Below are 288,358 nucleotides of genomic sequence, written 5' to 3' on the forward strand. Positions count from 1 at the left end.
CTCCCTGCTAAGTATCTCCATCCAAAACTTACAGGCACCTCCAGCTCATCACATCTAAAACGAAACCCATTATCTCATTCCATCAGCCCCAAAGCTTGTGATAACTCTTGTAGTCCCTATCTCATTAATTATGAATATTTCCCTGGCTACCCAAGTCAGAGACCTGTGTACCATCTTGACCTCATCAACCCTGTTTGCCCACCCCCCGAATAACCAACTCCATCTCATTGCCCTCTCTCCCAATTGTTCATCTAGTTTATAGGAACAGCTTCCTAACCGGACTTCCATCCTCCAGTCATGCCTTCCTTGTCCATTCTCTACGATACAGGACGGGGTCATCTTTCTAAAGATATTTTTTATTCTCCTGCTTCAAAAGTGAAACTGGGCTGGGCACAGTGGCTCACGCTTGTAATCCCAGCACTTTGGGAGGCCGAGGTAGGAGGATCACTTGAACCCAGGAGTTCGAGACCAGCCTGGGCACACAGTGAGACCTTGCCTCTACAAAAAATAAATTAGCCAGGCCTGGCAGTGTGTGCCTGTGGTCCCAGCTACTCAGCCGTGTGAGCAGGGAGGATCGCTTGAGCCCAGGAGGTTGAACTGTGTTCTCGCCACTGCACTCTAGCCTGGGCAACATAGCGAGACCCTGTCTCAAAAAAAAAAAAAAGGTGAAACTCTCCGAAACACTTGCGATAAATGCAAACTTTTAGTGTGACATAAAAGACTTGTGGTCTGGCAGCTGCTTGCCTTCGCTTCATCCTGTTTCCCTCTGATTTGCCGCCCTGCCGGTACACACGTGCTCACTCTCATCCTCCAGCCATGCGGAGTAGCTGGACTTGCCTCACTGTCTGGCTTGCTCCTGCCTCCTAGGGCCTGTGTGCCTGCTGCTCCATTTGCCCAGAACTCCCCTCCTCCCCGCATCCTCCCCACCCCTCTTCCCTGGCTGGCTCCAGCTTCATCACCAGGATTCGGGTTCCTTGTCACTAATCAGGAAATGTTCGATGAACTTGTACTATGCTCCAAGCACTGTGATGCATCCTAGGCATTCAAAGAGAAGGTGTTTTTCTCCAGGCAACTTTTCCTGAGCCTTCCAGACACAAGTTCTCTGCTCAATATTCTCGTGTGCCTTACACTAACCACACGCTGTTGTCATTGTTAATATATAATATATGTTTGTAGAAAGTCAAAAAGTACTTCATAACCAAAGAAGGAGATAGAGTACTAAATGTAGAACAGTCTACAAATTCATGAATTATCTAACGTTTACTTCAGCCTAATTCACTTGGCTACGGGACCTCCATGGCCAAGGGCCTTCATTACTAGCCACTAGTTATAGTTGACGTGCAGATATAATTCCCAAAGTCTCTACACTGATTCATGGTAGCCAGCCCCGTTTTGTCAACATATGTAAGTCCTGGAGGCTATGTTTAAAGCATGAGAAACACTTAAAACACATACATTGGAATTGGGTATAAACAGAATCACTTAGAAAATCAGTCATTGTTAAACAGTTGCTAAACTGAAATACCCTATACATCTTAAATACATTTCATATTCACACAAACCACAAAGTGTTGTGAAATTTGATAAATTTTAGAAAATCTGCAGTAAGGCAAAAAAAAAAAAAAAAAAGGCTTAATACTAAGACTGAAGGTGTCCTGTAGACAAGATTAAATATTTTTCATCTAAACCCTCAGATTAGGAATTAATCGGTTCACCACACACACACATTGGTGACTCCCTCCCTGATGTTTATATTAGGCATGACCTGGGCAGTAAAATGCATTCAAGTAAATAGATCCATTGTCCTAACACTGATAAACAACCTTAACATTTCGGTACATTTCTCTCTCATCATTTTTCCATCGATAGATAAAAAAATGGAGATATATTTTACAAAGTAATTTTGTGAACTTCATTTTGAATTGAACATATTTTGTTCCTCTTTTTTCCTGTTACACTGAACATCTTTTGTTTTGTTTTTGAAACGTGGGGAAAAGAGAGATCAGACTGTTACTGTGTCTATGTAGAAAGAAGTAGACATAACAGACTCCATTTTGTTCTGTACTAAGAAAAATTCTTTTACCTTGAGATGCTGTTAATTTGTAACCCTAGCCCCAACCCTGTGCTGGCAGAAACATGTGTTGACCCAAGGTTTAATGGATTTAGGGCTATGCAGAATGTGCTTTGTTTAAAAAGTGCTTTAAGGCAGTATGCTTGTGAAAAGTCATCACCATTCTCTAATCTCAAGTACCCAGGGACACAATACACTGCGGAAGGCCACAGGGACCTTTGCCTAGGAAAGCCAGGTATTGTCCAAGGTTTCTCCCCATGTAATAGCCTGAGATATGGCCTCCTGAGAAGGGAAAGACCTGACCATCCCCCAGCCTGACACCTGTAAAGGGTCTGTGCTGAGGAGGATGAGTAAAAGAGGAAGGCCTCCTTGCAGTTGTGGTAAGAGGAAGGCATCTGTCTCCTGCTGGTCCCTAGGCAATAGAATGTCTTGGTTTCTATGTTCTATTTACTGAGATAGGAGAAAACCGCCTTAAGCCTGGAGGTGAGACATGCTAGCAGCAATACTGCTCTTTAATGCACAGAGATGTTTGTGTACATGCATAGCAAAGCACAGTGCACCTTTTCTTAACCTTGTTCATGACACAGAGGCCTTTGTTTACATGTTTTCCTGCTACCCTCTTCCCACTATTACCCTATTGTCCTGCCACATCCCCCTGTAGAGAGATAATGATCAATAAATACTGAGGGAACTCAGAGACCAGTGCCCGCGTGGGTCCTCTGTATGCTGAGCGCCGGGCCCCTGGGCCCACTTTTATTTCTCCATACTTTGTCTCTGTGTCTCTTTCTTTTCTCAGTTTCTCATCCCACCTGACGAGAAACGCCCACAGGCATGGAGGGGCAGGCCACCCCTTCAGAAACAAGGTCTCACTCTATCACCCAGGCTGGAGTGCAGTGGGCAAGAACACGGCCGCAACCTCCCATGCTCAAGCAATCCTCCCACCCCAGCCTCCCAGGTAGCTGTGACTACACGTGTGCACCACCACACCCAGCTAATTTTTTAATTGTTTATAGAGATGGGGCCTTGCCATGTTGCCCAGGCTGGACCTAAGTTTAATTAAAAGGACAACAGCGGACAAAAGCAAAATGATAGATGCAGTTAATATGCACACTAAATAAGCCACATGTGCATGAACCCCACTCCCACCCATCAAGACAGAAAATGAGCTGTAGAGTTACATTTGCAGACTGAAGCGGTAAGCAGATTCCAGACATGGGGGCCATGATATGTATTTCTCTTCCTTGACCCTGGTGCACAGTATTTTCCCGAACAATTTTTTTCCAGGCTAATAAACAGAAAAAAAATGAATTTGTCCAGAATAATAGAAAAGTAGACAGTGGAATAATTCAGGATATACCCAATATAAGGAAACAGCCTGTCTGACTTATCATCTGACTTTCTGAGTCAGTCTGCTTACAGAAAAACTGACTAATGATGAAGAACTAGGAAATGTTGCACCAGCAATCATGTGTTCCTGACATTTTATTCCATAAGGAATTTGGACCCATAAACTACAATGTGGGTAGTGCTTTTTAAGTACACGATGGCGGTGCTCTCTGTTGGAACTTGCTGTGTGAATGGCTCAACAATCAGCCTAATGATGCTGTTGTAAACACGGGGACTGTTTTTTATTTTTCTTCTTTGTCTGTAGTCATAGCATTCAATATACCTAGGTTTGCCAAATCATCTCCACTTTTATTAATATTCAAATTGAGCTGGGCATGGTGGCATCTATCCCAGCTATAGGGGATCTATGAGGCCTAGGTCATGCCTAATTTGAGGCAGGAGGATTGCTTAAGCCCAGGAGTTTGAGGCCTGCCTGCTAGTGAGACCTTGTCTCTTAAAAAAAAAAAAAAATTTAAATTGAAACCTTGCTATCCCCATTCAGCTCTATGCAGTCCATCCACCACCCCTGCCTCCAACTCCGCCAAACACGACCACTGTCCTGGGAAATTCATGGCACATGACCAGTAAAACCAAAACCAAAACAATCCCCGTTTCCTCAGACTCTACCATTCACCTTTTGGTCTAATGAAAACCCACATCTCACCTGAGGACATAGCTTCTCTTGTAGTCCTCTGAAGTGACAGTTTCTCTCTCAACCCTCTCATCACTGGGCCTGTAGAGGAGGCAGGCACTATCCTTCCTCCTCCATGTTATCTGTAAACAACTGTCTCTTTTTCCTTCCCAAGATGCCAGAGTCCAGCTTAGGCTAGCTGACATCAAACCTCCCTTCCTCCTTGCTGCCACCATCTACGGACTTTTCTGGGTTACCCCCTACTAGAAAATATTAGAATCTGGTTATTGTCACTCTCTTCAACACAACACATGATTCTTAATGATTTCAGTATCCCTGTAGAAAACCTTCCAACACCCTGGCCTCTCAGTTCCCTGATTTGCAGTCCTCCAGTGATCTTCCCCACTTTCTAGGTAAGCCACCAATAGACATGCTTTAGACCTTGTTGTTAGCAGTAGTCTTCATTTCAAGCATTCTATTCTCGACCACCTCCCAACTTTCCATCTCACCCTCTCTAGTATCCAGACTCTATCAGCTCACCACCATACTTCTATCCCATTGATCTTAGTTCATGTCCTACTGAGGACCCCCCCGAGACTCAGTGGTCTGAAATTCTAATCATCAGTTGCATATCCCTTCAAGTCCTTCCTGTTTCCCTTCATCAGCTTGACCTGACAAAGCTAAGCCAGTACTCCTGAAATCCACTGGCGTCCTGTGCTGCACCTGCTCCTGCACCTGGGTGGCTGACATCGTCGTGCTGCTTAGTTTCACCTTAGTAGTGCCTAGCAGTGCCAGGCAGCTCTGCCCATGTCACTCACTCTGCTTTCCCTTCTCCTAGAAGAAGATTTAATACCTTCTCTCATCCCATCTGCCGCACATCCTCCCCACTCAATCATCAATAAGATAAATGGAAGCTGCTGCTGCTAAATGACATGCTGACCTAAATTATTAATATATCTTTAGCAAGAAAAAATGGTTTGATCATTTAACATATGATAAAATGAAGCTAAATTTTATGATGAAGATAGGAGGTAGGTGAAATTTCAAAACATGCTAACTAGCAGATCCAAATTACACATTTTTTTCTGGCACAATAAAATTAATATTAACCCATAGTTCTCATAGAGTTGAAGGGATTCAAAACACACCAGTGGACTGAATGGACAATATTAACTGTCTCTATTCCAGTTCTTGTTCCCTTTCATGGGAATCTGTGCTGTGAGTGAACTCTGGCTTTGGAGGTTAATGGAGATTCAAGGTGCCAACTTACACTGGGTGAGATGCCAAGACACTGGAAATGAGCAAAGGTCCCAATTTTCAAGAAAGAGAGGAAGGAACTGAACCTCTTGCTAACTTGATGTTGCCCTAAAAATAATTGCGGTTTGAGACTGTGAGCCAGTGGGGTTGGACAGCCATCCTGAGCAGAACTCCTGGCCATGTGGTGCCCATTTCACCTTATGGTTGCTATCATTCACCTGACCCCTGCCAGACCTCTCCCGCTCTTTGAGGGCATTTACTCAACTCTTCCTAACCCCAGAGGCCACTCATTCTTCTGAGCTGCCACTTACTCGGTTCTTACTTATGCTATCTTGTACTGATAATATCTTCCATTAGTATATCACCTGTCTCACTAATTAGATTGTACTCTCAAGAAGAAGGACTCTGAGTCTTCCATCTCTATTAATGAGTAAGAATTTGGTGATGAAAACAACTTTACAGCCCTGGCAACACAGCAAGACCCCATCTCCACAAAAAATGAATTTAGCTGGGCGTGGTGATGCACGCCTGTGGTCCCAGCTACCTAGGAGGCTGAGGTGGGAGAGTGGCTTGAACCTGGGGAGTTGAGGCTGCAGTGAGCCCTGATAGCACCACTGCACTCCATCCTGGATGACAGAGTGAGACCCTGTCTCAAATAATAATAATAATAAAAGCAAAAAGCTCTACAGTGTAAAGCAGCTGTGGCCAGGCAGTGGGTGGGCAACATGGACATGGTTTGCCCTGTATGTTGAGCTTGCGAGACGCCACTGAAACCCGACATCTTTTCACATGAACTGATGAATGTGACCTGCAGACAACAAGTAATTCACTTATCACTTTCTTTGTCCTCTAACCGTCTCTCCCTGTCTCTGTCTCTTGCTTTCCGTGTCTCTTCATTTGAACTGGGCCTTTGAACACAGGATCGTGCATTTGCCCCTCTTCTCTTGCCTCTCATATTTGTTCTAAACGTTGTCCTCTTGTGTACTCCTTTTCTTTCTGCTGCCATCCTAGAGTTAAGCAAACTTGCTTCTACGTATTTTTTCTGTAGAAGGATCGTACTGATCAAAGGGGTCAGGGAGGCAGCTGGCAAAGATATCAAGAGAAGTGACATTGACAACATCACACCGTGCAAAAAATAACATCTCAGGAGCATCCTTCCCACCCCTCCCCTTTCCAACGATGAGTCTTTAAAATAATGAATTGGGTTAATAATGATTATGGTTTTTGTTTTGTTTTGTTTTGTTTTGTTTTGTTTTGTTTTGAGATGGAGTCTTGTTCTGTTGCCCAGGCTGGAGTGCAGTGATGCAATCTCAGCTCACTGCAACCCCCACCTCCCGGGTTCAAGTGATTCTCCTGCCTCAGCCTCCCAAGTAGCTGGCATTACAGGCATGAGCCACCACGCCTGGCTAATTTTTGTATTTGTAGTAGAGATGGGGTTTTTGCCATGTTGCCTGGGCTGGTCTCAAACTCCAGACCTCAAGTGATCTGCCCACCTCAGACTCCCAAACTGCTGGGATTACAGTCTTGAGCCACTGCACCCAGTCAATAAAAATTATTTTTTAAATCTCTGTTTAAGAAGTCAGAGTGATAAGATTAGGGGAGCTATCTCTTCAAACTGTTAACGTATTTTCCAAATTCTTTATAATGAATACATATTCCTTTTATAATCACAGAAGAACAATTTTGAAAGCAATACGGTATGCAAAACATCTTCAGACTTCTATGGAAAATGTAATTACCATGAACTTGAAGCCTGGACTGCTGAAATCATCATCTCAGTGTGCTGATACTGGTAAAAAAGATGAAAGGGCGATTAAATTATAGTCTTGATGGGGAGAGTGGTGAGGAATGGAAAGATAACTCCTATTTTTTCCTCTACATCAAAACCACAGAGCAAGTCGAGAAGCCAGACCTTTAAACTAATTTGAGTAATTCTGCTGGAGTGAAACACTGGGGATGAATTTGCCAAAAAGATTTAGGCTCCAGGAACCATGAGAAAAACCAAAGAATGTGGAAAGAGGGATATATTTGAAACAAAACTGAGGAGAAATAATTTTTGTTATACTTTGCAACAGTTATATCTTTGTAAAATATGAGTTTTAGGGCTCATAAGTATGAAAGAAATAAAGAGCATTTGGCCTGAGTGAGGACATATTTGTTATTAAAATAGATATAATTTACTAAATGTCACCATCACTTTAATTTTTCTTTCTTTTTTTTTTTTTTTGACAGAGTCTCGTTCTGTCACCCAGGCTGGAGTGCAGAGGTGCAGTCTCAGCTCACTGCAACCTCCACCTCCTGGGTTCAAGTGATTCTCCTGCCTCAGCCTCCCGAGTAGCTGGGATTACAGGCATATGCCACCACTCCTGGCTAATTTTTGTACTTTTAGTAGAGATGGGGTTTTGCCATGTAGGCTGATCTCGAACTCCTGACCTCAGGTGATCCGCCTGCCTCAGCCTCCCAAAGTGCTGGGATTATAGACGTGAGCCACCACGCCTGGGCTAATGTCACCATCATTTGAGACAGGTGAATGCAGTACAGCAGAATTGCAAAGAAACTTGCCTTTTCCTCAGGACCGCTCCTGCAAATGCCTGGGCCTATAGACCTCTTGCTCCTGTCCCTAGAGGAATTTTGAGTAGGTCTCATAATTTTCATAATTTTTCTTGTCACTTTTACATCATAAAATGTTATCTTGCCACTTTTAGTCATTACAAATTATCATTTTTAGTAATTAAATGCCTGGCCCAGTATAATAGCAAAAGCAATGAAACCAAGGGTCTCCCCTCTCCAGTTCAGATCTGCAGAGGGGGAAGGGGCTAGGGTTTCTCCTTGCCGGCTCTCCATCATCCGCCCCCTGCGACGCCTGGCATCTGATCCTCCTCTCCTCCATCAAAATGTGGCTATAGCCGAGCCTGTTTCCAATAACTTCTTTCCAGGCTATTATCTGGATTGCTTTCCAAAACATTCCTAAGAAAGAACAAGTTGCATGCTGTATATTCTCAGGGATTTTTCTTTGCTGGGGAGAGGAGCAGGAGGTTCAGGTGGCGTGGGCATATTCTTGTCAATGTCTGGGACTGAACCTCCCATGTCTGCTGAGATGGACATTTGCAGAGTTCTTCACTGAGAACCCCCAGTATAGTTCAGCAGTGCTTGGACCACCCAAGCTGGAGAGCCCAGCACTCCCTCCCTCTCCTCCTGCCTTGCTTACTGTTGTGTTCCAAGTTCCTCCAAGAGACGTGTTTCGGTTGTGCAGGTTCACTCACACCCAGCATGGCTCACACCCAGTAGGCAGAGCTCGGCCTAGGCATGAGCCTGGACCTGCTTAAAGCCAGTCTCCTGGGCTTGTTGTAGAGGGCTGGAGTTACAGAAATTACGAGGGCAGAGGCACTAGGGGGTTTGGGGTGTGAGGTGGGGTAGAGAGGTGGGGTGGGGGTTAGAATGAGGGTGGCCCTTCTCAAAATGGAGCTTGATGGGGGAGGCGAAGGCTTCAGGTGCCCCATCTTCCTGGGTCATCATTTCACTAACCAGCACACTGCAGTGAGCCCTTTCAGTGACCAACCTCTGATAGAGAACCCACATTTCCCGTGTCTGCAAACCCACCAGGGAAAGCTGTCCAGTGCCTTGCTGACTATTCACATAGTTCCTTATGTTTGGAGCACAGCTTCGCATTCTGGGGCTATCGATCCCTGCGAGAACACAAACTGCAGTTCCCGTGTTGCTTTCACAATCGGTGGTGACTAGAAAGACACCTGCTGTCCTTTGTGGGTCCTCCAAACATTGCTTGACCTTAAAAAGGGAAGTTCGTATTTGAAATCACTGATTTGGACACAATGGAACCGAAACCAAGTCTGTCAGGTGTTTCATTAGAATCAGCTGGAGAGAACTTTTAAAATCCACATTCCTAGGCCCTGCGGCCAATAAGTGTCCATCTTGATTTTTAAAAAGGTGATTTTAAAAAGATGATTGCGACGTGCATAGGTTGGGAACCATTGAAAAGCACCACCTATGTGTCAACCTGGCAACTCAGGCTAAAGCCAGCAAGTACCTGTAGTCTCAGCTACTTAGGAGGCAGAGGTGAAAGGATCACTTGAGGCCAGGAGTTCAAGGCTGCAGGGAGCTGAGATCACACCACTGCACTTCAGCCAGGGCAACAGAGCAAGATCCTGTCTCAAAACAAACAAACAAACAAACAAACAAAAACAGTAGTTGGTGTGCCCCCCATGAAACAAGGAGCAAATACCCCAATGTGTACAGTGAAGTCCTAAATGGTGTGATTTCTTCAACAATGGCTTGCTAGGCCAGCCACTGTTGTAAACAGGGCAGGGTGGGTCAGGAGTGGGGGGTATGGTAAGTGTATTAGCCCGTTTTCACACTGCTCTAAAGAACTGCCTGAGACAGGGTAATTTATAAAGAAAAGAGGTTTGATTGACTCACAGTTCCGCATGGTTGGGGAGGCCTCAGGAAACTTAAAATCATGGCGGAAAGGGAAGCAAACACGTCCTTCATCACATGGCTGCAGGAAGAGAGGTGCCGAGTAAAAGGGTCAAAAGCCCCTTATACATCCAGCAGATCTTGTGAGAATTCACTCACTATCACGAGAACAGCATGGGGGAAACCGCTGACATGATTCAATCACCCCCCACCAAGTCCCTCCCTTGACACCAGGGATTATGGGAAATACAATTCGAGATGAGATTTGGGTGGGGACACAGAGCCAAACTATATCAGTAGGATATAAGGATGAAGCCAACCTTAGAGTAGGGGAGAGGACAAGGACAAGGTTAAATGTGCGTTATCATCACAGCCTTTCTGAGTCCTGACCATATCCTAGGCACTGTGCAGTAAGGAGGTAAGTATGGAGGATGCAGTTACCAACTCTGCTTGGGGTCCACTAGGAAGGTTCACAAAAGAGGGGACCCCCCCCAGCTGTATCTGAGGTAGAGTTTGTCCATCACAATCAGTTGGATGGGGCTAGGAAGAATGTCCAGGTGGGGGAACAATGCTTTGGAAAAGAATAGAGATGAGAAGGAGGGTGGCCCAAAGTTCCAGGAACTGTCAATATTTGCCAGCCTTGGGGCTGGGGTGGCAGCAGGGGAGGGGGCAGTAGACAGAGCAGGGGTCAGCCTTTGAAGGGCCTTGCGTGTGAAGTACCATTTGGGAATTCGTTTTAGGGAAACAGAAGTCCACTGAAGGGATTAGAAGAGTATCGAATTTGTCTTATGGAAATAGAAGGCTGCCTCCCCCAGCATTCCCTACCCTTCCCACCACCCCCCAACCCCATCTTTCCTCGGTCTCCAGCTGCTTCCCTCAATCCCCTCCATCCTCCTCTTATCCTCCCACGCCTCCTCCACCCTCTGCCCCTACATCCTCCCCCAACTCCCCCCACCCCCCTCTTCCTCCCACTCCTCCCTCTGTCCTCCCCTGTCTTCCTCCAGCCACCCAAGCCCCGCTAAACCTCCCACCGCTTCCCCTAGTCCTCTTTCTGTCCTCCTTCATCGTCTTCCCTCCCTCTCTTAGTAGCACAGTTTAGGACTCCCTCCTGGAAATATTTCTTCTCCTGGGCTTCTATCCTATTCTTCTGGCGGCTCCTTCTCAGATTCCACCTCCCATGAACTGTTGAGGTTGCAGAGTTCTGTTCCCACTGGACTCATCCATCCCCCTCCCACCCACCCTTCCTCCTGCAGCACTAGTTTCAGAGCCCTGGCTCCATCCCTAACCACCAAAACAGGAAGTTGGAAGTCATCTTCCCCCTGAATAAATGGTCATTTAATCAGCCCATCACCTGACTGTGGCCACTTTCATCCCAGGGATCTGTTTAAAGGCCTCAGAGCTCCCAACCAGGACTATCCCAATAGTCCCCAGCAACTCTCCCTGCTAACCCAGTGGCCCCACTGACCCAGTGGCCCCGCTGACCCAGTGGCCCTGCTAACCACTTCTCCACAAACTTGCCAGCTAATGCCACTTCTTTCATTAAACTCTTCAGTGGCCTTCTGTTTCCCCAGAACAAACTCCCAAGTGGTACTTAACACGCAAGGCCTTTCAAAGGCTGGCCCTGCTCTGTCTCCTGCCCCCTCCCACACTGCTACTCCCACCCCAAGGCTGGCAAATATTTATAGTTCCTGGAACTTTGGGCCTTCTCATCTCCATTCTTCTCATCTCCTTCTCATCTCCGTTCTTTTCCAAAGTGTTGTTCCCCAACCCGGACATTCTTCCTAACCCCATTCAACCGACTGTGATGGGCAAATTCTATTTAAGATACAGCTGAGGGGGTCCCCTCTTTTGTGAACCTTCCTAGTGGACCCCCACAGAGTTGGCCATTTCATTCTCCGTGCTTACCTTCGTACTGCACAGTGCCTGGGACAGCGTCGGGACTCAGAAAGGCTGTGTTAAAGAAGACACATTTAACCTGTGTCCTTGTTCTCTCCCCTACTCTAAGGTCGACTTCATCCTTATATCTCACCATACCTCCAACACCCCCTCCCCACCCCACCCTGTTCACAACAGTGGCTGCCCTTAGCAAAGCCATTACCAAAGAAATCACACCATTTAGGGCTTCGTTGTATGTGTGAGAGTATTCTCGCCTTGTTTCAGGAGGGTATGAACCCAAAATATCTGAGACAGTCTCAGTCAGTTAAGAAAGTTTATTCTGCCAATGCTAAGGAGCACCCGTGACATACTCTCAGGCAGTCCTAAGGACATGTGCCCACGGGGTTCAGGGTACAGCTTGCTTTTAAACATTTTAGGGATGCATAATACATCAATGGATACATGTAAGATTTACATTGGTTCCATGGAGGGCGGGACAGCTCAAAGGGAGGGGTGCTTCCAGGTCATAGGTAGATTTAAAATTTTTCTGATTGGCAATTGGTTGAAAGAATTGTTATCAGTAGAAGGGGTTTACTTTCTACTTTTTAAGACTTTACTTTTTAAGACCGAGGTTTTATTATGCAGGTGAAGCCTCAAGTATCAGGCTTCAGAGAGAATAGACTGTCAATGTTTCTTACCAGACTTTATGTCTGCATTGATGTTAATGCTGGAGGGATATAAAGAGGCCTGACTCCCTCTTCCATCATGGCCTGAACTAGATGTTAAGGTTAACTCTGGAATGCCCTTGGCAGAGAAGAGGGGTCCATGCAGACGTTTGGGAGGCCTTAGGATTTTATTTTTGGCTTACAAGGGTCATGTCAACTTCTGATGAAGCCGTCCTGCCACGCCACGCCTGGCGAAGTTTTGTAGTTTCGTATTTTGTTTTTTGTAGAGACGAGGTCTCTCCATGTTGCCCAGGCTGGTTTCAAACTCCCGAGCTCAAGTGATCCTCCGCCTTGGCCTCACAAGCGCTGGGATTACAGGTGTGAGCCATTGTCCCCAGTCCGCACCAACTTCTGATGAAGTCAGGCTCCTTCCCGGCTCTTTCCTGAGTTGCAGGTTGACATATCGGTAGGTGCGTCGTAATCATCCTTGGACTTTTTCAAAAATCAAGATTGACGCTTATTGGCAGCAAGGCCTAGGAATGTGGAGGCTGAAGGAGGTGAGGGGAGGTGGTGGGAGACCTGGAAGGCCAGGAGTGTGAACCACAGGCCCCGTGGAAGGCGGAGGTCTCGCTCCTGGATCCGGAAGAAGGCTGCTGAGCCGCCTTTCACTTCTCCTGTCTGTGCAGTGTCTTCTGAAGTTATAATTGATGTTTATTTCTCTGAATAAGGTTGATTATAGTGGCAAATAGGGATAATAAATTAACTGTAGTAAGAGTGACAATGACAGTGAAAAACATTGCCTAGGGCGCTGGTCCCGGGTGTCCCCGCCCCGCAGCCCCTCCAGCCCCTCCAGCCCCGCCTGCTCTACGCCCCTCCCCTTCACGCCCAGGGGGCGTGACAACCCGGAGTCCCGCCCCTACCCAGGGCACGTGATCTGTCAGTTCGCGGAGAGGGAAGAATATGGCCGCCGGGTGTGGTGAGGGCGACACTCTTGCAGTCGCCGTCTCTTGCTTTCCCGTGCTCTAACATCGCCTGCAGCCAAGTGGGCCCGTTCCACCGGAGCCGAGGACCAGGTTGGGAGACGGTCAGTGTGGAGGCCGGTCGCGGGGCTTTGCCGCGGGATTGGGGAGGAGATGGGGGCGAGGCCGGGCGGGGGCAGCCGGGCGGGGAGGTGGGATAGCTGGCGTGCGCGCGGGAGGGGCGAGCTCGGGACGGGGGTCCGGGGGAGGGCCTGGCGCGGGCCCCAGAAGCTCGGGCCCCGGCTTTCGGGGCGAGTCCGCTTTTGCTGGAGCGCCGGGGAGGTCTCCGACCTTGGAGTCTCAGGTGGTCTGTCTCCTCGGGGCCCCTTGGGTGGGTTGGGGTGAAGGGTGTTGGTAAAACCGTTTTTTTTTTCTTTTGCCAAGCAGCCTCTGGCACATCCACCACCTTGAGAGCCCCCTTAGCTGGTACCGCTAATCGTTCTAGGTCCCTCTTCCTAGGCTTCCACGGGCACGGAGGTGGTGTTCTCTCCCTTGCTTTTATCGTGGGCTCCATTGCTCCATTGTCCTGTGCAGGCTTTTAAACGCCTGGCAAAATAGTGCAAGCCATTGATTTCCACCCCTCCAAGATTTGTTTATAGGGAAATAATTTCTTCATCACTTTGTAATGTTGAAATTTTTATTCTTTCAAGTTGACAGGTTTAAACCGATGAAGAATTTTTTTTTTGAATTACTATTTATGCAGTCATATCTGCTCCCTATGGGCGCTTGTTAAAAATGTAGATTTCTTAGCGTTTTAGAGATTCCCATTCCTTCCGCCTGAGGTGTGGCTCGGGAATCACCCCTTCAGGTTCGTTTCTGTCCACATTTTGACAACACTGAGGACCAGACCTTTTTAAACCACCGTGGTGTGCCGAGTGCAGAGCCCAGGTTGGGAAATGCCGTGGCCAGGTGTGTTCTTTGTTCTCTTCTAGCTTTACTAGCGTGGACTACTTTCATCAGAATCATTTTGGGGTGCTAGTTAAAATGTCAGTTTCTGGGCACCACCCCAGATCTAGGGAATGGGATTCTCCCGGGGAGGAGCTCAAGGGATATGTGTATTTGACCAGCTTCCCAAATAATTTTGATGCACACAAGTTTGAGAATCCTTGTTCTACACCCTTTATGTGAATAATTTCCAGATCATTCACACACAGTGTGAACGATGTATTTTTCCAAGTATTGGGTGGATTTCTCCAACTTAGCTCTTTTGGGACACTTCAAATTCAGCCTGGCCAAACCACCCCATAGCCCCATTCACCCAGCTGGGGTGGTGGGAGGGAAGAGAGGAGGCATAACTAAGTAGAGGAAAGTCTACTCTTTCTCCTGTTTTTCTGTTTTTTTTTTTTTGTTGTTGTTTGTTTTTTTGTTGTTGTTGTTAAGGGCAGCTCCATTCTTCAGTCACCTATGCTGGGCATCTGGTCATCTTCCACCTGTTCTTTTCTTTTCCGTCCAGTCACATAGTTAGTTTTATCTTTGTATCCAGAATATCTCTTCTGGATATTTTGGTAGGTCAGAAAATTCAAATATTGGGGATTTTATATTTTTCAAGTTAATATCTCTCATTTCTTCTCTATTCCCACTGCCTCTCCTGTGTACTGTCTGTTTGGTGGTTCCTCGACTGGCATCTAGGGCCCTGATTCTTTGTGTTTTTTTCCAGTCTGGGTCACGTACACTGCCAGATTAATTTTTATAGGATCATGTATGAATGTGCCCTCCCCTTCTTCCTGGTTTTGCTCAAGAACTGTCAGTTTCTCCATTTTATGTGCTGCTGTATTTGTCAGGACTGTTTAGAAGACAAAGAACAGAAACTTAAATCTTTTACTTCAAGGAAAAGGAGATTATGGGATTGAATGAGAGTCAGAAGTCAGGATCCCAGGTAGCTCCATTTTCTACATCTCCCTGGGGCAACTTTTTTGTTTTTTGTTTTTTTGGAGACAGAGTCTGGCCCTGTTGCCCAGACTGGAGTGCAGTGGTGTGATCTTGGCTCATTGCAGCCCTGACCTCCTTTTAGGGGCCACATTTGTTCTCTTACTTAGGAGGAGTCTCTTTTCTGTTCATATCTGTTGTGTTCTCTCTTTGCTGATTGGATGTCTCAGAACTGTATCATTTTATATGTGACCTGTATTGATTGGCCCAGTCTCTGGTTTCTAATTCCCAGTTCTAGAGATAGGAGTCTGATTGGCCCAGCTTATCTTTTTCAACAGTTTCATGCCACAGATCATATGCCCACCCCTGAGTATGGCTGATGCTAGAGAACATGGCTGTTGAGGGTAGCAGGGGCTGTGGGTGGGCAAAGTCCTCCAGAAGAGGTATCTTTAGCATACCTACACAGTTATTCAATTTGACAGTTATCTATTAAGTTTCTACCTGTTCTAGATCTGTAATAAGTTCTGGAGATATAAGAATGAAGGAGAGAGACAGCCCTTAATAAATTAGTTCAAGGCCGGGCATGCAGGCTCACACCTGTCATCTCAGTGCTTTGGGAGGCTAAGGCAGGAGGATCACTTGAGGCTAGGAGTTCAAGAGCAGCCTCGGCAATATAGCAAGACCTGTCTCAACAAAAATTAAAAATATAAACAATTATCTGGGTGTGTTGGTGTGCACCTGTAGTCCCAGCTACTCAGGGAGGGTGAGGCAGGAGGATCAGTTGAGTCCAGGAGTTTGAGGCTACAGTGAGCTGTGAATGTGCCACTGCACTCCATCCTGGGCAATAGAGCCAGACCCTGTCTCAATAAAAATAACTAAATACATACATACATACATGTATATACATAAGGTAGTTTAAAGGTGACCCGCGAGTGGGGTTTTGGAGGATGTGTTTTGGCTTGTTAAGAATGTTCGAGTTGGTCAGGCATTCCAGGTAGTTGGATCAGCGTGGGCATGTCCATTCATTCTACCGATCCTGGGCTCTGTGGTGTGCCAGGCACTTCTCTAAGTGCTGGAGATTCAGCAGTGAACAAAACAGAGATAGTCTTTATTCTTATTGAGCTACATTTGTTTGGCTAGGGGAAGCAGACCAAAAACAAAGTATGTGGTATGTGGAGTGATGCTAGGTGTTATAAGGAAGACCTTTAAAGTAGGGCCATGGAAGAGGGGGATATAGTAGAGGGGAGAGGGCTGTTTTATACACCATTTATACACGGTGGTCAGAGAAGCTCTGACCAGGTGACATATGTACAGAAAGTCATTGTGGCCTGAGCAGAGTCAAGGAGAAGGAGCAGGAAGAGTTGAGCTTAGGGAGGTGGGAAAGGGGTGGAATAGATCAAGCAGGGCCTTGTCGGCCATGGTAGGGATCTGGGATTTTATTTTGAGTGAGAGGACAACTGTTGGGGTGTTTTAAGCACAGAATGGCCGTAAGAAGACACGATTCAGGAGGACCACTTAGGCCTCTGTGTGGAGGGGGCAAAGGGCTGCCACCCTGGCCCAGGAATGTCAGCACCAGAGTAGGCTCTGGGGACTGCATAGGGATGATCATTGCTGGAGACTGAAGTGGGAGGAGGAAAAGAGGGGCTGGAGATAGGAGAACCATGGGAGGGGCCACATTCAGGAACTTACTGTGTCATATCTGGAGGATAAGAAGTAAGCATGGGGCAGCATGGCCACTGTTGTTGCTTTCATACACTGTGTCTGTAACCGGAGAAAAGTTGTAGGGTGCATCTGTTAACCGATTGGCCTTTTGGTGAAAGCATTTTGAATACATTTAGAGATTTTGCCTATTAAATTGGCAAGTTCTAAAAATGAGCTTACTGCAACATAAATTTTTTGTTCCGCCATTGCTGTTGGCTACCTCTGTCATTGTCAAAACGGGTGGCAAGACATTCATTTTTCTGCTAATTGTGCAAAAGAATGTATAGCCTTATATTCCCATTAGACAGAAAATGCTGTGGACATTAGATTCAACTGATGTCCATTTATTCAAGAAATATAGTGTCTTGTATGAACCAACTATTATAAGTGTTGGGTATTTGGTATAGAACAAAAGAAAATAATCCATTCTTTTTATGAGCTTATATCCTAGTGGGAGAGACAACTATTAATGAGGTAACTATGTCCCATTCCAGCAGGTGTAGCTAAAAAAAAAAAAAAAAAAAAGACATGTAAAAAAGGTAAACATGTAAGTTACAAGTTTAGTAAAGTTTTATGAAGGAATAAAAATGATTCCATAATAGAGAACAATCCAGGTATTGAGAGTCTACCAAGAAAGGGTGGTTAAGAAATGATCATATCGTTACTATGTAAAACAGCTAATATTTATTGGCTTCATATGGGTAAGGTATTATTTTAATCCCATTGCATGTAATTGTGCAGTTTTTTGAAGATGGGGAAACTCAGACCCTGAGATGAAGAAACTAGCCCAGGGGACAGGGAGTGATAAAGAGAGGTTGGTTCATGAATACAGACATACAGTTAGGTAGAAGGAATAAGCTCTAGTGTTCAGCAGCACGGTACTATACTTAACAGTTTATTGTATATTTTATTTTTTATTGTATGTTTTAAATTGCTGGAAGATAAGATTTGAGATGTTCCCAGCACCAAGAAATGATAAATGTTTGAGGTGATGGATATCCTAAATACCCTGATCATCACACATCATATGCATGTAATGCAAATATTACACATACCCTGTGAATATGTACTATTATTATGTATTAGTTAAAAAATTAAAGAAGAAAAAAAGAAACTAGCCCGAGATGATATAATGGTCAGCAATAAAGTCAGGAGTCAAACCAAGGCAGTCTGTCCATACTTTTGACCACTAGACAGCTTCGTTTTAAGCCGAAAGGCCTTTTGGAAGTGAACATTGAAACTGAAATGTGAAAGACGAGAAGCTGTAGTTTTCCACCTGTGATGAAACATTTTTTTTCTAATGAAAATGAATGTAGACGTATCAAGTAAAACAATACAGCACAAAGATGCGTAAAGGCAAAGCTAATTATCTCCTCCTTTTAGTCCTACATGGTAAGATAATGAATTTTACAGCCAGCTGTGTGTCCTTCCACGCTTTTCTTTTTGTTCATGTGTACACACTGGATAGATACATATATGGGGGTCTTATTTATTTTATCAAATAGCATTATACGACACACATACTCTTTAACATGACAGTGTGTCATTGGTTTTACTATTGTATGTATCAACAGATGTGGATTTAATGTTCAAATTTTATTTTGTAATTTCTAGGTACTTACATATGTGCTTACGAACATGACGTTTAATAATAGATTATTCAGTGAAATTTATTAAACACTGTCAATGCCTTCTAGTCAAAGACTGCCAGGACCGTACCTCTAGTTGAACAAAGTTGGTCTTATTAACTCCCTGCAATGGAGAATGCCTGTCCTAGGGAACGATGGGGGTCTCTGTAAGAGGTTGTTAGAAAGCACTTAGAAGATTCGAGATGATGTTAGGTGATTCGGGGAAGAGTTCAAGGAAGCAAAGCTTTGCTTAGTCTTGGGTGCTTCAGGAAGCAGGAGGACTGGGAATTCTGCAATTGGATATTTAAAATCTTAACGAAAAGGCGAGAGGTACGGAGTAAGGCTAAAGCTGTAGTTGATAAAGAAGCAGCAATCCTTCATTATTAGCCAGGATAGGAAGATGTTTGAGCATTTTGTGGTTTGGGTGATGTTCATGTTTTTGTCTGTGTTCAGATATGATTCCAGAGTAGGCTTATTTTTGTCTTCATATCCTGGTGACAGAGTGACCTTGTTTGATGTTGGCATTCTTTGAAATTGTTGCATTTACGTTAGAACACCAAGTCTGGCTGTGCGTGCCAGGTCAGTTCCCGACAGTCAGGGGCTGCTTTTCTCTCTCACCCCCTGTTGTGTGGGCATTGTGCTAGATATAAAGCAGATCCTGCTGCCAGAACTTCTAGTCTAAGGGAGATGTGGAGAGAGTAAGTAAAATGAGATGAAGAGGAGAGTTGAGTGTGATGTGAGCAGTCTGACTATATGTATACACAGGTGTGGAGGAGCCCAGGGCCTGGCCCAGCTTGGGGTAAGCAGCCAGTCAGTGAAGGCTTCCAGAAGATCTGTTAGAGCCACGTTCTTAAGGATTGGTAGGAGCTGTCCAGGCATACATACGTGGAGAGTGGACTTGCTAAGCAGAGGGGGCATTAAGTGTGAAGGTCTGGAAAGAACAAAGTGTGGGGCAGTGAAGGAGCTGCAAGTAGATCAGTCTGGCTGGAGCCAGAAGTTAGATGTGACTGTGTAAATGGTGGGAGGGATGGGGCTGGGGAGGGGAGAAAGAGATGAGGCTGGAATGGTAAGATGGGGCCAGATTGTGGAGGATCTACATGCCCTCATTATAATCAAGAATTGAACTTCCGGAGTTTTCTGCTCTATGGAGAGCAAAGCTTTCCATAGGAGTTGCGTATTTGCATCTTTACAATGGCTTTGAAAGCCCTAGAAGGTGTAAGTTCCTTGAATAACTTGTAAGTAGTAAAGCTGTCATCTGTCCCCCCAACCTTGGTTTTAAGAAAAATGTATTGTAGGTTCACTCTTGCTTCAGTGTGGCAAATGGATTACAGGGGGCGGGACTGGAGAGAGGAGGCAAAAGTTTGCTGGCCTGTCACATTGATCTGGGTAAGAGATGGTGTAGTAGACGTTTTCAGGATTGATGCCTAGATTACAACTGTTTACTGTTTTCTGGAAGCAGTGCCAATATGGTGTGACCTCGTAACCCCCTCCCAACTTTGTGTCTCTAGTTGATTGGTTCTGGGTGTGCAACAGATCCAGCCTGGGCAGTCAGAGCCCTTTTCTGGGACTTTGGATCTGGGAACAAAGAATAGCCTGCTTTCTCTGGTGTTAGAGACTATCTGATTTAGGCCAGGTGCGGTGGCTCACACCTGTAATCCCAACACTTTGGGAGGCAGAGGCAGGCGGATCACTGGAGCCCAGGAGTTTGAGACCAGCCTGGGCAACATGGTGAAACCTCATTTCTAAAAAAAATACAAAAATTAGCTGGGCATGGTGGTGTGCGCCTGTAGTCCCAACTAAGGAGGCTGAGGTGGGAGGATCGTTTGAGCCCCAGAGGTCAAGGCTGCAGTAAGCCTTGATCGTGCTACTGCACTCCAGTCTGAGTGACAGAGTGAGACCCTGTCTCAAAAAATAGGTAAACGATCTAATTTGAGGCTGGATGGTTGTGGGAAGCCATATTTCCCTTTCTGTAGAAGTAGTTGGTCTAGAATGAAAGTAGATGAAGCCAGTAGAGAAAGAGAATCCTCCTGGCATTTGAGGTCCAGTGGCACCCACTCTTCCCGTAGTATGGTTATGGGAAATAAACCAGTATCCTTCAAATACATTTTTCTGTTTCGCTTAAGCTAGTTCAGTTTCTTGCAACCTTAGGGGTCTTGATTAGTATAGATGGTGTAGGCCTAAACTAAGGCACTGAGTGTGGAGTTGGGTGATCTCACACTTTAGGGGGTAAACTAGATGAAAAATGGTAGCTATGTGACTCAGAGGGCCATGGATGCCTTGGTAGAGTGGAGATGAGAATGGTGTTCTACATGGAAGGAGCACATTGAGCATAGGCAGGAGTGTGGAGCAGCACTGGGGGAGTGTGGTGAATCTGAGTTCTTCTGCTTGGCTGGGCTGTGGGGTGAGCTGGGGCTGATACAGAGGGAGAGCCAGATCCTGCAAGCCCTGCTGAGGCCTTAGGCTTGATCCTAGAAGGAGTAGGAACAAATGAAGGTGAGTGTTGGTGATGACTGCTAATAAAAAGCCTCACTGCTTTCTAATGATAGAAGCATCACATTCCAGAACATGTAGGAAATAAAGGTTTTAAAGAAAATAAAAATTACACTGATGCTCATCACCATTTATTCTTTTTTTATTTCCAGTATTTAAACATGTATATATTTAAAATAGCTGAGATGCTGTATATATAGCTCTTAATCTTTTACCCCACTTCTGCTATCATGAGCATTTTTCTGTAACACATTTTTTGAGACATTTTGATGACTGTATATTATCCTACTTTGTGAATTTTTATAATTTTATAGTTTACATAATATCCATTTCTAAGATTTTTGTTTGTAAGGATAAAATTGTTCTACTTAAAATCTTAAAATGTTGTTCATGTTTCTCATGTTTTTAGAATAATTCCTAGAAGTGAAACTATGGGATCAAATAACATCATGTTTTAAAATAAAAGTTTTTCAACCCAGGAGTATGAATTCAAGTTGCTCTGAGTATATACTCCCTGAAAGTAAGGTATACTGATTTGTGGTTTACATATAATAACATTCGCCCTTTTTAATGGACAGATTTGAATTTTGGCAAATGAGTGATTGTGTAACTGCCACCACAGTCAAGATATAGAACAGCCATTAACGCGCCAGATTCTCTTGTACTCTTTTGTAGCCATCTCATTCCCCTGCCTTAGACCCTGACAGCCCCGATCTTTTTTCTGCCCCTGCAGTTTTCCTTTTCCAGAATGCTGTATAAGTAGAATCATAGAGCGCGATAGTTTCTGCCCTGTGGCCCCCAGAGATAAATTTCCTTCCCATGTCAAAACATATTCATTCCATCCCAAGGCCTCCCCAAAAGTCTCAGCTCATTTCAGCATCAACCCAAAGTCCACAGTCTCATTTAAATCTCATCGTCTAAATCAGGTATGAGAGGCTCTGGGTGTAGTCCATCTGGAGGCATGATTCCTTTCCACCTGGGAACCCCAAGAAACAAGTTATCTGCTCCAACATAGAGTTGGGGAACGGGCATGGGGTATCAGTTACAGACAGTCCTGTTCAAGGGTAGAGGAAAAGGAAGGAAAAAAGGATTCATCAGTCCCAAACAATTTCATTTTCATAACAGCAAAAGTTTTCAATTTTGACGAACTCTGGTCTATCAGTTTTCTTTTTTTATGCACCATGCTTTTAGTGTTATATCAAATCTTCCTTAATCTAAGGTCACTAAGGTTATCTATGTTTTCTTCTAGAAGTTTTGTGCTTTCAGACATTATATTTAGGTGAATTTTGAGTTAGCACCTGTGTGTGGTAAAAAGTATGGATTGAGGTTTGTTTATTTGCATTTGGATGTCCAGTAATAAAATTTCTACTCCTTTGAAACTTAAAATGTAGTTATGGTAGACAGACAGTCAGCGAACAATATGTCATTTTTCGGATGATGGCAAGTGCTACGGAGAGCGGTGGAAGCAGGGCAAAGGGTTGAGAGTGCAGGGCGACAGTGAAGCCTGTGTGGGGTCGGTACCCTGACATCCCACACCAGGTGAGACTTTCTAACCAGGTGACCTGACGGAGGTCGGGGGTGAGCCATGTGCATGTCCTGTGGAAGAGAATTTTAGGCACACAGAAAAGCAGCACAGAGGCCTGGTGAGGTGGGACAGGTGCTCAGCGTGGCCAGGCAGCCAGAAGGGTGAGAAGGAGTCGTAGGAGCTACAGTCACAGGTGTAACACAGGTCAGACGCTTGCCACTTAGAGTTATCTTGGCCAAGGTAAAAGCGTTTGATTTTATCTTGAGCACTCTGAGAAGCCCTTAGAGGGCTTCGAATAGAAGAGGTCATGCTCTCACTTAGTACTACCCACATTGTGGTTCTTCCTCAGTGGTGTCAGTGTCGCAGGGAGCTGGATAAAGATGCAGAGTAAGGGGCCCCACTCAGACCTGCTGAGTCAGAATCCCTGACGGTGGGGCCCAGGAATCTGCTTTAAAAGCTCTTCAGGTGATTCTGATATATGTTAAAGTTTTAAAAAAGTAATGTAATTGTAATTGACAAATTTTATATATTTATGGGGTACAATGTGATGTTTTGATACATGTATCCATTGTAGAATGATCAAATGAGGCTAATTAACATATTCATCACCTCACATACTTAATTATTTATTTGCAGTGAGACCATTTAAAATCCACTCTTCCAGGTCAGGTGGAGGCAGGGAGGCCAGTTAGGAAGCGATGACAGTGGTGCAGATGAGTCACAGTGGCTCGTCCAGGGTGGCGGTGATGGAAGTGGTGAGTAGTAGTCAGATGTGAGATGTGTTTTACAGGTAGAGCCAAAAGAATCTGCTAATAGATTGAGTGTAGGGTGTAAGAGGAAGAGGTAAGTCGTGAACATTTCCAAGGTTTTTGGCCTTGGAAGAATGGACCTGCAGCTGCCGTTTACTGGAATGGTGACAGCAGGAGGAGCAGGGAGGCATTTTAGAGTGGTGATGAGGAGGGTTTGGGGATGGATCTGGAGTTTGGTGTTTGGATAAGGTAAGATGGAGGTGAGTGTGAACCTAAGAGACATCTTGGCAGCTTTTTGACACCTGAGCTATGGGAGCCGTCGGAAGCTGTGTCTTCACTTTGCCACTGGAGGTGTCCTTGGATGTGGTTAATGTTACGAAGGATATTGTATTTAATAGTAACTTAATTTTTTTCTGATTGTAAATTATATGTATTTTGTCTAATTTAACAGGTATTCAAATAAAGTTAACTGCAGCTTTCTGTGAAAATGTCAGTTTTGATATCACAGAGCGTAATAAATTATGTAGAGGAAGAAAACATTCCTGCTCTGAAAGCTCTTCTTGAAAAATGCAAAGACGTAGATGAGAGAAATGAGGTAAGACCAAGTTTGCAAAATTACATTCTTTCACAAATATTTGTTGACTACCTACTACGTATAGAAGTGTGTAAGAAATAGGTAGTTCTAACCCTTAGTAATATTGCACTGTACTTATGATATAATGTCTTATAGTTAAAAGTACTTCAAATCCATGTTTTTGGAGTACATTTTAACTTATATAAATGATTGACTATTGAATTTAGATTTATTGATTTTTTTTTTCCACTGATGGAATAATGTATATTCAGGAAGCTTGATTACTGAAATCATGTACTTCTATGAAACTTTAGAGATCATCTGGACCTGATCTTGATTAACCAGACAAAATCAGGGATTGTTGAAATACTTTCTTTAATGAGCTCCAACTATCTTCCTCCATTGTTTGTCCCACACACTGTGGGATTTTAAAAACCCTATATCTTTATTAGAGAGTTAAATAAGTTAGGTATTATATTTAGTAACACATTAATATAAACATTAACTGAAGTGAGATATTTCTCCTCAATGTTATGAGTTAAAAAATGTGTATCTTAGTTCATTATGAAAAACCAAGCTATTATTATTATTATTATTTGAGATGAAGTCTTGCTCTGTTACCCAGGCTGGAGTACAGTGGCGCGATCTCGGCTCACTGCAAGCTCCGCCTCCTGGGTTCATGCCATTCTCCTGCCTCAGCCTCCCGAGTAGCTGGGACTACAGGTGCCCGCCACCTCTCCTGGCTAATTTTTTTTTTTAGGAGAGACGGGTTTTCACCGTGTTAGCCAGGATGAGTCTCCATCTCCTGACCTCGTGATCCGCCCGCCTCAGCCTCCTAAGTGCTGGGATTACAGGCGTGAGCCACCGCGCCCGGCAAGCCAAGCTATTATTATTTGGCAGGACATTTTAGGTGGTAATGCAGTTTTGTGTAAATTTTGTGAGTGTCAGGGTATGTGTTTGTTTTACAAAACTTAAGGAAAACAACCCTGTCTCTTAGAACTGTATATGTTTTCTAGAGTATAATATTTCTTGCCAGTAGATAAGATGAATAAAGAGTGACTTTGTATTTTACACTATATGTGTATGTATATATATGTATGTGTTTGTATATATTTGCTTACATATATATCTTGTGTAGACATATAAAAAGTTTTATTTATTTTTTATTGTGATAAACACATAATATAAATTTTACGTCTTTACCATCTTAACCATTTTTAAGGATACAGTTTAGGAGTATTAAGTATTTCTCCATTGTTGGGCAATAGATTCCAGAACCTTTTCTTTTTCTTTTTCTTTTTTTTTTTTGGGGGGACGGAGTCTTGCTGTCGCCCTAGCTGGACTGAAGTGGTGTGATCTCGGCGTCCCCTGAGTTCAAGTGATTCTCGTGCCTCAGCCTCCTAACTGGGACTACAGTCGTGTGCTACCACACCTGGCTAATTTTTTGTATTTTTAGTAGAAATGAGGTTTCACCGTGTTGGTCAGGCTGGTCTTGAACTCCTGACCTCAAGTGATTCGCCCGCCTTGGCCTCCCAAAACTGCTGCGATTACAGGCATGACCACTCCATCCAGCCTACCAGAACTTTTTCATCTTGCAAAATCAAAATTCTGTCTATTAAACAACGGCTCTGCCTTTCCCCCTCTCCCTAAACCGTGGCAGTGACCATTTTACTTTCTAGTTGTATGAATATGACTATTTAGACACCTCATGTAATTGGACTTACATACTGTTTGTCTTTTTGTGACTGGCTTATTTCAGTTAGCATAATATCCTCAAGGTTCATTCACGTCATAGCACGTAACAGGATTTCCTTCCTTTTAAGGCTGAATAATATTTCATTGTATGTACATAGCACATTTTCTTGATTTATTCATCTGTGGCTAGAAATTGTGTTGCTTCCATCCGTTGGCTGTTGTGAATAATGCTGCTATAAACATGAGTGTGCAAATATTATACATGTTTTTGCTTTTGTTTTTTGTTTTAGACAGGATCTCACTCCATTGCCCAGGCTGGAGTGCAGTGGCAGAATCGGGTCACTTAAGGAGGCTTAAGCGATCCTTCTGCTTCAGCCCCCAAGTAGCTGGGACACAGGTGTACACCACCATACCTGGCTAATTTTTTGTATTTTAGCTGAGATGGGGTTTTGCCATGTTGCCCAGGCTGGTCTTGAACTCCTTGACTCAATCTGTCTACCTGCCTCAGCCTCCCAAAGTGCTGGGATTACAGGCGTGAGGCGTCATGCCTGACGTATAAATGTGTTTAAAGCTGCTAAATTGACTTAGTAATTACTTTATTATTACTTTTTCTGACTTGTGGTACCTAATTTCATTTAATGTTAACTCAGTTGTTAAGGAAATGTTGATATAAAAATGTTGTTATTACAGTAATACTATGCTAGCTAATGTTTTTATTGAATACTTATGCAAATATTCTGGTATATATTTTCTATATCTTAGCTCATTTAACTTGCATAGCAACTGTATAAAGATTAATACTGTTATGTATCTTTATTTATGGGTAAATGACTGAATTACTCAGTTTCCTATCCAATGTATTATTTGGTAGAGTCCATATTTGAACTTTGCTCGATTTGACTTTAAACAGATTATAATCGGTTTAAGCTCTATGTTTTTTCTGTGAGTTTTCAGAATAAAGCTTATTTAATGGTAATGCCTATATTTTCAATGTTTCTATATTGAACAAAATATATTTTCATTAGTTAACATCATTACCCCCTTCTATGATTATGAATAGTCAAAAATTGTTATACATAGATAAGATACTTATCATTGGAGGTTAATTGTTATAAAATTATTACGGAAGTAGTCATTTTGTTAGCGTATGTTAGCATATTTGGAATAACCATACGATTGTTTGAAAACATTAAATTTTACTTCAGAGACACTTGTCTAGGGAATGCTGAGAAAACAGCTTCACTCGGAAGGAAAAGATAGCACATCAGTAAGCGTAAAATTGATCTTATTGCTGTAAGGAGTAAAGCACAGTGGCATAGAGCTTAGTTTAGCATCATGCGAGATAAGCATTTAATGGATATTAACATATCCAGTTTAATATTGTATCAATTTAAATTGGAGTTTTAAAGTGATAATTTGAAACCACCTAGGCTTATTCAGTTATGGCTCAGTGTAAAAGCTGGTATTTTTTTTTTTTTAGCATTTTGCTTTTACAACTTCTGATAAAATGTAATTTTTATAGAATTACAAAAAGTTGTTTGTATTTTTTCCCCTTTTCTCTCGTTTTATATTTATGCAACTTCATGTTAATGTGTTTTGGTTATCAGTTTTGAGAAAGATTCTTAAGTATTAGATCAATTAAAATAATGTGGGTAGACTGTATGCAGTGGCTCACACCTGTAATCCCAGCACTTTGAGAGGCTGAGTCTCTTGAGCCTAGGAGTTTGAGACCAGCCTGGGCACTGTAGTGAGACCCTACTTCTAAAAAAATTAGCTATGTGTGGCACCTTTTAGACCTAGCTACTTGGGAGGCTGAGGTGGGAGGATCGCTTGACCCCAGGAGTTCAAGGCTGCAGTGAGCTATGATTGCACCACTACACTCCAGCCTGGGTGACAGACTGAGACCCTATCTCTAAGAAATATAAAATAAACAAATTTAAAAAGGGGTAAAATTGCCTGATACTGTGCTTATTAGCATATAATTGGCCACAAACAGTGAATTCTAGTTTCCTTTTATTGCTTTATTTATAAACTAGAGAAATCTTTGGCCTATGAATATTTTCAGTGATGGCAAATCTTTGTCCTTTGTAGAGTAGCGAAGCGTTTTTATTTTTATTTTATTTTTGAAAGGAACAGACAGTCACTCTCAGCTCTCCTTGGTATAAGGGGATAGTGTTGAGGCTGGTCATTTTTCTCCTGTTTAAGAAAATGAACTGAGACTTTAAGCAATGGAATTTGCTATATGTTCATGAGTAAACTTTATTTTATTTTATTTTTTTGAGACAGGATCTTGCTCTGTTGCCCAGGCTGGAGTGTAATGGCATGATCCAGCTCACTGCAGCCTTGACCTGCTGGGCTTAAGCAATCCTCCCATCTCAGCCACCCGAGTAGCTAGGACTACAGGCGTGTGCTACCACGCCTGGCTCATTAAAATTTTTTTTTTTTTTTTTTTTGTAGAGGTGAAGTTTCACAATTTTGCCCAGGCTATTCTCCAACTGCTGGGCGCAAGTGATCCTACTGCCTCAGCCTCCCAAAGTGCTAGGATTACAGACATGAGAGTCACTGCGCCTGGTCTGTAAATAGACTTTAAAGGAAATTTCAAAGGAGGATTTCAAAATATTTTAGTTTCACTATAGTGATTGGAAGAAGTAGAAACTCTTTATAAAAAAAGGACTGCTTTTAAAAAAAAAAAAACAAAAACAGTGGTTATTTAGGTTTCATACACTTAAATAAGTAGAAATGGGAACCTGGAAATTGGGAAGAGCAAAAAGATGCTTGAATAGTAGCTGTTTTTGCATTGTAGTCTTCTGGGAAGCTGAAATAAAGTCCAGTATTTCAGTAGGTGCATAGTGTTCTGTTTTGTTTTTGGTGTGTTTTGGCTTGAGGTCACTATAAGTAGTAGAGCAGGGTTTATGTGGATTATGTAATCCTGTGTTTTCTGGAAGGAGATAGACATGGAATTTGCTGGGATGTGTGGGTCAGGTATGGAAAGGATCTTTATTGATTCATTTTCAAGTAGAAAAATGAAAGTTTTCATGATATAAGTTACTCTGTCTCTACAACTGTAGTTACTAGACTGGTTAAGCAAGAACTTGGAGAATCCAAAGGTAGGCTTTGTTTTCAGGCCCAACTTTTAAAGTAACAATCGTTCTATTTTTGGGGGTCCTGTAAAACTTTATGGCAGCCTTTCCTGAAAGTCATTATCTTTTTGGATAGTGTAGATACAAAAGGTGCATCAGTTAAGAATTGCTTTATACTGCATGGAACAGCTCTCAAAACAGTGATTTAGACAAATTAAGGTTTTGCTTTTCTCTCATTATGGCAAGCTAGATGAGCCATTTCAAGGCTAATATGATGGCTTCAGGATATCCTCAAGAACCCAGGCTCCTTCCTTTCTCTCCAGTCCTCACTGTGTGCCTATTGCATCACATCCGTCATGTTCAAAAGCTCCAGCACTGTGTCTCAGTTCGGCCAAGAAGAAGGAAAAGGCACAGACCAGCAGAATTAGTCCCTGACAGAGCTTTCCTGGGAGAGCTAGCCAGGGCACCGTTGTGGGATTATTTCCAGGTGCAAGTGAGGCCGAACATTGGGCATTTTTTTTTCAGCTGAGCTCATTGCCACCCCCAACAAGCCCTGTCTGTCTACATACTGGGTAGACAACTAATAGTTTCTGCAAGAAAAGATAATGACAATTCAGGTCTTTCATTTGGCGTGTTTCTAGGCTATCAAATTTATACCATCTTTCCTACTTGTGTTGTATGTATTTATAACATTTATATTATGTTATATATTTATAACATTTATATTATGTTATATATTTATAACATTTATATTATTAAAACATTTATATTATGTTTTTCTCTCGTTATCTAGAAACACTTATCTATGTGAGCATCTGAAATGTAACTGTGACCCAGAGAGTAAACAGAAAACTTCCCTGAGTCTTTGGAATTATAATTTTGAAAACCGTGATGTAAAATTGATGTATCCTCAGGACTGTGGATTTAGAGTCTGTTGCTTTAATTTACATATTTTACCAATGACTTTGATACCTGGCTTTGTATCCCAGTAGATTAGAAGGGAGAGCAGTTCTATAGAATGTATACCAAAGAACCTAGAGCTGACAGAGGCATGCATGGCAAAGTAATTGATGTTGGTAGTTATGACTCAGAATTATAAATGTAATGTTTCAGGTAATCTGTTTAACAAGTAGCAGTACGTGCATAACTTTTTAGAATGATGATTATCATAAAAGTTATAATCAGCTTTAATGTTGAGAAGATAAATTGTTTCACCCAGAAAATCTATTTATGTGTAATGCGTCATTCCCTAATGACCATGGTTGGATGACATGTGGCTACCACATATAATTTAGCATCCATCCTTACATAGGAATGTCTGTATTTAATGTGACCGATATTTGAACTTTAAACCAGTGTTTGTGTTTAAATCCTTACTTGTATTATTCTTATAATAGCATCTGTTGTATTTTGCTAATCATTATAACTGTTTGCTTATTTGGATTTTGTGCCTAATAGAATTTTAAATTCTTTGAGACTTTGCTCACTCGTTTACTCAGCAAATATTTGGATACCTGTGTGGCAGTCACTGTCCCTCACACTGGGTATATAGTTTTAAACCCATAAGCAAAACAGACATGTTTCCTGGCCTTTAGGGGAGACAGAAATAATCAGTTGTTAATCACACAATAAAAATGTGGTTACAAACGAGGATTAGTATAGGAGAAGTAAATTATAGGGGATCAGTAAGGAGGTGGGAATGAGCAGGAGGGCACGTTGAGGCTGGAGGTGGCACAGACTGGGTCGAGAGCCAGGCACATGCCCTGCTCCGCATCACTCAGGGTTTGTGTCAGCATGGGTAAGGATGTTGGTTCTTATCCAAAAGAACGATGGGAAAACATCGAAGGGTTTTAAGCTGAGGAATAATGTCAGGTGGGCATTTAAAAGAATCATAGACATTTCCCTCCATACTATTATACATGTAGTAAGTAGGTGTTTAAGTGTTTGCATAATTAAACTTAATTTTTGGTGTACATTTTTCTCATATGCCTTAGTGTGTCTCAGTACCTTTAGTATCATCACTCTTTAACCTGGTACTTCCTTTTTTGAAAAATTTTAATTTTAATTTTTTTTTGAGACATGTCTTGCTGTGTCACCCAGGTTGGAGTGCAGTGGTATGATCTTGGCTCACTGCAACCTTTGCCTCCCAGGTTCCAGCGATTCTCGTGTCTCAGCCTCCCAGGTAGCTGGGATTACAGGTGTGTGCTACCATGTCTGGCTAATTTTTTGTATTTTTAGTAGAGACGGGGTTTCACCATGTTGGTCAGGCTGGTCTTGAACTCCTGGCCTCACGTGATCCATCCACCTTGGCCTCCCAAAGTGCTGGGATTACAGGCTTGAGCCACCGCGCCCGGCCTAACCTGGTACTTGCCGATCTGTTTCCTGTCATGGCACTTGCAGAAAATGATAACTTTTGACTGCACTTGCAGTAGATGAGGCTTGCTGGTAGGGGTGACTTGTCCAGGTACCTAGCTGCCTGAGCTCTGCCCTTGTCTCCAGGGCTGAGGGAGCATCGTCTCTGTACTCCTGGGACTCATTCTTAACCCGAAGGCTGGGACACTGATTTCACTAGTAGGAGCTTTATTTAGTTTAGTGAACTAAGTTTCTAAGAGAAGGCTTTAAAAAACTACATATGTGTATTATACATAGCACCTGGTTGTACATTATTTTACTTTTCTTTTTATGGTCCTATTTCAGACAAAACATCTATATGTAATTAAAAACACATTCTAGATCGTATTCTACCTGTATTGTTAGGGAATTTGGCTACCATAAGTATTCTGAAATTTTATGTATATTTCAGTAATTGCATTCCAAATCCTAGTATTATTCATATTTACTTGCTTTAAATGAATTTGCAGGGCCAAAAACAGATTGTTAATACTGTGGGAAGAAAAATTATATTTATTTTTTCTTTGACTTTTAAATTATTACTAAACTGCAGCTTAAAGTTCAAAGCTATTTCTAAATTAAATATAGTAAACACAACTAACCAATGCTTAACATACATTCATGAAAATGTTTGGTATATTTAACTGTGATGTTTTAGTAAAAGTAGCATATCTTGATAAGTTGCCTGTGTCCTTTAAATTTTCTAGTGTGGCCAGACTCCACTGATGATAGCTGCTGAACAAGGCAATCTGGAAATAGTGAAGGAATTAATTAAGAATGGAGCTAACTGCAATCTGGAAGATTTGGTATATATTAAATAATTTACTCATCATTTGCTCACTCTTTGCTATGTTTTTTGTTTTTCAGAAGTGATTCAAAAGTAATAATTAAAACTTTTACATATATTTCAACTTTGCCTAGTGGGCTGTATCAGTGTTTTTTTAAAGGAGTAATACAGGAGAGAAATTTTTACTTTCAATGAAGGATCTCAGCTCTTTGGTTTTTTTATATGGATGAGACTGGCTGAATAAAGAGCATGTGTACATACAGTTAAATGTCTGCCTAGAAGATATCCACATATGAGTCATGTTAGCTAACTCCCCACAATGGTAACTTACTATAAATATCATTACATATGATAATGGCCAGGAATATATGGTCCCTTCTGATACCACCTCTGAGGGGTAGATCGACATTCCACATGGTTACATTTCCTCTGATTCTCCCTGTATTTTTGGAATTGCTTTTGAGGGTCACACAGCTACATCTATTTTGTTTCTTAATTGAATGATTATAGTTAGGAATAAAAGTTAACATAGGATGCTTATATCCTTTGTTTAAAAAATAAAGGAGAATAGTTCTTTTCTTTATCACATTGTATCTAAACATTTGAGATTTCTGTAGTCTGGTAGTCTGTGAATGTGCTTTTAAATCTGATTACAGTCTCTCTAATTTGAATTTAAATTATAGTAATGGTGGCTAGCCATGAGGATTAGCTCTGAGGTTTTGATGATCATCTTTTCTCATTTTTAAAAACCACAATATATGATTAGAAGTCCAGTGAGAGGACTGAACAAGCAGTTATAAAACCATGTTTACCCCATTTTTAGTGATGCAGGTGGACAGATGGATTCTTAAGAGAGCTTCAGTGTGACTGTAGAGTAGTTTAGTTAGCATGGGTCACATCATGTCAACTTGGTATGATCATTTGGTATGTAAGGTGAAATTTAGTTTTCCTTACTTTGAAGTGTTATTTTTGGTTTGAAAATGATAACTTTTAAAATATGTGTTCAAGGATAATTGGACAGCACTTATATCCGCATCGAAAGAAGGGCATGTACACATCGTAGAGGAACTACTGAAATGTGGGGTTAACTTGGAGCACCGTGATATGGTATGGACATTTTTATATGTTCTTAATTAGCTGAAATCTTATTTATAATCATAGATATGTGTGAAATCTTGTATTTTTATATGTGAAATGATATTATAATAATGTTTTTAGAATTTGGGGTTAGACATTGAAATGACCCTCAAGAATGTTTTAAAACCCAGGTGTTATAATATACCTCCATAGTACATTCTTAGTCATTTTTCGTTTATTTCAGAGTTTAAAATTCTGACATATTGTTACAAATAACTCATTACTCTTTAATATATCAACGGTTGGATCTTCTGAGACAGTTGCTTCCTTTAGGTAGGACTTTAGGAGGGACAGCGTATGGTTTTAAAACTATTACCAGGTGTTCAAAGTTATACTTTTCAGAATAATATTTTTAGATTTATTTTAAAAATGTGATTATTTTCAGACATGCTATCTGTGCATGACAAGTTTAACAAGATGTGATCCTTGATTATTACTTAGCTCTTACTTGAGCTTGGCATCTGGTTAAAGCATAAGGTGAAGAGAGAGGTCATTTCTGGCTAATTCTGTAAAATGTTCAGCCCTTTTAAAAGTTGATTTAAACAGTAGAAGAAAAGAAGAAAATGATCTGCTATGATATATAAAATATTTATTACTTAGCTGATGATAGTTTTTGAAGCACAGACAGTGTGAGTTTTTAAGAAGCCTTAGCATTTCGCCATTTTGCACTTAATAACACATTAACATTTCCCAGTAGTTCAACCTGTATAATCTTATATTTGTTCTCAAAACTAAGTGCAATGGGTGGTATCCTTATTTTTATAGGAAGATACAGGGAACCACTGGTATCTTATATATTTCCAAAAAGAATTTAAGTACGTTGCAGTGAAAGTTTAGGGAGAGAAGATAATGATGTCAGTAACTGAGGCAAAGATGGATATGACAGCTGAGAGTGAAGTGTGGTTCTTGTCTTGTTGGTACGAAAGGTAGAAGGGAAATGCAGGGAGTTATCGAGTTCTCAATACTTTATTAAAGGTACCTTACCAGATTATCAGATGGGTTAATGACACAGCAGCTGTAAAGCACCTAAAGAGACCAGGTGTGGAATAGGTACCGTACCAATAGGTAACTATACCAGTAGGTAGCTGTTCCATGCCTGGCCTCGTTAGGTGCTTTATAGCTGCTGTGTCATTTAACTGACTTCTCAGAACAATCCTATGGACTAAGGGTAGATTTTATTCTCAATGTATAATTGAGGAAATTGAGACTGGAAGAGGTGAATCTTTATCCTAAGTCACGCAGCTAATAAGCACTTAGGCTGGGTTTTGAACCAGGTCTCCCTGCTCCAAAGGCTTTCTCCTCTATCATTGTTTTACATATATCAGCAAGGGAATTAGGAACAATAAAATATACATTATGAATGTGTAAAAGTGCATTAAGATTTGTAAAAACTGATTTCTTAAACTTTTTTGGTTCTCCCTATTTCTTCAAAGTGATGACCAGAAAACCTTTAACATTTAAAGGGTCTTTATTTTGGCTTTAAAACACTGAAAACTGGGGAAGCTGAGGACCATGTCTCTCTTAGTAACCAGTATTGTGGGACCTTAACCTCAAAGGATTGGGTGGGTGGGCAGTAGTAACTACCAAGCTGAGGGAAGACAGAGTCCCTGGGACTTGTTTAAGGAGAGGAGAGTGACCACTGAGGTCCTGTGGGACTCAGGAAGGATTCCAGGATTTAATATCACAAGTCCAGTGGGGACTCTTCCTGTGAGGACCTTTACTGGCACCAAAGTAAAGAAGGAGTTCATGAAATATAAAGCTATACTATAGTTAATTGGTCTCAATCTTTTACCAATTTAGCTTCATTTTCTTGAGATTAAAATTTTTCTCATAGTTTCTTACGTAGGGGGCCAGAGGGATATTATTCTTTTTTTTTTTCCCCCTGAGACGGAGTCTTGCTCTTTGCCCAGTCTGGAGCACGGTGGCACAATCTTGGCTCACTGCAATCTCTGCCTCCCAGGTTCAGGCAATTCTTCTGCCTCAGCCTCCTGAGGAGCTGGGATTACAGGTATATGCCACCACGCCTGGCTCACTTTTTGTGTTTTTAGTGGAGACAGGATTTCACCATGTTGGCCAGGCTGGTGTTAAACTCCTGACCTCAAGTGATCCTCCTGCCTAGGCCTCACTTTTTTTTTTTGAGACAGGGTCTCTGTCACCCAGGCTGGAGTGCAATGGCGCGATCTCAGCTCACTACAACCTCCGTCCCCCAGGCTCGAGTGATCCTCCCACCTCAGCCCCCCTTGTAGCTGGGACTACAGATGCACACCACCGTGGCTGGCTAATTTTTGTATTTTTTGTAGAGTCAGGGTTTTGCCATGTTGCCCGGGCTGGTCTTGAATTCCTGAGCTCAAGTGATCTGCCTGTCTCGGCCTCCCAAAGTGCTGGCATTACAGGCATGAGCCACCATGCCCCGTTGGGACATTATTCAAATTGAAGTGAGGGCATGATGATAAAAAGTTCTGGGTCAGGCCGGGTGCGGTGGCTCACGCCTGTAATCCCAGCACTTTGGGAGGCGGAGGTGGGCAGATCACGTGGTCAGGAGATCTAGACCATCCTGGCTAACATGTTGAAACGCTGTATGTACTAAAAATATAAAAAAATTAGCTGGGCGTGGCGGCTGCCTGTAGTCCCAGCTACTCGGGAGGCTGAGGCAGGAGAATGGCGTGAACCCGGGAGGCAGAGCTTGCAGTGAGCTGAGATTACACCACTGCCCTCCAGCCTGGGTGACAGAACGAGACTCTGTCTCAAAAAAAAAAAGAGTTCTGGGCAAGTATTTTACCAGTTAAAATATAGATATAAGACTTTACTTGACCAAATGCCCAGGTCTGTAATTTGACCTAACTACGTTGTGTCTTTCATGGTCTTAACACTTTAGAGGAGTACTCATCAGTAATTTTAGGATGTTCCTCAGTTTGGATTTGTAGATGTTTCTTTTTTTTTTTTTTTTTTGTTATACTTTAAGTTCTAGGGTACATGTGCATAACGTGCAGGTTTGTTATATATGTATACTTGTGCCATGTTGGTGTGCTGCAACCATCAACTCGTCATTTACATCAGGTATAACTCCCAATGCAATCCCTCCCCACTCCCCCCTCCCCATGATAGGCCCCGGTGTGTGATGTTCCCCTTCCCGAGTCCAAGTGATCTCATTGTTCGGTTCCCACCTATGAGTGAGAACATGCGGTGTTTGGTTTTCTATTCTTGTGATAGTTTGCTAAGAATGATGGTTTCCAGCTGCATCCATGTCCCTACAAAGGACACAAACTCATCCTTTTTTATGGCTGCATAGTATTCCATGGTGTATATGTGCCACATTTTCTTAATCCAGTCTGTCACTGATGGACATTTGGGTTGATTCCAAGTCTTTGCTATTGTGAATAGTGCTGCAGTAAACATATGTGTGCATGTGTCTTTATAGCAGCATGATTTATGATCCTTTGGGTATATACCCAGTAATGGGATGGCTGGGTCATATGGTACATTTAGTTCTAGATCCTTGAGGAATCGCCATACTGTTTTCCATAATGGTTGAACTAGTTTACAGTCCCACCAACAGTGTATAAGTGTTCCTATTTCTCCACATCCTCTCCAGCACCTGTTGTTTCCTGACTTTTTTAATGATTGCCATTCTAACTGGTGTGAGATGGTATCTCATTGTGGTTTTGATTTGCATTTCTCTGATGGCCAGTGATGATGAGCATTTTTTCATGTGTCTGTTGGCTGTATGAATGTCTTCTTTTGAGAAATGCCTGTTCATATCCTTTGCCCACTTTTTGATGGGGTTGTTTGTTTTTTTCTTATAAATTTGTTTGAGTTCTTTGTAGGTTCTGGATATTAGCCCTTTGTCAGATGAGTAGATTGCAAAAATTTTCTCCCATTCTGTAGGTTGCCTGTTCACTCTGATGGTAGTTTCTTTTGCTGTAGAAGTGGTGAGAGAGGGCATCCCTGTCTTGTGCCAGTTTTCAAAGGGAATTTTTCCAGTTTTTGCCCATTCAGTATGATATTGGCTGTGGGTTTGTCATAAATAGCTCTTATTATTTTGAGGTACTTTCCATCAATACCGAATTTATTGAGCATCTTTAGCATGAAGGGCTGTGGAATTTTGTCAAAGGCCTTTTCTGCATCTATTGAGATAATCATGGGGTTCTCTTTGGTTCTGTTTATATGCTGGATTACGTTTATTGATTTGCGTATGTTGAACCAGCCTTGCATCCCAGGGATGAAGCCCACTTGATCATGGTGGATAAGCTTTTTGATGTGCTGCTGAATCCGGTTTGCCAGTATTTTATTGAGGATTTTTGCATCGATGTTCATCAGGGATATTGGTCTAAAATTCTCTTTTTTTGTTGTGTCTCTGCCAGGCTTTGGTATCAGGATGATGTTGGCCTCATAAAATGAGTTAGGGAGGATTCCCTCTTTTTCTATTGATTGGAATAGTTTCAGAAGGAATGGTACCAGCTCCTCCTTGTACCTCTGGTAGAATTCAGCTGTGAATCCATCTGGTCCTGGACTTTTTTTGGTTGGTAGGCTATTAATTATTGCCTCAATTTCAGAGCCTGCTATTGGTCTATTCAGGGATTCAACTTCTTCCTGGTTTAGTCTTGGAAGAGTGTAAGTGTCCAGGAAATTATCCATTTCTTCTAGATTTTCTAGTTTATTTGCGTAGAGGTGTTTATAGTATTCTCTGATGGTAGTTTGTATTTCTGTGGGGTCGCTGGAAGTTCTGGCTAGGGCAATCAGGCAAGAGAAAGAAATCAAGGGTATTCAGTTAGGAAAAGAAGAAGTCAAATTGTCCCTGTTTGCAGATGACATGATTGTATATTTAGAAAACCCCATTGTCTCAGCCCAAAATCTCCTTAAGCTGATAAGAAACTTCAGCAAAGTCTCAGGATACAAAATTAATGTGCAAAAATCACAAGCATTCTTATACACCAGTAACAGACAAACAGAGAGCCAAATCATGAATGAACTTCCATTCACAATTGCTTCAAAGAGAATAAAATACCTAGGAATCCAACTTACAAGGGATGTAAAGGACCTCTTCAAGGAGAACTACAAACCACTGCTCAGTGACATAAAAGAGGACAGAAACAAATGGAAGAACATACCATGCTCATGGATAGGAAGAATCAATATTGTGAAAATGGCCATACTGCCCAAGGTTATTTATAGATTCAACGCCATCCCCATCAAGCTACCAATGAGTTTCTTCACAGAATTGGAAAAAACTGCTTTAAAGTTCATATGGAACCAAAAAAGAGCCCGCATTGCCAAGACAATCCTAAGTCAAAAGAACAAAGCTGGAGGCATCACACTACCTGACTTCAAACTATACTACAAGGCTACAGTAACCAAAACAGCATGGTACTGGTACCAAAACAGAGATATAGACCAATGGAACAGAACAGAGTCCTCAGAAATAATACCACACATCTACAGCCATCTGATCTTTGACAAACCTGAGAGAACAAGAAGTGGGGAAAGGATTCCCTATTTAATAAATGGTGCTGGGAAAATTGGCTAGCCATAAGTAGAAAGCTGAAACTGGATCCTTTCCTTACTCCTTATACGAAAATTAATTCAAGATGGATTAGAGACTTAAATGTTAGACCTAATACCATAAAAACCCTAGAAGAAAACCTAGGTAGTACCATTCAGGACATAGGCATGGGCAAGGACTTCATGTCTAAAACACCAAAAGCAACGGCAGCAAAAGCCAAAATTGACAAATGGGATCTAATTAAACTGTGGATGTTTCTTGTGTTCAGATGCAGATGTGCTTTAGAGGGAAGGATGTCCCAGAGGCGATGTGCTTTTCTTGCTGTACCTCCTAGGGGGAACGTGATTTCAGTTGGTATCACTGGTGATGTCAGCCTTTATCTCTTGATTAGGGTGGTGTCTGTTACTGTAAGGGTACTATTTTTCCGTTTGTAATTACTTAATATTTGGGGGAAGATACACTGAAACTAAACAAAATACCTTTCTTCTGACTAAACTTTCACCTATTTGATTTAGCATTCATCAGTGAATCTTACCTGCAACAGTTATTACCATAACTGTGGTGGTGTAATGATGATTTTCTCCTGCCCTAATATGTTCTGCATTAACTAATTAGAATTCTTCTGTAAGGAAGAGTGCCTGCTTCCCTTCCCCACACCCTACTCTATCTGTCTATCATCTGTCTGTCCATCCATCCATCCATCCATCCATTCATCTATATATCTATCTATATCTTTCTATTTCAGTATGGACTTATAAGTATTTATTCCTTGGGTTATAGTCCAGTACTAATATTACTGCTCATGTTATTCCAACTTTATCCATTAGAAGTTCTTTCAGGCTGGCTCTGTGTCCTTTTAAGATGCTCCATACTTAAAAAAAAATTCCTTAGTAAGATTTGATTACATTGGCCTTTTTTTATTGAATTGTATCGTAGTTAAGGAGAAAATTGCTCCTGTAGCTTAGTAAGTAGAACATCGTCAAGTGTGGTGTTAATTCATACCCAATGACCTTGCCTACATCTGGAAATCCTGATCACGGATGAGATGCCTTCGCATCCTCTCTCTTTTAGCAAGAGGTGCTATAATGATCTGGGGTTTAAAGGATGTGTTTAAATGCAGGAATTGAATATGATTGTTAGACTCTCTCTGGATAAAGTTTAAATTCATATAAAGAAGTGAATATCTAGCAACATAGAAAGTTTTCTGAAGAAAAATTTTTTTTTTTTCTGAGACGGAGTCTCGCACTGTCGCCTGGGCTGGAGTGCAGTGGCACAATCTCGGCTTACTGTAACCTCTGCCTCCCAGGTTCAAGTGGGTCTTCTGCCTCAGCCTCCCAAGTAGCTGGGACTACAGGTGCACGCCATCTTGCCCGGCTAATTTTTGTGTTCTTTTGGTAGAGATGGAGTTTCACCATATTGGCCAGGCTGGTCTCAAACTCCTGAGCTCATGATCTGCCTGCCTTGGCCTCCCAAAGTGCTGGGATTACAGGCATGAGCCACCACGCCCAGCCTGAAGAAATATTTTTAGACAGCCAAAATAAATCTTAGAAATTTGGAAGAGTTCATAATGAATGTTCTCTAATTCAGGTTTGGTTATATAGTATAAACTTCGGACTAACCATTTGTGGATGCGAGAGATTTGACTTACTTCATGTACTATTGTATTTGGGGAGCCTGGGAATTTAAAACTATGTAATACTACCATCATGAAACAATGGTTTATAAAGATATTTCCTAAAGAAGTTTCATTAGTGACATTTTTTATACTCAGAGATGATCTGAAGTTTGATTCCCTTACCCCTACTTTTTTTCTTTAGGGAGGATGGACAGCTCTCATGTGGGCATGTTACAAAGGCCGCACCGACGTAGTAGAGTTGCTTCTTTCTCATGGTGCCAATCCAAGTGTCACTGGTCTGGTAAGCATTAACAACAAATGTGTTTGTACTGTAAGTGGTAAGTTTTCTTAGGGAATACCTAAGGTTGATTATACTTGGCTTCATTGTGGGTAGAAATATTCTTTATCTTATTAAACATAATGTAGAATATGATTTCAAAACACACAGTAATGAGAATTTTTATCTAAAGCTACGTTTCTTTTTCAATTGTTGTCAGCAAAAAGGCAGCTCTTAGAGCTTAAATGTTAATTATAACTATATAACATTGCAAAAGGAGATTTTGAAATCTTTAGTCATCTTCCTGTTTTCTGTGTGTAAATCCTTAATCTGAACTTATTTAAAGAAAAGAGACATTTACCAAATAATCATGCTGTTTTTCTATACATTCTGTTACATATATTTACATTCCTCTTATTTCGCTTTCTTCTTAATAATATTGCCTTTTGACCAGATAACCACATTTTATATGTGTTGAATTTACAAAAATAAATGTGTTCATAATATATGTTTATTTAAGATTTGTTATCTCTTAGTTGCCAATTATGTGTTACGAATATTTCATCTGTTTTTAAAATGGAGAGTGGTTTGTAATCTGATTAAAAAAACATTGCTTTGTGTTACTTCCTTTGATATTTACTTTACTTAGCAAATGTGTGTTGTAAATATCTGCCTAAAAGATTTTATTTCTCCTTCCCTCCCTCCCTCCTTTTTTTCTTTCCTTCCTTCCTGCTTATCTACCTACCTACCTACCAATCTATCCTAGCAGTACAGTGTTTACCCAATCATTTGGGCAGCAGGGAGAGGCCATGCAGATATAGTGCATCTTTTACTGCAAAATGGTGCTAAAGTCAACTGCTCTGATAAGGTAGGTCAGCAGCATCTTTTCAGGTTCCAGTCCATGTTGTGTCCACTCAGTGTCTAAGTTATAAACATTTTTATATGATTTCATGAGGCTTCTCTAATGTATTTTATATTTTTGTATATTAATGTATTTTATATAGATATATATAGAGATGGATTCCCTGGGTGTATTATGTAGTAAGTATCCTTCTGATGTTTTCTTACGTCACATTCATCATTCCCAAGAAAACTGACTGGGATGATAGAGTCCCTGTCTTCATTGTTTGAAGTTTTCAATTGCAACTCTTCTTCCTACCTTCAGTCCTGTCTGCTTTCTCTGTATTGTTGTGTGAGAGATCTTTCTAAAATTGAAGTTTGGTTTTCTTTCCCTTGGGCTTAAATTCCTGAAGACCGTCTCTGGTATGGTGGGTGAAGATGGGCCTTGCTTTCCTTTTTCCCTTTCTCTTGCTGCTTGTCCCCCATGCTTCCTCGCATGCCAGCCACCAAATGACCCATGGTCCAGGGCTCCTTCTCAGTGTGTCCGCCTCTTCTTCCTCAGCTTCTCTTCATCTCTGAGGCTCTGCCCATTTGCCGTCACCTCCAGAAAGCACTCCAGAATGATGTGCTCTTCTTTTCTTTTTTTTAAATACTTAACACTTACCTCAATCATTGCATAAATACTTATCTAATTATCTTTTTTTCTTCTTTACTTTTGGAAAGCTTCATTGGCTTTCCCTGTTTGGGGATAAAACCCAGGCTTTTCAGTTTGGCTTCAGCCTGTCTCGCAGGCTCACTTCTTGCCATTTCTTGCCATATATGCTGTGTTTTAGATACAACAGATTGTCGAACGTTCTGTGAACGTTGTTTCTGTGTTTATTCTGTTCTCTCTGCTAGGCATGCTATTACTTCCTCTGCCTGATGAACTCCTGTTTATTTTTCAAGGCTTATTTGAAGTGTTACCTTCTTTGTTAAGTCTTCTTACCCTGAGTGCCCCTTCCTGGGTACTCTGCACATTTCCATTAGGGCACATAACCTATTGCCTTGTAATGATCGATTTCCACATCCTTCTTACCACTAGAGTGTATGTTTCATGAAGATAAGGACTGCTTTTTTTTTTTTTTTCCTATTTTGTACCTCCGTTATTTCCATTAGTGGTCTTAGAATTTGGCACATTGTGGGGATAGTTGTAATCTTTTCACATTTATTGTAGCTAAATATAGGGAAATAGCTATTACTTTAAGATTTGTTTTTGTCATTAAAATAGATTCTGCACATAAATTTCTTTAAGTACAACAGTATTGTTTAACCTTATGGGGCTGTTGGAAATCATTCATCTCTTGATCTGGGCAGTAGTTATGCCAGTGTATGCATATGTAAAAAATCATCAAGTTGTACAGTGAAAATTAGTATATTTTTTGCACTTTGTACATGTTATGCTTCATTTAAAAATATTACACAAAATAATAGCTTAATGAAGCATAGGGAGGCTGTTGTAAATATTTATATTATAATATGGCATTTAAGAATGTTGCATTTGTACTGTTGGCTAATTCAGATTGACTGAGATTTGACGTATGTCTAAAATGGATACAGTTTTGTCTGTTGATGGAATTTTTTTTTTTTTTTTTTTTTTTTTACATGGGTCTCGCTCTGTCACCCATGCTGGAGTACAGTTGTACGATCTTGGCTCACTGCAACCTCTGTCTCCTGGGTTCAAGCGATTCTCCTGTGTCAGCCTCCTGAGTAGCTGGGATTACAGGTGTGCGCCACCACACCTGTCTAATTTTTGTATTTTTAGTAGAGACGGGGTTTCCCCGTGTTGGCCAGGCTGGTCTCAAACTCCTGAGCTCAGGTGATTCACCCGCCTCAGCCTCCCAAAGTGCTGGGATTATAGGCGTGAGCCACCACGCCTGGCCTGTGATGTAATTTAATTATCATAGAGAAGCCTTTATTTTCTCCTTGCCTATAATAAAATGTTTATATATAGCTTGGCTTTCAAGGCCCTCAAGAATCAGGTAATACTGCTACCTAATCTGTCACTCATTAGCGTTTTGAGAAAATGTTTAGTATCCACTATGCAGTGCCCTGTACCTGCACTTAGCACAGAAGATATACAAACAAAGAAGAAATGATCTCTGTTTAGAGAAGTAGGGAGATAAGTGGGCCATGTAAAATGCTAAGGCCCAGGGTTAGGTGACTTAGGAGTATGGAGGTGGGAGAATGCACTGATAGTGCAGCAGTCAGTCAAGATTTGGTAAAAGATGCGACTTCCTCTAGACCTTGAAGAAAGGGTAGAGTTTACATCCGTGAGACAGGAGGAGGAGAGACGAACTGGGCACAGAAAAAAGAGAGCACAAGGTACCAGGGGATGGCTTCAGGTGGCCTGTTGAGCTAGTGTTGAGTGCACCCTCAGTGGTGAGGAGAGGGGTGGGAGGAGGAAGCTGGGCTGCAGGTAGAGCCACCTTTGGGTGAGCCTTGGATACTTGGCTGAGGAGCTTGGACATCTGGCCTGTAGACACTCAGAATGACCGGGGATTTTAACTAGTAGGTGGTCGCAAAGTGATGTTTTGAAAACATTAACGTTTAATAGCCCACAGTGGGATGGATTGGAGATTGAGAGTCTTTTTATTTCTGACAGAAGTAGGGAGGCTTCTATGGGAAGGAATTCTTAGAGAAGGGAAGGAAGTCTGTTTAGATGTGTTGACCTTGAAGTGGTGGGAACTTGTAGTTGAAGGTGTCCTACTAGGTAGTGGACATAGAGATTTGGGTTGCTGGTGGTGAAGGGCTTGCCTAGAGGTGATTCTTGAAATGACGTGAGTGTGTGGATTTGGCAGCTGAGATCAGTAGTAACAGAATATGGTGAGCAAAGGGCTGATTATTAGGAATAATAATAATTATTTTCTTAATTATAATACCTAGTTATTTATATAATTATTATTAATCTCCAGAGCTAGGAGAACTTGGCTGGTATAGCGTCAAATGTGGTGAATGAATCAAAAATTCAAGTTGGAAGGGACAGTCAGTATAGTTCAAAATACTGCAGAGCTTTCAGGAAGAAAAGAAAGAACTTAGTAAAAGATACATAGGTGGCTGAGTGTGGTGGCTCATGTTTGTAATCCCAGCACTTTGGGAGGCCGAGGCAGGTGGATCACCTGAGGTCAAGCGTTCAAAACCACCCTGGCCAACATGGTAAAACCCTATCTCTACTAAAAATACAAAAATTAGCCGGGCATGATGGTGGGTGCCTGTAATCCCAGCTACTTGGGAGGCTAAAGCAGGTGAATCACTTGAGCCCAGGAGGTGTCGAGATTGCGGTGAGCTGAGATCGTGCCACTGCATTCCAGTCTGGGCAGCAGAGTGAGACTCCCTCTCAAAGAAAAAACAAACAAACAAAAAACCAAAAAAAATATACATAGATCTGGAGTTTAGATGACTACTTGGGTGACCTCTGCAATGGTGGTTTTGTAATGTTTGTAGCAGAAACTAGTTTTTTAGGGGGATTTGGTAAGGGGCTATAAATTATCTTGAAAAGCTTAAAAGAAAGGACAGTGATTATCTTCAGAGGGTAGCCTGTTGGAAAAATCTGTTAGGATAGGAGAGACCCACATTGGAAGGACCTCAATCAGAGACCAATAGGAAGAGGGAATAAGAAGAAAAGACTGATGATGTGGCAGGAGATTATTGAGTAAGGGCCTGGGTGAAAGAGGACCATAGGGTCAAGAATACACATAAAGGGATTAGATTGAGAAGGGATAGAGAGCAGAATTTGAGAAAGAGATGAGAGACTTATTGAGATAGTTCAGAGTGTGGCTGCAGAGCTGTTTTGAAGCAGACAGGATGCAAGGTGAGGGAAGGTCTTGCTGGATGTTAGGAATTCTTTGTAATGTTGAGCGTGGGACTGTCTCCCGAATGGGAGTAGGTGAGTACTAGCTGGCTCATGTAATGAGGCAGGGAAAGGAGCAGAAATCATAGCATATAATCGTGGATAGTTCAGTTCCATAAGAAGGGCAGAAATCCAATGCAATAGGTATTCAAAGGATGAGAGCTCAGTTACAATTAGTATATTTTTAAAAGGCTTTATGAAGGGTGATTTTCTATGTGTATTATGTTTGAAGATGTCTAAGATACTGATATTGTAAAGTTGGGAAAGGCATTTTAGCCAGAGTAAGTATTATCCACAAAGCAGGAGGCTGGAAAAGAGAATTTAGTTCTTTTTAGTGGAGAAAACCACAGATGCAGGAGTGAAGTTGGGAATCTCCTCCTGGATTTCTTTTCTTTTTTTTTTTTTCTTTTTGAGACAGAGTCTCGCTCTGTCGCCCAGGCTGGAGTGCTATGACGTGATCACGGCTCATTGCAACCTCCACCTCTCAGGTTTAAGTGATCCTCCTGCATCAGCCTCCCCAGTAGCTGGGACTACAGGCATATACCACCATGCCTGGCTAATTTTTTTGTACTTTTAGTCTAGATGGGATTTCTCCATGTTGGCCAGGCTAGTCTTGAACTCCTGACCTCAGGTGATCCACCTGGCTTAGCCTCCCAAAGTGCTGGGATTACAGGCATGAGCCATAGTGCCTGCTCATCCCGTATTTCTTATTCGTTCTCCCTAAGCCTGCTTTGAGGCAGTGACTGTGGCAGCTGCTTCCCCTCCATTCTCTTCCTCGTTTTGTGAGGCTCTGGCTCCAGTGTGCTGTATTGGCAGCCTTTTGATTCTGGCTGTCATCGAGTCTTCATCCATCTGGGAAGCCCGTCCAGGGCTCCAGCCCTCAACCGTGTGGTTGCTGTGGTGTCCGACATGATTTATAGAGTGACTCTGCTCCGTACAGTAGCCACTAGCACAGGACTACTTAGACTTACATTAATTAAAATGAAATGAAAAAAAAAAAAAAAGAACTCAGTTCACAGTCACAGTAGCCACATAGCATTCAAGTGCTTCATAGTTATTATTTGACGAGTGACTACTGTATCTCACAGCACAGAATTATAGAGTATTTCCATCAACACAGAAAGTTCTACTGGACAGGGCTGTCCCAGACAGTAGATTAAATTAAATTAAATTAAATGTTAATTTCCATCTGTGGGCTGCATGTACGGAAAGGTCACTGTGGGCATTCATGAGTCTACCGATCGCTAGCTTCCCCAAAGGCAGGCAATGCCTTAATGCATGGTTTATATTCCTGGATGCCTTTTGAATCGTGTCTCAGGGACAGGTGCTTTTGAGTGCAGTTTCAAGGGCTCATGGATCTTGTCCCACCTCGTGATAACTTTGTGACCTTAGCCTATGAATTAAGCTCTTAGGGCCTCAATGTTGTCAGCTGTGAAAATGTGGTACTGTGAATTGTTCTTATGATAAGGATCACACACGCAGACCCATGTAAAGTGGTTAGGCTGCTTTAGTTTGTTTGGTGCTTAGTTACTATTCCCGCTTACAGTCAGACTGCTGGACTTTAAATTCTGTTTCACAAGATATAGGAAGCAATGAAATCTTGTTGAAAATTTGGGGCTGTGTTACCTTGTGATGGAAACATTGTCACTCATTATAAAAGTTAAATAAGAGCCTGATGCAGTGGCTCATGTCTATAATCCCAGCACTTGGGGAGGCTGAGGCAGGCAGATCAGTTGAGGTCAGGAGTTCAAGACCAGCCTGGCCAACATGGCAAAACCCATTTCTACTGAAAATACAAAAAAATGAGCCAGTTGTGGTGGTGCATACCTGTAATTCCAGCTACTCAGGAGGCTGAGGCATGAGAATTGCTTGAGCTGGGAGGCAGAGATTGCAGTGAGCCGAGATTGCACTACTGCATTCCAGCCTGGGTGATAGAGCGAGACTCTGTCTCAAGAAAAGGTTGAATAAGATTGGTTAAAAGACATTTCATGGACTGGTCGATCATCTACTCAGGAGAAATAAAATGGGAAAAATAGGATTTATCTAAGATTAAAATTACGATAAATGTATACAGTTTTCTAAGAATCATAAAAAGTAAGATTCTTATTAAAATTCATGTTAAGACCTAGTTTCTTTGAGTATACTTTTTATAATAATTTTAAATTTATTGTTTGTTTTCATAGTATGGAACCACCCCTTTAGTTTGGGCTGCACGAAAGGGTCATTTGGAATGTGTGAAACATTTATTGGCCATGGGAGCTGATGTGGATCAAGAAGGAGCTGTAAGTATCTTATATTTTAATGCTTGGCAATAGAAACATGTTTTTTATTTTAAGAGAGAGAATTTATGTCTTTAGTATACGCCTAGAGAAATTTCCCTCTAGTTCTAAAATGATAGTAACAGGAAAACAAGCTTTTTCTGTTACCCTAAGTAAGTTATATTATAAACATATATGCTATAAATAGATGGTTTTAAGGATCTGCTGCTAATGCACACACAATTGGGGAGGCTAAAAGTATAAAGAATAGCTTTCAGTAATCTTAGTGTGATATATATAGAGTTATGTGTCGCTTAATGACAGGGGTACATTCTGAGAAATGTGTCATTCGGTGATTTTGCCATTGTGGGAACATCACCGAGTGCGCTTACACACATCTGGCTGGTATAGCCTACTCCATACCTAGGCTCTGTGGTATGGCCTGTTGCTTCTAGGCTGCAGCCTGTGCAGTGTGTTACTGTACTGAGTACTGTAGGCAGTTGTGAGACAATGGTATTTCTTTATCTAAACATACCTAAACACAGAAAAAGTACAATGAAAGTCCAGTATCATAATCTTACGGAACTTCTGCCATATATGCCATCTGTCATTGATCAAAATGTGCCGTGCATGACTATTTTGGTGTTTGTCCATGGTTCCTGGCTGACTGCTCCTATAACCTGTGTAATATCATAAGTGACTACAGCAGTAAGAATATCTTTGGTCATATTTGGCCTTTTGTCCTTGGTTCTTGAAACAGCTCTGGAGCAGTTCTAGACAAAGATGAAATACAGTCTTTTGTTACTTATCACAAGCCCCTTTTAACCACACTTGAGCTTATGTTAATGAGATTATTTTTGGAAAGTTTCTAGATAACCCCACTGGTTGAGGTGCTGGTTGCCAGGTACACCAACCTTGTGCTCAGAGGGTTGGAACTCACAGCCCTAACCCAACACCTCTAGGGAGGGGAGAGGAGCTGAAGATTGCATTGATTATCATTGACCAATGATTTAATAAATCATGCCTTCATAATGAAGCCTACATAAAAACCCAAAAGGACTGAGTTCAGGGGGCTTCCAGGAAGATGACCAAGAACACATCCCTGTACTGAGAGGGTGGCATACCGCAACTCCATGGAGACAGAAGCTCCTGTGCTCAGGACCCTTTCAGACCTCATCCTATGTATGTCTTCATCTGCCTGCTCATTTCTATCCTTTAAAATATCCCTTTTGGAAACTGGTAAATATTGTTTCCCTGAACTGTGTGAACTGCTCTAGCAAATTAATCAAACCTAAGGAGGGGCTTGTGGGAGTTCTGATTTATAGCCAGTCAGTCAAACAAGCTGAGCTTTCATTGGCATGGGAAGCGGGGGCAGTCTTGGGCACCGAGCACTTGCCTGTGGGGTCTGATGCTATCTCCAGGTAGGTAGTGTCAGAATTGAGTTGGAGAATACCCAGCTGGTGTCTGCTGCAGAACGGATTGCTTGCTTGATGGGTGGGGAAAAACCCCACACATCTGGTCATAGAAGTATTTAGTGTTGTAAGAATTTATGTGAAATGGAGTTTGTTTTTTCCTGTACGTAGTACAAATTGTTTAATAAACTATTCAAATCAAATGGTTTTTAATATTGTGGGACAATATTGTGCTGCATTAAAATATTTTTTCTTAAAAAATTTAAAATAATATTGTAATATTGGGGATATTTTTAGCTGTGCCTTATATTCCCTCTTCAATGAACAGATTTTACAAAATCAGAAGTCAGCTGATAGAACCCAGAAAGCTTAAAAACTGGTTAGATACATCTTACCGATAAGTGGTTTTTAATTCCTTGTTCCCCAGCCTGTGCCAGTTGTGTTGGGGAGATGAAGAAGCCTAATATCGCTTTTCCCTTGAGCCTATAAAAATATGGTTAAAGGAAGCAATATTTATGCATAAGAACAGTTAAAATAATGCAGACTGCTATTTATAGAATTAGTATATTACGTGAGTGGATCATAAAGGATTCTGAGAGGAGATAGTACTGGATCTTGGGTCGTAGTGAAACAAGAGTAAACTCTTTATGTCATACTTTGTGGCACACTGTCAACCCATTCCTCCTGTTTGCATACTGGTAGGAGCTGACTCATTGCCAGTCTTCAAGGTATAGACCCTGTTTTCGTGCTGGTGGAGGCAGCATGGTCCATAGGCAGCTGCAGATGCCATACCTTCCATCTGCCTCCTCTGGACAGTTGGTCAAGTGAACAAGTGGCTTGTCTCTATGATGATTGATGGCTCAAGAATTTGAAAGGCTATGTTATTTTAATATGTGGGAGAATGACAGCTTAATTTTGGGGGCTGACCTAAAATACTTCTATAAGGAAATTGTATGACAGCTTGAAGTAGATGAACATCTCGAGAAGCAATTTTAATACTATTTCTGGTAGTGAGTCACATTCTTCTCTTAGTTGATTTATTGTTTGTTTATTTAGAGACAGAGTCGCATATGTTGCCCAGGCTGGTCTTGAACTCCTGGCCTCAAACGATTCTCCTGCCTTGGCCTCCTAAAGCTTTGAGATTATAGGTGTGGGCCATCATACCTGGCCTGATTTATTGTTATAAAATAGATGTGCAGTTTTTAAAATAATTACTTAAAATAAGACAGGTTTTGAAAATGTAGTTTCTAGATCACTATGAAAGTCAAAGAGTATATTACACTTTTCTTGAAATAGCTTATGGCTATTAATTCATTGTTGACTTTAGTGTTTTTTATGGGTTTTATTACAAAGAATTCTTGAAGTCTGATTCACCTGACTTTGGATTATTTAATTTAGAATGTGTTTAGTCACCCTGTCAACTATTTTATCCTTCATTACATTAGTGAGTTAGTTTGTTGATTGTAGATTAGTCCAATTTCAGATTATCATTTAAATAACTGAACTTCATAATAGCACTAATGACTGAAGATCATTAATGTATTTTCAAAAACAAAAGATACCTCCTAGCCATTTTTGGTATGTTTCTTGCTATTTATTTTGGCATTTTATTATTGGAAATGACAATAATAGGCCACCTATTTGAAAACATTAGTTTTATGATTATGGCATAAATCATACATTTTCTAGAATACACTAATTTCTTGGGCTTGTGTTTTGTTTTGTTGTTGTTGTTGTTGTTGTTTTTAGAATTCAATGACCGCACTGATTGTGGCAGTGAAAGGAGGCTACACACAGTCAGTAAAAGAAATTTTGAAGAGGAATCCAAATGTAAACTTAACAGATAAAGATGGAAATACAGCTTTGATGATTGCATCAAAGGAGGGACATACGGAGATTGTGCAGGATCTGCTAGATGCTGGAACATACGTGAACATACCTGACAGGGTAGGTCACCTGTTTCATATTTGTCTCCTAGTGGCGAAGTGGATGAAAGATGACCCTAGTGTCTTACTACCTTTCAAGATTCTCATGCATCACATAAACTTGTTTTAAGACAAGTTTATTTCTGCCTTTGAAACTAGGAAGTTAAAAACTGTTCGATCGTTCTGAAAAATATCCTTTTTAACTTTTGTCAAATAATGTTATCGAAAATGTCACATGTACTATTAGTCTGTAACTGACCTTGATGTGTCACTGTGGATGTGCTTTCTTGTGCCCTAACTTCTCTGCGCTCACATTTACTGATCCTTTTCCACCTGAACTCTCCACTTGAATGTCTAATTGGCCTCTTAAACTTACAGCAAAACAGATGCCTTGTTTTTTCTTTTTTTGAGACGGAGTCTCACTCTGTCGCCCAGGCTGGAGTGCAGTGACCGGATCTCAGCTCACTGCAAGCTCCACCTCCCGGGTTCACGCCATTCTCCTGCCTCAGCCTCCCGAGTAGCTGGGACTACAGGCGCCCGCCACCTCGCCCGGCTAGTTTTTTTGTATTTTTTAGTAGAGACGGGGTTTCACTGTGTTAGTCAGGATGGTCTCGATCTCCTGACCTCGTGATCCGCCCGTCTCGGCCTCCCAAAGTGCTGGGATTACAGGCTTGAGCCACCGCGCCCGGCCTATGCCTTGTTTTTTCCACCCCAAACCTGCTTTTCCCTCATTCTCTGTCTCAGCAAGTGGTACCACCATTCCCCTCTTGTTGAAGCCCCAAATCCTATGCATTAGCCGTGATTTCTCTCTTTTCCTCATCTGCCCTCCAGCGGGCTCTTGTTGACTTTACTCCAAAACAAATCCTTTATCTGTCCACCTGTCTTCATTCCACTATCACCTCCCAGCTGAAGCCACTGTCTCTGGTGGTGCTACTGTTAAAGCAGCAGCTTTGCAACTGGGTTCTCCACTCTAATCTTGGAGTGATCTTTAAAACAATAAATCTCGTGTGTACTTCTTTGTTTAAAGCCATCCAAGACTTCCTGTTGCACTGAGGATGAATGTTATCCTTTTAGTTTATAGACATGACATGACATTGTCTGTGCCTAACCTGTCTCCCCACTTTGTATCCCTCTTCTGCCAGTTTTCATAGCCTGCAGCTGTGTTTGCTTCTTTCCCTTTCTTGAATGCACTGAGCTTGTTCCTGCTGTGGGGTCTTTGCCGCACCTGTGCTCTTAGTCTGGAACACTGATCTTGTGGTTGGCTCCTTCTTGTCCTTCCCACCTGGGCTTCAGTGTAACCTCCTTGGAAGGGTCTTCAACTACTCAATCCAAAGTAGCTACCTCATCACTTTTTTTGAGACAGGGTCTTGTTCTGTTACGCAGGCTGGAGTGCAATGGTGTGATCACAGCTCACTGTGGCCTCAACTTCCTAGACTCAAGCGATCCTCCTTGCCTCAGCCTCCCAAGTAGCTGGGACTATAGGTGCATGCCACCACGCCTGGCTAATTCTTGTTTGTTTTGAGAGACAGGGTCTCACTATGTTGACCAGGCTGGTCTCGAACTCCTGGCCTCTAGTGATTCTCCTGCCTTGGCCTCTCAAAGAGGTGAGATTACAGGCATAAGCCATCATGCCCAGCCTACCTGGTAGTCACTTTCTAGAACATTACCTTATTTTATTTGCATAGTGTTTGTGTGATTTTTTATTTATTGTATGTTGTCTTCTCTGCCAGGCTATAAATTCTTCCAGAGGTAGGACCCTGTCTGTCTTGTTTCCTAGTACCTAGAATGGCGGATGGCACATTTAGAGGTTTACTAGTCTACACCCATGTTAATGCTAATGTTCCCAACTAAAATTTGTCTGCCTTGGGTTTATTTCTGCTATAAATGTGGTAGTTAAGACACTACATCATGGTGCTGAGCTTAATAACCCTTAAGGACCTGCATCCTGATTAATATCATAGTGCTTTTGAGGTCTACTCAGGATTGAATTGAGCTGTAACTCGTGGGCTCATTCAACTCAAAAGACTACAACTGATTTTTAAGTTAGCAGTAAATAATAAAATATTTATGCCCATTTCCAAAATAGCGGTTTCCAGTATTTTAAGTACAGGAAGGTATAACTAAAAATGATTGTTGCTTGGTGAATATGGTTCCAGGGGAGAGCGATGTCCTCATGAGGTCATGAACTTAGTCTTATGCTGGCGAATGAGTCAGTCCTAATGCACTACTGGCCTGTAACTGCCAAATCCACTAGGTTTTCGTGGATGCTGCTTGGGGAACTGTCTCCCTTAATTAAATGTGGCTGTGGATTCATTGATAGTTTTAGTTTTATAGCTTCGTTTTTTAGAGTTCATGGCTTTCGTCATATAGCATTATTCCAAGATATTTTTACTACATGATTTTATTTTATTTTATTTTATTTTTGAGACGGAGTCTCACTCTGCCGCCCAGGCTGGAGTGCTGTGGCCGGATCTCAGCTCACTGCAAGCTCCGCCTCCCGGGTTCACGCCATTCTCCTGCCTCAGCCTCCCGAGTAGCTGGGACTACAGGCGCCCACCACCTCGCCCGGCTAATTTTTTTGTATTTTTTAGTAGAGACGAGGTTTCACCGTGTTAGCCAGGATGGTCTCGATCTCCTGACCTCGTGATCCGCCCGTCTCGGCCTCCCAAAGTGCTGGGATTACAGGCTTGAGCCACCGCGCCCGGCCTACTATATGATTTTAAAATGTTCATCTGGTTCATTGACAGCCCCAGCCTTATTGTATTTAATTTACATGTGTAACAGGCGGTTACCTTAAAAGAGAATAGGTTATTGTTCTGGCTAACAGGTCTTTCTAAACTTTGTTTAGGAATTTCAGAGTCCTCATTTTGGGGCATAAAGTCCTCTGTCCCTTACTCTGATGTCTGTTAATATCAGGTATTCATATTAGTTAAGTAATATTTTTCTCTCATTTAGAGATAGACTTTTTCCAAGAAATTTTTAGAAAAAAATATGAAACATGATTAATTTGAACTTCAGAAGAGTGCTTATTTGTTATCAATTCACCTTGTTTTTGTTTTTGTTTTTCTGTCTTCTTAGAGTGGGGATACTGTATTGATTGGCGCTGTCAGAGGTGGTCATGTTGAAATTGTTCGAGCGCTTCTCCAAAAATACGCTGATATAGACATTAGAGGACAGGTATGTGTGATTACAGTGCAGTTGCTATCTTAGAGTATAATTGGATGTAAATGTTGACTGATCATAACGTTATTCTTCCCACTTTCCTATGGAGATAAACTTGTAAACCCTAGTACGTTTAACAGGCGTTTGTTGTTACTAAGTTTCACTGCCATTATTGTAAAATTTCTATATTAATGTCGAGTTAAATGTAGATAGAGGTAAACCAAAAAAGCTCATGTTTTTAGAATATACTGTCCTTACTAATGTGTGTATATAGATTCAATCCTCAAAACTATAATGAGTAGTTAGTGATACTGAGAGAGTCAGTGGCACTTTGAATATCTGGTACTTACTTATTTTCTTTAGTGTTTTCTCCCTGTTTTGTCTTCTTCCTCCATCTGCTGTTCTTCTATTGTTGTTGTTTTATTTTCTTCTCCTTTTTCTCCACTGTGCCTGCCTTTCCTAGGACCATTTGGTAGTCCTATGGACATTGCTTAAGGCAATCATAGTTCATAGAACCACAAAGGTTATTTTAGATAAAAGCCTTGCCTACAGTTGTGAATTTATCAAATACTTCAAGAGCTTTAGACTTTAGAAAAAGTTCTTGGTGTCTCATTTTGTTGTTGGACAGTATACATTTCTGCTCATTTTTTTCTTGTATTTGGCTAAAAATCTCTTGTATCCAAATCCATTTTTGGATCAAACTATAACCATTATGCCAAATGTTATGGGGGAATTAACATGGGCCCCTTGTCTTTAAGACACATATATTTTAATTTGAAAGATTTTAGTTTGTTTATTTTTATGCTTTTATTTAACATAAAAAGTGAAGCCACAAGATGATATATGATTGATTGCCTAGCAAAAGGTTCAAGTATGAGTCTTGAGGTGGGAAAAGAAGGCCTTAAGGTCAGGGGCTTTTGGAAGAAGGTAGAACTCGAGCTAAGTTTGAAGATGAGTTGGATTTAGATAGGTGAAGAGCCTGGCAGGGTGGCTGATGCCTGTAATCCCAGGCTGAGGTGGGAGGATCTCTTGAGCCCAGGAGTTTGAGGTTATAGTGAACTGTAACCATGCCACTGCACTCCAGTCCGGGTGACAGAGTAAGTAAGACCTTTTCTCTTAAAAAAAAAAAAAAAGAAAAGAAAAAAAAAGAAAAGGAAAGCCAGATGTTTCAGGCAAGGGGAGTGGTAATAGGATGAGAAAATAAGAAAGTGAAAGACTGCATTTCATAGCTGGCGAATGAATCATTTGGCATTGGGCAGTGGGGAGGTAGGCATGGTGGGGAAAGTTGGAGAAATGAAATGGGAAGGGAGGTAGGGCCTGACAAGTTTGAGTTGAGCAGCTAGTGTGCATTTTTTGGAAGAGAAACTCTGTTGGGGAAATTTTGGTATTAGGAACTTAATGTGGCTGCTGCAAAAAGTCATTCATTATCTCCTGGGTTAAAATAACATTGCCACTAAAAGTTGGGTTCTAGGTCACCTATTTGGACTTTTACCTAACTACCTTGTGTCTGTGAGTCCTCTTCTGTGTTTGAATTCAGTTTTTGTTGTTCTCTAGTTCTACTTTCAAGATCTATATGGATTGATTTTTGGGTTTTGAGCTAGATAAGATTTTAAAGATCTGATCAAGGCAATATAGGGGTATGGGATGGATGGAAATTAAGAAAGCTAAAAATGATAATGCCTTGTATTTGTGAAGTACATTTTCGTGCATTATCTTTTGAAAAATTGGGCAATACCTACAACATGTTACAGATGAAAATCCAAGAGTCCAAGACTTGTCCAGGTTTATGGAGTTCAGGTATTGATGACTCCTACCCCAGTGTGTATTCCTGAAATCTGATAACATTACAAAAGTATCGTTTACTTTATTAACTATGTGGGATTACTACTTTTTAGGTTAAGTAATACGAAGTTTTCCTAGACTTCTTTCACGAAGAATTTCTCAAAAGTAACTTCAAGATAGCATGAGGATTAATAGTACTTCCTACCATGCTGCCTGTTGGAATGCTTTCTGACAGAAATGATGTTTTGTATTTACAAGTGGCAGTTTTAAATATTGTATCTTACATGAAGTGATTGTGTTTTGTTAATTATCTAGGACAATAAAACTGCTTTGTATTGGGCTGTTGAGAAAGGAAATGCAACAATGGTGAGAGATATCCTACAGTGCAATCCTGACACTGAAATATGCACCAAGGTATAAGTGGCATTTCTATTCTGTTATTAGCAGCACCTCATGCTGAATGTTAGTGCTGCTCATTTTGTTTCAGTCGTCTTTGTTTGATGTTAGAGTTACACTGATTTTACTGGTAATATTCCCTGTCAGATTGAGGAGTAACTTTGTATCCTTTCAGGATTTGTGTATTCATAGCAAAACACAGTGTGATATTTGTTACTTCAATTACTTTTCAGAAAGTGCAATATCAGCTATTCATAAGTTGTTATTATTTGGACAGATCATTTCCCTCAAATTCATTTATGTTGCTGTTACCTGAGAGGCAGAACACATTCCTTTGTGGGGAGATTGCGTGTGCTCAGGAGTTCCAGGCCAGCCTGGGCAATAGAGTGAGACCCTGTCTCTTTAAATGAATACATAAACAACAGTTGTGACTGGTGGTTGGTTCCCTGCACTAGCCACTTTCAACTATTTTACTCGAATCATGTAAAAAATACAAAATTATCTAATACTGTGGTCTCCTATTTAGCCTATGTGTGATAGTTTTCTATGGGGAAAATATATTTGGAATTCTGGGTTGATATGACAGGAATTCTTAATGAATAAAGCAAAATTATAGAGTCACCCATAAGACAATCCCATGTCATCTGCTGTAGACCAGGACCAGCCAATTTCTAAATCAATGATGGTACTTCTAGTACCCCAGGGTAGAAAATTTCTGAGATACCTTCTGGTTTGCAGGTGGCTCCTTAATCCTCTTTTTTCTTTTTCTTTTGGACCTTGGTGTCAGCCAGGGTGACTGCCTGTGGCTTCTGATGAGATTTTTGTCTTCACTAAGTGCTGAATTGTGGTCTCTTCTTGCTTCCCTTGCTTTGGTTTTGAAAGCAATCATGAACTTTTTTGAGGTTTTCTGAAGGCATACTGCTTATTTCAAAAGGTTTCACTGAGAACTGAAGTGATGTTGGTATACATTTCTGAAAAACTCTGGACACTGGCTTACCTGGATGTTGACAGGCTGGGCTGTGGGTTGGCTGGTGGGGAGAACGGGAAGTAGCCTCTGGAGGGGAGCTGCCCCAGGTCAGTGGTAGAACCTGGGGAAGGGCAGAAGCAGCCACTGCTGCCAGCTGTCGCTTATGAGCAGCTGGGACAGGTCCCACACCTGGCTACGTGATATAAAGTTACTTTGAGACAAATGAGTGGTTGTAAAGGAAAAACATTTTTTTGTTGTTTGCTTTTATGTTTTCTTGAGGGAGTTTTAAATATAGACTGTTATCAGAGTCAGATATTTCTTGACATGTGCACTTGTATGACATAAACACAGGAGTCAAACTATTAATCTGGCAAATGTTCTTATTTGTGCCCACAGGATGGTGAGACGCCACTTATAAAGGCTACCAAGATGAGAAATATTGAAGTGGTGGAGCTGCTACTAGATAAAGGCGCGAAAGTGTCTGCTGTAGATAAGGTAAAACATCTGTGCAGAGAGAACTCTGTATGGACAGCTGTTGGTAGACTGACCTCTGTATGGAGGGGATTTAATGGGGATCTGATTTTAGGTTGTGTGGGGAGAGATGACTTGCTGGGGATGTCTGTGTGGGATTTGGATCCCACACAGTAGCACGCTGAGGAGTGGGCAGGCTCAGTGTGCTGTTAATGCAGCTGCTTCCGATTTTCCTTCTATGGCTCACAGCAGCTGTGGGGCACTGCCATTGACCACCACATGAGGAGGAGGCTCCGCCTCATCAGGGTAGAGCTTGTTGCAGATAAACAGGAGGAAAGAATGCACAGGGGCTGGAGGAGGCCGACTCTCAAAGCAGACAGCATTAATGTTCACTGACAGGAGATAATGTGTTTGTTCTGCTGCGTGTCCTTGCTTTAGCCTTTTAGAGAAATGTTTGTATTTTCTATAATAAGTTTAGCTCTAAGTGACTTAATACTTCATATAGATTTGATTTTTCATTTTAGTTTCTTTTTGTTTTAAACAAGCTTATTTCTTTCTGTACTTTAAACTGATTTTCCCCCAGAGTAGAAGTGAACTAATTGATATATGAAGTAAGAAATAATATTGTAAATTTTCTCCTCAGATGAATAATATGATTAGGGCTTTACTAATTAATAACAGATTGAAGTTTATTTTTCTGTTAGCTATAAGGCAGTTAAACAAAAACAGGGAGTCAAGAGTCAATGCGTTTGTGTTTCATTTTGCCAAGTTATAATATTATTTTAAAACATGAAAGCACCTCCCCTGTCATTACCATATTAACATAATGTCGTATCAAAGAAAGGAAACTTTAATATTGAAGATTAGAAGATATAAAGTCAAAGAAGAGTTTTCAAAATGGAATATGTGTAGCTTTCTAGAAAATTTCTTCTAATGCCTGTTTTTCTCAATCTGCCATTGACTCATCTGACACTGGTCCCCCAACTTGCGATATAGAACCACCAGACTCTTCAAGGTTCCATATAGCCTTGTTAATTATATAATATGCTATTTTAAGTAATTGCTTTATACTCATTCATAAGTTTCTTGAAGGCCTGTGCCTTGGTATTGTTTTGTGTGTTGCTGTGCCCAGAGTCAGCACATGATACTTGTTGACAAATACACATGATAGTTGGAACAGTTGTTCGTTCATGAACACATCTTACTGAGGATGGGTAAAGTACTATCCTGCTAGAATTTGGGATACATGCTTATAAAAGTCTTGAACCTGGATCTTCGTAGAGAATTTCATAAAAACAATTTTAAAAGTGATGATTAATGTTATTTTTACCTTGCCCATCACTGCTTTCTGATTATTTTCAGCCTGTCAGCCAAGTGTGCTGATAACCTCCCTGCATTTATAGAATTTTTATATCTGGCAGAAATGCTGCTGCTGCTGTTTTGTCTTCTCACAGGTTTGGGGATGAGAATTGGAATTGAGATGTGAAAATAAGATGAGATTGGGTTTGGATATGTTTAGTTTGAGGGCTGAGAAGACATTCAGTCGTCTGTGGCCAGTAGACATTGGGAAATCTAGTACTGGAATCTGGGCAAGAAATCAAGGCTGGTGGTGGAAATTTGGCAGTTAGTTACAGGATAGAGAGTTGCATGGGAGTGACTAAGATGATCAGTGTGAAGAAAGACGAAAGCTGCAGTCAAAAATGGACTTCTCTTATGCTGTGTGTCATACTGCAGTTTTTAAATTGTGCAGGTTTATCCAGTCTCTTCCTATTACGACATAAGCTACTTAAGGTCAGCAACTGTCTTTCATCTTTATATCCTCCAAAGTACCAAGCACAGAACCTTGCATATAGTGAACTTCGTGCATAGTTATGGTGCCACACTTTTTAGGACATGGGAGGAGAGTCTAGAAGATGAAAAGATCAAGATAAGGTCATGCCTTGGAAGCCACAGGAAGAATGTGTAGGTCATTTTCATTTAGTGTCCTGGAGATCAGTGTGGATGAGAACCAGTAATTTAATTTGTTAAGGTGTTTGTGAAGCAACCAGTAGGAGAGCACTTTGCAGCCCAAAGAGGGCTTTTGAAATTTACATGTTAGCTTTCATTAGTGTTGGATGTGAACACTCATGTGATTGGAGATGCTAATAAGGAGAGAAGGTGGGTTGATAGGGAAAAGTGAAAGGTGAGGAGAGTGGAAAGGTGAGGAGAATAGAAGAATTGAGGAGAGAGTTGAAGGAGGATAGCTGTACCTAGAGGACTCAGGTTGAGAATGTAGAGTGATGAGATTTAAGGGTTCACTGTGGCAAATGGTTGACAAAGGTTATTGGAGCTGGCAAGATTACTTGTGTTAGATGGCTATCAGCATGGATTGTAAGGCTTTCTAGACAAATGAAGAAGGCTGTGAAATAGAATTTAAATTAGTTGAGGAAGGTAGTTGACATCCTTGGACAATAAATATTTGGATGATGGAGGGATACTAATGAAGTGGACCTATGGCCTAGGAGGAGCTGCAGGGAGAAAGCCTGTTGCTTCTCCTCTTTCACTGAGTTAAGGGAAGGAAAAAAGAATGACCTTCATTCTAGAGGGCTGTGGGAAAAATAATATCTGAGCAAAGCTGGGTGAGGAGCTACAGAAAGAAATTATGGGGAAGATAGAGATAAAAATTCATGTTATATATGTGCTTTATATGAAAAATAAGAAAAGTTCAGAGTTTGTTATTTTACAGAAACATGGATGTTGTTACTCTGCACACTGTATACAAAGATAAGAGCGTTCAAGCTTCCTACTATTATTTCACAGAAAGGAGACACTCCCTTGCATATTGCTATTCGTGGAAGGAGCCGGAAACTGGCAGAACTGCTTTTAAGAAATCCCAAAGATGGGCGGTTACTTTATAGGCCCAACAAAGCAGGCGAGACTCCTTACAATATTGACTGTAGCCATCAGAAGAGTATTTTAACTCAAATATTTGGAGCCAGTAAGTATTGAATTTTTCTCCGAACTGAGCTTTTAAGTAATGAATCTTCCATTAAAAAGTATGGAAAATAAGGCCAGGCATGGTAACTCATGCCTGTAATCCCAGCACTTGAGGAGGCCGAGGCAGGAGGATTGCTTGAGCGCAGGAATTTGAGACAAGCCTGGGTGGTACAGTGAGACCTCATCTCTACAAAAAAATGTAAAAAATAGCTGAATGTGGTGGTGTGCCTGTAGTCCTAGCTTCTTGGGAGGCTGAGGTGGGAGGATCTCTTGAGCCAGGGAGATGGAGATTGCTGTGAGCCAAGATCGCACCACTACACTGGGTCTCCCTCTGTTGCCCAGGCTGGAGTACAGTGATGCAATCATAGCTCAAGGCAACCTCAAATTCCTGGGCTCAAGCGATCCTCCCACGTCAGCCTCCTGAATACTTGAACTACAGGCCCATGCCACCACACCCAGCTAATTTTTTTTTTTTGTAGAGACGAGGTCTTGCCATGTTCCCTAGTCTGGGGCCAAGCGATCCTCCCACCTTGGCCTCCCAAAGTGCTGGGATTACAGACATGAGCCACTGTGCCTGGCCATGATTTTAATTTTTTAAGACTTTTTGTATTTTAAAATATTTTTTCTTATTATAATAGTAATGTGCACTAATTACATTTCAAGAATGAAAACATGAGTATAGCAGAAAGTGAAAATTCCCCATTATCCCCTATCTCCCAACTTGTAATTGTTTAAATGACCCTCCAGGCTTTTCTTTATGCTTATAAAAATGTTACATACTATATATATAGTTTTAAAAAATAAAAATTGAGTTATACTATGTTACGAAAGCTTAACGTATCATATTTTAGTTATTGCATAATTTTTCATCATAGTACATTGAGTTCTCTATTGGTGAATATTTAGTTTGTTTTGCTAACAATTAGTGCTGCAGCGAACACCTTTGTACATATATCCATTGACTCTTATTTCTAGGATTTTTTTTCTTTCTTTTGAAAATAGAGATTCAGGGGGTACAATCAGGATTATTTTCTTAGGGTAAATTCCCACAAGTAGAATTCCTAAGTCAGTGGATGCCCATAGTTTCAATACACTTTCCAAAATGGTTGTAAAAATTTCTTCTCCCTCTGGCAGTATAAGATACCACAATTCCCCACAAGTTTGCTAGCACTGGGTATTTCCAGCCTCTTACTCTTTGCAAATCAGATAAATAAGAAAAAAAAATCTCATTTCAATTTGTGTTTTAAAATTATTAGTGAAATTGAGATCTTGTAATATATTTATAGGCTATTGCTTCTCAGCCTTTTGACTTAGATAATATGTAATATATTCATAGGCTACTTGTATTCTTGCCAGTTTCCTTTTTGTATCCTTTGTCCACTTTTTAGTTTTCAATATTTAAAAAAAAATTGATGTAAGAGTCTTTCTGTGTTATGGATATTGATCCTGGGTGTGTCCTATGTGCTGCATTCCCCTCCCCTCAGCATACTCTTGGTTGGTGGTCATGGATTTTTATTCCGCATTCAAAAGTTTTACATTTTTGCAGTTAATTCATTAGTCTTTTCCTGCAGTTCTGGCTTTAGTATTACATTGAGAAAGAAAGGCCTTTTTAAACAAAGATTTTTAAAGTTTCTCCTGTATTTTCTTCTATTACTTCTATGGTTTTACTTTTTTCTACTTAATTTTTTAATGTTTCAGAAAATTTTGTTGAGGCTATGAGATATATCGCATTTTAATTTGATTTTTTTCATGAGTGATTAAACTTTCCCAACACCAGTTACTAATTCATCCTTTCCTGCCTTATTTGAAATGCCACTTATGTTAATATCCTATATGAGTTCCAGAATGTTCAAATTATTGTTTTACATTTTTATTCTTCTCCAGTGACAACTACCCTTCAGTAGTCTTTATTTTTTTTTCCTATTCTTACACATTCTTCTTTCCTTTCAATTAAAACAAAATTCTCATGGGTTTTTAATTAGAACTGCCTTGAAGTGACAGAATAATTTGGGAGAATTGCTGAACCTTTCTGCATGGAATCATAGAATGTTTCTTTTTCTCTTATCTATTATGCTCTTCAGTAACATTTTGTAACTTTCTTTGTATAGGCATTACACATATTAAATTTATTTTACATACTCATTTGTGTTAATCATCATATGTTACTGATTCTAAAATGCACACTGTTCCCATAATTTAACATCTCTGAAATTGGTATGTGTCTTGTAAGTGATGGACAAGAAAGCATGATGTCACAATTTGGCAGCATTTTGTTCTTTCTTAATTATACATAAAAAGATGTATCATATAATTAATAGGTATCTTAAGTTCTATGAAATATGATAGTAATTTAAGAATCTCTGAAACTTTTTTTTTTTTAATTTTAAATCAGGTAGCTTCCAAGTCAGAGTAGGCTCAGAGACTCCCTGAAACTGTCTTTACATGGTTATAAACATTTGAAATAATTTTTTTCTCTCTAATCAAGTAAACAATAAATGAAAATAGTGTTCCTTTCTAATAGTAATGCCACTGTTTAACATAAGATATGATGTGTTTTAATTACAGGACACTTGTCTCCTACTGAAACAGATGGTGACATGCTTGGATATGATTTATATAGCAGTGCTCTAGCAGATATTCTCAGTGAGCCGACCATGCAGCCACCCATTTGTGTGGGGTTATATGCACAGTGGGGAAGTGGGAAATCTTTCTTACTCAAGAAACTAGAAGGTAAAGAGCTTGCTTATACAAAGTCTCTATATGGAAAACAAGGTTTTCTCTGGGGATTTTTCTGAAATAAAGAGGAAGACCGCTTTCTGTATGGGCATGTGTGGTACGCGGTTTACTGAGATGAACTTCCCTCTGGTTGGTCCTTCGCACGGTCGTTTGAGTTCTCTTTCTAAAGCAGATCCAGTTGTGTGATAAACCTACATAAAAACCCTTGCTGGCAGGTTTTTTCGGGCCCTTTACAGACTTGTCAGTTTGCATGGTCCCACCTGCCAGCACCACCTCTGGCGTGTGCCCCAGCTTCAGTCACAGAGGACTATTTGCTCTCGCAAGAACAGACCAGACGCATTTCCCAGGTTGCTCCCTCTATAAGCAACTTCTTAGCTGGCCTCACTATCACCCACCTAACACGTATGCCTTTTGCTTGGCAAAATCTTGCTCATTCTTCAAGGATAGGTTTCAGTATTGCCTGTAAAAATTTCCCCAAGTTTTATACAAAGAATGACTTGTGTGGGGCTCCTTTGGGCTCAACATGCACCTTTAAGCACAGTATTCTCAAATGTGATTGGAGGGAGAAGGGATGAGGAGGAATGGTGGTGATATGTAGTTTGAAGATACAGAGTATTATTTTTGCATGTGGAAACAATATGCATATGCTTAATGTTTGTGTTGATGCAAACCACAAAAAATCTCAAGAAAATCTTGACAGGTGGGAGTATATGAGAAGGGATTTTGTACATCCTCCACGCGAAGCAGGAGAGGGTGGTGATTCAGGCCTAGCTGTGGTCCTGGGGGTGAGATGTTCATCTTGGCAAGAGAACACTGGTTAAAATGGTTAAGTAGCAGTATTCTGTCTAGGGACCTAGTAAAGTGCCCAATAAATGTTTACATTGAAAATGTGAAAACTGCAAATCGGCCGGGCGCGGTGGCTCAAGCCTGTAATCCCAGCACTTTGGGAGGCCGAGACGGGCAGATCACCAGGTCAGGAGATCGAGACCATCCTGGCTAACACGGTGAAACCCCGTCTCTACTAAAAAATACAAAAAACTAGCCGGGCGAGGTGGCGGGCGCCTGTAGTCCCAGCTATTCGGGAGGCTGAGGCAGGAGAATGGCATAAACCCGGGAGGCGGAGCTTGCAGTGAGCTGAGATCTGGCCCGTGCACTCCAGTCCGGGTGACAGAGCGAGACTCCGTCTCAAAAAAAAAAAAAAAGAAAGAAAAGAAAACTGCAAATCATATTAAAAGTTGTATTTCTTAAAACAGGAATAAGGTTTCATACTAAATTATCTTTCAGATGAAATGAAAACCTTCGCCGGACAACAGATTGAGCCTCTCTTTCAGTTCTCGTGGCTTGTAGTGTTTCTTACCCTGCTACTTTGTGGAGGGCTTGGTTTATTGTTTGCCTTCACGGTCCATCCGAATCTTGGAATAGCAGTGTCATTGAGCTTCTTGGCTCTCTTATATATATTCTTTAGTAAGTCTTTGCTTTTTATCTTTTTCAAAAATGGAGAAAATGTTAAGATTCATAGATAATGAAAAAAACATTATCTTTATCTGTCTTTGAAAACCTGTATGTGATTTTCACTAATAGGGTGAGAAAATTGACCTTTTTGCTACTTCATAAATCTTCCTAAAGGAACATTGCTCACAACTTGGCAGAAGTAGCTTATAAACTAATGTACTACTTGTTAATCTTGAAGCAAGACCCTAGATTATTATACTTACTTTAATTAATGATTTATATTTAAATCCTTTTTCTGAAAAGAAGGCTTCTGAGCCATCAGTGGTGTGCTCTTGAGCATTTTGACCATGTCTGTACTTTTAATTTTATCTAAAAGCAAAGTAAAAAAATATAATATAATCCCTATTCTTGGGGGTGTATTCGGTTGCAAGAAAGGAAATAGATTTACTGTAAGAGGAACTGATAACCAACTTTACCAGTTGCAAATAGTGATAAATCCAGAGTCATTTGCATTTGAATCTGAACTGCAGTTATGTTTCTGTTTAAGGCATATTTTAGTCAGTTTACTTTTCATTTTTCATATCTTCTGTATCTTAGGGGAGGTTAATGGAATTCTTTGAGGAGTAGTTAGGAAATAGTATGGGACCATAGAAAGCCATGTAAGCTTAGCTGTCATCGCTTGATATTTGATCTTTGGAGAAAAGATCTGCTTGACTGATGACTGCTTTGGATAACTTTTTTAAACTGTGAATTTCAGTTGTCATTTACTTTGGTGGACGAAGAGAAGGAGAGAGTTGGAATTGGGCCTGGGTCCTCAGCACTAGATTGGCAAGACATATTGGATATTTGGAACTGCTCCTTAAATTGATGTTTGTGAATCCACCTGAGTTGCCAGAGCAGACTACTAAAGCTTTACCTGTGAGGTGAGTTGTTCCATTTGACAGAAGACATCTTCAGTGAGATTCGGGAAAAAATATTTTTCACTTCAAAAAATTTACAGGGGCTGGGCACGGTGACTCACCCTTGCAATACCAGCACTTTGGGAGGCCGAGGTGGGCAGATCACCTGAGATCAGGAGTTCGAGACCAGCCTGCCCAACATGGTGAAACCCCATCTCTACTAAAAATACAAAACTAGAGGGGGCGTCATGGTGCATTCCCGTAATCCCAGCTACTTGGAAGGATGAAGCAGGAGAATCGCTTGAACCCGGGAGGCAGAGGTTGCAGTGAGCCAGGATCGTGCCATTGCACTCCAGCCTGGGTGACAAGAACGAAACTCTATCTCAAAAAAAAAAAAAAGTTTATAGAGTATAATTTCTCAATGTATGTTCCAAAAAACATTGGTACCTGGAACCTTTTACATACAAAAATAAAAACATGCCCTGGTCAAATACTGTGGGAAACACTTCAGATTATGTATCCCTCTTATATGTTAAAGGATCAGAGGCACCTTTCCATAAAGAAACCTATTTAACCTTTATTTACCAAATTTTATTTGAGCATAAACCTTTTCTCCCTGTTATGTCACCTGTTACCGTCCTTTGGAACACACTTTGAAGAGAGCACTGGATGGAGGAAGGGTCCAGCCAATGGCCTTGGTTCCCAGAGAGCTCCTGGTTGGAGACCTGGCCCCTCCTTATGTGAGCAGTTAACCTGGGGAAACCCAGCTCCCTTCTCTGAGCTGTGCTTTTCTCAGCTCAGGAAATATATTCACATGTCTATCTAAAATTATTAGTCATACTAAGTGGGAAATTTATGAGAAAACAGAAAAGATGAAAAATGTTTAAGTCCAGGAATAAAGGAAAGGTAGAGGACTCCAGAGGAAAGTAAAATGGAAAAAAAGAAAAAAGAAAAAAAAGGCTAGAAAATTAAAAGCAAAAGAAATTCAGTGGAAGTAAGCAATGTAAGAATTTAAATTGTATTAAGGCCAGATGTGGTGGCTCACACCTGTAATCCCAGCACTGTGGGAAGCCGAAGCGGGCAATTGGTTGCACTCAGGAGTTCGCAGCAAGCCTGGGTAATGGCGAAACCCCATCTCTACAAAAAATAGAAAAATTAGCTGGGTGTGGTGGCACGTGCCTGTAGTTCTAGCTACTTGGGAGGCTGAAGTGGGAGAACTGCTTAAGCTTGGGAGGTTGAGGGTACAGTGAGCCAAGATCATGCCACTGCACTCCAGCCTGGGCGACAAAGTGAGACCCTGTCACTAAATAAATAAGTAAAAAGCATTAAAAGATGAAACAATTTTAAATTATAAGAAAAAATAAGTGTAATTTAAGATAAAAATAAATAGACCAAATCAGATAAAATATTAAAACTGAATATAAGAGAAAAATAAAGGTGAAAACTTTTAAGTAACTAGCATATAGAATTAAGTATTAAGAAAAGGATTTAAAAGTGAAAAAGTTAAAAGGAAAACAGAATAAAATAATTGGGAGAATGTTTTTACAGAAAATAAGGAAACCAGTCTAATTAATGAGGTGGTAATTTTTTTTTTCAGTTAGAAAAATTAAAATAGCATCATCAAGACCACACAGTATAATACAGATTGTATTCTGAGAGCAGTGCTTATCTACTGGACTGAGATGAGAGTTTAATTTACAGATGGAAGGGAGAAAGGAACTAATACAGAAATAATAATGATTCAGAGACTCAGAACACAAATAATTCACTTAATTTTTAAGAACAATTGTGAAGAGAATACTTTACAACTATTTCTCAATCCCTGGTAGACGTTGAGGCTATAAATAAAATAAGCCATTCTAAAACCTGAGTTTTTAAATGGTATTACTGGGCTTGAAATTCTTTAATGAATGTAATTACTGTTTTTTCAGGGTTAGAGTCTCTTTCGTTGGTGTTAGAAAACTTTCTTTGTGCAACTCTTGGTGGCCACATTGTGACACGGGTGTCACCTTTTAACCACTGTGTCATCAGATCTGCTGGGGTGTCCGATACTCCACATCTAAGTTCTGGCATAACTTCCCCCCGACTGTCCTTAGTCAGAATCACTTCATATGACCCTGCATATTTCACTTTTATTACTGTTTTTTTCCTAAGAAAAGTATGTAAGATTTTAGAAGTGGAAGCTACCTGATTACAAATTCTTTTCCCTCCTTGGAATTTAAAAAACAACATTTTGAAAGAGAAATAAAATAAAGGGTGAATGATGCAAAGATGACATACATACATTTAAGTTATTTGTTACTTTAGATACCAAAGTAATGTTTGATTTGTTCTCTTCTTCAAGGTTTTTGTTTACAGATTACAATAGACTGTCCAGTGTAGGTGGAGAAACTTCTCTGGCTGAAATGATTGCAACCCTCTCGGATGCTTGTGAAAGAGAGTTTGGCTTTTTGGCAACCAGGCTTTTTCGAGTATTCAAGACTGAAGATACTCAGGGTAGGATTTCCTTCCTTCCTTCCTTGTGTGTAAGGGGTTGGGGTGGGATGGATGTTCAGTTTATTTTCATGAAACACACCTTGAACATTAGATTCGTCAGGTACTGTGACTATAATGTTAGGATTTTCTAGATACTTGATATGTTAGTAATTATTAAAACCATTTGTTGCATTACAGGTAAAAAGAAATGGAAAAAAACCTGTTGTCTCCCATCTTTTGTCATCTTCCTTTTTATCATTGGCTGCATTATATCTGGAATTACTCTTCTGGCTATATTTAGAGTTGACCCAAAGCATCTGACTGTAAATGCTGTCCTCATATCAATCGCATCTATAGTGGGATTGGCCTTTGTGTTGAACTGTCGTACATGGTGGCAAGTGCTGGACTCCCTCCTGAATTCCCAAAGAAAACGCCTCCATAATGCAGCCTCCAAACTGCATAAATTGAAAAGTGAAGGATTCATGAAAGTAAGCACTCACTGGTTATTAGAAAAAATTGTAATGTGAATATGCTGCCACTGCCATGCTCATTTGGGCCTTAGGAAGTATACTCTCTGTGTTAAAGTGTTGCATTTATTTTAGGTTAGTTAATTTGTTCATTCATTCATTCATTCAAGACTATAATTTAAGGTAGTTTTAAGTTCACAGCAAAATTTAGAGGGAGGTGCAAAGATATCCCATATACCCACTTCCCCTACACATACACAGCCTCCCCAGTTAGCACCATTACTACCAGAGCAGTACATTTGTTGCAACTGACGAACTTAGGTTGACACATCATAATCACCCAGCATCCCTAGTTTACATTAGGGTTCACTCTTGGTGTGGTACATTCTATGGGCTTGGACAAATGTGTAACATGTATCCACCATTATAGTCTTACACAGAGTAGATTTGTTGCCCTCAAAATCTTCTGTGCTTCACCTGTTCACACCTGTTCACCCTTCCCTCCACCCTCCTCCCTAATCCCTGGCTACCATTTCTTTTTCCTGTCACCATAGTTTTGCCCTTTCCAGAATGTCATCTAGTTGAATCATACATGTGTAGTCTTTTCCGATTGGCTTTGTTCACATAGTCATATGCATTTAGTTTCCCTTCGTGTCTTTTCATGGCTTGCTAGCTCATTTCTTTTTAGCATGGCTCATATTCCATTATCTGCATATATCACAGTTCATTTATACATTTACCTACTGAAGGACATCTTTATTGCTTCCAGGTTTTGGCAAGTATGAATAAGGCTGCTATAAACTTTTGTGTACAGGCTTTTGTGTGAACATAAAGGAGTTGAAAACTCCTTTGGGTAGATACCAAGGAGTGTGATTGCTAGCTTGTATGGTGTTTCGTTTTGTTAGAAACAACCAAACTGTCTTCCAAGGTGGCTGTACTATTTTGCATTCCCACCAGAAATGAATGAGGCTCCCGTTGCTCCACATCACATCCTCACCAGCATTTGGTATTATTGGTGTTCTGGATTTTGGCCATTCTGATAGGTGTGCAGTGGTATCTTATTGTTTGAATTTGCATCTCCCTGATGACACGTGTTGTGGAGCGTATTTTCATGTGCTTATTTGCTATCTGTATGTCTTCTTTGGTGAATTCGCTGTTAAGGTCTTCGGCTTATTTTTCAATCAGGTTGTTCATTTTCTTATTGTTGAGTTTTAAGAGTTCTTTGTATATTTTGGATAATAGTCCTTTATCAGATAAGCTTTTTGGAAATATTTTTTCCCATTCTTTGGGTTGCTTTTCATTCACTTGACAGTGTCTTTTGCAGAACAGACATTTTGAATGACGTCTAGCTTATTCTTTCTTTCATGGATCTTGCTGTGGTGTACTATCTAAAAAGTTAACACCAAACCTGCAGTCATCTAGATTTTATCCTCTGTTATTTTGTAGGTGTTTTATATTTTTACATTTAGGTCTTTGAGCTATTTTGAGTTAATTTTTGTGAAGTGTGAATGTGTCTAGATTCTCTTCTTTCTTGCTTTCTTGCTGGCTTCCTTGCTTCTTCTTCTGTTCTCTTCTGTTCTGTTCTGTTCTCTTCTCTTCTCCTCTCTCTCCTCTCTTCTCTTTCTTTACCTTTTCTTTTCTTTTTTTGTTTCCAGTTGTTCCAGAACCATTTGTTAAAAAGACTATTTCTTCCATTGTATTGCCTTTGCCACTTGTCAAAGACCAATTGACTACATTTGTGTAGGTCTGTTTCTGGGCGCTCTTTTCTCTGTCTATTTGTTTACCCATACCACACTGTTCGATTACTCTAGCTTTATTTTCTTGAAGTTGGGTAGTGTCAGTCTCCTTCAATATTGTGTCAGCTATTCTGGGTCTTTTTCTCCTCATAGGAACTTTTGATTCACCTTAAATAACTTGCTGGGATTTTCATTGAGATTGCATTAAATCTATAGGTCAAGTATTGAGTCTTCCTATCCGTGAACATGGAATATCTCCTCATTTATTTAGTTCTTCCTTGATTTCCTTCAAGAGTTTTGTAGTTTTCTCATATAGATCTTATACATATTTTGTTAGATTTATACCTATTTCATTTTTGTACATTTGTGTGAAACCTTGCTATAATTGTTTGTTAGTCCCAGGAGGTTTTTTTGTTGTTGATTCTTTCAGTTTTTCTACATAGAGTCAAGTCACCTGTGAACTAAGACAGGTTTCTTTCTTCCCAATCTTCATACCTTTTATTTCCTTTTTTGTTGTTGTTGTTTGTTTTATTGCATTAGTTAGGACTTCCAGTACTATGTTGAAAAGGAGTGGTAAGAAAAGGGACATCCTTGCCTTGTTCCTGATCTTAGTATATGTTCTCATGTTCTCACCACTAACTATGATGTTAACTATGGATATTCTTTATCAAGTTGAAGAAGTTCCTCTCTGTTTCTAGTTTACTGAGAGTTTCTACCATGAATGGGTGTTGGCCTTTTCTGTATCTATTTATATGATCATGTGATCTTTCTTCTTCAGTCTTTTTTTTTTTTTTTTTTAAAGACTGAGTTTCATTCTTGTTGCCCAGGCTGGAGTACAGGAGTACAGTGGTACCATCTCAGTTCACTACAACCTCCGCCTCCTGGGTTCAAGTGATTCTCCTGCCTCAGCCTCCCAAGTTGGTAAGATTACAGGAATGCATCACCATGCCCAGCTAATTTTGTATTTTTAGTAGAGATGGGGTTTCACCATGTTGATCAGGCTGGTCTCGAACTCCTGACCTCAGACGAGCCACCCTCCTTGGCCTCCCAGAGTGCTGGGATTACAGTTGTGAGCCATTGTGCCCAGCTTAGTCTGTTGATGTGATGGATTACATTAATTGATTTTTGAATGTGGAACCAGCCCTACCTACCTGGCATAAATCTCACTTGACTGTGGTGTATAATTCTTTTTATATATTTTGCATATGATTTGCTAATATTTTGTTGAGGATTTTTGCTTCTATGCCCATGAGATATTTATTGGTCTGTAGTTTGCTTTTCTTGTCATGACTTTGGTTTTGGTATTAGGGTGATGCTGACTTCATAGAATGAGTTAGGAAGCATTCCCTTTGCTTCTGTCTTCTGAAAGATGCTTTGTAGAGTTAGTATAATTTCTTCTGTAAGTACTTGGTAGACTTCACTCATGAACCCTTCTGGGCCTGGTGCTTTCTGTTTTGAAAAATTATTATTGATGCAGTTTCTTCAGTAGATACAGGCCTGTTCTTATGAATTTTGGCAAATTATGTCTTTCAAAGAACTGGTCCGTTTATCTAAGTTATCAAATTTGTGGGCATAGAGTTGTTCGTAGTATCCCTTTATTATCCTATTTTTTCCATGAGGTCTAAAGTGATAACCTCTCTTTCATGTGCTGTTATTCTGAATTTGTGTTCCCTCTTCTTTCATCTTAGTTAGTCCAAGGCTTACTGGTTGTGTTTACCTTTTGACCTAACTAGCTTTTGGTTTCATTGTTTTATTTCTGTTTTAGTTTTTATTATTTCTTTTCTTCTGATTACTTTGCATTTAATTTGCTCTTCTTTTTCTGCTTTCCTGAGGTGGAAGCTTAGATTATTAATTTTTATTTTAGTTTTATTTATTTATTTTTTGAGATGGAATCTTACTCTTTTGCCCAGGCTGTAGTGCAGTGGTGCGATCCCAGCTCACTGCAACCTCTGCCCCCTGGGCTCAAGGAATCCTCCCACCTCAGCCTGCCGAGTAGTTGGGACCACAGGCAACATGCCAGCACGCCTGGCTAATTTTTATAGAGTTAGGGTTTCATCGTGTTGCCCACACTGGTCTCGAACTCCTGAGCTCAAGTGCTCCACCCTGCTTGACCTCCCAAAGTGCTGGGATTACAGGCATGAGCCACTGCACCCAGCCAGATTATTGATTTTATATCTTTATTCTTTACTAATACATGCATTCAGTGCTATACATTTTCTTCTTAGCAGTTCTTTTGCTGCATCCCACAAATTTTGATAAGTTGTGTTGCCGTTTTTATTTAGTTCAAAATATTTTAAAATTTCTCTTGAGATTTTTTTTTCTTTGACCCATGTGTTATTTGGAAGTGTGTTTTAAAATCTGTACATGTTTTGGGATTTTCCAATTATCTTTCTGTTTTTGATTTCTAGTTTAATTCCACCAAGGGAAGACATTGTATGCATGCTTTCTATTTTAAATTTGTTGCTGGGTGCGGTGGCTCACGCCTGTAATCCTGGCACTTTGGGAGGCCGAGGCGGGTTAATCATGAGGTCAGGAGATCGAGACCATCCTGGTTAACATGGTGAAACCCTGTCTCTACTAAAAATACAAAAAATTAGCCAGGCATGGTGGTGGGTGCCTGTAGCCCCAGCTACTCAGGAGGCCGAGACAGGAGAATGGCGTGAACCCGGGAAGCGGAGCTTGCAGTGAGTTGAGGATGCGCCGTTGCACTCCAGCTCAGGTGACAGAGCGAGACTCCGTCTCAAAAAAAAAAAAAAAAAAAATTGTTATGGTGTGTTTTATGGCTCTGAATGTGGTCCATCTTGGTGAATGCTTTATGTGAATTTTTTTTTTTGGATGAAGTAGCTGTAGATGTCTGTTATACCAAGTTGATTGATGGTGGTGTTGAGCTGAACTGCGTCCTTACTGGTTTTATGACTGCTGCATCTGTCCTTGTAGAATGGTGTTGAGGTCTCCAGCTATGATAGTGTATTTATCTATTTCTTCTTGCAGTTCTGTCAGCTTTTGTTTTATATATTTTGATTCTCTGTTCTTAGATATGTAAATGTTTAGGATTGTTATGTCTCCTTAGAGAATCAGCTCCTTTGTTGTTATGTAATGCCCCTCTTTAATCCCAGTTACTTTCCTTGCTTTGAAGTCTACTCTGTCTGAAATTAATATAGTTACTGTCTGAAATTAATATAGTTACTCCCACTCTCTTTTGATTGGTGTTGGTATATCTTTCTCCATTCATTTACTTTTAATCTACATGTGTCTTTTTATGTAAGGTGGGTTTCTTATAGATAACAAAATTAGCTCTTGTTTTTTGATCATCTCTGACATCTCTTTCTTCTAATTGGTATCTTTAGAACACTGACGTTCAAAGGTATAATTGGTTTAGATGAATTAATATCCATTGCATTTGCTACTGTTTTCTATTTGTTGCTCTATTTATTCCTATTTTTGTCTTCTACTCTTCTTTTTGTCTTTTATGCTTTTATTGAGCATTTTATATGATTCCATTTTCTCACCTTTCTTAGCATATCAATTGTACTTTTTTTTAAACTTTTTTTTGAGTGGTTGCCCTACAGTTTGCAATATGCATTTACAATGAATCCAAGCCCACTTTCAAGTAATACAGTATCACTTCTCAGGTAGTTTATCTTATAAAAGCAAAATAATCCTAATTTCTCTCTCCCATCTCCAGTATCATTGTTGTCCTTAATTTCATTTACATATACAAGCATACATATTAAATATGCACATTATACACACACACACACACACACACACACACATATATAAGCATACATAATCAAGGAGTGGCCACTTCTAAAGTGTTTACATATATGTAGAACCAGAAACCAGCAGTCCTTTTATTTGTTTTGAGTTCTATTCCAGATTTTTCCAGTGGAAGTACATATTTGGAGTGAGAAACATTATAACAATAGCATGTTTTTATAAAATAGACTTTTATAAGTTATTTGAGTTAGCAACTACTATCTAATAATGTAAGTTCCTCTAGAGCCCAGTAAAGAGATCTGTTTTTAAAAATAGCAAATTGAACCACCAAAATAAATAATATAGGATTTTGTTTTTCAAAGTGAAAGGAACTTTATAGAATTCTGCAGCTCATTCCTGTGGTCAAGGTCAGATGCCATCACGGAGCCAGCAGCAGTGTAGTGCTTCGATCATTTGGATTTGCATCCAGATCTGAATTTTTTGACATTCAGAGCCTCTGACCTTGGCAAGTTAGTCACTCAACCCAGTTTGTTCTTTTTAGAACAGATGTGGTAGTGTCTGTCCCACAGTGTCATTCTGAGGATCAACTGCTGTAATTTATGTGTAGTCACTTGGTAAATTGTGAAGTACTTGCTCTTATTTTAAGTGGAACCACAGCTGGCAGCACGGACTTTGAATGTCTTCTGTTCCTATTAGATGACTTTTTATCACACTTTCTAAGAAATATGTTTAAGCTTCTTGGGTCTTCCTTCAGTGCTTTCTGTACCTTCCTTTGCAATACAGGTTCTTAAATGTGAAGTAGAATTGATGGCCAGGATGGCAAAAACCATTGACAGCTTCACTCAGAATCAGACAAGGCTGGTCGTCATCATTGATGGATTAGATGCCTGTGAACAGGACAAAGTCCTTCAGATGCTGGACACTGTATGTTTGCGCCACCTCAAAAGTCGCCATTGTTATGTTGTGGCACTTGAGAGAATGTGTGACTTCACAAATATCTAAAAATAGAATGGAATTGGTTTTTATTTGAGTAGTTCCTATTCATTTTGTGATTTTTCTTTTGTAAAAACAACCATTCTTTATGCAGAAACATAGAAAGAATAAATGTTTAGTCACAAAGAGATTTAAATAATTTTAGCTTAATGGCACTGTGAGAAAAAAAATGAATAGAGCATCTCTTAAGTCTGCAGTGTGGCTCAAGCTTTTCTTTGCAGATAGTTATGGTTAGAATCCAAGATGACACAGGAAGCCCACAGAATTTGTAGGGTTTTTTTTTAATTAAAGCAAGTACATCAGTGGGGCTCTCTGTAAGGTATATTATGAGCAATAGTGGTTTGACTTTGGGCAGAGACCAGTGTGCCCAGTACCTCATGTGTATTCATGAATGTTTCTCATGTGTGTTGATTTATCTCTTTAGCAGACTGTAAATGTCTGAAAGAAGGACAATATAAATTTTCTTTGCAGATTTTATCCATGTTAGATGACAGCAAACCTAGATTGAGCTGTCAATAAACTTTGCTTCTGTACAGAATAAGTTTTGATGAACAAGAAATAGTAGTTTAGAAATAGAGTCACCAAAAGATAGCACATATTTTGAAGAGATGCCTTATTCTTTTGGACAATTAACATGTGTGTTGCAACTGTACATGTCTTCTACCACAGGTCCGAGTTCTGTTTTCAAAAGGCCCTTTCATTGCCATTTTTGCAAGTGATCCACATATTATCATAAAGGCGATTAACCAGAACCTCAATAGTGTGCTTCGGGATTCGAATATAAATGGCCATGACTACATGCGCAACATAGTGCATTTGCCTGTGTTCCTTAATAGTCGTGGACTGAGCAATGCAAGACAATTTCTCGTAACTTCAGCAACAAATGGGGACGTTCCATGCTCAGATACTACAGGTAAAGCTCAGGCTCCTAAAGTGCTTTGAGTTTGAAATAGTTTTGTCGTTTCTTTATGGCGACTCTCTTTTTTACCTTGAAAAATGTTGTGATTTCACCTTTCTTTAAATATCACATACAACAGAATTTTGGTGTAAGTGATGCTGTCTTGCTTTAAGGGATACAGGAAGATGCTGACAGGAGAGTTTCACAGAACAGCCTTGGGGAGATGACAAAACTTGGTAGCAAGACAGCTCTCAATAGGCGGGTAAGATGCCATTGGTTTCGCTCTGTATGTTTGTATTGCCACTTAAGTAATATTTTGTAAATATTGCATTAAGCTCTTCAAATAAACATTATCATTGAATTCCCTTTCAGCTTCATGTGTTTCAGGGAATGTTTGCACCTAGAACCCTAACAACTGTACTTCGTAAAAGGGTCCCAACCTGTTCTCAGCCCAGGTGCTGCTCCTGATCCCTCAGATCTTAAAGCTTGCCAAATGATTTCATCCAGGGTTGAGAACCACTGTATTCATTCCTGGTCAGGTTGAGCTATGCCTGTTGCCACCATAGCAGTAGGGGAGAAAGGTTTGTAGTTTGAGAAAACTCCTGGCTTTGTCTTCCTGTTGGCCGTCCTTCCCTAAATGCTTGTGGGATGCTCACTCTTTTTTCTCTACCACATAAGTGACTTGTGTCCTTCCCAGCCACTGGGGGTTTCTCCTTCAACACACTGGTTGTCCCTGACCTCCCCATCTTGTTTGTATGGAACGAGGGCATGTTCTGTGTATATGTCTGTATGCAAATGACAGGGAGATAATCACTTGCAGGGCAGTTGTGACAGTGCCACTCACCCTCAGTGAAGTTGGGCTACTATTGGCCTTGTGTTTTTTTCTGATTTGCTACCATTAAGTTTGGATGTTTTACTTTTAAAAAAAAAAGTCTTCAGTGACACTTTGATTTTATGCCTCTACCCTTTACAGATATGGATGCAAAGTTAATATGATGAATGACAGTTGACAGCACTAAATTCAGAGGTGTATATAACTTACCATTTTTAATTTCTTGCCTGGCATCCTTGGGTGCCGCATGGTTGTATCCATCCTTCCCGTGCATCAGGACCTTAGACAAGAGCACACCTTGGTTGTACCTGTTCCTCCTCTTATGAGATGGAATTCCTTTAGCCCATCCACCCTGTAGAGTGCCTTTCGTTCATATGGAGATGTGAGGATAGTTAGAGAGGCTGTCCCTTTGACATAGTTTTCACATGCTTTAAAATAACCTAAACATCAGGCCAGGTGCAGTGCTCGTGCCTGTAATCCTAGCACTTTGGGAGGATAAAGTGGGAGGATCACTTGAGACCAGGAGTTCGATACCAGCCTGGGCAACGTAGTCACACCTTCTACATAAAATAGGAATAAAAAATTAGCTGAGTGTGGTTGTGCATGCCTGTAGTCCCAACTACTCAGAAGGCTGACGTGGGAGGATTGCCCAAGCCCAGAACATCCAGGTGGCAGTGAGCTGTGATTGCCCTATTGTACTCCAGCCTTGGTAGCAGAGAGAGACCCTGTCTAATAATAATAATAACCTAAAAATCAAAATGCTGAATCCTTAAAACCAGACAAGGGCTTATTCGCTGTATTACTTAAGGGTTCCTATAAATAGCCAGACCCCATGGAGTTTGAATATCATTCTCTGTACACAATTCTGCTTGCTTAGAATCGTAAAGGCATTGAGCTTCCTCTAACTGTACCACTGTAACTTAAAATGCATCTGAAGCTAAACCGTAGCATTTGATGCAGTTGCTGTGAATATGACTTTACAATTGCTTTGTGAAGATTCTACCTCACGGATAATAATTTATTAGTGTATGATGTTCCTCTTTGACTAAAACTTTGGAATTTTTGTTGTTATAAACAATTATTAACATCTCAAAAAGCCTTAAGTTCCTAGACTGGACGCATGGGTTCCTTCTCACTGATGATGTGCTGTTTCAGGACACTTACCGAAGAAGGCAGATGCAGAGGACCATCACTCGCCAGATGTCCTTTGATCTTACAAAACTGCTGGTTACCGAGGACTGGTTCAGTGACATCAGTCCCCAGACCATGAGAAGATTACTTAATATTGTTTCTGTGACAGGTGACTTTTGTCTCTTATTGTCTATGATAGATAATAAACTTTAACATTCACAAAACCATTTAATTTCAGAAACAAAGGTATGTATTGTGTGTATATGTTTACATTGCTGAATAGTGGGTTTATTTGTATTAAGTGCACTTAATGAAGTCAGTTTTAGTTTTAGTTTTGACAATGAAAAGTCAAAACTGAGATATTATCACTGTCAGCTGTATATCATTATTTTAAAACTTTATGATTTAAAAAATCTTTCACTTAATCTGAAGTTTAATTTTTCTTTTGCTGTAAAGATAATTTAATTCTAACTCATTACTGAGTATAAATTAACTTATAATTTACAGTGTTGAAACTCAGATGTTATATGCTATTATTGTTTTAATTTTCAAATGATATTTTTGAATAAAAAATATTGACAATAAAATTGAGGATTATTGCCTGTGCCTGAAGTCCCTGCATGGAGGTCTGCTCCCTGCCTTGTGAATTCCTGCTTGTTCATAGCTTCAGGGCAACCACATCAATACTTGTAAGTTAGTTTGTAAAATGTATGTCTCTTTGCAAGGTATTGATTGGTACTTTGTAATAGTTACTAGTGTTAACTCTATTATGATAGTTATACTAGAATTGTGTTTTATATTGTTGGGGTTCATGCTGTGAACTGTATTCCAAATGAGGTTGTATCTAATATACTTACAATATTTTTGGTACTTAAATTCCTTTAAGTGAGTTCTCAAGCCTCACTGTATTTATGTTCAACAATGGGAATGTTTTAGTATGTTATCAACATATATATATTCATTTAACAGATGTGTAGTGAGTGTCTACCTTATGCCAGGTAACATTTCTGTCCTTTGTGGAGATAAGCAGTGAACAAGATAAAGTCTCTGCCCTAATAGAGAAGACCAAAAGATATAACGTCACAGAATGACGTGTGTCGTGAAAACAAGACTGTAAACAGGAGATAGCCCTCCCTCTCACTCGAAAATTACTCCCATCAACACACAGATTGTTTCTCCCTTCCCAAGAAAAGCTGCTCTTGACTGCACCTCTGCCTCTAGCTACTACCCCGTTTCTCAGCAAAGCTCCTCAAAAGACTTGTCTGTCCCTGTGTCTCATATTCATCTCCCTCTGTTTTCTCTAACCTAGTCCAATAATCTCTTGCTCTCAGTTCAGTAAAATTGCATTTTCAAGGTCACTAGTGGCTTCTATGTTATAAAATTCAGTGGTCAGGCCAGCGCTCATCTTATTTGACCCCATTAGTGGCGTTTGACAGTGTGTTGATCACTTTTCCTCTTTGAAAAACTTTTCTTCCTTTGGCTTCCAGAATGCCACACCAACTGGATTTCCTCCTTCTGCACTGTGGTTAGTCTTCATCTCCCTTTACCATTTAGCATTGCAATGCTCTTGGGTGCGTTTCTTGGAGTTCTCCTTTTCTATCTAGACCTGCTACCTTGGTGATCGCATTTACTCTGAAAGGCTTAAATGCCATCAATATGCCAGCGACTCTCAAATATGTATCTTCAGCCCTATAGCTCTTCAGTTGCTTGTTTGACATCTAATGGTGTCAACATATATCTGACACATAATGTGTCTACAATTGAACTTTTGATTCTCTGACTCAAACTTCATCCATCCATGTCTTTCCTGTCTATTAATCCAACTCTTCCAATTCCTTAAGTAAGAAAAGCTTGATCTTTCTTTCATATACCACCACCAATCTACTAGTAAATTCTGTAGCACTGTCTTCAGTCTATTTCCAAAATATTAAGCACTGTTTCACCGTTTCTAGCATACCACCCTCATTAGATACATTATCGTGTTCTACCTTTATTAATTATGGAAATAGTCTGACTAGTCTCTACTCCTGTCTTTTTCTCTCTACAGCCTATTCTCCATACGGCAGCCACAGTGATTCTTTTAAAATAGAAGCCAGTCATGTTATGTCTCTCCTCAGAACTCCGTAATGTGTCCTCATTTCACTGAAAATAAAAATCTAAGTCCTTATAGTTTCCTACAAAGCCCTTTATGATCTGCCTTTCTGCATCTCCTTCCCCCTTCTGACCTCATCTCCCACCATTCTCCTCCTCCATCCCTTACTGACTTCTTTGGTGTTCCTTGAAAATGTCAGACATGCTCCCATCAAAAGGCTCCTGCGATTGCTATTTCTTCTGCCTGTACAGATTGTTCTTTGGATATATGCATCATGGGGTTTCTCACTTCCTTTTAAGTCTTTGCTTAAATGTCAGCTTTCCTACAAGATCTTCCCTCACCATCTTGTATAAAATGACATCTTCTTTGGTATGCCTTGTGTTACCCTTCCCTGCTTTACTCAACATAAAAAAATCACCTCTAATTCACTACATCATTTACTTTTTTGTTTGTTTGTTTCTTTGGTTTTTGTCTGTCTCCCCTCAGTAGAATTTCAAATCCACCTGGCAAAGGTTTTCTATCTGTCTGCCTTTCTTTTTTCTTTTTTTTTGAGACAGAGTCTTGCCCTATCGCCCAGACTGGAGGGCAGTGGCGTGATCTCAGCTCACTGCAACCTCCGCCTCCCGGGTTCAAGCGATTCTTCTGTGCCAGCCTCCCAAGTAGCTGGGATTACAGGCACGTGCCAGCACGCCTGGCTAATTTTTATATTTTTAGTAGAGACAGGATTTCTCCTTGTTGGTCAGGCTGGTCTCGAACTCCTGATCCGCACACCTCGGCCTCCCAAAGTGCTGGGATTACAGGCGTGAGTCACTGCGCCCGGCCTTCTATCTATCTTTCTTATTTCTGTTTTCTCAGCACCCAGGACAATGTCTGCGATGCTGCTGTTGAATGACTAAGAGACCTGAATGAAGTGGGAACTGAGTTGTATATCTGTCTTGAGAAAAGCATCTTAACAGGAGGAAGAGCAAGTGTGAAGGCTCTGGGGTGGAAATCCAGGAACAGCTGGAGGCCAGTGTGGTTGCACTTTGGGGATCAAAAGAGAATGGTGGGAAGTGATGTCAAAGAACTAGCCACTGGCGGGTTGTGCTGGCTCACGCCTCTAATCCCAGCGCTTTGGGAGGCTGAGGCAGGTGGATCACGTGAGGTCAGGAGTTCAAGACCAGCCTGGCCAACATGATGAAACCTCATCTCTACTAAAAATACAAAAATTAGCAGGCGTGGTGGTACACACCTGTAATCCCAGCTACTCAGGAGGCTGAGGAAGGAGAATTGCTTGAACCCAGAAGGCAGAGTTTGCAGTGAGCCGAGATTGCGCCACTGCACTCCAGCCTGAGTGACAGAGTGAGACTCCATCTTAAAAAAAACAAAAAAAACAAAAACAACCAGCCCCCCTGGGTAGTTCACTTTGAGCCTTACGGGCCCCAAATCCATAGAAAAGATTTTGGGTTACATTTAGACATTTTCAGACACGCTGAAGAGGACCAAGTTAACGTCATTTAATAGTTGATACTGAGATACACATTTTTTAAAAATAATGATGTTTACACATTTCAGAATAGAAAGAAAATGTCTTCCTAAAGCCACATTTCAAATGTAAGAATTTTTCTTTTTTTTTTTTTTTTTTTTTTTTTGAGACGGAGTCTCGCTCTGCCGCCCAGGCTGGAGTGCAGTGGCGGGTCTCAGCTCACTGCAAGCTCCGCCTCCTGGGTTTACGCCATTCTCCTGCCTCAGCCTCCCAAGCAGCTGGGACTACAGGCGCCCGCCATGTCGCCCGGCTAGTTTTTTGTATTTTTTAGTAGAGACGGGGTTTCACCATGTTAGCCAGGATGGTCTCGATCTCCTGACCTCGTGATCCGCCCGTCTCGGCCTCCCAAAGTGCTGGGATTACAGGCTTGAGCCACCGCGCCCGGCCGAGAATTTTTCTAATATTAGTCTTTGACTATACAGTAGACTTTCTAATTGTTAAATGAGGGATATTTGTCTTTTATGTCTCATCAAATGTAGCTCTGCCCATGAAAAATTTCTAAGTAAAATTTTCGTTTTATAAAAGCCCCTAATGCCATTAGTTTCGTTGCTTAAATTGACTATACAGTAGACTTTCTAATTGTTAAATGAGGGATATTTGTCTTTTATGTCTCATCAAATGTAGCTCTGCCCATGAAAAATTTCTAAGTAAAATTTTCGTTTTATAAAAGCCCCTAATGCCATTAGTTTCGTTGCTTAAAAGTGCTATGTTGAAAAATAACACATAGATTTAAATCTGTGTATTTTAATGAAATTTTGATTTCTTTTTTGGTGATGTTTTCCATTTCTTTGGGTAACGTTAGTTGGAAGTGTGTAGGGAAGTATATGTTATTGCAAAGGATAGAATTTGAAGGCAAAAGACTTGGGTTTGAGTCCTGGGCATGTCACTTAGCCTCTTGAATCCCCAATTCTCATGTATGCAAAAGTGTATGTTACCCGCTGAACACCATGCAAATAGTTGTTGCTATTAGGAAAGTCATGCAACAGAGAGACTAATACCAGGAAAGAATTCGAGGTTTTAGCGGATAAATATTGGTAAGTATTTAGTTGAGTGGTTTCCTAATTAAAAATTGTGCTTTATCAAATATACTTTATTTCAAACTTGTTTTGTTGGATTGTTTTGGAAGATAAGATTAAAAAATTATCTTAGACATATTCATTGTTCAGAATTTTCTTTTGATATTGCTTTATTTTTTAGCTAATTATAGGCTAGATATATTCTTAGGATAGAATATTTAATTTTAGTCACTCATTATAGGCTAGATATATTCTTAGAATAGAATATTTATTTTTATTCACTCATTTTTTTTTTTTTTTTTTTTTTTGAGATAGTCTCGCTCTGTCCACCAGGCTGGAGTGTGGTGGTGTGATCTTGGCTCACTGTAACCTCCACCTCCCAGGTTCAAGTGATTCTTCTGCCTCAGCCTCTCGAGTAGCTGGGACTACAGGCACCTGCCACCATGCTTGGCTAATTTTTGTATTTTCAGTAGAGGCAGAATTTCACCATATTGGCCAGGCTGTTCTTGAACTCCTGACCTCAAATGATCCTCCCACCTCTGCCTCCGAAAGTGCTGGGATTATAGGTGTGAGCCTCCGTGCCTGGCCTATTCACTCATACTTTTAAAATAGTTTTCCAGTTCTCTCTGTCTACCAGTTCCTTCATGACTTTGCATGCATGCGTGGTGCATTTGCTCTTCCTTTTGTTTGAAAGTCCTCACTCTGCTTGCCTTCCCTGCCAGCCCGTGCCTTCCCACCAGACTAACTTGGGTTCATCCTTCATAGCTTAGTTCTAGTGGTTAGTTATATTCTTTTTTGTGTGTGTGTCTTTTTCTTTTTAGTGGTTATATTCTTAAGGAAACCTTCCCTTAACTGCCGCTTCTGGATTTGGTGCTCATTTTCTCTTTTCACACAGCACTGTGTGTGTATCTCCAACATAGCCATATCTCCATCAAATGCTCACATCTTACCTGCCAGGGAAAAGGAATCCAGCCATGAAAATAAAAATTCTGTGTATGAGCAGATTTGCTGAGGGAGTGAGGGTCTGGTGATATAGGAAGAATTGAATTGGGGCTTATATATCTATATATCTGTATCTATCTATATATGTATTGGTAGTAGGGAAAGGAATAACTCATATTGGAACTAAAACAAGTAGGTATGTTAGTCTGCATACAAACAAAATTGATAATGATGAAGTAAAATTGACAGTGTTTGAAAATTTAACAACAGTATCAGCAGCTCAGAATTCCTACCAAGTCACAGTGAAACATGATGCAATGAAGCAAGGCCTCCGTTCTAGAAGTTTGAGATTTGCGACTGTCTACCTGTACAGACGCCTAGTGGTAGAACAGCGAATTGGAGTCCTCAGAAAATCCCAGGATAGACAAGGTTGTTTTAAAATACATAAATAATAAATATTGGAAACATTACACTCAGTTGGTAGGTTACTTACATAGATGACCCTTAGTATGTGAAAACGAAAGCATGTGGGATTGCCCATTCATCCATAATACAACGAGAATGGACTGGCGTATTTGGATCTGTTTATAGTCCATCAGTAGGATCTCAGCAGATGGCACTTTAGAGGACTGGGGTCCATTGTGGGTAAATGGATGTTCTGCTCAATGATTGTGGTTGGTGTTGAACTGTGTGACACAGTTCTGAAAGATGTTTGTCTGCACGTATGTGGTCGAAGAAGTGTATCTCACCAGTGGCAAATCCAACAACCAGAAATTGCTTTAGAATTGAAATTGTGTTTAAGCCCTAAAAGCTTTACTTAGTGCAGCTCTTCTAAAATGAAGCCATGGCAGTACTAGGTTTGAATTTGTAGTATAAATTAAATGGGAAATTTTAGAAATTTAAAATATTTGGGAATATACTACCTGTTTTACTTAACATACTATTACACATCTGTTAATTTTAAAATGTTTTTGTATTTTTTTAAAAGGGCGATTACTGAGAGCCAATCAGATTAGTTTCAACTGGGACAGGCTTGCTAGCTGGATCAACCTCACCGAGCAGTGGCCATACCGGACTTCATGGCTCATATTATATTTGGAAGAGACTGAAGGTATTCCAGATCAAATGACATTAAAAACCATCTACGAAAGGTACCTTTTTTTACCTCTTTATATTTTACTGTATTTTAGATTGAGTTAAAAAAAAAAAAAAAACGCATATAAAGCAGACAATACAAAATAATATGTATAAAATGTATACTTCTGGATTTAATCATTCTTATTAATTCCATTATAATTTTGGAGTTGTATTAGCACAGGTATATATCCCATCATGTAAAAATCTATGACTTTATTTGTACGTGCTTTTCCTTTTTCAGATATATAAAGTTTATTTAAAAATTTTTAAATTTTTTAGAAACAGGATCTCTCTCTGTCAGGTTGGAGCACAATGGCACAATCATAGCTCACTGTAGCCTCAAACTCCTGGACTCAAGTCATCCTCCCATCTCAGCCTCCCAAGTAGCTGGGACTGTAGGTGTGCACCAAGACACCTGGCTCTTTCTTTTTATTTTTTGTAGAGGCAGGGACTTGCAGTGTTGCCCAGGCTGATCTTAAACTCCTGAGCTCAAGCAGTTCTCCTGTCTTGGCCTCCCAAAGTGCTGGGATTACAGGCGTGAACCACTGTGCCCAGCCTTAGTGTATAGTTTATATATTAAAACTTCTAAGGTTTCAGATAACTTTTATTTCCTTAGAGTATTGTCAGTACGTGGTTTTCTTATTTTTCTAGTTCCTATTTTTTATGTACACATTTAATGTTTTCTAAGTAAATAACTGGTTTTAGAATTATAGAGGTTGTTGTATTAGTCCACAGACTTGAGCTCTTCTGGGTTTTGCTGTTTAATTTATGTGAAATGAGTTGAGTGGTTTAAACCTGTGTGCTGTACCAAGCAGGTATTCCAGTAGATGCAGTGATATATAATTACCGTCTGCCTATTGAGAAGTGGTACGGCATTGCATCTGGTCTTTGAGGTTTTACAAATCATCTTACTGTGAGATGCATGCTTCGTTTTTCTCTTGGTTCTGTAGCACAGTATTTTATTGTACATACAAGGTTTTATTTTGTGAATAAATGTTTGTATTCTAGTACAGGTGCTATATAATTATGAATGCCTGCTAGTAACAGTAATTACTAAGCGGTTAAAACTTAACTTTTAAAAAGATGTAAGTGCTTCCTAATAATTCATACCAACATAATTAGGTTTATTTTTTGCACGTTATATTGATACATAAAGCCCTATTTAATATAAACAGGTAATCCCTTGACACTCTCATCTGTCCTTGAGATTGTTGTTGTTATCATTTGTGTGAAATTAAAATATGTCATAAAAAAGAAGAAGCCTTCATTTAGGAACTGTGGAGTGATGGCTTAAGAAACACTGGTGGAAGGAATTCGCAGCTGCTTCAGATTCTTAGGCCCTGTCTGAATTGGTATTGTTTAGGAGGAGTATATTACTCCAGGAATGTATTTCTAGATTTCAAGAAATTTGTAAACTTGGGCACAGGAGAACTAGTTGTCTCACATGGGTTCTTATTTAAGGAGGTTGGATCCCTTCGTGTTCCTGACCTCCTTCCTTCACGTCAGGTACTCTGCTAGGTACCTTAGGTATCCTTGAAGCTTTGGAAAGTGTGGAGGTGTTAGACGGGGATAGAATGAGGGATGTGAACTTTGCTTTGCCATTAAACCAACTCATTACTTTAAACTTCGGCATTTGGCAGGCTTGTCATCTGTGACTCCGCTGGATTTGGGGTGATTTTGAGATGCTCTTCTTCTCTTTTTGGTGAAATAAGTATATTTAAGTCTTAAATGCCTGCAACTACTTACAAAGAATATTTTGTAGCTAGTCTAAGGAAGATAAAAAGTATAGTAAGCAGTCTTTGATAATTTGTAGGAATTGACTTAAAATCATTACATATAATAAGGATTTGGAATGAAAACCTATAGGAAGACACTTTGATCAATATCTTGAAAAGCCAGATATTAAAGTATGTGAGAATAATCTAGATGATTATGTTTCTAGTTAACTGTAGCTGAGTTCTTTGATGCTATTGCTTGTCATTTGAAAGAGAAAATTTTATTTACAGTCGACAAAAAGCAGCAGTATGTAATTGATATTCATTTATTGTATTAAAGAAATCTGATTTGGTAAAAACAATCAGAAAATAGTATTTTTAATGCTAGTAGTGAAATCTATTTTTTTAATCCATAAAAAGCCTCATTTATTTTTATAGCAATTTGATGACACATCTGCTGGCTTTATTCAGGTGAAAAAGAAAATGTTGGTTCCTGGTGTTTGGTGAAATTGTGTTGTTAAATTATTTTTTAAATTGTTCAACTTTTAACAAATGACATTTGATACTAACACTGGAAAGCAATTTCAGCGAATTAAATAGACCCCTCTGTAAACCACAGTAACATTAAGATGACACACTGTTCATTCAAGATGGTTTTAATTGGTACAATTATTGTAATTTTCTTGCAATTATGTGTTGAGCTGAAAGCTTTTGTCTGGATCATTTGAGAGTTTTTTTTTTTTTTTTTTTTTTTTTATAACATACATTTAGTAAGAAAGGGAGTAAAATAAAAACTAAAAATTTTGTGTCTAGTTTTTATTGCAGCATTTTAGGCAACCATTGAAATATTTTAGTCTAAAACTTTATTTCTGGCATTGAAAGCAGAATGATAGTGGTTTTTAAAAAAATGAATTTAAGTAGTTTTCATGAAGATAGTGTTTTAAATTTCTGTTTTGACACTGCTCAGTCAATCTTTTACCCAGGATGATATGGTCAGAATAATTTTGCAATAAGGATAACAACATTCTTTATTTTGATACTTTATTTTGATGTTTAAAGAACAGTTGAATAAGTTCTAAGGGTACTTCAGAATGGTAGCCGTTTTCCATTTCATTGAAATAGCAGTTTGCTATACAGACACTATGGACATCTAATTTATGACTTTAATAGACCTGTTATTTTTAAATTATTCAAGTTATGGTGTTTCTATACATTATTTAGGGCATTCTCATAATAAAATGTCATATTTCATGATAACCCCTCCTGATACTCACCCAAAACTTTCATAAGCTTCATTTTATCACATCTAGTCATCTCATACCTCTTGCAGCTCTCACTAACCTGCTTGCTCTCTCCATCATTTTCTGGGTGATGATCAGCTCTCCTTCCCTCTCTTCCCCACCATCATTTGGCCTGGATGATGCGCAGGCTTGTTTGTGTTGCCTGTGGACTTAAGTTATGAATGTGGATAGCATGAAAAATGTAACATTAGTTTAGAGGAAGTTGTCGCTTCATCTCGTTTGTAGTACAAAGTCCATCCTTTGTACTGATAATTTTTCTCTTTAGTTTTTAAGATACTAGCAATATTTATTCCAAAAACTGTTTAATGCATGCTATTTTGGTGTTTTTAATATATAGCTTAGAATCTAAATGAAATTCTTTGTTTTTGATATATTACTTATCTGTAGGTAGTGGTGTTGTCATCATTCAAAATTTATTAAATTACTATCTTTTATATAATGACTGTTTCCATCTTTATTCTCAAAACACACTTGCTTTGACTGCAGAGGTTCAATATTTTATCCATATCTTTATCTTTTTAAAGAGAAAGCCTGATCTAGTTATTTGCAAAATTACAAGATAATTCCCCATATAGGAGAGGAAACTTAAACAGGTTTTTACTGAAATAAAGATTGTGTCATCTATAATAGAAATCATATTTTATCTGGACAGAAATAAATGACATTTGTATATCTGCCAAGTTCAGTGTGAAGAGTGAGCCTGCAGACCTTGTATAAAGATGCCCATAATCAGATGTAATGTTGACCATTCAGTGTGCATTTCTGGATTGGCATTATTTTTCTCCAAGTCTTTGTGAAAATTGGACAATTCAGATTTCTAAAGATAAAGGTGAAGGGCATACTTTTTAAGCTTATTTTGACGTGTCTGTAAATCATGCCTACTTTCATTGTTTGGAGAAAACAGTGAAATGCATTAAAGTAGACGTGTTTGGCTTTTTCTTGGTTTACCTATTTGTGTATTTTGCTACTTATTTATTTTGTTGTTGTTACTAGACTTCTAGCAGCATCCAAAGATGTGAGAGAAATTAAGGGGAGAAAGCTTAAAATTCACTCATTTATTCAGAAGACACTTATTGGACACCTATTATGGACCAGGCACAGTTCTAAGAGCTTGGGTGTATCCGTGAACAAAACCAGCAAAGATCCCTGCGCCGAGGAGCTTGCAGTCTGTCAGAGAGTGATGGGTAATAAACAACATATATAATACATAATTAGCATGTTCAAAGGCAGCGAGTGTGGTGGAAAGGATAAAAGGTAGAAGAGAGTTAAGGAGATGAAGAGTTGTGCAGGTTCTGCGTGAAGTAAGGGGATCAGGATTGTCCTCATGGAGAAGGGAAGAGTTGAGGAAGGGTTGAAGGAGGCAAGAGCGTTTTCCAGGCAGGTATCTGACAAAGCATTTCCAGGCAGAGGGAACAGTTCTTGGCCAGAGAGCACCTGGAATCAGTGTTGGAGGAACAGCAGCAAGGGAGCCGATGTGGTGAGATGGGGTGCAGTGAAGCGAGTACGTAGGAGGTCAGGTCGGGTCACCAGTGGGGTTCATGGACCCCTTTTGGAGGACTGTGGTAAGGACCTTGGCTTTTACCCTGAGTAAGATGGGGATTCATTGCAGGGTCTTGAAAAATTTGTAGCCATTACCCTGATGCTTCAGGGCCTATTTGCTGTGTCAGTGCAGCTTGGCCTGAGTTAGGGAATCCTGTTGATTTAAGGGAGCTTATTTTGAGACTGTCACAGTGGGAAGGGAATAGGAATGAACCTGGGTAGAAAAATTAAGGTAAATGAAAAGTTCAGAAAGTAATTGGCTATCCCACAGTAAAGATGAAATGATGAATAGAGTCGGGCATGGCGGAGTATGCCTGTAATCCCAGCTACTCGGCAGGCTGAGGTAGGAGCATCACTTGAGCCTGGGAGTTGGAGGCTGCGGCGTGCCATGACTGTGCCTATGAATAGCCACCACACTCCAGCGTGGGTGACATAGTGAAACCTTGTCTTTTCAAAGTAATAAAAGATGGGTTATAGAAGTAGCACATTGTGGCATTTTCTATGTGAGCTAGGAAGTAAATAGCCTCACCTACAGTCCTGTTGCAGGGTATTGAAAGAAAACATTATTCTAAACATCTGCAAGAATTTATAAGACTAATTTCCCTTTGTGTCTCCCCGTCTCAATACTTTCTTGTTTCTTAGGATCGTTTTATTCTTTATTTTTTAGTGATGGATTTATAGCCAACTTTTTGTATCATTTAAAAAATTGCCTTCCTTCCCTTTTCTTGCCAACTACATGGGCTGGCTCTCTGATATACAAACCCCTGGCTGAGAGTGAATGAAAGGTGATTTTTGTGGCATTGAAGACTGCTAGGTGTAGGACAGATATCATGGGCAGGAGAGCAACTAATGAGTTGCTTTTAGAGTAATATTGATTTTGGCTTATAGATAGTATGAAGTGCAAGTGATGGTCTGTGCATCTCAAATTGGGCTCTAAAGACAAAAAGACATAATTGGTCAAAGTCTGTATGCAGGCACCAGGTTTCTGCTGGAGTTCCCAGTGTCCTCAGCCTGGTTCTGGCTCCTTCTCCCTCTTACTGTTTACTTTTCATGTGCTTCTCTCTCTGGCCCCTCCCACCTCCTTCTTCTGGTCTCATCTTAAATGTTACTACCTTAGGAAGCCTTTTGTTACCAAGCCCCCATAGTTTGAGGCTTTATTAGGTTAGTCCTTTATGTACTAGTATGTTCTTTAATAGCACTGGCCATAGTTACCTTCTTATAAGTATTTGCATTGCTATTTCTTTAATATTTGTCTCCTGAATGAATACACTTCATGAACTGTAACTTTCTTAAACATTGCTGATTTGTTTTGCTTCTAGACAAGTGATCGGTATTTAGGCAGTAGTGGGTATTTCTGAAAGAACAAAGAAATCTGATGATAACTTTTGGATTGAGGAAGGCATGGATTGGGGAGGTGGTAGATGAGAAGCCTCACTTTATCTTGAAAAGAATACTGTCCATCCAGATACTTCATTCTTTAGGCTTAAATATAGGCAAAATGTTTATTTTGTTATATACCAGTATATCCCTGGGCCGGACACATAGGAACGTCTCAGTACACATTGACTGAAGGATGACTGTATATTTCACCTAACACTTGGTTTCTGCCTTATGTCAGGTGATGCTAAAATCACAGCAATGTTTTTGAAGGCATTCCCCGTAACTCTGAGTTCAGCTGCGTTTCTAAGGTTTCTTACATTCATAATCCATTTATGAATGCCATGGTCTGGTGGGGTTGTTTTGTGTTTTTTAAAATGTTTATTTCAATAGCTTTTGGAGTACAAGTGGTTTTTGTTGCATGGATGGATTATATAGTGGTGAATTCTGAGATTTTAGTGCACCCATTACCCAAGCAGTGTGGATTGTACCTAGTGTGTAGTTTTTTGTCCCTAGCCTTCCTCCCATCCTGTCCCTTCTGAGTCTCTAAAGTCTATTATTTTACTCTGTGTGCCTTTGCTTACTCATAACTTGGCTCCCACTTATAAGTAAGAACATATGGTTGTTGGTTTTCCACTCTTGTGTTACTTCACTTAGAATAATGGTCTCAAGCTTCATCCGAGTTGCTGCAGAATATGTTATTTTGTTCCTTTTAATGGCTGAATAGTATTCCTTGGTGTATATAAACCACATTTTCTTCATCCACTCCTTAGTCAGTGGGCATTTAGGTTGGTTCCACATCTTTGCAATTGTGAATTGTGCTGCTATAAACATGTATGTGCAAGTGTCTTTTTCATATAATGACTTTTTTCCCTTTGGGTAGATACCCAGTAGTGGGCTTGCTGGATCAAATGGTGGATCTACATTTAGCTCTTTGAGGAATCTCCATACTGTTTTCCATAGAGCTTGTACTAATTTACACTCTGGTGGAGTTGCTTTGGATTGGCTACTTCCAGACAGGTTCCTCTCACTTCAGATTCTTCTTACGGACTCAGTTTCTTCTTAGAGACTTGTCAGAATTGTTTTTAAAGGATGACTCCAGTTCTGTTGTGCTAAACATTTTAATTGTGTTCATTTATTAAACAAATATTTATAGAATTTATTATATGTGGGGCACAGTCTGATAGAAGTAGTAGCTAATATATTATGTGAGCCCTCATTCTGTCCCATGCATTGGATTAAGTGCTTTACCTAGATTATCACATTTAATGCAGGTTGCATATCCCTAATCTGAAAATCTGAAATCTGAAATGCCCCCAAATCTGAAACTGAGTGCCAACGTGATGTTCAAAGGAAATGCTCACTGGAGCATTTGGGATTTTGGACTTTTGGATTAGGAATGTTCAGCTGGTACTGCCGACACTCCCACATCTGAAACACTTCTGGTCCCAAGCATTTCAGATAAGAAATTCTCAACCTGTGCTTCTAACCCTAAGAGGCAGAGAGCAGGAGTTACCTAAGACCTCACAGCTGTAACTGTCGCTTCCCCAAGTCTATTTCTGGGGGCCAGGAGCCTGTCCTCTGTAGCTGCCAGCTAGGCAGTGGGTCTGAGATAGGAGAAATATAGAAGTAAGTATTTTAATTTCCAGATAGATTTTAACTTTTCATTGATGTATCTATGAGTATTTAGAATAACTTGTTACGTATCAGTGGGAATGTTATAGCAGGTAGAAATTTTTCTGCAGTGTTGAATTTATCTTTTCTATTAAAAAATGTGAACAACTTATCAACATATACAATCTCAGATAAATGCTTTATTTAGTTCTAATTGTGTCTAGTAACTGTGCTAGGTTTTGGGTGGAAAGCTTTGAAAAATCACTTCTGATATTTAGCACTTAAACATCTGGTACATCTGTTTTTTTAAGCCTTTATACCATTTTTATGTCTACGATATGACTATAATTTTTTTAGGTAACTTTTTCAGTAGGTTTTCTTTTTTTTTCTTGAGATGGAGTCTCACTCTGTTGCCCAGGCTGGAGTGCAGTGGCGCAATCTCGGCTCACTGCAAGCTCCGCCTCTTGGGTTCATGCCATTCTCCTGCCTTAGCCTCCTGAGTAGCTGGGACTATAGGCACCTGCCACCACTCCTGGCTAATTCTTTTTGTATTTTTAGTAGAGACAGGGTTTCACCGTGTTAGCCAGGATGGTCTCAATCTTTTGATCTCGTGATCTACCCGCCTCGGCCTCCCAAAGTGCTGGGATTACAGGTGTGAGCCACCACGCCCGGCCAATAGGTTTTCTTTTACTTTTGATTTTGAATGTATTTTCTCAGCCTTTACTCTCATAATGCCATTTTTAGTGTTTAATGCAAATGTAGAATGAAGAAAAAGTGTTAAGTGTTCGAAAGTCATGTGTTTCTAATGTCATCATGAAAAACTCAGGTATATTAACCCAGATGTTCATTATCCAAAACTCTTATTATACAAGTTATCTTAAAAGATTTAACATTGAAAAAGTATAGAACGCAAGTTCTACAATGTTTGAAATTGTTGGAAACTAACACCAAAGACAATTTCTTGAAATAAGTGTTTTAATATGGAAGAAATATATGTTTAATATGTAAAAAAAATTATTACTTTTGCAGGTTTACAGTTTATTTTATAATATAGTAAGAGCATTATGTATAGTTATATTTTTCAAACAAGTCTGTTTATTAAAGAATTCAGTTTACCAAAAAAGTTACATATGCCTTGGCAGATCAAGTAGCCAACTATTTCCAGAAGTTGATTTTTTCAATAAAGGTTTGTGATTTCAGAATTTCAAATCAAAATATTTAAACACTTTTTAAAATATAAGAATAAACAAAAGTGATTTGTAACAAAAATGCTAGCTAATTCAAATGCTAAGATAATGTGGAGCTGCTGGTGTAAAACCATGCTGCAGTAGTGGCTCCTGTTAGCAATATTCAAAAAGTCCACAAGATGGGAGCATTTCACTACAAACATTATTAGCACATTCGGCCAAAAATAGGATGTAATACATTTTGCTTTCCCCTTCCGTAGAAAAACAAGTGAGAGTTTAATGAAAGATTGAATTTCCTTTTTTGTTGTTGTTTTAAAAAAAATGGCTTCAGGACATTTTTCAGCACTGAGAATCTCTACCACAGGCAAATGAATGGTTTTCTATTCATATGACGTAGTTTGGAAGTGTTGTGCTACTTCTGTCTCCTCAAATTCGTTTAAATTAACTTTTGGGAAAATAGTGGCTATGAAAAAAGAGGAGCGTAAAGAAATTGATCTGCTTACAAATTTGCCTTTAGATATAAAAATATTAAATCCTAAGCATTGTAAAACTTCGGCTCTATACTTTTTAAACATTAAGTCTTTTAAGAGAACTTGTATAATAAAGATTTTGCCTTAATCGGAAACATATTCATAGATCTACTTTGAGTTCAGAGCCTCCTTTCTCTGTGCCTGTCATTCAGATTTATTACCCAACATTTGCATTCTATGTATGATTAATGTAATACACTTTTAGATCTCTTAAAGGCGACAATTGCATAGACAATTCATCACTTGGTAGCAACTTATGATATTACTAGTGGTGCCTAAAACAGCTGTGAAAATTTGATCTCATGTACTTTTGTCGGAACATTTTAAAATATCAAGTATAAACTCTTGATACCAAAAAACGGGCTTTGCTTTTTAATGATAGTCACTATTTTCACGTGGAGTCAGTTATGAGTTATTTTGCCTCTCATCACTTTACTAAAGTCTTCTCTCATTACCCTAGCTGAAAGTATTGCTTTGTCACCTGAATTACTAATATCTGATTACTTGCATGGTCATAACTGGGTAGATATCACGCAGTAATACACTGGTTTTTAGACTTTTACCCCAGTGGAAGCCTTTTTCCAAATCTTATGCAAAAGTCCAATAAATAAAGCAGAATTAATATGTTTATTGATTCAAATTATAACATTTCCTAATAAATTCAGTTAGAAAAATGAGCTATTCTGAAGAATATTAAGATTGGAGAATTGTGGATGACTCCTACAATCCTAAATTGGTTTAAACATCTGTTTGTTTCTCTGATTAGTTTTGGGACTGGAACAGTAAGAAAATTCTAAATCATGAGAAGGTACAAATGTTACCAGTGTTTAAACGTTCTTTGCAATGACAGGATGTTTTCATTTAATCTGTTCGAGAAACTTGAAAGATTAATTGGGAATATTGTTTTATAGGTGAATCACCAATAGTATCTTGGAGTTGTTCACATTTCTTATAATTATTTGAAGTGTTATCTGCTTCTCTGACTCGGTGAAAGTCATGTCATGCAAGTTTTTAATGATTTTTACAGACTTTGCTCAGGCTTCTGGTCTGTAGTGTAGTGTACTGGTTTGCATAATTTTGTAAACAAAAAAGTGCTGATCCGGATTCTGAAAAAATGATGAAGGAAATTAAATATGTGCATAAAGATGGAGGAGAAGCTTTATTTCCAAGTCTGCAAAAAACTGAAACTAAAAGAAAAATCCAGAATGACTTACCAGCACAGCTTATTTGTTGATCTTCTTCAATGTGTTAAAATGTAATATGTAACAGCATTCTTTTCTATTATAGTTTTAAGGAGTTAAAAACGCGTAAGTCATTACCTGAGGGATTTTGAGCCATGTCTGTGGCTCCTGTTTGAACTAGTGCAGTGAGCAGTCGGCAGCTTTTGAAGCAGTCAGGAGCAGGTACCTGCTGTGCTGCTGTGTCCATGATGGGGCTGCATCCGTTGCTTACCTCTCTGAGCCTTAGTTTCCTCATTCTAAAAATGGAAATAATAAATACCTCATGGGATGCAGAGAGAGAAGTTAGGTAAACTAGGTAAAGCAACTGCCTCAGAGAATGGCAGACAGTAGGTATTCAGCCAATTAGTTCTTTTTAAATTTCCTTCTCAATTCTTCATAACTTTTAACTATAGTTTCCCTGTTAGAGTTTATATAAGAAGAGGGATGCAGAGCCCCTAAACGTACCTTCCTCAGAACATTTGACATAGTAGACATGAACGAAGGCAGTGCCTTACCAGTATTGTGCTTGAACCTAGGCAGATACCCCTTTGAGTTTTTATATTTTACCCTCCCTGGTTGTTGATTCTTTTTTCATCCAGCTAGTTGCCAGAATTGCAGCCTTAATGCCAAAGACAGTTTGTGTACATGATGACATTCTACTGAGTTTAAGGGTTTTTTTAATCCTTTAAGTTACATGCATACAAGTTTCCTTCCTTCATATAAAAACGTAATCTTGGGCCCTGATGTTCTGGCCAAGTAGATCATCTTAGACATATACACCCTCAGTGGGAATAATTTTTGTTTAATGTAGAGTAATCTCTTCTGGTGAGTGAGATAATAACTTGGTTTAGCTCTGCCGACGTTTTCCATGGCCACTTATACGAGTGCTGTTATGGTTTGCACCATTGAACCCTAATCACACTGTCCTTAAACATGTAAGTCAGACACATTGGATACTTGCAGATGCCTTCTTTTAAACCAGAAATAAACAGACAAACACACTTGAAGAAGCCATGCCATGATGATCTATTCGGCCTGCAGAGTATATAAGCGCTTCATTGTTTCCTAGTGTAGTTACTCAATAGGATGCCTGAAAAATGAGTGTCAGTGAGAACACCTGGCACTGTTCGCATTATTGTCTTGAGAATATTCTGTGACCACCACAGGAGCACAGATGCCTCTTTTCTCTTCCAGGGAGTTCTTTTCTCCGCAGAGAGCTATCGTGTATTTAATGCAGTCTTCTGTATGTGGACAGCTTCAGCTCTTGGTGCTTTTATTACTTCCGCTGTGGCAGACAAAGTGTCTACTTTCTGACCCCCTAAGCTAGTGTTCTTTCCAACATGGTAGGAAAGGTGACTCATGGAATAGTGATGAAAATACTTTCACAAAAATATTAGGAATGATGAAAACTTACGGATGCAGCAAAGGCAGTGCTCAGAGGGAAATTTATGGCTGTAAATGCCTACATTAAAAAAAGAGAAAGATATTAAATTAATAGCCTAACTTTATACCTTGAGGAACTGGAAAAAGAAGAGCAAATTAAACCACAAGCTAGCGGAAGGAAGGAAATAATCAAGGTTCGAGCAGAGAGAAATAAAATCAAGAATAGAATAACAGTAGAGAAAAGCAATGAAACCACAAGTATTTTCCTTGAACATATCAACAAACTGACAGATCCAGTGTGGAAGTCCAGGCTCAGAGGCAGAGCCAGAGGCCAAAGTGAGCAGAGGTGCCGCGAGTTGGAGTTGCTGCTGAGGCTAGGACCTGTTCCTGAGGATTGGTGAGGGTGAACAGGGCTTAATCACGGTAGATTTTTCTCAAGTACTTTTTTTCCAGTCTGTCTGGAACCTGGGAAGTGAGGATTTTAATTTGGGGATTACACAGGAAAAAACTACAATTTTATGCAGATTACAGGTTGGAAAAGTCATTACTAACATTTCTATCATCAGATTTAATGTTGAGATGGTAACTTATAAAAACCATGCACGGCTGGGCACAGTGGCTCACACCTGTAATCCCAGCACTTTGGGAGGCCAAGGCAGGCAGATCACCTGAGGTCAGGAGTTCCAGACCAGCCTGGCCAGCATGGTGAAACCTCGTCTCTACTAAAAACACAAAAACTAGCCAGGCGTGGTGGCCGATGCCTGCACTGCCAGCTACTCGGGAGGCTGCGGCAGGAGAATTGCTTGAACCCAGGAGGCAGAGGTTGCAGTGAGCTGAGGGATCGCACCACTGCACTCCAGCCTGGGCAACAAGAGCGAAACTCCGTCTTAAAACAAAAACAAAACCAACTAAGAAAACATAGAATTCCAAGTCTGGGATTTAGGAGGACAGAGCCATACTGAAGATGTTATTGTTCAAACACAGATGCTGTGGAGCAGACAGTTGTGACCAAGACCGAATTGGCATTTCCAAGTCAGAGCTAGTTGCCATGTTGATGGAGAGCTGAGAAAAGCCATTTTAGGGGCATTTGCAAATAAGCAGGACATGGAACAGGCCATGACTCCCTCAGAGATGCACATTCACTTGGCTTATCTGCCTCAAAGGACTGAAAAGGCAAATATTCAGAACTTCAGCAATCAGAGAAACTGGCCTTCGTGAGACAATGGAATGATTACTTGAAACATTAAAGAGCAAACAACAGTAGTCACTTCTGCTCCTCTGAAATGAAGACGGCCTCACATATCCCTTTGGAAACAGTCAAGTGTACTTCTCATGACTAAAGGTTAAAGCTGTATGACTGTTGGCATTTACTGAACTGACTGTGACATTTGTAATAAATAAATATTTAAAAAGATATTTGGTTGAAAGGGTAATTCATCTTGATTGAGCCAACTGAGTGTTCTATGTTGTGGGACATGTTGCTTCCCTGCTTTCTTAATGTTAAGTACACTTTCCATCTGTATGGGATTTTTATTCAAATAGTCCTATTAAAGTATGCACTTTTATTGGGGAAAAACAAACCCTATTTTTTGAACCAGTGGTTGCATTTTGTTTGTATAACACTAGTAAATATCTTAACTTTTTTTTTTCATAAAATGAATTTCCAAAGATTGCAGTAAATAGAATAGGCTAGGAAATAGTGTGGGTAGCATAGTCTTCATTTTCTGAATTGACTACTTTATATTAAGCTGTTTGGTTTAAAAGCTTTTGGATGTAGGCCTGACGTTGAGATCATTATTTTAGTGGTTAACTTTACTCTTTTCTGCAGCTAACATTGTACTCAATGGTGAAAGACTGAAATTATCCCTCCTAAGTTACAAGAACAGGACAAGGATGCCTGCTGCTATGAATAAATGCTTGGGTCCTGCCAAAATTTTTTATGTTGAAGCCCAAACCCCCAATATGACATTATTTAGAGTTGGTACCTTTGGGAGATAATTAGGTTTAGATGAGGTCATGAGGGTGGAATCCTCGTATGGGATTAGTGCCCTTCTAAGAAGAAACTAGAGAGCTTTTCTCTCTCTGTAGTGTCCTTGATGTCAGGACATAGGAAGAGGATCATCTGCAAACCGAAAAGAAGGCCCTTACCAGAACCTTACCATCTGGCACTTTGATCTCTGACTTCCAGCCTCTGTAACTTCAAGAAATAAATGTCTGCTGTTTAAGCCACCCAGCCTATGGTATTCTGCTATAGCAGCCTGAGCTAACTAAAATACCCACTTTCACCACAGCTATTCAACTTTGCACTAGAAGCTTTAGCCATTGCAATTGGACAAGCAAAATAAATGAAATAATCCAAATTGGATGATGATTCTATATATAGAAAAATCCCAAAGAGCCCACAAGAAAGCTGTTAGAGCTAATTAATCAGCAGGTACAGATCAACACACAAAGATCAGTTGTGTTTCTGTACACCTTCAGTGAACAATCTGAAAGGAAATTAAGGAGGCAGTTCATTTTACAGTAACATCTAAAAGAATAAAATACCTCAGAATAACTTTAACCAAGAAAGTTAAAGACTTGTACACTGACAACTAAAAAAAATTGCCAAACGAAATGAAAGATCTAAATAAGTGGGAAGACATCTTGTGCTCGTGGGTAGGAAGACTAAACATACTACCTGAAGTGATCTACAGATTTAATATTATACCTATCAAAATTCCAGTGGCCTTTTTTTGCAGAAACAGAAAACTGATCCTTAAGTTCATATGCAGTTGCAAGATACCTCATGCTCGGCTAATTTTTGGTATTTTTATTAGAGACGGGTTTCACCGAGCTAGCCAGGATGGTCTGGATCTCCTGACCTCGTGATCCACCTGCCTCGGCCTCCCAGAGTACTGGGATTACAGGCGTGAGCCACCGCGCCCGGCCCGGGTTTTTGCCTTTTCACAGATGGCAGTGGGCGTATAAATGGACTCCATTTTATCTTTGTTTCTGACTTTTTGGCTGCATTGCCAAGTGGCTGTTTTCTGTCTGTGTGTTCTGTCTGTCTCCCAGAATCTCCAAAGTGTTCTGTACATGGATAGTATTTAATAAATGGGCATTCACTGGTAGAAAGTATTTGAGAGACTATTAGAAGTTAAATTTGTTTCAAGGTAATAAAATTCTAAGGCATTTAAGAGTTTTCTGTGTTTAAATTTTTAAAGAAAATGTGTCTTATTTTTTAACGCCCTACTAAATAATGACATTATTAGGCAGCTACTTTTAGATAAAATGTGATAAATAATACCTTCTTCATAAATTCTGCTCTAAGAATCTGTTTATATTTTGATTTAAAATAGAAGTCTTTTATGTAATTTAAAACCTCATTTTGAATGGAAGTGATATGAATAGTTTGTGCAATTTCTGCCAAGGAATTAATATGGACTTTGTATAAACCACTATCATTTGTAATCAAAATGCTTTTGACTTACATTGATGTTGGCATTAACAAGTATTGCTAGATTGGTAGCATAGAAGGAAATTGCATTTAGACTTACTAGGAGCTCATTGGTGCCTGAGGTTTTATAACGCTTTCTTTGGGCCATTTAACTGCTGGCAACTTGAATTCACATGATTCATAATACTGGAAATTTAAATTCACTCTTAATTGAAAAGTGAAGTTACTTAAATTCTTTAAATGCTAACCTTTGGAAAACTATCTGAAAAATAAAAGCACATATGATTTTGATGGCCCACTGCCAAAAGATTATCATTTACATAAATATCTCTTTCAGCAGAAGAGTTTAACGTATTGAGCTCAGAAGGTTAGAATAGAGACTTCAATCTGGAAGCCAGCAGTAGCCTGTTGGCTTGTGAACAGCAGCATTGTTCATCATACTGAGAACACTGTTGCATTCAGGCAGAAGCAGAGCTGGCATTAAAATGCAGTTAATTTGTTTCATGTGACTTGTCAGCTGTGTGTTTTTATCTAAATCTTTCTAGATTCTCTTTTTAGTATTTTGTGTTCAACTCCTGAAATAGATGAACTACCTATTTAACTGTTTAAGCTCTGATTTTATCGCCACTTGCAACCATTCTCCAGGTTTTCCATTTCATTTTAAATATATTTAATAATCAGTTTGAACACGATTTTAATGTATTAAAAGTAACCCCATCTCACAGGGCTTTTCTGTCTTGTGCATGTGTCTGTGTCTGTAAAAGGAACTTTCTGAAATTAATTAAGATAAAATTGCTACCCTTATTTTCTCACCAGCATCCTATTCTCTTCTTGTTTGCTAATTGTGTTCTCTGGAGTTTTCCCTTAGATGACTTTTAATATTTGGCTACTAGCCAAGTATTGGGTCTGAGCAGTAAAGTGCTAGTCCCAAAGAAATGCTATAACTGTTACTAACATTAGAATAAGGTTCCCATTTCACTTTTTGAAGAGCATGAAAATCTTACTGCTCCTCTGCAACTGTGCTCACTTAGTATAATCTAACAGGTAATATTCTTGTTTAATTGGAAAGATATATTCAGTGATTTTTAAAGAACTTTTTGAGGTATAATTGACATACAATAAACTGCCATATTTAAATTGACCAATCTCAGGAGTTTGATAAATGTGTATACCCACAAAGTCACCACCACAATCAAGAGAGTGAATGTTTCCATCAGTTCCAAAATTTTCCACCTGTTCCTTACCCTCCCTTGCCTCCCTCCTGCCTCACATTCCTAACTTCACAGCAAACCCTGGTCTGCACTGATACTTTAGATTGGTTTGCATTTTCTAGTTTCATAGAAATGAAAACATACTGCTGTGTACTCTTTATTGGCTGGATTAATTTATTGAGAGATTCATCCATGTTCTTTGTATCAGTAGTTCATTTTTTTTATTAGTGCTGAGTAGTAGTCCACTGTGTGGATATACCACCATTTATTTATCCTTCCATCTCTAAGTGGACATTTGGGTTGTTTCTAGTTTTCTCATGTACCCCTTGTCATTTAAATTCTCTTTCTTTTTCTTCTCTTTATCCCTCAGTGATTCGTTCTTGCTTACTGCCTTAGATCAGGAATTGTCAACATTTGACCATTTTCGACCTACAAAAACTACGGTTTCATACAGTAGTGTTTAATAAATGTTTTTAAATGAATATTACTTATTTTTACATTCAAGAGTCTCTGCATGATACAGAATTGTTTACATATCGCTTGAACTCAGTTATACAAAACATTCCGCATAATAAAAGACTAAGTGAGATATTATATTAGCAGGTATTGTGTCTGACTGGCAAAAGTATATGTTTTTCCTGTGTGTTTTTCCGTCTTGTGTATATATGTATATAGTAAGCATATATTACTTTTACAATAGGAAACAAAACCCTTTTTAAAAAAGGAAAAACTTATACTAACTTTTTTTTTAATTTGTGTAATTTATTTGTAAGTTCTTCATTTCTTGTTTTCTTTGCAAAGGAAAAACTGTGGTATTCTATTTAAAAAGCATGGGTTTCAGAACCAGATTCTCTGTCCTAGTTGTGTGACTTTGGGCAGTCTGTTTAATCTGTCTGAGGCCACTGTCATCATCTGTAAAGCGATAACTCAGTGAATCTTCACTGAGCGGTGACCTTAGCCAGCTTAGTTGACCTGGAGCATATGACACGCCTGGGCATGTGCGGCTGGCTCTCCTTCCTGTTTCCCCACCCACGTCCTGCCATGGCCAAAGGCAGTAGAATTCTGGCCGTACACATTGTTACCTTTTTTTGTAACCATACTACTTTTTTGAGTTTCTTTCTCTTTTATTAAAAAAAATATTTTAGACTGGGTGAGGTGGCTCATGCCTGTAATCCCAATAGGGAAGGTGAGGTGAATGGATTGTTTGAGCCCAGGAGTTCAAGAGCCTCCTGGGCAACATGGAGAAATCTTGTCTGTATAGAAAAATATAAAAATTAGCCAGGCTTGGTAGCATGAGCCTGTAGTTTTAGCTACTCCGGAGGCTGAGGTGGGAGGATCACTTGAGCCAGGGAGGCAGAGGTTGCAATGAGCCAAGATTGTGCCACTGCACTCCAGCCTGGGCAGCAGAACAAGATTCTGTCTCAAAAATAAAAAAAAATTTAAAAACTCTAAAAATTAAAAATAGATTTTTGGCTGGGCGTGGTGGCTCACACCTGTAATCCCAGCACTTTGGGAGATTGAGGTGGGTGGATCACCTTAGGTCAGGAGATCAAGACCATCCTGGCTAACATGGTGAAACCCCGTCTCTACTAAAAAATACAAAAACTAGCCGGGCATGGTGGTGGGCGCCTGTAGTCCCAGCTACTCGGGAGGCTGAGGCAGGAGAATGGCATAAACCCAGGAGGCGGAGCTTGCAGTGAATTGAGATCCGGCCACTGCACTCCAGCCTGGGCGACAGAGCGAGACTCCTTCTCAAAAAAAAAATAAATAAATAAAATAATAATAATAATACAAAAATTAGCCGGGTATGGTAGTGCACCCCTGTAATCCCAGCTACTCGGAAGGCGGAGGCAGGAGAATCCCTTGAACCTGGAGGCAGAGGTTGCAGTGAGCCGAGGTGTAATTAGACCAAATCAATCAGACCAAGATGTGTATTTGTTGTATAAGTAACTTCAGGTGACATGCAGAGTTTGCCTTTCTAATAGTGACATTGATCACCTTTTTCATTGATTTCTTATTTGAAGAATATCAAAGAATATTCCAACAACCAAGGATGTTGAGCCACTGCTTGAAATTGATGGAGATATAAGAAATTTTGAGGTGTTTTTATCTTCAAGGACCCCAGTTCTTGTGGCTCGAGATGTAAAAGTCTTTTTGCCATGCACTGTAAACCTAGATCCCAAACTACGGGAAATTATTGCAGGTGGGTATTAGTAGTAAATTTCATTTTTCATCTGAAGTCCTAAGAATTTTTCATGTTTCTAACTTATTTGTATACATTTCTCCTGCTCTATGAAAAACCAAGAGGTATTAAACTAAGCACTACACAGAAAAATTAATGAAATTAAAGATTAGGAGTCTTGGTATCCTTTTGAGAATGTAAAGAAAATCCTGTTAGTATTTGTGTAACTCACTTTATTATGATCCCTGTCCCCACCCGTCGCGCCCCTGCCCAAGTCCTTACTTTGGAACCTTGGAATTGGATTTCTTTTAACATACAGTCATGACTTCATGATGTCCATCCTTTGTAATTTGCCTGTCACCAGTCTACGGTTCTTAATAGGGATCTCTATCCAGAGAAGTAAGAAAATCTTTATATTACTTTTCAGATATTAACTTAAATCTGGGGACTAGAGCTTCAGGGTAGTGACATTAGGGCTTTGAAATAAATGAAGTTCTGGAGGTACCACTCTATGCACATGCACACACATAAAACCTTCATTGAAAGTCTTTTGTATGACATGGCTCTGCTGACCTGCCTTTGAGTTTTCCAGGAACTGTGAAGAGATCACCTTAAACTACTTCTGTATTCTGTTTTCTAGGTACCTGTTACAAGGCTGATGTCAAAGGATATTACATGGCTGTGGAATTTGTTATTGTTGTTCAGAGGTGGATCAGTCTCATAATTTGCAAACCCAGAGTCTTTGCTAACATTGTATGTGTTAATACCCAATATGAGTTATTAATAGTTGATGACATTATGAATCAAAAGAATTGTTAGAATATCTTAAATCCTTTAAGAGTGAGAGATGAGTCAGTAGTTCTAATAACTGAAGAGAAGAATCCAGATATTGGTGACTTCGAATGGTGAAAAAGCTTTTATGCAAAGTAGCTGGGCAGTTCTCACTGAAAGGCCTGTGAGTTTTCAAGATTTTCTGTCTTCTTTTTTAATCTAGTTGGAATCCCTGGCAAGAGTGATAAAGTCGTGTTTCTGCCTGGTAACTAAAGAAGAATGTGATAATTGGACTAATTCCTAATGTCCTGTTTTCTCTTGCCTTGTGGGGTCTGATTGAATCTTTCAGATGTTCGCGCTGCCAGAGAGCAGATCAGTATCGGAGGACTGGCGTACCCGCCGCTCCCTCTACATGAGGGTCCTCCTAGGGCACCATCAGCGTACAGCCAGCCCCCATCTGTGTGCTCTTCCACGTCCTTCAATGGGCCCTTCGCAGGTGGAGTGGTGTCACCACAGCCTCACAGCAGCTATTACAGTGGCATGACAGGCCCTCAGCATCCCTTCTACAACAGGGTAAGGAAGTTGGAGGCAGCTTTATTTTTAAGAATTTGTTCCAGGGACACCTCAGTTTTCTGCTTGTAGGTTCTGTTACTGTTTTAAAACTGTGCTTTGGCTTTAACATAGGAAAAATGTAAAGTTTGAATGTAAAATGTAGGAGTTTTTGGAAATCAAAATAATGTAGAATTTTAATGTGTTCTAGTTCTCAAGAGAGTCTGAATATTAGATATTTTTTTCTTTTATTTAGTTTCTTGATAAGTAAATGGACTCCATAGGGTCAACAGTGACTGTCCTATGCTTCAAAGGAATCTGTTTCTTTGTTTATAAACATATATAACAAATATTCTATTTGTTATATCTTGTATAATAGCTTATATTGGCATTTAAAACAATGATAAACTTAGAGTCTTCCAGTAGTTTAGTAAACCTATACTTAATATGCCTTTGTCTTTTAAATGTGAGATAATAATAGGAAAGTACTGCTATGAAACTCAGATGTTTTTCCAAATAGTAGCACTATAGCCTATTTTTAGAGTCTTATGTTATCTTCAGTCATCTATACTTTTTTACTTAATATAAATAAGATAATTTCCTAGATGAAAAAATGAAATGCAACTAATTATCAGTGGTATTCAGGCCCTGTCAAGTTTAGTGGGCTATATTCTCACTTTAATGACCTCAAACACTAACATTTCCTGTAGGAAAATGGAGCATGAACTTGGGGTTACACTTTTTGGAACTGTTCTCTTAAGATGCATTGCAATTTCTTATTTTTGCTGTCTCCCTTTTTAGTCTAACTCGAGAAAGCATAGGACCTAGTTAGTCATAGAAGCCTAGTGCCTAAACTGCCTGCGTAAATGCATTTCATATGAGCTGGGAAGAAAGAGAATGTAGAATAAATATGACAAAGAAAGGATTCTAGAATTTAAACTTTCAGTTTTTGAAAAATGTTGCCCATATAAGTAATTAGAAATGTTATTCCGTTTTTCTGTTTGGACAAGGAGACAAAGGTGGAATAATAGCATTTTATCATGTAATCCATCTTTTAAAATTTAACTGTGTGGTAGGTAGTGTGAAATGCAGGTTTTTATTTACTATTCTTAAAATCTGCTGTGTAAGTTTACATAAAATAGCTCTGTTGATGCCCACTGAAAATTTGAAACCGAGAAGCTTATTTTAAAAAACTAAAGATTACCTTACCATCTAGCCTGAGATACTATGTTCACTAATTTCATGAATAACAATAATGTAATCATCTTTAATAGTATTTTATCATTTTTTAAAACATTTACAGTTTTCTTTTGTTTTTAAATCTAGCTACTTTTCGCTGTAGTTATTTGAGATTTTTTAGTCTTAAAGTTAAAAGCAGAATAATTCTTCTAAGCTGGCAGGAGTGAAAAGGGTGGGCAAGGTTTCATCTCAGTGTAACAAAACTTCATGAACTTCAGTCTTTATGTTCAGCCCATATAATTTGGTATCTTCTGTTTATATGAAACTGGTTACAAATGCATGCCATTGCTATAAATCTCACACAAACAGTGGATTCTCCACCTATTTTTTTTTTTTTTTTAATGTGCTTGCTTATTTAGGATATAAACTCCAGGGTATAAACTAGAGGTGAACTCCAGGAACTTGTAATAACATTATTCTTGGAATTTGTGCCAGAGTGTTCTCATATATTCCAGACTTTTTTTGGTCTTATTTAGGCTAATCTCTTTTATTGGTAAGGAATAGTATTAAGATTCCAGTCTGCTTCTTTTAAAAAGATTATGAGTTAATATTGGTTAAATCACTTAGAACCTGACAGATGGTAAGCTTGTAAACATATTAAATATAGAGAGAAACTCGTGTCAAACTGTAAAGTGCAAAACTTTAGTTGCTCATTTTTCTAAAAAAAGCTTACATGAAATGACCAATATAAAAATGTAAGTAATATGTCTTAAGTTTGAGTTTAGTATCTTATGGAATATGAGTGAGGCTTTTTTTTTCTTTTGTTTTGTCATTTTGTCATTTACATTAAAATTTTGGAGTTGTGTGTTACTGGTTTCATTTGAAAAATCTCATTACACTTTCATTTCTGTAATTGTTTACCCCTTTTTTGTTACGTGTTTTTCCCTAGCCATTCTTTGCCCCATACCTTTACACGCCAAGGTATTACCCTGGCGGCTCCCAACATCTCATCTCACGTCCATCAGTAAAAGCGAGTTTGCCCAGAGATCAGAACAATGGCCTAGTAAGTATATAAAAGGGTAACGAAAATATTAATTTAATAATAAACATAGATAGCATCGAGGTTTGCTTATTTCCTTTACATAGTAAAAGAGTGCAAGTTATTTTATACATAGTTTTAAGAAACATAACCTATTACTAACATAAAATGTATTTGTTTTCATTTCTGGTAAATGTCTATGGAAGGAAAACGACTAGCAGTCTCAGCGAATAAGTGTTGACTTGTTTATAACCAGAAATTTCTGTCTTGTAAATATAGTGTTTACTACCAAAACTTTTAAAACTAAGCCTTTACATTTGGTAATTTCTAATATCTTCGTAAAGAACATGTGTATACAGTACCTTTATAGCATATATATATATATATTAGCACCATGATATAAAAAATAGAGGATGTATTGAAGGAAGAACATTTCAATCAAATGACAGGAATTAAGATAAGGGAAATTCTTCCAATGAGCTATTGAATCTAATAAAAGACATTTGTGCCCAAAATATTAGAGGTTCCCGATGATACAAGTAATAATTAAAAAAAAGAAACTCTCTGTTAATAAATTTTTATAAATCAGAAGGAAAAAAGCTACAGCACTAACACTGCTGTTTATTTTGTAAAGTGTTGTGCAGGGAAGATCTGTTCACATGAACTGTTGAGTTTCAGTGTCATGTATTATTTTACCATCATGTTCATTTGTCTTCACAGTTTGGCTCCCCCCTTCCCCTTTTCACCCACACTCTCCTGTTTTGTGTTGTTAGGAAGTTATCAAGGAGGATGCTGCTGAGGGGCTTTCTTCACCCACAGACTCCTCGAGGGTAATGGAGTAGTCCTGTGGTGTGGATCGCTGGCATCTCACTGCTTCTGCCTTAGTAATGACTGTCTTAATTGTGATGCTAGCAGCTCACTAACTCTGCATTTGTGGTGTGATGAGCAGCTAGTATAGAGTAGCTGAATGCTAATAATTATGGTTCATGAATTAATTAAAAAGCGGATGTTTAACTTCACTCATTTCCTCCTGCTTTTCCCCTTTTTCAATACATGGGATGGGTTTTTTTTTGATTCTCCAATAAGGAAGGGCTTTTTCTAGCAGCCATCAGGGGTGTTCAGATGGTAGTATTTGCTCCTTATTGTGAGCTCTAGCTTTGCCTTTGACTATTTCTGTTAAGCCTGTAGTTAGTATTACACATGTGGAATATTTTAGAAAAGTATCCAGTGTTAGCCTTGAGACTACAAAAAGACACATGAGCTAGATGATCTAGACCAAAAATGCATCTTTAGTAACTCAATCTTGGTGTCTACATTTCGTTAAGTCTTAGTCTGAGTTTTAGTGTAGTACTATAATACTTTTCTTTACCTATATATTAAAATAAATTTTCCAGATAAACAGATCATTCAGCATGTAAAAGAAATTATTTATTTATTTATTTTTTGCCAACACCTTAAGGTAGGTTTCTTTAAAACAAAACAAAACAAACCAACAAACAAACCTTGTAGAGGGAATCACTTCATGAATTACTGTATGTGGCTGGGCGCAGTGGTTCACGCCTGTAATCCCAGCACTTTGGGAGGCTGAGGTGGGCGGATCACTTGAGGTCAGGAGTTCGAGACCAGCCTGGCCAACGTGGTGAAACCCCGTCTCTACTAAAAAAAATACGAAAATTAGCCAAGCGTGGTGGTGGGCACCTATAATCCCAGCTGCTTGGGAAGCCGAGGCAGAAGAACCGCTTGAACCTGGGAGGTAGAGGTTGTAGTGAGCTGAGATCGCACTGCTGCACTCCAGCCTGGGCGACAAGAGCGAGACTTGGTCTCAAAAAAAAACCTACTATATAAGACTTCGTACTTAATAAGAAATAAGTTTGTGATGAGCTTTAAAATCTTCATTTAGAGCCCGGGCGACAGAGCAAGACTCTATCTCAGAAAAAAAGAACCCAGTTTGTATTTTAACTTCGGTTGTTTTATTTATAGACTATGCTACACCCATGTAATATGGTCAGTTTAGCCTATAGCTGTGCTGAAATGTGGCATAGGAGTTAGAGTTAACATGGTGAAATATTGCATCCTAAGTTTATCTGTAATTTTTAACTTAAAACATGCAGTTTGGCAGGCAATAGGTTGTTTTTTTTAGACAGAGTTTCACTCTTTTGGTCAGGCTGGAATGCAGTGGCGCCATCTCAGCTCACTGCAGCCTCAGCCTCCCAGTTTCAAGTGATTCTCCTGCCCTATCCTCCTGAGTTGCTGGGATTACAGGCACCCGCCACCATGCCTGGCTAATTTTTGTATTTTTGTAGTAGTGATGGGGTTTCACCTTGTTGGCCAGGCTGGTCTCGAACTCCTGACCTTGTGATCTGCCTGCCTCGGCCTCCCAAAGTGCTGGGATTACAGGTGTGAGCCACCACGCCCAGCCAGCAATATTTTTTTAGCTTTAATTTCCTTTGAGTTAATGTTAGTAGGAGAGAAAGAGAACCGTTGTGGTGCTTTCATTAAGAGATTGATATTCTTTTAAAGTCATTAACGTTTCAGCTGAAGTGTTTAAGTGACTTCAGTTATCCGCAGTAAACCACAATAATGCTCTTTAGTGCTTATGGAATCTTTATGGGTCATCATCAGTATATGCAAGAATGACCTTTAGTTTAGCCAGAGAGCCTTTAGCATATAGATTCATTGCATGCAGTTCAATTCTCCGAGCTAAAATTCCTCAGCAAATTTTTGAAGAAAACCACATACTGTGAAGAAGTTAGTGGCCTTAATGACACAGACATGCTGACATAGTAGCTATTCCCATGCTCAAGGATGTAGACAAATACATGTCATTAAAAGGTGTCTGTAGTTTTTTTTAGGGACCAGTAAAGGAGCATTAGGCAAATTTTGAAATGAGTTTTTGGAGAAGGGGAAATCATGTGATTCTTGAAATGTGTTTAGAAGCTCAACAAAGGTGCACTCTGCATATATTAGTGACTTTGTCTAGTAAAATAACCATATCATTTGCTTTTATTTTACTATGAAAAGATCATTTTATGATTAGTATAGCAAATAATAGATGCTTACTAAGCTTCTTTTGCTTTTAAGAAATTAACAATGACAATAGCATGTAAAATTTGTTTTGTCGAAGCCTAGAAAAAGTAAATAGTCACTTAGTTCAATGCCAGGTTGAAAGCTGTGGTGGAAAGGCAAAGAATCAGTACGTGGGAACATTGTCAGAACTTTGTAGTTGGACCAACAGAGCGTACCTAATAGAAAAGTATGTAGCCCATCGAGCCCTGTAGCAGAAAACTGTTTCTGGACAATGGGACTTCCCATGGGTCCCATCTCTGCTCAGTCAGCAGTCCCTGTACAAAGCTTGTAGAAAAGTCAAGAGCTACACAAACGTTTTTGGACAAATTGTCATGTCACAAGGTAATATGTTAAGAAAGCCAGACCATAAGGGGTTAACCAGCTATGGTCTTTTCAAAATAGAGGTGATCCCCTATATATATATGTGTGTGTGTGTGTGTGTGTGTGTGTATATGTGTGTGCGTGCATATATATATATTTGCCAAGAGGAACGTCTGAATCACCTTTACAAATTAGATCCTTATAAAAATAATTGAGTTTTCTCACATTAAGGAACATTGTAGTGCTTATATACCTTGTGAAGTCCAGGCGGGGACTTCTCAGATAAATTATAGATATATCCAAGTGTTCCACAGAAGTGAAGATTTATATAAATTAATAATATATAATATAAATAATATATTAGAAAATATTTATATTAATATACAACATTTATATTATATACTATATAATAAATAATATATTGATAAAAATATGTTAATATAAAGATAAATATATTAATAATATAAATCCTCACTTCTGTGAAACATTTGGATATATCTATAAGCCTCCATACTAGCTTTTAAAAAATAATTGTATAATAGAGAAAAAAATATATGCCAACTCTTGTGAAACCAGGTTAAAAAATTAGTACTATATGCAAGACATGCTCCCCCGAATATTAGGGCTAGAAAGGAACAGTGTTTTTCAAACTTCCAAAGCATAGAAGCTTTTAGAAATGAACTCTTAATCAAAACTCCAGTTTATAAAACCAATAAACGCAGAATCCTGGCACCCACATTACACTTGCCTTCCCTCTTGAGGGTCCTCCAGGAGTGCTAGTCTCCACATGGCCCAGATGGAACGTGTGAGACTTACTTGAGGGATACGGGAAGGGGTGCCAGATTTGGAACTAGAATGCAGGAGACCGTGGCGCTCACCGCCATGCTGGTAGCTCCACCCCGTTCGTCCTGAGCGTGACTTAGTCAGGTATTTGGTCTTTTGAGGTAAACAGACCCTGATGATGAGCTCTTTGCCTTGGACAGATTACTTCACACCTCTGATTCTCAGCTTTCTCACCAGGAAAAGCAGACCTGCCTCATAGGTCTGATTTAAGGATTAGTGAGCCTTAGCATACTTTAAGTACTTCATTATTATTATTACTACTGCTACTACTGCCTAAAGGCCAGAATCCATGGAGCCTTAAAGATGCAGAACTCAAACTGTTTTTGGTTAAATCATCTTTGTCTCAGTCATGGGAGTGGTGTACAAATACTCCAATCAATTTAGATTCACACAGACTTTTTATCTGTTGATGCTTCTTAGGCCTAAAGGTGTTAATCGGTTTGTTTTCTTAGAATTTAGAAGAATTTCTAGGTGATCTGAATACTTCATATACTTTAAAATTTTGAAAGCTTTCCAGGGATATTTTCATTGGTGCCTTTACCTTCTTTGAGTCCAGTTCCCACTAGGAAATGGCAGCATTCACACCATTCTGTGACTCTGCTGAAGCGAAGGACCCAGTATTGAGGGCCTGTGTCCGGCCAGGTCTCCTCAGTGGCATGTTATTCTGTCATCTCAAAGAGTTGCTTTAAAAGCTCTGTGGTCTGCCTTCATTTAAGGTATGCTGCTCCTGGTGGTAACTGTGTTTCATTGAAAAGCGCATATTCAAAGGAACAATAAAGCATTTCTTCATTCTTTCATTTTTCCCTGAATTATTTTACATTGAGTACCACAGATGCTTGTGTGATCAGTTCAACAAATATTTATTGAGTGTAAGAGGCGCTATTCTCATGGGATGCAGCAGTGAACAAAACTGGTGAAAATCCTGCCTCATAGAGTGTGGACCTGAAGGCCACCGAGGGAATTATCAGTTCTATGAAGTCATTCTTTCTTGACCTCCTCAGCCACCGGGTTTACTGGTTACCTTTGGACAGCTTTATTTAGATGACTTTTATACCCTGTTGAGAAAGCATGACAATAATTAGCACAAAGTTTAATCATAAAGAGTTTCAGAACTGCAAAGGCAGTGTTAACACAGTATCATGATCTCCAGTGTGCTGTTACCTTTGCCTTTAGATGTTGATGAAAACTATTGAATGAAGATATTAAAACTGAAAATCTTGGTTTTCATCAAACAGGATCCAGTCAGTGGAGTGACCAAGTAAAAAGTGAAAACAAGTCCCCATGGGAGGGTTCCTGCAGCAGTCCCTGCACAGTCCCCATGGGGTGATTCCTGCAGCAATCCCTGCACAGTCCCCATGGGGTGGCTCCTGCAGCAATCCTGCACTTTGGAAGGCTGAGGAAGGAGGATGACTTGAGCCCAAAAGTTCAAGACCAGCCTGGACAACATAGCAAGACCGTTTCTTAAAAAAAAAAAAAAAAAAAAAGATAGGCAGGGCATGGTAGTGCACACCTGTAGTCCCCCTGCTTGAGAGGCTGAGGTGAGAGGATCAGTTGAGTGCCAAGATCACACCACTGCACCCCCAGCCTGGTGACAGAGCAGATCTTGTCTCAGAAAAAAAAGCGGGGCTCACCTGTAGAGAATTTTTATTTCCGCCACTGATTTAGAAGTTAAAGCTGTCTCTCATTGTTCAGGAGAAGACGTGGACAAGAAAGTTAAAGGTGCCATAGGTAGGGAGCCAAAGGCATTTCAGGTTGTGTTTAGGCTTCAGGCTCAGGACAGGTGCTCCCTGTCAGCTCTCAGTGACTTTGCACAGTAGCCTCAACCAGCTTTAACACCATTGACACTTTTTAAAGTGTCTTAGAAGTGAATTTGTACTATTCTGTTTGAATTTGGAAAAGTATTTGCCCATTTTTGCCTTTTATTAAAGTATAGTCAAAAATTGTCTTCACTTCCCGCTTGAAAGTCGTCTTTGTACCAGACTTCAACTCAAGAGAACTTTTTTTCCTAAACAATTTTCAGCTAAATTGATTGGGATATTTTCACAGAAATAATATTACAGTAAAGTTATGAAATCCTAGAGTACAGTTAAAAGTTTAAAAATAACAAAATTATGTTCATTGCAGTAGTTGAGTACTTGTGTTTTTATTTTGGTTTTTTTCATTTTGGTTTGTTTTTTTGAGACAGAGTCTCATTCTGTCACTCAGGCTGGACACAATCTCAGCTCACTACAACCTCTGCCTCCTGGATTCAAGTGATTCTCCTGCCTCAGCCTCCCGAGTAGCTGGGACCCAGGCATGCGCCACCACACAATGAAAAATTAGCCCAGCTAATTTTTGTACTTTTAGTAGAAACAGGGTTTAACCATGTTGGCCAGGCTGGTCTTGAACTCCTGACCTCAAGGCATCCACCACCGCGGCCTCCTGAAGTGTTGGGATTCCAGGTGTGAGCCACCATACCCTGCCAGTACTTGTGTTTTTTAAAAGATTGCTCTTAAAATGTAGTGTTATGCCTAATCGGTCAACTTTGACCTAGTATTTCTTAAGTAGCTTGAAGAGTAAGTTACATTTTCCAACCATTTCTTAAGTAGCTTGAAGAGTAAGTTACATTTTCCAACCAGGTTAATAATTTTGTGCTTTCTTTTGTGTTTTGGATGTCTTGTAGTAAACTAATTTCCTTAGCACTCCTATTTTGGTATTTTTGCAAATCTCTACAGACAACTTTTTAAAAACCTATTTATAATAAGGTCGATAGTGTAAACTAGAAAACAGGGTTTCCACGAAGTGCTCCAGATACTGAATATGTTAAAAGAAAGACATTGGATGTTAGGCTGGCAAAACCCTGCCGTTTAATGTGCTAAAACAGTGTTGTAAATTAACTTTGGTACAAATTGCCAGTCATCTCTAGATCATTTTAAGCATTTTAAGAATATTTACTATCAGTCTAAGTACAGAAGAATAATTGCCAGCAGTGATTGTTTGCTTTGGATTAGAGTTTTTAAAAATCCACCTCATTGAAATGGTTATGTTCATCACAGTTTGCAAGGGTTGTCTGTTTCTCAAGCTAGAAGCTCTTGGGACCATTCTTATGAAATGATGTTTAGCGCATCTATTGTGTGCCACATACCCAAAGAAGCAAAACTGAAATTTGAAAGTGTATTTCTGAACATGACCTATAGTGTGGCTAGATATTTTATGATCATGCGATAGTCTAAGTAACTAAACCTTCTTACTCAGTATTTTTAAGTTAACGTTAAACTTGCATATAGTAGGAATATTGACTTTTCATAGCCAATTTGATGTACCTCATTTTCTTATTAAATGTGTGACTCATGATTTATTCTTCCAATACAAAATAATATAATTTTTTAAGAGTATAATTGTAAGATGACCAAGCACACGTGAGTGGAATGCAGCTACTGTGGGTGGGGGTGTGTATGCATGCGCGTGTGCTCCTTGCTGTGTGCTGCTGTCCGTGGTCTGTTCAGAGTGAAGGGGAAATAGGAGGAATGACTAAGCTCTGCCTGTGTGTATTAGATATTTAGAGATGTGCATCGGATGTATTACTTTATGCTCTTGTCCTTCACTCTGTTTTATTCCTTCCTTAAAGCCATGTGACTCTGGGTTTAACAAACAGAGACAGGTACAGAATCTCTCAGTGAAATCTTAACTTTTCTTATTAGCCTACTAGAAGCAATCACTGGCAACTTCATGCTGGGCTGTCTATAAATCTGTGCTCATTAAGGTGCCTTCTCTTTATTATGTGCTTCCAGCCATTGCATGGCACTCATTTCTGACTAATCAATTCTGTGCTTGTTTAATAAATTTACCAAAGATGATCATGTTTCAGAGTGTAGTTTTTAATCTACTTAGAATACACAATGATATAGTTACCTCAAGGTCATTTCAGTAGTTTGATAGTTTTACTTTTACCTGGAGAAATTCTGATCTGTGTAAATTCTGAAGTTTATTTTTAACAGTTTAAACATACTAATATCTTCTGCATTCGGCTTTCTGAATTAGAAAATGTTCTTAACAAATTCTGATGTTAAAATCAATATGCTAAAGTGGTCTGTTCTTGACTTATAACAGATAATTGCAAGTAAGAATGCATGATAAACATTAAAATATTATCATTTGAACTAGTCTGTGTATTCTCAAAGTAATACGCTTAGTTTTTAGTAAGAATTTGCCTACTGAATTATTGAATATGCTTTTTGCCCTTTCCTTATCATTTTTGCACTCTTTCTCCTCCCTTTTATGAGATTTCTACCCCAAAATTATTGGTTATAAGATTCTTGTGGTTTCAGAATGATTTTCTTATGTGTGATTATTTTAGAAAAGGTCTAGTAGGTAATTACCATTTCTTCTTTATTCAAAGAAGCATATTATAACACATTAATTGATAATTTAGCTCTTGTATAAAGCCCAACTTATAATAAGAGTCAGACTATAGTTTTGATGGAATTACGAATATCTTAATGTCCATGTGTCTATAAAACTTTTAAAAGTAATTCAGAGGTAACACATATATTCTACATAATCCCCAATGAAGGATAAAATATGCTTTAAAGTAACTGATAAATTGTAAAAGTTGTAAAAAGATTGTGAAAGTAACATCGGGTAGAGCTTTTTGCTTTGAAGGAAAAGGGCAGTATCTTTATTGACGTGTCTCTGTTGCTGAATTCTCAGCTTCTCCATGGACATAAAATTCTCTTCAGTATTTTACAGTTTTCCCTCCAAAGCTGACAGTTAGTTTGATCCATGTCTATTATACTTGTGGTTTTTAGCACAATCAAAAGTAGAGAGATTTGGGGATTTTTGGAATAAAGTTTTTACTGTAAAATAATTTTAACCCTAAAGAAAAGATGCAAAAAAATACTATTCTGTCAATGTAAACATCTTTCATAACTGTAGTATAATAATCAAAAGCAAAAATTAAAATTGGTTTAATACTGTTAACTAAACTACAGACTTTATGTGAATTTCACCAGCTTTTCCACAAATGTCATTTTTCTGGTCCAGGATTCAATTAAGTTGCATTTTATTTCTCCGTAGTCTGTTTTAATCTGTCACAGTTTCTTGATCTTTCCTTATCTTTCTTGACCTTAATTAACACTTTTAAGGAATACTGGCTAGTTATTTTGTAGAACGTCCCTCAATTTGGGTTTGTCTGATGTTTCCTCGTGATTAGAAGGGGACTGTATATTGCTAGAAAACTGCAGGAGTGATGCTCTGCCCTTCCCAGTGCATCAGAGTCGAAGGTTCATAATGTCCATAAGCCTTCCCACCACTGATGCTAACCTTGGTCACTTGGTCAAGGTGGCATCTGCCAGGTTTCAGCACTGTAAAGTTTTATTGTTCCTTCTATAACTAGTAAATATCTTGGAGGAGATACTTTGAAACTCTGCAGATATCCTGTTTCTGCTTATACTTTTGCCCATTAATTTTCGCTTCCATCTATGGATCATGTGTACACATACTGTTACTGTGTTTGCCTAATGGTCATTTTCTGCTTTCCTCTTCTACATTTATTAATTGGAATTCTGTAAAGAAAAGCTGTCTCTGCTTCCTAATTAAGTCACTTTTTTCAATTAGTTATATTAGTATGGACTCATGGATATTTATTTTATCTGTGAGGTAAAATCCAGTAAGATCATTAGTTATTTTGTCGATTAGGCTATTTTTTGTGATTTTTTTGAACAACAAAAAATGTAAACAAGTATAACTGTATCCAGAGCAAGGAGACTGGTTGAGGAATAAAAGCATTTGAAAGATAGGAAAGATAAATATGACTCAGGAATAAGAAGAAATGAAGGACTGGCATGTTACGACATGGTGGACCTTGAAAACATTAAGTGAAAGAAGTTGGAAAAAGGAAAATAGGAAGTTATAAGACCCGATAATTTAGAGTACTGGTTCACATTTACCACTATTTGTTCTGTGACTTTGAAGTCCAAACTTTGACCAGGCTGATGCACCCTCTAAACCACAGTGGGCACAAGATGCATTTATCATCGACCACGGGCAGATGGTTTGTTAGTGTCCACATTCCAAAAATGTTTTACTTCTAAATAAATACTAGACTTATTGATTATTTTGACTTTCTTTTTAAATGAGAACAAATTTTAATAGATGGTATTTACTTTCACGTGTGTTAAGAATTAATACTGTTGTTTTATATTTACATGATAATTTAACAGTTGCTAAAGGAAGTTTTAGATCCCTTGGATACAATATGATCAAGATCTGAAAACTTCAGCTCTTGTAACTATTGAGGTAGTCTGTAGAAACACTCAAAGTTGCTTAATTGTCTAGTATAGGTACTTTTAAATTATTTCGTAGGTTTATTTTTTGTATTCATATAATATTGGCATCAGTAGTTTTCTGTCTTTTTGGATGTGTGTTTTTTTTTAACTTCTCTTCTTCCTCTTATTAAGCACAGCACCCTTCTCTCTTAAGGTTAGGCAGTCAACATTTGAGAAGTTGGCCTAGGCTTTGCTCATGAAATGTTCTGTTTTCTTAGGAAAACTGGTTTTGACCAGGCTGTATGAGCTGCAACGAAAGCTACTCATTAGGTTATAACAGTAACTAAATCTATTCCCTAATGGTATTTCCTTACCATGCTAAACACGTTTGTTGTTTTTACCTTACTTCATGGTATAACTTAATGAGTTTTTCCCTGTCACATGACCTCATTATAGATGGCATTAAATGCTTATTCATACCTGTATCTGTCCTTGACTTCTCTAGGGGTCAGGCCCAGCCCCAGGCCCAGTGGTATTACTGAATTCACTGAATGTGGATGCAGTATGTGAGAAGCTGAAACAAACAGAAGGGCTGGACCAGAGTATGCTGCCTCAGTATTGTGCCACGATCAAAAAGGTGAGGCGGCCATTTTCACACGGACCAGAGACAGTGCTGGGAGTGGAAGACAGGGCTCTGTGGGTCGTGTACACTGTATTTATAGCTTCCCACACGTGCGTTCCCTGTTAAAATGAGAAAGCTCTAAATGGAAAACATAGTTCTTACTAGTTTGTATTCTAAAATTGCCCTGTTTTCTCTTATTTTATAAATGGATAAAATAAAGTAGCTGTCTTACCACGTTCTTTTTTAAATAACCTAATTCAAGTAAAGAATGCCTTGATGAGAAGTACAAAGCTCTGAGGGATTCCCATTGAGATAAACAGAACTCATCTTTCCAGTGGGGAACAGAAAACCTTTTGTGTTACATTTTTTTCTAATTGTAATATTTGTTAGTGTGATTTAGTAATTATCAAAGTAAACCACACTTGCCTCATTTTCTCCAAATTCTCATTTTCATGTCATGTAGGACTTAGGATCATGTCACATTTGATGAAACTGCATAGGTTTGGGTTTGCAAGGTTAATGCATTTGCATAATTTCTTTTTTTCTTCTAAGATCCTATTGCAATTCTAGCAGCTATCATGAAGTTAGGTAGAGATGCCTGAGATTTGGGGGAAGGTTTTAACGAAGTCATTATAGTAGATATTTCACTAAGGTGTACTTTTTATATCAGAGTACCATGTAATAAAGTAGAACATTAATAACCAGCCTCTAATATTTATATATTTGAAAGAATGACATCTGAGAGAAGTTTTTAAAGGAATTATGAGCATATGTAGACACCATTTTACTCATCTCAGCCACTTTTAGAAAGGTTTCAGATAATGTCAGTTTCCTTACAGAGCTGGCTCGTGCTGGTCCCTGTTTGCATGAGTCAAACACCGGCTTTTCCATGGACAGGCCCCATTTTCTCCTCCAGGCAGCTGGTTGGTGTTAGGATAGAGCAGAGGGTCTCCCACGAGTCCTTTGTGATGATTTTGTTCCCGTCGAGGTAGTGGTTTTCTCCCCACTCAACTCTTTGCTCCCAGGCCCTGGCTTTCTGAAGCCCCTCAGAGCCGCTGGCCTCCTCCGTGCTGAGGGCTTCGTGGCGTTGGTGCAGCAGGACCTCTGTCACAGACTTGCTGTGTATACTGTTTTCTTCAGAATTAACTTGGAAACTGAACATTCTACTGATTATAAACATAGCTATTTCATAAGTTTGCCCCAGTTAATAAAGTCAGGTTTTACATTTTATAAAAGCAGTAAGCTACCTATTATTAATGAAGAAAATGCTGTTGTTTCATTTAGGGGAAACTAGAATTACAGAGAACCAAAAGTGATAACTTCATTTTTTATGATTTTTTTTTTTTCTTTGCGATGGAGTCCTGCTATGTCACCCAGGCTGGAGTGCAGTGGCGTTGTCATGGCTCACTGCAACCTCCGTCTCCCGGGTTCAAGTGATCCTCCTCCCTCAGCCTCCCAAGTAGCTGGGACTACAGGCGTGTGCCACCACTCCCAGCTAATTTTTGTAGTTTTAATAGAGATGGAATTTCACCATGTTGGCCAGCGTGGTCTCAAACTCCTGACTTTAGGTGTTCCACCCACCTCAGCCTCCCAAAGTTCTGGGATTACATGCATGAGCCACTGCGCTGGGTCTTGTGAATTAAATAGACTGGGAAATTAGTGGGTGGGCATTCTTCATATCTGTATCTAATATAACGGATAAACAAGTTCACCAGGCCTACTTCGTTTAGAACTTTATTAGTGACCAACACGCTTATGAGGACAGATGTCTTTGTCCCCTCCCAGCAGCTTGTGTTCATGTTCATATTTTCTAAAATTAGAAAATAAAAACTAACAGTTTTGTTGTTGCTCATGACAGCATAGGTAGTTTTGGAAATAGTTAGGAGGGTTAGCTCTTCGACTGATCCCAGCAAATGCCTAAGACATTTGGGAAAATATGGAGTGGCTTATGTTATTCAAATTTAGCTTGTTTATCGTATTATTATATGGGATGGTCAGCCTTTCTGGTCTCTGAAGACTTTCTTAAAGCTAAATATAAGCATACTTTGCAATCACTAGTAATTCAGAATATTTCATATTCTGTCTTTATACCCATAATTGTTTTAATTTTTACTTAGGCAAACATAAATGGCCGTGTGTTAGCTCAGTGTAACATTGATGAACTGAAGAAAGAGATGAATATGAATTTTGGAGACTGGCATCTTTTCAGAAGCACAGTAAGATATTTATAACATTGTGATATTTACAACATTATTTTATTATAACATTCAAAATTATAACATTGTAGAAAACCAGTATCAATAAGTACGGGCCTAAACTGGTATTTTTTTTTCATATATTTTTTTAATTTAAAAACTGTATCTTACACTTATATGCAGTTGTATGTTGTGGAAAACACACACAGCAGCACTTGGCAGCCTTTGCCTTTTTGGGCATTTCACTCAGAGATTTGGGGAAGAGTCCGCCTGCCAGTTCTTCATGGTTTCACCTGCCCTAACTCTCATCAGGCTCCTCAAAGCCTTCGAGGCCTTGACCTTCAGCATTCGTCCTTATAAAGGGCTTGCATTGCCCAGGTTTAGCAAGAATCCTGTTAAGTCAGTTTACATGTGTGATCACCCTCGGTACCTGATCAAATGCCTCACCACCTCCCCGCCGCAGGTGATGTCTGCGCACCCTGGCCATCGGCGTACCCAGAGTCCCCCACTCTTGCTGCCTCCCCTTGGTAATGTTCCATCCGTGGCGCCCACCCTGCCCCTTGGTGGTGGATCCCCACTCATTCGCGCTTATTCTGAATTGAACTCCCTTCTGTAGTGAGACTGCTTTTCCCTGTTGCCATAGTTCTGAATAAAATCTGGATCTACTGCTCTACTCCTCGCCCCCACTGGTTTTGACACATGCCAGCTGCATTTTGCTTTGTCTTAAGTTTTAAACAGCAGTAATAATTTAATGGACAAATTGCAGTGTAGTATATGTATGGTGGTTTCTACCATTGCTTCCTTTATGATTAATTAACATGAAAGATAAACTGATGTGTAAAACATATTCACTAGAAATTCACTTACCGGAAGTATGCTTTCTCATTGCTGTTGCAGTAGCTTTATGTTTTATTTTTCTAAACTATTTCTAAAGCTTCCAAAATATGAGTTGTTAGTGTAGATATTTACATTTTTCTTCTGTTAAGGTACTAGAAATGAGAAACGCAGAAAGCCAGGTGGTCCCTGAAGACCCACGTTTCCTCAATGAGAGCAGCAGTGGCCCAGCCCAACATGGTGAACCTGCTCGTCGCACTTCCCACAATGAGCTGCCTCACACCGAGCTCTCCAGCCAGACGCCCTACACACTCAACTTCAGCTTCGAAGAGCTGAACACGCTTGGCCTGGACGAAGGTGCCGCTCGTCACAGTAATCTAAGTTGGCAGGTATTTATTGAATGGCACTTTTCGTATTATTGAAGAATAAGGGCACCGTTCAGTTCACTGAGATGATGTGGGCATTGAAACAGTCATTCAGAAAATGCTTACTAAATACCGAAGTGGACAAGAGACAAGATGGAGGGCTTCGTGTACTCAAGGAGCCGCATCCATCTGGAGAGGGGTAATCAGTGAAAACAAAGAAAAAAGTAGCTCATGTAGACATTGACGAGAGCTGAGATATCTATCAGGGTCACAGCATGCAGAGTCAGTAGGGACCGGGCTACTTGAGCTAGGGTGGTCAGCAAATTCAGCCTTTCCCAGGTGATTTTCCTGTTGCATTCAGTAACGGTTGGTTAAAGTACATCTTCGTTGGAACACTGGCCACATGGTGTCCCTTTGAGCACCATCCTTTGGTTTTCCAGGCTGCCTGCATACCCTTCCTGGATATTGGTTTCTTCTCATCTGGCATTAGATGTAGGTGCATTCTTCCTTTGGAGTTTCTTAGAAGAGGGAGGCCAGGTGAGGGGTAGGGGCAGGGACAGAGCAGAGTGAGAGATGCAGGAGGAGTAGGGGGAGCGAGGAGAGTGCAGCAGGAAAAGCAGAGCAGAGTGCAGAGAACAACAGGGGAGGAGGCACAGTGGGTGGCAGCGAGGAACACCGAGTGGGCAGGGCAGGACAGAGCAGCACTGAGGAGGAGCAGTGCCCTGGGGAAGGAAGAAAATGTCCTATTTCCTTGAGAAGGTCCCCAGCAAATTCACTTTGCTCCTTCTTTTTTGTTTTAGTCTTTGCTCTTGACCCTTCTTAAACTTTCTTGATTCTTCTCCTTCCGTTTCCCTCTTCTTTTTCCTCATCTGTACGTTTTGCTCCTTGTTTCCTAGCTATTCTGGGATCTGAAGCAATTTCTAATTCTAAAACTTCATGTTGGAAATAAACTTGTAAAAGTATTTTATTTTTCTGTTTACTAAGGCCCAACTATTGGCCTCATTGCATTTTATATTTTATCAATGAAGTTGACTTTGGCCTTAAATGAAAACTGAACGTTTAAAGTTATAAAAACAAGTGCTGTGGCCAAGCATGTGACACATGCCCATAGTCCCAGCTGCTCAGGAGGCTGAGGTGGGAGGATCGCTTGAGTCCAGTAGTTTGAATGTAGCCTGGGCAACACAGCAAGATCCTGTCTCCTAAAAATAAAATAAAAACCAGAAACAAGTGCTAAGATTATTGGTTAATACAATGTTTAATTATACTTTTAAATATTAACAATAAACTGATTTTATTAAAATTTATAGAAAGCTTTCTAATAACAGCATTATTTATAAGGTCACAGCTTTTGCTAAACTGTGTTATGTAGAATTCTTTTAAAAGAATTTGATATTTTGATGACTTTTTAAATGGTTAGTGTACATATATATTTCCTAAGCTGATGTTTATGCCTTTTTTTCTTATTTGAATTTTTAAATTATTTTTTTTCTGTCTTCACAGTCACAAACTCGCAGAACCCCAAGTCTTTCGAGTCTCAATTCCCAGGATTCCAGTATTGAAATTTCAAAGCTTACTGATAAGGTGCAGGCCGAGTATAGAGATGCCTATAGAGAATACATTGCTCAGATGTCCCAGTTAGAAGGGGGCCCAGGGTCTACAACCATTAGTGGCAGATCTTCTCCACATAGCACATATTACATGGGTCAGAGTTCATCAGGGGGCTCTATTCATTCAAACCTAGAACAAGAAAAGGGGAAGGATAGTGAACCAAAGCCCGATGATGGGAGGAAGTCCTTTTTAATGAAGAGGGGAGATGTTATCGATTATTCATCATCAGGGGTTTCCACCAATGATGCCTCCCCGCTGGATCCTATCACTGAAGAAGATGAAAAATCAGATCAGTCAGGCAGTAAGCTTCTCCCAGGCAAGAAATCTTCCGAAAGGTCAAGCCTCTTCCAGACAGATTTGAAGCTTAAGGGAGGTGGGCTGCGCTATCAGAAACTCCCAAGTGACGAGGATGAATCTGGCACAGAAGAATCAGATAACACGCCACTGCTCAAAGATGACAAAGACAGAAAAGCCGAAGGGAAAGTAGAGAGAGTGCCAAAGTCTCCGGAACACAGTGCTGAACCGATTAGAACCTTCATTAAAGCCAAAGAGTATTTATCGGATGCCCTCCTTGACAAAAAGGATTCATCGGATTCAGGAGTGAGGTCCAATGAGAGTTCTCCCAATCACTCTCTGCACAACGAAGTGGCGGATGACTCCCAGCTTGAAAAGGCAAATCTCATAGAGCTGGAAGATGACAGTCACAGCGGAAAGCGGGGAATCCCACATAGCTTGAGTGGCCTGCAAGATCCAGTTATAGCTCGGATGTCCATTTGTTCAGAAGACAAGAAAAGCCCTTCCGAATGCAGCCTGATAGCCAGCAGCCCTGAAGAAAACTGGCCTGCATGCCAGAAAGCCTACAACCTGAACCGAACACCCAGCACTGTGACTCTGAACAACAACAGTGCTCCAGCCAATAGAGCCAATCAAAATTTTGATGAGATGGAGGGAATTAGGGAGACTTCTCAAGTCCTTTTGAGGCCTAGTTCCAGTCCCAACCCGACCACTATTCAGAATGAGAATCTAAAAAGCTTGACACATAAGCGAAGCCAACGTGCAAGTTACACAAGGCTCTCCAAAGATCCTTCGGAGCTCCATGCAGCAGCCTCTTCTGAGAGCACAGGCTTTGGAGAAGAAAGAGAAAGCATTCTTTGAGAAAAACAAGCAAAGGAGAAGAGTATTACCATACCCTTATGACAGAATTGTCCTGGATTTTGACTCCAACCACACCCATCACCTTTTCTACATTTCACTGACAGATAAGTAACAGATGATGAGGCCGAGGTAAAAGACACATCCGCAGTGTGACAGAAGGGAGCGCGAGAAGCATGACTCACCAGCCAGCCTCTACGGTCTTTGTAATTAGAAGCGTCAAAACTCACTAATACCACTGTACCTTTCATTGGCGCACTACGCCATAAAACTTTTTGAGACGAGGTGTGAGATCTCAGTATAAAGATAGGTCAGAAGTATTTTAAAGGGCTTAATTTGCCAAAAAGAAAAGTAAAAAGCTAGAGACCCTTGTTGCAGAACATTTGGTGACCGCACATTTGAGGGAAGTTGTGGCTTTAGATGAGGCAGAACAAAGCCTGCTCAGGGTCTCGTCTAGGTGAGTGCACAGCCTGTGACGCTACAGGGAGAGGCTCCGTAAACTGAGATCCAGCCTTCCGTGTGACGGGGCATTGCTTATCACAGAGGTTCTGAATTTTAAGTAGCAAGTACATAATGAAGAGAGCTTTAAAAATTGCTGAGAAAGCGAGTCACCAGGGCTGGCAGTAGTGTAACGGGGCTGTCCTGAGCTGTTAGGAGAGTAGATGCTGGGAGGGCTGGTGACCTCCGTGGGTTTATCTGTTGGAGACTCTCCAAATCCCAGGCCTGGCTTCCGGCACCATCCAGCTGTGCCCAAGAAGCCACCCTGGTCTGTTCTCCAACTCTTTTAAATGGTGCCCAACTTTTCTAAGTGAGCTTAGCAATGAGAAGAAAAAAAAACCATGAATTCTTTTTCTGGAAAATCAGGGAAACATGGGTAATAATAGGCACTAATAAATATTTATAGATGAGTGAATGAGGAAATAATTACATCAAAAAGGTCAGTGACAATTGATAAATGACAAGGGAATATTTAATTAGGTAAAACTAAATCATTGCTCTCTATTCTAGGATAGACTTTATCTACTTCGTCTGTTCCTAAGTCAGCATGTTAATTCTGGGGGAGGATCATAAGAAAGGAAATACTTTTTTTAAAAAAGTCTAAAAACATGTAACAAAGCAAGGATAAAATTATATATATATATATATACACACACACACATACATACATATATATATATATATATGTGGTGTGGCTGTAAACCTGTACTTTCCATTAATTATTAGCGGAGTTAAGGGAATGATCACAGTGAAGTACTGTGTGGACTAGAAATGTGCCCTGTCGTCATGCAATGAAATGTTGTTACCGTTTTAACATAGCTCATTTATGTAGAATGAATTCTGGCGGTTTACCCCACGTCACAGTTAGGACGGTAGATGGTGAGATCGCAGATGCGCGATTATCTAGATTCCGTGTTACATTTTCAATGTTTATCGCTCAGTGGATTTTTATTAATATGCTGATGAAGTTATTTACTTGGCCAGTCATTGTGCTAAATAGTTGCTCTTTTGTGTTTCATTGCCGTGATGTTTGAGTGTAATCTAGCATTTTAATACAGTGTTTATTTTGCATGATCTTTAACAAATGTGTTAAGCAATTTTAAAAAGGCAGGATGTTGTTGACATTATACACTGAAGTCTTAACATTTTAATATTTATAGTGCTTATTAGTTTGCAAAGTTGTATAATTAGGAATTATTTCAGAGACAATGTTTTCTTTTTCAGGTGAGTAGTTGCCACGTAATATCATTGGATACATTCTTTATACTGTTTGTGAAATTAATACTAGCATATTAAGTGTATAAATAGATTTAGAAAACAATAAAAAATTGCATGCTATTCTGACTCATGAATTTTTATTCACTATGATGATTCACATTTTGATTAAAAATAAAAGTAGTTTGTGTGTTTGTTTTGTCATATGTCTGAAGTTTGTTAAAGACTTTCAGGTTCATGTACAGTCATGCAGTTGGCAGAAGTGTTCTGAACTGCTCCCAACTAGTTGTGACTCGTAAGTCCCAGTGCCTCAGTGGTGCTTTATGAAGCATTCATGCCCACAGCATGCTAGTGCCCAGCAGCGCTGTGCAGTGTGTTCCTGTAGATAGAAGAGGTAGGTTATCCAGATCCTGGAGGATATCAGTTTATTCCATGAACTTCCTGGAAACGTTTGCTTTTTCATACTGATCTCGAAAGTGACAAACCTGATGAGTTACTGAGTCATACACCGTCTCCCTTGAACCTGTGTGTCTATGTGTGTGTATCTGTTCATAGCTCAGTCTGATTCTCACATATGCAAAACTCTACTTTAAACTGGATGAAAAATGATAGAAAAAGAAATTGGTGCTCTAATCTTTCCCTTAGATTCTATCTCATTTAGAGTCCTGTGGAGTTTTTGTGTGTGTGTGTGGTTTTGTTTGTTTGTTTGAGGCAGGCCGTCTGTCATCTAGGCTGAGTGTAGCGGTGCCATCATGGCTCACTGCAGCCTCGACCTCCTGGGCCCAAGCTGTCTCCCAGCTCAGCCTCCTGAGTAGCTGGGACTATAGGCACACGCCACCGCACCTGGCTAATCTTCCATTTTTTGAGGAGATGCAGCCTTGCTATGTTGCCCAGGTTGGTCTCGAACTCCTGGATACAAGCAATCCTCCCTCCTCGGCCTCCCAAAGGCCTGGGATTATAGGCATGAGCCACCATGCCCAGCCGAGTCTTGTGTTTTATATACCATTTTGCCTTCAGTGTAAGCCACAGACAGTTCTGATAATGTAGCAAATATTAAGCCAGATTCATTCACTGTGGCCTTATGGAGTGCTGCCTGTGAGTACAGGCTTTCTGCAGGAGAAAACGAGATAAAAAGAAGCTGTTGATCTCTTTCAGTTGCAATAACTTCCACAGTGCTGGGTATTTAGGGATCAGCTCTCCAACACTGGGAAAGTTAAGCGTTCATAATAATGAACATTTTCAATATGAAAAGGAAAATTTTTTTTCCTTTTATGTGTTTCCTTTAATATGTGTAAGTGTTTTATTTTACTTACATGGGTTTATATAGTGGTCAGAATAATTTTGATTGCCTAGCCAACTAATTTTAAATGAAACTTACTTGCGAAAATGCTAATCTCGAGACCTCTTTAGACCATTTGCATGTTAAGAGTGCTGCAGTAAAATATATTTGTAATTATCATTTTTTTCTTACAAATACTAACCATTAGAAGATATTTTTTGAATGAAAGTAAATCTTATGGGTAAAATACTAAATTTAAAAGGTGATTTTTAGTTACACCCGGAATTCTCAGCCTATTTAGAAGTACCATAGTTTAAAAATCCAGGAATCTCTGAATTCCTGGCTAACTCCTGAGTAAAATCAACCTATCTGCCAGGTAAAGCACTAGAAGGCACTGTGCCCCTTCATGGGCGAGTGACTTGAGGGAATACATGGGTAAAAGGGAAGGCGCCATAAGTTAGCTTCTTTGACCAGCACTCCAGACTGAGCATCGAGGCTCCTTGATTCCCACCTTCTCTTCCAGATGCACGCTGGCACTGGGCAGAAGGGAAGAAACCAGTGGGGATACTGTTCTCTTGCGGGGGCAGCATGAGCAGACCCAGGTGGGCTCTCTGAGACTATTGCGTTTTGAATTTCCAGACTGTGGTACTCCCTATCCTTCCCTACCTCAGAATTCTAAGCATAGGCCATAATTATGCAACTGAATTGAAAAATAGAAACATACAGGCAACAGCCGGCACTGGATAGTTTTTTAATGGCTTATCACAAAGGTTGAGAATCCCTGGTTGAGACTGATTGAATAGAGAATTGACAATCTTACATAATTTTAAACCCTTTCATGCCTAGGAAGAAAATGCTGGCCTTGAGATAGATAGCTCTTCAGAGGATCCAGATTAAGGTAGGTAAAAATATTAGTTTTCAAAGTCAGCTACAGTCATATGCCACATTAGGATGTTTTGGCCAACAAGGGACCACATGTATAGTGGGCCCATAAGATTCTCATACTATATTTTTACTGTCCCTTTTCTGTGTTTAGACACGCAGATAGCATGGTGACAGTTGCCTGCAGTATTCGGTACCATGCTGTACAGGTGTGTAGCTAGGAGCAGTAGGTCATGGCACACAGCCTAGGTATGTTGTAGGTGCCACCATCTAGGTCTGTTTAAGTGTGCTCTGTGATGTTCACACGACAAAATGGTGCAACAGCGCATTTCTCAGTATCCCTGTCGTCAGGTGATGCATGGCTGTACTTTTAAGCCAGCTGTTAAAAAAGTTCTTGCCAATTAGAGAATTTATATTCTCACCACTTTAACAAATAGCGTTAAGTAAGAAACCTCTAAAGTGGTTGCTAGAAATTAAATATTGTCACCTACCTGGTCAAAACCTTTTAAGTAAAATGATTAGCCAATCACAGCTTTGGCTTACACTGGCATCAGAGTCTGGTGTGTGCCACGCTCACGTGCCATGGGTGGAATGTTTCATGACAAGCACTTTGTGGAATTCAGAAGCCCTTTTTGGGTGGGGCCTGGGTAGCTGTGAGATGGGCAGATCTGAATTCCCAGTACAGTGTGGCGTTTTGAAAAATAAAGAATGTGTAAGAAAGGGGTCAGTCAAGAAGGAGGAGCAGTTATTGTCAAACTATCGAAGGATGACCCTTTAAAAGTCAGTAAAAACCTGTCTGGAGTGAAAGACCAACTTAAATGAGCAATAGCATGAATTACATAATATAAAATAAAGACAGGCGTTCCTGCTTCAAAGCACAGGAAATATTCTGAGTCTGCCTGCGGAGCATCAGCTGCAGTCATCTTCTTACCAAGAGTGCACGTAAGTCCCTTTTCTTAGGGTAAATGTGCATTTTGTAGTGTTGCTTACACTGGCGGTATGTGCTAGGAACCCTTTCTTAGTTTTTCTGAGATTTAACAGAACATGGAATAACATGTTCATGGATCAAACTGAATTCTTAGAACTTGAGTAAATGAAACTTCCCTTTTAGAAGCAATGTAGAATTCCATGCTCCATATTATTCAAATTAAGAAGCTTTTGAAATAATAAGACCACCTTGATTATCCATGATCATTTTCTAATTTTGACGTTTTGTACATATTTACCTCATTTTCTTTCAAGGCAACAGGGGCTCTAGCTCTTAGCACCCTGCCCATAGACCCAAGCCCTTTCCTCATTTCTTCTGACAGTTCGAGTCACTTCTCACAGTTGACTTCCTCACCAAATAATAAGGGGGTGAAGAAGACTCGGCCTGTCTACCACTCAGTAATCCTGCTGTCCAGTCGACTGGAGAAGAGAGATTTGTTCACCTCTACTAGTTTTATTTGTTCTTAGTAGTTGTAGAATTTAAGTTGGTTTTAATGAAATGTTCCTTTTATGAAATTTTAAATAAAAGCCATTTAGTATATATTTAGTATAGCAAGAAGCATGTGAATAAGCTCTATATAACCTGACATTGCGTATCTTATAGCATCCTCTTGGGCAGATGTCTAATAAAAAGTTAGATTGTTATTTTCAAATTTATCATAGTTCCTGATACTTGCACTTTTTAAAGCTGTGTTTATGAGAATTTATAGACTGCGTATTGTTAACACTTGATGGAAATTAAACTATTTATTTTGAAAGAAGTTAATTTATATTTTGAATTCTTTATGTTTTTCTCCTTTTACCTGAGTTCTTTTCCGTCATTTTGTGTTGTAAGTTTTCTTTTAGGTTATCAGATATTTTCTTTTTTAGGTTGCCATCCCATTTTACTGTAAAACATTTCTTAGAGCAGTAGATTGGGAAAGAGCCTCAAGACATCTTTTAGACCAAATCCTAGATTTCAGTGGACATTCGATAAATACTTGTTGGCCAGGTGCCGTGGCTCACGCCTATAATCCCAGCATTTCAGGAGGCCAAGGTGGGAGGATGGCTTGAGCCCAGGAGTTCAAGACCAGCCTGGGCAACATAGTGGGATTCCATCTCTGCAAAAATAAAAATAAATTAGCCAGGAATGGTGGTGTGCACTTGTAGCTCCAGCTACTCGGGAGGCTGAGGTAAGAGGATTCCCTGAGCCTGGGATGTTGAGGATGCAGTGAGTGGTGATCACACCACCGCACTCCAGCTTACAGTGTGAGGCCCTGTCTCAAATAAATAAATAAATAAATAAAACTTGTTAAGTGAATGAATAAACTAGGGGAACAACTCTGAGAGTGTCCGCCCACAAATCTTACACAGTGCCTTCAAAATACTGGGCGTTGTGGCTCACACCTGTAATCCCAGCACTTTGGGAATCTGAGGTGGACGGATCATCTGAGGTCAGGAGTTCGAGACCAACCTCACCAACATGGCGAAACCCTGTCTCTACTAAAATACAAAAATTAGGCAGGCATGGTGGCAAGTGCCTATGGCCCCATCTACTCAGGAGGCTGAGGCAGGAGAAGCACTTGAACCTGGGAGATGGAGGTTGCAGTGAACTGCGATTGCACCACTGCACTCCAACCTGGGTGGTTGTGCCACAGCTCCTTACAGGTCCCACCTTCCCTCTCACTTTCTACCCACCCTGTTACCTGCCTGGCCCCTGTAAGCTTTTCTGCTTGTGATTTTGGAAATCTTTCAACCGTAATAGCATGCTTTGTTGCAAACTCTCAGGGACTGAAGCCAGGCATGGTGACGTGCACTTGTAATCCCAGTTACTTGGGGAGGCTGAGGTGGGAGGATCACTTGAGCCCAGGAGTTCAAGAGCAGCCTGGGCAACATAGCGAGAACCTGTCTTACAAAAGTAAAAAGGAAAACCCTCCCAGGGATAGATATTCACAGCCAGTCTTGATAAGCGCCATCATTTTAAAGTGCAAGGCTGTGCCTCCCACATGTATGATTATTTAATCCTCTTATACACTATCACAGAATGTCTGAGATGTGGGTTTACCCTATCTGTAGCTCAGTTCTTCAACCGTTCTTTAAGCAAGGCTAGTTATCTTCAATGACCACCCCTTGCTGCCCTCTACTATCTCCTTCCTCAGATGGATTACTCTGATTAAGCTTGAGCTAGAATAAGCATGTTATCCTGCGATTCCATATTGAATATTTTATACATGAGTGAGCCATTATGAGTTGTTTGAAAATTTATTATGTTGAGGGAGGGTAACTGCTGTAACAACCATCACCAAATCTAATCAACTGAATACATTTGAGGTTTATTTCTTGTTCACGTGACAGTTCACTGTTACCTAAATTTACGTGAAGACTCAGAGGCCCAAGCCCCTTCATTCTGGGCTCCACCGACCTCCAAGGTTTCAGGGTCCTCTGCCCCGCCTTCTGCACCCACAGGGGAAGAGAGTGGAGGATGCACGCACCCAAGCCCGGAAGCAACGCATGTGGCTTCCCCGTCCACAGACTTCACCCACCGTCCATTGGCCTTCTTAAGTCATGGACTCCTGCAGAGCTGCCAGGGTGCCTGGGAAATCCATGTGACTGTGCCCTGGAGGAAGGGGAGCGTTTCGGTGAACACACAGGAGTCTTTGCCACTAGATGCTGATGAGGATTCCCCACAGCCAATGAAGCATGGAAGACTCATCTTGTAACAAACAGATGAGTTGTTGACATCTCTTAAGTTTACTTTGTGTGCAGTTTTTATTCAGATAGAAAAGGCTGTTAAAATCTTGACACCTAACTGGAAGAAGGGTTTTAGAGAAGGGTGGGTTTCAGTAAGCCAGTTCTTTCCACAATCCAAGAAACGAAATGAATTCCCAGTGTGGAGCAGTGTGCAGGTAAGGTTTTTGTTGTGGTCTCGCCCAGGCTGGAGTGTAAGTAGTGTGGTCATAGCTCACTACATTCTCAAACTCCTGGCCTTAAGTCATCCTCCTGCCTCAGCCTCCCAAAGGCAAGTAAGGTTAAGAATAGGGGAAAGGTGAAGTTTCACAGCTTTTCTATAATTATTTTTATTCAAGGGACTCTCAGACCATCAAACTCTCCCAGAATCTGCTCAGTTTTCAAAATTTGCTTATAAATATTTGTAATATAAACATTCAATTGCTATCTGTTTTTTAGAGTCTCCTCTTCCTGCCAGAACAGTGGTAACAGGAACTCTTGGGGGCTTCTCCCTGCTCTTGCAGGTGTGGCAGGATGTGGTCCTGGAGGGCTCCCATGCCAGTCCACACCCTCTGTGGAGTAAGCAGGGATTGGTAGTTAATGAGACGCTAAACTCTCCTGAAGTGAGTGCTCATGTCCCAGAAACACATCTTCCACCTCAGAAGCCAGTGGGAAAGCTGGACTTTGTGTCTGCGTATTTGTTCTTACACTCTTCTGCAGTCTAACTCTGCTGACCACTTTCCAGTTTGCTCATATCAGAATTTCTTTGGTTCTAAGATACATATTTTCTTTTTACATTCTAACTTGTCAGAAATTAGAATATGTCTTGTAGTCAATAAAATCTATGGCAACATTTTTTTTTTCTTAATGGTTCCTAAAACTCCTGTAGTTGACGGTATCTTGCTTAGGTTTAATGAAAGATATTTTAATATATGGCATGGTTATGTTGAGTTGTATCTCTATCAGTATTAATGGGCTGGGGATGATTTATATTCAAGTGAACCCCCAAATTCAACCTTTTGTGTTGAATATTTTATCAGTTATTCTTTATCCTGTACTCATTTTGGATACTTACAGTATTGTATGTATTTGTTATAATAAAATGGCTTACCGTGTTTGAACACGCTGCGTATCTGACAGTGTTCTAAGACCTAATTTGATCTTCATGACAGCTTCGTAAAATAGTTACTATTATCCTCAATTCACAAATGAGAAAGTGAGACACAGAGATGCTAAGGAATTGTTCAAAGTCACACAGCTACTGAGTGGCAGAGCCAGGGTCCGGGCCCAGGCAGTGTGGCTTCAGATGCCGCCCACTCTTGACGTGATACTTACCGTGAGTGCTCCTTACCAGTTAGGGATGAGCTGATTCTCATATTTTTCCAAGATACATTTTAATTTAAGCTTTATTTGCTGCTGCATCATCATCATCATCATCATCATCAGTATCATCATCATCATTATCAGTTTTCTTGTTTTAAAATAGGGTTTGGAGTCTCTTCAAGGCTTTCTGTTTTAGAAAAGTAAAACTTAAAAATCTATAGCCATGTGAATTATACTTATAGAGAAAAAGAGTCTTGTTTTGTTAACATCAGACATCTTTTTCCTACTAATTATTTTGGAACAATGTTCAGTATCAGGCTAACAATCGATGGATATCACTCATCCAACTATTATGCATGGATTAAGCCACGACCTTAAAGTGTGTACATAGTGTTGAATATATTCATTTTATTTGCAGTCTTATTGTCATCTAGCTTAGATACACTTGCCCTTTCATATGTCTCTTGTCACTATTCCGTGTAAGATTATAATCCTAAATACCACTATATGTATTTTTCTTCATATTCTATTATTGAACAGTATTAATGCTTAATAAATGCTAATATGTAAGTAATATATGTATATTTTAAAAATTATTACTGCTGTAGAGTTGTTTTTTTTTTTTTAATGATTGTGGTCTCATAAGGAAAAAAGAAAACAGGCAAAACAGGAGCCCTTTTCCCTTTCATAATGACAAGTCAGTCACCAAAGCCAAAAGCCAATAAATGCAGCAGTAACAGTGGACAGTGGGTTGAAATGGCCTGGTGACATTTCTGTGTTATGTAACCAGCTGCCTACCAATTGGAGTGCTTGCTGCAAGCCAGACACTCCTATCAGCATTTCACACGGATTAACTCATTAAATTCTGATAATCCCACACAGTGACTACTGTTACTTTGCCTAGTTTACAAATAAGGAGGCTAAGATACAGAAAACGTGTAACTTTTACACAATAGCACATTTGATTTTTATAACTGTCCTCTAAAACATTGACATTATCTATTTTTGAGAAAACTTAAGATTCAGGAGTTGGAGACCTCTCCTTCCCCCAAAGCCGCCCAGCTAGTGACAAAACAAAAACACCAACTCCAGTTGTCTAAGTCCAGATCTGATGCATTTTCCAAGCACACCGCGGTACCAGCTTCCCCCAGTGTCCACCACTCTTGGCTGCGCAGGCCTGGGCAGCATCTGTCTCCATCTTCCCTTGTAGAAAAGGTTGGCGAAGAGCATGAAACACGTGCTCAGCCGAGGCAGCCCCAGGTTTCCTCAGCTCCTTCCTCTTGGCTCTTCCTTTGAATCACAGCAGCCTCCCTGCTAGGCAGGAACGAAGTCCAGATCTGCAGGTGATCCTGGACCAGGAACTCATTGGAACTTTGAATCCTCATCTCTCTCCAAATTCCCTGTCCAGCTACACCATCCTCACTGATGGGATCTCCTAAACTGAACTCTGCCTTTTGGTATAAACATAACTAATTTGAAATAGATTTAAACTGGTGGTGTGTGTGTGTGTGTGTGTGTGTGCATTTAAATTTTACATTGTCAGGTAGCTGATTTGATCAAACCCATCACTAAATTGGTGAGTTCTTTGGTTAATAAATCGTAAATTGAAAGAGCAGCTGAGTCACAAGGCTTGAGTTATGGGCCTGGCTCTGTTATTTATGTGTGTAATGGCCATTGATTTTTCAGCCTAAGTTTATCTTTTAAAACGACAAATGATGAAGGAACAAGAATTATCCCTTTGACAACTGGTACTACCTCCCCCATGCTTATTATGTGTTAGTCACTTTACAAATATCAGCTCCCTAATCTGTAGGGAGCTAAGGCTTCAAAACCGTCCCCAATGCCTCGCAGCTGGTACGTGTTAGAACAGGGATTTGAACTCACACCTGACACCAAAGCTAATTAATATACCTCCTGCTGTGCCTTCTGCCTCTCCAGGAATGTAGGTGAACTCAGTTTCCAGGCTCCAGGGGGTATTAAAGAGACAGTCACGGGCATGTGGAATCAGAAGAAAATGCCGTGGTCATTTCATCCAGCTCCCTCATGCCTGCCGATGAGGAAATCATGAAGTGGTTCTATCATTTCAAATGATACACAGGAGGGTTTGCTTTCATCCCACTTTTGGTTGCATTTGATCTCTTCTTTTGGGTCACCTTCTGGCTAGCAGAATACAGTTTCTTGTCATTAGAATTAGATTTCTTGGGCTCTAATATTCCTTGTTTTTTAGATACCTAAACTCATTTCTTTCTTTCTTTCTTTTTTTTTTTTTGGACGAGTCTCACCCTGTTGCGCAGGCTGGAGTACAGTGGCACCATCTCGGCTCACTGCAACCTCCATCTCCCGGGTTCACGTGATTATCTTGCCTCAGCCTCCCAAGTAGCTGGGATTGCAGGCATAAGCCACCACGCCCAGCCCTCCTTTCTTGTGAAATTAAATGTGAGTTATCAAGTTTAACTGCATATCTGGAATGGCACTATACCCATTTTTCAGAAAATATCCTTTTCTCTAAAGAGTCCCAGGATGTCGAAAATGCTCCGTGCCTGGACCTATTTTCCAAAAAAAAGTTTGCATTTCTCATAACTATTCTATTATTAAAAAAGAATTGATGATCTCTTAAAGTATAAAGTTATTTAAAAGTACGCATTTTTGAAGTGAGAGCACAGGTAATTCATTCTTATAACAAAATATGAAAAATGCCATGGGTGTGTATTGTGAAGAGTTTTAAGTTGCTTTGGAAATACAGCATTTGCATCTTGTATTTTTGATAGTTTAACAAGACATCAAAGCTGCATTGCAGATGTCTCAGCAAAAATATTTCCATTAATAAGCAGTTCCTAGGGTTAGCAAATTAACATGATCACAAATAGCATGTCAGAAATTTGTATCCCATGTTTATGGAAGTACTTCTTTAACATTTTCCAACTAGTTTATTTTTAACCTCTTTTTTTAGAAGATTAATTTTCTTTAAAAGATTTTATTGATTGGAAGTTACAAAGTTCTTGATATTTCAAAAATAATTCAAGCCCATTGGTTTTGTTTTGGTTAGATTTTTTTGAATAGCATAAACTTAGTTACCAACTGCATTAGAACATTATGATTCCAGAAATTACGTGTGAAAGGCAACTCTTTTTTAGCCTTGGAGTTGGTCATTAGATAAACGGCATTCTAGGTCAGGAGGGTGGCTCAGGCCTGTAACTCCAGAACTTCGGGAGGTCAAGGTGGGAGTACTGCTTGAGCGCGGGAGTTTGGGACCACCCTGGGCAACATTGTGAGACCCTATCTTTACAAAAAAGTAAAAATTAAAAAAAATTAGCCGGACATGGTGTCACACACCTGAAGTAACAGCTACTTGGGAGGCTGAGGTGGGAGGATGACTTGAGCCCAGGAGTTTGAAGTTGCAGTGAGCTATGATCACATCACTGCACTCCAGCCTGTGTGACAGACTGAGACTCTGTCTTAAACAAAACCCAAAACTGTTCTAAATATAATTAATTTAATATTTTCTATGATTGAAAAAATTGTTAGATTAAGATTTATCCTATTTTAGCTGTTCTGCCTTATTTTTTTTTTTTACATAAAATCTACCTTGTTAGTGGCTGTATTAAGGTTCTCCAGAGACACAGAAACAATAAAGTGTAGATAGATGGACAGACAGATGGATGCCTAAGAGGAGATATATTGTGAGAATTGGCTTATGCAATTATGGAGGCTGAGAGGTTCCACAATCTACTCTCTGCAAGCTGAAGAGCCAGGAAAGCTGGTGATGTCACTCAGCCCAAGTCTGAAGCCCTGAGAAATGGAGGGTGAGGGAAATGGGTGGGGGAAGCTGGTGTGTGAGTCCTGGAGTCTGAAGCCTTGAGAACCAGGAGTTCTGAGGTCGAAGGGCAGGAGATGCTGACAGTCCCAGCTCAAGAAGAGAGGATTCGCCCTTCCTCCGCCTTTTTGTCCTATCTGGGCCTTGGCAGACCAGGTGATACCCACCCACCCTGGCGAACGTGCATCTTCCTCACTCAGTCCACTCACGAAAACTCTGACCTCTTCTGGAAACACTCCCACATACAAGCCCAGAAATACTGTTTTACCAACTGTTTGGGCATACTTTGCCCAGACAGGTTGACACATAAAATTAACCCTCACAATATCCATTCACAGATGAGGAACGTGTGCTAGTGTTTTCTGAAACAAAGGCAGACATAACGAAACAAAAGACCAAGTGGAGGGCTGGCATCGCCCAGGAACACAGATAGGGAATCCATCGCAATGGGAGGGAGGCAGAATACATGGGCACAGATGTCAGAGGAAAGCAACACTTTCCACACCCAAAACTACTTTAAGTGTAATACAATTAAAACAAGTGAGTTTTGGGGTATGCACATCACACCTCAACACAACTACTTAAAAATATTTAAAACATGATTTTATGTAATATTATTGAAAATTTTATGAACCTTATTTTACATGAAGGAGAGGAAGAAAAATGTTCCTCATAAACCCATAAACAGGGAGATAGGCAAATAACAGGAGAGCAGCCGGGGTGAAAAGGCCATCATCCTGTCTGAGCTCAACTGAACATAAAATGACAGTAACCCAGATGGTGTGGGACTGGTTTAAGAGTGGACACGCAGATCAATAGAACAGAACAGAGACCCAAAATGTCACCCCCCAACTATATTTTGACAAATGCATGAAGCAATTAAATGGATAAAAATGGATAAAGGATAGTATTTTCAGCTATCCCTTACATGGATAAATGGCACTAGAACAACTGGATGTTTATATGTTCTCCCTCTTCCCCAAAAGATCCTAGATATAGATCTTAAACCTTACACAAAAATTAACTCAAAAGGAATCATAGATCTACATGTAAAATGCAAAACTATAAAACACTTAGAAGAAAACATCAGAGAAAATCTACACGACCTTGGATTTCATGGGGATTTTCACATGCTGTACCAAAAGCATAATCTGTAAAACAGGGTCGTGGGCAAACATCTCAGTGCTATAAATCTTGAGATACCCAGCGAGCCTGAGAGAGAAGCACAGAGATGAATGGATATCAACAGGAAAATGGGATGAAGAAAGTTGATGAATGGGAAGGAGAGCAGCCTCTACAAGACGCCTTTCCCATCAAATTGAGAATGACTTCCATCCAAGCAAGCCAAATCCTTGGCTTCCTGCAAGCCCAGCCTCATGAGACCTTTTCAGTTTACTTTGATCCTATTTTCCTACTTATTTAAAAAAATTCAGCTGCAATTAAAATCACTAATACCTAATCTCACACTTAATTATACTCTGCTCTCTTGTATTAGCTTCTAATTTTACATAAGTGTTGTTTGCCAGAAATTTTGAAATTCTTTCATTTAGGATTTATGTTTCCATTGTTTTTAATCTCCCAAAGTGCAAAGCTCAGTACTCAGGCACCTGAAAGGAAAATACACATGCTTTTAAAAAGGAAGGGTATAGTCTATTCTCACTCTGCTGTAAGGACATAGCCAAGACTGGGTAATTTATAAAGGAAAAAGATTTAATTGACTCACAGTTCTTCAGGGCTGGGGAGGCCTCAGGAAACTTACGATCATGACAGAAGGGGAGGCAAACATGTCCTTCTTCACAAGGCGGCAGGAAAGAGAAGAATGAGTGCCCAGTGAAGGGGAAAGCCCCTTATACAACTATCAGATCCTGTGAGAACTCACTCACTATCATGAGAACAGCATGGGGGAACCACTCCCATCTTTCAGCTGTCTCCCACTGTGTCCCTCCCACAACACGTGGGGATTATGGGAACTACAATTCAAGATGAGGTTTGGGTGTGGACACAGCCAAACCACATCAGGAAGAAAGAAAACTGAATAGAAAGGGATCTAGAATAGGAGATGGGAAAGAAGGAAAATATTTCTGGGCTTTCACACCATTGGAGAGGTCCCTCCATGAGGCCATGGGATTCCAATCTGCAGAGCTGCCTTTTGTGAGACGAAGCACCAGTACTGCATGGCCTATTTGTTAATTCCTAAATGGATCCCTTTTAGAAAGCAGGAGAGATGGTTGTAAGAGAACACCTAGCTTTCTTTAATACATTATTTAAATAAAAATAATTTTAACAAAGGTAGGTTATTTAAGTTCTTCTCTGTAGCCAGGGGTCAAGCTTAAAGCACAGGTGGAAAGAAGTACTTACTATTTTTTGCTTTGAAATTATTTTATAACTCCTATTATGTTCCAGAAACACAAAATAAATCAATTAATAGGATTGAGGTAGGGAGGAAATTCACATTAAGTCTGAACTAAGAGGAGAGGAGATCATAGCAAGGAGTAGCTGGTTAGAAAAACAAAAATAGCCTTACAGCTCCTCCCAAGAAGTCTTCATAGTGTCATCTTACCTTGGGTGTTTCTTGAATGTATTGTGAAATTCTAGAACAGCATACATAACTGTCACAAAAATTTAAAAAACAATCAAAAGTCTAATCTTTTGTAAGTAACTTTTAGATTCCTTTTTTTGAGGGGTCGGGGGGCAGGATCTCGCTCTGTCTCTCAGGCTGGAGTGTGGTGGCGCAATCACAGCTCACAGCAGCCTCGTACTCCCGGAGTCCTGCCTCAGCCCCTCCCAAGTAGCTGAGACCACAGGTGTGTGCCACCACACCCAGGTAATGTTTAAATTTTTGTAGAGACCAAGGTCTCACTTTGTTACTCAGGCTGGTCTCAAACTCCTGGGCTCAAGCAATCCTCCCACCTCGGCCTCCCAAAGTGCTGGGATTACAGGCATGAGCCACGGGGCCTGGCCAGCTTTTCGATGATTTTGGCCATTACTCCCCTTCCCCTCTTTAACCAGTAGTGAGCATGCACATAAAGCATGGCCTGCAATTCAGTGTGGTGGTTGATTTTGCATGTCAGCTTGACTGGGCCATGGGGTGCCTAGACATTGATTCAGACGTTATCCTGGGTGTGTCTGTGTTTCTGGATGAAGTTAACATTGGAATGAGGGACCAAGTAAAGCGAATTGCCTTCCCTTGAAGGGTTGGGCCTCATCCAATCAATGGAAGATCTGACTAGAACATACAGACTGAGTAAGAGGGAACTCCTGCCTGCCTACTGAGCTGGGGCTTTGGTTTTTCTGGCCTTTGGACTTGGATTAAAATATTGGCTCTTCTTGGGTCTCGAACCTGCCAGCTTTCAGACTGGAGGGGACACCACTGTCAGTCCTGGTTCCCCGACCTTCGAGTCCGGCTAGAACTCCATATCAGCTCCCACGCGGCCCAGCTTGCTGGCTGCAGAGGCTGGGACTTCTCTGGAGAACTTTGACTAATACAGACTTCATTACTGAGAGTGGCTAAAGGACAGGACTTTAAGAATAAGTTTCCTGAATTGGTTCTGAGGTTTCTGGATTCCCACCCCTACCACCCGCTTTGCTTCTAGACCTAGAACTAGACCCCAGTGCCAGCAGGTACCTAAAGGTTAGGCACAGTGGGAGCCAGGAAGAGGTGTGCTACACTCCCAAAGAGTGCCCGCGTTTTCTCATGTATACAGAAAGAAACCTGGGAAATGGGTGTGGATGGACATCAAGAGTGTGAGATGATGCTGGGAGGAGCCTAAGGCCGGAGCAGGCTGAGTTCGTTGTGTGTCTGGCTCGCAGAGCTTCTGTGCTTGACGTTGCAGCTAAGCAAGTCAGAAAGGCTCTCACAGTTTGGTTGGTTGATTGGCTGAAATGTGGACCAAAAGATGACCCACAGCGAGCATATTGGAAATGCTGGACCAAATCTGTATTTTCTTACTATGTGACAATAATAAAGCCAGCATCCATGTAACCAGAGCAAGGTTAAGAAACTGAAATTGTCAGCCAGGAGTGGTGGCTCATGCCTGTAATCCCCGCACTTTGGGAGGCTGAGATGGGTGGATCACCTGAGGTCAGGAGTTCGAGGCCAGCCTGGCCAACATGGTAAAACCCTGTTCCTACTAAAAATACAAAAATTAGTCAGGCGTGGTGGCAGGTGCCTGTAGTCCCAGCTACTCAGGAGGCTGAGGAAGGAGAATCGCCTGAGCCTAGGAGGTGGAGGTTGCAGAGAGCCGAGATCGTGCCACTGCACTCCAGCCAGCCTGGTGAGTGAGCGAGACTCTGTCTCAAAAAAAAAAAAAAAAGGAAACCAAAGTTGTCAGTATCTTAGCAATCACTCATGTGCTTCTTTGGGAGTTCCAAAGACAGAACCACTGCCTTGACTTCATGACAATCTGTATTAGGCTGTTCTCATGCTGCTAAGAAAGACATAGCTGAGCCTGGGTAATTTATAAAGGAAAGAGGTTTAATGGACTCACGGCTTCACAAGGCTGAGGAGGTCTCACAATCTTGGTGGAAGGTGAATGTGAAGGAAAGTTACATCTTACAAGGTGGCAGACAAGACAGCGTGTGCAGAGGAACTCTCCTTTATAAACCCTTCCGATCTCCTGAGACTTAGTCACTATCACAAGAACAACAGGGGAAAGACCTGCCCCAATGATTCAATTACTTCCCACTGGGTCCCTCCCACAATGTGTGGGAATTATGGGAGGCAGCTACAATTCAAGATGAGATTTGGGTGGGGACACAGCCAAACCGTATCACAACCATTTCCTCACTTACCTTTATAATTTCACCAGTTACGTGTATGTTCTTGAACAACTTTTTTTTTTCTTTTGAGACAGAGTCTCGCTCTGTAGCCCAGGCTGGAGTGCAGTGGTGCCATCTCGGCTCACCGCAACCTCCACCTCCCAGGCTCAAGTGATTCTCCTGCCTCAGCCTCCTGAGTAGCTGAGATTACAAGTGTGTGCCACCACGCCCAGCTAATTTTGTATTTTTAGTAGAGACGGTGTTTCACCATGTTGGTCAGGCTGGTCTTGAATTGCTGACCTCGTGATCTGCCTGCCTTGGCCTCCCAAAGTGCTGAGATTACAGGTGTGAGCCACCGCGCCCCACCTCTTGAACAACTTTATCTGGTTTTGATCTCATATGAAGAATATCATAGCGTTAGTATTTATCCTTGACTTATTTCTGTCACTAAACACTATTTGTGAGGTTTATTCCTATTGATGTATAGCGATGTGCCATCCTATAGATGTATAATAGTGATTATAATTCACCAATTTCCACTGCAGAATAGTACTCTATTGTATAAATATTTATAATTTATCTATTTACTTTATTGGATATTTGCCTCGTTCTCCATTTTTATTGCCGTGTTTGTATAGGTATGTATTTACATGTCTCCACACTTATGGATGCGTGATTACATCTGTTTACGTGTTTACATGTGCAGGAGTTTGGTCTTGGACTTTTTGTGTATAAATTTCTGGGCTTGAGTTACTTAAAAGAAACATGTATTTTTATAATCAGAAAGAATATTGCAAAAAGAAAAGAATATTTCAGATTAGTGACGTCTCTGGGCCTCCCTGGGCTAAGTCTATAACTAGAGTCCCGTGGTGCTCATGAAACTTGACGAAGGTGCCAGGAGCTGAGAGTGAGAGACGTCCGTGAGTGGAGGTGAGGAGATTGTCCTTGGGAAACAGACTGAAATGGGGACTTTTCAGTTTGGGACCATGCACGGAGAAGCAGAGGCGACCGATCCGAGGCACAGATGTCGTGGTGAGTGTGCTCGGCAGGCCCTGGAGTTCTGGAGCTCTCAGACCTTCTCTTCCTCAGCCTCTAGGTCAGCTGTCCCCTCTAACACAGCCTATCTAACACAGAATTCAGAATTGTCCCCAAACCAACTCTCCCCTTTGCGTTTTCCTTCTTACTGTTGGCACCATAATTATCTCCGTTTCAGGCTCAGAAATGGAGGGCTGTTCGCTTCCCCTACCCCTCATTCGCTCCTCCCAGCAGTCACCAAGCCCTCCACGCTCCCTCTGCAGCAGCCCTCCCTTGAGGGCGTCTCCACCTGGAAGTTAGCCCTCACTATCACCTGCCTCCAGCCTCTCCCCCTTCATTCTAGTTTTCACACAAATGCCAAAGACTTCGTCATAGCCATCTCCTGCCCAGTGGTGTTCAGTGACTCCCTGTCCCTTGCAGAATTCGATTCTAATGACCTCAGGTGGACAACCAAGACCCTGCGATATCTGACCCCATCTTACTCCTGTGCAAACTCCATTTCTCAGCTGAAGTTGTCCACTTACCGAGCTTTTCCCGAATATTCTGAGGACCTTCAGGAAACTGAAGGAACAGACAGTCCTTATTATTGTGTTTGTCCTCACTCCTTCCTGTGCCCAGAACTCTCCCTCCTTGCTTTGTCTCTTGGGGAAATGCCGTGCTTCTGGACGTAGCATCTTCTCCTGAAAGGCAATTGTCCCGGGGTAACGCTTGAAACTTAAAAACTTACTACAATCCAAGGAAGTGTTCATTCATGCAGCCATTGCTGTCATCAAGGTGCTGGGCCCGAGGGGCAAACTTGAATTTGTTAGCAGAATTTATTCCTGAAAGAGCTGCAATAGGCCAAAACATAATGGGATCTCCAAAGTTTTTGAGAAATGTGATGAATGATGTCAAGAAGAATGTTCTTGTAACTTATGTTCGTGTAACTTATGGAAGCAGAAGAACCCTTGAGCTTAGTAATATTCAGAGGCATGGAGTCTAGTCCAACAGTCTTAATTTGCAAATTTAAAAATGCAGGCTCAAAGCGTTCTCCAGCATGTCACGACTTGTTTCAGTGTGCAGCAGCATTAGTCTCCACAATGTCTAAACTAGTCTTGTTCTAGAAGGCTACAACATAGAAGAATGTATTAATATGCGTTGGCTGGAAAGGAAGTAACCGTGACTTGAAGCAAAGAATGAGTATCAAGTGTATGTGAAGTCTAATGTTCATGTAAAATTTAGATACATAAAGAAGGGACTTTCGGAACAAAATGACATTGAACGTGAGTGTGGCATGAAATTAACATTAAACAAGATCTAGAAGATATCAGAGACAATCCAAGTGAGAAGTCAGCCACTTACAGAACCCTGAAAAAGGTAAGATCCGTGAATTTAGCCAATTGCTAAGTACTGGGAGAAGGACAGAAGGCTTAACCTGAGAGAGTACATGGCATGTGCTGAAGGACAGCTTGAACTCAAGGTGAGCCTCTCTGCGATCTGTACCATGAAGCTGAGTGACAAGTGCAGAAATCATAAGGCCAAGCATTCGTTCTGGTCTTTCAAAGGAAACTGGACAGAAATAGTCTGGGTTTGAGGAAAACAGTAATTGGCGATGAAAGGTGGTGTTTCCTCTGTGACCCAGAAACAAAGTGTCAAAGTTTGCCCTGGAAAATTACAACATTCCCAAGATCCCCAAAACTGCACATGTCAAAATCCTAAATAAAGAACACATGGCTTTTGTTCCTCTGACGTCTATGTATTGCTCCATTCAGGAGGTCGAAAAGTCCATCCCTGCCAACGTGCTCACGACCTGGAGGATGCTTCACCACGCACAGCTGAACGGGGCCCGCTGGCTGCTGGCTTCCCATGGTGGGGGCCTGGTGGAGGGGGGGTTTCTGAGCAACCATTTCTGGCCAAAATCTATTAGCAGATTTATCACTTAGCTCATGAAGATATTAGCAGGTGTTACATACAAAAACTGGATTGTGGTCCCATGACTTTAGAAAGTCCAACCACATGGGATGCTTTGTTACATAACTTATTAGAACTTTCAACATAAAATGTAAAACAAGCCCCAAGAAGAGAAAATGTGCTTCTCCTGCAAACAGATCCCACCCCAAAGCCTATTCCCCTGAGCACCCTTTAGGACAGGTTCCATAGAACCAAACACCTTGGGCAATTCCAATAAATCCAACCCACCATTGACCATTTTCAAAACACTATGCTGCCACTGCTTAAATCAATTCCAAAGGAGGAGCCACCGAGGTTCTTCAGAGCGCAGGACACTCATCTCGGTCAATCTACGCGCATAACCCTGTCTGACACATAAGGACGGGGGAATAATCACCTGCGTCTCTTTCCTCTCTCTGCTGACACAGGTGTCAACCTACAAGGACAAAGGGCATAGGAAAGGCGGGGACGGCAGGTGAGAGGGTTCAACACTACTGGCTCAGCAGCCTACGAAGTAGATGAGGCGTGGCTAGTGTCTCAGCAGAGAAAGAAGCTACATCCCGGAGGCTTGCAGAAGGGTTCTCCAGAGAACAGTTGATGTGCAGGGTCTCTAAGGCCTGCAAAGGACCTGGAGCCCGGGGGCATCCCTTTGAGGCAGAGGGGAATGTGGGGATGAGACAAGGGAGGGTGACTCAGTCTTCACCTGGCCAGTGAAGCCCCTGCTCCTGCCTGCACAGCAGGTGGCCATGCCCTTGGCCCCACTGAGGGAGGAGTGAGGATGGTGATTCTTTGGAGAACTGGAGGGCTTGGTGATGTGGCTGGAGGGCGAGGCACGAGTTTTAAAACAAAGGGATTAAGTAAAATTCTGCAATACTGACTAGGTGGGAGTCCTGCTCCCCTACCCTGTGTTTAGGAAGCTGACAGCCAACCTTTATCCCTAAGGCAGAAGACCGGGGGTTTCTATTCAAGGAAAATGGAGTAGTTCTGAATAAGACTGGGCCCGGGATTCAGGGTGTTTCTCCCCAGGCCTCAGTGAGGCCCACCAGCTGACAAGTGCATCTCATCAACACAGCTGCTGTGTTTTCTATGGAGCTGTTTTGGCTACATGATTGAATATATCCAGGGGTCATCAAAAATTCTAGGAAAGCTTCTAATATAAAAGGGAGTGCCTAAAACAAACAAACAGGGGAAGATAAATAAAGAAATGACATTTGAAGGAAACAGAGGCAATGCAAAGAGCAGAAGAAAACTTAAAAAAAATCCAATAAATATTTTCAGGGAGCTAAGAGAAGATGCTACACCCCAAAAAAGAATACTATATATAAAAATGGAACAATTAGAGAATAAAAATAAATTTTGGAAATCAAATAAGGTAGGCAAAATTTAAAATTTAATAGAACGGGTGAAGGATGACGTTCAGAAAATCTCCCAGAATGTGGAATTAAATCACAAAAGAAGAATAGGAGGGAAACTATTTTTTTTTTTAAAGTTAGGCAGTCTAGGAGATCCAACACCTAACAAACTGCAGTTCTAGAAAAAGTAAATGGAGAGGAGCATTTATCCCAGAACGTTACAGGAAAAGTCCCCAGAAAGAAGGATGTGAGCCTTCATATGGAAAAGGCCCGCCGAATGCCTCGCATAGTCAATCAAAACAGTCACACCCATGCACATGATCAAGAAATTTCAGAATCTCTAGGATAAAGAGAGGATTCTGAAGCTTCCAAAAAAAAAAAAAAAAAAGATCATATAAAAATAATTCACAGGGCCGGGTATGGTGGCTCACGCCTATCATCCCAGCACTTTGGGAAGCTGAGATAGGTGGATCACCTGAGGTCAGGAGTTTGAGACAAGTCTGGCCAACATGGTGAAACCCCATCTCTACTAAAAAATACAAAAATTAGTTGGGTGCAGTGGCGGGCGCCTGTAATCTCAGCTACTCGGGAGGCTGAGGCAAGAGAATCGCTTGAGCTTGGGAGGCAGAGGTTGCAGTGAGCCAAGATTGTGCCATTGCACTCCCGCCTGGGAGACTGAGCAAGACTCTGTCTCAAAATACTACTACTACTACTACTACTACTACTACTACTACTACTTCACCTACAAATAAAGGAATCATCAGAGTCTTCTCTGAGCAACACTGGAAGCTGGAAGACACTAGAACAAGCCTTTAAAATTTGGAGGGAGAAGTGCCGTTCAACCTAAAATATTCTACTGGTTAACAATACACCAGGGGTTTGGTCTGGGTCCTGCTGCTCCCAGCACAGAAAGCCAATCACCGAGACAACAAGTATTGCCAGGGAAGAAGGCTCTAACTGGGTGCTGCAGCTGAGGAGATGGGAGCTCAGTCTCAAATCCATCTCCTTGATTGACTAAAACTGAGGGCTCACGTAGCAGGGAAATAATGTAACTACAGGCAGCTGAGCAGGAATTAGGGAGAGGTAAGGAGGTGAAAAAGAATGAGGGGGTCTGGCTTTTCATTGTCTGGATGTGGTGATCTGATGAGTTTCAGTTCCTTGATACTATCTGGGAGGACTGAGGATTGGCTTCCTGGGGAAGGAACTCAGATAAGATGGATGGAAGTTGTCAATTATAAAGGTAATCGACTGTGAGGGTGGATTTCTATGTTTATTTTAAAAGACTGTAAACATCAGTTTTTTGAGACAATTGAGTGTGGTTCACACCCAAGAAAAATATCAGTCAAGTGAGAGGGTACAATAATGGCATTTCTAAGTGTGCATGACTTTAATAGGTTACTTTACATGGCCCTTTCCTAGGAAACTGCTGGAGGGTATACTCTAGCAAAACAGGAGAGTAAACCAACAAAGAGGAAGACATGCTTGAAGTCAACCACATCAAGATTATAGCAAGGAGAGACTTCCCATACCAACAGCCAGGACTCCAGGCTGAAGCAGGAGGATGGAAATCTTTATGAAAAACAAGAAACTGGTATGTTTGAGTGCATGGAAATATATTGATTAAACAGGTGACAGATTGGAGAACTGGGGTAAATATTTTTTAAATGTTAGAGGAAAAAAGACAATTGAGAAAATATGACAATCAGCTTCAGAAAAACGGAAGGTACATGGAAGAAAACAGGTATGGACTTGATTTGCTACCTTAGTTCAATCTAGTTTTAATGAGATAAATGCTAATATCTGACAATAGCTATGATTATAACCCTGGGAAGGTGAGAGAGGGGATGTGTATGTATCTGATGATGGGGAGGGCTAAGCTCTCTTTACTGTGGTGGGAAGAAAATGCAGGACCCCTAAGGATGAGCCTAAGGATGATCTGTTGAGCAAGAGCAGCGGACACTTTTTTTTTTTTTTTTTTGAGACAGAGTCTCGCTCTGTCGCCCCGGCTGGAGTGCAGTGGCGCGATCTTGGTTCACTGCAAGCTCCGCCTCCCAGGTTCACACGATTCTCCTGCCTCAGCCTCCTGAGTAGCTGGGACTACAGGCACCCGCCACCATGCCTGGCTAATTTTTTGTATTTAGTAGAGACAGCATTTCACCGTGTTAGCCAGGATGGTCTCGATCTCCTGACCTTGTGATCCGCCTGCCTCAGCCTCCCAAAGTGCTGAGATTTCAGGCATGAGCCACCACACCCGGCCCAGTGGACACTATTGATTTAGATGCTCGGAGGGAAATCCAGGGAATGGCCGCAGCTCTGAAGTTGGTTGCCTTTGGGGAGCGAGACTGATGGGTGCAGAGGGATGGGCCAGAGACTGCTGCTGCTTTTCATTCTGGGCCTTTAGTGTTCTTTGGATTTTTAAATTATACTCATGTGTGACTTTGTTTAAAAATGAAAATTAAAATGAAGACATACACATCTAAAGCTACCCAAGTTGCATTTCTTTATGGTTACTCCTTAAACCCCGAAGACTTTTCAGGCTGTTTGGAGAAAGCACACTGCTCGTGTCTTCCCGCCATCAGCAGATGCTGGGATGCACGATTAATACTCCAAGTGGAGCCTCCCTTCATTCGGAAGCAAGGCTCTTCAAACTGGAGGCACACGGGCAGGAAGGCTCGAGGGATCCGTCTTCAAGCGTCTGTTCCTTGTTCTCTCCCAGGAGCTGGCTGACCTGAGAGTACCCCTGTCACAGGGATCTCGCCCTCCCCTTGCCTCTCAGGTCCAAATCCCTCTCTGTGTTTACCTGAGGTCAGACCCCGGGTCCATCAGACAAGGCTACAAGGCTGGCTTGTATCCTTTCCTTTCAAGATGCTCCAAAAGCTGTGGCAGGACTTTGTGTCTCTCCCTGCTTCAGTCGTGCTTCTGTTAGAGGAGGGCTACTTTAGTCCGCGTCAGGACATTCTGAATGTAGATACCCTGCTGAGGGACAGCAGGAAGGGTGACGGTATTGTGTGATGCCTTCCCGCCTCCTTCCCTGAATTATTGTTTGAAGAAGAATCCCCCATGAGCAGAGCACCAGTGAGAAAGGCTGGGGCGCTGGCTCTGTCTGCACCCATGGGCACTGGGTTTCTTCCTGACCCAGCATTCCGCAGGGATTAGGATTGACTAGTCAGCGGTGGGGCTGTCAGGGACGCATCACTGACTTGTTTATTTGAATATTGAATGGAAAAATAAAGTCAGTTTTTTTAATAGCAAAAAGGAAGTCTGGGTTGGTTGATTTGACAATGAGGACTCTACCAATTTGTTTTTATGGGTATATTTTGCATAACAATACAAACTATTTCTGTGGCTCCAGTTTTGACAAAAGGTATTTCAAGCCCATAAGATAAAAAGCATTCTTTCTTTTTTCTTTTTCTTTTCTTTTTTTTTTCTTTTTTTGAGACAGGGTCTCACTTTGTCACCCAGGCTGGAGTACAGTGGCGTGATCTCGGCTCACTGCAACCTCCACCTCCTGGGTTCAAGTGATTCTCAGGCCTCAGTCTCCAGAGTAGCTGAGATTACAGGCGAGTGCCACCATGCCTGACCAATTTTTGTATTGTCAGTAGAGACGGGGTTTCACCATGTTGGCCAGGCTGGTCTCGAACTCCTTCCTGAACTCAAGTGATCCGCCTGCCTTGGCCTCCCAAAGTGCTGGGATTAGAGGTGTGAGCCACGCACCTGGCCTAAAAAGCATTCTTTCGAAAACATTCTTTGGGAAAAGGTTTATTGACATGATTCATGTTTTCATTTTCTCAGTCCTTTCTGAGTATAAGCAGCTAGACAGGGGCCTTAAGCAAGAAAGTAAAAGGTAAAAATTAATATTCATTTGATACGTCTTGGTAAGGCCTTTTTACTATGATTTCCAGAAGTGGATAACATGAGTGACTTGGCCCTGGGGAAAGGATGGGTGTCCAATCTTTTGGCTTCCCTGGGCCACACTGAAAGAAGAAGAATTGTCTTGGGCCATGCATGAAATACACAGACACTCACGATAGCTGATGAGTTAAAAAAAAAGAAGATCTGTGCATTATTTTCGTGGTATCACCACCACAGATAAGCAAAAGAGTCCTTGCATTCCAAGGGCTGGACACCCGTGAAACTTGAAACCATCAATTTCAAATTCTTTACTCTCAGTAAATTTGAAGGCAGATGTACTTGAGTTGTCTTTGGATAGAATTGAAATGGTGATGCTAATGGTTCCCTATGTGATTTCTAGCATATCATTTGGAAGAAGATGGAACAACCACTGACATCATTCCATCAATGCTGCCTCCATTTCCATCTCCTTGTTTATGTGGGTAAGTTGCCTTGGCATTTATATCTATACAAATTTTTAAAAAGCAGGAATAAAATTCATGTTGAACTCTGGCTCATTCTACAGAAAGATAATATTCATCTATGGATACTTAAAATAATAAACAAGACTTAAAAGTAAATAACAGTCTTACTCATCTCATTAATGGAATTATTGACTATAAAATATTATCTTAATGTTTATAAAAACTGTAAGGCATTGAAGAATAATTTGTGATCAGTGGAAATAAAAACATCTATAATTTCTGTATATTTATATATCTTCTTTTTTACAGAAAAGTATGACAGGGTAATCAATAAATGATTTTCAAATATAAATATTTATTATATTAGAATAAAATCCTATGGAGGAGATGGAATAGAAACACCAGTTCAGAGATTTAAAAACAATATGAAATATTTGACTCTTAAGGAAGAAATGGTTCTTTCTTGTATTTTAAATATGGGTGATCATAGCTATCCAATGGTGCTGATGTTAAATGGTTAGTGCATTTAAGACAATCATGTAATGATTTTGCATAAAATTTTCTTTTGCACACATTTAAAATAACAAAAATTTTAGATGACAACTTGTGGCAGGCCAGGTGTCACTAACACAGGCCTCCATAACAACGTTTCGGCACTGACTGAGTGGTTCAATCAAACATTAAAAGCTGAGAAAGCCAGTGCCCTCATACAAAGGCTGGAGTGTAACAAAAGCCCACCAAGAGTTTTGCCTAGACCTTTCCTGGCCCTTAAATCATGACAAAATAATTAAGGAATTCTTAACAGAACCCATTTAGGATTAAACAAGTTTTATTGGGGGTCTGAAAAAACTCTCCAGGCCTCCACAAACAAGTTTATTGGGAGTCTGAAGAAACTCCCCAAACCTCCGTAATTTAGCAGGAGACAAGATAAGGGTAATCACCCCAGCACCTGGACTCACTGAGATTAAATAAGTTTACTGAGGCCCCAGTGACGGTCTTAAAGACTCAGACCTTAGTTATAGATTAAAAGAAGTTAATCACTCATGTCTTTAGATAAATGCACACTTACATGTATACATATAGCTTAGAAGGTATACAAACTCTGGAAAACTCTGTAATTTTGAGTTGGTCTGCAGATAATTTCCAGGTCTTCTCCCTGCAACTGGTTACAGAAATTAAAACTCCTTTCTCTCTCAGTTCATCTGCATCTCATTATTGGGCTGCAAGAATTAGCAGCCTGACCCTCGGTTTGGTCCAGGAACAAACTTAAAAATGTGTGAGCAGATATATGGTTTTTAAAAATCCTATAAGGGTATTACATAAACAAAAATGTTTGAAGAGTATAATTCTAAACTGTTGATCTTTTACCTTTTCCGATCATGTTCAGGTTATCACTTGCTGTGTAAGAAATATAGAATGGCATAAAACAACAAGTACATATTTTATTGTAGATAGTTATTATAAGTATTTTTCTTCTTATAGTTCTGCAGTGCTGGGGAGGGGGAGGTCACTGGCCTCAGCCAGGTGTTCTTGCTCAGGTCTTTTAGGCAGGTGTGGTAAGGTGGTGCCCGGGGCTGGAGACATCTCCAAGGCTTCCTCACACAGATGTCTAATGGGTGGCGGTGGCTGTCAGCGGGGATGGCAGCTATTGGTGGCAACCGCTACTCATGGCCTCTCTCTGCAGCCTGGGCTTCCTCACAAAATGGTGGCTGTATACCAAATAAATGATTTTTGAAACAAGCAGAGAGAGAACCAGGCAGAGGTCACGTTACCTTTTAAGACCTAGTCTTGGGCCAGGCGCGGTGGCTCAAGCCTGTAATCCCAGCACTTTGGGAGGCCGAGACGGGCAGATCACGAGGCCAGCAGATCGAGACCATCCTGGCTAACATGGTGAAACCCCGTCTCTACTAAAAAGACAAAAAACTAGCTGGTCGTGGCGGCGGCGCCTGTGGTCCCAGCTACTCGGGAGGCTGAGGCAGGAGAATGGCGTAAACCCGGGAGGCGGAGCTTGCAGTGAGCTGAGATCCGGCCACCGCACTCCAGCCTGGGCGACAGAGCGAGACTCCGTCTCAGAAAAAAAAAAAAAAAAAAAAAAAGACCTAATCTTGGAAGGCACAGAGGGTCACTTCCTTTCATTGCATCTGTGGAGGGGAAATAAATCTTGGGGTCTCAAAATCTAAGCTAAAGGGAAAAGTCCAGCTGGAAACTGCGGAGGGCAAACCTGTCTCCCTTTCTATTCCAAGTCACCCCTCTCTACTCACTGGGGTGAATGCATATCTGACTGCCTCCTCTGGAGAAGCTCATCAGAAACTCAAAAGATGTGACCATTTGTCCGAGTCATCCCTCCTTTGCTTTGAGTTGTCCCGCCTTTCTGGACCGAACCAATGTCCCTCTTATGTATGTGGGTTGATGTCTCGTTTCTCCCTAAAATGTTTAAAACCAAACTGTGCTCTGATCACCTTGGATACGTATCCTCAGGACTTCCTGAGGCTGTGTCATGGGCGCACATCCTCAACCCGGGCAAAATAAACTTTCTAAATTAACGGAGACCTGTCTCCAATATTCGGGGTTCACACATCCTAGTGGAGGCAATCACGAAGTCCAGCTCGGCTTCAAGGGCAAAAGACACAGACACCTCGCTCCTGTCGCAGGAGTGGTGGCAAGGTTCTAGAAGAGCATGTGGGGCCAGACATAGTTTTGCAGCCACAGAGATACAAACGGCCACAGATCACTGCAGGGAGAAGGAAGACAAATGTCTCCTACGGACTGATTCCCTCGTGGCAGAAAATGAAATGGAAAGAGACCTCTGCTCCATGCTGGATGTGTCTCAGCTGGATTTCCAAGAGCTGCTCATCTAGAGCAGGAGGGGGAGTTACAGATCGCGGAATGGAGCTGAAAGGATCCCTTCTTTTGCTTCCAGTGAGACTGAGCGCCAGGTTGTGCAAACGCTCGCTTGCGCCTCACAGGGAATAGCCGAGAAAGGGGTAAGATGCCAAGAGCCACGATCGCTACCACCGCTGTCACCAGCTTTGTGTCTAACGTTGCTTCTGTGGGGTTAGCATAGGGCAGGAAACTGTCTTGGTGGAAAATATTTGAAATCAAGTAGGAATTTTCCTTCAACACTGAGGCCTGCAGCTTCTTTTGGTGTCTGATTGCCTCCATTCACTTCCCCCAGCCCCCCGTGATCTTCACTTAGTTGGAAAATGTCACTTAAAATTCACACCCTTACTATAGTGAAAGAGATGTAAAAAATAGAAATGGCGTTCTTTCCCAACACTGTCACCGTCTCTTGCATGTGGCTTCCAGTAAGAGTGTTTTTTTCTTTCTATTTCACTGATGATTTGGCTGTGGAATCTCAGAAATCTTGGGCTCTTGCCTATAACTAAGAATATAACGGCCTTCCACGGAAAATGTTGAAGTATATAAAAATCTTCAATATATGCTATTTTTGGATTGCATATCAACATAAGATTTAGGATTCAACTGCCTCACTTTCTCTATCTAGATGTTACCAAAAGACGACCACCTTCCTAGGCTGAAACGTGTGGAAATGGCCCATGGCATCTTCACCATTTCCAGAACGTGGCTCCTTTTGTCCACGTTGACCAAGCAGTAGGTGTGAAGGTGTCACCTTCAATTGTGAGACTGAAGAATGCCATCAGCTGTGTGTATGTTTCCAGTAATCAAAAGATTTCCCCACCACAGAAAAGCTTCATGCATAAGGTGGGTACAGAACTCCTGAACTGTATTCTTGGCTATTATACCTCAAAACTCATTTCACCATGTCATTCCACTTATTCTTAGGATAATCATTTCAAGAGCAGAACGTTTTTTGTTTTGTTTTGAGTGGGACAGGGCCTCACGCTATGACCCAGACTGGAGAGCAGTGTTACAATCAGGGCTTACTGCAGCCTCAACCTCCCCGGGCTCAGGTCATCCTCCTACCTCAGCCTCTTGAGTAGCTGGGACTCCAGGCACACACCACCATGCCTGGCTAATTTTTGTATTTTTTTTTTTTTGTAGAGACAGGGTTTTACCAGGTTCTCCAGGCTGTTCTCAAACTTGCCCAGGATTGCTCAAGCTATCCTCCCGCCTCAGCCTCCAGAAGTGCTGGGATTACAGGCATGAGCCACCAGGCCTGGCACAAAACATTTAATAGTATGGTTTTCTACATAGAAATATACACATTCATGGCCGGGCGCGGTGGCTCAAGCCTGTAATCCCAGCACTTTGGGAGGCCGAGACGGGCGGATCATGAGGTCAGGAGATCGAGACCATCCTGGCTAACACGGTGAAACCCCGTCTCTACTAAAAACTACAAAAAACTAGCCTGGCGTCGTGGCGGGTGCCTGTAGTCCCAGCTACCCGGGAGGCTGAAGTGGGAGAATGGCGTGAACCCGGGAGGCGGAGCTTGCAGTGAGCTGAGATCCGGCCACAGCACTCCAGCCTGGGTGACAGAGCGAGACTCCATCTCAAAAAAAAAAAAAAAAAAAAACCAAATATACACATTCTATTTACATATGTCTATACATTTTATAATGGCAAGGAGAATTTGGGCATATCTGAAAGATATATGACAAAATAATATATATCATATTTAGTAATATAATATAAATGATATATAATATAAATATAATAAAAATACGTTTCTTTTAGATATGCCAAAATTCTCTCTGCCACTGTAGAAGCAGAAATACTCTATTATTAACTACGTCAGCTCATGTTCCCATGGACAGGTGTTTCAATCAGCTGGGGTATATACTTGGAAAAAGGAAAAGGCTCTAATGAGTTATGATATCCACAGTATGTGATCACTTGATATGCTGGTTTCTTGGGTTAAAAAACCAAGTTAATTGTGATCTAGTAGATAAGTTTGAAATATCTTGGCTACAACTAAAAAAGACACATATAAACCATTGACATCTAGACATTTCAGCAGCTGGAGGGAATGCCAGAATAATTCCTAAATCTAGAGTTTTAGTGACAAAGCAAGATATGCCTGGAGGAGTTGCATGGCCAAAATTATCTCTGCCATTTCCACCAAATGTTTCTGCAGAGCATTTAAAATGGTGTCTGCAGGAGGAAGTCAGCCATTTCTTAAAGAGGCATTTCCTGCTTGCGAGACCCACGGGATACAGCACTTGCTCGTGATTATGGGTGTCTAGGCGGAGTTCCATCAGCAGTGAAGGAATCCGGGACGCCTGGCCTGGTCCTGATTCCATTCCACTCCACAGCCCAACGTTTTTCATAAAAATACCTGTGGTGGTCAGCCTCCAAGATGGCACCCCTGTCTCCTGCTGTTCACAACCCACACCCGACATTCCAGGGTTGGTCTGTGCCACCAACAGCGATGGTAGGGCACGTCTAAGATTAGGTTATAAAAGAGTACAGATTGGGCACAGTGGCTCATGCCTGTAATCCCAGCGTTTTGGGAGGCTGAGCTGTCCAAACTTAGGACCAGTCACCCATGGTCCACATTCTTGCAGCACAGTCTTTATTCCTGCAGGGCACACACGCTGACTTGCACGGTTGTCAGTTGTGGTGGCGTCTCTCCCCACATCTGAGCTCCTTATGCTCATCTGACACCAGGACCCCTGGGTGCTCAGTGTTTGCTGGCCTCCAGGACTCATTTGCATGTCACCTCAGGTCATGGCAAAAGTCTCAGGTGCGCTGTGCAGCTAGAATTCAGATGGAAAGGGCCTTGAGGAGTGAATTGGAGCTTGAGCTTCCATCTGGTGCGGGAAGCTCTTCCTCTGCAGCGTCCCCAGTGCAGGACCCTATGGCACCGCCTGGAGCCTGTCTAGGGCAGGAGCTCATGAAGTTCTGATTCAGCCCAGCACATTTATTCACACACTTGACACCTATGTATTGCCTGCTTATCATGTGCCAGGCACTGCGCTAGACCCTGGGATATAGCAGCCTGTTAGGCAGACTGAACTGCTGTCACCTGTTAACCTCAGTCAGGCGTGGAACTTCATTGCTGTGGCTCAATTGTGTCCCCCAACACTCATGTGTTGAAAATTTAATCCCCAGTGAAGCAGTGTTGAGAGGTGGGACTTTTAAGAGCTGATTAGGTCATGGGGACTCTGGCCTCACGAGTGGATTAATGTCGTTAATGGATTAATGTTGTGGGAGGGGACTTAGTGGAGGGTGGGTTTGTTATCCAAGCAAGTTTGACTTGAATTCACCCTCTCTTGCTCTCCTACTGTATTAGCCCATTCTCACATTGCTATAAAGAACTACCTGAGACTGGGTAATTTTTAAAGAAAAGATGTTTAATTGGCACATGGTTCCACAGAAAGCATGGCTGGGGAGGCCTCAGGAAGCTTATAATCATGGCAGGAGGTGAAGGGGAAGCTGACACATCATATCGTGTATGGAATTGGTTCCTTCCAGTGGGTTCTTGGTCTCGCTGACTTCAAGAACGAAGCTGTGGATCTTCGCAGTGTTACAGCTCTTAAAGATGGTGTGTCCGGAGTTTATTCCTTGAGATGTGTCCAGAGTTTCTTCCTTCAGGTGGGTTTGTGGTCCTGCTGACTTCAAGAATGAAGCCACGGACCCTCACAGTGAGTGTTACAGCTCTTAAAGGTGATGCGGACCCAAAGAGTGAGCAGCAGCAAGATTTATTGTGAAGAGTGAAAGAACAAAGCTTCCACAGCGTGGAAGGGGACCCAAGCAGGTTGCCACTGCTGGTTGGGGTGGCCAGCTTTTATTCCCTTATTTGTCCCCACCCATGTCCTGCTGATTGGTCTACTTTACAGAGTGCTGATTGGTCCATTTTACAGAGTGCTGACTGGTGCATTTGCAATCTTTTAGCTAGACACAGAGCGCTGATTGGTGCATTTTTACGGAGTGCTTATTGGTGCATTTACAATCCTTTAGCTAGACAGAGAGTGCTGATTGGTGCGTTTTTACAGAGTGCTGATTGGTGTGTTTACAATCCTCTAGCTAGACAGAAAAGTTCTCCAAGTCCCCACTCGACCTAGGAAGTCCAGCTGGCTTCACCTCTCACTATATGGCTGGAGCAGGAGGAAGAGAGTGAAGGGGGAGGTGCTACACACTTTCATACAACCAGATCTTGTGAGAATTCACTCACTATCACAAGAACAGCAAGGAGGAAATCCACCCCCACGACCAAATCACCTCCTGCCCGACCCCTCCTCCAACATTGAGGATTACAATTCAACATGAGATTTGGGTGGGGATGCAGATCCAAACCATATCATCCACCTTCTGCATGGGAGGACACAACCCTCACCAGATGCTGGTGCCATGCTCTTGAACTTCCCAGCCTCCAGAACCATGAGCCAAATAAATTTCTGTTCATTATAAATTACCCCCATCTGTGGACAAGATGCTCATTACAAATGCTAAATTATGGAGAGGAACATCTTCTGTAGTTGAGGGAACTCCCAGCTTCCATGCTACGCTTCCTCGTGGCAGTGGAAGATAGATAGCCTCCCATTAGCCCATCACATTCCTGATCCTCCCTTTAAAAAGTGGCAGGTCCTCAGGCCACCCACATCAGAACCTGCAATGCCTGAGGCATTGGGAGCTGCCCACCCTTCCTCTAATGGAAGCCCCAAAGTGTCACAATCTGCAGAAACATTCAGGACATAAGAGACACACTGCTCTGTGTATGGATGCAGGCCAGGTCTTTCCCATTACTCAGGGATCTTCATGAGAACTTGCTGTGAGAAGCCAGTTTCAAAGTCCTCACTGACTGATTGTGCAGGCCTGGTTGCATTTCCCTATGAGCATGGGCAGTCATATGCATTGGTTCTCAGCCTGCGTTAGTTTTCTGTCACTGCCATTATAAATCACCACAGACTGAGCAGCTTAAAATGACACATATTTAGTGTCTTACAATCCTGTAGATCACGAGCCTTACATGGGTCTTGCAGGGTGTGGGCAGGGCTGTGCTCCTCCTGGAGGCTCTAGGAGAGAACTTGTTTCCTTGCCTTTTCCTGCTTCTAGAGGCCGCCTCCCTCCATCTACAAACCCAGCAGTATTGCAGTATCTGACCCTTCCTCTGTGGCCTGCTCTAACTATGGATGAAAAAGGTCTTCTGTTTTTAAAGACTCCTGTGATTAGACTCAGCCCGCCTGATAATCCAAGAGAACCTCCCCAGCCCAAATCTGTGCCCTTTGTCTCGGTTGCAAAGTCCCTTTGTCATGTGAGGGGAACACATCAGGAGGTTCTGCAGAGGAAGGCATGGACGTCTTTGGGAGGATACTTCTGCCTGCCACACATGATTGCTTTCCCACCTCTCTCACTCGTCTCTGCAGCTTCACTGCTCAGGTTTTACTCCAGAATCCCATTTACTCCCAAATCCAAATTCAGCAAGTTTCTAAAGGATCCCTTTCCCTGCTTGGCATGGGTGCTCTGCCCCTGTATGTCCTGTGAGCCCATGCTGGTCTCCCTCCTATCATCATTTTGTTGCCTCCTCAGGCTTCTGCCCCTGAAGTTCCCACCCTCTCCTCGTCCCGTGATTGGCTAGATGCCAGAGCCACTCACTGGGCTCTGTTCCTCCAGCTCAGTGTTTTGGTGCCACTCACCTGGTGGTGTGTTTCACTGTGTTCTCCACTCCCAATGGCTCCATTGAGGCAATTCTTGCTTCCTGACCTGTAATCATGGGTTTCAAGGCTGAGAACTTACATTCACTCTCTCAACATAGCACAGGGCACATAAATCCTTAATATTCGCTTTACTTTTTGACTGACTAACCAAAAAAAAAAAACTGATGAGAAGAGGACAAAAGGCCTGGGGTCGATTCTGAGGACCAGGAATCATGTTATATAGGCGCTGCCTTAATGTGTATTCCTCATTCAGTCAATCAGTGCTTGTGGTTAATTTCATTACATAAAATATTGGTTGATTGTAAAATAATGCAAGTTAAATAACTTTTTTTTTTTTTTTTTTGAGACAGGGTCTCACTTTATCACAGAGACTGGAGTGCAGTGGCACAATCATGGCTCACTGCAGCCTCCACCTCCCAGGGCTCAAGTGATCCTCCCATATCAGCCTCCCAAGTAGCTGGGACTACAGGCAGGCCACCATGTCTGGCTATTTTTTTTTAATAGAGATGGGGTCTCATTTTGTTGCCCAGGCTGGTCTCCAACTCTTGGGCTCAAGTGATCCTCCTGCCTTGGCCTCTCAAAGTGTTGGGATTACAGGTGTGAACCACTGTGCCCAGCCAGGAATTTTTAGTAAACATTAAAATTGAACATTAAAATCACCCATAGTCACACAAAGCGACCACTATTAGTTTCTAAAAATGCTTTCCTCCAGTCATATCTTGCTCCTACCCACATGTGCCCTTTCTGTATTATACACAGAAAAAAAAGCGGGCATTTATTTAACAAAAATAGAATTAGACCATTTCACGGGTGGTTAATGAAGCAAAGGGTGGAATAAGGTATAAGAGAATGCTACTGCAAGAAATTTTAAAACTGAAAATGTGTATTCTGCAAAGGGAAAAAGTTTTGAGAAAGAGAAAGTTGAATTATTTTTGAGTCCCTTGGATGACAATAGAAATGTGTGGTCAGGCCGGGCACAGTGGCTCACGCCTGTAATCCCAACATTTTGGGAGGCCAAGGCGGGTGGATCACCTGAGATCAGGAGTTCAAGACCAGCCTGGCCAACATGGCGAAACCCCCTGTCTACTCAAAATACAAAAATTAGCCGGGCGTGGTGGCACACGCCTATAATCCCAGCTACTCGGGAGGCTGAGACAGGAAAATTCATTGAACCCAGGAGTCGGAGGTTGCAGTGAGCCGAGATAGTGCCATTGCACTTTAGCCTGGGTGACAGAGCAAGACTCCATCTCAGATAACAAAAAAAAAAAAAAAAAAAAGAAAGAAAAGAAAAAAGAAAAAAGAAATGTGTAGTCAATGAGCCATTCAAGTTTAGGGTGCATTGCAGCCTGATCATGACAGTTACTAAAACCCTAAGAGAAATAATCCAAATGAAGTGTGGAAACAAATTCGCCTAATATGCTGACTTTGTGCAAACAATACTTACCTTAGTTTAGTAACATGGTCTCCTTTGCAGCAGTTTCTAAGAATTGTGACGTATGGCTTTTTTTCTTCCTTTCCTCCCAGAAATTGCCCACATGATTCATGATTGCTTATGAGACAGTCCTCTGAGGAACGTCTTCATTTTACTCAGCCCTTCTGACATAGCGCTCCATAAAAAAGCAGGGACAACGTGTCCCTCTATAACAAACGGGGTAAGCACTGGCAGAGGTTCCTCTGATGCAGACTGTTCTATTCGTTTCCTTAGTTACAATGCTTACGTTGGTGCAAAAGTACTTGCGGTGTTTGCCATTAAAAGTGATGGCAAAAAACCGGAAATAATTTTGCACCAACTTAATAATTACCAGGAATAATTTCAGTTGCTGCAAAGCCATTGTGATAAAACAAGTTGTGATTTAAATTTTATAATGTGAAGTTCGGGTGCCGTAACTTTGACAACTTTAAATCAATAATAACAACAAATGTGTAACCTATAAATGAGAAACATTAAAAGAAATTCGACTGCTAAATAGTTTGATTCCATCACTCCCCTGCGCAAAGCTTTCCAAGGTCCCAGCTTAGGCAAAGGCCAAAGCTCTTAGGCGGCTTGTAAGGCTGGGTGTGATTGGCCTCCCCCATCCTGTCCGTTCTCCTAGCACTGGGCCCCTGGCTGTCTTGCTCCGGCCCACTGTCCCCCACCAGCGCCCCCCTCCACTCCCCCACCACTCACCACTCTCCCCCAGCCTTCCCCCCAACCAGTCCCCACCCCCCCACCCTCACCTCCCCAACAGCCCTCCCCCACCCCCGTACCAGCCCTCACCGGCCCCCCACCGGCCCCCAGCCCTCTCCCCCCTGCCCCCCACCAGCCCCCACTACTTCCCACCAGCCCTCCCCCCCTCCTCACCAGCCCCCACTGCCCCCACCGCCCCCCACCAGCCTCCACCAGCCCCCAACCCCCTCCACCCCACCCCGTCACCACTCCCACTGCCCCTCACTGCCATCAGGTGGGGTTCCCTGGATCGCTGCTGCCACCACCGGGCCTTTGCACGGGCCGCACCCACTGCGGATTCCCCTTCCCGCAGATTCTGTGCGTTCGGCTGCTCCTGCTGTCCACGGTGCTCTCATGGATCCTGGGGTACCAGTCAGGGCCCTGTCAGGAGACAGAAACCCCCCGAGCTCTCACAGAGGGTAAGTTTGCTAACTAGCTAGAGTGTGTTAACTGCGGGGCTGAACAAACAGCACTCCAAACTGTCACCGAGGCAGGGCCGCAGGCAGCATCCCCGCTAGGATGAGGGAGTAGAGGGGAAAGGCGGGAATGACTGAAGCTCGGAAGCTGGAGGAGGGTCCCCGTGCCTGGGACGCAGAGCCTCTATGCAGGGGCCGCAGGCTCAGGGACGGGGGGCATCAGGCTTGTCCTCTGAGTGTGGGGAAAAGCGCAGTCTGGATTCAGGCGCAGCCACGGGGAGGCCAGGGTGAAGAGGTGCTGGGCGGGGTTGCTGAGACCCCCAGGTGGACGGGAAGCCTCCTGGGAAGCACACGGGCTACGGCCGCTCCCTCCTCCCGCCGCCCCCCTGCAGCTGCTCTCTCACGGCCCCCGCGGGCCATATTAACACCGAGTCAGCTGAGCTTGGCAAGGTGCCGGCAACCAGAGGTTGAGGACGGAAGACAACACCTTCATACTTCATAGCTGGTCACCTAGGATCTCTCTCCTCTTTCCCTGCTTTATTTGTCTTCGAATGCATACGAGACACACTCATGGTCTGTCTCCCATTGCTGGAATGCAAGTTCCCTAGGGGCAGGGGTCCCGGCTGTTTCATCCCAGTGTCTGCAGCACCTAGAGCCACGCCTGGCGCAGTTCCATGCATGTTTGTCGAATAATTAATACATCTATGTAACTGCATGGACACATCAGAGACTTTCCGTGGGAAGAGGGGTCCCCTTGTTTTTGCAGAAGCAGCTGGCTGGGGTGGATGTTTTGTTCCTGTAGACAATAGATTATACAGCAAAAATGATTAGCAGGAAGAGTCCTGCTTTTTATCCCGTGGCCTGTGTGAGTTGGCATTGACCTGCAGCAAACGCGGTTTGCAGGGAGAGCACTCAAGGGCATCTACTTGTTTGGGGATGGTTCCCTAAAAGTCATCATCAGGTACAAAGCCAGGACTTGACAAACGTGTCCAAAAATTTCCTTCCCAGTCTAGATATTTTTAGATTGGATCAACTTAACTGGTTTGGATTAAATTTAAACTTGAAATTTTCACTCTTTAAAATATTTTACTTCAGGCAATTAAAGTTTCAGTTGACATTTTTTAGGAGTCTTTTTTTTCCCTCCCCTGGTAGGCTTTGGCGAACTCTGGTAAAATTACAACATTAAGAATGGCCTTGCCCTTTTCTCTGCCTGACTTGCTTCCATAAGATTTTGAAACATCAAATATTGAAGAATTGTGTGTTTAAGAACTTTCTCTCAGAACTGATGAAACTTATTTAGAGCTTATTTAGAAGATTATGTTTGTAAAATAAAACTTAAAAGCGTTGTCCCTAGGTGGAGAATTACTTAAAACTAAGACCACATTCCAAGAGGTGGGATAATCATATACGTGGAAATACGCACGCCATTCTACTTATAATGGCAGCGGGCAGAAGAGGAAGGGAAGCCAGGACATTCCTAGGCCTGGGCCACTTTTCTTTGCTGCCAAATGCTAAGATCCATGCTAGGCGCCCCGTCATAGCGATGCAGCACCTCAGTAGGTGTGAAAGTAGTTCAGAGCCAGAAGGGTGGGGAGTTCAATTGCTGTCTCAGTCAAGGTCAATCTTGAGGAAGTGAATGAGGATGCCAAGCAGTGTGTCAGGAGGCCGGGGCCTTTTCAGAGAGTTGGGCAGTGGGGGTATCTCTGTGCTCCAGTAGATAGAGGACTGGGTTATTTTTCTAACTCATTTGTCAGAAACATTCCCAAAAATATGCAAAAGGAGTGAACGGAGGACACCTATGTGCCTGTCACTCAGCGGTGACAGTGCAGCATTTCACTATATCTGTCTCATCCAGCCCTACTCCCTTTTTCTTTTTCTGGAGGATTTAAAAGCAAATATTATATAGTATGTCATTTCTCCTTACAAACTTCAGTATGCATCTCAAAAATACCAATTTCACACATAACGAAACAAAATCTTCAATATTATATAACACCCACCCCTTACTCAAATTTCCCCAGCAATCTAAAAAAAAAAAAAAGTCCCTTTAGAGTTTCAGGATCCAGACAAATCTCATTCATTGCATTTGGTGATGGTATTTTAAGTGTTTTTAGTGTTTGGCCTCTGCTGCTTCGTCATCGGCTTGTTGGGAAGGTTGGGCCGGTTGTTCAAGAACACCCTGTTCCGGGTTTGTCTGAAGGCTTCCTGCGATCCCATTTCGCTTGCTCTCTCCTGTTTCCCATAGACAAGAAGTTAGGTCTCAGGGATTGATGTTACCCCAGATTGAATTTTTACTCATTTCTTTTCCCTAAGAATACTTCATAGGAAGTGTCGCTGACGTCGATCATGTCCCATCAAGGAGGTACCTCATGGCCACTTGATTGTTTTTTAGAGATTGATCAGTGGGTTCAGGTGATCATTTATTTATTTATTTATTTATTTTTTTTGAGACGGAGTCTCACTGTGTCACCCAGGCTGGAGTGCAGTGGCCAGATCTCAGCTCACTGCAAGCTCCGCCTCCCGGGTTCACGCCATTCTCCTGCCTCAGCCTCCCGAGTAGCTGGGACTACAGGCGCCGCCACCTCGCCCGGCTAGTTTTTTGTATTTTTAGTAGAGACGGGGTTTCACCGTGTTAGCCAGGATGGTCTCGATCTCCTGACCTTGTGATCCGCCCGTCTCGGCCTCCCAAAGTGCTGGGATTACAGGCTTGAGCCACCGCGCCCGGCCGATCATTTCTTTATTAACAGCCTGACTATTTCATTACAAAACTTCCTGTCAACCTTACACTTTCTGAGTTTACTAAATTTTGACAATCATGTTCTAAATCAATTACAACTTTAGTTACCTCGTTACAGTGACTACACTCATCATTAGGGATTCAACATGGCGACTTTCTAACTCTTTCGATCGTGGTTATGTGAAATCCAGCTCGTACTGGAAAGGCAGGAAAGTGCTGAATTATTTCTCTTTAATTCTCCATTTTTAGAATGTGCTGGTGCCCTAGAAACCTCCATTGGTATCCAAAGCGTTTTTGCTTTATTTTTGTCTCCTCTTTATTTTTAGTCTTACTTCCTGTCCTAGATTGGGAATCAGCCATTTCTCCAAAAAACTCTGGTTCCTTTTAGTGGTGAGTGGTATTGGATGGTACAAACTGGTGTAAGCGGGTGCTTATTATCACCTGGATGTCATTGCTTCTGGCATTTTCAGTGGAAAGCTATAAAAATATATTTTTAAAAAGAAGAAAAATACATTTAAATTGATACTTTCAGTTCAAATATAAGATTTCAGAGCTTTTACTTCTTGAACGTTTTACTTATGTTTCATTTCTCTTACACTGAAAATCTTGGTTCCTAATGACAATAGTATAATTACTTCTTTGCTTATCCTACAATATACATATAATAGTTCAAAAGTGACAATACCAATATTATTACTAGTGATGTGACTACTAAATGAAGTTTATGATTTCTTTGCAGTTCTTTTTGTCCTTAGAATAGATTTGCTGGGAATGTACAGTGAAACTGTCGAAGGTCAGTTGGGGTCATTTTTCCTCTGTGTGCATGTTACTAACTTGAGACATAATTAGGTCCATTTGTTGTCATTTTTTTCTACTTGCATATTGTTTTTAAAATTTAATTTGTAAAAAGCACTTACATATCTCAAAGTCAAAACAATATGACAATATGCGTTCAGAAATACCACATTTAATACAATGTAATTGTAAAAATGGAGAATTAAAGAGAAATAATTAAGCATTTTCCTGACTTTCCAGTATGAGCTGGATTTCAGATAACCATAATTGAAAACAGTTAGAAAGTCATGGAGTCTTTCTCTGTTGCCCAGGCTGGAGTGCAATGGTTCGATCTCAGCTCACTGCAACCTCTGCCTCCTGGGTTCAAGTGATTCTCCTGTCTCAGCCTTCTGAGTAGCTGAGATTACAGGCTCACACCGCCATGCCTGGGGGCTAATTTTTTTTTTTTTTGGTATTTTATTAGAGACAGGGTTTTACCGTGTTGCCCAGGCTACTCTTGAACCCCTGAGCTCAGGCAATCCACCCACCTCAGCCTGCCAAAGTGTTAGGATTACAGGCGTGAGCCACCACACCTGGCCACCATGTTGCAATTTCTAATGATGAACGTATTCACTGTAATGTGATAATTAAAGGAGTAGTCGATTTAGACAATGATCGTCAAAGTTTAGGAAACCCATTAAATGAAAGATTGACATGGAATGTACATTCAGAAATACTACAGTTAATACAATACTCCCTTTCTAACATTGCTTCCCCTACTCTATTCCAGCCTCTCCCATCAATAACCATTTTTATTTATTTTAGTTTTTTCTTCCACTTTATTTCTCTGAAAATATAAACAAATATGAATCTGTGTGTTACTATCACACCTTCCTTTTCATAGAAAAGCTAGCACACCATATACACTGTTCTGCATTAGGCATTCTTCACTTGACGCTTTGTTCTGGAAAGCCCTTATCAGTATATAAAGATCTCCTCTTTACAGTATGTCACCATGTATTAGTATACTAGAGCTTTTCCAAACAGTCCCAAATTGGGGTTGTTTCTAGTCATTTGCTATTAAAAACAATGCCAAATCTATTAACCTGGTGCATATAGTATTACATATTTTTGCAATGTAACTTTGGGATAGATTTCTAGGAGAAAGCTGGGTTAAAGAGGAAATGCATATGCAATTTTGCTAGATATCACCACATTCCTCTGCACAGGGGTCAGAGTATTTTATCATCAACAATATACAAGATTGTTTCCCCCACAGTCTTGTCAACAGGGTATATTGTCAAACTTTTGGATTTTTGCCCATTTGCTGGGTGAGAATTGTTATATAGTTTTTCATTTGCACTTGTCTTATTATGGGTGAAATTGACCATCTTTTTGTATGCTTACAGGCTGTTGATTACTTTATCTGTGAACTCTATTGCTACTGTTTTCCTATTTCTAATTGTGTTGGATTTTTTTGTCTTAATTTTTAAAACGTGTATATGTGGGCTGGGTGCAGTGACTTATACCTGTAATCCTGGCATTTTGAGAGGGCAAGGCAGGAGGATTGCTTGAGCCCAGGAGTTTGAGACCAACTGAGTAACATGGTGAGACCCTGTCTCTAAAAAAAAAAAAAAAGTAGAAAAAGTTAGTCGGGTGTGGCGGTGCACACTTATAGTCCCAGCTACTTAGGAGGCTGAGGTGGGAGGATCAACTGAGCCCAGGGAGGCTGAAGCTTCAGTGAGCCGTGATCAATGCCACTGCACTCCAGCCTGGGTGACAGAGAGACCCTGTCTGAAACAAAACAAAACATGTATATGTGCAGAATATTAGCTTGACTAACAGCCTTTAAGATATGTCTAACATTTAAGTTGCTTGAATGTTTACTGTGACAGATTCCCTTCTACTGCCACAACCAGTTGGTACAGTCTGCCATACTTGTTGGAGTTTGTCTCTCTATCCTTTCTGTCTCTTACCTTGAGTTCATATTTATCTTATCTTTATCTCTCTGTGCTCATTCTGTGTAATTTCTTCAGGTTCATCTTCCAGTTCATTAATTCTCTCTCCAGTAGTTTTTAATCTGGGTTTTATACACCATTGAGTTTTCAACTTCAATAACCATATGTGAGCACTTTGATGCTGTTCATTTTCAAATCTGCCTATTCGTTTATATATAATACTGTTTATTGTGATTTTTTATGTCTTGCTTAATTTTTTAATTTCTTTACTCATCTTAGTTGTGCTTACTTTATAGACATTTTAGATCTTTTGTTTCTAATCTTTCTCTTCATTTTAGCTACTGATTCTCTCATGGTAAATTGTTTTCAGTGTTTTTAAAATTTTTGAATTATAAACTGACTTTCACCCAACCATGAAAATGTGAGAATTCTGTGTAGTCTGTATTGAGAAATTTTCTCTCCAGAGAAGCTTTGCATGTGCCACTTCCAAGCACTCCAGGGGTATCACCAGCCAGAAACCCATTTGTGTTAATTTCTCAGCATCAAAATTTCTCAAACCAAGTGGGTAGTACATATTTGAATCTCCATTGCCCATAAGGGCATGTTTATGGGTAAAAATTTTCAGAGGAGATTTTCATTTCCCTCTTGAGCTCAGGCTCACACACAAGCTTCCTTATGATCTTCCTGAGCTAGTGAGTATCATTTCTTTCTAATCTATAACTGAGATTTTAGGCCTTCCAGGGGCCTGGCTGGTAGTATCAGTTTCAATGCCCTGCTTCACAGGGTTGTCAAAACTTTTCTGTAATTCCTGTTTGGCCAATGCCCTAGTTTACTGAGATTGGTGTCCTCATTCAGGACTGCCACAAATGTGTGCATGCTCTTCCCACTTTCTATTGCATCTTCCTTCAGGGCCTCTGGAAAACCTCCTTCCTACCTTACAGTCTCAGGCGGTGCTCCTCACAGTGCCTACTTTAGTCAGCAATAAACAAAACACACGTTGTTGAGCTTCTCAACTTATGCTGCCTCTGACTCAAATTATCTTTAATTAAATTAATTAATTTTCTGAGACAGGGTCTCGCTCTGTCACTCAGGCTGCAGTGCAGTGGCACAATCATGGCTCACTACAGGCTTGACTTCCTGGGCTCAAGAGATCCTCCCACCTCAGCCTCCTGAGTAGCTGGGACTATAGGTGTGAACTACCCCACCCAACTAACTTTTGTATTTTTAGTAGAGACGGGGTTTTGCCATGTTGCCCAGGCTTGTCTTGAACTCCAGGGCTCAAGCGATGCACCCACCTTGGCCTCCCAAAGTGCTGGGATTACAGGCGTGAGCCACCACCTCTGGCCTTCAAATTATCTTTATGATGAAATAGAAAAACATCCGACACTTAGACAGGATCAGCATCCAGAAAGACACTCAAGGTCTGAAGCCCCTTTTCCAGTAGCATAATGCATCAAAAATTGGAAGGATGTGTGGGGTGTCAAGCTGAAGGGATTGGGATGGCTCTGTACCTGCCCTGCAGAGAGCCACATAAATTATTAGCTGTGGATTTAAAAAACCCTATAAAGCAGCTCCTTATTGACAAGAATATTATTTTCTATTAGAGTCTACATCTTCACCCTCTACTTGAAAGTCCCTTTTATGTTCCTGAAAAAGCGCTGGACTGAGTTCATCTGTCCACTGCCTGGTTGGGTGCTGTTGCCTACTCACTGCTCACCTCTGAAATAGACAGACTACATGTTAGCCTACCTTCAAGGATGTAGCCATGGTTTTGAAAGCTAAAATTAAATGTAAACTGACCTGCACATTTATTGTTTGAGGTTAGTGTGATCTTGATTCAAAAACCAGTTACAGACAATACAAGAAAGTAAATCACAGTTCCATTTCATTTTCAAAAATCCCAAACAAAATATTGGCTAACAGAATCCACGGTGGATATAAAAAGTAATAATACATGATGTTCACGTAGGAGTTATTTCAGAAATGCATGGCTAGTTCAGCATCAGAAACATCAGTGTAATCCACCAGAGAAAAATAATCAGTAAATGCAGTCAAAAGTATTTTACCAAGTTGACTCACAAATTATGATTTAAAATTCTAAAAAAAAAAAACTCCTTCCAACAAGCCTAGCAATTGAAGGGCTCTTCCAAAAATTGAGAAACAGTATCTATTACCACAGAAGCCTACAGTCACATCCTAATGAATGGAGGAAATGTGATCGATTCTCATTAGGATTTGGAATAAGAAAAGGAGGCTGACTGCTACCTCCCACTGCTTTAACTAACACTGGCGTTCTTGGTTAATGGTTATTAAGCAGTTCAGAAAAATTAAAACAAAATGAAACAAAACCTCCAGGAAAGAGAAGGGAAAGCCTTCTGACTTTCATGTGACTTCACAATTCATTTATCCCCACAATCCAAGCATACTCTCTTAGAGGCCAGGATACTGTCTGACCTTTTAAAAAATCTCCGGGACAGCACCTAGCTTAGAGGTTGGCAGCAGGTACTAATTTGCAAAAGAGGATCCTGTCTATGCTATGCAGTAGTAAAGATGACATGAGATCCACACGTGGAAACGGCTGTATACATGCTGGAGCAGCACTCATTTGGAAAGGCCGCACTCCCCGGCGTTTTCTCCCGGGACCTCCTCCCACGGATTGCTCCTCGGGCTCCCAGTGCCCAGGCCCCAGGCCCACCAGGCCGCACGCGCGAGCCGCCGTCCTCACACTGGCCAGCAGGTGGCGCCCGGGCTCCACGGCCGGAGTCGGGCAGCGCGGCGGGCGTCGCTGGAAGTCGCCTCCGAGAGGGGCCGCGGCGCTTCGGCGGCGGCTACCCGAGGTCCCGGGGCCAACGTCGCCAGCGGTGCCCGGCAGGGGCTCGGCAGGGCCCGGGCCGCCCCACGGTCCCGCCCGCACTGCTTCCGTCCGGGGACGCTTCCCAGGGCCGTCCGAGCGGACTACGCGCGGGTCCCCGTGATTGGGGGGCGAGCGTGGGGCCGGCGTCTGCGCCCCTCCCGGAGGCGAGGCCGGGGTCGAGTTGGGACCAGGGCGCGCTTCCCTCCCCGCCGCGCAGGGGTCGGCCAGGGCCGCGGCTGGCGACAGGTGGCGGGGACCTGGGGGACAGGTCCGCGGGTAGCCTGGGGCGGGGGAGCCGCCCCCGCGGCCTCAGAGCGTCCTCCGGGTATGATGATCAACCACACGACGGCCCCGCGCTGGCCCCTGCAGAGCCCCGTCCCCGGCGCGGGTCCGCAGGGCGATCCGGGCGGCCGCGGCGCCACAGCCCCCGCCCTCCTCCCCTGGCAGCGCCCGCGGGGGCCGATCGGGGTCAGGGCGGGGAGACGCGCGGACTCCTCGGTGGCGTCGCCCGAACACCTGCTCGGTCCCAGGTGAGCCCCAGGTGAGCTGCTGCCCCACCCGGACCCCTTCCTCCCCGGGTTCGCGTCTACCTGGGACCCGCCTTCCAGAGCCTCTCAGCCCACCTCGCGCCCCGGACCGAAAACGCAGACCGGTCCAGAGCACGTGGCCGCCCGCGGTCTCTGGCTTGGAAGGGCTTCTGCCCGCTGCCTCTTCCTTCCAGTCCAGGGTGGCCGTCAAGGCTGAGAGCGACTGAAAAGTCCGGGAAAATGCGCCTGGCCCAGCCCCGTCGCCGGAGGCCTGGGGGTGGGTGGGGTTGGGGGGGGCTAAAGGTGTGGACAAAGGTGAAGCCAAGGAGGCAGCAGGAGTCCGGGGCTAGGTGACAGCTTAGTTCCCTGGGCAAATAGTAACCCTCGGGTGTTTCTGCCTTCCCTTAAATCTGAAATCATGTTCTGAATTCTGTACAGCCTCTTTCCTTCTCCTGATTAACTTTCATTTACTCCAGAGAAGCGTCTTAACGCCCACTCACACAGGTAGTCCTTCCATACTCCCAGACTCACAACCACAACTCATTCTTGGCTTTACACTCAGCCCTAAGGCACAGAACCAAGCTTTCCCTTCAGGACTCAGAGGCATTTCTGTACTCAAAGCCTCCTCAGTCCCTGTCAACTCAGCACTCTGCCTTACCACACATCTGATAAGGAGATTCTCTGTACACAAGTAAAGGCTTCAGGGGTGCTGGTGGGGAGATGAGGGAGAAGGGGATAAAGAAAATGTCTGTCGGGGTTCGGGGGAGAGAGAGAGAGAGAGAGAGAGAAAAGAGCGAGTGAGTGCCAGAGAGATCTTAAAAACCACTCGGAATTCAGGTACTGACTTCAGACATGTTTTATTATAATCTTATACAGTCTACATAAATTTGAACTTGTATTTATTGGGTTCAGTTATAACATAGCATAATAAAAATCAAAGCACTGGTCCTCTGAAATAAAGCAGGCAATCACCATTCAATAAACACACTTGATTTATTTTGTATAAAAGGGTTAAGTTTACAACTAAACTTTTATAAAAAGTTTAGCATGAATAAGTACATCATTACACTTTTTAAAGCAGAAATAGACATCTCTGCCACTATACAAGAAAACTCTAATTAAAGAGTTCACAAGGTTTCACTCAATAGATATATTTATATATAAATATATACACAGCATTCAGTAGGCTTGGGTCAAAAAGGTAATTTCTGACCAAAAGACTTCATTTAAGTGACTGAATACTGGATCCTTCTGGTATTCACGCTCCACCTTTGAAAAAAGGCAAAGTCTGCTTAGATTGGGCAATTCCTTGTGATTTTAATGTTTTCGCTCCCCATGGTGGGAATAGTATATAAAGAAAACCTTCCAACTGCAGAAAGGGCATTTAAAAGTCTTTTTCATAAATAACGAATATCTCAGTCCAGGTGAGAGAACACCCTGGGAAGATGATCATTCTTAGTTTTCCTTCCATTTGTTTTTTCTTTTCAAAAAGGTCCATTCAACTTGTCCTCCTTGTGAAATGGTTGAAAAGTAAGTTCAGCACTTAAAAGATTCTGTGGATTTGTTGTTGTTGTTGTTGTGCAAAGAAAAAAAAGAAGTCATGAACACCTGCAAAAGATTGGGAGAGAAAGGCATGTTTAAGAGAATGTAACCTAAGGGCAGAGGCGGGCAGACTGGCGCCGGGAGGAAGCCACAGTTTGAACATTTAACCAAACACTCAAAGATTGGGCAAACCCTGGCGTCCAGATGCAACACACACACTCGCCTCTACAGCGCAAATTAAACATTAAAATAGCAGAGACTCAAGGGAAAAACTTCCCAACCCAATCTCCTATTTGGATCTCCAACAGCAGTGCTACAGGCGCCAGTCTGCTGCTTGTAACAATTATTTGATTGAAAACAGCCCTTTAGTTAACAGATAGGGAAGTCTGGGATCCCACATCACAGGGTCTAAGGCACAGGGTAGCAATCCTCAACTAGCCCAGAGAATCCCAGAGGACTATAGTTTTAGGGAAGCAGGATCACTGTGGAATTTGTGGCGATAAGATTAATTACAGTGGAGGTTAGTACCTCATAGTACCAGAGGAATCGTAGGAAGAGCCAGGGCATTACATTTTCTACAAAGCCAATACACACGTTCCTCGGCCGCCTTCGTAGTAAGTTATTGGCATCATTTCCTTTTAAAGGAAAATGTTCCGTGATCTCGAGTACCCAGAGCTACAAGCTCCTTCATGTCTAGTGAGACAATGTAGTACGGGTAACACCGCGAAGTAAGCATGCATTTACCAAATCAGACATTTTACAGATACACAAGCAAAAACACATGCGCGCACGCACACACACACAGAAGGGCAGTTTACCCACGGGTGGCACAAGCAAACACTCACCGCTTATTCAGCCACACAGTGCTTTGCTGTCATTTGACATTAACTCAGAAGGGAATTCAGAAGCCTGGAGAGAAAGAGGATAAAGAGTACGAGGTTAAGACAATGTTAAGTAGAAAGGGTTTTTGTTTTGTTTTTTTTTTGAAGTAGTCCACAGACCAGCAAGTTCCATTAAACACGTTTATGGTAACAATTCAGATTCAAAGACAGACGCATTAACATGTCAGAACTTACTAGCAATTTCACGCACAGCTCAATCTATGGCAGATTCTTAGGAAAATAAAGTTAAATAGCTCATGCAAAAGTCACCGTCTGGGCTACGGATCTCCTAGTGATAGCCCAGGCGACCGCGGAAGTGTGCGGCGGCGGGGCGGGGGCCCCGGAGCAGGTCTTACCTGCAAGGACAGGATGCTGATGTCCGTGTTGAGGGTGGTCAGCGGCGTCCTGGACGCCTGGTTCTGCCCGGGTCTCTGGTGATGGAGGCTGACAATAGTGGGATGCGAGTCCAGGGCGATCTGCAGGTCCAAGATGTAGTCGATGACGTGCTGCAGGATTTCCATCTTGCTCACCTTCTTGTTCTGGGGGATGCTGGGCACCAGCTCCTTGAGCTTGGAGTAGCAGTCATTCATGTTGTACAGCAGGCTCATCGGATCGTCCACCGGGGTTTTGCTCCGGGAGATGCCCAGGCTGTGGTCCGACAGGCTGTTTTTCCTAACGGACCTCACGGGACTGAAGGCTTTCATGCTGACCGCGAGGGAAGGCGAGACCGGGAGGGAGCTGGCTGCCCTGAAGCTCAGGCCGCCGCCGCCGCCTGCTGAGCTAGCTGTGCTTGGCACTGGGCTCGGCTCAGAATGAAGCCCGAGCCCGGCGGGGCGGCTTTTATCCGCACTCGCCGGGGCCACACGCTCGTGCTTCCCTTCGTCCCCATTGGCGGAAGGCAGCGCGTCCATCAGGCCGAGCGGGCGCTTTCATTGGCAAGCGCGGGCGCGGGGCGTGGGCTCGGTTCTTCCGCGTTCGCAGCCAATCCCCGCGGGGTGGGCGGGACGGGAGCCCAGCTGGGGTGGTAAATAGAGTACAGTACAGTAAGCGCGAGGCGGGCGGGGAGCGGGGAACCGGGAGCGGGGAGGCGGGAGGCGGGAGGAGGAGGAAGGGGGGAAGGGGGGGAGGAGGAGGGAGAGGGAAGATGGGGGAGGGGAAGGAGGAAGGGGGAGGGGGCAGACCCTGGGCGCCTAAATGTGCATTCTTCATTCTAATTCCAAACGCGCGGCAGGACCCTTGCCTTGGGTGTGTTCCCAGACCAAGCCTTGCACACCTTGGAGCTGTCGGCAGCCCTAAAATCACGGCTACACGGGCGAGTTCAGCACCGCAGGGGGAAGCCACAGTTCACTGCAACCCATCGGAGGGAGAGCGTGAAGAAAGCAAGCATTTCAGAAGAAAGTGAAAACGCAAATTAGGTTGTCACTGAAGAGTCACGTTTGTAGAGTGAGTTCGTCTCTTCAGATAAGGAAAAGTTATGTTAACACAAACAAACCACCCACGCGTGCATTTGACGACAGGCTTAGTGTGGGTTTTTGCAACCCGGAGCAGCGCGGGAGGCATTACTGTAAACTCAGGAAAATGAGTACTTATTGGAAGCCATGCCCAACCTCGCCGGTCGCTAAGGAGCTCTCACAGGGCGCTTTCAGGGTTCCTTTTCAAGAAGGAGGCAGGGCTATTATAACGATAGTATTAATCGGAAATAATTAGGAGAATTTGCATTTTGAAACTACATTTACATACACTGCCCTTGAAAGGCTGCCGGTCTGTGCCCTTCAGTGTAGGTGGTAAAGTAATGTGATTAATTATGCAAGAATTGTGATTTCTGGTGTCACATTCCAACATCTAGAGGAGTTCCAAAGCTTTGTGACAGATAGGTGGCCCTAGCCATTGATTAACATCTTCACACTAAGAAAAAAAAATATTGTCATATATGAGGTTTGGAATCTTTTCAGCACTAGTGCTGAATACAGGTTCAAGGTTTTTTTTGTTTTGTTTTGGCTGAAAATCTTTAAGAACTCATTCAGTCTAAATTTTTAAAAGTTTGCGGCTATTTACTCAAATACCTTGTTAATTCTCACATAATTCTAGCTTATCTAGAATTCTGTCCTGATCACAGTATGTCACTTTCTTGTTTTGAAAATATTTTCTCTAGAAAACAATGAACTAGAAAACCCCAGGAAAGGCAATATTCAAATCTTATTTACTTTCTGCCTCAATCTCTACCTCCTCTGCATTTCAGAAAGAGGAAGAAGGGGCAGGCCTAGAGGCTGAAAGAAAAGCTCAATAATGGGGAAACTGTTTTTTCCTTCAATTAATGATTTATTTATCAGCTGGTGGGGTCAGCGGTCTCTGGCTGTCACGTGACAGCTATGCGCCCCAGGACGCCTCTCCAGGGAGGCAGAGTGGGTGGCGCTGAGGTGGAGATCACCTTCCTGAAATCAACCCCCATCAGTTGGGAGGAAGGAGGTGAATGGTTTCCTGTCCAGCCAGAAATTTGCCGAGGGCCTTCCCAAGGCCCGGCAATGCTGCCTGCGACTCTGTCCCTGACAGCGTTGGACGCATCGCATCTCTTCTGATATTAAGTCTGGAAGTGATTTACTATCCGAGTCCTCCCACAGTTCGAGCCTTTTGATGTACTTTGTGTGCATGTGTTTCTGTCACATACGTGCCACAGTGGAACAGATTTTGTTTTGACACTATTTTGGTTCATGATGTTATACTTTGACTATTTTACAATAATAGCCAATGTAAACAAACATCTTTGGGATTCTCAAATTATTACTTATGATTCTTGGACATTGCAGCTCTTCGATACTGACGCATTCCTAGCTTTTTCCAAGGACACCGTATGTTAACATCCGTGCCAGCCTCATTATCCCCACAGCCAGGCTCTGGGCTGGGCGGTAATGAGCATTGTGCGGTTTCACTTTACACTTTGCAAAGTTGATTAAGGCAGTGCCTTCTCCCATGATCATTTTTGTACCCTGATGTAGTAAAATAGCTAAATATGGTGAAAGTGTTCTGGTGTTTCTTTAGCTGCCATGTCAGAGTCCAGTCTGCCTGGCTGTGTTGAATTCGATTCTATTGGCACGCTACCCAGTTTTACATTCATTTAAAGATCATTTAAAGGGGATTACGAAGCTGTTAAAGTTAATGATTTAAACAAGGCCTAAGTTACTAATGTGTCTGTTTCAGCACGCCCAATATGAAATCACCTTAAAAATTGCTTTCGTGGGGGAAAATCGTGTTGCAGCATTTTCGAGGTGGTTTTAAACGCACGTCAAAATCTGTCAATTGGTGGCTTAGGTGGGTTTGCATTTGAGGCCTCCAAAGTTCAAACGGCCCCAGTTGGAGGGCGGGCTAGATCCGCGGGCGGTGGGAAGGTGTGCAAGGCTTCCGCTGGTAGGTGTTGGTGCGGTCCCCCTCGACTCCTCACCGGGACGCCCCCACCCCGTGGCAGCGACAGACCTGCCCGTAAGGTCCCCCAGCCTGGCTCCAGGGCTCACTCACTCCGCCTCTAGGGCAGGCCCCGCGGCGGCTCTCGCGTCCGGGCCCCTTGCGGTAATCAGAAGCAGCTCCGGGCGGGGAGCTCGAACGCTGGCCAGGCCGCCTTTGCCACCCCCGCGTGATGCGCCGGGGGGCGGGAGGAGCCTGCGGGGGCGGGGGGCGCGTCTCAAGGTCCTCCCTGCACATCTGGCGCAATGGGGAGCGCTCGCCTTTCTTTCCCGGGTTTTGTTCTCACAGCTGTGTCCATTCCGCCCGTGACCCCGCGAGTGATCCCTGACAGGTGATGAATTGGCAGCGGCGGCGGCGGCGGCGGCGCGCGGGCCAGGCCGCGGCGGGGCCGGAGCCGGAGCCCCGGAGCAGACTCTCTGGCGCCAGGCGCGTGACGCCGCCCATTCACGCCGCCCTGCAGCCTTGTCCTCGCGGCGCCGCTCAGGCGGCTGCCATGGCAACCGCGCCGTCACTCAGCGCGCGCGCCCAGCTGATCAATGCCTGCGAGGCCCGGCAGTCCCAGGCTCGCCCCGGCCCGGCCACCGGCTCGCGCGCACCTGCAGCCGCTGCACGTCTTAAGTTTCGAGTGATTTGGGGAAGGAAGGAGGACCGAGAAGAAAAGAAAAGAGTTGGGGCGGGGCTGGGGGGGGGGAGGCCGGGGTGAGGGGAGGAAGAGAGGACGAAGGAAAAATGCCGGGAGAGGGAGAAGAAAGAAATCTTCCTTTTGCAAAAGGAGGCATGATATGGCTTAGAGGTTGCCAAAGCAAAAGGTTTTGCTTTATTTTGTTTTTGCAACCGAGGCGTTCGGGGTGGGGCTGGCGCGAGAGAAGGGTGGATGTGGAGAAGGTCACTGTCTTAGCGCATGGCGAGATTTATTTATTCCTTTGGATGATTTCAGTTTCTCGCCGGATGGCTTTGATGCTGGACTCCTAAAAATACCTTTGAAAGACTGCAAGACCCCACCCCCGCCTCCACACCGTCCTACTGCCTAACTCCTCGGAACCCTGGCAGGTTGCGCATAAACCATTAATTTTTTTTTCCAGAACGGTCCCTTTCTCTGCCCTGGGGGAGCCGGGAAGATGTGCATGCAGCCCCAGCCCTCGTCCTCAGCGGAGCCTGGCGCGCGCAGAGCCTAGCGCGATTCGCGCCCTCATTACCACTACAAAGCGCGGGCCAGACCAATCCCCTTTCTAATGCACCATTTTCGACTGAGAACATCAAGAGGCCAGAAACTTCCAAGTCAGCTTGCAGACGCAGACGCCTCCTGGGTCCTGGCTTTAAGAACCAGATGCCAACATTCCCGGACAGTTTATGGCATCCGGATCCCTCAAGGATGCTCATCTGCAGTTGAGAGTGTTAGTAGCAATTATTTATCGTCTGCCTTGGAGAGGAGTTCCTGAACATAAATGTCCTCTGCTGGCTCTAAAGCTGGGGGCGGAGGCTGTTTGTTGTGGGGTGGGGGTTGGGGGGCCGAATGTTCCCCGTCTTGTTATCTGGTTTAGCAGCAGTTGTTGTGGTTTTCGAGGAAACAGCATCTGGATTACATAAGGATTCAAGTTTTTGCTTTACTTGTTTATTTAATACCCTGGCAAGAGGGAGTCCTTACCCTGAAACCAGATAACCGATTTTGGGTTTAAAACAGGCTTAGGTGAAGGGCCACTCGAGGGGAAGAAAATGAGCAAAGCCACAAGAAGCAAACGAGGGAATGTTTATTTTTTCTTTTTTTGGATATTTTTGAAGACCTGCCTAACCTCTTAAACTTCTTGTCGCACACAGCTAATAAACGGCATTAACAAAGCGTTTCAACGACTACCACGGCTTAACAGTGGCTCCTCCCCTGCCACCATTCGGGCCGTAATTCCTTCCAGGATTCTCGCACCGTCCTGTGTGCCCAGAGCTCTCTAGAGCACCAGGTAGAACTCCGTGCTAAATCCAATTGCTTGCAAACTTCTGATCCCCTTTTAGGGAGATCACTTTTCAGCTTGGTTCAAAGAAAGCAAAGTTTGGGAAGTTTGGCGGAGGGGCCGATTTAACTACGGGCACTGCAAATATTTTGTTACAAATGCTGTGAAGTGCCCGGATTTGTGGCTGCATTTAGTTTTCACAAAGGATTTTCCTGTGTCTTTTGTTCCGGTCCCCACATTAAAAAAGAAAATTAACTTGAGCGAGAGATAAGGTCTTGGAAAACAATCTTGGGCCGCCTGCGAGCTGGCGGGAGCAGGGCTGGCGTCGCCGAGTCTGCGCCGCCCCGAGGCGCGAGTCTTGGGGTCCGGCCACCGCAGGGAGCCTAGGTCATGCAGGGACCCCCCTCCATCCGCTGTGCGCCCCCGCGCCACAGTGCAGCACCCAGGCCGCCCCCCTGTGCCCACCAGCGTCCGTGGGAATCCGCCCCAGCCAGCGACAAGGGCGGGCTTGTCCGGAATCAAACTGCATCTTAATATTATAATGCGGCACCAAAAGCAAAACCCGAGGCCTGGCTTGCAGACACTAACAAGAAACACATTGTGTGCGCTTTTTCTTTTTTGGCTCAAGCGACGTTCGCACACCGGCCCCTCCGCAGCGAGCCAAGTCCATGATTTCAGTGAGGAGGAACCCGCCTGCCTCGCACCACGTGCACTCCCAGCTGGGGCAGCCACCCTGCTGCGCCCTGCGAGCCCCGTCCCGGTCCCTGGGAAGGGCTAGGGCCTGGCTGGGATGCACTTGTCATGGGCACAGGACAGCGCTTTGGGGCACAGCCCTTTCTCGGCCAGGGAGGCAGGCAAACCCATCGCCCGGGCACTGCTATCACCCAGACGACGCCAGCGCAAGTTGGCTGGTGGACAAATTTTTCAATAGTTTGAACTCCTTCTTCCCCTCGCCGCATCTTTAAGGCGTTTACTCCCAGATTCAGCCTTCTCCTTTTAATAATGACAGTTTGCAGACTTCTCCTCTGTAGTTAGAGGGAGTGCGTGCGCGGGTCCTGCAAGACTCTAGCTGCGCGTCACCCTGAACCATTCTGCGGGAGGGGCAGGACCTAAGGCTGCATCTCCAGGAGGAAATGTGGAGGGACAGCGTGGGCGGAGGGGACTTGGAGGCGTTCCTGGAGGGGCAGTCCTAGGCACAGGGCGAAGGATTTGCGCTCTAGCTGGTGCAGCGCACATCGCCCTGGTTAGCGCTGTGGTGGGTCCTGGGCTCTTCCCCGCCTCTTCCTGCCTCCGCTGACACCAGGGACTGCCCATCATCAGTACTCCGCAGAAAAGGCTGGGTAAATTAAGGCGCACATTTAATTTTAACTATCATGCCTGACTTTCTAGGATTCTGTGTGAAGAATACAGAGACAGATGTTGCATTTCAAAAAAGGCGACACGACGGCCCTCTTTAAGGAGAGCGTAAACATGCAGTTTAGGTAAAAGCTAATCTTTTACACGCTTGTGCACAGCACACCTCTTTTGCTGTTCGCCTTGACCCCAAGAGTTTGGAAAGACTGCCCCCATTTCAGAGAGGAAGAAACGCAGGCACACATGAATGTGTGGTGGCCTAGACTCCAGCCAACACTTCCGGAACAACCTGCCATCGTGCATAGGTGTGTAACCTTGACTCCAGGTGGGGCACTGATGACTCTTTTAACCTTGAAATGTGTTCAGTCTTGGACGACTGGATTGTCAAGAGTCAGGAATCTGTGAAAACAGTTTGTTCTCATTTTTCTCCTAAGTTAACACTGAGTGACTTGAGTTTGACCCTTTGTTAACTAAAGGTCAACTGACATCTTAGAACTTTTCAAACCTTAGTGTATGTAAGAAACCCATGTTTACACCCAGAGTTCGGTGACCACCTGTATAAATTCTGATTCAGTAGGTTTGGTGAGCAGCCCACGATATAGCATTTTAAGCAAGCATGGCGAGGAGATGCTGATGCCGGTGGTGCGGTGACCACAATCTGAGAAGCTTCAAACAAGTAATTGGCCTCTTAAATGAGCCCTGCAGCAGGCAGACTGCTGGGTGAGAATGAGCCTACTTGGACCCTTTAAGGCAGCAGTCCCCAACCGTTTTGGCACCAGGAACCAGTTTAGTGGAAGACCATTTTTCAAATGAGGGGTTGGGAGGGTTGACGGATTGGGGCTGGGGGATGGGTGATGGGTACTGGGGGTATGGTTTCAGGATGAAACCCTTCCGCTTCAGATCCTCAGGCATTAGATTCTCCTAAGGAGCCCACAACCTAGATCCCTGGCATGTGCAGTTCACAGTAGGGTTTGTGCTCCTATGAGAACTAATGCTGTGGCTGATCTGACAGGAGGCGGAGCTCAGAGAGTAATGCTCATTCACTGCTCACCTCCTGCTCTGCCTGGGATTCCTAACAGGCCACGGACAAGTACCAACCAGCACACTGCCTGGGGTTTTGGGGACCCTAGCTTTAAGGAACTGTACACTTGTTTCTAGAAATTCAAGAGAAGGAAAATATGTTATACTTACCCACATTTTCTCTTTTTCATTTGTTGTTTTTTCCTTCCTGATACTCCATTATTCTCTCTTTGATTAATTTCTTCTGTTTCAAGAGCATTTTTTGGACGGTCTTTTAGAGTAGGTGTGTTGGTGACACGTTCCCTTAGTTTTCCTGCATCTTAAGTCTTGTTCTTCAGTCCTGCAGAATATTTTTGCGGGATATAGAATTTGGGGTTGACAGTGTTTTTTCCTTTTAGCACCTGACATACTGTGGTACTTTCTTCCTTCTGTCAAGATTTCTCTTGACAAAATCTGATTTCTCATATGAAATCTGCTGTTGTTTGAATTGCTTTTTCCCCAATGTGAGTAAGGCGTGTTTTCTCTCTCCTTGATTTATTTGTCTTTCATTTTTGGAAGTTCGCCTGTGATCTATCTTGGCATGGATTTCTTTAGGTTTATTCTGTTTGAGGTTCTCTCGGCTTCTTTTGCCAAACTTGGGAAATTTTCACCCATTATTTCTTCACATACTTTTTCAGCCCTGCCCTCTTTCTCTTCCCTTTCCAGAACTCCAGCGACACTGATATTAGATCTTTTATTATAATCCCAGAGGTCCCTGAGGCTATGTTAATATATTATTTAAAAATCTGTTTTCTCTCTGTTGTTCAGTTGGGCAATTTCTGTTGTTCTATCTTCGGGTTCACAGATGGTTTCCTCTGTCCTCTCCACTGTGCTTTTGAGTCCATTCAATGAGTTTTTGCTTTGGTTACTGTATTTTTCAGTTTTAAAATTTCCCTTTCTTCTTTACATCTTCTGCTTCTTTGCTAAGTTTTCTATTTTTCATGTTTTTTTTTTTTTTGCCTGTTCATAATCACCCATTAGAGGATTTTTCTGATGGCCCCTGCAGAGTCTTTGTCAGATTATTCCAACATCTGTGTCACCTCAGTGTTGGCAACTGTTGATTGTCTTATCTCGTTCAAGTTGAGCTTTTCTTGGTTCTTGGAATGATGAATGATTTTTTCTTTTTTCTTGAAACATGGGCGTTTTGGGGGTTATGCTATGATCTAGAGCTTATTTAAATCTTCTATTATAGTGGCCTCTGCTGCCACCACCCTGGCTTGGGAGGAGATGCTCCTCACGTGGCCTCCACTGACGCTGTGAGGTGGAGGCACCTTGCCACTGGAAGGTGACGAATGTCCCAGTTCTTACTCAACCTTGACAACCCCAGTGGGGAGAGGGCAGTGCTGATTATCCCCTGGGTGGTGGATGGGGTGGGTAGTATAGGTGTTCGGGTTCCCAGGTGGCCTCTGCTGATGCTCTGTTGAGAGAGCTCATTGCTGTCCTGCAGGGATGACTGTCTGCTCCCCACCGCCCCCTCTCTGACACCATCGTGTTGTTCAGGGTGGTGTCTCCTGACAGCAGACTGAGGGGGTCTGTCTAGCTCTCCACTCCTCTTTGCTGATGGGGTTAGAGTTGGGGCCACAGTCTTTTCTCTGGTGTTTGGTTGTAGTGAGACGGTTATGGTCTGAAAGGTTTTGGTTTCTTGGCTTCTCTCTTACAGTCACCATGTAACAAATGCAGACATCTCTGAGATCACCATGCAGTGAGGAAGTCCAAGCTGGTGGCATGAAGAGGCCACATGGAAAGGGCTAAAAAAGGGGCCAGCCTCAGTCATCCCAGCTGAGCACCGGGCTAGGAGTAAAGGAGGACCCCATGGATATCCAGCCCTGTAAGATGACCTCAGCCCAGCCACCAATTGACCATGCACACAAGACATCGTGAGTGAGGCTGCCCACTGGAGCCTGGCGAGTGGGACTGTAGAGTAACTCATTGTCGTAAGCCAGTATGTTTGGGGGTGATTTGTTTTATAAAGTGTCCCCCAAAAGAGGAATTGGGGGTACAGAGTTTCTAGGTACAATCTTGTGCATTCATTGTAGTTGTAATCATTGATAATTTGTGGATTTTTCCTGAAAGTTTTATAACAACATGATTTATAGTGCATAAAAATATCCCTACATCCAACAAACCTGCCTTTTTTTTTCTTTTTCTTTTTTTTTTTTTTTGAGACAGGGTCTCACTCTGTTGCCCAGGCTGGAGTACAGTGGCATGATCACAGCTCACTGCAGCCTCAACCTTTTGGGCTCAAGCAATCCTCCCACCTCAGCCTCCCAAGTAGCTGGGACTACAGGCATGTGTCACTGCACCCAGCTATTTTTTCTTTTTTGAGACAGGGTTTCACTCCTGTCACCCAGGCTGGAGTGCAGTGGTGCAATAGCTCACTGCAACCTCTACCTCCTGGGCTCAAGCAATTCTGCTGCCTTAGTCCCCTGAGTAGCTGGGACTATAGGCACATGCCACTGCACCTGGCTCATTTTTGTATTTTTTGAGACGAGGTTTCGTCACGTTGCCTTGGCTGGTCTTAAACTCCTGAGCTCAGGTGGTCCTCCTGCCTTGGCCTCCCAAAGTGTTGGGATTACAGATGTGAGCCACTGCACCTGGCTCATTTTTGTATTTTTTTGTAGAGATGGATTTTTACCATGTTACGCAGCTGGTCTTGAACTTCTGGGGTCAAGTCATCTGCCTGTCTTAGCCGCCCAAAGTGCTGGGATTACAGGCATCACTGCACCCCGCCTAAAGTGCCTGAATTTTAAAAGGAATACAGGTTTTATTTGACATATGTCTAGTATATTCTCAGGATTTTTTTTAACCGATAAGAACTCCTACCAACTATCCCCTAAGATATAGACTTTATAACCCTATGCGATGACTGTATGTTTTGAATCAAAACCAAGTAGGATGAATGGTTACCAGCTCAGGGGCCCTGGAGACACAGGGAAGCCTCACTGGTGAGAGGTGGCTGCCTGTGGGTCGCGCGGTTTCCCGGAAAGGCAGTGAGAGCATCTGGTACCTCCAGACACTGCAGAAACAGTGTCACAGAAACATCTCAGAGGCGTCACTTCTCTTTATCAAGATTTTAAAGTGATTTCAACATTAAAAAAAAAAACAACAATGTAAAGAATTTGAATGTGGAGTGATGATCCTGCTTCCAGGTTAGGATCAGGCTCTTCCTCCCATTGTCTTTTTGATTTAAGGTGCAGGGACTCCTGGGATGGTGTTGTCCAGTGACACAATCCCAGTGTGGCCATTTCTGATCCCGAGAAAGCAGTCGGGAGTGGGTGGCTGCAGTTACAGTTCATCGAGTGCTACTAGCTCAAGTCATGAGTCCTGAATTCCCTGGGAGGAGCCACTAAAGAAATGCAGAAGAGGGAAATCCTTGCAATAAAGTGGGATGAGGTTCTTTGGTTGCTGCTGTTACGGGGGTGGGGTGCATGTTGGGACCTGGGGATGAGGCTGAGGGCTCCGCCAGTCTGTTCCTCCCTGAACCTGAGCTCTTGGTCCCCACCCAGCCCGTTGTTTCTTCTTCTCTGGGAGCACCTGCACCCTCCGTTTGCGGCGTGTCCTGGGGTGAGTCACGTGAGCCCCAGGTTCCCATATGTAAAGGGTGGGCAACGCTCCCTCACCTGCTTCTCCACTAAGCTCTTACAAAGCCCTCAGACGGAGACTGCTGCTTTCATATCTTGCAGGCCAGCAAACTGCCAGTGGGAAGGGTGCCCAGGTAACCTGCCCACGTCAGGACGGCCAGGAGATGGCGGAACCAGAATCTAAGCCCACTCCCATCTGACTTCAACGTCTGTGCCCCTGATGTTTGCACCGAGTCACCTCCTAAGACTTTCTGAAACTGGATCGCATCCATTTATCTCTAAGAGAAATGCAAGCTTTAAAAAAGGAAATATTTACTATGGATATTTTACAATAGTTCCAAAACATGAAAGTTTTAAATAAAATATTCTTAACCATCCTCACCACATCTTCAGGTTCCCTTACAGCTGCTATGTTTTGATGATTGCCCGTTAGAAAAATAGACTATGCTTTCTGTAGGTTTTAAAGGAATGGTGGTGGAATAGGGAGCATTCCTGGAGCACGTCCTGCCTGCGGGCACGCCTCTGAGCACTGGACCAGGCCAGAAGAGCCCATGTGTTGGCTGCTTTGGGATCCCGGCACTGCCAATGGCAGGTGGGCTATGACCCAGGGAGAGAACATAGCCTTTTGCATTCTGTTGCCCCAGTTGAAAATGGAGATGATAGTGGTGCCACCCTCAGTGTTATTTTGAGGATTTGAGTGTATCTCAGACGTTGTACCTGAAAAAATATAAATGCTCAGTAAATACGGTTGCCAGATAAAATGCAGGAAACCTATTTAAATTTAAGTTTTGGCTGGACAATGAATAGAATAATTTTTTTTTTAGTATGAGTATGTCCTTATATTTTATCTGCTAAATTTAGCAACCTCCTCAGTAAATGATCACTACAATTGCAAAAACTCCGTATGACAAATATAGTAAATCTGTAAAGAAATAGGAACTTGCATTTATTTTTACTAAGCTCTGACTGGTTAAGATAACTGGGCAAGAGAAGATATGTTCGACTAAACTTGCAGAAGGTAGAGTACAGAGATTCAAATTTGAAGTCCTATAGGACTGGAATGGCCAGAGGCGAACTCTAGAGAGCTAATGGAAAAGGGTCCCGATTTCAAAAGTTCCTCAGAGGCTTAAATGGGCCCACAGACCCCTCCTGTGTCCCTGCATAAGCCAGCTCGTTATATCAGTTATAAGTTGATTTCCAGAGAAATGTACCCTGGAGGTCCCTCTCCCACTTGAAATAGGACTGGCCAATCTAGATGTCCCCTAGGTGATGTTGACTCAAGTATAGCTCCATACATTGGAGAATCTATTCAAGAAAACAAGCAAAAGTATTTGTGACTGAGTTAGCTAATGCCAGCTGGTATCTTGAAAAAATCCAGATCTCTAACATGCTAGTTTATTTCTCAGTGTAAAATATGTGTTACTGATGGGCAGACAGCTCTCATTCAAGCAGTGACAGATGCAAGCTCTTCCCATTTTTGTGGCCTCGTTGTATTCAGTGTGTGGCTTCCAAGGTGCCTGGGATCATCTCCACCAAGACTAAGGAAGAGGAAAGAGCTTGGAGAACTGCACTTGGCTGGTTTTTAAGGATCAGGCAGGGAATTGGCTTCAACACGTTAGCTCACATTCCATTGGTTAGAACTGGGTTTCTCAACTATTAGTACAGGATGAGTGTAGGGTTTTGGCACCATGGGCATTTGAGCTGGCCAAAGGCTAATCAGGGTTAGAACAAAGCCACAAAGCCTGTGAATAGTGTTTATTGTTGTGAGGGGCTGTCCTATGCATTGTGGAATGTTCAGGAGGATGCTCTCTGGCCTCAGAGACTCAGTAGCTTCCCATAGAACTCTCCTCTCTCTTCCAGTTGTGACAACCACAGATGCCTCCTCTCCAGACATTGCTAGATGTCCCCTGGGAGGCAAAATTGTCCTGGTTGAAAACCACTGTGTTAGAACTCGGTCACATGGCCACACCTAACTGCAAGGGAGGCTGGAAGATCTAGACGAGTAGTATGCCAGGAAGAAAATAAAAATGATTTAGAGGCTGCTGGCCAGTCACTTTCAGTGACCTTCAGCATACTGATTCCTCTGCAGCTATGGGGATACTTGTGCCTGTTTCTGACTGTTTCCTGTGTGAGGGGACATAGTGAGAACTGGAGGGGTGACATGTTGGACTTGGGTAGGGTGAAGAGGATTGGAAATCACCATCATGTTTGGCAGCATTGAATGTTTATGACTATTTGAATAGTTGTGACAAGGGGACAGTGAAGGAGGAAATAACCATTTTTGAATACCCTTTTACAATTTGCAAAGCACTTTTAAAGGTAAGAATGAATTCCTAGACCATATTAGGGTGAGAATGGACATTGCTGGCTCTCATATCATTGGGCAGGGGCTTTGAGATCTTTGTCTTAAAAAGGCAGATTGGATTTGGAGTAGAAGGAGAAATGTAAAGACCTGTATCTGAGTGTGTTTGCAGAGGGGAATTGTCATTTGGAAGCATAAGAAAGGGGATGGTCCATTGGCACATATGGTACATTGTGTTTTCATATAATTATACCTGAATGAAAGCAAGAGGAAACGTGTAGGAAGCTGTTTATGTAGTTCTTTTAATAATGTTTACATGAGTTAATGAACATGCAAACGTATCTGATGAAAACCTGTCAGTAGTGAAACAGCCTTGTGAAGAATCGGATCTTACCTCAGGCTGGAAAAAAGGACAGGTTTTCCAAGATCACAAATTGCAGCCAGTGGGAATAGTAGCACAAATGACTTTGAGCTTTAAGATATCCATCCATCCATCCATCCATCCATCCATCCATCCATCCCCTCATCCATCCGTCCATCCATTCATCCATCCATCCATCCATCCCTTCATCCATCCATCCATCCATCCATCTATCCACTCATCCATCCCTTCATCAATCCATCTGTCCATTCATCCATCCATCCTTCCATCCATCCACTCATTCATCCCTTCATCCATCCATCCATTCCTTCATCCACTCATCCTTTCATCTGTCCGTCTACCATTCATTCGTCCCTTCATCCATCTATTCATTTATCCATCTTTCCATCCACCCATCCATCCATCCATCCATCCTTCCATTCATCCTTCCATGTGTTCAGCAAGTATTTACTGAACACCTATTATGCGCCAAGCGCTCTCCTCAGAACTCAAGAAATACCAGTAAACAAAACCAACAAAAATCCCTCACCACCTGGATATTACATTTTGATGGGAAGAGACAAATAAAATTGGTGAGTGAATCACATAGGTTATTAGAAGGTGATAAAGGTGTAGGTGATAAAGGAGAAGTGCCAGGAGCAAGGATTGGGTACAGTTGTGAATAAGGTGGCACCAATAGGTTGCACGGAGAAGGTGACATTTGCACAGAGACTTGAAGAAAGCAAGGAGAGAACATGATTATCTGGAGAACAGCATTTGTGGAAGAGGGGACAGCCAGTCTAGAAGTCCAAGACATGAGTGCCTGGTGCGTACACGGAACATCAAGGAGGCCAGGGTGGCAGAAATGCGGTGGGTCCAGGAAGAGAATAGGAATAAGTGTAGGAAGGTAGTGGTGTGCAGTGGGGTGGCGTGGGGGTGGAATTGTGGCAGACAGATGGTGTTGGTATAAGGCCTCTTGGCCCTTTTGTTTACCACGGCGCAACAGACCCGTGAGATCGGCAAAAATTAAAAAGTCTGACAACAGAAAATCTGGAAATCTGGTGAGGATGTGGAGCAGTGGGGATTCTCCAGTACTGCCAGGGGGCATGGGCATCGATCCTACCACACTGGAATGCAAAGGGGCATTCTGAGTAGAACTGAACATCCGCCCATCCTTGACCCCACAGTTCCAGCCATGGGCATGGGAATGAACGTGCACACGTGTTGACTGCGGCATTTGTTTGTAATTATGAAAACATCTAAGTTTCCATATATGGGAAAGGGGATAACATGGGAGTGCCCTACAGTGGAGTTCTAGGGAGCAGTAAAGATAAATGGATTAGAGCTGTACATGTCAAAATGGATGAAGATAAAAGACATGAGGATGGGAGAACACCTGGCCACAGAAGTATATGTCCTGTATGATGCTGGTATATCCAGAGCGTTCAAACAACACAACTCTACTCATTGTTTCCAACATGAGTATGAAAGTATGGAGCAGTGCAGAGGGCCAGGAGTGATGAATCCAGATGGTTACTTCTCCAGGCAAGGGCCGAGGACCAGGGCTGGAGGTTTACTCCAGGAGCTTCAGTGGCGCATGCTGAATGTGCTGTTTCTCGGGCTGGGGGACAGAGACGTGCATGCCGTTATATGCTGTATACTGAAGTGATTATATAACAATACACTAATTTATCATGTAATAAATTTGACCAGAAAAAAAAAACTATTCTGTGACAGCTTCCATGACTGGATTTCACGTAGGTTTCTAAGCAGAGAATCCGAGAAAACCAAAGGAGCGGGGAAGGAAAGCCTCTCGGGTGTTCTGGGAGTGCCCCTTTGCTTGGGCTACTCTATTAGAGTCGAGAAAACTTGGGACTTGTGACAACTGGAGTCAACCTGGGATCCTGGCACCAAATGCCAGCAGAGACAATCCTGTCCCCTCGGAGATGAGATGAGGTTCCTTCTGGAACATGAGTGCAGTTCGAGAGCTTCAGGTAGGAAGCCCAGTCGTCCTTACCCTACGTGGCCCACCAGGATCATGAATGGGGTCAGCCTCAGGGAGCTATGAGCCTGGTGTCTGAGACACAGCTTGGGCCTTTGTACTGCTGGAAGCACAGCGAACGCTGAGGGTTGATCAACTGCCCGGCAAAGACAAACTGGCACGCTCGTCAGTGTGAGAACAAAGCCACAAGACCTAGGAGTGGCATTTTGCAGATCTGCTGTTTTTTAAAAAGAACTTGTGCTTGAATGTGTATAACATAAAATTTACCATTTAAGCCTTTGTGTGTGTGTGTGTGTGTGTGTGTGTGTATGTTTTTTTTTGAGACGGTGTCTTGCTCTGTGGCCCGGCTGGAGTGCAGTAGCTCACTGCAACCTCCACCTCCCAGGTTCGAGCGATCCATCTGCCTCAGCCTCCCAAAGTGCTGGGATTACAGGCATGAATCACCACACCTGGCCCATTTAAGCCATTTAAAAATGGACAATCAGTGGCATTAAGTGCATTCACATTCTGCCGCCATCACCACCATCGACCTCTGGAACTTTTTCATCTTCCCCAATGGAAACTCTGCCCATTAAACACCCACTCCCCATTCCCCTCCCTGGCAGCTCCTGGCAACCACCCTTCTACTTCCTGTCTCCACGAATGTGACTACTCGAGGTACCTGTAAGCAGAGTCATACAGGATTTGTTTTTTTGTGTCAGATCTGGGGTTCGTGTGCTGAAGGAAACTGCATGCAAACTTCTGTGTGAGTGGAGAGAGAACCTGTGTCTTGAGTGTCAAAGGAGTTTCTGCCCCAAGAGAACTTAGAGTTACCAGAGTGGAGCCTTGACTTTTTGGAGGAACGTGTCAGAAGATGTGCTCACTCACTTCCCTGAATTCATTGATACTGCCAGTGTGAGAATGGCAAACCCAAGGCCCAAGTGTGGCCACTCTTCACGCAGGCCTGGTGGAGACTTACTGCTGCTCAGAATCCTCTCTTTTTTTTTTTTTTTTTTGAGATGGAGTCTCGCTCTGTCACTCAGGCTGGAGTACGGTGGAGCAGTCTTGGCTCACTGCAAGCTCCGCCTCCTAGGTTCATGCCATTCTCCTGCCTTAGCTTCCCGAGTAGCTGGGACTACAGGCGCCCGCCCGGCTAATGTTTTGTGTTTTTAGTAGAGACGGGGTTTCACCGTGTTAGCTAAAATGGTCTCAATCTCCTGATCTTGTGATCCGCCCACCTCGGCCTCCCAAAGTGCTGGGATTACAGGCGTGAGCCACCGCGCCTGGCCCAGAATCCTTCTTAACACAGTGTGCGGGCAGCCAGAGCCACCTGATAGGCCCTGTGGAGGAAACATTTGCCATCTGTGGTCTGTGGCATGTAAGTTACTCTGAAAACCGGAGGTAACACAGTCTGAAGCATTCACATGACTTCTTTGGGCCCTTAAGGTAAGTCAGTGGATGTGTGACAAGTGCTTGGAACCTCCCTGGCTGGGGGCTCCCTTGCCTAGAGACCAGCTCCTTCCCGTGCCATGCCTGTCTTCCAGAGCCCGTGACTTCGGGTCTCATTCCATGAAGACGACACACTCCATTTCTCCTGGGTCTTTATTTTTTTTTGAGACAGGGTCTTGCTGTGTCACCCAGGCTGGAATGCAGTGGTGCAATCATAGCTTACTGCAGCCTCAGCTTCGTGGGCTCAAGTGATCCTCCTGCCTCGACCTCCCAAAGTGCTGGAATTACTCCAGCCTCTCCTGGGTCTTTGAAGTCTATGCCTGTCCAGGGCTGACGCTCGCTAACCTGGAAGTTTTCTCGGCAGTGTGAGTAGTTTCTGAGTCTCCCCTCGAGCGGTGATGCTAAGCCCCCTTCATGGAGTTTGCTGTTCATTTCTCTGCTCACAGGGATTAGAACTTGATAGCAGTGAGGAGGAGGGCGTCAGGCACTGGCTTGGCCGGCACGAGGGTTGCACTTAGCCCTGAGCACGCCCTGAGGAAGCAGCTGTGCTTCAGGCTCCATGTGACGTGAGGGAGAAGCTGAGAGGCAGAGGCGAGCAACACGTCTGAGGCCGCAGAGCCACCAAGAGACCAGGGAGCAAAGCCACAGCACCCGTCCTGCTTCCTTTTTTCAGTCAAGTATGAGGAAAATAGTGAGGAAAGTTATTCTTAGGTGAGCGGGACAACCAAAACCCATAACAACCTTCTCATGTCGACTCAGAACTGACCGTCATCTCGACGGTAATGGGATTTTACTCTTGTGTTCTTGAAAGCTCCGCCAGGAAAAACCTCACTAGAATGGCCTGGAAGCTGCTGGAAAATATGGATTTGTAGGCCCGCCCCCACCCCTGCCTATCCCATGAGAATCTGTGGTAGAGTAGGGAGTAGGCCAAGGAATTTAAAATTTTCACAAGATTCCTGGGCACTCCTTGAATCATGCCTGGAGAAACACTCTACAGACCCTCAGCTTCTTAAAGGAGGTAGTGATACTGTTTGGCTGTGTCCCCACCCAAATCTCATCTTGAATTGTCATCCCCATCATCTCCATTATCCCCACATGTCAAGGGAGAGACCAGGTGGAGGTAATTGAATCCCGGAGGCATTTCCCCCATGCTGTTCACCTGAGAGTGAGTGAGTTCTCGCGAGGTCTCATGGTTTTATAAGTGTTTGGTAGTTTCTCCTGCATGCATTTTCCCTCCTGCTGCCTTGTGAAGAAGATGTCTGGCTTCCCCTTCACCTTCTGCCATGATTGTAAGTTTCCTGAGGCCTCCCAGCCATACTGAACTGTGAGTCAATGAAACCTCTTTCCTTTCGAAATGACCCAGTCTCGGGCAGTTGTTTATAGCAGTGTGAGAACAGCCTCATACAGGTGGAAGTGTGGCTTTGGAACCTACATTTTAGACAAGATTCCTCAGCTGATTCTTAAGCACACACCACCCGGGAGCCCCTGTCTTCAGCACTCATCAGGCACTCAGCAGCAGCGGTTTAGCTTTTCCTGACATTTTGTGCTTATCGCTAGTCATGGCCATATGGTGATGGAAAGTGGCCATTTTATGATAGAATGGAGGTCCTAACTGTTGGGGACCTTGCAGGAATTGCAGGAATTAACCTGTCACATGTTTCATTAAAAAACATAATTTATCATCAAAATGAGTAAGTTCTTTCACTTTTGAATGTAAATCATATACTATTAGAGAGAATGAAGGATACATTTAAAAAATACTAAATTGAAGCGATCTTTGTGTTTTGATGGTGACTGAGTACTGCTTTGCGTTTTTGTTACCATTTCGATCCTTGAGTTTCTTTGGTCCTGTTCATTGCCCTGGCTCCAACTCGGCTTTTTCTCCTCTGTAGGCAAAGTTCTAGTGCATACAATCCCAACACGATCGTGATGTTCTGTAAGAGCCTCTGTACTCCAGTCAGTTGGGGCACCCATCTGGGTCTGACTCCCAGCTCTGTCTTTTCCTCCTTCAGGAGGCAGGGAGGCACTATGCCTGTCCCAGCCGCCTCTAATGACCTCCCTCAGGACTTCTCTAGGTGAGACTCAGCGTGACTCAGCAACCAGACTTTTTCTGGGAGCCAGAATATTTTGCCACACAACCAACATATGGTAAACATTCACACTGCCTGAGCACAATAATTGTAAATTAAACATGCCAGGGAAAAGAAAAACGCCTAGATCTCCTTACTCTCAAACGGAGAGATCCTCAGCTCAAGAATGAGAACAAGTTGACAAAGCCATCCCCCCTACCCCCACTCTGCTCCCTGGAGCTGCCGAGGGGATCTGTTGCTCAGAAGGTGGCCCTGAGAGAGCAGAGAAGACACAGGACGCCAGGGTCTATGTGGAGAGGGGCGGAGGGACATATCTCCTCAGTTTAAAGACAAAATAGATGTGGTCCCAGCCACTCTGGAGGCTGAGGCAGGAGAATCGCTTGAACCGAGGAGGCAGAGGTTGCAGTGAGCCAAGATTGTGCCCCTGCACTCCAGCCTGGGTGACAGAGTGAGACCCTGTCTCAAAAACAAATGAAAAGATAAAACAGAGTGCTAAGAAGGAAGCGGCTTTGTTTGTTTGAAGTACTTGCCACCGTGGCTGGATCAGCTTTATATATTTGCAGGGAGCAGTACAGTTATTCCCAATTTTTAAGTTTGGTGGACTTTCCTCTTTTTTTTTCTTTCTCAGCCGTATGGAGGTGTGGCAATTAGGAAAGACCAGGGCAGACACGGACATTTGGCAGCCTCCACAAATGGGATTTCAATGCTGTGAGTCCTGTGGTGGGGCCGTCCTGGTCCTGCTCTTTGGAACGTAGCTGCTGGGAGCCCCTCTTCTCTCTGCATTCCTAGGCTCATGGTGTTGTGCCTCTGGGAAAGGGCAGCCTGTTAGAAGCAGCTGGTGCGGGCCGGCTTCCTCGTGTGAGATGCCTCTTGGCATTTGGTGTTCACGTGACAAAGAATGCACGCTGTATCCCCACCTTTCAGAGCCTGCAGTTTTCTTCCCCTGAAGTAGTTTGTTCTGCTTTGGAAGATGTTGCTTTTTAGGTTCTAAAGTGGAGTTTGAAGGTTGGAAGAGTTTGTGTTTTTGTTATTGTTTTATTTTAAATGTCTTGGCTCTGTGCTGATGGTTTTAAGGATCTGGGAGTGAGGAGCGAGAGAGAATGTGTGAGTGGAGATGTTTTGAGGGATGCTCCAACCTTAGGGTCAAGGTTGGTCGTAAAGGCAGGGGGCTTAGGCGCCCTTCCTGGGTCATGCTGTCCCCTGCCGGCCTGCGGCTCTCAATACAGCACCAATGAGCACTGGAGCGCTCTTGTATAATAGGCTTCCTGGAAGAAGGGCCTCCCTCGTTTGCCCTTTGCAACCCTGTTCCCCTAACGTGAGAGGGCATGGCCCAGAGCATTGAAGGAATGAAGGCAGGAGACGCACCTGCAAGGCGAATGGAAAATCCTCACATCCACCTATTCACTGATTCGCTTTTTAAAATAAGAGATCAGTGTCTCCAGTGCACCCCAAGTCAGTGAGCATGGGACATTGAGAAGGTCCAAGTATACCCTAGTATACTGGAAACTGGTTGGGCAAGGTAAGCCCAGGCAGGAGGAAGAGAGGAAGAAGGTGGCATGAACACGGAGGTACAAGACCTCTAGAGCTGCACGCAGACTGGAGCCATCTACACGTGGCTATGCAGTACTACGCAGATTTGATGCTGTAGGGAGCAAGGAAACATCTGTAATCAATTGCCTCTTTAAAAGTGTGGTACCCACAGGGTCGGAGTTTTATTTTGTTGTTTTTTAACTGACAGTACCTTTTCTGAGTTTGTTTAAGGAAAAAAAAAAATATGAGTTCTGATTTTTCTTCCCCAGTTGACCTGGGGCTGTGCCCTCTTCCCTGTGGATAGTCACTCCCATCCTGGCCTGAGATTGGATGTCAGCCCCGGCTCCATGAGCCCTGCCAGCCCCCTCTGCTCACGGCAGCTGCACTCTGATGTCCAGACCCCTCGACCGGCCTGAAGCCTGTCAGGGTCCACCCAGCCCACTGTCCAGCCTCAGCTTCCATCCCCTGCTCCTCTCCCATGATGCTCCAGCCATACACACCTGCTGTTCCCGGGACAGCCCTGGGTGGATGTTTACTCCTGCCTGCTCCTCTCCCTGGAACACCATTATCCTCCCCTTCACTGCTTGGCTGACCCTTCTCTGTCCTTGAAGCCTCAGATATCACTTCCTTTGAAACCGTTGCTGCTGCCCCTGGGCTGGATGCCCCTGCCTGTGCTGCTTCCCTGGAGCCTGGCCTGCACTGGGCTGGGCTGGCTGATTTCTGTGAGCTCCTGCAACAGTACCACCGTGATGGGCCAGAGCAGGGGGCTTTTATCCCAGACGTGGCAGGTGGAGCAGCGTCCAGGAGCCAGAACTACCTGTCTCCTGGATGCTTGAGGGCGGCGGTTTTTGAGTGTGGTCCAGGACGTCCAGACCACTGGGGAAACCGTCAGCAATGTGGACTCTCCAGCCCCAGCCTGAGAGGTGGGATCCAAGCCTCTGGGGACAGTCCATGGTCTGCTCCAACCTGCTCTCCCGGGACTGTGCTCCTGCCCAAGTGGGGGAGCCCTGGCAGCTCTGCAGATGGGCAGGTGGGCGATGATCCAGTCCAACCCCTCGGGCAGCCTTTCCTGGTCATTCAGACTTCAACAAGGGTGACATCGTGTTCTGAAGGCACACTCAGAGGACAGAGAGTTTGTCATCTATAGCTTAAAACCAATGTCAGCCAACCATGGGGATGAGGCTGGGGCCGGCCTGCAGAAGAAGAGGGGACTGTGCATTCGTTGGGGGCTCCAGCTAAGGGTGGCCGACCTTGCCTGGGCTCAGAGGCCTGGAGCCACACGTGACTGGGTTGGGAGATGACGCCAGAGGCCTGCTTAGCAGCCACGGTGCAGGTGAAAATCCAGGGTCTAAGGGGTGGACGCTGCCCAGAATTCTGGGGGGGGGGGGTGCTTGCTGTTTTATCGGACCAGGACATGGAGCTTGTCATGTTCCAGACTTAAATGTTATCGCCAAAAAGAAGCCCTAAACAGGCCACTGTGTCCTATTTTTTTAAAATTACAGTTGAGAAATAGAGGTCTGGAGTGATGACAGGATGGGCCAAGGCCACAGGCTGCTGACGAGGGTGGCACTCTGCCCTGCCCCTGCCCCCAGGGCAGCCCTGGTCTCCAGGAGCAGTGCCCTTAGAGCCTCACTCAACTCTGGGGACAGGAGGGGCCCCCAAGGTTGGCCTGCCCCTTCCTCCTCTTCTAGGCTGACGGGGGCCATCAGGAAGTAGGGAAGGGGTTTGGAGAATGCCTCCAACTCCAATTGTTGGAGGCTTTCTTAGAATTTGGGGTACATGGTTCTTTTTCTTCAATTTCTGTCCAGTTCCTGAAGGGGAAATGTGTGCCCCATGTCCACACACTGAGGCCTGTGCCACACTGAGAGATACAGAACTGGATGAGGCCCCCAGCCTGGCACCCCTCAGAGAGCCTGGGAGCAAGGTCCCATGGGTGGGCGGTCCCATGCCCAGTACACGCATCGGATGCGTTGAGGAATCGCCTCTGACGTGTTCCAACCCCGCATAAATAACACGTGACATTGTCCTGACAGCAAATAGAGCTGACCGTGCCCTGTTGTCTCAACACTCTCTGTGGACACCATTTAAAAACCTTTTTGGAGATCTTGCTGTGTTGCCCAGGGTGGAGTACAATCGTGATCATGGCTCACTGCAGCTTTGAATTCCTGGCCTCAAGTGATCCTCCCACCGTAGCCTCCCAAAGTGCTGGGATTACAAGGTGTGAGCCACGCCTGATGTATGGCCACTGTGGGGCACCATTTATAGAGTGACTTGTGGCCCTGCAGTCACAGGTAAGTAGAATTGGACCCACAAGATACTTTGGCGCTAGGGCAGCTGTCAGCGCTGCCGTCAGGGCCACAGTTGAGTGTTTGGGAGCTTTTGGTATCCTCACAGCCAGTCTATTCCACACAAATGAGGCCAGAGGAAGGCCCTTCTAGTGAACGGGGCTCCTGCCACCATTCTGAGTCGAACCACAGGGCAGCCCCTGCAGTTGGCAGAAGAGGGCAGGATTCTCACCCAGGCTGCTGGGGCTTCCTCTGAGGCTGCACCGGGCATCCCCTCCCAGGTCTCATCTGTTCTCTGCCAGCCCCGATATACTCTGGGCCCCTTGCCTCTTTCCACTTGCAGCCCCTGGAATTTCCTTGGGGTCTTCACTCCCCTCTTCCCAAAGCCTGCTTGCTGCCCTCAGACAGGTGCAGCCCATCACCTTCTTGCTGCTACATTTTGTTCAATGTCAGAGCGTCCTGTGGAGCCACCTCCTCCGGGCTCCGCTGTAGGGATGCCTTTGAGTCCGATGTCTTTCTTATCTCGTGTGCCCACAGTGAGCACACAGAGTAGCTGATTCGTGAATAGCTGTGAATTGCTTGAATTTCCTGTTTCTCCAAGGAAGGAGGCCCTTTCCTTTCCCTGGTGCCACCTCCCAGGGTCTTCCAGGGATGGAGTTGGGGCATGAAGAGTCATGGGCACACCGGGGAAAGGCATGTTCACTCTGGGTGAGGTGACCTGCTCTGGAGCGCACGGCGTCTCCCTGGGGCTGACCGCGGCCTCTGCCTCCGCGTGGGTTTGAACAGAGGCCGTTTTCACTGCGGCCTTATTTCCTTGCGGTGCCTGGCACCGTGCCGTGCCTCATGAACGGTGAGCAGTGCGTACAGCCCTGTGCCCTGTCTTTTTCATCTGTCACTAGAGCAGGTTTTCAGAAACTCAGATCTGGGCTTTCGCTCTCCGTGGTTTCCCCAGCTCTTGAGGGCAGCCGCTCCAGTGCCAGCCCAGCCCTTGCCTCTGCAGCCTGTCCTCTCAGCTCATCCTCCAACCTGCCAGAGCTGTCTCACCTTGGGGTCATTGCCTTTCCACAGACCTGGGCCCCTCATGACCCCGTCTGGCCTGGAAGTTCTCTCACTTAAGACTTAACTATACAAAGCCTTTTGTGGTTGAGCCCTTCAGTTAGAAGTGGCCGTTTCCTCCATCTTCCTACCCTGCCCTGTGTGGATTCCCGGCGAGGCAGGAAAATGCTCAGGGCTGAGCTCAGGGTAGAGGGAATGTCTGACAAGTGTCTGTGGCTGTTTCTGCTTCCTCCTCCTGTCCAATGTCTCTCGTTCACTATATTGTTTCCCAGCATCTAGCTAGGAAAAGCACATAGAAGTTCTAATTAAAATTCATTAAATGAATAAATGAATTTATTTCATTCTCATCAGGAATGAAAGGAAAATGTGTAAAGACACATACACAATTGATAGGTATCCATGACATCATAAGAAACAGGCCTCTTTCTCTGGAGTGAAGACTGACATCACATTTTGATTGACTTATTACCTTTTTAGAGTCAGGGTCTTGCTATGTCACCCAGGCTAGAGTGCAGTGGCATCATCATAGCTCACTATAGCGTTGAACTCCTGGGCTCAAGTGATCTTCCTGCTTCAGCCTTCTGAGTAGTTGGGACTACAGGTGTGTGCCAATACACCCAGCTAATTTTTCTACTTTTTTGTAGAGACAGTGTCTCATGTTGTCCAGGCTGGTCTTGAACTCCTGGGCTCAACTAATCCTCCCACCTCACAAAGCTGTAACCTCAGCCTCCCAAAGTGCTGGGATGATAGGTGTGACACCTGGCCTCAATTGACTTATTTAATTGGCACAAATTTTTTACCTCTTAGAAGCCTCTAAGTTGGGCTTGAGAAAGCCAGGTCTCAGCCACCGGGTTTGCTGGCTACATATACTTTGACCAGTAGGCCAAAGGTTGAGCGGGGAGAAGCACACAGCTGCTCTGAATTTGTGGTGCCCAAAAAAGCAGGGAGAGGAAAGTACAAACATTAGCTAGCCCTTGTTGATTTAGTTGGTTGGCTTTGTAAGACTGCAGGGTGTAGAAGTCAGCTTTTCTTTCTGGCTCCTACTGACTCATTTGCCAAAGCAAGACAGAATTGCAACCTGCTAGGCATGAAGGTACTGTGTGAATTGTTGGAGTGGCTGAGCTTCTGTAGATTACATTTTGCTGTTGTATTGCTCAAAGGTACTTTGCTTTCGGAAATCTCCTATCATTGCCGTTCTTAATTTTCAATGTTATCGCTGCCGTTTGAAAAGCGAGGGAGAAACACATTTTCTTTTTCATTAGTTTGAATGTCACTCCTTGAAGTTTGTTCCTGGGGAGCACTCCTAGGATGCCCTGAAATTTCTGATTTATCACCTAATGAAAATCAGCGTTTTTGGAGCCAGTTCATGACTGATCGAGAAGTTGAGCATTTTCTCCGGGAGGTATGCATCACTGAAATTTACACGCAAATGAAAATCTTCATGTTTAGCCCCTCCCTTCACCTAGAAAATAACCCCACCCACAAATCCTGCTGCATCTTCCTCCATTTAAGATGGAACCAGCCCCTTCTTTGCCTTCTCCAGTGTTGTGAACATTTCTTTCCACTTGCTGAGTTAATGATCTTTTGAAGAAAGATTAAGGAAATAGGGTCACTTAATTGAGGGAGAGGTCGGGGTGATGGCCGAACATCGTCAAGGGGTTATCAAGGATTCTGAAAGGTATTAGGCTGCTCCTGTCCTTCTCTGCAGGAAACCGCTCCAGTACTCAGTCCACCCCAGTACTCAGTCCACCCCAGAACTCAGTCCACCCCAGAACTCAGTCCACCGCAGTACTCAGTCCACCCCAGTACTCAGTCCACCCCAGAACAGCGAAGTGCCAGGGCAGTGCTCATCAGGAGTGTTTTGAGGCAGTTTTGGCCCATGTCACTGTCCCTAATAGACTGAAAGCAAATAAAGCCATGAAGCCAAGAGGCTCAGCTGAACCGTGGCCAGGAAATTCAGACCCCAGCCTCTTTTCTGAAGCATATGCTTGAGACAGTATTTGTAGAGAAAATCAAACCCTCCTGATTTCGGAACAAGTTGATGGGAATTGTTAGGATCAGGCTGCAGCGAGACAGTCAGTGTTCTGGGGTGGATGGAGAGCCTTAGAGGCAGTGCAACCAGGTGGTGACAGTCAACTATGGGCTCTGCTTTAGGTCGAAGGCAGATGGGATGAGTGAAGACTGTAGCAGAGAGGACACAGGTTGGATAAAGAGTAACTATTGTGATAATCACAGCCTCCAAGCCTGTGAGAAGAGGCTGCTGAGTTAACATCATCATCTGATATCTTCAAGAAAAGGCTTGACAGTAAACTAACGTGTGTGTGTCCACTATCAGACAGATGTGTTCATTTATTCATTCATTACATTTGAACATCAATGCAGTGGTAACTAGTAGGATAACAGTATGGGAAACAAAGATAAAAGATATACATTTGTCAGGCAGATGACGTATATATACATTGCAATGTAATATGGCGAGTCCTAAGATGAGAGGCAAGCTTGAGTGCCAGGAAGCAGGCCTAACCCAACCGGGGGAGCACTGGGTATGGGCGATGAGATAAGACTTCCTGGGGAAGACAAGTCTTAGGAGATGGTAGGTGTGGTGGGCAATTCTTTTTTTTGGGGGGGGGGGAGAACTGGGTCTCACTCTGTTGCCCAGGCTACAGTGCAGTGGTGCAATCATGACTCACTGCAACCTTGACCCTCTGGGCTAAAGCAATCCTCCTGCCTCAGCCTCCCCAGTAGCTGGGGCTACAGGCATGTGCTGCCATGCCCATCTAATTTTTAAATTTTTTGTAGACACAGAGTCTTGCTATGTTGCCCAGGCTGGTCTTAAATTCTTGGACTCAAGTGATCTGTCTGCCTTGTCCTTCCAAAATGCTGGGATTGCAAGTGTGAGCCACCATGCCTGGCCGTGATGGGCAATTCTAATAACAATACTAACAGTGATTCCAGGTAAGCGGATAATACTGGCCATGCCAGGGACTGTGGTCAATGCTCAGGTGGCTTCCCGTAGGCGCTCCTTACTCACAACAGCCTTTGGAGGTGGTTGCTATTACTTGGCAGTTTGAGCCTAGGTAGGGTGTTGATGCAGAGAGAAAGGGCAAGGCAGGAACAGGCAGGGGGCACTGAAGAACTGCACCCACCTGGTCTGGCTGCTATGATGAGCATTAAGGCTAGGACTCAGGCCAGGCCATGTCCCGAAGGACTGCATGTGGAGCCGACCCTGTGGGCAAGGGTGCTTCTGATGGGGTAAGTTCTCAAAGGGAGTGATCCGTGATGATTCTGGAGTCGGTGGGTAACAAGGCAGGATTCATTCTGTAGCAAGATCCCTGTGTGGAGAGTACCTTGTTGGGAGGGAAGAGGAGGAACAGTCAGGAAACCAGAATCAGTGTGCAGAAGTTGGGAGGGAGGGCATGTCAGGGCAGTCCCCTAGCCCCAGCCTTGTCCTGATGAAGACACTGAGGCTCAGAGTAGACCTCGGAAATAAGCAGGTATGTTGCAGTATTCCAATGCAGCTTTCTACCATGCCATAGACACTGAGTGTGACCTTTTGTCCTCTCTGTTTTGTGATTTTTGTCTAAATCTTTCCATCCAGCCCCTCAGGCTATAATTGAGTCTCTTTCAGGGTCAGAGAAGAGAGAAACCCTTCCCTCTGAACTTTTCCTCTAAGTTCTGCTTCAGCAGGCATTTGTGGTCTTTGAATGGATAACCAGGCTCCTGGCTCATGTGGCTTAGCTGGTGGTTCTGAAAACAAATCAGCTCCCAGTGTGGCCTGCCACGGGGCTGCTGCCGGGGTCCCTAGAGGCCTCTGGTACACAGCAGACAGCCACTTTCTCCCCGTCTCTCAGACATATTCTAGGTGGCCCTCTGCTTTCTGCAACCCGGATCCTCCTTGTTGTATTTTCAGCCTGCAGAACTGAGCTGATTCACTTTTATGGAAATACACATTTTAAATATTTAGTTCTTCATGGAGAGTTTTGTTTAAAATTACTTGAAATTGGAACCTTTCAAATTGGAGATGTTTGAAAATCTTTCTTAAACTCTGAAAATAAGTTCACTTCTTGGCTAGGATCCGAGAGTAAGACATTTCCTCCAAAACGATCATTATCTTGAAACGTGAAGGAGTCAGGAGCGGTAGATGAGAGGGCACCTTGCTCACAGGTCAATGTTGGGCGGTTCTCCAGGAAGACCTGGGCTCAGGGCCTGGCTGCCCTGACTGCTGGGACCTGCCCAGCGGCTGCTTGGCTTGTTTCGGTCTGCGCCTTTAAAGAAAGTCATGGGAGCGCTCAAGTTGCCTCCTCCCTTTTTCTTGAAATGTACACTAATGCTATTAACTATCAGATTCATCCCCAAGCACCTTCCTTTGATAAGCCCAGTTATTGTGGCCAGTACTGTTCGGCCACTGTAGAGGCCCAGCATGAGCTTCCGGCAGGATGCACAGGTATCTGTAGCCTGTCGTGGTCGGCGCCCAGCTCTGGCCCACACACATGGCTCACCCTTAGGTAACAGAGACAAAGGGCATTGAGTAGTACTCAGTGAGAAGGCAAGCTTCCAGCTCCTGAACTGAAGTATTAAGTTTAAAATGTTTTAACTTTCCAACAGATAGAAGAGATGTAGGCAGAAGAGTTTGCTGGACACCAACATGGGAGTGAATGAGCCCTGTGTTGAAACCACCACCTTCCTGTTGATTTTGACCCCCAGTGTTGCAGGTGGAGCCTGGTGGAAGGGCTCCTGGGTCCTGGAAATGTCTCCCTCATGAATGGCTTGATGCCGTCCTACAGAAATGAATGGGTTCTTGCTCTGTTAGTTCCTGCAAGAGCTGCTTGTGAAGAAGAGCCTGGCCCCTCCCATCTTTCTCTGTCTCTCTTTATTCTTTTTCTTAATTTTTGAGACAGGGTCTGGCTCTGTGGCCTCCACTGGAGTGCAGGGGTGCAGCCTTGGCTCACTGCAACCTCTGTCTCCTGTGCTCAAGCCATCCTCCCACCTCAGCCTCCCAAGCAGCTGGGACTACAGGTGCATGCCACCATGCCTGGCTAATTTTTGTATTTTTTGTAGAGATGGGGACTCACCGTGTTACCCAGGCTGGTCTCAAATTCCTGGGCTCCAGCAATCCACCCGCCTCAGCCTCTCAAAGTGCTGGGATTCCAGGCGTGTGCCACCGTGCATGGCACCCTCTTGCTATCTTGCCTCCTCCCTCAGCATGAGGTCTCTGCACACACCGGCTTCTCTTCACCCTCCACCATGAGGAGAAGCAGCCTGAGGCCCTCTCCACATGCAGATGTCTGATCTTCCAGCCTGAAGAAACCTGAACCAAATATACTGAAAAAAAAAAAAAAACTTATCCAGTCTCAGGTATTTCTTTATAGCAGCACAAATGAACTGAGACAGTCCTCATGCTGTACATTGGATCCCTAGTCTTGTTAGTACCCTTTGGTCTGCAGTTCCCCATCCCCCTACACTTTCATTACCACTCTACTCTGTTTCTATGTATATATGATCCTGCCTTTATGTAAAAATTTGGTATTTTCTGCATCATGAATTATTTTTTAAAATTGTATATGCAGAGGGTACCTGTGCAGGTTTGTTACATAGGCATATTGCATGACGCTGAGGTTTGGGCTTCTAATGATCCTGTCACCCAATAGTAAACGTAGTAACCAACAGGTAGTTTTTCAAGCCTTGTCCTCCCTCTCTGTCCTCTCTTTGTATCCCCAGGGTTTATTGTTGCCATTTTATGTCCATGTGTACTCGGTGTTTAGCTTCTACTTATAAGTAAGAGCATGTGGTATTTGGGTTTCTGTTCCTGTGTTAATTCGCTTAGGATAAAGGCCTCCAGCTGCACTTGTGTTGCTGCAAAGGACATGATTTTATTTTTTATGGCTGCATAGTATTCCACGGTGTAGACGTACCACATTTTTTTTTCCAGTCCGCCACTGATGGCCACCTGGGTTGATTCTGTGTCTTTACTATTGTGAATAGTGGGCCATGGATTTTTGCAGTAATTTCAATTTCTTAAATATTGCATTAAAAGATTATTTCTCGCACTTTGGGAGGCCGAGACGGGCGGATCACGAGGTCAGGAGATCGAGACCATCCTGGCTAACACAGTGAAACCCCGTCTCTACTAAAAATACAAAAACTAGCCGGGCGAGGTGGCGGGCGCCTGTAGTCCCAGCTACTCGGGAGGCTGAGGCAGGAGAATGGCGTAAACCCGGGAGGCGGAGCTTGCAGTGAGCTGAGATCCGGCCACTGCACTCCAGTCCGGGCGACAGAGCGAGACTCTGCCTCAAAAAAAAAAAAAAAAAAAAAGATTATTTCTCTTGATCACTGAGTTTTTTGACACCTCATAAATTCTGCATTCAGGGTCTCATTGCTCTCCAATCATCGCCCTGATCCTGGCCCTAAGGCTGCTCCACTGTGCCCTTCGATGTCAGCATCACTTAGCACAGGTTTGGCGCTGAAGTAAAGGAGAGACTCCCTTCAGGACATGGGACCAACACGGCCCGCTCTTATTCCAACTTTCCAGGCTTCTTCTCTTTCCACACAAAGGATTCCTGTCTCTGAGTCCCTGGGTCCTGCTGCCTGTGACCCCTCTGCCCCATCTCTTATCTGGCGAATCTCCTCCTCCTACTCAAATGTGCCCTTTGCTAGTAGCCTTTCTAGGACCCCTGGCTTGGTCCGGACTTCGATCCAAGATCGGAGCAGGTATCAACAGCAGGGAGAAGCCAGGCAGCAAGAGCAGGCACTTCTGGGCCTGCAAGGGCAGGGGGGCCTTCCCAGGTTCCCAAGAGTGCAGAGATGCCCGAGGTCGAAGCTGCTGGTTTGGGTGGCTACAGTGGCACCTGGGAGGGCAGGGCTCCTGCCTGCTCCTGGCCCTTCCAGACCATGAGAGGTCCAGGTCTACTGCCTGGCTTGGGCAGCTGTAACTATGCCTGTGAGGGTGGGGCTCCTGCCTGCTCCTGGCTCCTGCTGGCTCCATGGAGCATGCAGCCCCAGCTGTGCCCCCTTGCAGCCTGGGGTGGGGGCTCCTGATCCTTGCTGGGCCCCAAGCCAGTATCTGGGGCAGGAGCGACATCACCACGAGCTCTCCCCGTTGCCCTGGTACTCCAGGATGGCCTGGGATGGAGTGGATCTCGAGCCCTGGGCTCGGCCATCACAAGTGGCCAGCTTGGCAGCCATCTTGACTCAGGACAGACCCCAGGGACCCCGCCCTGGATGGCCTGTGCAGAGCCTTTTACTGAAGTGCAGGAACCTGGCACCCTAGTTGGTGTGGACACAGTGGCTGTGCCACTGGCCGGGTCCCCAAAGTGGTTACCACTTCCACTTCCTGCCCTGGATCCCCAAAGTGCAGCCTCAGCTCTGCACTGGGGCCCCTTTGTGCCCAGCCATGCTGCTCCCCCTCCTGAAGGTGATTGGGCCCAACCCCATTGCAGCCACCCCCAGGGCAGTGGGCTGTGGGGGGGCCCTGTCCACCTCCTCCCCGCACCCTCCCTGTAGCAGCTGGTGTGACGGTAGTGCCACACCAGACTGTCATTGCTGCTATCAATCCCTGCTCTGAAGAGGTACTTCTAATGGCAGTTGGGATAGGGACGATGACTGCTCTTAACTTATAGGCCTATCTGAGGGTCCCCAGTGTAGGAAGTCATTGTCCGCCATTTGCATGGTCATTTGGAGTTTGATGGCCCATCCCTTTTTTCCAAACTGCTGTCACAGATCACTGGTTGGTCCACCCCTACAATGGCCAAAAGTTACAAATAACTCAAAAGAAAAGTTCCTTGATTCTGGAAAACAAAACAAAGGATCAATCATGTCCCAACAAGTCAAAAGAAGATGACTTCAGTCTTCCATTGGTTCAGTTCGCTGGGTCGAGCCCTGTTGGAAATCTTCAGTTATCAGAAACCTACACCGAGGGCCGAAGACGGTCCTTTGAAGACTGTCAAAACTAGACAACACTTGTCCAAACGTCAAAATGTCCTAGGGTAGTCACAGTCAAAAACACGATGGATGAGGAACTGTGGTCACCTCTGTAGTCTCCAAGAACCTAACAGTAACAGTAATTGTGATTGAGAACACACAGTCCGATAGGATTTGAGGAGGCCCCTACCATTTTGGAGCACATATTAACATGACTCACTAAAATATAAACACCTTATTTTGACAGTTGGGGGGACTGTGCTTTTTTCTTTTAAAATCAGTATGTGACCTGAACAGGGAGGAACCTGGGCGCCTTTGAAGGGCGCGCCGGGAGGAACCAAGAGCCTTTAACTGGGGCTGCCCTGAGGCGCAGGGGCCACGCTTCCCAGGGCAGTGACTCCACTGGGGCCTCACAGGCGCTCCGGGCACACGGGCAGATCCCAGAGAAGGGGCCGAGGGCAGAGCAGGGCACGCGTCATTGTCTCGGCAGCCACCCTCTCAGAGGCCCTGGCTGTGGCCCTGCTGGTGGCTCCAGGCTTAGGCCAGGTGGTTGCCGTGACCAAGGGCACGGAGCCTGGCACGGATTGTGGTTTGGGAACGGGCATGTGGCCCACGGGGCTCCTCTCGGTTCCTCCCCAGGCAGGCAGGCCGGGAGCAGCCCCCAGGAGTCACCCGTGGCCTGGGCTGGCCTGGGAGTTGTGGTGACTCGGTGGCCTCGCCCTGGCGGTGCAGTCCGGGGAACAGGAGCCCGCGTGGCTTCCCGGGGCCTCAGCCCCAGTCGCACTTTGCAGCGGCCCTGCCTGAGGCTCCCATGCCCCGGGCACTGAGGGGCAGCCGCCTCACCCTGCTGACTTCCTGCGCGGTGCTCACAGGGCCTCGGACGAGGGGCGGAGTCTCGGTGCTTGTCGGAGGGGCTGGGGGTCCAAGGGCACAGCAATGGGGCAGAAAGCCAGGTTGGGGCTGAGCAGTGAAGCTGAAGAAGCAGCGTAATGGGAAAGTCGAGGAGTGAGAATGCGATTCTAGACCCACAGCTGCTCCTTTTCGTGATGAGGGCAGCAGCCGGGGTGACTTTCCCTGCCCTTCTCACTTGGCATGAGGAGCAATGACGTGGCCACCGGGAAGCATGGGGAGGAGGGGGCCCTCCTGGTGTTCACATGGCCCGGGGCACTGGGCCAGTGGGGTCCCTGGTCTGTCCCATCGTCCCCTGCCCGCCTCTGGGTCTGATTTTTCTGTCATGGCAAAGGTCCTGCAAGGGGCCTATGGGTTCTCAGCTCTCAAACCCAAGCTCCTGTTCCACCCTCCTCCAAGAGCTGGTCCTTGGAGTGCAGCCTTGGAGGGTGGCCCCACCCCCTCGGGAGGACGCTCCCAGGAAGGAGCCTGCCCAGGCCCTGGCAACGGGGCCAGGCCCTTTGGGCAGAGATTTCTGGGCTCCCAGGTGCCTAGGGCATGGTGTAGAAGTTGGGGCACAGGCTTCCTGTGGACCAACCCTACAGATCCTCCCTCAGTTTGCTAGGACTACCCACTTAACAAAGCACCACAAACCGTGGGGCTTGAGCAACAGGAAGCCCTTGCCTCATAGTTCTGGAGATCTGGCAGGATTGGCTTTTCAGAGCACCCCTGTGCTTGGCTTGGAGGTGGCCATCTTCTCACATTGCTTTCCTTTTATGTGTGTCTGTGTCCAACTTTCCTCTTTCCATAAGGACACCAGTCATATTCTAGATGGGGCCTACCCTAATGACCTCACTTTAACTTGATTACCTTTGCAAAAACCTGGTCCCCAAATAAGGTCATACTGTGAGATTCTGGGGGTCAGGACTTCAACATCTGGATTTTGGGGGAAAACATTTCAATCCATAACTGATTCAGTCTGTAGCCTGGTTGGTAAGGGCTCAGCCAGATGTGGGCTGAAGCGAAGCCCTCAAAAGCTCAGGGCCCAGGAAAGGGTCCTTTTCCTAAGGACCCTGAAGGCGACGGGCAGTGGGGAGGGATGAGATGTGATGGGAGATGAGCCCAGAGAGGTGGGGGCCTTGATGAAGGGGTTGGCACGTAGTTGGTGGTGCAGCAGGAAGTCTCTGGAGGGCTTTGGGAACGGACAGCACAGTGACCATATCTGCACCCCAGAACCCTGCCTCTTGGTCCAGGCTGCACCCCAGACTAGGATGGGATCCTGTCAGTATCGGATGTGTAGGCATGTCTGTGAAGCGCTGCTTTAGAAGCCTAGCTGAGCATGTGATGGTTAATTTCATGAGTCAACCTGACTGGGCTAAAGGACATCCATGTAGCTGGCAAGACATTATTTCTGGGAGTGACCCTGAGGGAGTTTCTGCTTCTCTTGGAGGTCAGCAGGCAGAGTACTTCTTTTAAAGACAACTTAAGGGAAAATATCCACCAGCAAGACATTTCCTAGTCCTGTGACCAGGAAATGATCAAGATGGCTCAGTCTTGACCTTCAAGCTTTAGCAAGGTGTTGGAAGAGGGAATGGGGGCTGGAAAAGCTCAGGTCATGCTGGCCTGTCTCTCTGTTCCCTGCAGTGGAAGCAGGGCCTCCTGGACACCTGAATGAAAGAGACGCTCTGTGCATCCCGGTTATCAGCCAAAAATGCATCTCATGTGTAATCAGGAACATTTTATCCAAATCCTTGCTCAGATGTGGACATAGGGGAAGAAAGCAAAACAAGCCTGGGCACCCAGAGCCCATATGGGCCACAGACAGACCCTGTGAGCACTCGTCAGAGGGGCAGTAACATCACCCCAACACCATGTGACAGCTCTTCAGGACAGCCCGTAACTGTTTGCAATGCAGTGAATGTGACATTTATTCTCAGCTATGTGCAGAGGCAGGTGAGGTTATAGCAAATAGAATATAGAAATATTCATTTTCCTTCCAAAAAGGGCTCCTAAATGTCAAATCAAATGAAATGGAATCATTGTATCCGGGCCGAACACATATAGCTTGCAGATAGTGCAAACTCTCTATATGTTCCCCCAACCTCGCTGCTCCCTGTAGAAGCAGTTTATTGACCTAGGCCAGTTAAATAAAGTTCATATACACTTATTAGTTGAGCAAATGTCATTTGCTAGAGTCTGACCGAAATTCATTAGCTAACTTCTCCTCACTTTCAGCTCCTCCCACTCCAGGAACCTCACACTTTTTGTCTGGTTTTCTTTGCCGGACTAATTAGAAGGTTTTCTGACAGCAAGTGTACATGAAGTAGTTGAGCTCTGTAGTCCACCTTTAACACCTGAAAATGATCACACTAAAATTCCTGGCGCGCAGCATCCAAACGTCAGCATTTCTGGGCCCCGAGGCTTTGGGAGTGCGGAGGCTGTGGGAAGAGCAGGAGGGAGGCCTGGGGCTGCTAGGCTAATGCCCAGGAGTGGCTGGACCAAGTGAGTGGCATGCTGCCCCACCCTGAGAGAGCCGGGGCAGGAGGCTCAACTGAGCAATAAACATGCCCAGCTCCAAAAGGCAGGCCTCTGTGCACAGATGTTGTGATGTTATGAGATAATTTTCAGGCCTCAATGGGGTGAAAGGGTGGATTTGCCAGAGAGGGGGCATACCTATGGCGGTCTTTTCACTGAGCAACACCATGATTTCATTACCATGTCAATTCTGGGAGAAGGCCCTGATTTAACACAGCAGTTGGCTGAATGCATATGGAGCGGGTGGACCTCTGAATGAATAGTGAATGGAAAACCGGCTGGAATCTGCCTTCAGCTTTGTTTCAGGATGACCAATGTGAGGGACCCAGAGCTTGCAGCACAGATGGTAGGAGGGGACAGGGACTCCGCTGGGCTTCTCTTCTTTTCTTTTTTATTCTATCACTTGAGGGGGTTCCTCTGTGCTTGTGTACATATTTCAGTTGCCTAACTAAATTTGCTGCGATTTCTCATTCTACTAAAGCAAAATTAGCTTTGAGGGGAATTAGAGATGAAGCACAATAACATATGTAGCAATAAACATTAAAATTTTGTGCTGTTAAAAATTGGAGTTTCAAAGACTCAGTTTTGTGAGGTTTAGAAGTCATTGAAAATGTAATTAAGAAATCATGAAAAAGACAATTAAAAGTTTGAAAGACAAGTTCAGAATTACTTCTCAAGTTCTCCAGGGTGAAGGGAATGTGCAGATTCTCACGTCGGTGCCTGCGTACATCCAGAAAAGAAAGGTTCCGTGCTTTCAGAGAGCAGGGTGGCGTCTGAAGGGCAAGTACTGTAAATCAAAGGACTCTCTGGCATTATCTAGCTTCCTTTCTGCTTTAAAAGTTAGAACAGATGTCACAAGAGAGGACAAAATGGATTTTACCCACCAAGAGAGGCTTTTCTTGCCATCCTTAATAGGAAGCGCCTTGAAATGTTAATGTACACAGTTTGTGTTGCCGGGGTTTGCATAGAGATGGTGGGAAACAGCTCTGATCCCAACAAAACCTTTTGTTATTAATCAAGAAAATCTGGTCCGCTGAAGCAGCAAAGAGCTGAAAATTAGTGAGCCCACTAGCAATGAGGCCCGTGAGCAAAAATGCAGCCTAGGATTCCGACGCTCCCGGAAGACCTGGTGGTGGGGCCATGCTAGATCCCATGTGTCTCCCTACGCTCTGCGGCCTCCCAGCCTCCATACTTAAAGGGGAAGGAATCTTTCTCTTGTATCTTGAGCTTTAAAATCGTGTGTTTTCTTTTTCAGCAATTTCAAGAAGCAGGCTGGAGAATATCCATTAAAAGCACGCTAATGAAGTGGTGCTAAGAAAAGAAAGCTAAACACCACAAAATCAAAGTGGAGCATTTTGCTTGGCTAATGGGCTTGATTATGAGATTTTACAGGCCCTTTTATAAACTTGAATTTTATTTTGTGCTGGGAAACAGGAAATTTCTGTTTGGCTTTAAACATACACGATCACACCACCAAATATTCCTAATTTAAAACTGTGAGAGTAGAAAGAGATTTTTATGTCTAAGAGAGGAAGGGGCAAAAACAGCCCCACCCATGGTAGTGAATAAGCACAACCTTCAATACTCTTATTTTGGAGAAGGGGAAATTGAGGCCCCGAAATGAGGTGTGTGGCTGTAGTCACCCTCATGGCCTCCCTTTCCTCTGAGCTTCCATGGCTCTCAAAATCAACAACTAGTTAGAGGGTGTCTAACATTGTACCTACAGTTCCCAGGTGAGCCTGCTTTGCCGGAGGGGTTCTCAACCCTATCACTATCGACGTGTTGGACCCGATAATTTCTGTTGCGGGGGCTGTCCTCTGTCTTGTAGAATGTTTAGCAGCATCCCTGGCCTTCACCCACTGGTTGCCAGTAGCATTCCCTCCCGTTGTGACTACCAAAAATGTCTCCAGACATTGCCAAGTATCCCTTGCAGGCCAAAATTGCCCCTAGTTGAGAACCACTGAGCTAGATCAATTACCTGCCATAGGGTGATGGAAACCACACTTTAAACATTCTAACTCCCCAGTGTCCAGCCTGGTGGTGTTGGGCCCAGAGCCATGTGGTGAACACACACTGGTGGAGGAGATTACTGAGAGCCTCCTGAAGGATGGGCAAGTCCATTCCAAATTCCAGATCGGTGCAGTTTTGATCTCTTCCTCCATAACTCCAATGGTGTTGCGTATTCCCTTTTTGTCCAGTAGCCAGGCTGGGGGAGGGACAGCAGCAGAAGGAAGCAAGAAGCCAAAGCAGTCCACAACTTGGAGAATTACCTCTGTCTTGGATGCTGATGCAGTCGGCTGTATTCAAGGTTTGCATATGCTTAGTTGCACGGGCGGGTGGCGTGCTAATAGAACAGCCATGGGGCTGCCATTGGGTGCCTGTTCTAATCTCTGGCAAGATTTTTAAGTGAGGCTGTGCTACTCTTCGAATGATGCTCTGTTATCCTTATAGAAACACCTTGCTGTATGGAAGAGTGAATTATGGGAGAGTTGCCAGTATATAGGATCATAAGCATTCACTTATGGAATATGTATTGAGCACACATTGTCTATACCTTTCTATTAAAAGTGAACCTAGAGCAGATCTGTTATAAAGTAAAACATTTGTTTCCTGGACTGTCATCTTCCTTACCCTCCTGAGTGGACTTAAAATACAGTAGGTCAAACTCTAGAGAAAGCACTAACAATTCCAGTGGTTGCTTGGAGGTCCTGTAGAAATACTGTGATTGCTTTACACATGAGCTCCATGGGAGACTCAAGATGATACACAGGAGTTTAAGGGCATTCAGAGGTAGCGGTCAGCCGACTTACATGATGAGTCCTTAACTGTGACACTCGGTGTTGATCATATGGACAGGCACCGTCACACATGCGCCACAGGGAGGCCGGCTTCCTTAGCTGTGTGCAGACATGGGGCTTAATGATTTGGGGGTTCCCAGAACAGAAGGTCCCAGCTTTACCAGCACTTGGGTTTGTAAATGGCCACTCTAATTTCACTTCGTCTGTTGAGGAGCCTCTGGCATGGTTGACATGGAGCCATCAGGAGAAACTTGGCACTTTCAGGATATGTGGGGTGGGGGAAGGAAAGACCTTGTGTAATCAGGGACAGCTTAGAAGAGATGGCGAGGGGAGAACACTGACTGAAGACAGATGCCAGCCCTTCTGCAGTCCCCTGATGCCCACTTTGTCTGGAGAGGAGGAGGGCACTCCCTCTCAGGCTCTCCTTCCTCCTGGAACTGGGCCCTGTTCTGAGACTGTGATTAGTGTGGGAGAGCAGCAGCTCCAAGGACTAAGTCAAATTCTGTGGGCTAGCCTGGGATCTATAGGACAGCTAACACGTTGCTTCTGAGGGACAAATGCATTTGGCACTGGAGTTGTTGAACTTCCTAGTAATTTTTTGGACCACAGCTTGCAGCTAGGTTGTGGCCAGCAGGAAAAATGGACATCATCATTTCCATGGAGGTGATTGCCTAGTCAATATATAGGGGAATTAGCATCTCTCCCAGTTGGCCTGTCCCACCCAAAGAGTGCTAGAAACAGGTCCTGCTTAAAAGTAACTTTGTTAACTGTCAGGCTTTTAAAAAAAAGAGCCTGCTGGTGTTTGGGAAGTCGAAGAATATCCTCCTTGACTGAGATTTCACCTACGGGGGGGTGAGCTTGGAGCAGAAAAAGGCTCCATTATAAATACCTTAAAAAAATAGACAACAAAGGGGATGCTGACACGCTGGCTGTGGCCCTGGCGCCAGCTCCAGCGGGCAGTTAGGGGAAGGAAGGGTTTTGTGTGGAGTTCAAAGCCCCGAGTGAAAGCTAATGAGGACCTTTGTGTTGGGGCAAAAAACAGAGAGGGAGCTTATCAGAAAGGAGTGTTCAATTACCTCCTCTGTTTTCTGTAGATTTTTAAAAAGCAGCCTTTGGAGCTCCTTGAGGGGGCTGCCAAATCTGTTTCCCTGACGATGGTTTCCAGGGGATCCCCTCTGGAGGGGTGCGTGAGGTGTGTGGGTCTGTGCTCGTGCAAGACAGCCAGGTGCTCCTGGAGGCACAGGGAGGGAAGAGGGTAGTGTAGAGGCACAGTTACACCAATAATTGCTTGAGTCTTGTGAAAGTCAATATTGTTGAGAAGCATGAATGGTTTTGTGGGGGTCAGAGGGTGTAGGATGTGGGCATGAGCTTCAGAAAACTAAATCAGTGCAAAAACCAAGTGCTGACGGTGCTGTGTCTGGATGGATCTCAAAGGGACTGCATCTCGTCAGGTCTTTGATTCCAAGTTCAGGCATACGGGAATAAAAAACAACGGCTCCAATTTAAAACATTACCAACATCATAATAGTCTTTATTTGCTGGTAGAGGAGATCTCTCTCTTTTTCTCTCTCTCTCGCCTCCTCACCCCCTCCTTCTCTCTTTTCCTGCTTTTTTCTCTCTCTTCCCCCAGCTCTCTCCTCTCTTTCCTCTGTCTTTCCTCTCCTTGAATCTCTCTCTCTCCCTCTTTTCTCTATCTCTCTCTCCATCCCTCTCTCTCTTCACATATAAATGTAATTTATTATATGTATAGTTATATATAATTTCTAATATATTTTAAATTTATTATATATTTTTTATTATCTGTATATGAATGTAATTTTCCCCCATAGCTCGCAGGGAGGATCTGGGCGGGAGGGGTGAGAGTGCAGCCCTGGCTGTCTTCTGCTCCTCACTCAGTAATCAGTTTCCAGAGCGTGCCGTGGTCTCTGGAAGATGTCTCATTACCAATGGGGACATGCACCCAGCCAGGGCCCCACACCCGCACTTAGGGAGCTCCCTCATCCTGAGAGGAAAGGTTTCTCTGTGTATTCTGGGTCTTTGGGATTGGGCAGCTGCTCACTGAGAAGAGCTTTCAGCTGGGAGGACCCTGGGACTGGGTGAGCCCTGCTATTCCCAGGTGCAGAGAAGTGCCAGGCACCCGTCCCTGGAGGACCCTTTTGGTCTTGCACACACTCTTGTCAGGTTCCACTCCAGGCCAGGATTTCTCGAAACTGCCCTGGAGTCACTCCTGGCAAGAAATCCCTTTATTTTGCCCTTTCACTTTCCCCCATCTACGCAATAAGAAAAACAACAGCAATAAGAGCAAAAAACCTGTCTCATGAACAAAACAAAGTCAACCATGCTCACTTGAGGGAAAAGGACATAGTACTATAAAAGTGGACTAGGAACAAACATGAAAAATTATCACATGAATGATGCGGAATGAATGGTAATGAAAGAAAAGCCGCAAATAACAGGGAGGCAGCGACTGGGGAAACACGACGCACTTCAGCACCGTTACCCCGGCTGAGTGTGACCATCTCGTTAAGACGCTTGCTCCGATTTCCTCCTGGTGCTTCCTCCTATCGGGTCTTACATAGTCTCCAGCTCTGTACAATGTAAACAAAAGGAGCAGAGGCCGCGACTCTCCGGCTGCAGAGAGGAGGAGAGCATCTCAGGAATGCGAGGGAGGAAAATGCAGCGGAGGGAAGAGAGACTTGAACAGCTTTGTCTCTTTCATGCTTTAGGAGATTCTGGGCAGAGGAGTTGTGGGGCCTGGGGGCTGGGGCAGTTCCAGCAAACTTGTGGTAGGCAGAGGCCTGGAGAGGAGGGTGAGGTGGAGCCGGCGGGGAGAGGGTGTGGGAAGTGCCGAGCACAGAATCTCAATGGCCCAGGGGTCTCCAAAGTCTCAAAGCCTCCTGCTGCCTTTTCAGAACAAAATTCGTTAAAATTCCACTTTAGAAATATGTTTGCTCTCAGTGACTTGACTGGAACTTGTGGGCACTGAATGGGGCCAGGTTTCGGGGGAGGAGGGAGCTTGTGGGGGAATCTTTCTCCGTGTCAGTCCACGTTAGCTTTGTGTACTCTTTGGACTTTCTGAGTAATTAGCCCTCAAAAAGCCACCCTGATGGCTCACCGGCTCAGAATAGAGGATGGGCAGCAGGGGCCTTGCAGAGCCTGAGACGTCTCCAGTAACTCTCAGCAAATAGCCTCTTATGGAGCACACAGAAGAGAGTTCCCACTGGCTGGACTCCTGTGATCGTGCCGCCTCTCCCACTCAGGAGAAGCGTTTCCACAGTCACGAGAGCAGCCACCCCGTACCGGGTGCTGGGGTCTGCCAGGCGCCTTCTCAGCCTCACGTGTCACCCCTACAGCAGCCTGAGAGGGTGGATGCCGCCTTTCACAGACGAGGGACTGAGGCTCAGAGAGCAGAAAATTTCACAGACGAGGGACTGAGGCTCAGAGAGCAGAAAATTTCACAGACGAGGGACTGAGGCTCAGAGAGCAGCAACAGCTTGACCATGGCTGTGCAGCCAGTTAACCGTGAGCTGGGATTTGGCCCCACCCCCGCAGTCAGAGCCCAGAGCCTGGGCTCCAGCCCCTGGCTCTGCCACCCTGTGCTCTGTGGAGCCGGGAGAGGACAAAGGCTTCAGCAGCAAATTTTTTTTTTTTTTGCTTTAAACTCCTAGTTCTTAGTTGTTTAAGAGCAATGGATAACAATGGATATATTTCAAGAAAATATTCATTTTATATTATATATTATGTAATTATGTAATAATAGTCATCATTTTAAGGTGGTAAAGTTTGCCAGTTATTCTTTAATTTAAAAAACAGGCTGGGGTTCAGTGAGGTGGTTCATGCCTGTAATCCTAGCACTTTGGGAGGCTGAGGTGGGAGGATTGCTTGAGGCGAGGCGTTTGAGACCAGCCTGGACAATATAGTGAGATCCTGTGTCTACAAAAAAATAAAAATTAGCCAGTTGTGGTGGCAGTTGTCTCTAGTCCCAGCTACTTGGGAGACTGAGGCAGGAAAATTGCTTGAGTCTAAGAGCTGGAGGTTACAGTGAGCTATGATCCTGTCACTGCACTCCAGCCTGGGTGACAGAGAGATACCCTATCTCTTAAAAAAAAATTGGCACAGATTCTAGATTTTGGTTATACTATTGTTACAGCTGCTGGGCCTGCAGTTCTACCCGCAAGGATGTCTTGTGGGCCTTGACGGATAAAGGTCGAGAAAGCTGTGGCAAGAAGTGGGTGGGTTTTACCTGCCAGTTTCACGACAGCTTCACAACTTCCCTGAGATGGGAGTGCTGTCTTAGAGTTAAGAAAACCTAGACTCAGGCAGAGGCATCACTGGCCGAGGTACGTGGTTAATGCTGTGAGTAGAATTGCATTCCCCAAAAAGATACGTCCAGGTCCTAACCCGGGCACCTGTGACTGTAGCTTATTTGGAAATAGGGTTTTTGCAGATGTGATCAAGTTAAGATGAAGTCCTATGGGTGGGCCCTAATCCTATGACTGGTTCCTTATAAGAAGAGGGAGATTTGGTCATGCGCATAGAGCACCATGGGATGGTAGAGGCAGGGACTGGAGGCGCACATCTGCAAGCCAAGAAACGGCAAAGATTGCTGGCAAAGCAGGAGCTAAGAAGAGGCACAGGCGGGTCCTCCCCAAGCCCTCAGATGGGGCACAACCTTGCCCACACCTTGACTGGGCTTCTGGCAACCAGAACTGTGAAGAAATAAATTTCTGTTGTTTGAAACCATCAGTAATTGGTAATGGCGGCCCCAGGGAACAAATAGAGCAAGTGTTCACCTGGCTTTGAACAGGGCTATGTTAGGTAGCGTGGGATTGCTAAGAGGGTGAGATGCCACCTGCCCTGAGCTCATGGGGTAGGTGGGGGCAAGAGGACAGGGCACTTCAGATGGAGGGAGCGGCCTCAGCCAAGACAGGCAGGAAGGCATGCACCAGCCATTTGCTGGTGAGCAGGGAGGACCAGGGGCTCGAACCCGGATACTGATTGGGTCTGCAGGATGGAGCCAGATGCTGGAGCCAGATGCCAGGAGGTTTTGAAAACCATGAAGAGGAATTGAGCTGTGGTGTCCTACACAATGGGAGCTTTGAAAGTGCAGGGGTGTGATGAGAATGCTTAGGATATCTGTGTTCATCAAGGGGTGGATGGTGGGGAAGGAAATGGCTTCCCCTGCCGTGCCAGCAGTGGGCCCAGAAGAAGGAAGAAAATTGAGAGTTTCCTTAAGAAACAGGGGCGCTTACAGGTAAAGCGGGGCAAGGAAAGTGATTTGGTCTGGTCTGGGCCTGTGAAGCGGGGCTGCTGTCCAGGAAAGGGATAGGGGCCTGAGAAGCTCTGGTGACCCTGGGAGACTGGGAGAGAGGTGAGGACTGGAGAAGGAAGGACAGAGAGATGGCAAGGAACAGAGAGACAGCTGAGCAGGGAAGAGCAGCCTGGAGGAGGTGAGGGATGTCAGCTACCAAATGGACTGTTGACATATAAAGCGTATGTGGTTCCTGATGATAAATCACCCTGGAAGGGAATGAAATACCGTGTTGGAAAGTGACTCAGAACCCAGGCACGCTGGTGCTCTTGTCGTGTGGGTGGCCGAGTGATGTGGAGGGAGATGAAGGGGTTAGTATCTCATGAATGTGCGTTGGCGGCTGACTGCACCAGAGAAAGAGTTAATAATTAAACCGGTTGCGCCACCACTGTGGGGCCAGGGCTGCTGCGGGCTCCCTGGGGCTGACCCCACTCCTCACCCACCCCGTTGGTATGTGGTCCACACGAGAAGACCACAGGAAGCTCAGACTGCGGGCTCTGAACAAGGCATTTTCATTTTGGAAGCTGCCAGGACCGGAAATTAGTGAGGCTGATTCGAAAAATCAATTTAGCTTGACTTGAATTAAGTAAGGAGGGGGACGAAGGAGGGGGAAGGATGAGAGAAGGAACTGGTGTTTGATGAGTCCCAAGGGAAGTCCTTGGCTCCCTGGTGAGTGGGAACGCTCAGCTCCTCTTTTCCAATGGGGAAACTGAGGCTCAGAGAGGTTAAGTGGTTGTCAGAAGACTGTGCAGCTGGAAGGGTGTCTGAGCAGGAATGAGGAGGATGACCTGTTGGCCCCAGCGCCCCCAGCCGAGTCCTCACAGCTGTGGGACTCCCCCAGGCTTCCAAGCTGCGAGAGAGGAGGCTCCAGGCCCCTGGACAGGAAATTGGAGACCCAGATACCATCTGTGGCTCTGCCCACGTCTCAGGGGACTTTCTGGAGAAGGCCACCGTTCCTTGCTCCGTGCCGTGATGACAGTGTAGCTTCTGCCTTCCTCTGGCAGGTGGAGCAGACCAGATGACATTTTAGGGTGTTGCCCCACCCTAGGATGGCAGCTTCTCTGACTGCTGGAGATCTGAAGTGATGCTCAAAGTCTTTGTGGTTAAACGAGCTGGGGTCTGCTTGGGAAATCCCTCCCGCCAGATATTGAGTATCAGTGTCTCATGCCCAGTGAGCTTCCTCCCTCTCAGGGTGCTGTCCTCCAACCCCGCTGCTTTCCCATGGATCCTGAGAGGGCGCCACCACCATCCAGGGCTCTGGCTTCCTGTCTGGACTGCTCCACTTCTCGCCGTACAGTGCCTCACCCTGCCACCCTCTCTCTCCGGGGTCTGCAATGAGAGGTGCTGCCTCTGACACAGGCACTTGTGTCTCAGAGGCCGGCCTGGGCTCCTCGGGACTCACACGTCACACTAAGTCTCACCCGTGGTTCAGGGCCCCTCCGTGGGGTCCCTGGGATGTCCTCACCACCTGAGGATTCCCCCAGCTGGAGCTGCTCCAGGCCTCGGGCCCTGTGGTGGCCTGTGGCCCGGATGTTGGGAGTGTTCTCCCCAAACTCAGGCCTTCCAGCTGTTTCTCTTCCATGACTTACAAAGCAACAGAAATGCCGCTTCCTCAAGGAAGCCATCCTACCAAAGAATGACACCCCCTCCATCCTTCTGCTCAAACAGGACCTTCGGTGACTGCCTGTCCCAGGGCGGGGGTGGGTGGCGGCTGTTCCCCGGTGCTGTGAGCCCACTGGGTACCTGGTGGGTGTTGTTCCCTGACTACAAAGATGACACACGGGGAGCCCAGAGGCCACCTAGCTCCTCCCAGACTCTGGCTTGGACCCTCGGGTGCCTCCGTATTCATAGTGTCTTGCTGAGAGTACCTTCCTTGGACTGTGGTGGGCAGAATCATGGCCCCCAGAGATGGCCACATCCTAAGCACTAGATCCTGTGAATATGGTGCTTTGCATGGCAAAGGACTTTGCAGATGTGAGTAAGTGAAAGCTATGGAGATGGGGAGATTAGCCTGGATTAGCCAGGTGGGCTTGATGGAATCCTGAGGGTCCTTAAATGTGGAAGAGGGAGGCAGGAGAGTCAATGTCCCAGTGAGACTCAGTGGCCATGGCTGGCTTTGAACGTGGCAGGAAAAGAAAAGGAAACAGATTGTCCCCTGAGCCTCCAGAAGGAACCAGCCCTGCTTATTATATTATACTTTGATATTAGCCCAGTGAGACCCAAGTCCAGGGGTGGAAACTGGGCCACAGGAAGTGAGGGATGTGGGAGCTAGGAGGTTCCAGAACTTTCCCCGTGATCTGCCTTCATGGCGTTGCCTCATCTGTGCCAATTCAGAGAAATACGCTGCTTCATCCCCCTCCTTCTAGCTGACCTGCAGGGCCCTGGCTCACAGTGTTTCCTCACAAGCCCTGGGAGGGGGCCGCACAGGTGACTTCCTCTGGGCTCCAGAAGCTGCCCCGTTGAGCTGAACAAATGGGCCTGGAGCTGCTGGCAGGTAAAGCATGAGGGCTGGAGAGGGAGGACTGAGGCCTTGCACCTGCCTTCAGAGCTTTTTATTAGCTGGGGACAGGTGTGTGCACAGGGGACCCTAAAACAAGGCAGTGTTGGGGACACGGCCACAGGGCATTGGAGGAGCTCCAGAAAGGGAAATTGCTTTTACCTGGGGTGGTGGGAAGGCCTGCTGGGGAAGACGTCCTTGGGAGGAGTGTGTGGAGCAGAAGAGTGCTTGGGAGCAGGGGTCAGCAGGGACTGGGGCCAGGGCTATGCAGAGGATGCTATTGTGGTCAAGGGGAAGGGCTGGGAGGGGGCTTTGCAGACTTGGAGAAGCTTTAAGGTGGTGGGTACAGAGGCATGACCAGAGAGGTCAGCCCAGGTTCCTGGTGCTCCTGCTTATATTTTCTTCCTGGCACCCTGGGGTCTCCTAGCTCCAGGGGAGGTGAGTGATGTGCTCTGGCCAATGGGCTGTGAGCTGTGCCGACTGAATCCCCGCTCTCCTGCCCTGCCCCAGAAGATGGGAAGCCGCATGCCCACAAGTCTGGGTCCCACCGTGGTGCAGCCCCCATGGGCCCAGGCCCTCAGCTTGTGGGGACACCTGGAATGGGAGAGGGTGGTCTGGATTTGTTCAACCACAGAGGCTCCTGGACAACTTCTTATCCCAGCTCCATCAGCCTATCAAGGAGGATTAACTAGGCTTAGAAATAGCCCCATGGTCTTGGGAAGGACACATTGTATGGGGTTGGGAAACACAAAAGCACAATGAGTTAATGTTTATGGGAGGTGGGGAGGCCCAGGCAACACTCGCGGGTGGTAGTCCAGGATCCTGCAGTGACCACCAGGGCAGAGCCAGGTGGGGCGGTGGCCACGGAGGGGCAAACACTGCGTGGGGGAAACTCTTAACTTCTCGCTTCCAAACAGAAGAGTCCCAGTTTGAAGAACTTCCCCCGCCCCCCGCCCCTCAGTTTCAAGTGTGTGAGTGTCTTATCCATTTTCTTGGGACCTATATTCCATGTCCTTTACCCTGAACCCCTAATCACCTACAGGTTTCAGAATGATAAATAATCCATTTTGGATAAAGGCAATCATACGTGGGTTCAGTCAGAATAGGGACTTTTAAAAGTGATTTTTTTGGAAAATAAAATTTTGGGACTTTTAAGTTGAGAAATCAGTGAAACCAATTACAATACCCCACTAGAAAAAGCACATTCATGAGTACTTGATGACTTTATAGTAAAAATACTGTTCCCTGGATTATTAAAGGTGAGCATATCCCACCTTAAGGTTATTCATACATAATAATGATAGCCTGATGCCCTATAAAATAAACTCATGAAAGTATGATGTACATACAGAGGCATTCACTAATTATGTGTGTATTGCTCAGTGAATGATCATGTCTGCTGCCTTTGATTTCCTATAAAGTGACTTTTAGAGTAAAATAAATCAGAATTTTATGACAGGTGGCAGGGTGCTTTCTCATTACATTTTCTGTGAATCAGTTTGATCAACCATGAATGTACTGAGCCCTCTGCATTTCTGCTGCAAATGCAGCTAAAGTTGATGGAGTGTCAGTCTGTGCAACCCAGCTACATGTCATGATTCACATACAATTTTTCACTTAATCCTTACAAGGGCTTTATTTGGTGGCTGCTTCTTTATTTGGTGGTTTCTGTAACACTCTCCAATTCACAGGATGAGGAAACTGAGGCACAGAGGAATTGGGTAGTTTCCCAAGAGTCACGCAGCAAGTGGGGTGGTGGGGCCACAGTATAGCCCTAGGCGGTCCCCAGGGCTGGATTCTCCTGCTCTCTGGGCAGCAGGGAGGTGCTGCACCCTCTCTTCCTGCCTGTGGCTGGTGGCCTGGAGGTCCTGGGCTATGTGGTATTCATACCAGGCCAGAGCAGGCATTCCTTCTATGGACAACTATCCAATGGCTCTCCTGTCCCAGGCACTGGCTGGGAACGCACAGCCTGCTGGGTGAGGCAGTAGGGAAGGTCCCATCCTAACTCCCAGTGTTGCCCATAGAGAGAGACTCTAGAGTCTAGCACCAAGGGTATTGGTATTTATCGTGAAGAAGAGGAAAGAGAAGTTTGAAATGGACACATTTTTCATTTTAAAATTCACTACATGGACTTGTTAAGTAGAAATTAGAACCATGCTGATTTCTGGATGTTTGCATACCTACAAAAAATCTGGAGGTGACAGGCAATACTTCCTAACCTCTTGGGTGTGTGCATCCACTGGGCGTCTTAAAGGCACAAAGAGCATCCATGAGACAAGGGGACGGGGTGCTGGTCTTGCCTTCATGTAAGAAACGTAGGGGAACATTTCTATCTTTTTTGGTGGGGGGACAGGGTCTTGCTCTGTCACCCAGGCTGGAGTGCAGTGGTGCGGTCACGGCTCACTGCAGCCTTGACCTCCCTGGGCTCAAGCGATCCTCCCACTTCAGCTTCCTGAGTAGCTGGGACCACAGGTGCGTGCCACTGTGCCCAGCCAGGGAGCATTTCTTTCTCTCAAATCACATGAAACCATTGGCCCCAGGATTTTTAAAAGAAGGGGGTGACACCACCCATGATCCTTTTATCCCAGATATCTAATAGTTTTGTGGCAGGTTAACTAAGCTAGCACTGTTTACAGGGTTGGGGGGGACCTGTGACCCCACCCCCTGCCTACCCTCCGCTTTCTCTTCCTCAGGGGGCTCCTGGCCAGGCGGGGTGAGCAGGTTCAGCCTCCTGCGCCTGGAAGTAAACCATCTTGCATTACAAAGTGCCTGAATCACTCCTCACATGGGACCCACTGATGTAGGTGGCAGGGATACAGGGGCCCCTGGGCTGAGGCTGGCCCGTGCCAGCCAAGGGAGGGAGGCTGACCCCAGTGTAAGAGGAGCTCGGGAGAATGCAGACCACCAGGAACCGTCCAACTGCCTTCTTTGTGCCATGTCAGTCAGGGTTGAGGAGGTGCCTGGCCCAGTCAGCCCTGGGAGGCCCTAGTGCATGACCCCGGGTGTCTCCCTCCAGGCATCCCTGCTGCTCCTTCCTCTTCACCTCCTAAGCCACCTCCCAGGCCTTGGTGCTGAAGGAGTGGCCAGAACTAAGGAGGGGCTGCCATCAGATGAATGGGGCACCCGTGAGGGTGCAGCGGAGGGACGCCCTGCAGGGAGGGAGCTCAGAGCTTGAGGAGGCTGCCCAAAGGGCCTGGCTGGGCCTGATTCTGGCTCCACTTGGAGCCCGCACTGCCAGCAACAGTCTCTTAAAGCTGAAAAAGTTTTCAGTAGTAGATGCCACTTCCACAGAGATCTGAGGTGCACACAGCCTGGAGTGCGAGGTTCGTGGGGGTTGGGAAGATGCCATAACCTGGTAAACGTATCTTGCTGGGGACAGGTAAGTCCCTAGGTTTTTGGAAGGCAAGCATCAAGAAGTGGGGGTGGAACCAGGGTGGGGAAGGTCCTGCTTGGATCCTTGCAGACTTTGCCCCGGCTCCCGGCTGCTCCCTGCCGTGTGCCTGGCGGGGTGGGTCCCCGCGGCTGCTGTGCTGGGGAGCCCTCTGCAGGGCGGCCTCCTCCGGCGGACCCTTCCTCACATCAGCGGAGGCCACTGAGGACCCACTGCAGGCATTTTCCGACACCCAGAGCGGAATGACACTTAGAATGTCCTTTGGTGATTCCGGCGCTTGAGATTCTATTGAGGCAGGGAGTGTGGCCAAGAGGAGACCCTAGAGTAAGATGCGGGGTCGCATCCCCTTTTCCCGCTTTCTAGGGAGTGGCGTTGGGGCTGCTCTCGCTCAAATGCTGTTTCTTTTGCTTGTCTGTGAGGTCCCGCGGCTATAAGGGAGAAATGAGGGCTGTCCGAGGCTGTTCCCCTCAAAGTCTGGGGTTCGCTTGCACGCAGGGTTCTGAGGGTCCCTGCTGCCAGAGGCCTGGGTTCCACTCCCACTGGATCACAGGCACGTTGCGAGGCTGAGGCTGTGATCCTGTTCCGCGTGGCACAGGCTCACAGGGGAGCCGAGGACCCCCACGCGGAGGGAACTGCGTTCCCAGGAGGCCCCATGTTCCCCCGGCGCTCAGCCTTGGAGGGAGGTTCGATGGGGCGGACGGGGAACAGGGTCCTCTCTCGGTTGGCCCGCGCCACCTGGGTCACTCACTGCAAGCTGGACTGAGCGCAGATAGCACTTTATCGCGCCACTCCCTGCTCAGAGAAGGCCTTGTAATCTGGAGGTTTCCTATTTATTTTTTAGTTTTATGGGCATTTAGTGAAATGGCTATGATTGCGGCCTGTGTGTTTAGCCGTAGAGGCAAATTACACTGATAGCCCTTTCCCCTCTCTCTCTCCGTCTCCCTCTCACCCACACACACACACTCTCTCATGTACACTCACACACTCATACACACACATCACTCACACTCACATGGACTGACACACAGTCGCACACATACAAACACTATCACCATCACACTCACACATGCTCACCCTCACACAGTCATACACTATCACAGACTCACAATACACACTCCCACTCACACTCCACACACACACTCCCACACACACACTCCCACTCACACTCCCACACATTCATACTCCCCCCCCACACACTCCACACATACACCCACACACTCATACTCCACACACACACACTCACACTCCACACATACACCCACACACTCATACTCCACATACACACACACACTCACACTCCACACACACACACTCCCACACACACTCTCACACTCCACACATACACCCACACACTCATACTCCACACACACACTCACACTCCACACACACACTCTCACACTCCACACACACACACACACACACTCATACTCCACACACACTCTCACACTCCACACACACACACTCCCACACACTCACACTCCACACATTCATACTCCCCCCCACACACTCCACACATACACCCACACACTCATACTCCACATACACACACTCACACACTCCACACACACACACCCACACACATTCTCACACTCCACACACACTCCCACACTCACACTCCACACACACACACACTCCACACATACACCCACACACTCATACTCCACACACTCCCACACACACACTCCACACACACACACTCCACACATACACCCACATACTCATACTCCACACACACACACTCACACACGCACACTCCCACACATTCATACTCCCCCCACACACACTCACACTCCACACATACACACTCACACCACACTCCCACACTCCACACATTCTCACCCTCCACACACACACTCTCCCACACACACTCACACTCCACACACACACACCTACACACATTCTCACACTCCCACACTCCACACACACACACCTACACACATTCTCACACTCCCACACTCCACACACACACACCTACACACATTCTCACACTCCCACACTCCACACACACACACCTACACACATTCTCACACTCCCACACTCCACACACACACACCTACACACATTCTCACACTCCCACACTCCACACACACACACCTACACACATTCTCACACTCCCACACTCCTCACACACACACGCTCTCACACTCCACACACAGGCACACTGACTCTCAGACTCCTCACACATACTCTCACACATATTCTCGTACACACACACTCACTCATAGACACACTCGCACACACTCACACACACCCTGCTCATCCACTCCACTCTCTGCCGCCTCCTCTCAGCTGGGCCTGCAGCTCCGCTGTGAGCTGTGAGTCACGGGCTGTGAGGAGCCGCAGCCACCCCTGCTCTTGGGGGCTGTGGTCTCCTGGGGGGCTTGTGGGGGGCGAGTGTGGGTGCTCGGGCGAGGGTCCTTGCATTCCCTCAGACCCGCTTCATGTCCCGCTCTGTCTACTGGGCTCTTCGTGAGCCCCGTTTCATTTGAAGAAAGGACTGGATAGCTAAAAAGAATCTGAATCAGTCTAAAAAGCCTTTGGAAATTCCTGCCCCCACCCCCCAACTCACGTCTAAGGCACATGTGAGTAGATTTAAGCATGTCCACAGCCAGCGCTTCAAGGCGGGTGTGAGTGGGGTCTAGGGCTGGGTACAGAGGGGCTGTCCTTGGGGGCTGGGGGCCTGGAAACTCTGCTCCAGGGGTGAGAGGGCCTTTCTCTTTAGAACGCTTTCTGGAACACCTGCAACTGTTTTCTGTCCTCACAGCAGCTCTTCTGTGGTCCCTGCATCTGGCCTGTATCCATCATCCACCAGTCTGCCCACCTCCAGGCAGCCCCGTGTTCTCGGGCTGCTTCCAGTCCCACCCAGCGCTCCTGGTGGCTGTGCGTGGTGACTAGGACAACTTGGCACTGTGGTCAGTGGCATGTTCTGGTAAACTCAAGCCTCTGGGGAAAAGCTGGGCCTGGGCCTGGGCCTAAACGATGGTGGTGGGACCCACTGCCGGATGGCCAGGCGGGTGGCATGGGCCTTGCTGTAGGCTGGGTGAGAAAGGCCAGTCCTGCAGGCTGACTAGGTGTAACCTCAGAGTGCGAAGCAGCTGAGGCGGACGTCCCAGGTGCAGTTCGCTTTGAGGGGTCATCCCAGAGCAGCAGGGCGCTTCTGCAGGAGTGGGTCACGTGTGGACACCTGGGCAGGTCAGGGAGGCAGGGCCTCAGCTGCTAGACCTGGCCGGGCTCAGGCTCCTGGGGGCAAGGCCTGGTCCCCATCCTGTTGCCAGCAGATGCCCAGATCAGAATGGGGGGGTTCAGGGGTGGACCAGCTGTCTGGACTGGGGAGGACTCTGCCCGTGCTCCAGGCACACTCTCCCCTAGGAGCCTCATTCCAGCCATTCCCTCTACCAGGAATGGTCTTTACCCAGAGTCCTTCTTGGTTGACCCTGACTTTGGCTCTAATCTCATCTCTTGATGAGGTCCATGTTGACCAACCTATTTAATGTACAACCTGCCCCCACCTTCCCTCACCCCCTAGTTCACCTTCCCCAGTCTTCTATTTTCTGTGTAGTCTGACCTTTAACCTACTACATAACTTATTTATGTACCAAGCTTATCATTTATTATCTCTCTCCCCTTTTAGAAGGTAGACCCTCAATCAGGATCTGTTCAGTGGATTAGTGAGGAAATCTCCAGACCCTACACTTCACTTTCGGGGGTGGTACCCTCCCCTCCCTTCCCCAACCACCTGCCACAGGGAAGGAAATACCATGTGTGACAAATAGAATACAACTATCGAAAGAACGTGAAACGAGCCCTGTGAATGCCAGGCCTTTCAGCCAAATTCTATTTGTTCTGGGACAATGAAAAAGTGACTCATTTATTCACAGAAGAGGGAAAGGCACCATTGCTAGGCAGAAGTCATGTGCATCTCCCGCCTTCTGTTCTGCGCCCCGATGTGCCTAGAAGGTCACCCCAGCCCCTCCAGCCTCTGGGGAAAAGTTGGGCCTGGGCCTGAATGATGACAGAGGGGCCCATTGCTGGACCTGGCCAGGTGGGTGGCATGGGCCCTGCTGCAGGCTGGATGAGAAAGGCCAGTCCTGCAGGCTGACCAGGTGTAACCTCAGGGTGCAAAGCAGCTGAGGCAGACGTCCTGGGTGCAGTTCGCTTTGAGAGGCCATCCCAGAGCAGCGGAAATATGTGTGACCCATTTTAGAGATGAGGAAATGGAAGACTCCTCTGCTCTAGGGCCCCAGTTGTCGCCCCTGCCCTATGTCTCCGATCAGCGCTGCCTCCTCATTCAGAAAGCTCAAGAGCCTAGTCCCTAGCACAATGACACGAGCTTTTCCTGGCACTACTCATTATTGTTTAATGATCCTGGGAGGGACAGTAAGAGGGAAGGGAGAAGGAGAAGGTGAGTCTGGAGGCAGGCGCCTTCCCCGGCTGTGTTCAGCACCAGCACCGAGCGCTCTGGGATGTCTGGACAGAGGCTCAGAGACGCAGCTGGACTCAGAGGGAAGCTTAGTCCTGGGCCAGTTTTCAAGGGTTTCCTCTGTGTTCTGGTCCTGCGGGAGGGCACTGCTTGCTGTGTTCAGACACTGATTAGGGCAGCTTGCTGGAGACGGGTCCCTGCTAGGGCAGCCCATGGTGGCCGGGACACCGTGGTTGCCTGTGCCTCGGAGCCCTGGCTTTGCCCAGGTGGTTGCTTTGTAGCATCGTGTGTCTGGGTTGGAGGACAAGGTGCTGCCCAGGTGCGGGGCTGGCCAGAGCTCCGCAGTCCAGTCACATGACTTGGCAGGGCCTCCTCAGCTCCTCCGTGCCCAGGGAGGCAGTGGGGCATTCCCCAGTGACCTGTCACAGGCGGCACAGGTCCTGGGACGGGAGGCCCAGTTCCCATAGACCTGGGCAGGTCTTTATCCTGTCCTCAGATGCCCATTGCAGCCAGGAAGCTGTGTCTCCTGTGGAGCAGAGCTGAGGCCATCTGCTTGAGGTCATTTCCCTGGGGCCTGGGGATTTGTGTGGCACCAGTCCCTGTCCCCCAGACCAGCTGCTCCTCTTTCCTGGTCCATAAGCATTAGTGGCTCCTGGTCTGCCCAGTGGGCACCTTCTTCCACATGCAGCAGTGGCAGCAGATGCAGTGAACACTCTGGAAGGGCCCACTGTGTGCCAGGCTCAGGGACACAAGACTAGAACGTGAGTGAAGTTCCACAAATGTGGGCAGGTGGCATGCCCATTGAGTGCCAGCCGTGTGCCTGTAGCTGAGAACTCAGTGGCGCAAGGTAGGTGCAGGCCACCATTCTTGTGTAGTGAGACCCACAACAGCAGCTCTGAAGGGGGTGTCCAGAGAGAGGGGGTCCTGATGCTGACCTGGGGAGTCAGAAGAGACCACCCTGGAAGAAGTGGCGTCTAAGCTGAGACCTGAGAGTTAGGGCTTAGTAATTTAAGGGTTGGGGGTAGGGAGGGGTGGGCAGGGGTGGAAGAGGGTTTCCAACAGAAAGAATAGCATGTGTGAGGCCCTGAGGGACATAATTTGGGACCATAGTCACATCAGTGTGACTGGAGAGTGCAGGACAAGGGAGGTAGTGGTGAGCCATTCATCTGGGAAGGGAAGTGAAGGGAGATTGTGCAGGAAGGGGAGAAACCTTGTGGTCCGTGGAGCCTAGGGGAGGAGGGGAGCATGGCTCTTGGGATGCTGCGTTTGAGGTCTCCGTGGGGTGACTGAGCACCGTCATCTAGCAGGTGGTACTTAGCCTGGAGGTCAGGCTGTAGGTGAATGGATGCTAAGTGAAGTCACAGAGGAGGCTCGTGCCCAGGAAGAGGCCAAGTACAAAGAGAAGACTGCCAGGGCTGTCCTGGGATCCACAGGTGGAGGGGGCCCAGGAGGCAGAACTGTAGAGAGGACTGAGCGAGGGCTGCCCAAGGGAAAGCTCAGCCCAGGAGGAAGAGAGGGAGTGCTCCCAGGAGGAGGAGGAGAAGGTCAAGAACGAGACACTCAGTTCACCAGACAGGTCAGCAGGGAAAGAGTGAGTGAATGGAGAGGTCTCTTGGATATAAGGAAGGAGGTGGGTGGGGGCTGCATGGGAGGGGAGGAAGGGGGAGCCCTGAGGGCTCTCTGTGTGTTTGTGTGTGTATGTGTGTACATATGTGTGTGTGTATGTGTGTGTGTCTATCTAATAGGGGAAGGACAAGAGCATGTTTTAAAGTTGATGCAAGTAGCTGGGAGAGAAGAAAGAGACCAGAGGGGAACTGGGTTCATCAACGTGACAAGGGCTGTGTAGAGTCTGAGGGGTGAGCGGTTGGCCTTGGGGAGGGAGAGGGGCGAGACAGGGGAGGAACTGGGTTGGGCGCAGGGCTGGGGTTCAAGGGTTGGGGTTGCCAGGACTGGAGTTCCCCTCTGCTGGCTTGTTTTCTCTGAGGCGAAGTCAGATGCTGAGAGCTGGTGAGAGGCAGTGGCTCTGAGCTTTGAGGAGTGTGAAGAAGGTTGCAGTGGTCACCTTAGAGCTGGCTGGGGAGGCAGAACCACTCATTGGAGGTGCTGGGCATCCCTGGGGGCTGCAAGGGGATGGGGGTCTTTAGGGGCTGTTTTTCTCCCCTTGGAGGCAGTGCAGGGGAAGGCAGGGCAGGGCGAGGCTCGGGTCCCAGCTGCACCTCTGGCCCACGCTGACCTTGGGGAGACTGGTCATCTTCCTAGGCCTCCCTATTTGCTTGTCCACATAACAGGGAGGCCAGGCTCAAAAAGCAATTAGGGCCCCCTGGAGACCTGGGATTCAACTGAAGGCCACAGGTAGAAGATTGAGTCTTTATTTCATTCCTGATTAGTGCAGGAGAGAAGGAAATGGGAAGCTAATACGGGGGCATGCCTGAAATGTGAACCTAAGAAGTGGGACTTTCACCACTACTTTGGGATTTTGCACTGGGTTCTTTTCCACAGAATTTAGGTTGGTTTGTAGGTCAATTATGAAAACATTATGAGAGCTTTCCTGGTTCATCTTCATCTCCCTTGCCTTTTTTTTTTTTTTTTTTTTTTTTGTGGAGACAGAGTCTCGCTCTGTTGTCCAGGCTGGAGTGCAATGGCGCAATCTTGGCTCACTGCAACCTCCATCTCCCGGGTTCAAGCGATTCTCTTGCCTCAGTCTCCCACACCTGGCTAAGTTTTGTATTTTTAGTAGAAATGGGGTTTCACCATGTTGGCCAGGCTGGTCTCGAACTCCTGACCTTGGGCGATCTGCCCACCTTGGCCTCCCAAAGTGCTGGGATTACAGGTGTGAGCCACCGCACCTGGACTTGATCTCCCTAGTCTTTGAGATCCCTTGCCTGGTTTCCCTTCTATCCATCTGATTCTGCAAGATCTGGCAGCGGAAACATGAATGAAGAGGGCGAAGGCGTTCCGTTTTGTTGCCTCTTGGTAGCGCTGATGAAATCATCGATTCTCTCGCGTGTTTGTTTCTTCACTTGTAAATGTACCTTTGGTTAGAAGACGAGTGAATGGACAAATGTTGGGATGAAGAAAGCGTCTGAAGAGACCATTGAAATAATTTCATTTATCTCGGCTCTCCTGGCTCCTCCTGTTATAATGAAAAATTATGGAAATGGAAAATAAGCTATTTGCAAGATCCATGAAGGAAGATAGGTAAAGAGAAAACAAGTGGGCTATGAATGCGTTTGGCTCGGTGCCTGCACTGAATTTAGAATTGACAGTGATTTCAAAAAGGTTGAGAAATTGGAATCGGGTCGTTTTCTCTCACGACACAAGTACTAGTAAGTCAGATGACAACGTGGAAAGTATCCTCATGAAAGGAAGCATGTTGAAGATAAGACCCAGCTGCTCTGCCAAGGAGTGGCCGTTCTTTATTCCTTTACTTTCCTAATAAATGTGCTCTGACTTGCCCTGGATTCTTTCCTGCGCAAGGTCCAAGAACTCTCTCTTGGGGTCTGGATTGGGACTCCTTTCCGGTAACATCTTCCTGGTGAACCATGAAGGGATGATACTGAGGAAACTTCCAACCCAACCCCACCCCACCCCCTGCCCCCCCCAAATCAAAAAGACAAAACCCAGTATTTTAAATCCTTCAGACCCCCATTTCACTGGTGAGTAGAAAGTCAATTTGGCGGAGCAAATTTCCTGATAGTTTCTGTGACGTGGGAGGCAAATATTTTGACACCTTGAATGTCTGACATCATCTTCATTTTACCCTCACACCTAGTTGATAATGGGTTTGGTACAGCACTCTGGGTTGGAAATCATTTTCCCCTAGATTTTTGCTGCATTGTAGTCTAGCAACCAGGATTTGTCCTGAGAATCAAAATTATTCTGATTCGTGATCCTTTGTAGAAGACCTGTTTGTATCTCCCTGTCAGCTTGTAGGACTGTCTTTTGTCCTCAGTGTTTGTAAATGTTACACGGATGGCTTAGGCTGGGTATCTTTTCACCTGTCATATGGGCGGGCACTCACTGGATCCTGCAGGCTAGAAATTCATGTCTTTCAGTTCTCTGACATTTCCTAAACTATGTCTTGATGCTTTTCTTTCCCACCTTTTCCTTGGTTCCTCTCTCTCTGTCTGGAACTCTGTCTTCATATGTTGAACCTCTTGAACTAATTTTTCATTTTTTTTGCTCTATTTTCTCTATTTCCTCTGTTTTATCTTCTAATTTTTCTAATGAACTTTAGAACATGACATTTTAAGTTTACAACTATTCTTTCTGTTCTCTAAATATTCTTTAAAAAACAAAAAACATGTGATTGTGCCTGGATGCCATATCTGATTGTCTATCTGAGGATACTGATAATAGCTTCCTGTTTTAAACTCTTTCTTCTCTATGCATAATCTCTGTTTCCTCCAAGTTACCTTCTTCTCTTTGTTTTGGTCACACTCTCTCATGTCAGGGGCTTTCTTCAGCTGAGACCCTTAGTCCCTGGTTTATATTTAAGAGTGGGGCATGAAAAGTTGATTGGAAGCATTAAATGTGTGATTAAGATTGTTGATTGTGGGCTTCCTTGTAAAAGAATCTGGTTGGACTATTTTCCTGGGGAACTACCAATATCAGCATCTCTAGGTCTCTCCTCTTGGGCTGGTCTGAGCTCACAAAGGCCTTTAATCCTCTCATGGAAGTGTCAACCTAGACATTCGGAAAGCCGAGAGAGAGAAGAAGGCTGGAGCAGGGGTATCTCGGGTCAATATTCAATATACAAACCTTCCCTTAACCCCCTACTTCTGTGTGGTGCCCTGGCCTTCAGCTGCACCTGGGATCTCCCCAGCTAGAGACCTGGTCTCCCCTCTCCAGAGAATAAGCCTTCAATGTTTTACTGGTATCAGAAAGGGGATTTGTGCGCCTCACTACTTTGCGAACAGATTATCAAGTAATTCTGCTAATAGCTCTTCTTTCTTTCTCATTTTCAGAAGTTCTGGACACCCCCAAATCCTGAGCCCTCTTTGGGTTCTGCTGGTAAACCTGGCTGCTGCTTGGCAGGAATGCCCTTAGATCTGGGCCATGGCCTCAGAGACTGTGTTCCCTCTTCTAGCTGTGCCCCTTCCCAGGGGCCAAGGGGACATGCCCACTCAGAGCTTGCACCTCATTCCTCCTAGAACATTCTTCAGGGAAATGAGACCTTGGAATTCCCTGTCCAAAGGATCCCAACCCTGCTCCCAGAGCCCCAGTGGGCCTCTTTCCAGACCCCTCCTTCCAGAGTGGACCGTGCTGCCAGTGTGAGCCACCTAGGCCGAGGAATGGCTGGGGGCAGGGCGTTGTGGGAGGTCTGGATGGAGCCATGCAAACCCCTTCAGGTGCAGGATGGGGCTGGGCTGGAAAGGAAGGAGGGGAATAGGCCATGATCAGGGATCTTCCCGTGTTGCTGTGTTCTGGTGCAAAACCGAGAAGTCCAAGGAGGACTATCCATTTGAACCTGCTGTTAAGGGTTGAATCGTGTCCCCTCCAAAAGATCCATTGCAGTCCTAACCTCCGGTTCCTCAGGACGTGACCTTACTTGGAAATAGGTTCATTGGAGATAAAATTAGTTAAGATAAAAATCATACTGTAGTTGGGTGGGTCCTAATCTAAGATAATGGGTGTCCTTATAAGACAACCATAGGAAGATGGAGACAGAAATGTATCTCCAGGCCAGGCAGTGTCAGCAAGTGCCGGTCATCACCAGACACTAAAAGGCAGCGCAGGAGCAGATCCCTCCCAGCCCTCTGAAGGAACCAGCCCTGCAGACGCCTTGATCTTGGACTTCTAGTTTCCAGAAGTGAAAGAGTAAACATCTGTGGTCCTAAGCCACCCAGTGTGTGTACTTTGTCATGGCACCCTAGGAAACTAACACATGGGCCTTTTACATCACCAAGAAGGTATATTTGTTAAGGCAGAGAATAGAAGGAATTTTTTTTAAACCTTTAAATAAAGTCTATGACCTTAGTGTAGAATTTTGTTTTTATGAGTGAGGGCACGTGGGCTTCCTTGGCTGCCCCTGCTCAGGCCACCTTGAGTGCGAAGAGCGAATTGGCCTCTTGGCTTTCCCCAATCCTGGTGTAGGGCTCAGCTTTATCCTGTGTGCTCAGCCAGCCCCCATGCACTCTTCCTTTCCCAGCCTCTGGCATTTTACCAGTGTGCTCCCACCAAGATTTTGCTCCTGGAAGTTCTGTCCCAGTGCTGTTCAACAGGATTTTCTGTGATGATGATGGAAACATTCTTTTTCTATGCTGTTCAGTATGGCAGCCACTAACCCTGTGAGGCTGCTGAGTGCTTGAGATGTGGCTAGTGTGACCTGGAAACTGAAGTTTAGAATTGATTTAATAAAAAGGTAAATGTAGCCCATGTAGCTAGGGGCTACCACATTGCATAGCACAAACCTACACTGTAAAATAAAACAAAACAAAACGTTTGTCTTTGATGGATTTAGAGAGATAATGGAAGTAAAGGAACGTGTTCCATCTGCCATCTTTACCCTAGTATCTCTTACGTGTCTTAATTTTTATTTCAAAGAGATTTTAGAACTAAACTAGTAGTGGTGAGTTTTAAAGAAGTCCTGGCTCTCGGATGTGTAGTAGGGCGAACCCTGGTGCATGGTTCTGTGTGCAAGGAGGCAGCTTTTGTGGCCATCCCTCTTGTCACAGGTACGGGCAGGCAGAGGCTCTGTTCGTGGTCACAGAATGAACTTCTTGGGGTCTTCGGCTCCTGCTAGGTAGGTTTGCAGCCTCCAGGGACCTCGCCAAGCACCCTTCATGACTCTTGAACACCTGAGCGGGCATGCAGGCCCTGCGGCCACCCGGCTGCTGGAAAACAGATTGGGTTGGTAAAAATATGTGTGTGTGTTCTCACAGAACCTGAGAAAATCACACCTCCACTTTGACAAAAAATCTGTTTGTGCGGCTCCAATAATCACTTCCTAACTGGTGGGACAGCAGGCCATATGTCTGCGAAGTGGCTAGCTGACGAGACGTCCTACCTCCGTTGCGCCTCGCAAAATACCTTTTTCTAGCAGATCAGCTCTAAAATAAAAAGAAATGAAGCCACAGGCTTCTGCTTCCAAATGATGCTTCTGAGGCAAGGCAAGACAAGGCAAGCGGTTCCTGGAGACACGAGGGTAGGGGCTTGGAAACGGGCCTGGTGGGGCTTGTGACTGATGGGTTTGGGGTGAGGGAAGTCAAATAGGATTTTCAAGTTCAGGGGCTGGTCCAGTGTTGGGGGAGAGGCCCCTGCTGAATGGCGAAGGTCCTGTCTGCAGAAAGTCAGACTTGTTTGGGGGTTTGAATTTTGCAGGAGACCCCCCCGCCCCTCCTGGAGACTGGCATTCCAGCTCTCGCAAGCTGCTGTGTCTGAACCCCTTTGCCCTCATCTCACGCCAGTTGTGAAATTCCATCAGGCTTGAATAATCATAGGAAGCTGCTCTGGCATCCTCATGACCTAAGGCAAGCACATCTCCACGTCTGTGTGTGTAGGTGCTTCCCCTTGGCCTCCCCTCTGGGCCTGCCAACGTTTTTTGAGTGTGTGGCTCACAAATTTTACCTTGGAGGTGACCATTGTCCCTCGGAAGCTCATGTACACACAGAAAAATGGCAGTCCCTGGGAGTTTCTCCCTGCATCCTTTCCCCAAAGTCAGCTGGAACTATTTAGAACGACAAACACCCTTCCCACCATGCTGTTTCTGGAAGAAGTCTGCCTTTCCACAATTCACTTTGCAACCTTAGGTAGAACCACATGTCACTTGTCTTGTTTTTCTCATCTATAACTCCAAAGGGTAGTGTCAGAAAAGATCAAGTTAAGAAATGCAAAATCATTTTAATAAAGTTATTGACTTTTGTGGCCATTTCAGTATTATATTTGAAACTTCACATTATAGAAATAAATCTGGGTTTTCAGTTTGCTCTGTGCAGTACGCAAGATGCCTCATTCCCTTCCCTTCTTTAAGAGTTTGACATCATTTTATGGCCTGAATTCAATGACTATTCAGAAGATCTGAGAAGCGAAATTGCCTCTTGGATTTTTCGTTATCCAACAGGAAGGATGTGATAAAGGAGGATGGCCTGTATTTGTCAGAGCAGGTACTGTGGTTGTAGCCAGTCTTGCCGACTGCCATGAGCTGTTAATACTTGATCTGTTCTTTTTTGAGACGGAGTCTTACTCTGTCGCCCAGGCTGGAGTGCAGTGGTGCAATTTCTGCTCACTGCAAACTCCGCCTCCCGGGTTCACGCCATTCTCCTGCTTCAGCCTCCCGAGTAGCTGGGACTACAGGCACTGGCCACCACGCCCGGTTAATTTTTTGTATTTTTAGTATAGACGGGGTTTCACCGTGTTAGTCAGGATGGTCTCGATCTCCTGACCTCATGATCTGCCCGCCTCAGCCTCCCAAAGTGCTGGGATTACAGGTGTGAGCCACCGTGCCCAGCAATACTTGCTCATTTTTAAAGTCCTCTCAAGTTCCGTCTGTACTCCCATCCCAGAAGGTGTCTATGGAGCCCTGTGACTTTGCTCTTGTTCACGCATCAGATTTCTGATGCTGCTGGGGATCGGAGGAGCAGGATGCCCATCCAGCACGAGCTCACTGACCACGGTGGGAGCAGGAGCTGGAGCTAATGGGATGGAGAAGGGAGCCCTGGCGAGAAGGGGAGACACAATTTACTCCAGAACTTGGCAGAGACACTGGCACGCAAAGGTTAGGCCTGGGTCCGCAGGCCCTGCCTGAGATGTTTCTTGATGTCTTCCAGCAGGAGGGAATCTCACTGTGAACCCTCTCACACATTATCTGCTCCTCTCCCTGGCACTTGCCAGTTATCTGTCTGCTGCAGATGAGCTATTTCTGAACTTGCCTTATCTTGCCTCCTGGACTGCTTCAGCTCCTGAAGGGTCGCGACTGTCATAAACACTTTGTTATCTTCTGCGGTGCCCGGCCAAGGGCCTTGCACCAGGGCCGTGTGCGGAGGGCACAAACCCCTGGTCCCTGAGCCACGGGGCTGAACGGTTTCTGACTCCAGCAGGCTGGCACACTGGAGAGGCTGTGGCAGCCCTAGTTGGCTGCTATCTTAGGGGACTGGAAGCCTCTGGGGTAGGGGTGCAGGAATGTTGCTCTGGGAAGGTTTTGGCAGTTGGAGGTTTCCTTCTCCATCTCTCACCATGCCCTTTGCTCCTTGGGGTTAGATGTCTCTGCACCAAGTGCCACCTCTCTCTGCTATATCTTCTCCAGCCTCCCCTCTGCTGCGCTTTTCTGCCATCTCTCTCTGTTTGGCATGAGTCTCTCTCAACTTAGCATCTTCCTCACCTCCCTCCTTCCCTTCTGGGCTGGGCTTCTCCCAGGGACACCCACTGCACCTCTTATTTCTCAGGCCGTGGGATTGGTGCCCGTCCTCTGTCCCCTGACCTGGCTTGGCTCTGTGTGCCCCTCCGGGCCTGCTGTGTGCCACATCCGGGGCACGCATTTGGTCTGCATCAGACTTGCCTATCAATCAGCATCTTGGCATTGATCACCCTCTCCTCATTCTTCCCCTTCCCTAATAGCAGACTCTTTCTGGCTCCTTCACTGGCTCCTTCTCCTCTTCTTTTCCTTATCCATTAGTGTCCTTTGCCCTGCACACTCCAAAGCACTCCTAGACACTCTCTTTCCTTCCACAAGACATCAATGACCACCCGGAGGCTGACAACTCCAAGTCCACAGCTCTGGCTCTAGCCTTTTCCCTGATGCTGCTTCATGCCTGTATTGCAGGGGGTTCCTGCTTGTTGCCTAAGCTCATCAAACAAACTTGTCCAAGATGAAAGTACCGACTTAGCACCCAGCATCTCCTGCCACAGTTAATGGTGCCACCATTCACCTGGTCATCCAGGAAGTCACCCCTAGACTCCTTTCTCTCTCCCAGTCCTGCCCATTCTCCAAGTGCCCTGAGTCCCCCGGCCATAGTTAGGTGGACTAGGTCATGCTGCAGTAACAAATATCCCTGCAGTCTCAGTGGCTGAACACAGTGTCTGACTAGTCACTGATGGCCGGACTAGTCTTCCTGCAACTTGCCTCTAGGTCACCACTCTAGGATCTCATCTTGTTCGAGCTGTAGCTCTGCCATCTGGAACCAGTACTTCTGAACTTGCTGCAGAAGGTAAGCGCAGATGAGAGGGTCATGCAAGATGTTAAAGGCCAAGCCTGAAATAGGTCACATTGTTTCTGCCCCATTCTATTAGCCAGAACTCAGTCCTGCAGCCCCTCAGCTGACTGCAAAGGAGGCTGGGAAATGCACTCTGGGAGACAGTCTCCTCCCCGTGTGCTCAGGGAGGGGAAGGGATGCGGTGCCCCCACAGTACTGCTATTAGGGCCCTGATCATCTCCTGTTGGACTAATGAGTCTCCCTGCTTGCAGCCTCTGTCCTTCCAATCTAGCTTCCTCCCAGCAGCAGGAGCAGCCAATCGTTCTACACTGTGGATCTGATCACACCACCTCCTGCTAAACCCCTTGCTCTTAGGATAAAGTTGTGGCTGGACCCTCTCAACCTCTCCAGTTACATTTCTCACCACCCTCCCCAACATGGCCTTCTCCCCAGCTGCAGCAAACTCCCCATATTTCCCCAAACAGGCAGTATTTCACAAGGCTCCCCTCATCCTCCCTTTGACGACAGGGGTTCTCCCTTCCAGAAAAGGCTCGGATCTGTGTGCCGGAGTCAGTTCACCAGGCCCCCCAGGGTTCATCTGTGCCCATCCACCGCAGGCCAAGTCATGGGCTCCTGGTGCGGGATTTCCAAAGCCCTTCATGTGCCCTCGTGAGGATACTCTTGGCATTGTTAGTTATTGCTTTTCAGAGAGTCTGACGTCACCCACAAGCCAGAAGGGTAAAGGCTTCCTGTGCAGCCTCCACTGTGCTGAGAGCACCACATGCTTCACTCACTGGAGCCTTAACATCATCCTGTGAGAGGCACTGCTGGGGCTTCCATTTAACATCATGGGGAGCCAAGGCACAGAGGTGTCAAGGAACTTGCCCAAGTTCACACAGCCAAGCGGTGGAGGCAGGTTGGCTCCAAGTCCACAAGTATGACTGCTGTGCTACCCACGGCCTGTGACCCACAGCCCTCAGCCACATGGCACCTTCATCTCCGTCTCTGCGACCCAGAATGCTGGTCCAGAATGCATGGCCACTCACGGGCAGTTGAACACACATGAGCAAGTTCCATTTTAAAGCTTTCTTTTACTCTCTCCTCTGCCTACTTCCATCCATACTTCCCTTAGAAATCCCTGCTATGGGCCGGGCGCGGTGGCTCACGCCTGTAATCCTAACACTTTGGGAGGCTGAGGCAGGTGGATCACCTGAGGTCAGTAGTTCGAGACCAGCCTGGCCAACATGGTGAAACCCTGTCTGTACTAAAAATACAAAAAAATTAGCCGGGCGTGGTGGTGGGCGCCTGTAATCCCAGCTATGTGGGAGGCTGGGGCAGGAAAATCGCTTGAACCAAGGAGGCAGAGGTTGCAGTGAGCTGAGATTGCGCCACTGCACTCTAGCCTGGGTGACAGAGCAAAACTCTGTCTCTGAAAAAAAAAAAAAAGAAAAATCCCACCTACGATTTCCTTTACAGGAAGCAAGAAAATAAATCCATGAGACTCTCATTAGATTTTTTCAGACAAAGTAGCTTGATCTGATCCCTGGAAGTGAGCACCATGCCTCGGAGACAGTTACTCCAGAGATCTCATCCCTGCCTCAACTATTCTGGATGACTTCTTTGGGAGGTGGTTGCAGAGACAGCTTACTGGTCACACAGGAAAATGATTGCCATGACCTTCTATCACTATCCGCACAATACAAACATCATCAAAGGGACTCTCCCATACTTGTGTCTACTCATGCAAAGGGCTTCGCCAGCGTCTCTTTCAGTAAGTGTGCAGAAATGTTGTCTTTTAAAATCTCTGTTCCCCAAGTGGCTGCCGTGACATGGGGACGCAGAAGGTGACAGTGTTGCTGCTCAGGGCTGCCCTGACAAAGGGCCGCAGACTGGGGGCTTCAACAACAGAAGTCTGGCTTCTCAGAACCTGGAGGCTGGAAGTCTGAGATCTAGTTTTGGCAGGTGTGCTGCTTCTGAGGCCTCTGAGTGTGGCTTGGAGGTGGCTGCCTTTCCCCCTGTGTCTCCCCGTGGTGTTCTCTCTGTGCGTGTCTGCATCTTCATTCCTTTATTTTTATTATTTTGGAGAAAGGATCTCACTATGTTGCCCAGGTTGGCATGCAGTGGCACAATCACAACCCACTGCAGCCTGGACCTCCCAGAGTCCAGTGATTCTCCCGCCTCGACCTCCTGAGTAGCTGGGACTGCAGGTGCACACCTCCGCATCCGGCTAATTGGTGTATTTTTTTTTTTCCTTTAGAGATGAGGTCTAACCAAGTTGTCTAGGTTGGTCTTCAACTCCTAGGCTTAAGCAATCTGCCTGCCTTGGCCTCTCAAAGTGCTGGGATTACAGATGTGAGCTGCTGTGCCTGGCCTTGATTTCTTCTTTTTCAAAGGACACCAGTCAAATTGGATTGGAACCCACCCTAAAGACCCTATTTTAACTTAATCTCCTCTTTGACAAAACTTTCTCCAAATGCAGTGACTTTCTGAAATACTGGGGGTAAAGACTTCAACATAGGAATTTTGGGGGTCTCAATTCAGCTCCAAACAGGCCCTAATGGAAGCGTTGGCCACTCCCTGCTCTGCGTCCAGCACCTCCGCGACCCTGGATGAGTCCTCGCTCGCTGGGTTTCAGTTTTCTTATCACCAACATGGTCAGGGGGGTGGTCAGACAAGCTTGCCCAGGGCCTTTACAGCTTGAAAACTCCATAGTAACCTATAAAAGCATCACTCCAGGAAGATATATTGCTTTTGTGACCCAGGCAACACCACAAGGGCTTTCAGCGTTCAAGGCCACGCATCCACAGTGTGCTCTGATGTTTCTCAATATCTGACGACAAACTTTATGATCCCTGTTGGCAGGTGAGACGTTTCTCCTTGGTTTGAAAGTAACAGCAGCGTGGTCTCAGTGGGAAACATCCTCGGAGAGATGTTTGATCTTTTCTCGTGTGTTCGGTTCCGAGGTGAAAGCCCCCTACCACTCACTGAGGGAAGGGAGGTGGCCGATGCTTTTTAATCAAAGGCATTTTCTTTTCAGGGTGTTTCTCTATACAAACACCTTTGATAAAACATCTTGATTTGATCTTTGATTAAAGATCAAAGCCCAAATAAACCCACCAGGGAATGAGAAAGAGTCAGCAAGGACAGCACTACCCTCTTCTTGTGGGCACAAAGGTGGGCTGGCTAGCACCTGGCACTGCTTGGCCAGCCAGAAGCCCTGACTTCCAGGATCCCAAGAGTCACACGAGGCTGTGGGGGCTTCAAAAACAAGCCTGAAGCAGAGGCCCTTAGCCTATCCTTGATTGGGCAGTAGTGTGGTAGGGCTGGTATTCTCCCTCCAGCTTTGCCTTCTGCTTTGTCACGCAGTAACTGTATTGGACCTGGCTGGTTTCCTTCTGCCGGCATGGATGGAGAGGAGAGGCAGGGCCCCCAGTGGAACCAAGGGCCCCCTTCACAGTCTCGCCTTGAATGAGTTGCTTTATCCTTCTCTTTCCTTCTAGAAGCTGGTCTTCAAATTCAGCTCTACATCTTAGTGCAGTAACATGGTTTGACTGTGTCTCCACCCAAATCTCATCGTTAATTGTAGCTCCCATAATTCCCATGTGTCCTAGAAGGGACCTGGTGGGAGGCAACTGAATCATGGCGGTGGGTTTTTTTCTGCGCCGTTGTAGTGGTAGTGAATAAGTCTCATGAGATCTGATGGTTTTATAAAAGGGCAGTTCCCTGGCACACGCTCTCTTGCCTGCCACCATGTAAGATGTGCCTTTGCTCCTCCTTCACCTCCGCTGTGATTGTGAGGCCTCCCCAGCCATGTGGAACTGTGAGTCCATTAATCCTCTTTTTCTTTATAAATTACCCAGTCTTGGGTGTGTCTTCACAGCAGTATGAAAATGGACTAATTCATGCAGACTGCTGAACTTTGAAGGTTCTAAGTGTCCTTTATCCCTGAAATTGCAATATTGGTACCCAGGAGGCAGCTGGGAGGGATACATGAGGTGTTTGTTCACAGAGCTAGGTGCACAATAAAGGCACCTGGTGTTACATTCTCTTTGAGAATCCATTGATTTGGGTCAGACTGGATGTGTCTGGACACTGGGGGTAATTTCCTGTTGGGAATACTAGATGTAGCTATTCTTGAGCTTAGCACGGTCATCTTTGTAATCAACATGTATGTAGGATTTCACAGATTTCACAGCACTGTTGCATGCCTTATCTCCTCTAACCCCCTCCATTGTACTGTGAGATTCGCCTTGTTACTTCTGTTTTACATGAGGAATATCCTAAAGAGATGGGAGCTCATGGGGATCACCTGTCCAAGGCCCTTCAGTTATAAGAAGACAAAGACCCAAGGACAAGTGTAGACTGATGGTCTGTACTTCTGTATCCTGGAAACTAGGCTTGTTTTACAGTCTTCATGTCTCACGACTTTCTTGCAAAAAAAACCCTGCGTCCGGCTCTGTGCGTGCCCATGCTGAATGCTGGAGGATTTCCACACCCAACACAGAAGCTGAGTGGGTTTCAGTTTATCTGAACATGCTAGTTTATAATCCATATTGGAGGTGCTGTGCAAGTATTTCGAGCAAGAGTGATTACTTGGCTTTATTGAGGTGTGTCCTCCTTACCTCATTAGTAAAATCATTCGTGCACAATCTGCTGAAGAGAAACATTCATTAAAAACTGAGATGGATTGTGGCCCCATGAGGCCAAGCCAAATTATTTGAGGCTCGGTTTGGCCTATTTTCAATGCCTGCAAAGGACCAAGACCTGCTCCTGTCATGGGAAACAGTGGACTGATTGAGAACATCCATCGTTGGAATTCTACAGGGCATAGAACTTTGGTTTATGTGGAGTTAGCCAAGAGAAAGTCCAAAGAAGTCAACTGGTGGTTTCCGCCTGGAATTTTCTTAATCTTAGTTAAAGCACCTAAGATCTTTATGGCTTTAGGCTGGGCCTTGAAGGGGGAGGAGAGGCATCTCCTGTTTCAGCCGACTTGCCTCTCCAGCTGCATACCACACTTGTCCTATCAGCATGGCATTTTGCATGTGGTTTTTGTCACGAGGAGAGGCAGCCAGGAATTTGCACTTTGATCTTCCCCACAGAGGTGGATATCTTCCCAGGACAAAGGGCAGGGAAACAAACTTCAAAATGCATGTGACCTTGGAACACCTGTTTAAGGCTCTTGCTTATATGGTAACAATTGGAGAAAAATATGGCAAAATCATTAAAATTAATGTAGGACTTCAACCTCATCAACAGGTGAGAAGGGGGTGCTCACCGATCCTGAAACATTGGCACTGCCAAAAGAGCTGGTGATACCCAGGACAAGGCTGGGGGCCGAGAATGTCCCCCCAAATTGTTCTCAAGGGGCCTATAACCTACAAGTGGTAAGGGCGGAGAAGGTGATGAGTAGCGAGTAGAGTAGAGTAGAATAGAGTAGAGTAGAGTAGAGAGGACACCGGCTTTGGAAGCAGATGCATCCAGTTTTAAATCTTGTTCTGAGACTGTTAGGGATTGAATTGTACCCCCGCCCCCAGCTTTCTATGTTGATGTCCTAACTCCAAGTGTGATGATATTTGGAGATGGGTTTCTGGGAGGTAATTAGAGTCAAATGAAATCACAGGGGAGAGATCCTAATCCAATGGGATTGGTGGCCTTATAAGAGGAGGGAGAGAGAGATTTTGCTCTTTCTCTCTGCCACATGAAGAAGACACAGTAAGAAAGCAGCGTCTGCAAGCCAGGAAGAGAGCCCTCAGCAGACACTGAATTTGCTGGCACTGGAACTGAGAGGAAGTCAATTTGTGGTGTTCAAGGCACCCAGGCTGTGATATTTCATGGTGGCAGCCCAGGTTGACTAAGACAGAGACTTAAATGATTCAACCTCAAGCGCTTCTCAACAACCTCTTGATGTAAAATTAAGATTATAACATTGACCTCAAAGTGATGATAAAAGTCAATGAAACAATATCTGCAAGAGGATCGCCTCCTTGTAGACGTACCAGCATTCTGTTTTCCAGTCATCTGTGAGCTTCAAACACCAAAGCCACATTGTATTCATTTTAGTTCCCCCAGTGCCTGGCCCAGATGAAGTTCTCAGTGAGTGGTGATTAACAAATAATAAATGACGGATGGGTAAGCGTGCACCGCCTCTGCTCTGAGCGCGCTCTAACTTTACCCACTGCCTTGGCCATACTGCTCACTCAGAGGGTTTTTCCTGCAGCTTCCAACCTGAGTCATTTGATCACTCCACCGCTGTCCACTCTCAGACCAGGACACAGGGCCAGTGTTGGTGGAAGATGCCTTTGGAGTAATGTGATTAATTTCAGTCAATCATGATACTGGCTTTGGGTTTTTTTTTTTTTTTTTAATTGCTTTTGAAATAGGGCCCTAGCATGGAAGCGCTTCCATCCTGGCTGCCCTGGAGCTCCTGGCAGCAACTCCCGCTCCTGAGCCCTGAGCACTCGGCCCCCCCGCTAGCCATCAAAGAATCGAGATGGAGGCTGGGTCCTTCTGGCTGTAATATCTGGGTGTTTCCCCCACATTGGACTCTGTCGTCCCCCTGCCCCATATCTCTCTGCTACAACTCTCAGCTCAACCCTGAGGCTGCCAGCCCCTAGACCCTCGGCCATGAGGTATCATCATCTGCGTGCTGTTTCCAAACTCCTTAACCAGGCCTTAGAAGTGCTGAATACTTCAAATGGTAAATCATCTTGATTGCTATAAAAAATGGGTTTGGCCAAGATGTGGGGCCTTTTCTGTAGCCTGCTATGTCCTCAGTTTCCCTCCAGAATTACACGACTTCATAGTTTCAACAAGCAGTTCGCAGTGGAATGAGTGGTTTGTGGCCAGCAGAGTCAGAGGAGTTTAATTTATGATGGCATTTTTTTTTTTTTTCTTTGCAGGAAATAAAGGAAAAGAACGTCTTGCTAACTCCACAAAGCTGCTATATCACTGTGCATTTGTCCAGGCAATTCCTCATGGACCAATAATGAGCTTCAGCTTGGTCAAACCCATTTTTTATAGCAATCAAGATGATTTACCATTTAAAGTATTCAGCACCTCTAAGACCTGATTGAGGAGTTCGCAAACAGCAGGCAGAGCTGGGCAGAAGAGATCAGGACAGATGGGACCTCAGCGATCATGGGTTCCAGCCTTTTCCTTTCACAGGTGAGGACACTGAGTCCCCCTGGGAGAAGGAACTTGCTGGAGGTCCCTGTGAGGGTGTCTGAGGTGAGGCTCAGCCCCATGCTCTGTTCATCATTGCCTCCTGAGTCCCTTCTCGAAGCCCTTTGTGGATGATTCCTGTGCAAGGTGCAGTTGCTGGTGGGGCTTGAGCAGGTCCTTCCTCGGGAAACACATGGAAGGACTAAACAGGGAGAGAGAGGATCCCATGCTTGGCATCTGCAAGGTGGGAGGAGAAACGTGGAGAAAGCAATTGCCATGTGCCTTTGTCGCCGTGAGGCTCAAAAACCTGGACTCACCCAGCAAGGAATTTCTCTCTTAAAATAAAATAGATTTGCTTTGTGCTTTACAGGGATTCCCTCAAGGCATTTCTCATCATAATCCTGGGGAGGACATGGTATTCAGTATTTTGTTTGTGGGCAACAGAGAATTTAACTGTCTGGGCCTAAGTGACACAGGCTTGGAGATGAAGATAAAGGTTGGAATTTGGTGTCTTTTAATCTTTGTTCCCTGGTTTCATCTGTTCTCGGTGTCCTTGAAGCAATGGCCTAGACAGGGTTGATGTATTCATGAATCTGAGGGACTTTCATGTGAACTCGAGGCAGGTTTGGTCTGCATACTGCTTTGTAGCATAAAGCTTGGACCTGTGTGCAAAGTGCAATGAATTTCAGCCCATGCCAAGAGAGAACACAGGCCCGTAGAGCTGCCTGTGGGGCATTGAGCTGCTGTCATGCCGCAGTGGTCCAGGGGTCTGCAGGACCCTCTACCAAGGGCACTTCTTGGACAGGGGTTCTCCTGACTTTTTCTCTCCCACCTCTGATCTTCCCCCTGTCATCTTGGTGTTGAGATGACTGGAGCAAGGACTTCGCTCCTGGGACTCATTCTGGGTTAAACTGAAGGGAAAGTGAGTTAGAACCCAGCGCCTTAGGGAGAAGCAGATCTTGTTCACCTGCATAGGCTGTTTCCCCTCATCTGAAGAAGCCTCAGTCCTCCACGTGTTATCACCTTCTCTGGGGCCCAGGCCCAGTGGAGGCTTTTGCAGGGAAGTTTCAGAGCACAGTTTGAACCAAGAGCAAACATGTAGTAGCTTCAGGGTATCAGAAGGTTGATTTTCTGTCCACAGAACAGTTTTAGGCCTCCTGAGAATTCTGGACTTTTTCTTGGACACAGTGATCTTTGGTACAAAGAGGGGCAGAGAGGAAACGGCGTGCGGACGGAGAACCGTGCCTGCTTTAGTGACCGGCGGGATGTGTGGGCGGCTGTAGCTGCCACGCTTTGTGCCTACGAATGACTCAAGCCAGGATTTTAGGTTTATGATAAATAATAATAAAAATTCAGGTTTGACCATTCCTATTTGGGTGTAAATAGAAATCTCTGATTAGGTAGTAGAGTATTTGAACCTATATTTTGATTTGAATTCTTTAAGCAATGTGATTTTCTCCCTAAATCAACACAGTATCTGAAATCCCCCTATGAACATCGCCTTTGGTTATGAAATGCAAGGAGAAAGCACTCGACTTGTTCTCTGTGTTCATCTTAATGTTTTTCTTGTGACTGTCAGTAGGAAATTCAAAAGTTCTAGGAGATGGAGTCCCTGTAAATCACTGTTTGGGTTTAAAATGACCTGCATATAATGACCCATCACAATGTACTGGTAAGTATAGTCAGCATCACTTAACGATGGGCATCCATTCTCAGAAACGCATGATTAGGTGATGTCATTGTGAGGCCGTCCCAGAGCCCTCACACACACCTGTGGCAGAGCCCACTGCACACCTGGGTGATGTGGTGTGCCTATTGCTCCTTGGCTTCAAACCCGAACAGCATGTCACTGTGCTGAATACTGTAGGCAGTTGTAACACAATGGTATGAATAAGTGTTTTTATATAAATATAGAAAAGGTACAGTAAAAATATGGCATAAAAGATGAAAACATGGTACACCTGTCTAGGACACTGACCATGAATGGAGCCTGCAGGACTGGAAGTTGCTCTGGGTGGGTGAGTGAGTGAGTGGTGAGTGAGTGTGAAGGCTTAGACATTAGTGTACACTCCTGTAGACCTTGTAAACACTGTACACTTTGGCTATGTTGAATTTATAAAAAAATTTTTCTTGCCTCAATAATAAATTAACCTTAGCTTATTATAACTTAATAAACTTTTTATTTTTTTTCCACTTTTTGACTTTTTTGTAATAACAGCTTAAAACACAGACACAATATATAGCTCTACAGAAATATTTTCTTTTTTATATCCTTATTCTATACGTTTTTTCTATTTAAAATTTTTTAAAACTTTGACTTTTTTTGTTCAAAGCTAAAACACACACGTTATCCTAGGCCCACACAGGGTCAGGGTCATTAATATCACTGTCTTCCACCTCCACATCTTGTCCCACTGTAAGGTCTTCAGGGGCAGAAACACACGTGGAGCTGCCATCTAGTATGATAGCAATGTCTTCCTCTGAAATATCTCCTGACAGACCTGCCTGGGCTGTTTTATAGTTAACATTTGCTTTTGAATAAGTGGAAGGAGGCCGGGTGCAGTGGCTCATGCCTGTAATCCCAGCACTTTGGGAATTCGAGGCAGGTGGATCACCTGAGGTCAGGAGTTTGAGACCGGCCTGGCCAACATGGTGCAACCCTATCTCTACTAAAAATACAAAAATTAGTGGGGCATGGTGGTGGGTGCCTGAAATCCCAGCTGCTTGGGAGGCTGAGGCAGGAGAATCGCTTGAATCTGGGAGGCAGAGGTTGCAGTGAGCCGAGATTGCACCACTGCCCTCCAGTCTGGGTGACAGAGTGAGACTCCATCTCAAAAAAAAAAAAAAAAAAGTGAAAGGAGTATACTCTAAAATAATGATAAAACATATAGTAAGTACATAAATTAGTATAACATACTATCTAAGTCATTTATTGTCATTATCAAATATGTACTATTCATATTCGATGTGCTAGATTTTTATACAACTGGTAGCGCAGTAGGTTTGTTTACATTAAACACGTGAGTAATGTGTTGGGTTAATGCCATGATGACAGCTACAACATCACCAGGAGATAGGAACTTTTCAGCTTCATTATAACTCATTGGATGGCCATGGTACATGTGGTCTGACATTGACTGAAATACTGTTATATGGTGCATTACTGTATATATTTACTATAATTTAAAAATTGGGATATGATTCACATGTCATAAAATTCATCCCTTTAAAAAGAGTACAATACAGTGGTTTTTAGTATATTCTCAAAAGTGTGCGGTCATCACCACTATCTAACTCCAGGACATTTTTGCTGCCTCAAAAAGAAACCTGGCACCCATTAGCATTCCCTTCCCATTCCCTCTTCCCCCAGCCTCTGGCAACCACTAATCATCTACTTTCTGTCTTTACGGATTTGCCGTATTTCCTATAAATGAAATAATATAATGCACACCTTTCATGTCTGGCTTCTTGCACTGAGCATAATGGTTTGTTCCATGGTTTGTTTATGTTGTAGCATGCGTTAATTATTCTTTCTTTTTATTGGCAAATAATATTCCATTGTATAGATATGGATATACCATGTTTTATTTATTAATTCATCAGTTTGTGGACTTTTGGGTTGCTTCCCTTTTTTATTTTTATTTATTTTTAGAGTCTCACTCTGTTCCCCAGGTTGGAGTGCAGGGGTGCCATCTTGGCTCACTGCAACCTCTGCCTCCCAGGTTCAAGTGATTCTACTGCTTCAGCCTCCCAAGCATCTGGGATTACAGGTGGCCACCACCATGCCCAGCTAATTTTTGTATTTTTAGTAGAGGTGGAGAGTCACCATGTTAGCCAGGCTGGTCTCGAACTCCTGACCTCAAGTGATCCACCCGCCTTGGCCTCCCAAAATGCTGGGATTATAGGTGTGAGCCACCACGCCCAGCCCTCCTTCCCTTTTTGACTATTATGCATCATGCTGTCATAAACATTCTTGTACAAATTTTGTGAGGACATATGTTTTCAATTCTCTTGGGTACATACCTAGCAGTGGAATTGCTGGGTCAAATGGTAACATTATGTTTAACTTTTTGAGGAACTGCCAAACTGGTTTGGTAAGCAGCTGCATCATTTTCCATTCTCACTAGAAAAGAAGGAGGGATCTAGTTTCTCCACATCTTCCTTGACTAAACTTGTTAGACAATAACAAGATAGACCATATCTTTTTTAATTTAAGTCATCCTAATGGATGTAAAGGGGTATCTCCTTGTGGTTTTTGCTTAATATTCCTTTAATAACTAATGATGGTGGGCATTTATTCGTGCACTTACTGACTGTTTGTACAGCTTTGGAGCCATGTCTATCCAAATCCTTTGCCCATTTTTGAATTGGATTTGTTGTCTTTTTGTTGCTGCATTGTAAGAGTTCTTTATAGATTCGGGATATTAGACCCTTATCAGAAATATGATTTGAAAAAATTTTCTTCCATTCTGTGGGCTGTCTTTTCTCTTTATGGTATTCTTTGTTAAACAAAAGTTTTAAATTTTGACAAAGTCCAGTCTATTTAATATTTTTTCTTTAGTTGTCACATGTCTGTTGTTTCCTAATCCAAGGTTATAAAGATTTACGGCTATGTTTTCTTTCAAAAAATTTATAGTTTTCTCTCTTAACCCTTGGGTATTTTTATTTTATTTTATTTTATTTTATTTATTTATTTATTTTTTTGAGACGGAGTCTTGCTCTGTTGCCCAGGCTGGAGTGCAGTGGCACAATCTCGGCTCACTACAAGCTCCACCTCCCGGGTTCACGCCATTCTCCTGCCTCAGCTTCCCGAGTAGCTGGGACTACAGGCGCCCGCCACCACGCCCGACTAATTTTTTTGTATTTTTAGTAGAGACGGGGTTTCACCGTATTAGCCAGGATGGTCTCGATCTCCTGACCTCGTGATCCGCCTGCCTTGGCCTCCCAAAGTGCTGGGATTACAGGTGTGAGCCTCTGGCTCAGCTCTGGGAACACTGTTTCCGTTTTGAAATAACTTCTATTGTAAAAAAGAAAAATATTAAGGAATTAAAATTAAAGAAAAATATACACCCCCTTTTTTTTTTTTTGAGATGGAGTCTCACTGTGTTGCCCAGGCTGGAGTGCGGTGGTGTGATCTCGGCTTACTGCAAGCTCCACCTCCCAGGTTCACAGCATTCTCCTGCCTCAGCCTCCTGAGTAGCTGGGACTACAGGCGCCCGCCACCACGCCCGGCTAATTTTGTTTTGTATTTTTTAGTAGAGACGGGGTTTCACAGTGTTGGCCAGGATGGCCTCGATCTCCTGACCTCGTGATCTGCCTGCCTCGGCCTCCCAAAGCGCTGGGATTACAAGCACGAGCCACCTGTTTTACAAAACAGGAACCAATCTTTAAAATCAGTTTTGTAATTTACTTCATTTAATATATCAGAAACATTTTCTGATATAATTATCTCCTACATCATAACTTTAATTGATAGCACAATATCCCGTTGTTTGGATATCTATTATTTTTTAAATCCCTTATTGTTGGACATTTATGCTATTCCCATTTAGGAAACAGTAGCAGTATAGCAATGAGTGCATGATAATTTTCTCAGAATAAATTGTCAAAAATGTTTTTAAAAGAATAAACGCCATTTCCAGCATCCTAGTAAAGCAAGTGTACAAGTGTTCCCTGAGAATTTTCTGGAATAAAGTGAAGGACAGTTAGATACAAAGGTAAATAAATGTCTTTCATTTTGGGGGAGTGCCTTCTTGACCTTGTCCAATATTCAGATATTTTCTGTAAATTATTTTCTTTGTTACTATAGTTAGCATAATTACAATTTTAAATACTGCATAATATTGATTTGATGCAAGATAATTTACTTATGATACCCAGATGTTAAATACTTAAGTTGCATTGGACTTTATTTATTGATTTCTCTTTTTACTTTAAGTTCTGGGATACACGTGTAGAATGTGCCGGTTTGTTACATAGCTAAACATGTGCCATGGTGGTTTGCTGCACTTATCAACCCATCACCTAGGTTTTAAGCCCTGCATGCGTTAGCTATTTATCCTGATGCTCTCTCTCCCCCGACTCCCCACACCCTCTGTGTGTGTTGTTCCCCTGTGTCCATATGTTCTCATTGTTCAACTCCCACTTATGAGTGAGAACATGCAGTGTTTGGTTTTCTGTTCCTGTGTTAGTTTGCTAAGGATGATGGCTTCCAGCTTCACCCATGTCCCTGCAAAGGACATGACCTCGTTCCTTTTTATGGCTGTAGTATTTGACTTTTAATTTATAGGGAATACCACAGTGAACATGTTTTGTGCGTACAGTTTTGATCTTTGAATTGCTTCTTAGGGCAGGTTCCCAGCAGAGGGATTTGGGAGTGAAACAGCTAGAATGTTTAGAGAATATATATATTGTCCTGTCGCTTCTGGAAGGGACTGTAGCAATTTGCACTCCCTTCACAGTGCGTGAGGGTCCCGCATCTGGGCGACTTGCCTCCAGTCCCCAACACACTTTGAAGTGTTTTGGCAAGGATTTCAGGTGAATGGTGGTTGAATGAAGGGAGGGAAAAGTTACTTCCTATTTTACTTCTATTTTGTAATTTTTAAGTTTACATTGAAGCATGATTCTTTGTCTTTCTGCGGATTTCATGTTTATCCTGTCCTTTCCCCCAGACAGCGAAGTTTCAAAACTGATCTTCAAGAAAACAGACTATCTATCTGAGGCTCTATTAGAGGGACTGGTGTTCAGTGACTTCCGAATTGGGAAATCTGTAATATACACGTGGAGATATGGCATCGTTTCCAGTTTTAAAAAGATGGGGCTTTTCCACCCAGAGCTGGACGTCTCCCAATTTTATTTTCTGTGACTGTAAGTTGTAACCAGCCCATAACTGCTCCCCTCCCATCCCTGCGGTGGCTGTGGGTGGTTGCCCATCACCACAGCCATGGCTCTGTGGATTTTCCCAGAGTGGACACTGGGCCCAGGCCCACAGTTCTCAGGTAACGACTTCGGCTGCCTGGGTTCGAGGCTCGGCAGCACTGTCTGGAGGAAGATTCTGAGCCCAGCGTGGGATGGGCCCAGCCTGCCTCAGAGGGGGAACCCTTGGCTCTGGGGACCCTCTCTCCAAGACCTTTGTCAAGAAGCCACTGCGTCAGAGCACTTTGGGGGCCTCGAATGTCGTGTTGTTTCCAGTGTAGCCGACCTTAGGCAGGTGTGGCCCAGGGGGGTGTTTGCCCCCTATTCCTCGGAAGAGCGGGACCCCAGCCCTCTCACCACCGCCACTGTGTTTGGTGGGAGGGTCTGACCTTGGAGGGCTTGGAGAACTGTGGAGGTAAAACCGAGCGCAGCTGGGCGAGGGTACTCCTGTGAGAAAGCAAGTGGCTTTGGGGCGAGCTATTCAAAGCCAGGGGCAGCTCCCCACTTGCTGGGGGCACACAGCATTCTCTCGGGCTGCTGATGCTGGGCCTGGCTGTGGAAGGGCCCCCATCCTGGGCTTCCGTTCAGAGGGTGTGCAGGAGGCCCTGTGGAGAGTGCTGGGCCAAGAGGCTGCAGTGCTGAAGTCACGCCCGGATGGGATTCCTGCAGCCTTGACTGGAGCTCTCCACCTGGGGCACCAGGAACAAGTCCCGCCCATCTGCGTGACATCTCCCTGGGAAGGGACAGGCGTGGTGGGCCTGCCCCAGACCCTTCCGTCTCTGACCACCCGGCTTTCTCACCGGGGTTCAGATCCTGAGCTCCTCCTACCTGTGCCCTTGCCTTTGACTTCTGGACTTTGTGTCTGTTTGTTACCAGGCCCTCCCTGCCCCAGTGGACTTGGGTCTGGCTTCTCCCACGTGGTGGCCTCTAGGAGCACCTGTGGCCCATTTTTGGTCCTCTGAACCCAACCCTCCCCACCAACCTGCCCCAGTGTCCCCGAGGGGGCAGCAGACATACCCTTTTCTGGTTAATCCTCTGGAGGGGACATGGGCAGGATGTTTTCCTACAAACCAGCTGACCTGTATGCAGGAGAGGCCTCCTCAAATCCTCCTTTAGCCCCAGTGATGGAGTGGTGGCTGGAAGACTGAGGTGGGATCCTCGGAAGGCTTCCAGGAAGTGGTAGAAACATTTCCAGAAGGGTTTAATTGTTCTAAGAGGTCACCTCTTCCTCGTCTTGGAGATGGCGACAGCCCTGGCTGTCTCCCAAACTAGAGAGCAGAGAGTCCTGCTTCCAGTCGCCCTCACTGAAGCCTGACATCCTCCTGCAGCCCAGCCCTGGTTATGTCTCCCCAGTGACCTTTCCAGCCTCTCCTCTGCTCCCGCTCCCACCGCCTGGGCTCAGGCCTGCACTGTGTATTGTATATTCATTGTATGTTGTATATTCGTCATGGATTTTATCTTATGTATTGTAGAGTCATTGCATGTTGTATTCTCATCGTATGTTGCATATACATTGTGTGTTGTATATTCATTGCACTTTGTCTATTATATGTTGTATGCTAATCATCTGTTGTATACTTATCTATTGCATATTCATCATATATTACATATTGCATATTCCTTATATATTGTATATTGCAGACTCATATATTTACATGTTGCATATTTATCTTATGTTGCATCCATCATAATTGAAGACTCATTGTATATGTTTATATGTTGCATATTCATCATGTTGCATAGTCATGTGTTGCATATTCATCATATGTTGCATATTCATATGTTGCATGCTCACTGTATATTGCATGCTCACCATATACTGCATACTCGCATATTGCGTAATCATCATATGGTGTATACTCATCGTATGTTTCATACTCCCTGTATATTGCATACTCTTTTTTTTTTTCTTTTTTTTGAGACAGAGTCTCACTCTGTCACTCAGGCAGGAGTGCGGTGGCACGATCTCAGCTCCCTGCAACTTCTGACTCCTGGGTTCAAGCGATTCTCATGCTCCAGCTTCCCAAGTAGCTGGGACTACAGGCGCGTGCCACCACACCCAGCTAATTTTTGTATTTTTAGTAGAGATGGGGTTTCACCATGTTGGTCAGGCTGGTCTTAAACTCCTGGCCTCAAGTGATCCACCAGCCTTGGCCTCCTAAACTGCTGGGATTACAGACGTGAGCCCCAGCGCCCAGGCGATATTGTACACTCGTCATATGTTTCATAATCCTCCTATAGTGACTCACATTGATGCAGCAGGACTCCTACATGATGTCCTCCTATCGGGTCTCACTGTCTCCACGTCAGCCCGTGTGTCTCGTCCCAGTGCTGACTGTCCCATCTCCGGCTCTGTTGAATGGCCTCCTTTAGCCTAAGGGCCTTCTGCTGGGCCTTTCACTGTCTCCACGTCAGCCCGTGTGTCTCGTCCCAGTGCTGACTGTCCCATCTCCGGCTCTGTTGAACGGCCTCCTTTAGCCTAAGGGCCTTCTGCTGGGCCTTGTCCCCCAGCTTTTGCTCCTGCTTCTGTCACTCCCCCTTGGTTCGTGTGGCCCTTGGTGATACCTGGCGGCCTCACTCTCCCGGCCTCTCTGTCTCTGCTGGGACCTGCCATTCCCTCATTTTGGATGAGCCCCCAGGTACTTTTCGGAAACTAGCAATTGAGTAGTATGTTACGGGTTGTAGAGCCCCTCTGTGGACTTGACTGCTGTCCGGGGAGCGCTTGTTATAATAGCATCTGAGTGTGTGAGTGGCCAAGAGAGGGTGGGTGACCAGCCCGGGGTCATGTAGCTCCCGAGAGTCCAGCTGGGCTCTGACCTGCCTTCTTCGCGTCCTGAGCCAGGGCATTTCCATGCCCCTGCCCCACCCCGTGGGATCCACGGACAGTTCTGCATTCATGGTCCTTGGTTGTAGACCTGGATTTGCCCTCCGCCCCTCACTAATCAGCTAATTGCTCTCAGCCTTGGTTGGCCTGTGGTCACTGGGACTTACCTGGTTTTCCGTGGAGCCCTAACCCAACTGATCTCACTTCAGCTCTGCCTTTCTCAGGCGGATGGGGCAGTGGGGGGTGGGAGGCAGATCCCTCTGGTCCTTGTGAACCTGCCCCTGTGCTCGAGAGGGCACAGGCTCAGGAGAGGGGTTTCCCTGGTCCCTGACCTGCTGTGCACCAGCCACGACTTGGAATCCATACCCCAGTCCTGCTGTCTGCAGGCTTCCTCATCATATCACAGGCACAGTGGTAGCAGGCTCACACGCACACACACACCACACGGCACACACACACGAAGAGCCATGCAGGGCCAACAAGCTCACACAGACACACCGTGTAAGTGTGCATGAGTGCACACACACCACACATACACACACACACCACACCACACATTACATATACCTACCACACACACCCCACACATACACACCACATATATACACACACACCCACATTACATACACCTACCACATGCACCCCCCACACACACCACACACCACACATATACACACACCACACCACACATTACACACCACACACCCCACATTACATACATCCACCACACACCCCACATACCCCCCACACATACACATATACCACACTACACATGCACATTACATACACCTAACCACAGACACACCACACACCACACCACATATACACGCCACACATATACACACACCACATCACACATCACATACACCTAACCACACACACATCACACACACACAACACACAGCCCACATACACCCACACCACACACGTATACACACACCAGAGCACACATGCACCACATCACACACATATATCACCTACACCTACCACACATATACACACACACCACACAACACACACACCACACATAAACATCACACATATACACTGACACCACACGAACACCACACATATACACACATACCACATATACCTGCCACACACACCACACACAGAAACACAGACACCACACCGCACACACACCACACCACACACCTGCCACACACCACACATAGACACTACACATACACACACACTACACATACACACCACACATATACACACACCACACCACACGCATCACACACACACATCACACATATACACACACCACACCACACACAACATACACCACACTCATTCATGCCCTCCCCACACTGCATATATACACCACACACACACACACAGACACGCACACTCCATAGCACACATGCCCTCACACACACACCCCTAAGTGCACACACACACACACACACAAACTGTCTGCATGTTCATACACACTCGCCTTCCTCTGGTCACACATTGGCCCAGGAAACAGGAACCCCTGGTGGTTCCCAGGCAGCTTCTGCCCCACCAGGTTCCAGGGTTCCATTCTGAGGGCCCATCTTTAGCCCGGGCAGCCAGGTCGCAAGATACCCAGGTCACTTCCTAGTCAACTAGTGACTGTGTGGCCAGAGCATCCTTGTTGTCTGAGTGGGAAAGAAAAAGAAGGAAAGAAGCAAAAAGGATGTTGGCCACATGGGAAATGCCCACATTGGTGGGTGCCAGAGTCCACTGGGCAGAGCAGGTATGGCCACGGCTTGGCATCTGATCTCTGGGCAAACAGCTGTTCTGTGCTTCCTCTGATGAAATCAAGCATTTGATTCCTTTTCTCTCCTGGATACTGCAGCTCTGGCCACAGGTCCACACGTAGGTGAACGAAGGGGCTGTTGGAAGTGAGAGAGGGGAGAAGGCTGATGCCTTTGCGACAGGGGTGGGTGTGGGAGGTCGCTGGCTGTGTGTGAACCTGCCATGCTCAGATGTCAGCAGAGAGCAACACACAGTGTGTGCGCAGGTGTGTGTCTGAGCCTGTAGAGAGGCTAGTGCGTGCGTGTGGCACGCGTGTGTGTCTGGTCCTGCACCAGCATTATTTTGAAAAGAAGAAAAGGGTGGAGGGATGAATGAGAAAGTTCCTGGAGAACGCTCTGGAACGCATGAGCGTTTAAGCTGCCATGTGGCTGCTTTCTTACTTTGGTGGCTCGTTTCTCATGCTCTGACTTGGTCCATGGCACCCTGGCACTGGCGGCGGGATACAGAACTCGGTTAGGGAGCCTGTCCTCAGCTCTCTGCCCTTCCTTCCTGGCTCGGACCCGGGCTGCTGCTTCTGCTCAGGGGTCATGGGGTGGAGGTGGGGCAAGCTGAAGACTGGCTAGCAGAGGACATGAGTGGCTGCTGGTCAACCCATAGGCTGGACAAGCATTTGGAAGTGGGGTCTGGAACTGGCTTCTGGGCCAGAGCCCTGGAGCAGGAGTTTCCCAGAAGTCAGGAGCCCGGAGGTGGACAGGGTCTCTGTCCCAGCCTTGGGGGGAGCAGAAAGAGCGGGAAGCGGGTTCAGTGCAGCATCCTCATTGCCTAATGCTGTCTACACTACAGCAGAGGACCTGAGCGGCAGGGTGGGGACCCTCGGGGTAGCTGCTCACGGGGAGTTCAGCCCCCCGCACCCCTCAGTGGGCACAGAGGAAGCTGCAAAGACGTGAGCGCTGGGCCCTCTGTCCCTGGGAAGTTTTCCTGCTGTTGATTAAGATTTGTTTGAAAAGAATATTTTGGAACAACTTGTCTGGGAAGGGATTAAGTGAATCTTTTGCCCTCTTGAGTCGGCCTGCTGGCTGAAGGGCCTGCTTGTAGCAAATTGGGATAAGGAGAGAAGGGGCACCCCAGAGGGAAAATATTCAGATGTGAACAGGTGGATTTTCCCCCAACAGGCAGCACACTTACAGACTGAGAGTGAGCGTGGAATCGACTGAGTGTGTGTGCAGAAGCGCCTTCTGGAATGGCAAGTGCTGCCCTGTGGCAGGGGAGCTCACTGCCGTGTCTGGGTCTGGCCGCAGCGTCCAGCGTGTGTGTCCGGCGCCCCCTCCCTTGGACCTGGCTGCTGGACCACAGCCTATGACTCACACTCTCGGTGCTTTTCGCTCATTTTCATGTTATTACCCTCGTGTACGTCCAAGGAAATCACATTTCTCAGAAAGAAAAAACAAACTACTTGTTATTTACTTGATTTAAAAACTATTTTTTGTGAAAACTGCGTCTGCAAATGGGCAAGAATAATTCAGATAAAGAGAAACATGAACTTTTCTTAGGGGATGGACTTGAGGATGATTTTGGACTTGGATTCTTAGTTTAATCTCGTGGCTTTTGTTTTTTCAATAAAATAACATTATAAAAATAAAAATGATTTGTTTCATAATAGAGAAATCATTTTCATCAGGTAGAGCGAGACAGAAAGGGAAAAGCTTCTATTATAGCTTCTATGCATTGGACTTAATGCTATCTTTGGAAAGCTGATAAGGAGAACAAGCTGTCACACCATGCTGCCCCGTATTTGGTGGGTAGATTTCCTGGTGACTGAGCTGTCATCCTCAGTTCCAGGACAGCCTCTGCCTTCAGAAAAGACTAGATTTTAGCAGTGAACTGAAATGGCCTCCAAGTCCCTGGTGATACTTCTGAGCACTTGACAGCTGAAGTGTTCTCCAGTGAGGAAGACTGAGTTAACGGGCACATTCTGGGGTTGTTGGAGAACCCTTCCTGGCTGCAGGGCAGCCCTCAGCCAGCTCAGGTCCTGCTCAGCCACCACAGGCCAGACAATGCACACACAGCCGCCAGGAGGTAGATGCGTCCCTCATGCTCCCTATGGACTCATTCTGGTGGATGGGATGAATGTGCTTTTAGAGTCATGTCTGCATCATTATTTATTGAAGAAGAAGGGAAAGATTTATCCTCTTCCCCCAGATGCATGACTGTGGACATTTTAGGCAAGTATGCAATGACTTGGGGAGGCGTGAGGATCACCTGGGATGGGAGAGCACGCCGGAAGTAGGCAGGGAGGAGGAAAAGGAAACGCCTATCAAGATTGTTTAACTGCACAGGTCAGCGGACATGGGAGCCCCTCTTGTTTTGTTGGACAGGGGCTCTCTCATTTTCAGGTTGCTCATAAATCAAGATTTATCCATGGACTATAACCAATGCTTCAGTTGGTTGGGGGAACACTTCTTGACTGAGAGATGACTGGACGGAGAGGCGAGACCGAGTGTGCGCGTGCACACGTGCGAATTTGTAAGTATGGGTTTGCTCTTGTGAGTGGGAGACACAATCTATGGCTTCCTCTCATAAGGACGTGTAATCTACTCTTATAGAGAAGGAAACCACAAAGGCTCAAAAAAGAAGAAAGATTAAAAACACCAAAGGGATAAATAATGATGGTATCAGTTTTCTAGGACTGTGATAACAAAATACCACAGGGCCAGGGAGTTTAAACAACAAATCTACTTTCTCACGGTTCTGGAGTCTGGAAATCCAAGATTAAGGCATCTGCAGGGTTGGTTTCTCCCCAGTCCTCTCTTCTTGGCTTGCAAATGGCCCTCTTGTGGGCGTGTCCTCACATGGTCACCCCTCCATCTGTGTGTCTCAAGTGATCCTGCTGCTTCAGCCTCCTGAGTGGCTGGGATTACCGGCACACACCACCATGCCCAGCTCATTTTTGTATTTTTAGTAGAGATGGGATTTCACCATGTTGCCCAGGCTGGTCTTGAACTCCTGACCTCAAGGGATTCGCCTGCCTCAGCCTCCCAAAGTGCTGGCATTACAGACGTGAGCCACCATGCCTGGCTCCCGTGGGTATTTTTGACACCTCCACAAGGTGAGAGGGGACCAGGTGTCCTGGTTGTTCCAATGGGGAGGACCCTGGAAGGGAGGCTGGTGGCTGTCCACAGCTGAGACAGTTAGAGGCAGTGCCCAGGCCTCTGGATTCCTTTCCCGTTTGTTGTCACAGCTCCAGGATCCCACAGTGCCACTCCCAGCTATTCTAAGAGCATATCAGTCACGCCATTGTGACACCTGATAGGCAGGGAGGCCACTGAGGAGCGCGGTGCAGAGAGGCTGCCTCTCGGGATTCAGCTTCTGGAGGAGCCGTTCCTGTTCTGTTCTGTTCTCCACCAGCCTGTCCCACTGCCTCTTGCACCTTCTCCATGTGTCTCTGTCTGCTACCTGGCTAGCTGTCTGGCTCACGAACTCCCCGTGCAGTTAGGAAACCTGTGCACTGTAAAACCTACAACCCTGTGGACGACAGCCCTGGCCTTGTCTCCCCAAATGCAGGCAGGGCTTTCGATGCAGCTCTCTGCAGGCACACTCTAGCACGTTGGTAGGCACACAGGAAGCTTTATTTATATATGTGTGTTGAATACATGAATAAATACATTTTAATGTGGAGTTCTGGAAGTGGAAGAAGCCTCATGCTCCTTTCTCCTGACACCTGTGGAAAGCTCTACACTGTGCCTGGCTGCATCTCTTTGAATGCTCCCGGAGATGAGGTGCTCACTCACAAAATAGCAATGTCCCTCCTGGGAGATGTTGACAGTGAAAACATTATTGTGTATGGCAAGTGCATTGTGGTTCCCTCTCACGTTTGCTGCGTGGTCTTAGTCATGGACAGAACCTTGGGGATCTCTCTTCCAGGGCTTCTCAAAAGGGAGGAAGATACCTGCTGGGTAGGGGTGAGTGGAGCAAGATCATTTGAAAAAGCCTATGCACTATTGTACATTTTGAAATTTAGAAGATCAATTCAAAACCCCTATTATCTTCTTTCTTTTTATGAGACAGTGTCTTGCTCTGTTGCCAAGGCTGGAGTGCAGTGGTATGATCACGGCTCACTGCAGCCTCGACCTCCTGGGCTCAAGCAGTCCTCCCACCTCAGTCTCCTGAGTAGCTATGGGTGAGCGCCACTGTACCCAGCTCTATTATTTCCATAATAAAAACTACTGACAATAAAGAGAAGAGTAATTACAAAGGATTGGGGGTGAGATGCTGATCAAGTCCGGGTTGGTAACCAGGCTTCTCAAAGTTCACCTGGTTATATTGTTTTGAGGTTTGAACCATGTGAACGTATCACCTGTTCAGAGCAAAAACAAAATAAAACATGAAAATCAAAAGCAGGAAAACAAAAAGAGACACATTTTGCTAGGTAGGGATAAGACGTAATGATTCCAACACCACAACGTTCCACTCCCCCACCGGACTTCTCTTTTGTACCAAAAGAGAGTGTGTTTTAACAAAAGTTAACAAACACTCCGGTAATGGGGCCGCTCTGTTTGGAAGGAGGAACGTGCAGCAGAGAGAGGAAAGTGTCGTGTCCAGTTGTCGTCGAGTCGGCTCAACCTCCTCCCGCGCTCAGAAGCTCTGGTGGTGGATGAATTTGGTAGAAAGCATCCTGGCCTGAATATTAAGTTAGTGATGTTTGTTGACCCCTCCGTTTGGATGTTTATAAGTTACTAACATGGGGTTGACATGAGCATAGCTGGCTGCTCTACAGCTACTGACAATAACATTTAAAACATTTCCTTCTCTTCTCTGAACCTTAGCCTCACTTAGAAACAACACAACACAACACAACGCAATCTACTATATTGTGAATACATGAAAAGGATCTCAATTTCACTGCTTCATAAATGCAAATCAGAAGAAGACGCCATTTTTCACCAATTATATTGACAAAGATGAACAAGTTTGATCATCTGCAGTGATGACTCAGGTGTGGTGGAAAAGAGCTCTCAGCACTGCCGGTGGCAGAGTTTACATTGACCAGAGTTTACATTGGTGACAATTTTGCCTTATGTATCAATGTCATAAGTGCATGTAATTCGAGACCTACAATTCCCCTTCTAGGAATTTGCTCTTCAGATATCCTGTGGCAATATGAACAAGGACGCTCCCTGTAGCAAGGTTTGTAATGGCGGTAAACTAGAAGCTGGGTAAATAAGTTGTGACGCTTCCATACAATGGGATCTTATACTGACATCTAAATGAATGAGACAGATTTTATAGAAAAAGCACACCAATTTATGTTATTACATTAAAACAGAAATGCAAAAACTGGTGATGATAGACAGCTTTTTTTTTTTTTTTTTTTTTTTTGCAAAAAGATATTTGCATGTGTTTGTGTAGATGGGAAATTTCTGGGTGGATGCGTGGACAATGGACCCCTCTGGAGAGAGAATGGGGGCATGAAACGAGCGGGAAACTAACTTGGATTGTATAACCCTTTGCAGTGATTGAATTCAGTCACTATGGGCATGTGACTTTTATTTTTATTTCTGTTTATTTTATTTTATTTATTTTTGAGACAGATTCTCGCTCCGTCACCCAGCCTGGAGTGCAGTGGCATGATCTCGGCTCACCGCAAACTCTGCCTCCCAGGTTCAAGTGATTCTTGTGCTTTAGCCTACTGAGTAGCTGAAATTACAGGCGCATGCCACCATGCCCAGCTAATTTTTGAATCTTTAGTGGACACGAGGTTTTGCCATGTTGGCCAGGCTGGTCTCGAACTCCTATCCTCAGGTGATCTACCTGCCTCTGCCTCCCAAAGTGCTGGAATTACAGGCGTGAGCCACAGCATCTGGCCGAGTTTTATTTTTAAAGGGCAACTTTTCCCTCCGACAAAAACCTAACCCCTCATAGGCCATTGTGAAAATCAAATTGGATAACTCAGTTCCATTCAATCAACTTTTATTCAGCACTGATTACATTTCAGCCACTGGCTAATGCATATGAAACTGCTTCCCCAACTGTTAACCACCAGAAACACTGAGAGCAAAGCATTTATTTTAGATAGTACAGCTAATTAACCAAATATTTATAAGAGCCAGCTTCCATTTATAAGACAGAGCCCTCCTGAACAGCAAGATTCATTGCAAATGAGCAGTCACTGTTATTTTATTAAGGTGCTAGAGTTCAACAATACAGAATCACCCTATAACTTGAAAAAGCAGACATATAACAATTCCCCCTAAATCCTTCCAGAAAGCCAAAAACAGGTGTGAAGATAGTTCAAGACCTGGGATAGATTACTATATATCACAAGACCTGTGATAGTATGCAACATCTCTCCTCCCCTCCCCTCCCCCCTCCTCCCCTCCTCCCCTCCTCTCCCCCTCTCCCCTCCCCTCCTCTCTCCCTTCCCCTCCCCTCCCCTTCTCTCTCTCTATACATACACATATGTATATGATATTTGCATGTGAGATATATATTATGTATACATACACACACACACACACACACAGAGAATTTATACCACTTCAGTTCTTTTTTTTTTTTTTTTGAGACAGAGTCTCACTTTGTTGCCAGGCTGGAGTGCAGCGGCGTGATCTTGGCTTACTGCAACCTCTACCTTCCAGGTTCAAGCGATTCTCCTGCCTCAGCCTCCAGAGTAGTTGGGACTACAGGCACGTGCCACCATGCCCAACTAATTTTTGTATTTTTAGTAGAGACGGGGTTTCACCATGTTAGCCAGGATGGTCTCAATCTCTTGACCTGGTGATCTACCTGCCTTGGCCTCCCAAAGTGCTGGGATTACGGGTGTGAGTCACCGCACCCAGTCACCACTTTAGTTCTTTTACTCATCCTTGCTGTGAGTTTTTGGCTTGCAGATGTTGTAAGATGTCATAATATTCAGCTATTCCATTAAACTGTGTCTGCCCTGAGCGCCCAGCCCCTCTGACTGCAATTCTCCAGCGGTAACAATGCCTCTGATGTCCCCTGATGCCCTGGGAGTGCACTGGTGTTATCAGGTGAGACTGTTTTAGCTGAGATTTCTACTGTACCCAACTGACCTGACAGCTCTGTATAAACTTCTTGGGTTGCAGGAAATGGGCTACAGGTGTACCCTAATGATCCTACGAGGCTGTGACTGGCACATATTTCAAAATCATTTCCGAGAGCAACGTGAATCAATAGCTAATGAGCCATCTATTTTCACCCTCCAATGACTATTCTTGTAAGGTGGGAAAGGATGTGGCTTCTTAAAATGAAAAAGGCATCACAGCCCTTTGGTATCTCACACCATCAACCTTCCTTCCCCTCCTGTATGAGCAGCAGCATGGTCAGGATGGTGTGTAGCTTGGAGGAGGGAAAGAAAGGGCTGCTCTGGGGCAGGGAGGGTGACTGAGATCGGTCTCACCAGGCAGTGCCCTTCTTGGAGAGACCCTGGAGCCGCATGGTCAGGGTTCAGATTCCAAATCCCCTATTTAGTGCTGGTAAGATGGTCTGTGCAGACGCCCTTTGCCTTAGTTTTCCCATCTGTGAAGTGGGAATGACGTCAGTGAGGTGGCCCAGTGTGTTAGTACAGGCAGGGGGCTCCCAGCAGCACCCAGCATGCACTAAGATGTTGTTCAATAAGTAGAAGCAGGGACCCGACTTTGAGAGAGAGGAATGAGGACGCAGAGGCTGGGGAGGAGACTCGCTCATTCTTCTGCCTCCCTCGTGGAGTCACCATTTGGGTGGCAAAATTGTTCCGGCTGAACTGTTTCTGAGGCTTTTGACCTTCTGAGGACCTGTGGGACTTGATGGGGCTGTGGAGAAGCCAGCGGGGTCAGTGTGGAGCCTAAGCAGAGGAGGCCCAGGTGGGTTTCTGCAGGGTCGGTGGCATGGGGTTCCACCAGGCAGGCCTGGCTTCAAACTGGGCTCTGCCATTTACTAGGTTCCCACCTGCCCCACTGGATCCTGGTTTCCCAGTCTGTAGAATGGGGATGACTTTATACCACAGCATAAAGCCTTCAACTGGTGTTCACCACTGAGACAGACACTGGGTATTTAGACTAGAGCTTGGGACCCAGATGCAAGGGCTGCTAGGGTGGAGCTAGGGACTGAAGTACTGCTTAGGAGAGAAGGCGAGAGGCCCTGGAGGGCTTCACCTGGTTGTGTCTGGTCCCTGAAGCATTGAGGTTTTGGGTAAAGCCCTGGGCACCGTTCTGTGGCCCTCACATTTGGGGGTCCCTGATATGGAGGGCTGGTAGCTCATGTCGCATGTCCCTGCGAGCCAGCTAGGAGGCTGTTGGAAGATGGCTGGAGGGAGAGAATAAGTTGGAGACTGAGGGGATAGCCGTGGCCTAAGGGCCACTGCTGAAGGAGATCCAACTGCTTTGCAGAGTGGAAGAAGGACCCAGCAGCCATTCTGGGCTGTTGGGACAGGAGGATGGGGTGCCTGTGCTGCCGACATGGCCACAGGTTATATCCTACCTGGTGTCTTTCTAAGACGCAGAGCTGCAGGGGAGGAGCGGGCCCCCACGTGGGTGAAAGGTCTCCCCTGCGGGTCTGGGAGGAGGGAGGGGAAGAAGCTGGAGTGGTACCCCCTTGGCTGCTTGGAGTTCATCTGCTCTGCCCCTGGTCAGGGAGGTGACCAGGGAGCTGAGGGGGCCTTGGGCTCAAACACGAAGTCTCGTTTTGAATTATGCCACTTGCACAGCTGATGTGAAGCTCCAGATGTGCTCCCAGACCTCACTTTTTCTCACTTTAAAGCAAATGTGTGTAGACTGGGAATGCGTTTGACCTCTCAAATTTCAGGTTTTAGGTTTGCTGCAAACCTGTCCCCAACGTGGGGCTGTTTTCAGATTTGAAGGTGAGTTGTCTTGACCTAGTTCATACTTTGTCTTGGTGTGACATGAGCTGTTCTGGCTCCTGAGGCGTGACTTGACTTGGACCCCCTTGTGAGGCTGGCGCAGGCCACCTCTGGCAGCGCTCCTGCCTGGCCGTCACCCTTTGTTTTGGTCCCGCCGGCCGCCGCATGGCTCTAGCTTCTCCCCTACCACGAATCACAGCAGTCCTGGCTTCAGATGGCTGTTGTGAGAAGAAAGCAAATCAACCCAGCCCCTTCGCTTTGAATCCACTGCTCTGTCTCCTGGCTCCAGGCCCATGTCCTGCCTCCTGGACTGGCTTGGGGACCTCTTTGGCTCCCCCAGATCTACCGTGGCCTCCCCCAGGGGTCAAATGTGAGTTCCGCTTTTGGAAGAGGCTGGTCCAGCCCAGCTGGACATCCCGAGGGGGAACGGAGCATCCCAGGCCAGGCAGCCTCTACAGCTGCCAGCCCTCTCATGGAGCCCAGAATCTTCTCTTGCTCTTCCAGCCAAGGGGGAGGCCCCCTGCTTGGGAGCTTCCAGGGGCTGTGGCTTGATGGCAGCGATCTCAGAGGTATCCGGTGTTACTTGGGTGTTGCTGTGGGAACTCACCGCTCACGGGTTACCCTTCACACTGGTGACCTTTTCTTTCGTGTCTGAGCAGGATGACGTCTCAAATGTCAAGAACTTTAATTTTCACTTAGCAACATCCCTGTGAGGTGATTTCCAGCCAACTTGGAAGCAGAAAGTTCAGGCATTTCTGAGTGGGTTGAATAATAATAAAATTTTAAAAAGGATCCTAAAACAAAATGAAAAAGGCCCCCAGAAAACCAGACTTTCACAGATCCGCAAACCCTGTCATGCTTCTGCTTCCTCAGGAAGGTGACGGGGTTTCAAGCCCCTGTTGCATGTCAGGTGGTCTGACCACAGTGGGAGCTGGTGGCACTAGTGACTGGGACATTTCAGTTCTAAATGGATCAGGGAAGTTGCACCCCCCCCATCTCCACCACTGGCTTTCCCACTGCAGCCTGTTTCCCCACCCCCCACCTGCAGGTGTAGCTGCTGCTGTTTCTCCTGAGGCAGCCACTGAGAGCCACAATGTTCTCCCCTCAGGGTGCCCTTTGGTTTGTTGCTTGTGGCTACTCAGCCAGGTGAGACAGCTACATACCATCTTCTTAACACCTTCCCCAAGACCTGGACTAACTGTGGCATCAGACATAATTGGGATTTGAATCCTGGCTCTGCAGCATCCACACAAAAGTGACTTAACTTGGCCAGGTGCGGTGGCTCACGCCTGTAATCCCAGCACTTAGGCGGGTGGATCACGAGGTCAGGAGATCGAGACCATCCTGGCTAACACCGTGAAACCCCGTCTTTACTAAAAATACAAAAACAAAATTAGCTGGGTGTGGTGGCGGGCACCTGTAGTCCCAGCTACTTGGGAGGCCAAGGCGGGAGAATGGCGTGAACCTGGGAGGCGGAGCTTGCAGTGAGCTGAGATGGCGTCACTGCACTCCAGCCTGGGCAACAGAGCGAGACTTCGAGACTCCGTCTCAAACAAACAAACAAAAAAGTAACTTTTCTGATTGTCAATTTTCTTGCCCATAAAATGAAGAAAAATACATTTTAACCCGTAGAGTTGTTTCAGAGATGAAAGAAAGTAACATATGAGGTATACTTAATATGCCAGTCAACACTGGTTGAGGGTTTATCCTGCACTGGTCACTGTTTTAAACTCTTCTGAGCACTGTGTGAACTCATTCAATCTCCTCTAATGACCCTCGCAGGTGGGTAACATTATTATTATCTCCATTCTTAACATTTTCTAAAAACAGTTGTATTGAGACAAATTAACGTGCTATACAATTCACCCATTGAAAGTGTACAATTCATTGCTTCTTGGCATATTAATTTTTTTAAATTGTGGAAAAATATATAATATAAAATGTATCATTTTCACCGTTTCAGGTGTACAACCCAGTGATGTGAATTATATTCATAGGGTTGTGCAGCCATCACCACTATCGACTTCCAGACCGTTTTTATCCCTCCTAAGTAGAAACTCTGTACCATGTTACGCCCATTCTACAGATGAGAAAACCAAGGCACAGAAAGATGAGGAAACTTGTTCGAGGTTATGCAACCAGTATGTGGCAGAGCCCAGGTGTGAGCTCTGGTCATTTGGATCAGAGCTGGTGAATTCACCCGCACGAGGAGCTGGGTATTCCGTAACCTCTGAGGACCCATTCCGTGCCATGTTCTTTCCTTTGGCCGTTGTAACAAGGCTGCAAGACAGACGATTGCTGTTCCCGTTTTGCAGCTCAGGAAACCGAGGCTCAGGGAAGTTGGACAACTTTCTCAGGGTCACGACCATGGTGTGCAACAGAGCCAGGCTTTGACCCCGGGGTCTCACTAACCCCAGAGTTCACAGGCTCAGCAGAGTCACAGAACTCTCCTGGTGTCCATCCTAGAGGTGGTGTCGCACAGTAGGTGCGCGGAGTGCGAGCTGAGCTGCCCTTCGAGATGCAGCTCTGAGGGAAGTCTAGGTCCTGGAGCCCCCAGCGGGTCCTGCAGATAAAGGAAAGTTCTCCAGTCAGCACCAGAGGAACGCTGATCCCGAGGCAGGGCCCGAGGATCCTGTTCGGGACCTCCCTGCTGCAAAGGAGTCCTGGACCTCCGAGGTTCATGGAATTCTGCAGGGGAAGGCCTGATACGAAGTGAAAGTCACAAGGAGCCCTTTTAAAGCACCTCACACGTATTTCTTCAGGACTTCAAAGTGCCTCGCCGGGAGGAAACCATAGGGGTGTGCCTGAAGCTGGTAAAGTAGCCGGCAGGATTGGATGTGTGTACTGATTGCCAGGGTGGGGGCGGGGGTTGTAAAAGAGAGAAAGATTATACCCAGGCCTAGCAATGATAAAAGGTCTTAAGCAATGACAGGGACTTAAAAAGAGGCGACTGACAGGTCGGCTGGTATGCTGGAGACGGGAGGCGGTGAGTATGGAGAGTAGCAAATTGTCGGGAATGAGGCTGGGAAGGTGAACCTGGAGGCACTCCCTGAGGCCGGACTGTGGGAGGAGCGGTGGGCAGGACCTTGAACATGACCCTGCGAGGCGGGCCGGGAGAGGGCGTGGCATGGTGCGGCAGTGGGCGGGTTTTGGCTGGGGCGGGGCATAGTTACGACTGTGGGCGGGGTGTCGCCTGGCCCCGCCCCGTAGGTTCCCCCCCGCGGGTTGCACCCCCCTCCCTGGAGCTCTGGCTGCGTGCTGGGTCCCAGAAGAGGAACCTGCTGCAGGCGCCGGCGCGGGCGGCGAGGACAACCTGTTTTTCTGACCCAGCCCGGAAGCGCTGGTGCAGGTGGTCTCTGAATGAGGGTTCCTCTTTGCCTGTGATGTCTGGAAGGGGAATTCAGCAAGAGGGACTCCAGTCTGGAGCTCTGACCCCAACTTCCTCAATCCAGGCCCTCAAAGAGGGCGGCCTGTGTCACCAGGCGCCGGGTTCCCTGGGGGTGCCCGGGGTTGGGGCGGCACATTCCCACCTGGAGTGTCCTAGTACCTGGCTCTGAGGGACCCACAGGGTCACACTCTCTCTCTGAACCTTTCCCTCCCCTGCACCCCCGCTCATGCCCCAGGCCCTCTGCTGCTTAAGCCATGGCCCTGGGTCTGTATCCTGACCTGGGATGCTCATTGTTCCGCACTGGGTAGTTTAATTACAGCTTTATGTGCGCTTATCTGGTCTATGAGCTCGTGACCATGATCGCAGGGACCCTAGCACAGGGCCCGGGGCTTACTGAGAGATCCGTAATGTTCATGGATGGTGGGTGTGGGTGTGTAGGATGCCGGTCTCCTCCCACTGGAGCAGCCTCGCCCCACCTGTCCGGGCCTGGGACAAACAACTCGGTTTCTCTCCTGGAAGGAAAGGGGTGCCTCCTTCCACCCGGGGTCTGAGCTGCTTCTCTCCTCTTAGGCCCTGTGCTGCAAGGTGCCCATACCTCCAGTCCACACCTCAGGAGTCCTTCAAGCCGTGTCCTCTGGGAGTTCCTGCCCATGCTGGTTGAGGCCCCAGGTCTCCCTGGGAGCAGTCCCACAGAGGGAAGCTGGTGGAGGAAGGGGCAGGGATGCTGGCTGAGGAAAGGCCCTCTTTCCTACAATGGCTGTACCCCAGGAAGCCCCAGGTGGGTGTTCCCTAAGCTGAGGCAGTGCTGGCTGTAGTTTCTCTGGCTTCTGGGCTGGTGCATCTGCCCTGCCTTCAGAACGGGCCCCTGTACACGGCTGGCATCTGTGATTGGGGGCAGCGCCTGTTTCTGAGAAATGTGGAAAAAGCAGCTTCTTTGACTTCACCATTCCTAGAAAATGGCCTAAATTTGCTGGAAGAGTGGGGACACAGGGTCTCAGTTTCTCATGTGAAGCTTGCAGGCCATTGTCTTCAGCACCCAGCATATTTTGAGGCCTGTGAGTGTCTTGAGGGGCTTCTTGAGGAACTCTGGGCATGGGGTTTTAGCTGAGGCTGAAAGTGGAGTTCCCAGGCTGCTGTACTGAGTCCCAGCTCCCTACAGCCTTCTGGGTTTGGCTATGTCTACCCGCCCTCCTCCTCTTTCCTGCAATTGTGCCTCTTTTCCCTGCTGCCTCCTCAGCTAAGCCCAGGGAAGGACTTAAAGGGCAGTGGAGGGAGTAAGGGGCTGGTGGCCGTGATGCGTCTAGGCAGCCTCCTGTTCCGGGCTCTGGGCCTGGGTACCCAGGGAGGATGCGTGTCAGTGGATTTATTTTGTATCAGAGGGAACAGACTGCTCCAGATCCCTTTTCTGGAGTGTTAGGACTTGGGGCAAAAGAGAGGGGCCCATCTCGTGAGTTTAGTGCCTGGAGCTTGCTTTAGTGCTAAAGCAAGAAGTAAAAACAGGATTTAAAGAAACCAAATGGAATCACAGTCATGGAGTATCAGACCTGGACGGCGCCTTGGTGATGACGTGGCCCCTTCTCTTGGCAGACCAGTGGAAGACACTGAAGCTCTGAGGAATTTAGGGATGTGCTGGAGGTTCCAGAACTAGGCCTGGAACTTTTTCCAGGGTTCAGTGCTATGCTCAAAACAATGGAAGGATCCCGCAGCGTGGCACAGAGCCCCTTCAGAGCTCCAGCAATCTTGAGCTTAGCAACTGAGTAGACCCTGGAAGCCAGAGGGCTGCCTGCCGTCTCCCCAGAGATCTCAGGACCCGTGCTGCTGAGGTGGTTCACTTGAAGGGTGTGTCCACCGTGGTCACAAGTAAGCACCGGGGCCCTGTGCCCTGGCTCCCGCGTCTCCAGGTCTGGCCTCCTTTGGCCCCTCTCTTTCCTCAGTGGCCTTGGCCTTGGCTTGTCAGTGTCTCTGCCAGGATGTCCTCATCCTAGAGGGTGAGCTGATAAGGCAGTCTCATAGGATGCAGGGTTGGAAGGTGCCTCAGGGACACTTCAGCGGAGCCCTCTGGGAAAACACCGACCCCTGCAGGAGGTGGCGGGCGGAGGGGCCCAGGCTGCGCTCAGGCTCTAGGAACTTTGTTTCTGTGTTTGCCCTCCCCATGGGCTGCACCCTCCTCAGCACAGGGGCGGCAGCTTCCACACCTAGCACCGTGCCGGCCTTGCTGGACACTCAAGAGAGGTGAGTTCCCTCCTGCTGGCCGTCTCTGCCGCTGTCTCACCAGCCTGGGTGCTGGGTGGTGGCCGCACTCCTGGTGTGCTGCCTGCCTGCTTGCAGGAAGTCCTGGTGCCAGCGCACCCTTCGCTTGACAAGCTAGTGAGCTCCCTGCGGGGGGTCTCCTAACGGTCTCTCCCCACATCCTCTCCTGCTCCTCCCAGCTTCCAGAGCATGGAGGATGTCCCCAGCTGCTGACTTGTACGCAGTGGCACTGCAATTTCCAGAAGAAACCTGACCTGAAGAATCTATCCACCCAGGCATCTGCCCCTCCCACCCCGCTGAGAGTCCCTGTCCTTGCTGAAGCTGGCCTCCTGAGGCCCTTTTCCTCACTGCCATGGCCCTTGGGAGCTCTTCCTTTTCCCTTCCCAAGGAGGAACCCCTCAAGCCCCACGTCGGTGACCCCGGGCAGCTCAGTGGTTCCTGCCTCAGCAGCTCTGCCCACCTCCAGTCTGTCGGCAGATTCTCCCTTGCTGGTCTGGCCTGTCACTCTAGCCGAGGCAGGCACAGCTGCCCTCATATTTGCTTCTGTGTCACCTGCAATCTTGTCATGGAAAGAAAGGTTGTAAGGACATTCTCATCTGCTCCATTCTCATGCTTAAAGGGCAGGAAGGACCATGGGACCTCCCCTCAGGGTCAGGGCACAGTCACCAAAGGGCTCCCCGAGGGAGCTTCGTGAAAAATGCCTGATTATCACATGGTCACAGAACAACATAACCTATAATGGTATCATACCATATACTACTCTTTGCATGTACTAATTTCCTATTTTGTCTTATGGAAAATATTTGACAATGCCTCTAGGGGAACATTCGAGCATGCATTGGGGGTGGTGCTGGTGCACGCCTGCTGGAGTGATCTGTGCGAAGCTGCATGCTCACCCTTTCCCCCACCTACCCCACTTCCCTGAATGCTGAGACTCATTTAAAGTCACAACAATTTTTTTTAAGTCTCCTTTGCTGAGTAGCAGAGTTTCGCCTTCCAAGCATGGATGATCGATTCAGGAGTTCAATTATTCGTTCATTAAATAAGTCAAATTTATTGAGCACCTATTCTGCGCCAGGTGCAGTGCTAGATAGGCTGTGGGATACAACAGTAAACGAGACTGGCACAGCCCAGTCCTCATGCAATTGTGGGTCCGTTGGTTTGAGTCCTAATTCTGCCATTTGCTCTATAACCCTGGGCAAGTCATTTTATCTTTCTGAACTTTAGTGCTTTTATCTATAAAATGAAGACTGGAATTCTTGCCTCACTGAGTTTTCCTGGTACGTAGTTGGTGCTCAATAAATGGCAGCTGTTCTTTTTACTATTTTCCAGGCCTGGAGCTTTCTTTTTCCTTCTCGCTGTGGAAATTGCCTGGTAAGCTACAAACTGTTGGTTCTTGAACGGGCTGGCTGCCCCAGATGTCTGAGTCCCTTGGAAGGAACCTGGAGGAGTTGGCTGATGGGCTCCAGGTACATGCCAGGCTGTGGGCCGTGCTGAGCTTCCTAGTGACCTAGAGTCTGAGCTGCAGCTATGTTCTGTTCTAATTTCTGTGTCTCTATATTCTTTGTAATTGGGCCACTCTCTTAGACAGCTAGAGCAATTAATGACCTTGAGAAATGATCCCAGCCCTGAATGCAGAATCCTGCTCTTTTGAAGTCAGTCACTTTCTTTGTGGGTCTAAACGTGTTCCTGTTTTCCCCTCTTGGGCATGTGCCTCCTCCTTCAGCTTTGATGCTGCCTCTATAACAACAGGGTTTAGAATTATTAATTCCTCTGCACAGCAAGGTGCAGTTTTATTATACAAAAAGGGGGAAATATAATTGCTATCTTGAGTAATCATTTTCCGAAGGCTGAAAACTGTAACCTTTAATTAATATTTCATCTGCAGCCAGGGTGGGTAACTTCAACAGGGCCTAAAAATATTCCTGTCCCGGTGCATGGAGAGATCATGAACTGTGCGACATGGAGCCAGTGTGTGCTATTCAATTGTTGGCAATTATTTCTAAAATTAAAATGTTTAACCCATTAACCCATAATAAACTGGGGGGAAAGCTTTGGAGATGCAACTCTTTATTGAGTAGGATAAATGTGCAAATTCCTGGCATAATTTGTCTCAGCCACCTGCATTGGAGGAGCCATCTCACCTGCCTGAGAAATGAATTTGGGGTGCAGGGGCCTGGTGGGCCAGGAAGTCACTGATCAAAGCTTGACTTCCAGGCTGTGGCTGTGTCCACCAGGCACTGTGTGGGCTGGACTTGGACTTCTACAGGTCCCTGGGTTTAAGGGTGGGATGGGAAGCACTGTCTTTGGTGTTTTCCAGAGCGGGTAACTCGAGATGTTCAAAGTGCTTCCTGAGAGAGGGCCAAAGGGTGTTCCCTGGGTAACCTGGGAATCCAAGAGACGTGTACTCTGGGGGCAGGAAGAGGGCAGGTGAGGACCTGGCTCAGGGTCTGGTGGGAGAGGGAAGGAGGGAGCCAGTCAAGGGCAGGAGGAAACAGAGTTGTGAATCATTTGGTGACCAACAGTGATTCTGGGTGACTTCCATCCCAGTCTTAGGGATTCCTCTGGATAGGATCATAGGGCTGACTCTGGCGAATGTACAAAAGTCCTTAGTCATGCGCATGTACATCAGCACAGCTTTTCATGGTATATGCATCATCTCACTGACAGGTGCTACCCGATCACACTAACAACCCTCTGGAACCCGTGACCATGTGTTCACAACAGCAGCCATTACAGGTGTTTCCTGAGCTCTTGTCGTGAGCCTCTGTCTGCTCCATCTCATCGATCCTCCCAGCAACCCACAAGGAAGGAGAGGTTTCTTTACAGATGAGGAAACTGGGGTGTTGGGCTAAACTTGTTGATTTGCCAAGTCCCACAGCGGTAGGTGAGTTGGGACAAGAACTCAGTGACCTGCTGGGTAGTGAGGACTGTGCAGAATGGTCTGGGTTTGGGGACCCCTGTGGGGCACATGTGTGAGGCTTGCTGCGTGATGTACTCGCTGGCCCTTCCGGATCTCCCTTGGGGTCCTCGGGAGTCCTCGCCCAAACCTAGGACCCATCCATGCAAGAGGACAAATTGCTTTATCAACACCATTGACATGATTGAAAATCCTCCTGCTCGTAGGACCCTGGAGTTGCTGTGTTTCTGTGTTGGGCTCGTTGAGTCTCTCTTGAAAATAATATTGGCTAATGGGTTTATTGCCATTTTGTTGATCACCAAGGGGATGGTCTCAATGGTTAACCATCTTGAGATTTCTAGACAGGTTTGCCAGCCCTGGTGTCCTCAGGAATGCCCTCAGCAGGGAGAAAGGCTGCTGGGTGTGTAAATGGCCGCCGCTTCCTCCCCGGCTACCCGCCCCTCAAGACGTGGGAGGCTGGAGAGGAGCAATTAATTTGATTTTTTTTTTCTCTTTGGAGAGAAGAGTGTTCTGTGCCATGTACCAGGAAGCAGGGAAGGACAGGTATGCTGACACAGCTCATCCGCAATTCCCATGCTTTAGCTCACTTGATCTCACAGCAGCCCTGCTGGCCAGTGTTCCTATCCTTCCCATTTTATACAAGGAGAAACTGAGTCCTTCAAGATGGGGCACCAGCCAGGGCACTCTGGTCAGTACAGAGAGCCAGGATTAGGAGTCTGGGGGGAGCGGACCTCCAGGACAGAGAGTGGCTCTCGGTCCCTCTGACCGACACTGGGACCTTGCTCTCCTCACTGTGTTTATGTGGCCTGCTTCTACCTGCTCCAATCCAGCTCATAAAACCACTTCTAAGAGGTTTAACGAGACTGACTTCATTTTATTTTTCTCCCTTACTCATTTCTTTTTAAAAATTATAAAGCAATACTTGCTTACAAAACGTTGAAGAAGTTTTCTTCCCTAATCATCTCTCAGAAGTAACCACGATTAATAACTTGGTGTATAGTGTTCTTCTATGCAAATAGGAATCTTTAAAGATATATAGAGATATCTATACACAGGTGACTTTTTATTGATGAGCATATATAAGCATATATGTCCCAGCAACGTTTGTAAAGGTCAAAGACTGGAAATACATGTCCCTCAAAAGGGATTCAGTAGAATAGATTATGATGCAGACATTTAATAGAATTATTGTTTGGTCATTAAAAAAACGAGGTAGCTCTCTGTACAGATGTGAGAACTCCTTACAACACATTGTTAAATAAAACATTGTATGCACATTGTCAACTCATTTAATTTTCCATCACAGCTTCACATAGAGGCAGATGCCCCACAAGCCACCCGCCCAGATGCATAGCCAGATTCCCTGCATGGAGTGGGCGGGAGTTTCCCAGCTGGAGTTCTCTGGGCCAAGCTGCCTGTGACATGGGGTTGGGGGTGCTCCAGAAAGTCACGGCCACCCCTGGAGGAAGTGACTTGTGGCTGACTGCTCAAGGGGAAGTCCTGTGGCAGTGGAGTCGTCAGCATTCATTCAAATAAGGTAAGTGCTTCGGTAGGGATGAGGGAGGGGCTGAAAGGCTGGGGGTGACTGGGATGACCTCAAGCTTGAACTGAAACCTCTGGAAGGGCATTGTATTCGAACTGTTTAGATGATTGCACGGAATCATCTCATTTTTACATCAGCAGAAGCCTAGGCTCAGAGAGGTGAAGTGATTTGTCTGAGGTCACACAGCACGGTAGTGATTGGGCTGGGTCTGAGGGCCTCTCTGGGGGTGCATCTGAAGTCTTTGTGCCTCAGGGAAGCGGGAGGAGTGGAGACTGGGGCTGTGGCCAGGCTCTTCCTAGCCTTCCTAGGTGTCTGTCTCCTCTTCAGTGTCATCTCAACTTTCCTTTCCCTCTGTTTCTTCCTCCTCTGCCCACAACACTCTTAGTTTGTTCTAAATGCCCCCTTGTCAGAGCTGAGGAACTTGAGGTGACGTGCTGAAGACCCTGGGTGAGGATCCTGGTTTGATGCATTCTCTTTGGAACCCTTGGATGTTCCTGGGGTGTAAGTGTGTGTAGGGTATGAGTGTGTTGTGTGTGTGCCCATGTGTGCTTTGTGTTTGTGGTTTGGTTCTGTGGTATGTGAATGTGTGTGCATGCACAGGTGTGGTGTGAGTGTATGGAGTGTGTACACAATGAGTATGTATGGTGTGTGTGCATGCATGTGTAGTGTGCGCGTATGTGTGTGAATGTGCGGTATGTGTGTGCACATGTGCAGGGTGTAGCTGGTGTGTGCTCACTTGTTTGTGATGTGCGCATATGTGCACATGTGTTCATGCATGTGTGTACTTGTGTGGTGTATGCCTGTGTGTGCCCGTGCATGCATGTGTGTGTATACATGTGTGCAATAGGAAACAGATAGTGACTTCGCCACAGCGGTGTTTAGCTGATCCCAGTGCAGGAGCTGCCCTTACCGTCTGTGTCCCCCTTGTCGGCAGCCCCAGCGGGAGTTCTGCCTCATGTCACACGCCGGTCCAGTCCTGCGGAGCCTGGACTCTGGGTTAAGAGAGGTAAGCGCTCAGAAATAGTAAACCACTGTTTTCTTGCCGGCTGTTTGCCCTTATTAATTCAGGTAGCAATTACCCATTCTGAATATTTGGCAAGTAATTAGTTTTCCCGTGGAGATGGCAGAATGAGGAATGCTCTGCTTTGACCTGATCCACTTTCTCAGTCCCCGGGGGTGGGGGTAGGGGGCTGGGGGAGGGAGGGCGTGGAGCACGGAAGTGAGAGCTACAGAGAAGTCTGCTCAAAGCCCGAGATGGCCTTTAGCTGCCGGGGTCTTGGCTACAAATCTTTAGGAGGATAAAAATAACCCACCCGATGTTGGTTTTGTTGGGGCTTTCATGTCACGGGCCCATTTCCTCTGTGGGTGCAGCTCCTGGCAGTGTGCCGGGTAACGGAGGAGGCGCTGTCAGCGCAGGCTCAGGGCTGCTTTCCAAGCAAAGCGCCTCCCTTTTTGGGAACCCTGATTTGGACTCAGGATCCATAGGAGACTGGAACCTGGACCGCAAGGACCCGACACTCAGGGCGAGGGCACCCCTCAGACCCCAAGAGACTGGAGCCTGTGGAACACACAATCCGGGGGACAGGTTGGAAGAGACTCAGATGACCGTCTGGCCAAGCTCAGCTGGGAGTTGAATCAGAGATCATTTCTTATCAGCCACTAAGCCCCTTGGCCAACATCTGGCCTATATTTGCCTTTTTAGCTCCTGAGCTTTCTGTTACTGGGAAGAGTTGTCAGTGACATGATCTGGTTCCCAGAGGCACCTCTGAGAAAGGGTTCTAACAGATAGGAGGGTGCATGGATCAAGGCCAGCTCCATCCAGCAGCCTCCTGCATTGGAACAGCCCTCGGGCGGGCATCTATTTTGGGGAAGTGGTAGAAGGATGAGTCAACCCATCACACTGCTTGCTATACCTTTTCTGGTGGCGGTGAGGGGCTCAGACTACTGTGGGGAGTGGATGCAGTTCAGGGCGCCATAGACCAGCCCGCTGGTGGGGGAAGCCACCTCCAAACGCCTCCCCGCACCCTGTGTCCACAGGGACGCAGAAGCCTGTGAGTCACAGGCCTTCTTTCTGCCCCGCATGGTCATGCATTTGTGTCTGTGAAAGGTGCTCTTTGCCTGATGGGGGCTGGGAGGCCTCCAGGCCGATGTCCCTACCCGTAGCCTTGTCTTAGCTGTGGGCAAGACCGGCTGCCCGCTTTCCTCCTTGGACACAGGTCCTCTTCAGAACCTGGGGTGGACATCAGCATTCTCAGACTGGCACCGGCTGGCTGCATGCCCCCTCTCGCTTCTGTGTCCCTGACACTCAGCATGTGCCTGTCCGTCTGCACACGGCTGGGGCTGGCTCCAGTCAGCTGCACACAGTTTGCCCAGCTCACCTGCTTATTATAATTCAAGGCCAGGGACCCTGCCTCCTGTGTGTCTGGGGTTTCCCCAGGGCCTAGCGTTGGCTCTGGCTGCTGGCCCTAGCCGGTGGCTGATGCCGGGTCACATGTTCAGGCTGGTTTCCCTAAACTGCGGCAGCTGCAGTTCCTGTACAGCTAGGCTCAGCGCAAGTGCCAGAGCCTTGGGTTCAGACCTGGCTGAGTCCCGGTTCTGCCAGTTGTGTGTGACTTTGGGCAAATTCTTTCAGCTCCCGGAGCCTCGCTTTCCTGGTGATTGCTGTATTTTTGGGGTAGACTACACGCATATTTGTCATTAGAACCACATGCTCCGGTCCCCAGCGATGTGAAGGGGCTTCAGGGAAGAGAGTGTGCGGAGGTGACCTTTGCAGTTTGCAGCTGGACAAGTGGCCTTGGGCCTCCTTACTCCCTCACGTGTCTGTGGGGTGAGCAGGCGTCACTCCTTCCTCCCTGGAGCTGAGAGAGTTCTCCTGCTTCGGCTGGGAATGACTGGCTTAGAGCTGAGGTCGGGGTGACACCCAGGTGTTTTCCAGGTCACCCAAGGGACAGGGTTGAAACAAGCACCATCACAGAATTCCCAGGCTGGGACGTGAAGTGGCTTTGAGGCACAGACCAGCTGTCTTGCGACCTAGGCCTCCGCTTGCTTCCTCCAGGCCACACCTGACCTCGGCCTAGGAGTGAGCTCAAAGCTGCACACACAATCCCTTCAGCTGGCTTGGGAAATGCAAAAACACCAGGTGCAGGGCTGTCGGTTAGAGTTTCCATTTACATTACCTGGGGCTTTTCTGTCCGGCTCACCCTTCCCCCACCACCTTGCACAGCCCTTCACTCCCACAGGCCCAGCGGGTGGTGGTTCTTCTCAGACAGGTCACCTGTGGAATGTGAGCACCAGGCAGGCCTGGCCTCCCGCTGCACGCAGGACACACAGCTTCTGTTGGGGACCTGGCTCTGGCTGGGGAATTTTGACCTGCAAAAGGCAGACAGCCATGTGACGACTGTGGAGGCCGGGATCCTTGGTCCAAACCTCTCATTACCTGGGTGGCCCTGGGCAAGTCAAACCACCTCTGATTTCTCCACCACACATGGGGATACGAGTACTTCCTTAGAGGCTAGTGGTGGCGATTAAATAAGAAAAGGATAAGAGAGGGGCTGGAACGGTGGTGCTTGATAGTGGTGGCTGATATAATCATCACCCCAGCGTTCGGTGCAGGCTCTCTGCCTCTGGCTTTGCGGAGTTGGCACAAGTATCACCTCATTGAAATGGCACCACACACTCATAAGGTAGACATTATTCTTCCTGTTCTTTCCATTTTGCCAGTGAGGAAACTGAGGCGCAGAGAAGTGAAATAACATGCCCAACCCAACATTGGAATCTAGGCGTGCTGACTTCCAGCACTGTGCTGAAGCTGTTCCTCTCCCTTTGCTCCCTCAGTGGCCCTGGATGCCCCTGTGGGTCCCAGGCAGCTGGCATGACCCGCACGCAGAGGCTCGCTGTGGTTAGCATAGAGCCCTGGGGAGGCCAGCTCCAGACCCTGCTGCTCCATTTGCAGGTGGGCTGGGGCTGGGGAGGTTGCGGGGAGGGCGTGGGCTCCCAAGTCAGATGCACCTGGCTGTGCTTCCCAGCTGTGACATTTACAACTGAGGATTTTGATTTTTGTCACTAGTAAGGGTACGGTCAAGAGGAGCCACTGTGCTTAGGCTGTTAGCTTCCCATCCTTGGATGTACCCAGGTTCCCCTGCTGTGAGCCTGGTTTCCTTCTATGCTTTCTTCATTCAACAAACCTTTCTGGGAAGCTTTTCCCTGTCAATCTCTGGACTAATGAGCAAGACTCAGTCCTCACTCATCTGTTGGAGGGTGTGTGCGAACGTATGTGTGTGCATGTATTTTGTGTGCATATGTGTTGCATGTGTGTGATATGTAATTCCAAAGACACAGGAGTAAAATAAGAGCCATCCACAAAGGTCAGAGGAGAGAAGCAGCAAGGCGCTTCCCAGCAGTCCTTGAGTGCAGACACTCAGGAAATGTTTGTGGAATGAACAAGAGGAAATCAAAGGAGGCTTCCTAGAGGAGGTGGCATTTAAGCTGAGGCTCACAGCATGAGTCCTGTTTTGATTACAGAGAGAGAGGCTGCTGTAGGAGCCAGGCTTAAAGACATGGAAATGCCAAGCCAGAGGCAGACAGCTCCCAAACTGCAGTCTAGCCAGGGGTCCAAGAGGCCTTGTTTTGTCACAGGCTGTGTGTTGGGGTTGGGGAGCAGCACAGGGTGAGTGAGTTCCTGGAGGCAAGTAATAAGGACCCATCTGTTTGTTCAACAAACGTTTACTCACTATGCACCCGGCCTAGTCTGCAGCTCAGTGAAGACCAGGATGAGGCTGTTGACGGAGCTTGCAGACTAGTGGAGGTGACTGACCCTGGAGCCACTTGGGGACCCCACAGTGTCCCTGTGCTGGGGTGGGACTTCTGCAAGACCCTGGGGGCCCGGAGCAGGGAGGGGAAACGGGAGGAGGAGGGCCATCCACAAGGGGTCAGGAAGGAGGGCACCATGCAGCTGGGCTTCCAGGTTATGCAGGTGCTGTTGGGAGAGGTGAGGGAGGCCATATGCGCAATCTGTGGGGGGCCTCGATGTGGGGAGGAGAGTCTGTCGGCGTGGGGCAGCTGCTGGCAGATGGCAGAGGCTGGGCACTTGCCTTTTAGGGCAGCGGTGCTCATGGTGCATTGAGCTCAAGTTACCTGGGGAAAGTGCAGATTCGGGGTCCTACCCCTCTGAGACGGAGTCAGTGGGGGCCTGGGGATGTGGATTTTAGTTTTGTGGGTGTGTTTTTGGCACCCTAGGGAATTCTGATGTTGGTTATTTGCTTAGTAGCCTGGGCAACAAGAGCAAAACTCCGTCTCAAAAAAAGGAACACCTCTTTAGAAGCACTTCAGGCATCAAAGCTAGAAATTCTCTAAAGTCCATGACGCTGTTGCTTCTGCCTAGAACCCAGAGGCCCCAGGTAGGAGGCATGCAGGAGCATCACCGCAAACCTGGAGTTCCCACCTTTGTCAGTCTGCAGCCACCGCTTATTTCCTTTCAGGTCACTCCATTTCTTGTATTTCATCGCCTCTCTCCTCATTCAAGAAAAGGTTTCTGATGGCTTATAAAGATACCACAATATATGAACATGGCATACATTAAAAAATGGGGTAAAAAGATGGCAAAACAAAGGAGGGGTCGATGCAGATGGGGAAAAGCAGGGCTGCTGCCTTGGCTGGCATTTCCTGTCCAGCTGCTGTCATTTCTTTCGGGGCATCTGGCTACTTTGTGGGCTGTGTGAAGGACTTGGGGTCAAGCTGCCAGGGCTCCTTCCCCTGCAGAAAACCTCGCATCTCTATAGAAACTACAGCTACCGAATCCACACTTGATTTGTTGAATGAAATGCTGTGCTTCTTAGTATGGGAGCAATGTCGAGGAAGTCTTGTCTGGCGACAGGAAGGGCTGTGTGCCCAATGTCGCCAGCGGGGTTTTGTGCCTGTGAATGCAGGCCCTGCGCTTGCTCGCTAAGCCAGCCCTGAATGGTCAGCGCCGGCTGCAGGGCCAGTTGGCCTCTGTGCCTGACCCAAGGTTCCCAGGCCCTGGGGTCCCCAGGTGCCAAGTCATCGCAGAAGGGGTTTTCCAGGGGCCTAAGGGGGCCTAGAGGCCACCATGTTTTAGGGTGTTTGGTGGAAGGGGACTCAACCCCATTATGGTTACTGTGTGGTCCTTGGTGGACAGAGATGTGTGCTTTAAGGAGAGCTTCAAAGCAGTGGACTCCACTGGGAGGGAGGCAGCTGAAGTTCTGGAATCTCTGTCTTGTAGATCTCTCCCTGCACACAATCTGCTTTCGTGTTCCTGATGGATTGAATCAAGAGTGAATGAGCTCCTACTTTGTGAAAGCAAAATAAACTAAATGCTGTCAACCACAACAGCAGAGCCTCCACCTCCACCTCTCCCAGGAGGGTGAGCCCATGTTGTGTTTTCATTTGTCAGAAATTTATCTGAGGAAGCCATTCCTGAAATCTGTTCTAATTTAGGCCATTTTTTTTTTTTTTTAAAATAATACAGTTGATTCTTTTCCCGTGATTTTTCTTTCCTCCATGACTTAAATTTCCCCAGGAACTATTCAAATGCAGCATCTGGGGTTTTGTTTTTGTTTTTTTGGTGAGGTCATGACTTTCTCTAAACAGTAATTATTAAACAAACCAAAGGGCAACCTTCTGTGAGGATACTTTTATAAATATCACCACTTTTTCAATCAGGAATGGAGGTTACAAAGTGCAGGATTCTGAGTTCCAATGAATCTAGGGGAGTCGCCTGAGTCTTCCAGTTGGTTCCTGCCTCGTTCAGAAGATAGTTTCTCACATGGGACATGGTCTTCAGTGCCCTTCCCTCCTCTTCCTCTCTCCTAACTCGATTTTTCCGGGGCTTTCATGTTTGGCTCCCATTGCAGGGTCGGGAATGCCCTGTGCTTGGTGACCATAGGGTGGTGAAGTCATCCTGCTCTGCTAGAAAAGGGATGAGTGCTGTGTTTTTGGCAGATGATCAAGGGCTCACCAGCCTGGTGGCTCATTTGCTGGGGGCCTGCAGGCTGCCAGGAGCACCATGAGGAGGACAGAGTGGAGTTGCAGCTGCCCACACACTGCAGAGGGGACACAGGGGGTGTGCAGCATCTCGGGAAGGGCGCGGTGGGTATGGCAGGTACGTGGCAGGGCCATGCCATTCTGTCTGTTGCGGTACCCTCCATCCAGCATGAATTGAACAGAGAGGAGGTATGGCAACTGAAAAGCAAGGGTGCTCCTCGGTGAGCACTGGGGCTAGTTTCCCGGCTGGCAATGGGTGGGGTGTGGTGGTCAGAGGAGTGGGGTTTGGGTTTGTGGCTGTGGCCTGGCTGCTGTGCTGGGAAGGGGTGATGGGAGCTTGATGGGAGGTGGCACCCACGTGGGAGAGGAGCTGGCATCATAGCCGTGCCCTCGGGGATTGGCTGCTGCACTGGCCCAGATTGGTGGGTGCTCCAGGGGGAGTGGTGAGTGGGAAACTGCACTAGGAACAAAGCTCTTCCTTCCGTTCTGCCCTTCTCCTTCCCTTCTTTCCTTTCTCCCTCCCCACCACCCTCCTCTGTCTCCCTTTTGACCTCTCTCCTTCTCTACCCTTTTCACCCTCAAAGTGTGATCCGAGGGTCCCGGATGCTGGACTCACCTGGGGCTGGGTGTGCAGGGTGAAGTATGATCCTGAGGACTTTCTGAATTGGGATCCCGGGAAGGGTTCCTGGGGGGCGCCCTGTTGATAGCACCTCTGTTGACACTGGATTGTGACAGCCACCGTTGGAAGGCACAGCGGCCTCTACCCCTGAGTTAGAGATTTACTGTGACTCTCCAGTGTCTGTCAAAGGCCATCTGTTACACGTTAGTGCCCTGTGAGATGAGCAGTGTATTGTCTGCTGCACCTTCTTGCCCTGTATTAGCCAGGGTTCTCCAGAGAACAGAACCAGCAACCTGTGTGTGTATAGACAGAGATTTATTTTAAGGATTTGGCTTACGTGATTATGGAGGCTGTCAAGTCCAAAATCTGCAGGCTGGCCAGCAGGATGTGAATTGGGAAAGTCTGGGGCTGCGGCTGAAACCCAGAGGCCTGGCAGGATGCCTTCTTGCTGGGGAAGGTTACTCTTTAGCCTCTTCAGGCCTTAACCTGATTGGGTGAGACCCACACACACGATGGAGGGTCGCCTGCTTTACTCAAAGTCCACTGATTTAAATATCAATCTCAGTCAAAGGCACCCTCACAGAAACATCCAGAATAATATTTGGCCAAATATCTGGGAATGGTAACTCAGCCAGGCTGACATATAAAATTAACCAACACAGACCCTTATGTCCTTCAAATATCCAGAGGTTTCTCTGGTTCTAGAAGACTGCCATAGGCAAGGTAGGGGTCTCAACCCTGTGGAACTACAGAAATGCATAAAGCCACATGAGTGAGCCGCAGTTCTTTCTGTCAATTAATCATTTGGCATAGAGTATCCATTTCGTGTCCATCATAGACAAGTGCAAGCCTTATATAATGTTACCAACATAGATCACACCTCCTCATCTTCCTTGATGTGAGTGTTTATTTTTCCATCAAACCTATCCATCTACTTCCTCCCTCCCTCCCTTTCCACTGTTATTCAATCCATACTATTGGGCATCTAGCATATTCCAGGCACCAGGCCAAGCACTGGGCAATCAGAAATGGAGAAGACACATCCACTACCAACAGTGAGCCCAGAGGCCAAGAGGGCTGCAGGTGCAGAAGTCAGTCCACAGAAGGTTGGGGCCAGCAGCCTGCCTTTCCCCTCTCTGAGCTTCCCTAGCAATGCCAGGTCTTAACACACAGCCCACAACAGTCCTGGGTTGTCCTGGGGACACTACATCTTTGTACCTGATGTACCTGTTCCTCTGTACAGAGGCACCATGTCCCTTTTCTTCAAGGTGCGGCGGAGGTGCAGAGCAGCAGCATCACCTGGCAGCTGGTTAGAATGCAGATGCTCAGGCCCCACCCAGACCCACAAGTCAAATCTGCATTTTCACCAAATCCAGCAGGTGATTCCTTCACGTGTACATCTGCTACCTGCTTCCCTGGTCTTCATCCCCTGCAATACGCAGAAATATTTCCATGGAGAATTCCAGAAGAGTTGGCAGCCTGGTCACAGGGCTGCTCTGCGAGGTTGGAATGTATTCCTAAGCCACACGGGGAGGTCCCCAGGCACCCTCTTCTCAGGCTTATGGGAGGCAGCCTGGAAGCCACTGGCGAAATGTGAGCTGGGAGTGTGAGCCTCTGCGCCTCTGCTGACTTCTGGAGGCATCTCGGGGAGATACGTCACTCTTACAAGACTGCTTTCTCCTCTATAAACAGGGATAATGAAAAAGAAACATCTTTCTTTCCTGGGTTGTTGGGAACACAAGCAGATCCACAGCACATGGAGGGCCTGCCCTGAGCCAGGTGTGGCTGTGCCCTCATGATAGGCAGAAGGCCGCACTGGAGGCAGCTAGAGCTTTGGGACTGGGTCCCTCATCACTGACGCAGGGACAGTGCTTGCTGCACAGACTGTCCCGAGGACTAAGTGAAATTCTGTGAGCAAAACACCCTGAACCGTAGCTGTTATTTTTATAACAATTGGCTGATGTAACTGCCCCATGTGCAGTGCCAGCCCTTGACTCATACCCAGAGACAGGTGGGGGCAGGTGGAGGAAGGGACCACTGTTGGCTGAAGCAGTGTCTTCTAGATTGTTCGCAGAGGCACCATTCTCCCCAGGGTACTCAGGCCTAGATTTCTTTTTTTTTTTTTTTTTTTTTGAGGCGGAGTCTCGCTCTGTCGCCCGGACTGGAGTGCAGTGGCCGGATCTCAGCTCACTGCAAGCTCCGTCTCCCAGGTTTACGCCATTCTCCTGCCTCAGCCTCCCGAGTAGCTGGGACTACAGGCGCCCGCCACCTCGCCCGGCTAGTTTTTGTATTTTTAGTAGAGACGGGGTTTCACCGTGTTCGCCAGGATGGTCTCGATCTCCTGACCTCGTGATCCGCCCGTCTCGGCCTCCCAAAGTGCTGGGATTACAGGCTTGAGCCACCGCGCCCGGCCACTCAGGCCTAGATTTCTGAGAGTCCGTAAGAAGGTGCAGAAGTTAATGTACCATGTTGCTAAGTGGATTTCTTTTAAAAGGTGTTCTCTTGTAAGGTAGCAACAGATGTGAGGGTTGCTATGGCAACAGGTGTCTGTTTTGGAGAGCACCACACAATAGGTGAGATGGCTCACCAACAGTTTATGGTCACGGAAGGTGCCCTTCCTCCCAGGAAATTTGAGTGAGGGATCACCTCCTCTGGGTTTATATTTTCAGAAGCTGGTTTTATTTTGTGCCTTGGGAGATTGGGCAGGATGGGGAATCCTTTGCATGGATTCAGAGCAGATTCCGTGCACAGCATATGGTCAAAGGGTCAGAGTCTTTTCAAGAATTGAAGGAGATTAAAAAAGAACCTTGAAGAATTAGATGGTCTAAGATCCTCTGAGAACATTTCACTAGCCTGCAAATTTATTTGTAGCAAACAGCACTGCAATTTTGCAGGGTTCGGAGTAGAATCTGTAGTTGGCCACGACTTTATTCTTTCCATAGAACAAGTCTTCAGTGAATGCCTCCTGGGTACATTGAAGGTCATGTGCTGGGCGGGGGGGACCAGGGTGGCATAGCAGAATATGAAGATGAATAAGACCTGGGCTCTGCCCTTCAGAAGTCAGGGTGGGAGAGACAGACGGACAGGCCGATTGTGGAGAGGCTTAAGCTACTATGAACGTATAGCTGGAGTGTAGTGGATGAGTTTGGAAAACTTGGCTGGGGATCATGGAGCATCCTTAGTGTGGGGTTGAGGAGTCTGAACTCTCTCCCACTGGAGACTTTTCTCCTGGGAATGAGATATGGTCAGCCAGACCCATCATGGTTAGCAGGTAAGGGCAGCATGGGAGGGAGAGGACAGGCAGGGGGCTGGAGGACTCTGTCAGGGCAAAAGGTGATGGATGGGCACTAGTCCTCAGCACTGCATGCCAAGACTGACCAGATCCCAGCCAACAGCCTGGGCTCTGCTGGTTCCCCAAAGCCCTGAGAGTTTGCTGCCTCTTCTGGGCCTGGGTCAGGCTAGAGAGGTGGTTCCCTGCAATTCCCCTAGAGGGCTTCCAATCCTAGCCAGAGGGGAAGGCCCTCGGTGAAGCGCCTGGGTCCCAAGTTCTGGGCCAGAGCCCTCCTATGCGTCTGCCGGGCACCTTTCTCATCCCAGACATTCCTCTCCAGGCGGGTCCCTGGGCCCCAATCAGCTCGGGCCAGCATCAGATTCCCAGGCCCTGCTCTCTAACCAGGCTGGCCCATCCTCGCCTGGAGCCACTGCCCAGAGACCCAGCATGGCCCGTGGATGAATCCCAGGGATGTAAGCCTTAGTGGACTGAGATAGGAGAGCCAGGAGTAGGAGCAGAGGAGGATGTGCCCAGAACCTGCTGGAAGCAGCCTTCATCCGCAGGAGTCCCCTGGAAGCTCCGCTGCAGCACCTGGCGACCTCCGGCGCAATAGCCACATGACTAGACACAAGCTGAACCCTGGAGCCGGACAGGAAGCCAGACGGGCACCTAGAGCTGTGGATCCCTCGAGTCGGGCACCTCGAGCCCTGCCTGGGGAGGGCAGAGGCGAGAGTGCACGGGAGGCAGGGCCAGAGGAGCTCTTCCTACCGTGGATTCTGCAACCTTCTCAGCTTCCCGCCCATCTGCACTTGGGCGCACCAGTGGAGAGCCAGCCCTGGAGAGGCATGGAGCGCCGGTCTGCTCTGGACAGGGCATAGTCTCAGCCTGCACCCTGCCTTCCCCAGCCATAAAGTGGCGATAAATTGTACCTGTTTGGGCTGCCTCAGTTCACCCAGGGAGTGGTTTAATGCAAAAGATTTGTAAGCTCTAACTAGGATTCCATTCCATGGGATTTGAAGGATGGAATGGAACATAAAATTGATACCTGTTTTCAGCATACAATTTGGAAAATACACACAAAAAAGAGAAGATAGAACAACCCATTATGGCAGCACTCAGACGCAAACACCATTCATATTTTGTAATATTAGCTGCCACTCTCTTCTCTATGTGTAGACACACATGTCTACCTTTTATTTCCTTTGGTCCAGATGGTATCATAGTTCATGCACAGCTTTGAAAACATTTCTTTTCCATTTAACAACACCTTAGAAACATGTTTTCTTATCAGTAAACCTTCGAATATAACACCATTCATGGCTGCCTGTAATTGCACCTACGTATGGATCCCACATTTTGTTCAGTGGGTCCCTTCAGTGCTCATTTAGGTTGCTTCCAAATTGTGTTACTGTGAACAGTAGTGCAATGACGGGTTTTGCTGTGTACCTCTGCCTTTTGCACTGGACGGTTTTAATAGGGGGAGTCTTCGTGTGGGCAGAGTTGTCATTCTAGGGAAATGCATGCCCAGGTCTCCCTGTCGGCTCAGGCCCGACCCGCCCATGCTTCATGCTGAGCACGTGCTGGTCTTTGTCCTGGCATTTTCCGGGCTCTGTGTCTTTGCTTTGATTTTTCTGTGTCTCTCCGTCTTAAATGTGGAAAAAGGTGCCCCTGCTTCTGAGAACAGAGAGAACCAAGTGACAGGCCATGAATTGCCTGGTGCACAGAGTGAACGGCCACTTCGCTTGCTGTCCGTGAGCTGATCGTGAAGCCTGATGGTTTTTAACCTGGGCCAAGCTACGGGTTGTCCCTGCCATTGTCCTGTGATGCTTTCTTCTCCAACACCAGCACTGAACTCGCCTTCTGGGACTTGTCTCCAGCTTGTCTCTGAACTTGTCTTCCAGGTCTATCTATTCCCCAGCGCAGTTGGCCTCCTAGCCACTGATTTCCCGGTCACAGATGCAAAGACCTACCCCTGGAGGGTGGAGGCCCTCCCTGAAGGTGGCCCCACCCCAGCAATGCCATTTTCTACCCAGCATTCAGGACTCCTTGAAGCAGAACTGTAGGGCGCATGCTGGTGCCTTCGAGGGACAGCCTTGAGTCCTCCCCTGTGAGTGTCGTGTCCCCACCAGGCAGAGGGAGGGAACAGGAACCACTGTCCACTGGACATCTGTTAGGACCTAGGTCCTGGCCTGGGCACTCACATGCTGACAAATAACTGTTGGCCTCAGATTTGGCTGCCTTGTCACACTGTGGTCACACACGTGCCAGGTGGACCATGTGATGATGTGTCAGCAATTTCTAACCCACAGATCTAGACTCAGCAGCCCCTCCCACAGGTTTGGGAGGCATGTCACCCAGCACACAACTCAGCGCAGACAGACTTGGTTTGGATGACAATGGTGGGAACCATCACACAGCCAGCTGCATGGGGCCAGCAGGGAAATTTCTCTAGTCCAGGGGCTGGACTGGCTGTGCAGGCTCAGCTAAATCTCAAATCCCACTCTCTGGAGCAGACTCCCATTAACCCTGTGCATAGTACTGATGTATATGCCAGATGTCAGCTTATTATTACTATTAGTATTCTACCATTTGATTGAGGCCTGACTGACATGTGAAAGCTGTCCATATTTAATGTATACAACTTGATGAGTTTGGAGCTAGGCATGCCTTCATCAAACCATAACCACGATCTACGCTGTCAGCATTTCCACTGTCTCCAAGAGTGTCCTCCCTTCTTTATTTATTGTATCATGTTAAATATTTTTTGTGACAAGGCCGAGTGCAGTGGCTCACGCATGTAATCCAAGCACTTTAGGAGACCGAGGTGGGCGGATCACGAGGTCAGGAGATCGAGACCATCTTGGCTAACACAATGAAACCCCATCTCTACTAAAAGTAGAAAAAATTAGCCGGGCGTGGTGGCGGGCGCCTGTAGTCCCAGCTACTCAGGAGGCTGAGGCAAGAGAATGGCGTGAACCCAGGAGGCAGAGCTTGCAGCGAGCCGAGATTGCGCCACTGCACT

At 44.7% G+C, this 288,358-nt stretch overlaps 2 protein-coding genes and 1 long non-coding RNA gene across 36 annotated transcripts; 2 read left to right on the forward strand and 1 right to left on the reverse strand.

Moving 5' to 3' along the window:
- The first annotated feature begins 13,243 nt into the window (after positions 1 to 13,243).
- On the forward strand, positions 13,244 to 129,887 carry KIDINS220 (kinase D interacting substrate 220). 15 transcript variants are annotated; one of them, XM_033176625.1, is made up of 31 exons: positions 13,256 to 13,400; positions 23,746 to 23,889; positions 31,742 to 31,840; positions 32,830 to 32,928; positions 40,276 to 40,374; positions 41,117 to 41,218; positions 47,260 to 47,358; positions 50,496 to 50,693; positions 53,750 to 53,848; positions 55,931 to 56,029; positions 57,375 to 57,473; positions 60,249 to 60,426; positions 62,991 to 63,155; positions 64,446 to 64,625; positions 65,371 to 65,536; positions 67,857 to 68,008; positions 68,186 to 68,475; positions 74,694 to 74,834; positions 75,573 to 75,816; positions 75,975 to 76,063; positions 77,789 to 77,933; positions 84,328 to 84,490; positions 103,017 to 103,195; positions 104,295 to 104,518; positions 106,623 to 106,736; positions 107,486 to 107,542; positions 117,693 to 117,824; positions 119,927 to 120,025; positions 120,991 to 121,227; positions 127,802 to 127,853; positions 129,148 to 129,881. In XM_033176625.1, the coding sequence occupies exons 2-30, from the start codon at positions 23,782 to 23,784 to the stop codon at positions 127,850 to 127,852; spliced, it is 4,107 nt and encodes a 1,368-aa protein (XP_033032516.1). In that variant the 5' UTR covers positions 13,256 to 13,400; positions 23,746 to 23,781; the 3' UTR covers position 127,853; positions 129,148 to 129,881. The 15 variants fall into 15 exon arrangements, with proteins under 15 accessions (XP_033032508.1, XP_033032510.1, XP_033032516.1 ...); XM_033176615.1 differs by lacking the exons at positions 127,802 to 127,853; positions 129,148 to 129,881 and adding exons at positions 23,182 to 23,300; positions 122,704 to 123,966; XM_033176616.1 differs by lacking the exons at positions 127,802 to 127,853; positions 129,148 to 129,881 and adding exons at positions 23,210 to 23,300; positions 122,704 to 123,966.
- Positions 129,888 to 170,948: 41,061 nt separating this feature from the next.
- Positions 170,949 to 173,453, reverse strand: ID2 (inhibitor of DNA binding 2). Its single transcript, XM_033176630.1, has 3 exons — positions 172,888 to 173,453; positions 172,496 to 172,559; positions 170,949 to 171,716 (listed from the first exon to the last, which is right to left on the reverse strand). The coding sequence occupies exons 1-2, from the start codon at positions 173,440 to 173,442 to the stop codon at positions 172,503 to 172,505; spliced, it is 612 nt and encodes a 203-aa protein (XP_033032521.1). The 5' UTR covers positions 173,443 to 173,453; the 3' UTR covers positions 170,949 to 171,716; positions 172,496 to 172,502.
- Positions 173,454 to 174,532: 1,079 nt separating this feature from the next.
- LOC117062762 lies at positions 174,533 to 184,304 on the forward strand. Of its 20 annotated transcripts, none has more exons than XR_004428567.1 (8): positions 174,533 to 176,318; positions 177,070 to 177,381; positions 177,803 to 177,939; positions 179,320 to 179,588; positions 179,861 to 180,003; positions 182,003 to 182,284; positions 183,849 to 183,906; positions 184,026 to 184,304. It is a non-coding gene; the product is annotated as an uncharacterized LOC117062762 (long non-coding RNA). The 20 variants fall into 20 exon arrangements; XR_004428564.1 differs by lacking the exon at positions 174,533 to 176,318 and adding an exon at positions 176,492 to 176,654; XR_004428566.1 differs by lacking the exon at positions 174,533 to 176,318 and adding an exon at positions 176,492 to 176,612.
- The last annotated feature ends 104,054 nt before the right edge of the window (positions 184,305 to 288,358 follow it).

Source organism: Trachypithecus francoisi, unplaced genomic scaffold (genome assembly GCF_009764315.1).
Source record: "Trachypithecus francoisi isolate TF-2019V2 unplaced genomic scaffold, Tfra_2.0 Lachesis_group17, whole genome shotgun sequence".
Lineage (NCBI taxonomy): Eukaryota > Metazoa > Chordata > Mammalia > Primates > Cercopithecidae > Trachypithecus > Trachypithecus francoisi.

Excerpts from the sequence above, each read along its gene's own strand:
- KIDINS220 (XM_033176617.1), top strand. The coding sequence starts at position 23,782 with ATGTCAGTTTTGATATCACAGAGCGTAATAAATTATGTAGAGGAAGAA. Across the intron at positions 56,030-57,374 it reads ACACTGAAATATGCACCAAG|GATGGTGAGACGCCACTTAT; the intron begins GTATAAGTGGCA and ends TTGTGCCCACAG. Across the intron at positions 120,026-120,990 it reads GGCATCTTTTCAGAAGCACA|GTACTAGAAATGAGAAACGC; the intron begins GTAAGATATTTA and ends TCTTCTGTTAAG.
- ID2 (XM_033176630.1), bottom strand. The coding sequence starts at position 173,442 with ATGGACGCGCTGCCTTCCGCCAATGGGGACGAAGGGAAGCACGAGCGT. Across the intron at positions 172,560-172,887 it reads TCAGCATCCTGTCCTTGCAG|GCTTCTGAATTCCCTTCTGA; the intron begins GTAAGACCTGCT and ends CTTTCTCTCCAG.